Source organism: Anopheles arabiensis, chromosome 2 (assembly GCF_016920715.1).
Source record: "Anopheles arabiensis isolate DONGOLA chromosome 2, AaraD3, whole genome shotgun sequence".
In the NCBI taxonomy this organism is placed as follows: domain Eukaryota; kingdom Metazoa; phylum Arthropoda; class Insecta; order Diptera; family Culicidae; genus Anopheles; species Anopheles arabiensis.
The window spans coordinates 14,065,557-14,294,196 of NC_053517.1; the positions used below are offsets into that span (position 1 = coordinate 14,065,557).

A 228,640-nucleotide genomic window follows, 5' to 3' on the forward strand; every position below is an offset into this window, starting at 1 on the left:
GTGTCTTTTTTGTTTGTGTGTTAAAAATAGCACTGGCACTGGAATATTTAACTGTTTGCTCTTTTACATTTTTGTTTTCTGCTGCTATTAATCGGTGTGTGTGTGTTCAACGTTTCGTTTTTTTTTAAATCTACTTATCAACGCGTTTGTGTAATTATGCCTCTTTCTTATCATTCTTCTCAACACACACACACACAGTTGCGTAAATGTATGTTATTGCCTTCCCATTTGTATACCAACGAAATGGGAAAGCTTACTTCAAGCACCTGCAAGAATTAAAAGTTACACAAACAAAAAAACATCAACTTCAAAAAGCATGTTTAGTCAAGATACGGAAAGAAATAAAGACAAAATTACAGAGCCATCGCGTAGGGTTTTGCTACTAACAGTCCCTTCCTCGGAACCTCCTTAGTCTTAGTGGTAGAAGTGTTTGTGTGTGTGTGTGTTTTTTTTCGTAAAAAATCGATATCATCATTCCTTTTTTCCTACACCACTGCTTACGTCACAAATTGCATAGATGGGTTGAGTTTTCCTTCTTCTTCTTTTTTTGGTAGCAGTAGGAAAGGAAAGGGTGCATTTAAGTGCAATTTTGGAAATCACAGAATTTTGTTTTTCTTTTCATTTTGTTTGTTTTGTTTGCGTTTGCTCTTTTTACGTGCAGCTTCTTTCTACTTTAACATGTTTTATTTAAAGTTTTTTTTGTTTGTCTGTAGTTTTTTCTCTCTCTCTCTCTCTCTCTCTCTCTCTCTCTCTTTCTCTTTCTAATTTTCATTTCCATTTCTTCTGGCCACATTGTGATGGATTGTTCTATTTGTTTTGTGTTTTGAATTTTTGTTTTGCGCTTCTACGTTCGATTTTGTTGGCAAGTTATAGTTAGTGAGGCTTGCATAAAGCACCATAAATAAATGTAATTTCAATCGTTGTGAATGCAAAAAGCAAATTGCCACATTTTCTACGAACAAAACCAATCTTCTTTTTGATTTTGTACAGCGGTACGGGGTACCGCTGTTATTAACAAATGATGGAAACGATTGAACAGCCAGAGTGGCTCAGTAGGCCATAAAGTTCAACAGTAGCATTTGCGTGTGTGTGCAACGAATAGTATTTGAGTGTGTAGTAGTAGGCTGTGCAATCACACGCTGCATTAATAAAACTGGGTTTCGTTGTTTTTGAGCCAGGCGATGGCTTGAATGCGTTGTTGTAGGTGATCGGTTAAAATCGTGCTGCTTCTCCAACAAAAGCCCTGTTAAAATCTGTTCTGTTCAGTAATCGATGTGTGTTGCAATAAGTTTGTTTGTTGATTTGTTAAAAGCTGTTCGATGTGTGCGTGTTTTCTTCTTCTTTTTATTTTTCTTCTTCTTTGCTGTGCTGTGTGGTTGACCGCAAGCGTTCAATCACAAAATTGACAGAATTTAGCTGTTTTTTTATTATTATTAACTTTTCCTAGTCAGCTTCACTAACCACGAGTGAGAGTTTTTGAGCAAAACAGATATTTGTCTTTTTTTTTTTTAATTTATATAAGTGCAGTAAAATGAAGCCTAGCTCTAGTGTAAACAGTGTAAACAAATGTGCTAAACCAATGAGAATAAGCGAACCATTGTTACAACTATCCACTAAATTAACAAACAAAAACGTAACCACTTTTGTTCAACATAAGCAAAATAAATGAAAAAAAAAAGAAGACTATTAGCAGTAAAAATACGAAAAAAAAAAGACAACTTCATTTCACTCACAGTGAGTAGTGTTGTTGTACGTGCACTTTCTGCTTTACTTCTTGCCATGCTTTCGTCGTGTTTCCTGCTCCTGTTTTGCTTCTTACGTTTTTATATCTTTTGTCAATTTCTAATCGACTTGTTGTTTGTTTGTTTTTTTCTGTTGTTGCTGTTGTAACATTTCATCATAGTGTATATGTCTTTCATGCTTTCTGCTTGCCTTTCCGCGTTTCGCATCTTCTTATAAGTTATAATCACATTAAAAACTAACAGTGAAAAACATTTATATTTTATTTTATGCTTTGCTGTGGGCTGGCTGGCCGGCTGTCTGAGCGTGTGTGTGTGTGTGTGTGTTGTTTTGGGTTGTCATTTCTCTTTACAGTTTACTGTTTGTGTATGTTGGTTTAAAAGCAAATATTTTCCTTCCTCTCATTATTTACCTTCCCTTTGCCGTCTTTTTTCCCCTCCATTTCCTCAAAATCTCGGTTGATTATTCCTGTTTTGCTTATGTTCATGTTTGCTGCGATCGGATAAAACAATTTCTGCGTTTGCGTGTCCTGCAAGCTTCGTGTGTACTGCAGACGCCTTACATTAACATACCATTCGCACGCCACCACACGCTTGTCTCGGCAATTATAACGATTACTTAATTTGCATTAATTAATTATAATGATGTGTATAATATATACTTTCGATAATTCCATTTATAAATATATCCATACTATTCCAATACGCAGCGCACATCACTTAAAACCACAAACACACACAACGAGCCACGTAATGCATGAAAAGCAAGGAGATGTTTCATTATCAAAATGGTTAATGGTGGTAATTGCTGCTGTTGCTGCCGGGACAGGAAAAGAAGAGCGTAAAAGCTGCTTCCCATTCGCGACGGAAGGTGTTGAAGAAAGTGTATGTGTATGTGTGTTTTGATAAAAATGTTTTAATTACAATACAATAAAGCAATAATTAATTCCTATAATATCTATTGGTAGGATAACATCGAACGATCAACGTAATGGACAGGAACAAACAAACAAAATAATCACACAAACATTTTAAAGTTAAACAAACATACAAAACAAGTAATAAACTCCATTTGAAAACCAGTTTCAGAGGGTTTTTTTTGTCACATTTAGCTAATTAATTGTGTACGTAAAAGTTACAATAAGTAAACGCTAAACCATCGCAAGACGACGGGGTGTAATAGTTTTCACTAAACAAAGCTCTTTTAGCTCGTTGATCCGTCTCAAACGTCAACGTGTTGAATTAAAAACAAAACAAAATATAGAATAATCTAAACCGTGTGTTTTTATGCTGCTTAGTAAACGCAGACCCCCCCCCACCCAACCCTTAGGGTATTAATTGTGTAGTGTCTTAAACCAAACAGTGTCTTATTGGAAACGAATGCTTTTTCTGCGTATTGGATTGTAGTTAAACTAACGAGCATTTCGTTTTTCGTATTGGAATTTGTTCCATGGATGGCAACGCGTGTTAGATCAAACGGGTACTGTGAAACGCAACTAAAACTAACTTAATATAGAACATTAACTCGTATGAGTGTGTGCGTGTGTGTGTGTGTGTTATACAGAAAAGTGAAATGCATCTGCATTATGACAAACTTACACACTACTAATCGCATTTAGCACAACGAAACGAATGGACCTGCTGCTGCACACTCTCCCCTTACGAACGAGCTTGCATGGTGGAGCCGAGCCGGACAGTCCTCCTACTACGGTTTGCTTTATCTGTTTTGCTCGCTTGCTTTGTTTAATTGCGCGTCATTTCCGTTGCCGTCTTCTTTTGCTTTGCTCTTCTTCTTTTTTAAATTTTTGTATGTTGTTGCTTTTGCTTAGGATTGTCATTTAGTCTTACTTTTACATATTGTTTACCTTCTTCGCACGGTGCTTCTCTGGAAGGCGTCTCCTGCTCTTCTTCTTCTTTTTTTCATCCCTAACGCTTCAATTTCGCTTAGCTTCATCTCTGTCTTTTTTCTTTTAGCTTTTGAAACTGAGATTCTCTTACTTTGGCTTTGGCTAGTTGGCTGATTTAAATTAATGTTCGAAGACTTTTTTTTTCAGAAAACAGAAACGAACAAGGAAGATGACACTCGGGCCTTCGCTTGTGCCCTACTCGCGCTCCCATTCTCATTCCTCTGCCGACGCACACTGTGACGATTATCCTTTACACACTACGCGCCTTGACTCGTCGAAGAAAACTAGATTTGGCATCGTTTTTTTTATTATTTTTCTTCATCTCACCAAGGAAACGAAGAAACTTAACCACTAAACGCACACATACAAACACACACACACACCTCGCATTCACATTTCTACAGGCGGATCCTTCCGGATTTGGCGACACACATCCACACGCACACACACACAAACACACACACATACATTATCAACGTTATCATAGTATTTTGCTTTTGTTTTTTTAAAGATACAAGTATAAGGTACACAACAACGTTTCTGTAAAGGTTTGAGCTTCGCTGTACAAGCCGCACGGGTACGAGTTCTGTCCAAGTGTTTAAAGGGGCATTATTTTAAAAAGTGTGTCTGTGTTCTCTTTTGTTTTTTTAGATTAAAAGAGGAAGAGAATCATCCTCACACCACCCCCTAGCCCTCCCATTTGCCCTGTACAATTGCACAAGCTACACAGAGATTTCTGTGTTTTGTTCTTGCTTTGTTCGTTTCTTCCGAAGTGACGAAGAGTTACAAGAGCTTCTCTTTACCTTAAATACACCTTTTTTGCAGCTTGAGTTGCGCATTTGTCCAGTTTGTTTTCGTTTGTCTATCGTTAATTTCTTCTAGAAAAACTGATATGTATTAACTTCTATTATCTCAATTTCATTTCATTTCATTCGTGCACTTTAGAGGGGTTTGCTTTTTTGCTTACTTCACCTTCGTTCGGTTCGACTTTTTTTTTTGGCTTCCTTTTTATAAACTTTTACATCTTTTTACATCTTTGTTGGTTTTCCTTTCTTTCTTCTTCTTCGAAGCACTTTCTCTCCTCACCAGGGTTAGAACACAGGGAGTTAGAAAAGAAAGAACTAGTACTAGAGTTCAAAGCACCTGTTATGGCATTGAAAAAGAAAAAAACTAAGAAAGACACATAAGACTGCTTTCCGTTTGTGTGTACAGCATATGTTCTTCACTCATAACCAAACAAGCTCCAAAAAACAAAAGCACAGGAACAGAAAGATACAATTCCTTAAAGGAGGTAACTGGTTTGTTGCATTTTTCGTTCTGTTTTCTTTAGGTTCATCTCCTTTTCACAAAACACAATTCACTTGTATAGAATTCCACTTGCTAGTGCTCGTTTTAAACGATCCATCATTTCGCGCTTCGCTTCTCCATTTTAACTCCAGCGCCACTGGACACTCCGCCCGAGACTAGATTTATAGCTAAAAATTGTCCTAGAACCATTTACAAACAGTAAACGAAGTAGTAGTAGTAGCAGTAGTAGTAGTAGTGGTAGAATATTCATTATTCTTCAGCAAAAAGTTTAGAGTGTGTGTATGTAATACAGTGTTTGAGTGTGTATGAGAGAGGGAGAGAGAGAGTGAGTGAGTGAGAAAAACAGTATGAGTTTTCTGCTGCTCGGTATTATTTGTTGGTTGTTTCACTGTCTATCTTGTGTGTGTGTTCTTCCCTCTTCACTCTTCTTCATTAATTCGTTAAAAATCACAACGCGGAGTATTTGATTTTGCCTTTTTGTTTGTTTGTTTGTTTGTTTGTTGGTTGGTTTTCCCCTTTTTGTTTGTACACACTTATTTGCATTTGCGTTCAATCGATCTTGCCGAGTGCTTTACTTTATTTGGGTTTGATTTTGGGCTGTGCTGCTGTTTTTAATTTCCTTTTTTTTCGTTTCTAACGCGGCAGAGACGTTAATATAAAAATGGGGGCTAGCAATTTATCGTTGTAAGTAGTGATTATTCGATGAGCAATTTGAGCGGAGTGCTAGAGAGTCGGACTGATTGTCACCCAAAATAGAGAGAGAAAGGGGGATTGCGATAAAGAGAAAAAGAGCTAATTAAAATTGTTCACTTACTCAGCCATGTAAAGTTGATAATATAATGTATCACATCATCAAACAGCAACTGTTCAGAGTTTAGCACTAAGCACCAACAGAAATTATTTTCCATTCACAAAATCAGGCCAAACCAATGTAATAAAATTGAGCATTTCAAATGTGTTATAAATCTGTTCGCCCAGCCCTTTGGAGACTACTTGCAACAATGGGCAAATGCACACGCGCGTGTGTGTGTGTGTGCTGTTCTTTTCGTATTTTGTATCGATTTTTTTCTGTATTGGCTAGTTCAATGTTCGAAAGATCGAAAATTGCGCGTATCAAATTCGGAAGTAGAAAAATAAATGTATACTACTGTATAACAACACACTGACACATCGTTCGCTTTCGTGAAGTGCGGGAAAAGATATTAGCTTAGAGCAAGAGAAAGAAAGAGAGAAAGAGAGAGAGCATTAGCAAAAAGGGAAAGATGCTGCTGCGTGCGCCTTAGTAAAGTTGGCTGTGTACAAGTACGTGTCAACCCTGTGTTGTTCAATAATGCTTAGTCACTTAGTTTTGTTTTGTTTCTCCCCGTTGCTTCTCACGTTGCTACGCCTTAACTCGTTACACTATCGCTCTCGTATCGTGTTTCTGTTTTCATTATTACACACTTAACAAAAGGACCATATTCTTCACGCCTCGCCTCGTGCTTTGTTTTGCTTTCCTCCTTTCTCTCCTTAACGCTAAACACTCTTTTTGTGCTACTGTGTGCAGCTCTCGTTCGCTCGAGGCTTTACGTACAATTAAATCGTTTATAGAATATTAAGAACATTGATCAACACTTAAGTTCTAGATACAACCATGTTTTTCAAGTTTACGGTTTTCCTTTCCTCTCCCATGTTTTGTTGTTTGTTTGTTTGTTTGTTTTTTTTTTTACACAATTTTAGTAAAACTTGTTAGTTCGACAGGAAATAGAGTGTGTATCGCGTGTTACTGAAACTACTTTGTATTTTACGCTCTTATCTTATCTATATATGTGTATATATATTCTCTTTCGCTTTCTCTCTCTTTCTTTCTCTCTTTCTCTCTCTCTCTTTCTCTCTCTCTCTCCTTCTTCTTCTCGGTCAGTGTAGTGTGTTGTTTTGTTTTTGTCTCACATGAACGTGTGTCTTTTTGTTGAATTTCTTTCAAATGGAGTTTGTCTATCCCATTTCCCATTGTCTTCCCTCTTTCTCTGCTAAATCGTCACTCTCATTTACGGCACTGTGTTTCGTTTGTTCTTTTCCTCTTCTTCTTCTACTACTTTACATATGTCTGTTGCGTGTCTGCCGCTCACTTTCGTTTGCACACAGGTGTCGTTTGACAAGTTGTCACAACAAATTGATTTTTGGCGCATGGCGGGACAATTTCCTTTTTTTTTTTGCTGTGATTGTAATCGAGTTGAGCGGGTTTTGTTTTTGGAAGAGTGTTTCTTTAATACTGGAAACGGGACGAGTGTGCTCCGGGCTCTTCTGACCGTTCATGCCTCTTCGAGGGATGAACAATTATTCGTCTTTTTTTTTTGGTAACGTAAAATCGTTCACTTTTCTTTCGCTTACGTCTATCCGCACAAACCCACACACGCACACGCGTGAGAGCGCGGAGTTCACTTGCACTAAAAGAACAGCAATACGCGATCAAGGTGCGCGCACTGCCGCCGATGTCTTTTCCTATACGCTTGGCTGATGCTGACTACGTCGCAACGGAGCTTAAGCCTAAAGCACACAAGCACATACACACACACAGGTGTGCTAGTGTGTATATGTGTATGGGTGTATGATATAACAATGAATGTGTGTGTGTGTGTGTGTGTGTGTTAAAATACAGAACACCACCAAGTCTTTCTCTGTATGTACAATCGGTGAGCGAACGAGATGCTCTTGGGAGGGTCGGGGCATTTTTTTTTATCTACAAGGAACCAACAAAAACAAACATCGATATCAAGCCAGCTCGAACAGCTTTGCCTATTCTCAGTATAATGTGTGTGCTGTTTTGCTGTTTTTGCTCTTTGTTAGCGACAACCGTTTACGTTTTTTTTTTGTGTTACACTATAATATTACATTTATATTATGCACCACACCAAGCACGCGAAGAGGATGCGTGTATCAGTGTATGTGTTGTCACATAGCGCAGGTACTGAACGACCTGTATTAAACCAGGAGGGTTAACGGACACGAAGCGCAAGCCGATTAGGACACGAAGTGACGAGGGAAAAGCTATAAAAAGAGCGCAGGATAAGATTTGCGCCCTTTTCAAACCACTCGCGGAATCTAGACAAATTTTTTGGCAAACTAAAATAAATCGTTTCGGCAAAAAATTATCCCGCGTTGGTTTCATTTTCCTACATTCCAAAAAATTTGGTCTGAACTAAATTGTCTAACGATTAAACGTATCGTATTTCGTTTCGCGGATCGAAAACAAGTAAATCGCGCGTTCGATTAAAAAGTGTCCGTGCCCGGTTAAGTGAAGAGTGCAATGGAGCAGCAGTCAGCGCGTCGTATGCCGAGGGGGAACCAGCTACCCCAGGGGCGTATCAGCAGATGGAGCGCGAGAACGTTCCCAGCGGCCTCAGCGGAGCGTCCACCCCGAGACCATTGCGCGCGGCTGCATTCCCGTCGGAAGCAACCAACGCAGGAGCCACTACCTCCTATGAGTGCGTTGAAAGTAAGGCGGCAAATATGCATCAGCACGAGCTCATCCCGTCGGAAGAGAACACCCAGAGGCGCATTCTCGAAGCAGGAAGTAAGACCCCTCATACACTGGTGCGGAGTAAGGCGGGTGAGTTGAAAGGGTACGGCACGGAGAGCACGATACGAGATAATGAAGAGACGTGGTCAGCGTCGGAAGGGGCCATGGAAGGCGTCGAAGACGCTGCGATAGAAGGGGACAGACGACGCGTCGTGTGCGCCGCATCAGAAGGTGATATCGAACGCGTCGGGCGCGCCACGACGTCATGTGAAGAACGGCGTAGGAGGCGCCTTATTCTCGAACACGAGATGCGATTGCTCGACATTGAAGACGATCTAGGTGGCGAAAGGCCCGTCGAACAGCCTCTGGGAAACAGTGTACCTGCCGTCCGGCGGGAGGCCGAGTTTGAAGAGTGGATCCGCGGTATGGAAAATTCTATGCAGCTGACTGCCCGCCAAAAATGTAGCCCTGTGGTGGGCCAATTCGCGAAGGGCCATGACCTCTACGAGAGTAACACACGCACACTAAAGCACTCCGCAACACAACATGGCCATGCGACGTATGAGGCACCCGTACAGCAACAAGGATACGCGACACAATCGAGGTACGTTGCACCGTACGGACGAGTGACACAATCAGACTACGCGGTGCAGCCTAGACTCCGGAAACAGGAAGGATATGCGACCCATCCAGAAAACGCACTGCACTACGAGCATACGGCGCGCCATGCACACACTCCACACGCGGGTTACGTTCGCACGACACACGGGGCACAGCGGAACACACACATTTCACACGAGGGCTACGGCCACACAATGCACGGTACACAGTACAACACTCGGCCACTAATACACAGCACTACTCTGAGCCAAAGTCAGATAGCGGCCCGCCAGCCGGTACCGAAGGACTTACCAATATTCTCCGGAGTTGTGGATGACTGGCTAGTCTTTATAACGGCCTATGACCGCACAACAGCCTCTTGTGGTTACACGGACGATGAAAATGTTACTCGTCTGCTACACGCACTAAAAGGTCCTGCACTCGACGCAGTAGGGCATCTGTTGTCCTTCCCAGACGGGTTGAATGAGGCGATTGAGACGCTACGTTCACTTTACGGTAGGCCTGATTTGATCGTAGAATCCATGATCCGCAAGATCAGAGGAATGGCGGCTCCCAAGGTCGAGGACCTCTCCACTGTAGTGCAGTTCGGTTTCGCGGTGAAGCGTTTGGTTGGAGCGGTAAATGCGTCCGGGTTATTGGCCTATATGTATGACGTGACCTTGCTGAAGGAGCTGGTGAGGAAGCTGCCCCCCGTCTTATGCATCGACTGGGCACGAACAAGAAAAACGATGCAGGAGGTGACGATGATTGAATTCGGAACTTGGATTAGTGAGTTAGCCAGTGATCTATGTGATGTCATCGATATGACGCCATCCCCGGAAGTGCAAAACGTAGCGCGGCGACAGCCGGAAAGATCACTAAACCAACATCGGTACCAGCAGCAGCTTCAGCCCCGTCGTAGTCACCCCCAGCGGTTCCAGCCAGCGAGACCCGACCAACAGCGACCGTACGGTACAGGCCGAGTTCACCCTACCTACTGCAACGCGACGGTTCTACAAGAGGAAAGTGATGGTGTTTTGGACCCGATGAGTCAAATACAAGTGCCGACGACAGCTTGTGCAGTATGTGGTAAGAGCTGCGGTTCTTTAGACCAGTGCGCGAAATTCCTCAACACCACTGTGGCTGCAAGAAGAGCCTTCGTAAATGAACGAAGAATGTGCAGGAAGTGTCTTGGTTATCATGGAGGCAGATGCAGAGCAGCACCGTGTGGCGTTAACGGCTGTAGCGTACAACACCACGAGCTACTCCACGCAAATGATGAACTTCCAGCTAGCACAATCTCGCGGGATTCCTCAGGTAACAATTCGGGGACCGGGACGGGAAACGTTTTCGCACATACAGGAGCAAACGATGGTGCTCTGCTGAAGTACGTGCCCATATCTCTACACGGACCTGCTGGGCGCGTAGACACGTACGCGTTCCTCGACGACGGCTCTACATCAACTTTCATGGACCATGGGTTATTAGCAGAGCTGGGTTTATCCGGAACCCCACACCCTCTGTGCCTGCAATGGACTGGAGACATAAGAAGAGAAGAGAACGAGTCAGTAAAGCTGTCGGTATGCGTATCCGCTCCCCACGAGACATCTACCGTGCACGAAATGTCGGAAGTGCACACCGTGAAAGAGCTAGCGCTTCCAAAACAAACGATGCACATGACTCGTCTGGCTGCAAACTACGCTCACCTGAGAGGTCTACCGGTGGACTCCTATGAAGAGGCCATGCCACGAGTTTTAATTGGCGTGGACAATTGCAGATTGAGCCAGCCACTGAAGAGCGTAGAGGGTAAATGTGACGAGCCGGTCGCCTCGAAGACACGCTTGGGTTGGGTCGTTTATGGCCCTTGCACCAACGTAAGATTCACTCCCGAGTCACAACGTAGCCTTCTTCACGTATGTTCCTGCGATGGCTCGCCTGATGATCGACTCACAGCTGCGGTGAAGGAGTATTTTAAACTCGAATCGATCGGCATCAGCACATCGACCAACAGCCTGCAATCTAAAGACGACGAGCGCGCTTTGGCCATATTGGAACGAGAAACAAAGCTAAAAGACGGACGCTACGAAACGGGACTCATATGGCGCCGTGACGATCCAGATCTACCTTGTAACAAGGCTGCGGCCACAAAAACGGTACGTATGCCTAAAACAAAAAATGAGTAAAGATCCCGTTCTATCCAAAGCTATCCAGGAGAAGATGCAAGAATACTTAGCTAAAGGTTATATCAGGAAGCTTGCAGACTCCACATCGATTGTACGGCAGAAGAACGATTGGTACCTTCCTATCTTTCCGGTAACCAATCCGAACAAACCCGGGAAAATCCGTATGGTTTTCGACGCAGCGGCCAAGGTGAACGGAGTAAGTTTGAATTCCAGACTTCTTTCTGGACCCGACATGCTTGCTGGACTCGTGTCAGTGCTGATGAAGTTCAGAGAGAACCGTGTGGCGATTGTCGGCGACATACGCGAAATGTTCCACCAAGTGGCCATCAAGGAAAAGGATCAACGAAGCCAAATGATCCTGTGGGACGGCGAAGACCCCGATGCCGGACCGGCAATTTACGTCGTGACCGTGATGACGTTCGGAGCAGCGTGTTCACCTAGCAGTGCACAATACGTAAAAAACGTGAACGCAGGACGATTTGCAACAGAATACCCCAGGGCAGTCGAGTGCATAGTACATGAACACTACGTCGATGATATGCTAGCCAGCGTCGAGACGGAAGAGGAAGCTAAAGATCTGGCCGACGCGGTCCGTTACATCCATGCGTGCGGTGGTTTCGAAATCAGAAACTGGGTTTCGAACTCTCGGGCCGTCATGCAACACCTGCAAGAGGATACAAAGGGAAAAAATATTAGTGCGAACTATGGTCTATCCACCGAAAAGGTGTTGGGAATGTGGTGGAACACATCATCGGACACGTTCACATTCCGCTTATCCACGAGGCATGATCAAGAGCTTTTATCTGGGAGAAAGCCAGGAACGAAACGTGAAATACTACGGACACTTATGAGCGTTTACGACCCTCTCGGACTACTCGGACATTTTCTAATGTATTTAAAGACTTTGCTGCAGGAAGTTTGGCGCGGAGGCACCGGTTGGGACCAAGAGTTGAGCGACCAGACGGCAGGGAAATGGACGGAGTGGTTACACGTGCTTCCCGATGTCGAACAGGTGACTATACCCCGATGCTATCGATGTATATCCTCCACAGATGCCAACGTTGAGCTGCACGTCTTTTGTGATGCGAGTGAGAAGGGTATGGCAGCAGTTGCTTACTTCCGTTTCGAGGAAGGAAGGGATATGCATATCGAATGCGCTCTGGTAGGATCGAAAACGCGCGTGGCGCCGCTTAAATTTTTATCCATCCCCAGACTGGAGCTGCAGGCCGCAGTCATCGGTGCAAGGCTAGCGAAAACCATATCGCAAAATCATCGACTGTCGATCGGACGAACCATCTTCTGGACCGACTCTAAGAACGTCCTGAGTTGGCTTAACTCAGACCACAGGCGCTACAACCAATTTGTAGCATTCCGTATAGGAGAGCTGCTAGAAGGAACCAATCTGGATCAATGGCGATGGGTTCCAACCAAGCTGAACGTAGCAGACGAGGGCACAAAATGGAGCAAACGACCAGACCTGTCAGCGCAAGGGCGGTGGTTCCGTGGCCCGTCGTTCCTTTGGGAGCCGGAAAGCGCCTGGCCGAATCAAGAAGGGGTACCACAACGTACCAGTGAAGAGCTGCGGAAAGGAATGAACCATCACCTAGCAGAGAGGCCGCTAATTCATTTGGAACGGTTTTCCAGATGGAACCGAGCGCTGAGGGCTATGGCGTTTGTGACGCGCTTCATAACAAACATGCGTAATCTAGTTAAGAAGGAGCTGAAAGTGAACGGGCCGCTGACGCAGGACGAGCTAGCGGAGGCGGAGCGTATATTAATACGATTCATACAGCAGAAGGCGTATCGTGGTGAGATGCAACAGCTGAAAAATCGGGAGCTGATAAAGCATCCATGGAAGAAGAGGATCGACAAAGGCAGCAGTCTATACAAACTATCGCCCACTTTAGACGACCATGGGATTCTAAGAGTGGGGGGACGGCTAACCGAGTGCGTGGGAATCAGCGAACCTTCCCGCAATCCTATAATCCTGCCTAGGAAGGAGTACGGGACCGATCTCTTGATGCAAGCGTACCACGCCAGGTACAAACACGTGAATCACGGTACAGCTTTGGCTGCACTAAGGATGCGATACTACATCCCAAAAATCCTGGGGGAATACCGTCGCATAAGGATAAGCTGCCAGAAATGCAAGGTGGACAACGCGCGCCCGGAACCACCTTTAATGGGTAATTTACCGCTTCAGCGGGTCGCAGTGGGTCAAAATGCTTTCTCGTTCACAGGTATAGACTACTTTGGGCCCTTTCTAGTCGCCGTCGGACGACGGGTAGAAAAACGATGGGGCGTCATATTTACCTGCCTTACGAGTCGGGCGGTCCATCTGGAAATAGCGGCATCCCTTAACACCGCCTCGTGTATCCTAGCCATCCGACGCTTCATCGCTAGACGTGGAACCCCGCTCGAAATCATCAGCGACCGAGGGACTAATTTCGTGGGTGCTTCGCGAGAGTTGGACGAAGCAGCGCAGGAGATCGATCACGACGCAATGATGACGGTATTTTGCGGACCGCAAACGAAATGGAGCTTCAACCCCCCCGGGGCTCCCCACTTTGGTGGCTGCTGGGAACGCTTAGTGCGCTCGGTGAAGAAGGTGCTGAATCAGTTCGTGTTTCCTAAAAGACCAACGGACGAAATTTTGGCATCAACCTTTGCGGAAATCGAGCTGATACTGAACTCGAGGCCACTTACCTACGTGCCGCTGGATGACGAGATGACGGAGCCTATGACGCCGAACATATTGCTACTTGGGACTCCAGACGGAAGTAAGCCGCCGGCTGTGTTCTGCGACAGCCCCGCGGCTCTAAAATCGTCCTGGAAGATGGCACAGCACGCGGCGGATGTGTTCTGGAAGAAATGGTTGGCAGAATACTTACCGACTCTTACCCGTCGAACCAAGTGGTTCCAACCCGTACGACCACTCGAGGTAGGAGATTTAGTTATAATTGCGGATAATAATCTCCCCAGAAACTGCTGGCCAAAGGGTCGCGTTATATCGGTAGTGGTGGCTAAAGACGGTCAGGTTAGGCAAGCCACCGTACAAACCGCGAACACTACCTACGTTCGATCCGCGCACAAGTTAGCATTATTAGACGTAGGAACGAAGAATAGTTTGACACAGCAGTGTGATTGAATTTAAACAAAAAAAAACTCTCGATTTCGCTCAAGCCGTAAAGAAACATAGACTGGATAGCACGAGGTTGCGAAAAAACATAAACAAAGGCACGCGCTAAAGTGACAGGTGCAATGAGGAAGTGCTGCCACAGTTGATGTGAAAGTTGAACTGTGGAACACTTGGGGGGACAATGTTGTCACATAGCGCAGGTACTGAACGACCTGTATTAAACCAGGAGGGTTAACGGACACGAAGCGCAAGCCGATTAGGACACGAAGTGACGAGGGAAAAGCTATAAAAAGAGCGCAGGATAAGATTTGCGCCCTTTTCAAACCACTCGCGGAATCTAGACAAATTTTTTGGCAAACTAAAATAAATCGTTTCGGCAAAAAATTATCCCGCGTTGGTTTCATTTTCCTACAGTATGTATGTGTGTATGTGTGTGTGCAGGTTGAGCAGTTCCAAATATTACGACTAGAGTAGAAAGATTTAACAACACAAAAAAACTGACTTGTGTACAAAAACCACCCCACACACACACATACGCCTGCTAGTCGTTCCGGGGCGGTAGAGCGACCCGGTTCTTAAGTATATAGATTCTTAGGTGGTTTACGCTAGCAGGTTAGAAGATTGGGGGGTTTTCTGTCCCCTGCGCGCACGAACACTCGGTGGTGTCGCACCGCACCGTTCGGTTTTGCTTTGGAGAGATTTTAAAGTTCTTCACTTGTTGCTTTCACTCGTTGTGCACTTAGCTCTGTAGGGTTATAGTAAGGTTATCGCTGGAAGTTGACATAATTTGACCTGGTATTTTCACAGTACTTACACAATAGCAAACACCGTAGCAAACAGGGAAAGGGCAACCATTAGTGTCCTCCCCGTGCTTGGGTTTCTGCTATTCACTCATCTCGGTTAGCTTCTCTTACAATCTCTTTGCTTTCTCTCTTCTGTGGGGTTAAGTTTTTTGCTTTCTTCACGGTAATTTGTAGCTTTAACAACCTTTCGTTAGTTAAGTGTAAAGTTTCTTCTTCTTCTTCTTCTTCTTCTTTTTCTTCTTCTTCTTCTTCTTCTTCTTCTTCTTCTTCTTCTTCTTCTTCAACTTCTTCTTCTTCTTCTTCTTCTTCTTCTTCTTCTTCTTCTTCTTCTTCTTCTACCTCTTCTTCTTCTACTACTTATTTCTCTACTTGATGCTTCACTCCTGTGCTCCCCTCGGTCAAGGTGGTGAATAAAACGGTGAGACGTGTTTCAGGTTGGTTGGCTTGCTTTTCGGGGCGACCCCTCCAGTGGCGTACGCGCCTTGCTGTATTCGTAGCAACGTTTCGCACCCGCCACGTGTGCGCCCTCCCCTCTTCGGCCGTGCGCCATCTGCCGGAGGCGGGAGGCGCTGTGAAGATTGTCTAGATGCTGTTTTGCATAAACGCTTTCTTTCCGCGATTCTTAGGCTCACTTGGTCACTGTTAGCTGCAGTTGCGTGCCTTCTTCGGGCACTTCTGGCTTTTCGCTATCCTGCTGCCGTTGCTGCTGCTGCTGCTGCTGCTGTTGCTGCTGTTGTTGCTGCTGCTGCTGCAACTGTTGCTGGTGCAGTTGTAGCTGGTGCTGCAGCTGATCGCTTGCATCCTGCGGCCGGTGTGACTTCATGTGAGCGCTTCGGCTTTTTACCTTATTGAATACCCTGCAGGCCGTTCGGAAAGCGATCGACCGAACCGAATGGGAAGGAAAAAGAAAGAAAAGGGCAAGAAAAGGGAAACGCAATTAATAGTGGTTTAGTTCGGCGGAGCAGAGAGCGCAGTGGCTGCGCAGTGGATTAGTTCGGGTGGTTTCGTTTTGTTAGTTGAGTGGGAGTCGTTGTTTGCTTTGGCATTGTTTTCACTACGCTCTAGGAAGCGGGGCTTGGACGCAAGACACAAACACACGCACACTGACGTAAGAAGCGGGTTTATTTGTTAATCTTTTTTTTCTTTTCTTTTGTTTTTAGTAAATCAGCGATAGTAGTAGTAGAGGTAGTAGTAGCTAAAAGGTTTGATTTATAGCATTAGTGATTGCGGTAGTAGATCTAGATCGGCAGTAGTGTTTGTAAGAGATAGTAGTAGTAGAAGTAAGTTGTACAGGTGTACATAAGTGACACATTAGTTTGGTAGTAGCTAAGGGGCATTTCAGTCTCATTCGACCGTCCTCTTCCACTACGGCATAGGTGAAGCAGCAAGCATTTTGAAAGGAGAATTAGAGCAGAGAGAGACAGACAGAGAGCAAGAGAACGATAGAGAGCAGGAGAGCAGTCGGAAAGAAGTACTCCGGCAGAGAAGGAGTACTAAAGGGGGCACTCAGGGGAGTTATCCCAGAATGCTCGTTTTAAAAGGCACACACTTTGTTGCTGGTGCGACAACAGACAGACAACAGACAGCACATAAACACATCTACATGAATAAATAACACACACACATTCACGCCCACTTTCACACTATACACACCCATACACATGTACGCTAATAGTAGTAGCTATGAGGAGCGATAGAGCGAGAGAGACAGAGAGATGCTCAAACTTGTTGAAAGAATAGATCACAGAAGAGCCCATATTAACGTAGGCAAAGAAAGGAATTTCTCATCGCTTTCGTAAAGTAAAGTAAACAGCCAGATGGGCTCTAAGTGGTAGAAAGATCGATAGAGAGAAGCTAGTAGCGACACACGCGACACGAGTCATGCCGGAACACTTGCTAAGGCTCATGTTCCCCCCTAACTAAGCGTGTTGAATTTTGTTCTGTTGTTGTGGTGAATGTAACCGAATACTGGAGTGTGTTTGATGTGTGTGTTCCTTAGGTTTTGATACAGACGCACACATACTAACGCATACATACACGCACACACACGCACACACAATCTAGTTTGAAATCAGAGCTAACAGAACTGCAACTGATACGAGATGGCGTCGAGTTCCGGTCCGGGCGGGGGGTTGTTTTCCGCTCTCGACGCATTGTGGTTGGTGTTGGAAGGTTCTAGAGCTTCCCAGTTTCCTCTGGCTGGCTACAAAGCTAACCCCCTTTGGCAAAACCCGAAGAAACTAGGAAACACAGTAATTAGGCCCAACCCGAAATCGTTCAAGCTGAACAGGAGACACCCAAGGAGCATAAAACTAAACCAACGGGAGTTGGAAACGGGTCGGCCAATCCCCTTCTGCTCCTACCCACAAGGCTCGAAAACGATTCAAACGCCACACTCGGAAAGGAGGACGCCCCTACAAACAAAGAAAACCTAAAATGCGCAAACATAAATGCAAAACATTGTTTTTTGTTTCGGTTGTTCTGTGCTGCTTCTGAAACAGTTTTCTCTCTGCTAAGTATTTCTGTGAAGTTGAGTTGTGGTTGTTGTTGTTGTTGTTGTTTGTTGTTGTTGTTATTCGTAAAACGAGCATTTATGGGGTGATCTTACTTGCCGCACACCTTGCAGGGATAGTCATCCTTTGTCGGTATGTGGTTAGGGTTAATGGGGTTACCGGCGGCACTCAAGAAATTACCATTTTGAACTGTGCTGTGGTTACGCCCGATGCAGTGTATGCGAATGTGCCCGTGCAGGGCCGCTTTGGACGAGAAGCTCTGCGAACGAGAGAGAAAGAGAGAAAGAGGGAGAAAGAGAGGGAGGAAAAGAGATGAAAAAGCAGGTACAACAGGCCCTTAGTGTTGTTATTAGGTAATGCATTTTAGATCGAAATCCAGCTCAAGACCTTGTCTAGAGCATCATTTTGTTAGTGTAAGTTAAACTAAGATAGCTCGACTTACCGCTGAACAGTCAGGAACCTCGCACACATGCGGTCGGACGTCGCTGGCCGTGCTACTACCGTGCCCATTCGGCTGCAAATGGCCACTGTTTGACCCGCCAGCCTGTTGCCCCCGGGGCATCGTCGCTCCCGCGCTTGCCGAGGCCGTATAGTCGAGATGATCGAGCAGCAGATCCTCTACCGGGGGCGTTGGTGCCGGTGGTGACGGTGTAGGCGAAAGCGCCCCATGCAGCCCACCGTACTTCGGCCCGGCAGCCAGCGCCGTCGTACCCTTGCCGTAGTCGATGCCGAGCTTCTTCCAGAAGTAGTACATCTGCACGCAATCGCCCGTCGACTTGCCGGGCAGCAGATCGCGAGCGATCCGGTGGAAGTCCTTGCCGTACTCTTCCAGCCCCTGTATCAGCTGCTCGATCTCGTCCGCCGTCCACCGGCGATGGATGGTGGCGGGCGGGCCCTGCAGCATGCCCAGTATCGCCTGGTGTATCTCACCGTTCGCCTCCAGCAGGGCGCGCAGTGCATTCTCCTCCGAGTGGCAACCCAGCGGTGCGGCGGACGAACGGGCCAGCTCGATGAACCGCTGCAGCTGGCGGTCGTTTGGCGCGAGCGCCGGATCCCAGAGCCGCTGCACCGGCGGGACGCCCGGCTGGAACGGCGCCGCGTAGGCCGGGCGCGTACAGTCCGGCAAGGTCGCCTGATAGTCGGGGCCGAGGTTGATGCGCGGCCGGATCGGCAGCGGCGGCTCGGAAAAGATATCGCTCGTGCTGTCCATCGTGGAGTCGAGATCGGGCTCGACGACCGAGCCGCCGGCCGCGCTCGCGTACAGCCCGGCCGTGCCGGACCGTTCCGGGTTGAGCATTGGGGCGGGCGTGTAATGCAGGGCGGGCAGCAGTGCCACCGTGGAGCGTCGCAGCTTCGACAGATAGACCGTCGGCTTGCGCTGACCGGCGGGATGGGATGGGGTGGTCCCGGCGGCACTGTTGGCTGAGGGCGACTGTGAGGACGCTGATGTTTGGGAGCGTTTGCGGGGCCACACGACACCACCGGCGGCCGGGTGGGCACTGCCCAGCAGTGCATGCTGCAGCCGGGGCGAAGCTACGGACGAGAGCGATAGCGAGGAGGAGGACGAAGAGGAGGAGCAGCTGTGCGAGGACAGGCTGCTCGGGCTGAGAAACACGCTGTCGGCATCCTTTGGCATCGGGTCGGTTTGGACCGTGAGTGGTGCTTTGCTGGCGTCCGCCCCGAACGTGCCGCTCGCTTCCACGTCGGAAGGTTTGGACTTTTTGGCACTGGGAGGCATACAGTGGTGGTTGGTGGTGGTGGTGGTAACACCCGCTTGTTGCTGCTGCTGCTGCTGCTGCAGTTGCTGCTGTTGCTGCTGCTGCTGCTGCTGCTGCAGCTGCTGCTGATGCTGGGCGAGCTGCTGCTGCTGGGCCGCCTGGCTCTGCTCGAACAGAAACTTCTGGTGCTGCCGGTGGGCAAAGTCCTTCGGCGAGGAGGACAGCAGCGGATCGTCCGAGTTGGGCATCATCTGCGACTGCAGCGAGGAAAGGCCGTTCAGGTAGTACAGGTCGATGTCGCCCTCGGACACGCCAATGTCGTCATCGTCATCGTTCGGCAGGACCTCGTCGAGCGCCTCCTTTACCTCCGCCGCCGACGACATGGTGGCGGAGAAGAAGGCATTCGACAGCGGGGAGGACGCGTTGCGCGTCTCCTCAATAAACACCTGCGCGTCGTCCAGAAAGTCCAGGTTCATCTTGGACGTCCCGTCCGCCGACGGTTTCGACTCGGCGAAGAACCCGTCCTCCGTCTTGAACAGCTCCGAGCAGTGCTCGTCCAGCAGGTGGTGTTTGTTCGCCCGGAACAGGTCGTGGTTTTCGTCCAGCAGCTCGTGCTTGAGCGCCAGTATCTTCGCGCTCTCGGACGCCTTGCAGTCGCCGTCCTTCGGTTCGGTTTTGAAGAAACCATCGTCCAGAAAGCTTTGCGCACTGCGCTTGTCGTCGAAGAAGGAGCCCGCGTCGGTGAAGTGGCGCGAGTCGTCCAGGAAGGGCGACGCTTGAGCGACCGCTTCGTGCGATGCCGGTGGCGTTGGGTAGGCTAGCGGTGAGGGTAGCGGGGAAAGATGCGCCCCCGAGGGGGATGATTGTAGTAGGGCGCTGGTGTTGGTGGTGCTGCTGCTGCCGTTCGGTTCGCTGGAGGGCGCACCGGTGCCACCGTACAGGACGCTAAAGTCCTTGCCGTGCAGGGCGCTAAACTCGGCCAATCCCTCGGGCAGGGGCGAGTCGAGCACGGCCTGGATTTGGCGGGACGGGGTGAAGCCCTGGTCGCTGATCGAGCCGTAGTCGGACAGGGCGATCTCGTCGAGCGGCTCGGCCGAGTTGGAGTCGTGCAGCAGCTGGATCGGATCGACGGCCTGCAGCAGCATGGCGGTGTCGCTCACGCTGTACACATCGCCGTCGCCGAAGTCGGTCGAGTAGGCGAGGGTGAACACGTCGCCGGGGGTCGTGGCCGGCGCTTGCGATATGGTTAGCGACAGGGGCGTCGGCTCGGTGCTGGCGGTGGCATTGGCCAGCAGGGTTGGGCCGGCGATCGTTTGACCGGACTGCTTGCCGGTGGTGGTGCTGGTGGAAAGCGTTGGGCCGGTCGGGACAACCGTAAGCGTGCGCGTGTTGGCGGACGTGAGCAGCTGGGCAGGGTTGGTGCTGCTCGCGGTCGAAACCACCGTCACCGTTGGGTTGGGCGTGGCTTGTGGCTGTAGTGAGAGCACGGTGGAGGTGTCACCGCTCGCCATCGCCCGCTTCACGGCCACCTTGGTGCCGCGCTTGAGCAGTTCGATGAGCGTCGCATCCTTCAGCTCCGTTGCTGCGCCCGCCGCCCCCAGCCCGTTGATCGTTATCGAGGGCGCGAGGGTGGTGGAGGTGGTGGTGTTGTTAGAGGGCGGCGGCGCACTGCTGACGCTCAGCACGGTCGCCTTGGAGTGCAGGGTGGCGGTGTTGATGATCTGCGTGGTGCCGTTCGACGTGGAGACGATCGCGACCGTGCTCGGTTTGGACGAGAGGAATGCTTCGTTGGCGTCGATCAGCCGGCGGGCGGTGAGCGGCGGTGCCGGCACCACGAACGAACCCTTCAACAAGAGATTCTATCATTACGCAAATGCCGCGGGGGTGGCACGGAATTGGTACACCGAATGGAAAAAAATAAAGTAAAAAATACCACAACACATTAGGGAACGGAACGAAAGAGAAACCGAAAGAGACGATAAGTGTATCGATGCATGCAGCGTGAGGGATCGTTTAAGAAGGGACGTTCGGAGCGTTAAAATGATGCACCAAAACTCTTTTGACAAGCGATTTGCAAACAACAAATTGCATACTTTCGGGAGCTTTTAAGCAACGCCTTTCGGTATGCAATCTGCTTTTCGCAAAAGCAGCAACGCACGAACATTCTCTTCAGCAAAACAATCAATCGCAATAGAAGCACAACATAAGGCTCTAACACACACACATACACACGAATACGTATCTAAAAATCGGAATATCATACCTTCAAATCCTTGCTGCGCTTGTTGATAATCTTCTCCTCGATCAGTGCCCGCACGCCCACGCTCGCCGTCTGTAGCGGGGGGCCCGTGTTTTCCTTCTTATCACATTTCTTCGCCTCCGAGTCCTTCTTGAAGTAGCCGCCGTGCAGTCGCATGTGCCCGTTCAGGGCGGGAATATTTTTGAACTTCCGGTGGCACAGATTACACTCGACCGGCTTCTGCTCCAGCTTGGTAGCGGTCGTAGTGGTGGTGGTGGTATTTGTGGTAGCGGTGGTACCGGTGGCAGCTTGTTGGGTAGCAGCAGCAGCAGCAGCAGCAGCAGAAGAGCTGCCACTACCCGGTCCTGCTGTCCCAGCCGTCAGCGTGGTCGCCGAAACCGCACTGACCGCACTGAGCGAGGACGTACTGGCCGCAGACGACGAAGACACCGTGAGGGTTGCCGTCACCGGTCCATTAGGATCGGCACTAGCACTGCCAGCGTTTGTCGCCTTGCTCATGATGCTGCTGCCGTTGCCGCTAAGGGTTCCTCCGTTCTGGTGCACGATGGTGGCGCCACTGTTCGAGGCGGAGAGTGTGGTCGTCGCTGTGACTGCCATTGAAGGCACGGGGACGGCGCTGACGACCGTCGGTGCTGTCGTCGCTGCCACCGTGGTCGATGCGGATAGCTTGTTCTGGCTGAGCTGCAGCTGAAATTGGCGATAAAGGGCGTTGTGTGAGTCAGTTATGGTGTTTCATTTTTTATCCTGTTTCTGTCTGTGTGTGTGTGTGCTTATAACAAAGAACCCTCAAACAGGGGACGTGTTTCGGCCGGAACTCAAACTGAAGGTGGGTATAGTAGCGCCTTGCGCAAATGGGCTCAGAATCTGCTTTTGACTTTTGGTCATTCCGTTTCCCACTTCTCCGGCTGACAGTTCCCAGGAGCGCTCGGTGCAGCAAGGAGGTGGGCTGTATTTTTTCCTCTTCCTTACTCTATCTCGTTAGATTATTTCACCCCAACGGAGAGAAGAGACAGCGAGTGTACAGCAGTCAACGGAGCACAATGTTAATTTACGGTTCGGCCGTTTTTTTCTTTGTGTGTTCCTGCCTTCTTTTCCCAGCTGCCATCTGCAGCCACACTGCAGCCGTGCAGAATGAACAGTGCCATCCCTCTGAGAATAGTGCCCCACCCCCCGCCCACTCCCTCCCTCCCCACCGGTAGAGTAAAACTATTATTATCTTTTAAAATGGAAATGTGCCCTTTGTGCCGTCGTCGTTGCTTCGGTTGGTATCTGGCACTTCCGGACGGTTCTACTAATGGGCGGTTTCGTCGTCGCCCATTTCCATGGCCGGTAGATTACGCGGTTCGTCCGCGGTTCACTCCCGGAGGGTGAGCGGAGGGACCGGACTGTACAAGTTGTCTTAATCTTTCGCCGTGGGTGGGTTTGGTGTTAAATTTATGGATTCAACCAAGGGTTAAACTTTCGAGCGAGAATCGCTCCGAACGTGCGGGGACATTTCTTGCAGCTGGAATTTCTTGCCTCGCAGAGCGCACAGCGGTGCTTATCTGGAGGGCTGAGTGTAGATGTAGGAAGTAGCAAAAGAAGCAAGCAAAAAAAAAAAACTGAAAGCCAACCGGAAAAGCTTTTACCCAATCGTGAGCAGTGAAGTGCACTGGAGGCTGTATGCTTTGCGAAAGTAGCCCTCGGCAAAGAGGAAAAGTTGTAGTGGAGTGTAGGATAGATAGATAAGTATATCAACAGCAAATGAACAGTTCCGAGCGAAGAGAATATTCCCTTTTCAAGATGCTTAGACTCATTAATTGTCTTAATATTCTAACCAATATGATGAACTTATTAGAATAGCACTACAAAGAAGCGTACAAACAGTGACATTCGATAGACGAAATCTGTTTCTAATGGCTCTACTAGTAATGGTTTTAACTAGTGGAGTGCTTTTTGGACTGTACCCACGACTCCAATCATACTTTAGTTATTGTTAGTTCGATTCCAACTCCGGTAAAATCGGAATTACTAGTTCCGTCCGAAATAGCAATCGTCTGGAGTTTTTCGGAGTCATCCGGAGTTTTCCGGAGACATCCGGAATCCAGAGTCGTCCTGAGTTGACTAGAGTCGTTTAGAGTCATTCGGAGACGGAGTCTGCCGCAGGCATTTTATTTCGTGTTGTTTGATCTTTCTTTGTAAGAATAGCCATTTGAGTCGACCAGAGTTGGGAACGGAAATGAAAAGCCTGATCACAAACACATTGGCCCAGCCGTCTCCGGCCGACTTCAACTTCGGGCGACACCAGACAACTCCGGAAGACTCCGGATGACTCCAGGCGACTCCAAGCGGCTCCGGGCAATGCTGAACGGACCTACCTTCCGGAGTCGGTTCCGAAAGTGTCGTTGGTTTTTAGTTTAGTTACATTAGAGTTAATTCCGGCCATTTTTGCCAACTTTACCCATCTCCAGTCCAAACAGTTCTGCAACTTCTGCCAGTATATATCGCTTTCATTTATCTTCGTCCCAATCCCCGTAAAAATGTATGCAACAGCGCCACACCGCATAGCATTCCTTCGCACTCGGACCACTACAAACCGACAGCAACAGATCCCGGTTTCGGGGACTAAACTTGGGTAACCACTTTCGACAAGTTGTTTGTTCGACGAGTTGTTGTAATCCCTAACCCGAAAGCTCGTTAGCCTGCCCTTTTTCTCCGCACGGCTAACACGCAGCGTCCGGCAGGCATTCGCCGCCCCTCCCCCCCCTCGACCTGACAAACGCGGCTACAATGATAAACCCATTCCGTAAACACACATACACACATGCACATGTACACATGTCATGAGCTTCGGAAAAGGCACTCTAGGCAAAGAAGTTTTCCAGCAGCACTCAATGCCCTCCAGGGAGGGGAGGGACCGATGACGATGGTCTCGGGCACGTTCTTTACAGGCGGCATTTGGTTTCTTCTACCGGGAAATCTACCCCGCACGCCAGTGACGCGCGCATTGCTTTGTGACAGTTCCGTCGGACGGGCCGAGAGGGCCAAAGTTGTGACCGTGTCATCCCAGCTCTTGCCGTCGTCGTCTAACTCCGTAATTCAATTGAAACTTATCTATTCAATCAAATTCCGTTATTCAATCCGTCACCAGCGTTGCGCTGCGTTGGGCTCGCTTCTCAACTCCCCCCCCCCCCATGGGAGAAGGAGGAAAAGGTGGTGGTCCCGCTGCTCTATTCCGGGCGCGCATTCCGGCAGGGTAGTAGTGCGCTGTCGGCACCATTTGCTGAATGGCACACTGGCACACGGCGGAACGAGGGATCAAACTTCGAAACCCATTAAATGAGATTTTCGGTTTTGTACCGGGGCCATGCCGTCGTGGCAAATGAGCTTAGGGTTTGGGAGAGCATGGGGGTGGGAGCTGAGTTAGAAAGATATTTTTGGCAGCGCGCAGTGGTACAGCAGTGTTGTTGGGAAGCGAGTTAGACAGGGTCGTACGGTTGCATTACGAAGCAAAAGGGACACTAGAAAACAACGCTGTAGCTGTTAAGCAGCTTACTAGCATGGTAATAAGGTCAAAAGAGGTGATACAACTTTGTCATACGCATTGCATACATTTGGGCGTGTTTTAATCGAAAGCGACTTTAGCAAGCGTTACAGATGATCATTCTTGTTGCCAAACACCTTCATTAGCGCAAAAAAAACACTTTCAAATGACCTTATTTTCGGTTCGTTTGGTCAAAAACTAACAAGACTGCCAGCTGGGCTGAGTTCTCCTTCCAAGCGAATCGGCCCGCCAGCTCCTGTAAGCTCCACAGACACGTCGGATGTTCCCCATTAGCACACAGACGCATCGAAAGGGCGCACGACAGGGCGCCGGAGGTCCCTTGACGAATGGGCGAGTGGGCGGTCGTGAGGGTGCCGTTCTTCGGTTTCGGTTATCTTTCATCACTTATCCTTGATGAAAAGTGACATATTCATTTTCGGGAAGCATGGCAAAGCAGAAAGGAAACGCCGGCAGCCAGTACGGCAGCGGTTGGCGGAAAGTGGTTGGTAGCAAAAGGGATACAACCGGTATGATCACAGAATCAAGGATTCTTTGTAGCCATTTCGCTCTTCCCTCCTTGCCTGCGTGGTATATGTCCTCGCGCCTTCTCTTCCGTTCTTCAGTCGGGCGTTTGGGGGACGGTTTCGTTAGTCGCAGACAAAGTTTGCCGTTGTCTGTTAACCCTAACGAGCGAACCGACCCAAACGTTCCGCTCCCATTCCCATCAACCCCCCCCCCCCCTTCGAAATGTCTCTCAATCACGCTTGTCAACGCGACCGCTGGGCTTACCGGGAAGAAATTAAGCCATGCCCCATCCGGGGAGACGCATCGACTTTTCCGGCACGTAGAGGCACACACGCTCTCGTCGACACCCACGTCGCCACCGGCACTATCCGGACAACCTCCCCCCCCCCTGCCACCCATTCTGGATATATCTACCGCTTATTTGTCTTGCGGCGCAAAACCCATCGTCCCGTGCATGCATGGCTTCGCTGGCAATCTGGCAGCGACACGAACACGGTAAAAGCTTCGGGCTGATTTGCATCGGAGCTGTACCTGCCCCACATCACGGTTGATGTGATATCTTCTCAATTATGATGATGCCACATTCGCAAAATCCTTTACTGCCGCAACTCCATTACACCGGGGTAGATACGGCTAAAATCAAAGTACCTCGAGCGATTTGTAGACACACCCATATGCGTGCCGTGCTGGTCGTTTTACAGCCAAATGGGCCCATCAATAACGGGGGCACCGGGGGTTGTCCCTTCTGGCTGGATAGCTCCACGCTGGCATGGGTGGATCGTTCCAAATCGAGCTATAAATTGCACGTCGGCGGTTGTGGTTGGTCGGTGGGAATGGTTGGTACACTCGAACCAATACTCCAACCTTCTAGGGAGCAGTGCTTTTTTCTGGAATTTGATGTCCGTTTCAAATCATACATGACAGCACAAACACTCACAACATTCGGATGGTGAGTGGTTCTGACAGGGCTTTACCACCGGCTGCGTCCAAAAGCCAAAAGTGTATGTTCATTAAAATCATCTCCCTGAATACCTTTTCGGCGAAAGGGATTCTTGGGGCGACGGGTCGTGAATCGGTGAGCTAAAGGATAAGGTCGTAAATATAGGCCGTAACGATCGGTTGAAAGCAGTCGTATATTAGTTTGGTTCGCGCGGGAGACCAGCGCTACGCACACTGGAAACGCAGTGGTAAAACGCTAAAACCTTTATGCCACTCAGCCTGTTCCTGGGCAAAGGATTTGATTTGAGGGCAGCGTAAAAGCACCGATCGGAAACGAAGCGCGGATGCGAGCTACGGTGAATGATTGTGCCCATCCATTCACATTCTTCATAAGCGGCCCGCAACGACGCATCGAAATGGACGCGATGGGTAAGGCGTTTGGTGGATATCGGTGGAGATCACCCTTTTTTTCCAACACCTTCGGAATTGCTGCGCCCGTGTACATATGTACCGTTTTGGAGGGATTTTACTGGGTAGTAAAAAGCTTTTTTGTTTGGATGTTGCTAGTGGCTGTAAAATGGAATGGTTCAATCTAGCATAGCAATGGCTGTAGCGTACGCCCTTGGTGGCTTTGAAAGTAAAATCGCACCGAAAGTGCTGCACCATTTAGGTACGTTAGTAGCGCAGCTCAGTGTTTGGCGATGTGCTAATGGGTTACGAAGAAGAACGGTCGATTGCAATTCGAGCACAATCTTTATCCTTTCCATGAAACTTTTTTTTTGCATAGTTTTAAGTTTTACATATCATAAATAGGTTACTATAGCGATGCGAATTGCATACATTTAGGCGTTTCTAACAGCGTAATCTTAGCCCTTGCTCTTTATCTCATCACCCCGCCTACATCGATTACAATTCTATTGAAATGAAACGAGAAAACTGCTATTGTTTACCATTATCTGGATTTACATGCCCACATCTTGAACTCGTGCAATCCTTCCGCAAAGAAAAAAACACTCCTTTAAAGGGTGAGTGTTCTCTTGATTTTCCCTCTCTCTCTCTCTCTCTCTCTCTCAAACGATCGCTTTCCTTATCTTGCCGCACAGGGAGAGAGGACACCTTCGTCCAGGGAAATGAAACGTAGCCCCAAAAAGACGAATGGCAAGCCACACCAGCATAATGTAAGAAAAATAAGGGCTAGCGCCGAAGTTGTGGCAAAATTAATGGACCATCCCATCTCAGGGGGGGCGGAAGGCAATAATTCATAAGCCGGCCGAGAATTGCTGACACGGTTCTGATTTGGGTCCGCACATACCGGAAGGAATGGCCCGGAATGGGGCCAATTCTATGGCGGCGTGCATCAAAATCTGGTGCCTCTGTGTGCTTGCTACCCCCCCCCAGAGCGAAAGGAAACCCCCGAGAGAGCTTGCTTCCGTGCCAGCAAGCGAAGCCAATATAAACCGATGTGCTTAATTTTCATTTGCTGCTCAACCGGCGTTCATATCGCGCCGCGCTGCTCATTAGCCCGTGAAACATTAGAACCGTCACGGGTCGAGGGAAAGGCCGAATCGACTTTAAAGGTGCTGGCAAGACGTTTCATTACACCTGCAAGGAGCTTGTTTCGGACGTTAAATTGCTTTGAGCCGGCGTGACGCCCGTTCGGCTTATCGGGCCGGGCTGCGCGGTGTGACTTTCGAGACAATGGCACCGCAAAACGATGAAACTCTTTAATCAACGCGTTACGGCGATAACATAAAACATGGAATTATTGAAGTGAGCTTTTTTCGCCAGGGTGGGAGCAGCAACCGAAAGTGGTATTTTATTTAAACGGCTTTGAACAAGAACGCTCAATCCCTTCCGTTCGATACGGGATAGGGGAAACTGAGAAACCTTAGGTGGAAAAGAATTCGCGTGCATTGTCGTCCCCTACCAGCGAGACGCGCTTGCCCCTTCATCTAAGCCGGTGCTTGAAACAGAATTGAAAAATACTCCTTTGCGAAAGAATGAGGCAAGCTGAACTGAAAAGAACACGACGCGGAAGGGTCACCGTGGCGCGGAAGGAGAGGGAAAAACTCGTTAGCGTTTATTTCGTGACACTTTTCGCGAGCGAAATAAAAAGCAAGCACTTGCCATATCGATTATCATAATGCGCTCCACTTTCTACCACTTTGGGTTGGATTCGTTTGTGTGTAGAAGAAGAAGCAGCAGGCTTGTTAAGATCTTGTGTTTTTTCGTTATTCGTGCGAAGAAAAGGTTCGTCCCGAAAACCGTTGTTTGCCGTTCCCAGCTCGCAACGGTGCGTGAGGATCATTTTCATTACGCGCTGCCAATGCAAAAGGAGGCAAGAGTATTTGTGTGTGTGTGTGTGCGAGTGTGAGGGGGTGTTGTTTTTCCCCACTCATCGGCTTTAAAAAACAATCCTCATAGGAAAACACTCTCAAGCAGGTCTTTTCGCGTGGGTCCTTTCTTTTCGTTGCCAAAATTGGCAAAAAAGCACATGGTTCAGGGAAACGGAAACACGTTGCCAGGGAAAAGCCAACGGGTGGTTAAGAATTCAAAATTATAAAGTACTGTTCGAGTGATACGGCAACGGTAGAAGAGCCTTTTTTTCCCTTTTCGGGTGTTTTCAAACTCTCCGGGGGAAATAAAACGTTTTCACACCGGGTGTTTCGACCGTACCGCTCTTACTTTGTTGTCGTTGCCAACCTGTTAAGAGAAGGTGCTAGAAACACTGCTCTGGATAGGAAGGATGCGATGGGAAAAGAACACACACACACACTCCACAATTGCCAATATTCCATGCTCGATCTACTTTAATGACGGTGGTGTTGTTGATAATGACAATAATAATAATAATACCTTGGGAACCTTTACCGGCCACCGGCATCATCGGCACCGTGAGCTGGCAACAGAAAAAAAACACCCACCCCTGTCCCTGGTGCAAAGGGTCCCCGATGGTAATGATGGAAACCTGGCACAAAATGGTCGAAGGACTTCATTTGCTCGGCTGCCTGATCCTTGCCTTTTGTTGCTTTTCTGTTTTCGCCAACACCACACCTTACCGGAACGGACCACTCCACCAGTTGGACTATCAGCGGGTGAGGTGGGTGTGGTGGTGTTTGGGTGAGAGCTGACAAAAGATATAGCAATTTTTGAAAATTGAGTCTCTCCATTGAGGTGCCCACTTGTCTGAGCAAGCTACTACGAAGGGGAGGACACCGGTTTTGGGTTGATTGCGTTCCGAGTGTCCATTCGGTAGGGATGTTTTGCAATTCACGGACACAGTACCTGAACTGGGTGACAACCAACGCACCGGCACAATATTGGTTGGTAGATTGTACCCAGTGCGTTTGGAATCGAAAAAAAAACTGCCCATCTTGCCTGCAATTGTGGCCCTTGTCCATAAAACGGCACCTCTGCCGGACATGGCCAGTAGATGTAGTTGTTAATAACGAACTGAGTGTGATTGCGTTTACAGAGGAGCGACAGAGGGTATATTTGCTGTAAACGAAACGGGGACAACATGTGCATGAGTCCATGTTGAAGTAGAACATTGCGTGTAACGGTAGGCAATCATAGGACTATTTCTAGCCAACATGATGCTTGTCTTGCAGCAGGAAAGATTGCATCGAAAACAGATTACAAGTGCTCGAAAAAATGCTGCTTTTGGTAGATGCTTCGAACGAGATGACACTGTAGTGTGCGGGAAGAAAGGGAGGATGCAATGGTTTCCAATGGTGCCCCTGCAACATCGACGGCACTAATTAATGCCACTCTAATTGGTTTGCTTAGCTACAATTGTCTGCTACTATATGGGCAGTCCTTCTCGTAAAACAGGCTTTGATCGCATCATTATGCACTTTACACACGAAAGCGAAGGGGAAAAAGCATTCTTTGTAGTGATTGAAAATACACCTGTGTCCGCATAAACCATTACGGTTTCTCGAGAATATGGTTTCTCTTTTCAATACCATTGTTTGGCGTTTTGCGATTCTGGATAACAATCGGTGATGCTGCTATGGTGAGGAATTTCCTGACGCCTCTTTCAATATTCTTTTGTTTTTGGCTGCAGCAAATGGGTTTGGGAACAAAATCCAGCTCCTGCCATTGGCAGATCGTTCGAAGGCAAAGACAATAACAGTAGAGGTTGAGGTTTTTGAGGGATAACTACAGAAATGTTGAACTTTTTTAAGCTACAATAGATGCTAATCATCATCATCGGCAGGACAACAGCGAAGGTGTGTGAGGCGTACACCCGACTCAAACGCGAAGCAGCAAGAATTGGATTGAGAATCAATGCGACGAAGACGAAGTACCAGCTTGCCGGTGACTCAGAAAATCTGGAAAGTAGTCTCGAGATGATAAAGGAGTTTTGCTATCTCGGGAAGGTCGTTACTTCGGACAATGACATCAGCAGCGAAATCCGGAGACGCATTGTGCATACTATGGGCTTCACCGACTGCTGAGATCCAGAAGACTTCGAGCCCCCACGAAATGTGAGATATATCGCACATTGATTCGCCCGGTGGTCCTCTACGGACACGAGCCCTGGACCATTCGAGCGGAGGATGCAAACGCTCTGGGCGTGTTTGAGCGACGCATCCTCCGGATCATCTTTGGCGGTGTGTTCGAACATGGAGTGTGGAGGAGAAGGATGAGCCACGTGCTTGCTGAGCTGTACGGCGAACTGAGCATCCTGACGGTGGCGAAGGCTGGCAGGATTCGATGGCTGGGGCATGCATATGCCGGACTCATGCCCCACCAAGAAGGTGTTCGACAGCGATCCCAAGTTCGGCATAAGGCGCAGGGGAGCACAGCGAACTTGATGGCTGGATTAGGTGAAGCGAGACCCGTCGGAAATTGTATGTCTACATGGATGGGACATGGCTGCAGCCAGGGACCGAGAATTGTTGAGAATTATTGTTGACCGGGCCATGTCACATCGACGTGCTCTATCGTGAGCAGGCCAACAAGAGAGAGGGAGAGAGAGAGATGCTAATCATGTGAAGCTAATAATAAGCTTCACTTACGAAGCGCCTAACGGTATGCATTTCGTTAAGCAAGATACCCTTCTTAACCGTCTTAACGCATTGGACTTTATAACCTGATTTAATCTTACTTTATGAAAAATTGCGCTTTACAAAACGTTCCATAATTGGAAAATAATAGCCTCTTTAGAAAACTGCTCGTGCGCATTATTCGCTTCCACTCCGCCGATCATCGTACTCAATAATCAAAGCAGCTCACTGTATCGTCAGCCCATTTTCAACAAGTGCCAACAGTGCATTAGTTTTGCAGCATAGCAAGGTACGCTGCTTCCAGCACATCCAGCTGACGCAATTCCATCAACACTTTCCTCGCACTTTCATGTATCGCCCCCTTTCCCAACAGCGCGCTAAAAGCCACCGAAGCGATAATGCGCGCATCGAAGGGTTTTCACAAGATCCCATTCGCGTGCTGAATGCGTGCCAACCGTGCGACCATAAATGGAGTAGAGAGCGGGTTGGCTGTTGCCATTTTGATTTAGCATACCAGCACTGCTTGCCACAAAGCATTGTGCCAATCGAAGCACACAACAGCCCCGTCCCAGCGGCTGGCGTAAATCGGAATGTTTTCCAAGTGCTGCGCTCGTACGTGCGCACAGGGAGCGGAGAGTAAAAGGGGAACAAAAAGGCGAAAAAGCAACAGAGAGAAAAGGGAGAATCACAATCAAGCACAGTTTCCATTTGAACGGGACCGCGATGCCGGAGTTTTCTGGCAGACAAGTTGTGTGTGTGTGTGTGTGTGTGGAAAAATGGAGAACCGCTGGATGGTGGTAGAGCAAATTATGAATAAAACATCACTCGGTATCCTTCCCCCTATTGTCATCGAGAGCATAAGCGATTCGGAAGAGTGGCCTAGATGGCGGAACGTTAGCGGTCCCAGTGGGAAGCTGTTGGTCGGACTGGGATCGCTGAAAATACACGGTGTATCGTTTGCATTGCGACACACACATACACCCACTTTTCGATACAGCCCCACCATTCCCTCGAACTCCCTCAAAGTGAAGTCGGGATGGCGACGGAATATCTTCACTCCCAATGTCGTTATGTTCGCTGAAATCGCAAAAGAACGAAGCGGAAAGCTTGAATCCATATCAAAATGCAAAACAGCACCGGGACATTGTTCTCGGGACAAGGTTGCGTCGCCGCCACCCGAACCGAAACCCAGCGGGCGCAATGGCAACCCAAATGCGCTTTCCGTTCCGTTCGGGTGTGTCTCTGGTGTCCTCTCCAACCCCGGTGGCCGTGCACCGTGTGGATATATGAGGATATGATAATGGCATCCATTTCCAGCGCGAGGTACACCCGCGTCGGACAGACGCTGGATATAAACGGACATTGAGGGAGGGACTTTTTTTTCTCTCCTCATCTTTACCGGCCTTTCTTTACGGACGCGAACCGCGAGTAGCGGAAAGAATTAAATTACCCTCCTTCGGTGGGAGTTGGGACACAAAAAGCGAATGCCCATCCCAGCGCGACCAGCAAGTGGGGGGCTTCATGGGGGCTCCGCGGGAAAGTGTCGTTAAAATGCTTGATGCTACCATCGTGCGGCCTAACGACCATTAAAGGACTTGCAGCGCACACATTTCGATGGCTCGCTGCTGCTCGCAGTTTAGCGCTGATTAGGTTGCGGGGAAGTTTGGAGGCGTACGGGGAAAGCTTACCTGCATATTCCAAGTGCGGGGTCGTACCGGGACCTTCTGGCTGGTGGACTGTACCGAGCTGCTACCGTTCGTGGTGGTGGTGGTAGCGGCGGCGGCGGCGGCGGCTGCAGCAGCTGCCGCATTCGCCTGCTTCGTCTGCTGCATGATCTGGGAAATTAGATCGAGCTGTTGGCGGGTAAGTCCCTCATTGCCTGTGCCGGGTGCCGGCGAGCTTGGCGAGGGCGATTTGCAGCTGGAGCTAGAGTCGCTGACGTTTCCACTGCTACTGCTGCTGCTGCTGCTGCTGCTACTACTCGAGCTACTGCTCGAACTGCTGCTCGAAAGACTGCAGTTAGAGCTGCTGCTGCCGGGCGTTCCGCTGCCGGTCGTGGTCGTGTACTGGACCAGTGTTGCTCCGTGCGGTGAGCTCGCATCGCCTGGGTGGAAGAGAAAGAATGTGGTTAATACGAGCCATTAGCAGGTGCTTGCAATTGCCTTTTTAGGAAGAGTCCCAGGCCTACATGAAAGGATTATCTGCATTTAAAGCATATGAGTAGCTTCCTGAATCGCAGGATGGATTTTACAAAAGCAACCGAATTTCGACACCAACACCAACAAGTTTTCGCTCGAAAAGACCCCGTGTAAATTCCGTCTCACTATTCCGTTCCCCCCTCCCCCCCCCTATCAACACTCAGATTTTGTTTAAATTTAAACCAATTCCTTCACACGCCGTCAGGCACGCCGCTTGTAATGCAAAATGTGCGCGTCTAAGCGTCAGAAATCATCAGATTTATTCACCTTATCTCGCCGAACACGCTTCGCCCGCCGAATCCGATCGAATGCAAGCTGGCGAAGCGTGCTCGAATTGTTCCAGCGGTTCCTTCGCACAAAGGCTCGCGTGTGGAAAGCACTTCAACGGAACTGAAGAGCCGGCGAAAGAAATCGAACGAATCCACAAGCCATTTTTTGTTGTCGCTTCCTCTATTTCAGCCCGTCCACACGCGTAACTTTCCGACACGGCAGACACACACACACACACCGACGTTCGTTCCGACAGATCGCATCAGCAAATTTGGAAATTGTGCAATCGACACACGGCTCCTCCCGATGGATAGAAGGATGGGAAAAGCCTTGGAACTTATCTCAGAAAGTGCGCACATGGGAAAGCATTTCCAGGGCAGAGTGCCGATGGATTGGCAGTTTGCTTGGCGCTTGGCTTACCCTATCCTGCGCATAATCGGAATATGTTGCGCTCCAAACCGGCAACCGGCATGGCGGGTGGCCAAGTTTTGCTCCGTCCCCCGGCTGCTTCCCCGCGCTTTTCGCCAGCCGTGTGGTGGAAACCGAAAATCCCATTCAATTTCAATAAACTGTCAGCACCAATCAAATTTTCGCCAATCCTGCTCCCCATTTTCACCGGTGCTACGTCTCTTTTTTTTCACGTGAACGTGAACACACAGTCGATCGTACCTGTGCTCGGGGAAAACGGGTCCGTAAGCAGTTCGATTCCCTCCCCTTTTTTTTGGCACCAGCATCAGCAGCATTACCACTGAGCATGGGGCTGCGTCAGCAGGCATGAGGGGGGGGTGGGGTGGACCAGAAAGGGGAAGGAAGTTTTCACTGGGGAGCAACACACACACACGTACAAAAACACCTCTGAAACCTTCCAACAACGACAACAGCAATCCCTTTTTGCTCTTTATCCCTGTCGCCCGGTGGCGGACGACTGTGAAGGGCAGAATCGGTTGTGAAGTTCACCGGAGGACCTGTGTTTGGCACAACTCGCATGCATGCGACCGTCTCTTTCCTAATCGACAAAATCAACCAAAGCAAAAAAAAAAAACACACACACAAACTCCACAATAACGAACAAAACCAAACGCCTTGTGTTGTTGTGCTACGGAGGTTGTTTTTTCTTCATCTTTGCCGGGTTTTTTTCCCCTCCTATTTGCTGCCTCATTTCTGCTATCTGTGAAAATAAACGTGCAGAAATGTGGGCACAAAATTGTGCAAACAATCGCACATTTGCACGTACTTTGAATGAATTCTTTCTCGTCAACATTTCCCCACACGGGCTGCGGATAGCGGGGCTTTGTGGTGCTGTTTTTCTTTTTTTTTGGTTCGGGGGTTTTGCTGAAAAGCTTTCACACAGAGCAGACAAAAAATGGGCCCGCATGGAATCGGCGCAGGAGTGTCACACACTTTTCTGACACTCCCCACTGGTTAGCTCGTATCGTACGGCTGAGTAGCTCTGAGTGGTTGTGCAAAAAAAAAAAACGAAGCAAAACTGAAGGAAGGAAAAAGCGGGAAAGGTCACAGCCGGAAGGACTGATCTGATTAAATGGCATTAAAAATGTTGTTGTATTGAACATAGTTTTTTTTTTTAATTCTGAAACCTTCAGCGGCTGTTGTGACGGCCGAGGCGGCAGAACAATAAATGACCTCGTGTCTGCATCCATCCTCCTATTGGAATCGCTTTGTTTGTTTGGTTTGGCAAACATGTTCTATAGAAAAATGAATTTCAGCTTGTATGCTCGCATCCAATCAATAACATATATCGCTAGAATTTCACGAATCATACAGGAACACAGTAGAGTAGAGCTCTACTTTTGTTCTCTTTCAGATGCGAGAGAATGTGCGCCCTGCAATCAATTTAAATTAAAAATAACGCACTGTCAGTAACGTAGCTCGGGGCACTTGTTACGCGCCTGCACGAAGCAAAATTGCATTACATCCCGCTGGGGTATTCAAGAGATTCAGAAAATATACAAAACAAGCTTGTTTTGTTGTATTGAGCAACGCTACAGGCTATCCTGGAGATGGATGCAATCTGCTGACAGCTCACTCTACAGTTTGATGAATTTCTCCCTAAAAGGGCTGAGATATTTGATCTGGAGAGATAGAAAACTAAACTTTTCAGCCTGAATATGTTGAAATTGTTTACCAACCAGAGGGTAACTTCCAAGTTCAATTTGCTGTAATTTGATTACTCGCATATAAAAGATCAGATTGGTAGGTATATTTCCCTGAATTTCCCAAGATTTCCCTGTGTATTTCAACCTGTACTGTAAAAACAAACCCATTTACACATGAGACCCTCTTTCCGAGCGAAAAAAATGACCAACCAACATGCTTTAACACATCTTTTCATCATTAATTGCAGTAAGATTCAGAGAAGAGCACAGCAGCTCATTAGCCCGACGAGCAGACGACTACTTACCACTTGCCGTCGCCGGTGACAGACTGAGCCCCCCGGGCGGTCCAGCATTGCTGCCACCCGGGCCGGGGCTGGCCGTGCCGGACGAGTTGGCCAGCCCGAGCGCACTGTGGTGGTTCTCGGTGTGGCGCCGGAGCGATCGCGCATCACAGTACGATTTGCCGCAGCCGTCCGCCTTGCACTCGTACGGTTTTTTGTTACGATGCGTCAGCATATGGCCATTGCTGTGTAGAGAAGGGAGTAGAGAGAGAGAGAGAGAGAGAGAGAGAGAGAGAGAGAGAGAGAGAGAGAGAGAGAGAGAGAGAGAGAGAATGTCGTGAGAATGGAGTAGAGATTCGTGGTAAAAAACATGTAACGCGATGCACGAAACTAGTATCGGGCCCTTCGACTACTTACAGGTGATCCTGCCGCTTGAACGCTTTCGAGCACATGCCACACACGTACTTCCGCTCGTCGCTGTGCGTTAGCTTGTGTTTGGCGAGGGCGGACGCATTGCCGAACACTTTGCTGCAGACCTGGTGGGAGGAAGATAAGAAGGGAAAAGATTGTTAGAGCCTTGTACTCACTGTTGGCAGATGTAACGCGAAAAACAAAGAAAACGAAACATGTTACAGACGCCGCAAGAGGAACCTTGGCTTTGACAAGGAATGTTTGTGTGTGTGTGTGTGTGTGTGCGGGTAAAAGCCATGGTGTATAGTTGTCGCTGTTAGGCAGGGTTGTTTCTTTGCGTTTTAAGATATCCCTACATTGGGCGTCTTACCCGTTTCATGCGAAACTGTGTTATTGTGTTTTTACCGCTCTCCGGTCGAGTTTGTTTTTGCACGACCCTTTCGTGAAAAGGGAGTCACCTATTGTGGTGGCTGCCCATTTTCCACCAACACCAGCCGAATATTCCATTGTCATTTCAAACAAAACCTCCCCCGCACAAAGCTTTCGGGCACAATTCAGGCACCAAAACACGGAGTGTTCCGAGGGGGGAGGGCCGAACAGGACCGTGTTTCGTGTGCTTTATTATCGTGGTCGGTCCGGACGGTTGGCTGTGAGGCGGCATTCGTCCACCCCAGCTCCGGCCACTGCTCTGGAATGAAACAATTGCTGGGGCGGCCTTTAATGGTATTGAATCGACCGGGTTTTGTACTGTTTCGCGGGAGGGGTTTACGCACTTTCGTCAACCAAACAAAAAAAAAAGGCCACATTGTTGTAGCGAAAGCATATGTATCCTTTTTCTGTTTCGCCGCTCGGCTGTCGTGTTCTTTGCATAGGATGGAAACTGTTTTTTCTTCTTCTTTCACCACCGTCATCATGACGGTTTACCTGATGTTGCTCTCTCCCACAAAGAGCCGGGTGGAAAAATAGTCTTTTAAGTGGCCTTCGTTCCTGCCATGGGAACAAGTGAAGCAAGAAAGCGAACCATTTCTAAGGCTTTTGTGTTCGGTTAGTTTCCGTTTTTATTCTTTTCCCTTCCTTTCCGGCCACCAGCAGCGTTTGATGCATCGGCCCTAAGAGCTGTTATTACATCAACGTGTGTGTGTTGGTGTTTTGCAACATTTTTGTCGTCCATTTCTGCTGCTGTGGGTGGGCCGCCGAGCATGGTAAGTTGTTTATTTTGTTGAAAAGAGCCGCTGTCCGATCGTGTACCTTGACGTCCACTTAACCTCACTTCATTTGAGAAGGGTTGAGTGAAAAAAAATAGCAAGTTGTGCTTTGAACAGGCAAGCAGAACCACCGTCAAAATGCTCTGAACAAGAGGCGAGCTTAAAGCTGGGGTAGGTAGCGTGACAAAAAAAAAAACAAATCATCTTCTTTCTGTTGAAGTAATCTTACCACGTTCAAGTGTAGGCAGGATAGAAATTCTTGCAGCAATCTCTCCCCCCCTCCCGCCCCACTGAATGCTTTTGGTTCAGTTTTGGGCGGCTTAAAAGCGAGAGAAAGGTTAAAGCAAACAGCAGACCAGGATGTACTGGTGTCGTAGCATTTTTCCCCTGGCCGATCGATACAGAAGGAGCAGAAGCCGATAAGGGCCGAGGGATGCTCCATTCGGTTATTTATTAACCCAGTCTTATTAAAAGCCGTACTCGGGGTTATCCTTCCGGAAGGCGGCCCCCTTTGTGCGGAAATTTGTTTTGGGCTTATTTTTACGCTCGCTGGCGGAGAACGGTTTTGTAGGCCAAGTGCCCAGGTCGGAGTAGTATGGCTCCTGCACCGTGCCGCATTCCGTTTGAGTAAGGTCCGCTTTGGGCAGGGCAACGCTTGCAAACGCTTGAAATTGTCTTACATTCTAGCTGTGTACACCTGCACGGAAGGGCGTTGAGATGAAGCTTTGCTGATACACGCTCGTGCAGATCGAAGATCAAGGATGTTACGTTTCCCTTTCTTGTTCGGCGACTTTCCCCAGACACTGCATGTCCCCTCATACCTGTGTGCGATATGGTCAAGCGATATGGGCCGGATTAAGGGGGGAAATTAATGGCAAACAGACGAAAGTGATTCACCGGCACGCACGGCTTTTACAGGCGATTATCGTACAGCAGCCGTCCGTCCAGTTTATGGACTCGGTGATAGTGATTTAAATGCTTTGCCCAAGCGTAACATAAAAAAAACGTGGCTAATATATTTGTTGGATTTGTTCATAAACCCGGCGCCATCGGTACCATAAACAACGGTTGCGGCTGCTGCCCTGTGCCGATTTGCCCAGTTGCTCAAGTGGCCCGAACGAACAACCCCGGTAGTGGCAGCAATTGGAGAGGATAGCGACGGCTCCGGCCTGTGACGTTTATCACTCGGAGGTCCCTGGCGTGTAACTGCAAACCCGGTGCGCACTATCGGCATTACAACCCTTTTTACGGTTGATAGCAAAATGGCTTTTAATTTTCTCCCAGGACCGATTAAGCTCGATTGTCCCAACCTTCCAACTAGCGCCCCTCCCGTCCCCGTGCTTGGTGGTCCCCGGAGCGGGTCCGAAAACTATCAAAACCATGAATCGCTCGGACAGCTTGGTCAGTGAGTCGTAAAATGGTACCGATTACCAGCTTCTGCCCCGAACTGTCCGGTTGCCAACCCGGGGGAGCAGGGTGAAGGAAATGGACGACGAGATCCGGTTTTCCAGCGGTTGCCTCTACCGCTTCACTCCGCCCACCACTCGCATGACATTCGACCGGATCGTTTATGTGCGTGGCGGAGGTATGCGTTTGCTATCGCCATCCCTGAGCCGCCTGCCCCTGTGCTGTGCCGGTGGGACCGACTGTCGATATTAGAAGCGATTAAACTTTCACTCCGCAGTGAAGTGTCCGTTAAAGTGAACAGCTTGTGCTACGGCATCGGTCACTGCTACTACTCGAGGGGAGGGCCTGCTAGGCAGCTGTCAGAAGAGGGCCACGGATGGTTGAGTTAAGAGATTTTTAATTAAGCCCTGAAGCCCTGGTCGGGCCAGCAACCGGGCGGGTGGAAAATGTTAACTCATAAATGTTTGACATCGGTTGCAGGCCCGAGGACGTGTGCGGGGCAACCGCAAGCGTGAAAGAGGGAAAGTTTAAGGCGTACAATCATAATTGGCAGATCAAGAAGAAGAATGTGTATATTAGACGATTTAAATCCAATCAACATGTGCTCTAATTGATGTGTTGATGCGCTTGAGCAACATTCACAATATGTTTCTCTTGTACATCAATAACGTTTTGTTGTATCAAATTCGCTTGAAGCGTTGTATTGAGTAAGCCGCCTAAAAGTATGCAATGCGCATAACAATTGTCTGCTTTTCAGTGTCTTATTTAGAAAGAATTACTTTTAATTTAAATTAGGGTTTCTCTAATCATCTCAATTAAGAAAGAAAACATCTCAAACTTACGAAATGCATTTTATGGTCTGGTATAGCATATTTGGATGACATGAAGTACCTGATTGATAAAGATTGGATAGGAAACTGTGGACTGAGGTTGATGATGTTGCGCAACTGCTAGCAGAGAATCAAATTAGGGAAAATTTATCCAACAATGTTTTGACTGCAAATATCTGTAGCCAGTACAATGGGGAAAACATCCATCGGCTTAATTAAGTCGCGTACCTACGGTTAGGATCTCAATCACGAATGAATTGAAAGACGCATTCTGAGAAATAATGTGATTTCTGATTTTGGGCAAGAAATTCGTTTCCTTAATATGCCCTCCAGCCCCGCGCCTACTGGCAGGCTCGCTATTTTCCTTCGGGTCCGTCAATTGAATTAGCAGTGCGGTTGACTTTTGGGTGAAAAATTAGTATGATCACTCGCGAAACTTGGTAGCATTGCCGGGCCGGACGCGACCCGCGCGCGCTGCAAACAAATTGAACCATTAATTGAACATGAAAGCAATTACCGGGGCACGCGAACGGGCCTAGCACTGCCAATGGATTTGTCGTCATGCCTCCTCGCCCGACTGGGAGGACGCCAGCATATTTTGGTGAAAATTTTCAACAGTGCCCCCCCCCCCCCTCTTGCATTCCTCCAACTCGCCCCACGCCACTCAAAAACCGAACCCGGTAGGACAGGAAGCGGTGAGAAATTAATTAATAATTCTCCAAACAACGGCTCGTTTCATCGGTCTGCGCTGCTTTCGGAGTGCTTTCGGCGCCAGTAACACGCCTTCCGGGAAAGGTTTCCCGCCCGGCGGGCACCGTCTCCGTCAAACGTTCAACGTTCTTCTCCTGGAGGATGGGGCATATTTTGCAACATCTTAGACATCAACATCATCTTCAAGGCGAATTCAATCTCGTACGCGTACGCTACACGCCGCAGAGCGTACGCTACACGCCGTAAGCGATATCAGCGCCCTGCTACCGAAATACGGTGGCAAATACTTACAAGACGCCGGGAAAGCTGTTTTTCGAACTAAAACCACGCGACGGTGGCAGTCGTGGGGGCAGCCTCCTTACCAATTTGCTTCATTCTGCATGACGGAACATGCTGATCGCACCGGGGTGGAGGGCGAGTTTTCGGCAAAGCTCGCCGATGACGCTGCCCGAACCCAACCGGCTGCTGCACACACGCACACACACACACAATACATCGTTAATTAATTCCCGCGTTTTCAGCAGCGCACGGCAGCATCCGCTTCCGCTTTTGCACAGCTGGCGTGCGGGCGTGCTCACACCGTTGCCGCCCAGGAGCGAGAAGCTCTAATCCCCTGCGCGTAGGTGCGACAGCGGAAACCGTATGTAGCCGCTGTGTCGCATTTGGGCGTATTTGGGTGGTTTCGTTTTACATTGTTTCCACCGCACAATGAAGATCGCGCAGGCGGGGGAACGCTTTTTGTTGGTTGTGCATCACACGACTAAATTAAACAATATTTTAATGAATGTTGCTTGAACTGTGCTCAATTAAGGTGAGTTGGAAGATAGAGTATGATTGTACAGACAGTTATTGCCATTAAATTGTCGTTGATTTAAGAAACACACCATTCCATTAATAAAATACACGATGAAGTGAACAACAAATCTGACCGACAACACGGACATTACATTGTAACGGTCCCCATCACTCGGGATCTGCTTTTCATCGCCAAAACAATGTAACGCATTGCTTGTCTCCCTTCCAAGAAACGCTCACCGTGTAATTACCCCGCCAATCACGGTGCCAACTCACCCAACCGCCTCCTCCACCAAATGCCAGTCATGCAACATGTGTGTGCGTGTGCGTGGTAGGTTAAATCTGGCGCACGCAAGTCACCTGGGAAAGGGGCAGCAAACTGTTGCCCGCGCTCTGTTGGCGTGTGATTGCGTGAAAATATGATAAATTTAGTTGTCACGCAACTGCGAGAACCGTTTAATGAGATTGCCGTACGCACGGGGCCGTGCGTGCCGTGTGCGCGTCCACCGCTGTCATCGAGAGCGTGTAATGTGCTTAACGCCGGTCTGGACTGGTCTGGACTGGTCTGGGGCTGCGGAAGCCTGCGTGAAAAGCGAACCGGTTGCTCCCCAGTGACCAGTTAGTAGACGGGCGTGCGGAGGACGCATTCGCCAAAAAGTACGGCTCGAATGGAATGGTCCAGCGTGGAAAGGGGTGGAGCAAAGTATGGCAACACCAGCAGTCACAGGATTGTCCGCTTTCTGCTCTTCCCCGGCGACGTGCGACGTTACGACAGCGAAGCTCAAGCAGGGCTGCATTATTGATGAGCCCTGATGGTTATGGTTTAGGCGTGTTTTTACGCGCCTACGGCTCCGTGTGCGTGTACGTGTCCGCCGGGTAAGCGTGCTAGCGGTAAAGTGAGGGTTTTGGTTTTATTTTATTTCAATTTTCTACCCGTCCATCCGAAACACGCGTCGATGCGTCGTCGTTTTATGGCAGCAGCGATCGAGCGCGGAGGAGAAGCGGACTGATTGAAAAGGTTTCGATTGTGTTGCTTGTTGCTGCCGGGGCCGTGCCATGGGTATGGGTTTTGCGGGCACGGGCGCCCATCCATTAGTCACGGGCATCTCGATGCCTTGCCGGCATTTACGCGCCATGATGATGATTGAAAGGTTTGCCAAAAGCAGTCGTTACAGAGTGCAAAAAAGGGGCAGGCAATCGTGTGCTTTTCGTTAGCCTGTTGCTTATTTGAAAGTACTGGTGTAAATAATCATGGAATGGTACAGCATTTGAGGAGCTTTTTTTAGTGAAATGTGGTCGATGCTAGCCTATTAGGTTCATCTCTGTTTGTGCGAAACCCGCAAACGCATACCGTGCGTTATTAAATGCATTCGAGGTATTTGCTCATTATGAAATGTAATCATACTCTATTTGCATGCTTTTTGAGTAAAATACCATTTTTCCAAGCTATTTGTAGAATAAACTCGTTTTTAATTATTCGTGCTAAATGAGATACAGACAAAAAACCAACACAGAACAAAAAACACCCATACTTCCATTGCATGGACATGGTATGGAAACGTATTGCGTTCATATTTCTATGATTAGTTGGAATTCGTAATTAGTGTCGGGCCCGGGCGCTTAATTACTTTGTTCTCTCGCTCGCCAGGGATCATTCCGCAGCAGAATGAAACTCCCGCCGGCCATGATTATTAGCCTCGTAATGGAGCGGTCGCTGCTTCCCTGCTCCGGAGATGGATTGAACCCGATACACCCGAGCAAGGGGTGTGCAGAAAAGCGGAACCCCACTTTTTATTCCACTCAGTTTTGTAAATTAGCAGCCCGAACGGTCAACGAGCGGGAAGCGACGGAGCACCCGTTTGCCAAGTGCCACCGTTGGCGGCGCTGTTTATTTCACCATTTTCCACCCATCGCTCCCAGTTCGTTCCTTGGCAGCAGAAAAGTTTCCGTTCGAAATAGTTTTTTTTTGTTGTTGTGGCGTGTGTTTTGGATGGTTTTGTTCTGCCCTTGCTGCTATAAAAGGACGAATCTCTCCTTCGCCCGCTTCGCTTTTTACTCTGACGTTTACTGGCGCTACGCGGAGGACATCAACAGCAAGCGACGATGATGATGGTGGCGTTTCCCAGGGCGTGTACAAACGGGAGGGCGTTCAGTTTCTCATTTTATTTTTATTAGTTCATTAACTGTCTTGGTTTCGCCGGCCGAAGGTCGAGGCGAGGAATCTATCCGCTCACAGTGCCACAGCCCGAAGAGTCCGAGCATTATTTGATGCTCTATCAACCGTAATTACTACTATCCCAACCAGCAACCCGGTTCCATCCCTCCTCCCCTGCTGCAGTGAGCTGTGCGAAGCCCATTTTCACAATGGCCGACCGACGGGCTACCAATCTTGCAAGCCACATCGCCCACCCCGAGGGAAGAATGGCAAAGGGATAATCGTTAGTTCAAGAATTAGCACCGAAGGGAACGTTGGACGTGGGGTTGGATGGTGAGGGTGCCGCACTTCAGTAGACAATAAAAATCCAAGTTCAGAGAGAATCGCATTCCGCACCCTCACCAGTCGCAGCGAGAGAAGGTCGCAGACGCAACGTGCGAAGCGGGAAGATGAAACCGCACTTACAAATGACACACTTCCGGCTCTTGCCGGCTAAAAGGTGGGAGGAAGTTTTAATTTATGTCGAAGCAATTTCCACCGCAACCTCACCGTGCTCATTTCAGCGGAAGCGTCGGATGTGGTGCCGTGGCTCCGGCGAAGCAGCGTTTTCTGCTGTACCGCCTTAGTTAAGAGGATAAGAAGGTGTATGTGTGTGTGTGTGTGTGTGCTTTTTTATTTCTCACCTTCCGTCCCTTCTGCTTCCTTTTGTTCGAGCGCGTATGAGCGCACAAGCCATTCATTACGGTGAAGCATGTAGTACATGCAATATGCCGGCAGCGCAAAATGTTCTTTTAAGTGAAGGTTTTGCAAAGCGGCTTAACGCCCCTAGACGCTGTGAACAGATTGCTCACACGGCACCATTGATTAAAGCGATGCGGATGCGGGTGGCGAAGAAGAGGGATGGTGGCGCGGTGCCTCATTTGCCGGAAGGCGTCTCGCTTTATCTCATTTCGAGTGCACGAAAATCCCGTGAAATATGAGGCCCAAGCGTCGATTAACGAGTCGGGCAAACATGTGGGTTTAGGGATCGGTCGGTGTTTACTGCCGTCGTCACTCGGTTCGCTCGACGACGGTCAAAGTTGTTACATACGAATAGGAAAGGTGCTTTGAGTGGAGGTTGAAAGCATTAGGAATTGTAATTAAGAGTGTGAGATGTGTGTGTTAATCATGTACAATCGACCGCGCAATACCGTTTCAGTTGTCGAACTGACGGGTAAAATGGCTGTCTTGTACAATACATGTTACTTTCAATCAGATTTTGTTACACAAATTGCATAGCTTTAGGCGGTTAGTGCGAAAGTTACGTTGAGCTATTGCGTTTCAAGCTAGTACTTCTTCACAAGACTGAACGGATTGTGGTCTTATAAACAGCAGCGCTGAAAAACTAGCATCATTAGCAAATCGTTTTTTCCAACAAGAGAAAGTATAAAAATGCAGAATATGGCCCTAATCGATATCAAAAGATTCCAGCAGTTGCACACAGTTCGAATGGCCCCGAAGGCTCCCAGCGGCGGCACGGAGAGAAGGCACGCAAGGAATAGTTCGCTAAATCGAAGAAACTTTTGCGCCAAAGAATTGCTTTCAGTCTTTTCCCTTTTTTGTGCCCCTTCCTTACCACCTACATGGCTCGCAATATCTGTTAATGAGATTTTAATTTCGCTTCTGCTTTGTTTTACTGTAGCTTCCACAGGCGGCAAGATGTTATCGTTGCCTTAACCTTCACCGTTCGCCGATCATTAAAGACCAACCGGAAATCGCCGCAAGCGGTATTGGTTGCTCTTTGCCTCTTTGCCAGAGATACCAGGACATTAAGGATCGAAGCGGCGTTGTGCATTTGGAATGGTTTCAGCATGGCTTGTCTTTATGCAAGGCGTTCTAACCGACCAAACTCTTTAAGTAACGCCCAAACGCTTTATGATAAATGGCAACATTTGAACAGTTTTCCATCCTAACGACCCACGGATCGCGACCCTTTTCGGCTGATCGGTACAGCAAAATTGTCTTCATTATAGAGCGCCAAGTAGAGGCCATGGCTGGCAGTGAATGGGAGCTTTAACAACGACAAAAAAGAAGGATGGCCGATACAACCGGCACAAAAACGGGCCGGCAGCTGCAACCCGCCGGAACGATACAGGGCGCCCCGATAACAAATTGAGCTTAATAGGAACAAGTGCCAAAGTTCAGTTCGCTCTTCCACCCTTCGCTTCATGCCTCCCTTCCCCTGGAGAAAGGGGCGAATGGTTTATCTCGTTAAGTGCAGCCACGCGAAGCAAAGCACAGCGCACCGGCAACGGATCCTTGATGGCTGCCCCCATTCGGCCGGATGCGCCGGACTGTCCGGGCAGCTAACATCCCCGGACCCCGGACCCGGAGGGCCGTTCGTTTCACGTGCAAATTAATGGCCCTCAATTGCTAGTGATCTATTGAGTGCGCTCCGGAAAGGAAAATCCTTATTAATCTCGAGTCCTTTTTTCTCCGCTGCCCGGCTGCCCAGCTCGGCCGACCGAAGCAATCGCCGCCGTCGTCAGGGATACTCGGACGGACGGAGCGGGCAAACGAGACGGAGGATTTGGATTTAACAAGTTGCCTTTCATCATCAAAGGAGCGCTGTGTGCTGAAGGACAGTAATTTCGCAAAGAAATTGGCACCCCGTGACGAAAGAGAGAGAGAGAGAGAGAGAGAGAGAAAAGCGAGCGAGCAGCTGGGCGGATTGGCCGTTCCATTCAGCATTGGACGCCATAAAGTGGGGGTGTATTTTTGTGTCCGGTTGGTTTCGTCGTTCCGTTTCCGCCGGCTTGTCATAAAGTTACAAATGAGCTACCTGCCGATTAGATTTTGCTTTCAACGGGAACGACGCCCGGAACGGTCAGGTGCACTTTGAAAGGGTTAGTATCGATGGGTGCGAGGGACGGCGAGGGATGGCGAGGGGCCGAAGCAGGCACAACGATGCGGAAAAACGGCGCTAGGGCAGTGGAAGAAGTCTGAGATGAAGATTTATAGTTTATTACTTCATTCAGGGGACTAAACTCAGCATCTACTAGAAATGCTATCGTCTTTTGGAACACTTTGGAGGATTTTCGGAGATATTGAATCATTTGGAATTCTTTTCGCTACTCTACAACAAATTTGTTAGAAAACGTTAGTTGCTGATGTCAACCTCTGTTGAAGTGAGGATGGTTCTTAAATATGACTTGCATTATTTTCTCAATAGCTAGCGAAATAGGAGATATTGAGCTTCATACAAGTGTGTTTCTTTTATATTTTTAAACCCTTACTTTAGTTTGCTAGACCTACTACTTTTCTTATAGGAAAAGAAACAACAAGCTAAAAGGATTTCCCGATTGGCTGCAAGCGCTTCTGGCTGTGATGCTGCTCACAGGCGGGCCAACTTTATTTTCACGCCAAAACCCAACCGAGTTGATTAATGGAGGAAAATTCGTTTTGATTTAACCTTGAAGCGTGGCCCCAGGACCAAACACAGGGCGAAGGCCAGGCGATTCCATGAACCGTTTCCAAAATAGAAGGGCCAAAAAAGTTAATCAAAAGGGTTGGTGTCGAGCCTTTCGAAAAAAGGGGGAAATAAGTAAAAAAACGCTTGGAAATCGCTTGGTTTGCAAATTGAGAAAAAGGTATAGAGAAGGGAGCAAGGGACGGAAAATTGTTTTCCCATCCCTCTTGCTTGCTACAACTTAAGATAACGAATTGGATAACGAATATCAACTAGCACCGTACCATGCGAGGTTAACGTGCGGATGGTAGGGCAGCAACGTTCTTGTAAAAGCTGGATCTACATTTCACTTAATCTTATCGCCTAAAAGCTTTCACTGTAATTACTGTTGAGGAATTGGCTCGGATGCTCTTTTCTGCTAATAGCCTCCCAACATACAAACAAACACATTCACACACACACACCCACGCACGCATGTAGGAAACAATTGAAACAGCAGCATGAAAACAAATCTCGGCTAATCTTCTTCAACCTGCCCGGCCCCGTGCCTGCGATGTATGCAATTAGAATCGTTTGCATTATTGAAAATTTGTTTTGAAATTCCTGCTCAATTTAATGGCATGCTGGGCGTGGGCATCCCTTGATAGCTTGCTTGATAGCCGCACCATCCATCGCCGGTTTTTCCTTCCTCGCTAGGGCGAAGATTCCCCTTCCAAGAAAGAACGTGTTTACTGCACCATCTTTTTAATGAACATCTTTTTGATCTGTTGAATGTTTACCGGTCGGTGTCTGCCAGGCCGCGTCGAGCGCGGCAAGTCGTTAACGGGCGAAGGGTGTGTGTGCAGGCGGACGGTGAAAACAAGATGGATATCGTTATCATGCCCTAGCGCAAATAGCCGTCCTTGTGCGCCGTCGCTCGCCCTTCCCGGGGCGATAGAAGCCAGGAGAGGTGAAGCAAAAAATAAATGAAATACAAATAAAAAGTATCGCCCCGCAAACGCTCAAACGCACCGGAAAAGAAAATACTTTGCTTTGAAGTTCTCGTCTATCGTCGCTATCATTTTTCCGGCTAAGATGGATTTGCGGCGCCCGGTACGACCCTCACCACCCACTTGGCTTGATGGTCTTAGGCGCGCTGCTAAAGATCGTACCGCCGGATACGAGAGCCAAATAAAATCAGGACGAAATTTCACCATCACCGTCAGCAGGGCAGGGAATCGGGCTTCTGCCACCGCGATGAGCATCTCCATTACGGAAATGTCATGCGTTTTCTTCCATTTCTACCCGCCCCTTTTCCTTGATCGAATCCCGGCTGTGTGCCCAGGTAGGGTCTGTGTTTGGGGTGAGCTCGATCATACCGAGCGGTATCGGGTGTGCGCTACACATGGCATCTGGAGCATACACCACACTCGGAAGCGTTCATTTCCAGACAGTCAAGCACGGAGGAAAGCGGCTAAAGTGAATTTTCGCTCCATCTCCTTGCTGCCATCAGCGTAATGACACAAACAAACACACACACGCAAGGCCATCTCCCGTCAGCAAAACGGTTACATCGAGCGGCGAGGGCTGAGGGAAAATATTTGCAAAGAACTTTGGTTCCTTTTCTTAAACGATTTTCATATTCAACCGAGCACTTTCGCTGCTAGGCTAACATGGTGGAGGGGGGGGGGAAGCTTGCTTCCTTCTTTAGCGAAACCGCGAATGCCTCACAGTGCCACAACCCCTTTGCGTTGCGCAACCGTCTGCCGCGAACGGGACGCTAAGGCGGAAGAAAAATTAACGACACGGCATGTGAAACGGAAACCCGGCTCGTTTCCGGGTTTTCCGATTTGCATTTGCGGTGCAGTTTGGGGGAAGTATCGAAGTGTCTTGATTTTGGGGCTTAGCATTTTCTTTAGCGCGTTTTATTTTCGATTGTTTGATTGGAGGCTGTTGAGTATGATTGTATTTTGGAGGCTTTCTAGATACATAAAAATTTAAGAAAAAGATGACATATGAGTAAACAGTAGTTTTCTGATTTGAATTATTTCACCAATTAGAACGATCACAGCCGCGGACGCTTCAAAGAAAGCAAATTATACGCCCAAATGTATGCAATGCGCATGTTAATGTGTCACTTTTGTCCCTTTTATGCTATTAATAACGCTTCCACTGTGGTTGCTTCACGCGTTACTTGCCTAACCGTACTCAACATACATCAACCATCGTCCATACCCGACTACAGCATACGAAACGTTCAAATAGCAACGCTTTTCTAAATGAGCGCCATTCTGTGTGTGCACTCGCTCGCTCATCATAGCAAAAGCGTCACGACCCAAAAGCAGGATTTACGCTCGAGCTGCAAATGAAAAAGATTCTTTTCCCTGGCACCCGGCTGCCGCTCGTACCGTACATTCGCTGTTCAGCAATCCGCACCAATGAAAGCCGTTTACGTTCCGATCCGCTTTTCTCGATGGCACGTAGGAGAAAATTAAATAAATAGCGTTCGCTCGCTGGAACCGAAATTAAGGCAACCGATGGGTTCTGTTTTCTTGTGTGCCAGTGGTGGCGCACTGCTATCACCGGCGATGCATACACGTGCGCTCACGTAGAGAGGAGTGTGCGCCGATGCGCTTCGATGTGAGTGCTGGCAAAGGATTTGCTCGATGTTGAACAGGGCTTTTGAATAGGGCGCCGTGTATACGTTTGCTCGCAACATTTAGCTTTTGCTGGCACATTGCGCCGGCGAGGAAATAGCATTTATGCATTTCATTAGAAGTTATTTGATTCAATTGTTTGCCATCAGAGGTGCTTCTTGGAAGTAGAGGATCAAACCGTTGCGCACTGAACAATCCCCGCGTATAGGACGATTGTTTAAAACATATGCATTGTTTGAACATGTTTTATGTAGCGTTTAGCAGGGGTTAAAAAAGTATGTTGAAAAATATTGATCGTAAGTCAATTCACTGCTCCAAAACAGTAATCTGTTTTCATTTCAAATAAATCAATAAATAGACTGCCGTTTCGGGTTCGTTGTTACCCGCCACACTTACCTGACACTGTTGCGGTCCGTGCCGGGTCGGTGATACCGTCTTGGGTCGCGGTTTCTTCGCCAGTCCGCTCAGCGAGACGGGGGAGGCAGCCGCCGACGGTGACGACGATGCGCTGCTGCTGCTGCCTCCACCGAAACCGCCCGACGCCGTCTCGGCCCGACCGACCGTCGTAAGGATGAGGCTGGTTGGGCTGGCGGCGGTCGCAATGGTACCGCCGCTTCCTCCGGGCGAGCTTTTCACGGTCACCATCGTGGTGCCGTGGTGCAAGATGGCCGTCGACGAGGGAGACAGGTTGCTGCTGCCGATGCTACTGGTGGGCGTGAGGCTGGTCGGGTGCAGGTTGGTGGTTGTGCTCGTTTTTTCCGCGGTTGATTTCGGCCCTGAAATGAACCACAGCGAGAGGGATAAAGAAATCGGAAACGATAGAAAGAAATCCGATCAATATCAGGTTGACTTTTCGATACGCTTTGAGGCGCAAACAAGCAGCATCAAACGGTGCAGGAAAAGGAGGAGACGTACACCGGAAGACTTGCTTTGCAATGGAGTTACTATCGAAATGAGATTTCCTAATCCTTCTTCGTTCGATTCGGACTACCTCACGGTCGCCCTGGTGTGACACTCCGCTTTAAGCACTGGAAGCTTGGGCAAGGATTTAGATTGCGTCTGTCGGATTAGCTCTCGTTTGCGTTTGCTTCGTAGTTGCAAGGATTTAGCGAAGAAAAAATCAACTAGTGAGCCAATCGAAGGGCGTACGCTGCTCGAAAGAACCTTCTACCACTTGCTAGGTCGGAACGAATAAAGGGCATCGAGTTTGCCAGAGGCAGAAGGACAGGGACAGAGTAAAAAGTATCGAAAACTGAAAAAAACCCCACCACTTTGATGTCGGTGTGCTTCAGATGCTCGTAGTTGCGAAGGAATTTATCCGGATTAGGGATAATTGAACGGAATGCAATAAGGATGCATCGAGCGCTGCGATCGAGTTGGCATGATTTGTCCCATTTGTGTGTTCGTGCGGCATACGATTGCATTGCAAATGTATGTATCTGTGTGTTTGTGTGTGTCTGTGTGTGTGTGGTCGGTAATCCAAATTAATTTCGGTCAGCAACAGTAGTGGGATGGGTCGAGAGAGCGAGTGGAACGTCCATGACTAGCACACCAGTTGAAAGCTTTCCGGTAATTAATGAAGCAAATGAAAGCAACACGGGCTGAAAGCAAGAATGTAGGGTGGAGGGGGGGATGGCATATTGCAGCTTTCCCATTGAATACACACCGACAAAGATTACAGCCGGATCAGCCCTTTCAACCCTTCATTAGGGTACGAGCCGATCGGTAGGGGTCTCTTTTCGATTTTGACCTTAGCAAATTGTTTCGCCATTTGAAACACGATTTAATTAGAGTCGGTGATGGCAAAAGGACAGTAATTGTGATGTTTGATGTATGTAGCAAAATAGACCGTACGATCTAGGAGCAGCATCGAAATTGCAAACAACCATATAACAAGGCAAAAAGTAGTGATCATATTATACTAATAGAGTCTATTTGCAAAGATTTTTGCATACCTTTAGGCGGGTAATTATATTTCAATGGAGAAGCTTTATAAAATAAAACACTATCTCCACTTTATAAAACTAGATTTTGCCTGTTCCATTAATTAATGAGGCCAAAGTCCAAACATTTCCTATAGTCTGTTGCCCACTTAATGTAATGTAATTTTATTTCATTTACTTATGAATTATTATGCGTTATTATGACTGCGACCAAACTATCATTTTCAAAAAGTTCTTTACAACTTCAAACAATATTGCTGAGAAAAGAATTTAAAGTTTCTTTTGAAAAAAAAAAACCAAAACTAAAATCACACTCAGAAATGTACAAACTTGGTCGTATCTAGTGACTTTACTTTCATCTACCACTACAATCCTACCAACGTTTCACGCTGCCGATTGCCACCATTTTGCGCACGGTTGCAATTGCGAAAAACTCCCACTCGCAAACAATGGCAGCGCGGGGTTAGCAGCTCGCCTTTTTTGCCAGACTCTAAGCCCTTCTGCTTTGAAGCTTTTCCACTCGTTAGTTTAACTGAATTGGCTCCGTTTTTCCGTTATTTATATTGATGCTGCTAGTCTGACCGATAGTTCATGTTTCTCTTTTTTTCTTCTTCTTCTCCTTCTAAACCGTTCCACGGCACATCCCCACCCAGCTCTGGCCGGGATCTCTACCGGCTAAACGAGAGAAATTCGAATAGCAATAGCAAAGCATCTCGCCCTACAGGAGAAGGCAACAACCTGCTGGGGGAGAGTGTTTGATGGAGGATGGCGCATTCACCGTGCACAACCCTGTGTTGACGTGTATTTATTTATCGTTAAAAATGGCAGTATTCAAACCCGCCCGAATGTATGCCGTTTTTGCTCGCCGTTGTCGTTGTTGTTGCTATTGCTTTTTCATCCCAACTCCGTACCGTACCGTAGCGACTTTCGGTGCTTTTTTCTCGCATTCTCTGTCGCCGTTTTTGCCAGTGCGCTCGGTAAGGGTTCCCCGGGTTAACAAAACCATCTGCGATGATAGAATCAGGTAGATGGCAGCACTGGGCAGAGAGAACGATTTTACCCATTGTGCTGATTGGATAACTGGAGGAAAAGGGCTCTGCGCAGATATCCTTGGCTAAGACTCTTGTGTATGCCACGCTCTGGCGCATAGTTTCCATCCTCTCGCCAGTCCAGCTTCTTCCCACTGCACACTCGCTGCTAGTAGCTCGAGATAAAAGCAAAATGGGACACACACAATCGATTTTTTGGCGAGTGAGTGAGTGTGGGTGTGTGTTAAAAGTGCGAAAAAGGATACTATTTTGTTCTGCATCGTTGGTGGCACTAGGTTACGTTTATTGTGCCACATGGTACGGTACGGTTGTGCTTGTGCTGCGCGGGAGACGTGATCCACGTACAAATGGGAAGCGGTAAGCGCGTAAAGTGATATTTTCGTTAGGGTAGGACATACGAGCAGCGTATCCAGCTGGTTTAAGGAATGGTTAGTGACGACTAAAAATGTTTTTCCCATGCGCAGGAACAGTACGGTATGCTAGCGTGTCGACTATGTTGGCGAACGACTATGGTAACTTCGGTATGATGTACAACGAAACAGTATTACAATATGCCGGGAAACGAGTGGTGAGGCAAGTGTGCAGTATTGTTTTATACGAGTATTAGCATCGAAACGCTGCCAAACGAATGGCTGTTTGTATGAATGGTAGTGTCTATTTATGGGTTACATGGATTGAAATAAACTGTTGCCTAAGGAGATTTCACAATAAAATTTAGGGACTTAGTGTTCCAGGCGTAGGTAGTAGTAAAGTAATCTACAACAAAAAGAGGGGGACAAGGGTTTCATACAAGTTCTTACCAACGTTGACAAATTCGCCTGAATATATGCAATTTACATGTCAAAGCGAGATTAACACAATTGCGTTCAGAGTCAATGTGCCTGTGCAAAACTGTGTTGTCTAACTGACACATTATCATGCGGCTGCGGATGTTTAAGCAGAATTTCAACAGGCTTTTCATGTATTAGCTTTTGCTAAAACAAATTAAACACTGTAATGAGTATGAGGTTACGTCATGTAAAATAATTAGAACCACACAAACCCCAATCACCCGAGTTCTAGCAAATCAACCGTCAGCGTATGCTTTGTTAGATAAAAAGTCAATAATTAAATTCCGTCACAGGCAGTTCGCCACTCGCCCATCACCGCCCAAAGGCCAATCCTGCCCGCGTGTGTGTGTGTTTTTCACAGCCCCGGAGAGCTTTTCACATGAGCTCCATAGAATCTGGTTGAGCAGCACCGGCAGTGACCCAGAGCGTTGATTATGAAGCCAGCGCTAGTCAATGTGTCCATGCATACACACACACATACACATACTGGGAAGCAAATACGCTCCGAGCGCGTTCACTATTTATATTTATGAGCATAAATCCTGCAGCAAAAGGTCCCGCAGCGCTAATGAACCGGTCCCAAACGTCAATCACCGTGACATTTAACATTTCATGTTCATTAAAGCGGAAGAAGTGGAAGTGGTTGAGGGTTGAGCGGGTGGTAGGGAGGGCGGCATTGGTTTGCATCCCGGACCATCCGAGAGCCATCCGTTGACCACGTGTGTTTGCACCGAGTGTGCAGAGAGCAGCGATGCAAATGCGCTTGCTCACGTATCATCTCATGCCATTTTCCTCTTTCCTGCATCCCACCCGTTGCCACCATCACTCCACAGTTCCTCCGCAACCAATGACCTTTCCGAGGGTGTGGGGGAGAATGGTCCTCCACTGCACCCGTGTGCAGCAGCGGGGAGGAAATCTGTGTCATTAATTTCTTGTCCATTTTCCCACAACCATAGGTGGTGGTCGGCAACCCGAAGGGTTATTATCTTCCGCCCGATCGAGACCAGGCAGGATGACAACATTCAAGTGAGGCGGGCGTTCTCCGGCCAGAACAGGGCGACCTTGCGACCGAGCAAATGGTGGGAAAATGAATGCAATGATAATCATTAAATCCTGGGCCTATGCTCGGATGCGACGATGGCATGCTGGCCAGCAACGGAATATCGCCTACTTACCCCCCACTTCCACCACCCAAAAACCACACGAACGGACGGTCGAACTGTACCACGAGGGGCCACAACGCAGCCGCAAGGCTTGCTTTTATAATTTCGCAAAACTAGATAGATAAATATAAAATGCAAATAGTACACACATTGCATGTAAATATGCATGAGGTTGCTTTAAAGCGGCTCAGCGGCCGAAACGATGCGATGTGTTATGAGCGATGATGGAATGAGGGGAAAAGGGAGCGGGGAAGGGATAGGCCGTACCGGGTACCGGGATCCGGAAACCATTTCACATTCGTACTTCAACGGCCGCAGCACATGTGCATGCGGTGTGTGCGGGAGCAAAGCGGGATACATTTTAACTGAGCCGAAGCGAACGATCACAGTGCAGGACAATGGTGAAGTGACACTTGAGAAAGATGACTAATATGTGTAAATAAAAATAAATCGATTGTAAATAAAGTGCTAAGTGCATTTAAAGTTACCAAAAAACACACTCTTGAACTAAAAATTAATTAAAAAATATTTACTCGATTGTATAACAACTGACACCATAAATTGAAACTCAATTAAGCTCTTGCCTAGAAAATTGCCCCCTTTGAGGGGCGGTTTTTAGGGGAGCTGATTTATCTCCTCGGGGGGGCACTGGCTACGTTTCCGGGACACACACACACTGTATCCGGGAGTGTGCATGCGCCTGTTACAACCGACCACAGACACATATCTATTGTTGGTTAGCACAATTACACTGTGTCCAGCTCGTGCGGGCGGGCGTACGTGTAGCCAAAGTTTACTTTACCATCGGTTCGATACGGTGCAGAAGGTGGACTGTATGGGGGGCAGAACCGTGTGCACATGTGCACGATAGGCAACGACGTAGCAAACGCAACGTAACGCAAAAAATATACCCTGAACAAACAGGCTGGAATTTGTCCGTGATGCTACGGTTTCACGAGAGAGAGAGAGAGAGAGTGGCAATGAAGAGGAGTGAAGAGGGAGCATGGTGTGTACGGCACCGGTTACCATCCCCGGGACCCCGGACGGGAGAACGGCCAGACACAAGAAAGCATACCGTCCGGCGGGAGTCCGATATCAAAGCTCATGTGCATGCACATAAATATGCTTTAAAACCATAAAACCTAGCTGAAAAGTTTATGCACTGCTGGTACATGGTGGGTGGGGCACGGTTGCCTATCCGTACGGCACTCGATGGTGCACATAGTCACACACACACACCCACACACACATAGATACTCATCCTTTTGGTCCGTTGATAAGGACCGTTAGCGAAATGTTGCTCGGACTATAACAGGTTCGAAGCGTTTAGGTACGGAATGGAAGCTGTGTGTCTGTGTGTGAGTGTGTATGTGTGTTTTTTGCTGTTGTTCATTCTCTTCCCCTTTCCCTGTGACCCGTAACGGAGATATGCAGAGTTATTTCAATAAATTTATGTTCTGGTGTGTACCGTACTGGGGCGGTATGCTCCCATGTGCTCCCATCCCCTGTCCCACCCATCTGTCCCTCACTCTGTTTGTTAGAAAGCGATGCCCGCAGCGGACAGTGTGCGAAGCTGGGCTTGATCAATTTTTTATCGATAATTTTACAAAACAGTGCAGGACGAGATAAGGAAAAAGAGAGAGGGAGAGAGAGAGAGAGAGAGACCAAACCACCGAGCAATGAAAACGTAAAAATAAAAACGAGACAGTCTTTTTTGTATGAATTTCGCATGAGTGCGGGAAAAATCTCTCCCAGAACCGGGCACGGGGATAGGATATTGAATAATCATGAAACATGAGCCCGGCGAGTGCATAAACATTCAATGCAGCGATGTGGTGGATGCGGAGCGAGGGAAAAGCGTACATCACAAAGAACCCGATGACGATGTTCAGTGTACGCCATCGGGCGCGTACTCATGTTTTGCCCTTTTTCCCCGCGTTTCTAGCGATGCAATACGATTGTGAGCGTTTGAAGGGTGGCGTGGAAGCTGTGCAAACTAATGAGCATGGTTTTTGTGCAGTTAATCTAGCACGAATTGAAACCTTCTAATAATAGGAGTAGAACAGTTCATGTTTCGAAATTTACATTAAAAAAACATGATCAATACTTGCGCCATCCTATTGGTATGGTTTTTGGAACAACAAGGCAATTGCACACGAAACAATTCAGGAGAAAAATCCCAATTTTCATAAAACAAACTACAAGGAACACCCATATCGACTAGTTGTTTGGGTAAACCGTTTTTTTCTCTTCCGTTTAATAACACAAAACGTAACGAACCGAGCACTTGGCTCGTACGAACATCGAAAAAGCTTTGCCTAAATAATTTAATCCTGGTCAGGGCGCCAGCAATCGAACTAGCTACAGATACTTTAGAACCAGTTGCAGCGTAGTGCAGTGTCACTGATTTTCATTGTTCATTAGCTTTTGGGTTTTGATTTACCCATCGTGGGAAGTTGAGTGTTTGGAGGGTTTACGAAAGAGATTAGTTTCATAAAACAACAGCACCAACAGGTTGTTCGGTGTAGCTGAGGATGGGATTATTGTCTCTGGATGAAACACGTTTAGTGTGAGGGACTTGAAAAGTTTTTCAGACGCTGCGAGGGAATGCGTGGTACATTTATTGATTACTGGGATGAATATTTTCATTTAATAAAAAAAGAAGCAAAACTGTTGAAGAGTACGTAACGGTGAGTGGTCAAACTTAGGTGGGTATCCAAAAACACTCTTTCAAAATCAAGTAAAGGCATAATATAAATGTTCGGTACATGTACTATTATTATAACTCAAGTAAACAAAGATAATTTAATACGCACATGAAGTAACAATACAGGCAATTGAACTACAATAATGACTAACAACCATACTTAATCAACATCAGCCTTACACTGGCCTATATTGACAAGTAGTGAAGTGCTATTTGGAGTGCATCCACGACTCCGATCCGACTCCGGCTATTATTAGTCCGATTCCGACCTCGGCGAAATCCGAACCACTAGTTCCGCCCGAAGTCGGAGTCGTCCAGATTCGTTGGAAGTCACGCGGTATCGTTTGGAATCGTCCGGAGTCGTCTGGAGTCGTCGAGAATCGTCCAGAGTCGTCCGGTGTCGCCTGGAGTCGTTTGGAGTCCGAGTAAACTGGAGTCGGTCGAAATCGAAGTCGGTCGGAGATAATAGGACCCACTCGATAGAATGTGCTTGTGATGATTCATATTATTTCGTTGTGTTTTTTGTCTAACATTTTACGCATGATTTCGAACGACTCCGGATGACTACGGGCAATTCAGAATGACTCTGGATAATGCTGGGCGAACCTACCTTCCGGAGTCGGATCGGAGTCGACTTCGGAATCTTGCCAATTTTACCCATCACTATTGGCAAGCTTCGTGTCTATTTCGTTAGGCGTTTTAATGGAATACATTAACTTAACGCCTTTTTTATATTTATGTATAATGTTTTGACATTTTTGATGAAGTCTACCTGTTTTTTGCAGTGGCATAGCTAAAGAGTATTCGGATCGATGTGTGAAGACAATATTTTAATACTTGGTTAAAGAATTTGTACAAAAAGCCTCAAAGTCACAAGCTAGTTAAAAATATGAGATGCCGACTTTAGTGTGCTGTCCCTATTGGTTATGAAATTATTGAAAATAGTCACTATAAACGTATATAATACGGACAGTAACATCCATGTTTATCCCGTGCATTATCTCTGTTTTTTTTTTTTAACAAACACTTACCCGGTTCTGTTTTTATCGTCACCGTTGTCGCACCGGTTGTCGCGTTGCTGCTACTGCTACCACTGCTGTTCGCCTTGGTCAGGATAGCACCGGCCAGCTGCTCGAGCTGCTCGGCTGCCGACGTGCGCAAGGTAGCGCCGGCCGGACTGCCATTGCTGTCCTGCAGCAGCTCGAAGCTGCCCGCGTCCGGATCGCCGGACGCACCGGTCGATGCGCCCTGGAATGTGCCCAGCATGTCGGCTAGCATGTCCGGATCCGGGTAGCCGATCGTGAGCGCTCCGTCGAGCGAGCCGGCCGCATCGGGCGCCTGTACCGCTTCCCGGAGCTGAAGTGTGACGGAACCTTCCGCACCCATCGAGGCACTACACATGAGGACGCGCGGAGGCGCCAGGCCGGCCAACGGCAACCGAATGCTGTTCTGGACCTGGAAGCACAGCAAGAAAATGGGGAGAAATGTAATAAGACAAGATTGAATTGCTTTGCGATTTTGAAGAATGGATTTCGTTCGAAAAGTGTGTCGGGTGTAAATTACGATGCAGAGATTGATAGCACAGCATAGGCACAGCCAACGATCTGCTAGATAAATCAAACGCTTCATGTCAACGGAACGGATCCACGGTAAATGCTCTTAACGATCGTTGCCTAAGCACACGCTACAAATACGCATCCCTCGGGCGGTGGATAATTTCCTTGCTGCTTCCCGGCACTACTGGGGGAACTTTACGACTCGTTGAGTTGCGTAAAGTTGCTCGGCAGCGCGCGTTCCCCGTACCCAAACCGTACCGCTGCCTGCTGTTGCTGTGTGGGTCGTAAAACTGGAGTAAATAAAACATACCGCTTGGCATATTCCAATCGGTGCCAATTTGAATAACTGCCATCGTTTGGTGACCGTTTTTATGGGTCACGCGGTGCATGTAAGCGGACGGTTTTGTTCGTCCCTGCCGGTGGGTTGTCACGTGAATGTGGGCTGCCAGGGGCAAGCGTTGGTGGAATTGTTACGGTAACTAAAACATAAAAAAAAACACACACACACGTACAAAGAAGCATGGGAGCCTTTAAGAACCGTAAACCATCATTTTCAACCATGCTTCGGAAAGCGCTTTTCGAGATAAGAACAAACGAACAAAAAAAAAAGACACAACAAACGGTGGTACATTTTCCCAAGGGAAATGATGTATCGCCGTTGATGGGCCACGCGAAACGTGGGATTTGCGTTTTAATGGGTTTTCTTTTATACGAGGATTTCCGAACTGTCACACTGTCTGTCTGCTCGTGGACCTTTTTCTTCCCATCAGCCGACCGAAAAAGTCCCATTTTTTGTGCAGAGTGCGATGAGTTCTTTGGTACTTTATTTTCTTTTTACTTTTCTACTTTTTCTGATGCTCTACTCTCCGCTTTGCTTGTTATTCTTTAAAGACCGTTTCCAGGGGTTTGTTTTCTTTTTTTTTTGTTGCTTATAAAAACGTTTTGTTAAAGTTATTTTCATCAACCAAATTCGTCACCTCGGCAACCGTCCGTGGGATGGTTTAAATCATTCCCAGGCTATTTGCAAGCAGTGAAATAAAAATCCGCCTCTCATGGTGGGCCAAGGGATGGTTGCCGATCCCTTTGCATGATGCTGCGAAACGTCTGGAAAGTGTTTTTTTTAACTCATCTCGTGGTATTACAGAGCACAAAGCGTTGGATTTTTTTTTTTTTCAATTATAAATGCACACATGAGCCGGTCTCGTAGTACAGTCGTCAACTCGTACGACTTAACAACATGCCCGTCATGGGTTCAATCCCCAAATAGACCGCGCCGCCATACGTAGGACTGACTATCTTGCAGTGGGGGGGAATCAATTAGTCACTGAAAGCCAAAGCCCACTAGTGGTACAGGCAAGCCTTGACCGACATCGGTTGTTGAGCCAAAGAAGAAGAAATGCACACATATTTCAGCTCGCAGGGATTACCGCGATGCTGGAATTCGAGCCACGTTTCCGTTTGCTTGTACTCGCACAAAGGTTATTTTAAAATGAAATTACAAACGCTTCGTAACAACGAGCAACAACATCTCGTGGACGAGGAAACCTCTGCTCACCGCATACCAACCATGTACGGTAATTGAATAAAATCGACATGGTTCTATACATCTAAACAACAAGGTTGGTTGGGGATATGTTGCCGATCCCACCAGGGTCAAACAAAACAAACCCCATGTTGCATGTTGGATTGTTCTGCATAGTTGGTGTGGGCTGGTGCTTTACCGTTCCTTGCGTCCGCGTAGCTAGAATGGCAATTTAAATGCTGCTATTTTGCATGTAAAAGTTAGGACAGCGCTTCCACTCAGGGGATGTTGTGCTTGTTGCTGCTGCAGCATTTGCATTGAGCACACGTTCTGCCAACAAAATTGTGCACAGTTTTACTCGCTTTAATGTTGCAACCAGATTCGTTAATTATAGCTTTGTTAGAATCATTTTTAGCACTATTTTCACCTTTTTACAATCGTAGTACTGTGCTTTGAGCAACTGTCAAATGTGCATATGAGACCATCAGCATACAATAGTTTTAAATTCTGCCATCAAAATATAAATCCCATAGGTCGAAAAAAAACCTTCACAGCTTCTTGCATGGCGTGTGTGAGCGTTATTTTTCTCAACCACCATTTCCGAAGCATCTTTATGAAACACCACCGCCTGCAAACGCCATAAAGCTGGTCAATATATTTTGCCCCGCCGCCAACCGCTTCTGATTCAGACCAGCCGAACACGCTAAACAAAGCGAATGTGCATCGCTCGGTTGCAGTTGTCGCACATGCTACTACCTCGCTTCGATGGTGGTCATAAAATCCATCGTTAAGTTGTGTCACTTTTAAGCACACTGCCAACCTACCACCCGCCGAGAAGCAAATAATCTTCCTGGCTTGTTGGCAATTTTCACCCACCATTTCCGCATCGGACTTCAATTTTCCGTTTCATTGCTTCGGGCGGTAGTAGGGGCACACACACACTAACACGCTTCAAATCGTCTCCGATCGTAATCAAATTTTAATATTTTTTTTCCCTCATCGACACCATCCACCCAAGGCAGGCAGGCAGGCAGGCTGTTTTATGGCTAGCCACCGGATGGTCTGCATGTTAAGCACGATATGCGGCGTGTGGGTGGTGTCTGTTATGGAGCTTGTAGACGCGTCTTACACTAAAGATGGCTCTCCCTCGTTACAATGTCTTGCCAGCCGCCCTTCCCGCGAATGTAATTGGATTTCAGTCAAACCATATGTGTGCCTCAAAATGCGGCCGGCAACGGTATGGAAGCGGAAAGTTAACACAATCTGACGTATCTGTGTATCTGTGGGTGCGTGTGTGTGAGAACACCAGCGTCTTTTGCTTTCCGCCAGCCCAACTCAACGCGCTGCGCTGATATGCAAATGCAAATATGTTTTTGCACCCACCCATCCCTTAGATTTGGCTGCCCAAAAAGGTCGTCCTAAAGGTCAATGCGCTGAAGGCCAGCCGTGGTGGGCCGGGCGAAGAGGTCTTAAAGTTTTATTGTATTTATTTCCGGCTCGGGGCGGGACCGCTTGCTACCGGAAATGGACGGCGTCATCCAGGGCCCGCCTGTTCGAAGAAATGCAATCAACAAATCCTCTCCCGCGAACGATGGGTCCGAAAGCATCATCATAAAATGGAAGACCTGCCCCATACCAGCCTCTCCTTTGAACGAAGTTTGGCCGGATGTTACTGCCGCGGGGTCTGGCCTGAAACTGGCCAAAACTGAACTTCGGAAATTGATCCAAACCCGCTCCCGCGCACGAAAAGGGGAAGTCGTATTTTTATGGCCACACAGACCAAGCGGCCAACACAGTGGGGCAACGGGTTACCCACCCCAGGAGATTGGAAATCTTTCGCTATTTGTGATCAATAAAATCTATCCAAATCGTTCGTGAACCGCCTGGTTCTTCCATCTTTGCTTCCTGTCCATTTACGCGTCCCGCGTCGTAAATGTGTTGATAGGCGATAAAGAGAGTGGGAAAGAAAGAAAAAACATACACACACCCACACACACAAAACCTCGCAGCGCTGTAAGGAAGGTACGAAACCGCGCGCCCAAACTGTCGGGGAGGACACCGAAGGTAGTTGTTTGTGCGAAATCGACCATTTGATTAGGGGAATGGTTATTGGATCGTAAAACATTCGGCCAACGAGACCATCACGCAGCCCCCGGGGCGAGTCGTTTTGATGGAGCGCAAACGGGCGCGCCTGAGCTACCGAGTGCATTTATTAGCGATGATGCTTACGATAGCGAACAGATAAACCGCTGACGTTTGGCATCGTCTGTTTGCATCGGGTGATGCGATGTGTGATAGTGAGGGCATTTAGAGTGTATAAATAGATGAGCATGTTTTCGACCAGTAAATGATAGTTTGCAATTATGAAGGGTCGACCGATGTATAAGGAGTGGGATTTGGAATAAACACGAGAGACGCAATCATGAAACCACCATCAAACTCATTCCTTCACTATCGTCGGTGTATTTTCAAACGAAAAACGCTCATCTTCAACCTTCCATCGCAATCCTATCGGTCGGACGGACTTAAAGGTCTGACCACGCTATCAAAACGTCCTGCCCAACAATGACCAGGCCAGTGCTTGGGATCGGAGTTTAAATACAAATAAAAATAAACCTTCCCCCTCGGGCACACTTCCACGTATCCATCCCGCCGTCTCCCGCACGCTTCCCGCAGCGGCGTCCGGCAGCCAGTTTTCCGGTAAATAAATATTTCATTCCCTCATTCGCAATGCCTGGCGCCGTTTGGCGTCACGCTGTCTTCTGCTGTCCCGATGCCGGCGAAAGAGGTAGATGGTTTCGGGCTCTGCGTTCGGCTTCAGTTTTGCTTCCACTTCTTTACACTCATGCTGGGAAAGTGCTGGGCCTGGAGAGAAATAACCAGTCACGGACGAACGGGCCAGTTTCCACTGCGCTGATCCCGAACGAGACGGCGCTCGCACTGCAAAACCCTTGCTCCCTTGCCACTGTATCGTGAACGCATGAACGACTTGTCGATTGCGATTGTCGTACGCGCCGCATCGAGGGCAGCGAGAAAAGGCGGGAAAATGGAATGGCGTATGGGGCGGCGAAAGGAGGGAGCGAATGCCATGAATCGAGCAATGGCCAGCGTGCGTTCACCGGACGTGAGATGGACGCTGCATTTTTAATGGTCGCAAATATCTATCAATGTTTTATGATCATCGCCGTCATCAGTGCCATTCGTCGCGCGTAGCGGGAAAGTGGTGATCAACCGGGTTCAGCGGTGGGGTGGACGGACGCACCATATTGAGCTGCACTGGAATAGGGCCGTGCCAGAGGAGAGGGAGGCTGTATTTTATTCATCCTTTTTTCGAATGCTTTCCCGCCTGTCGTGTCCCATCCGAAACGACCGATGGAGCAATGATGTGATTATTAAAATTTAATTAGGGTAAATAAAAGAGAAGCGCATCCCGGTGGATCGGTCGATGATGGTGATGGTGATGATGATGAAATTGTTTTATTTATTTATTTTTCGCCCGGAGGGGGCATGCTATGGTCGGGTTTGAGGGGTTTTCACCAGTTTTTTTCTGTATTATTATTATCGAGCTCTCCCTGTATTGAGTTTGCAAATTGCTTCCCGGTAGGCACCGTTGTGGGTGAGCGTGTCTGTGTGTGTCTGTGTGTCTGTTATCCCGGTTTGCCGGAAACCATTTCCATTTGGACGATTTTTGATCGCAAATAATGTGTTTTTGGGTTTGTGTGTGTGCATTGCTCTGCTCATTTTGCAGCGCTGCTCTTGCCCGGTTGCCAGGTTTGCTCTTGATTTTTTTGTCATTGTGATGGCTACGTTTTGTTCTACACCACACCGCCCAGCCCATTGTAGGGTAAATTCGATTCAATTTATTTCATGCACACACACAAAAAAAAAAGGAAACCGACAGAGACACCAGAGAGAGACAGAACAGGACAACAAAAATTCATTTGCATCGCTCAACGCTCCTGCACAAAGCACGCTTTAAGCAAGATGAAAATTGATCGACATTTGGTAGACGCGTTTTTCACTTCCTTTGCCACAGCTCCACGGCTATGGGCAGGGCATATTTGTCCTTTTTTCAACCAATCCTACGCTGGTACCGGCAATATTATGTTCCGCCCTTCGTTCCACCGCGAACTTAATTTGAGTGTCATCGCACTGCGTGTTTGATTTATGAGTTTCGAGCGAAACCTTTGTCATGTTGTTCCACCAGGCCGGCTGGGCGGTAGTGTGCAGTGCCCGGCCCTCGGTCGCACGCATAATGATGGGCTGATGATGAGTGTGGGATGATTAAAATTGACGCGCGCAATATTGGCTCAAATTAAATTCAATTGGCCCAAGTGCGCGCGTGTACGGCATGCGACGCTAGTTAACGTGTGGTTTCGGTACGCTGGAAAACAATGGAAAGCATGAAAAGAACGCTAGTGGAGCAGGAAGGGACTTGCTGGACGAGTGGCAGTGATGTTTGGGATTTTCTTCGGTGGGCTATGTACAACTTTTGTGTAAAAAAATGAAAGAATTTGAGAATGTTAGCAGGAAACAATGGTGCTTCCCACATCCAGAATTTCCTTATGTTAAATGGAGATGACTGGATCCCACTCTAAAGATAGACAATTGTCCATTTTTATGACATCATAACACTCGTTTAACTCGTTTCCAGAACATTCCTTTCCATCGCTGTCATCGATTGCATAAGCGAAAAGTATGGAAAGGTCACTTTAAAAAGCAGTAACACCCCGAAGCACATTTGCATCCATCAATTTCACGCCAAAACCACACATACACACACGCTCTCACATGTAGCATATTTCGTCATCTCTTTAAGAAGAGCAACGGACAGCAAATAACTACCATCCCCCCCCCACCTCTCTTCACCCCTTCAGATCGAGTGCGAGTTTTCCAATCGATTCACTACCGAAATGGAAGTCCGCGCTCGGATGCTTCGGCACTTAAGATCCAGCTAACAGCCCGGGCCATACCCTCCCGCACCGCCCGCTTGCACCGTGTCACCTTTGCCAACATTGCGTAAATGTCAGTCTGCGTAACACGATGCGTATTGTGCGCGTGAACGGTCTCGCACTTGTGGCCCGGTGTGTGCGTGTGAACGGCAACCATCGCACAGTTGCCTTGTTTAATTCTGTGCATTCCTTTCGCACCATCGCATCGCAAACGTATTTACGTCAACTGCCGCTGAACGGGACTGGCGAAAGGGGTGTTTGCGTGCGGGTTTGACACGCGCAACAAACAAAAAAATGACGCATTCAACCCGGAGTCACTTGGTGAGCGATGGAAAACTGCGAACTGCGGGAAAGCAAGGTTTTGAAGAGTCAGTGTAGTGTTTTTTTTTTTTGGTTTTTGCTGATCTTTGGAGCTGTGCGTTTTTTTTTGTCTAGCCCATGTTAACTTGTTCCAAAGCGCACTTTAAAGCGTGTCGTCTTTGCTCCGTTTGCGTCTCATCACCATTCACCGCGCTGCCCGCGACTCGGTGATTCCTCCACACTGGCCGGACGACGTCTGGAACGTTTCATACACTGACGGGAAGCGCGAAGTGCCGACTTGATCGTGTTACCTGTGTTGGAATGTACCCCAGCACGGCCGAAAGGTCGAATGTAAAGTGCATTAAAATATTACATTACCGCCCGGCCAGCATCATCATCATCATCATCGGGCCAAATTTAGGGCAGGCAGACGCCTCCTTCCTCTGCAGCGTCGTTCGAGCGGATGGCGTTTGCATACCGTTTTACCAAAGATCGATTACGCCCGTGTACGATGATCCGGTTCGAGAGAAAAAAAAAACAAACCGGCGTTACAATCGGCATGTTTTGTTTAAGCCGGTCGAAAAGAGTATTCCTGTTTTCTTCCCTACCCACCCTGTACATCTGCAAAAAGTCTTCTTCTGATGTTCGCTGCTGATGTTGGGAGAACAAAACAACAACCAAAAAAAGTAGAAGCGACCAGTTTTTAGCCCCATCAAATTGCACCGACAGGTCGGCGTAAGCAAAGCAACAGCATCAAACTTCAAACAGCGCGTGGTGTGCTGTCCGGCGAGACGTCCGATGGGTTGCTCGAATTTCAGCCCAACATTAGAAAGCTGAATGATTCAGTCCGACCGAGCAGGCCGGAGCGCAAGCAGCAGGGCGGGAAGTTGGTCGAGCCGGCACGGGGAGGGCGGTTTCTCATCAGCACCATCCATCGCCGGCACCGGCACTGGAGAGCTGGCCGGGTTCGGATTGAGTGTGTGTGCTCGTGCACAGCCGGGTATTATCCGTTGCACACATCCTTGGGTAAGATGAAACTATGCACACGTGCCAAACTCTCTTGACGGGAGGGACGAAGGCGGGTTCAAGTGAGGATGGTGTTTTATGATGTCTTTTTCCATGCGCCGTCCAAGCACGATGCTCGTTTGGCGTAACAATTCGCCCGGCAGCCTGGGAGATGTGCCGTGTGCCGTCTCTCGAGCTAACGCAATTTAACTGATCGTGTGTTGGGGATGTTGTGCAGCTTGAACAGCACGTAGATAGTTCATTTTATCCGCTCGGTGTTGTTACTTAGTAAGGAAAGAGGAGGATTGAGTGTTGTGCGGGGAAACAATATTGAGCTGTTTTGCGAAAGGATTGCATACAATTTAGAAGTTATTTAAATTATGTTCTATTAAATCGCTCAATAGTTCTTAGCTGGCTTTTTGTTAACTCACTGAGATCTTATTTCGCTAAAACTGTATTAGGAATTGTAGCAAAAAAAACGCCACCTGCTCAGCGCTTTAAGCCCTGCTTAGTACTTGCAACATTGCACTTGTTCAACCCACCCTTCCACCGCGTTGTAAAACAGACACAATGATTGTTTACCAGCCAACTACTGCCAACTGCCGAGCGAGCGCAACTCTACACTACAAAACTTTGCAAACGCCGGCAAGCGACGGTAGTTGAGTTTTACGATTCATGTTTATTGTACGACATGACGCCGAACACTAGCCGAACACAGAGTTCCAGGGTTATGATACCGTCCTATGATCTCCTCCCCCACCGGCACGTCATCTCCAGGGGACAATCGCAGTCGCAGCGTACTGAGCGCGCGTCCCCAGCACGGGTAACCTTAAACCGGCGTATCAGACGTCAGACCATCGGAAAAGCGTCCAAACAGGGAAAGCCATGGTGCAGAACAGCACTCGCTTGCACCGGAAGCATTGTGGGTTTGGTGAGAGGAAGCACCTCCTTCCTCTCTTGTTGGAAAATACGACCAAGCATGTAAATGCTACCCACTTCATTGTTCTCTTGTGCTTTCCCCACATTCTCGCCGGCCGGCCATGGGCCCTTTTCCATGCGACAACGGAGCCATGGACAGATTGTCGTAACCGTTCGCTCTGCGTCGGTGTCATTCGGTGTTGCATTTTGCTTAATTTTGCCAATAAACTGAACAAAGCTGGCCCGCCCCTTCCGGGCGATCGGGACAGCAGGAAATGTCCACAATGCCGGGAAACGAACAACGCCCGCACCGAGCGAGCGGACCGTGTTCGTGTCGTTGCAGCAATGAAACCAATTGTAAATGGTGTGACGAATTTCAGCATTTCCCCGTGGCCTGCGTCAGTTGGCCAGTGTGGGCGTGTTGGTGCACAAAGCGCCGTAGCACACTCTGCACTCGCTGTTCGGATGAAGCGTTCGAGCGCGCGGAGAGATCTTGAAGTGTCCTCTTCATTTGCGTACGACCAGCGTGCTTGGGGTGCCGGTGCGAAGCGGTATCAAATGCAAATGTGCTTATTTAGTCGCTTTTTGCAAAATAGTGTTCATAAGTGAGCGTGAGCCAGGGAGCAAGAGGTACGGCATAATATGGATCAGTTATCATTGAACATAAAAAGTGGGTTGATTGGCTTTGGCACAAATTTCCCATGTAAAGGATGCAGAAAATCTGAAGCTGTTAGTTGCAGCATTATGATGGGAGAACGGAGGGAGAAGTAAATTATTGACAATTGTTTTAATAATGAGTGAGCAAGTTATGTTCTGGACATGTGGCGGTCAGGAATTTGTAGGCGCTAAGGATGCTTCTGTTCATTTATTATGTTAATGAACTTTCCTATGCAAATGTGACAAAAGATTTAGCTATTTAGTTGTAGAAGCTTGATGGAGTTTAACTTTAAGCGAAAGGCGCCCAAAAGTAGGCTTCCGCATGACAGAGCTGAGTACTAATAACCAAAATATTCTTGTTACGCGCCCAAAAGTATGCACCATCGACCAATTTATGTTTTACTTATTTTGTAAGCATTCTTTCCACACTTTTTGTCTTGTTTTTTACTTTCTACACATTTGGTAAAATTGTCATTTCCGTTTTTGTTACGCAACCTGCAGTAAAACGCTTCGCTCGGCACAATTTCACCTGCCCGGTTACGTTTTGGCAGGATTACGTTGAGCCAATGCAATGACTACAAACGTGCCTCATTATAGCCGTGTTTCAGCAGCGTCAGCAACCCTTTCATTTTTATCGTTACTTATCTTCCTGCCCGACACATGCCACCATCCGCTACTAATATAGTTATCTCCATCAATGGCGCAGGTAAAAAGACTCCAAATCGCCAACGGCCATTCCTGTGAACGGGGCGTGCCGGTTGGAAAATCCAACTAATTACGCGCCCTTTCAAGGAAAGTTGCCCACCCGGGCGTAATTGTGCTGGAGAAGTCGTAGCACGAATGGCCTTAGTTTTTTTTCTCTCGTGCTGCATCTTTACCGTCCAAAAAAAAAAAAGGTTGTCCGTTAATGCTTGCGAGTCACATCACATCCGATCCTGCTCCGGCTAGCTGGCCGCCCCGCAGGTGATAATTTCCTTCGCTTAACCTTCGTTAATTGAATTACATTCTGTCGGATGATCGCTAGTGCCCCGGGTTTGCAAGTGCTCGCGCTGAAACCATCCATGGTACTGTTGGCTGTGATTTATGGTGGATAAGGGAGAGGAATGAAGAGGAAAAAACCCCCACCGCATCTCACACTGAAAACTTACTTTCCCTGAAAACGGCTGGGCGTGTGAAGAAAAAAAAACACGCAAACGCCCCGAACCGGAATCCCAAATCAAATCAATTCAACCACAAAATTAAATCTCAACTCATCAATCTCGTCGCCGTTCGCCGTTCCCGAGGCACACATACACACACAAACATCTCCCATTGCAGCTTGTTTCCCGGTGCTCGTTTGCAGCGGGTGCGGGAGTTTTGAAGTTGATTGGCGCGAAAGGTCACGAAAATGGTGGTAAATGAAAACCACATTAAGGGGAGAGCGATTTATTTACTTTCTACGCTTCTCTCAACACGAGCAGGGGCGCGATCTTGAGCTGTTCTCGGTGCTCGGTCGGTGATGACCTGCTCGGTAGATGCACAGAACATGACTCACGACACACGCACACACTTTGCCATCGAGGGCTGCGTAAGCGCTTACGCGCTGGAAGCAGCCTGCTCTGTAAGTGTAATGAAATTTTTAATAAAGAACCACCGTGACGATCGAAATTAATCTCCATCATGGGAGGGAGGGCGAAGAAGGTGCCCCATTCCCGGCGCTTCAAGTGGAAGAGGCAGAAGAAAAATGGGGTCGCATTTTTGCAAGCAGTGTCCGCGAAATCAGAAGCGCCGCAGGCTCCAACCTGCTGTTCCGTTGTGCGCGGGCACGGTTAAAATCCGATTATGACACCTGTTGGGCAACACAGTGCCAGAGTGTGTAAGATGAAGCTTTTGCTTTCCTTCTACCCTGCTCGCTCTCTGTTGATTGAGTAGAAAAACATGTTAAAAAGCCACGCTCTGCAGGGGGATACAAAAATATGAGCCTCTCCATTAACGACACCGCGGCAAACAAATGTTGCTGTTGCTCGGGGTTGGTGTGCAGAGCTCACCGAGTTTTAATTTGTGTGAACCAATCTGTGCTCACAATGCGCAAAGAAAACAACACATCTATGCGTTCTTTTAAACAGCTCCGGCCCGGTTTGATTGGCAGAGCATCGGCGGGAAAGAGCAACCTTTTTTTAAATGATACATTTATGCTGCAATAGTAATAACGTCATAATCAAAGAACCATAAAACGCGAAAGCAGTACTATAAATCCTCCATCCGACCGCGGTTTTGCGCTGTTGGACGTAACTAGCTTGCGAGTGGCCCGTGGAGAAAAGGCTGTAAATATTACAAATTCTCCTCATGGCGCTCTCGGATGGTGCGAGATTGTTCAGCTGTAGCCGTCCGTAGCACGTGGTTAACCGGAGGCGCTCAGCACCAACAAACACTACACGGCACAGTACGGTTTTGCCTTGCTTGATAAGCATGGCTACGGGGAAACGGTACACCGCAGGATTAGGTATTCCGTTGCAGGTGTCAGATGGTAGGTTAGTGTTTTCGGGGTGTCTTTCTTTTTTTTCCCAGCCTCGCTTCCCTATCTTGACGAACCGCTTCCAGGGTGCTGTATTTGAATTCCGAGCCCGAGCTGAGCGTGCTGAGGGAGCGTGGATTACACGCTGGCGGTGGTTGCTCTTTGGAATGCAAACGAGTTAGTGTTACCCGTGCTGGGGCCCGCGATCCCGCAACAACAGCACCCGAAGAAAGCACATAGTGCCTGCTGCCGGTGGCGGTGAAGGTGATAAATATTTCACACCAAGAGCAAACACACGCACCCGCGAACGTGAAGCGCGCGAGCACCGAATTTGTAAGCCGCCAGTGTACGCTGGCCGATGTGGCGGTGAAGCATTCCCTGTGCCCGTGGTGGTACGGGAAAGTTCGTAAAATTACAGCCCAGCGGCTCGGCAGTGCGGTGTGGAGGAACGGCGTCGTCAGTGGAGAAGACAGTTGAAGATAAAACACTTCCTGTGCTGGGCTGGTTGGAGTCATGAAGCTTTCGTTTTTTTGTTGTTTTGATTCATTGCACACAGCAAAGGATGGCGTGTGCGGATGTGCATGATTCGCCGAAGACAACGCAATCTGGTCACGGACCCATGGCAACTCATGCCGTTCCGGAGCGATTGCAATTCAGCCACGCAGTTACGTTCGCTGTAGACGAGCTCGTTGTTGCGTTCTGTCCTTTTTTGTTGGTGTTGTCACGAAATCAAGTACAGCGACTGATTCATGGACAAAAGCGTACACACACGCGCACAAAATTGGAGCTCAGCCAGAGCGTGTCCTTGCGTCAAAGGGCAGGACATGACTTTGTGAAACAAACGAACAAGAACAAAAAGAATGCTGGGAAAAGCAAGAAAGGAACCGTGCATACCTTTACCATCGTTACTTTGATGGCAAAGACAAATAGCCCGTGACTGTTTTGTATCGTACGCGAGAGACAAACGCGTTGCGTACGCGCACATTGCGCTGTGGTGGGACGATTCTTTTTATGGATCAATCGATACGCGGGCGGGGGAGAAACAATGGACATGATTTGTTGCTACGGCTGATGGGTTACCGACGGTTGTCGAGATGACGGGTTTGTCCTTCCCGGAATGGGGGTGCTTGAATTCTGTGTGTTTTAGTATAGGTTGCTCGAATCAAAGCGGGAGCATCAATTTGGGGAAGGATATTTTGGCTCACTTTTTATTACGCCGAGAGGATACGGAACGGCATGAATCCACTCGATGTAGGGTCGTTTGGAATGTAGGTGGCTTTAAAGTTAAGCGATCTGTGCAAGAAAGTACAGTAGGACAAAGGGCTTTTACAGTGGTGAAAAAATGCCATAAATCAAATGAAGCTACATCACATCTACGACACACGGTACAAAGCACCAGGCTTCTGCATTTCAAATCTTGTTACGCGATAAGACGCTGTTCGATTAGTAATGTTTTAGATTTAGTAGTAGGTTTAGGTGTTTTTTCAATAAATGTTTGTCAAAGTTAAAAGCTCTCTTAAACATTTATTTCTTGGTTTTAGTTCGATTTTTGACCATAAGCTACAAACGACTGGGCTGCCCCATATGCAAACTACAAACGACTGGGCTTCTCCATTATTGTCGTTAGCTTCATCGAATGTTTCCTCTAGCGGATCAAAAGAGTAATACCAGCGTGATGTGATGATTTTTGTCGGTGTAATTGAGTTCTCATCATTATTTAGCTCCACTTGTAGCAAAGCTCATCAATTCGTTCAATCAATTAAAAGACCTTTTAAAATACAAAAATAAAAGATCATCTATCAAACTAAACAAATTTCCAATCTGTGCAAATCAAGTTGTACTCCACTAAGCACCAATCTACATATATTCAACCCAAACAACACTGTTTGAAAGACAGATTAATGTAATGATTGCTAAGTATGCTTGCCACGGATAAAAAAAAAAAGCAAAACAATACCAGAACTTCCGACAAACCACTCAATCGTAAGTGAATGATACTCAACCAATCGCACCATAAATACGTTTACCATTTATCGCAACCTACCACGGGCGCTGACTGTGCCAAACAGGCACAAACGGCGAGGAGAGCAAAAAAAACAGCAAAACAAAGCACCACCATCATAATACATTTATGATTAACAAGCCCGAGAGCCGTAGGGCAATTCATCAGATTGATTGTTCTATTGGCTGGATTAGCATAACGGAACGGTAGTACGGCGCTGGAGGGAAGCAGTAAACGAGCAGCAGCAACCAGCGCGCGCATTGCTTTCCCTTTGCGAGGGCTCAAACGAAACACAACAAATCCGTGCGCAATCGAGCCACGCGATACATTGTGCTCGTGCGAGCGAATGGGGGAGAGGGCCCGCCGCACGGAGGAAAAGGGGACATTTATCTGCGGAACGTGCCCGTCGCTAACTGCCAACCATTGTGCGTGGCCTGAATCATGCTGATTAGGTCGGAGAGGCGGGACACGGGGGGCCCGGCAAATCGAAACGAGAAGATATCCGTTTCATAACCGGCACGCTTCCGAATGTTTCCTTTCCACGCACACAATCCGCCGACGCTGGAATGGACCATTGTGATTTCCCAACAGAGGGGGGAGGGGGGTGGATAAAAAAAGAGGAGGTAAAATGATGAGATGCGATGCAAGAAAAATCAACAACCATCCAGCGTCACAAACCAAGGCGCACCGACGCGCGTACGCACGAGATACGCCTGTCGGGTGCTTCGTACTCTGCGTAGCATGATGTGCACGCACACGGACGGGGGTAGGTGGCCGGGAAAAAAACGGTTCATTTTCTTTCAGCATGAAAACACAGCATCTCTCTCCGCAGCTCCGCCGCCAGCAAACCGGGGGGAGAAAAAATACAAGAAAACCGAGAAATCAACGATGCGATTGCAAAGCGCTTCCATGCGTCATGAAGGATGTGCTTTTTGTTGTTGTTGCTTGCTGCTGCTGTTGTTGTTGCTTTCGTTTTCGTCCCTTAGGATGTTTGGCTCGCGTACCGCTCGCACTGTGTTCGCAAATTATGTTATTTGTGTGCCAGTGCCCAATATCCTATCCGCTTTGCTTGCCACGCTTTGCTCAGTGCCGGCGCGCGTACACGCAGCGAAGCTATCTAAGCAATGGCGCGCACTTGCGCTCGTCCATACAGCCCTCACTCCCCCCCTCCCCCCTCCACATTGTTTGCACAGCGATCGTGGCGTCGTTGATTTTGGGTTGAATTTTTGAATGAAACCAGGGCCGAAAAACGCCAACGTGTGAAAGAATATTAGCAATCGCTGACAGGGCAAAGAGGAACGATGGGAAGAGCAGGCGGTACGAAAACGTTTATCGTTACTCATTGTTAGGCTGCGCACATGCGCTTCCCGAGGGCCACATATCGTTGCGGTTATGGTGAAGCGAGCGGATGCGTGTGCGTTTCGATTTTCTTTTTTTTTTTCTCTGCTTCTTTTGCTTTGTTGCAGGAAAATGAAACGGAACCGGAATCTTCCGGCAGCCGTATAATGAAGTGCACGTGCTTTTCGAAAGACCGGAAGTGAAGATTTCACATTTTCGGTTGCGATAAACCTAGCCGCGCGTGGCTGCATGTACGCGTATGAGCTAAATTTGGCTGGATCCGATGGAAGCCCATGCCTAGTGAGTTTGTTTCATGACAGTAACATCTATCTACAAAATGAATTTCGATTGTATGTTGATACAGTTTGTATAAAGCTTGACGGTTTTGCATCGCTGTTTTTGTTGGAATTGTATAGTAAATACCTGTGTAGGATGTAAAAATCAACGTCAAAAGCATGACGAAAAACACGATGAGCCTCTACTTGCCCAAACTGACTCGCAGTATAGACACTTTGATATTGAAGCGTTTCAATTTCGCTTCGTATCTGGCACAAAAGCTACTCGGTAGGCAAGCATATTAAACCTTTTCGAAGTGCTTGCAGCCGCGGCTGTCGCTCATTTGTCGAAGCACAGAAGCACAGTCTGATTGAAGTTTGTTTACCACTCGATTTCCACGATGCAGCAGCAGCAGCAGCATCAACTTTCTCTCTTCACACACAAAACAAGCAGCACAACAAAAAGCAAACAGCGTAACGATGAGTATGCCTGTTTTGGTTGCGATACGTTCGTAGGAAATTTCACTGCGGAATCCAATTCTGCCACACCCAGCGTAATCATTTACGAACGAACCTAATATGAAGCTTTCGTTTTTTGCAGCACACACTCCCACGAAAAACCCTGTAAAGAGCGCAAGGTGCTGTGCGGAGGTGAAAAATAACCAAAATCGAAAAGCGTACCCCCCACACTTGTGATTCGAAAGAAAAGCTACATCCCTGCCACGCCACCCGCCACCCTCCCAGGCGCGGGTAGTCAACGTAAACGACGTCATATCAATTTCAGATGAAACTGTCACGATGCTGTTGTTTCCGTTCGGATCGCTTTCGATGACGGTAAGCCGATGAGATGTTGAAGGGTAAAGGGGGACACACACAGCGGGAGCCAGCGGTGTAACGCGTCCCTTTCGTTCGTTCCAGCCCGGCTGCCCCCATACCCAGTGGTCGTACGGATGGCGCCTCGGTTCGAGTGATAAGACGAAACAATCATAAAAACAAACTTTGCTCCAACCGAATGGGAGGGGTGGTCGGGCGAGCGTTATCACATCATACGAGGGCAAACACACCCGCTCATTTTTTTCTTGCCTCCACCCCCATCTCCCCCAACGGTTCTGATCTCGAGCACTCCCAGGGGAGGATGTCGTGGAGGCACCGTGCAATGGGGAATGTAAGGGTAAAGTAAGAAAATATCAAAAATTCACCATTACGTACATCAACACAAACAAGTCGGCAAACATGCAGAGATCGATGGAATCGACTGGAGCGGAATGTAGAGTGGTGAGTGGGTTGCATTCAGACGATACACGATATGAGGGTCGAGTACAGCAGTGGCGCATGCTGTGTAAACAATGCAAGAGCAGAACTTTGCGTCCGACCGTTGTCAGTAAAGCGGGGGTTTGTTGATGTTCGTTGCTTTTGCGTAAAACTGACTGAAAAGAAGATGACGATGTCATATATGATGGTTGTGTGTTTATATTGTTTGCGTCAAGCATTGGAGCTATTCTGTTTTGACTAACTGTGTGAAGATAAAAGTGTATAAAGTAACGTTTTTTAACATAATTTTGTTTGAGTATTGTTTGAAATCTATTTTATTTTTTTAGTATTTCGTTTTGAAAGCATTGTTTATATTCAATGCTAATGGTAAATCAAAACTAGATATAATCGCTGGGCATTGATTATAAACGTCTTTGTATAAAACCATTCCAATCTTAAATGATCGGGGCACCTTGAGTATCTTGATTTTTCGTGGATTTTTTACTTAAAACTGAGCATAACATTAATCCAACCACAATGTAACTCTTACACCATCGGCAATCCCCTCACCGGGCTGGCTAAATGATGCGGTGAGCATTTTAGCTTTAATTGCCGCTCATCAGCAATGCTTTGTGTGGAGCGCTGCACTTTCCTAGGAAGCATCGCGCACAAACCAATGAACCCAACACCACTCCAGTGCCACGCAGTACGGTTGGAGGGGAGGAATTTTCGCCCTCAACAACGGTTAATGGCTGCCGCTGGTCGAGGTGAAATGTTGCAATTTGCTAAAGTGCTGAATGTGGCACTATCGCGGCACTACCACCCGCTGTCCAGCCGTTGGGCCAACGGGTGACCTACAGCCACCGTTTTGGCACCATCATTACACGCCCGCCGACAAAATGGTGTAACGTCCCATCCCGGCGTTACGAAAACAAACGATCCCGGCACGCAAAACACGGCCTAGAATATAGGTCATTGCAAATTACACCGACCGGCAGACTCGTTCTGTTTATGGCTCCTAGCATGGTGCGGGCTCCACCACCACGGAGCGGCAGTGAAACTGGAAAAACTCCGTGGTAGGGAAGCATAAATATCCTCATAAAAATGCACCACCAGCTTGGGAACCCGGGGCCCCGAAACCCGGTGCCGCAGTACGAACGTTGTGGTGAGGGTGAAAAAACAAAAGCGCATAAGTGAGATAAAAGCAGCAGCGCTAACGCAACATAAAATCTGGTTCATTTTCCCTTCTCTCCCCCCCCCCCCCACTCCGTTGTTATTTTTTCCTGTGTTGGTACACAACATACTCGGTATTCATAAATTTTCATCTCGAGAAGCCTAACATGTTCGGAGGGGATATGGCTGTGTGTCTGTGTTTGTGGGCGGACAGGGCTGAATGTTGAGGGTTGGTTTGAATGTTTTAACTGCGAAAAAACGCCACCATTCCGTGCTTCCATCCGTCATCATGTTTTCAACAGAGCGAGAGAGAGAGAGAGCGAATAAGTGAGAAAGAACGAGAAAGAACACTACAGAAAATGGGGAAGCATAAAGCAAAAGGTCGACATACAGCAACAAAAAAAAACACACACACACCACCCACTCACAAAAAAGCTTTCAAACCCTCGAAATCCCGCAGCATTCGCAGCCACACGCGCGTAAGGATTCGTTCGTTAACCCGCCCGGGTGCTGCAAAACCGGGAAGCGGAACTTTTGTTCGCTCATGCGGGGCAACAAAAGCGCCAAGTGAAAGCCTTTCCACTTCCACTTGCGCCGCCGCCACCATCGCCACGCTAACTACGGCGGCGACCTTTCCTGTTCGTACGAGCGGCCCTGGAAAGTCGTTCGTTAAATTTTGTTTCGTGTGCCACTTCGCCGGAGCGGCCCCGGGAACAAGTGTGTCCATTGTTCGGCGCTGCAGCGTCCGGCGCTTGCCATAAATCACAAAATGGCCGAACAATTTGGCATCCATCAGCGAGTGCTATTTGCACAACCGTGTTCGGCAGGATAGTAATGAATGGCGCTGGCGGTGCGAGTGCAAACAGACCCAGAAAAAAAGTGTCCGTCCGGCTACAAGCGCGAAAAGGGAACTGTGCAAACGGACGGGCAGAGTGCTCATTTAGCAAAGTTTTAAGTTAATTTATTTCGGTTGGAAAAATTTGTGGCCACGAAGAAGATGGTTTGAGAAGCTGTGCAATGATACATTATGTACGTTTTGCTAATGCAGCAAGCACAGCATGAACTGTGGAACGAAATTGCTGCGATAACAACGCGCAAGAGCGGTATAGCAAAACCGACTGAAGGTATGTAATAAGCCGTTGAATATTAAAACAAAAATCACAATTTTGTATTTTCAATCGAGTCCTAATGGTAATTTACCAATATTGGAGCCTGTCACGATATTAGCCAGCTTTTGCACATGGAATTTGACCGTTGGCGGTTGAAATCATGTCAACACTCTTTACAAAACCACACACATTTAATGATAAACATTCAGAAGTATGAAATGCAAGTTAGATTAAACATTTTCACAATATGATCATACCTAACATCCCATAAATACTATTTTCCACCTTTAACCTTTAACATCTTGCTGAAATACTCTATTCTTTTTTATTTTCATTTCAACACAAAAGCTCCAAACAGTTTAAATTCCAGTACCTCCGCATGTGTACAAAATATGCTTGTTCATCAGCGTGCCTTTAAAGTATGTTACTTTTCTGCTTCTCTCGATCAGAACTACAAAAATGGTTTCCATAAAAACCTACCCACAGCACGGTGAATATGATAAGCTTGTCTTTGCATTAATCTCCTCCCCAGTGCCAACCATTCGCCGCCTACATAGCCACCCCACCCCTGTCCAGCTTAATGATGATCCATTGCTGAGCCAAATGGGCCAACAAAATGCAGGACAACACAGGCGAAAGGAAAAACAATGGAAGAAGGAACGAGAGAGTACAGCATTGAGAAAAAAGATGAAAAAAATGCTTTGCTTGCTGCACCATTCACTTGACAAATGGGCTCTTTTACGTGCGTAAATGCTTGACCGAAAGCTTACCGAAAGCATCATCATCAGCGGCGACGAATGACTCACAGGAGCATTGCGTTGAGAGTGTGTGTGCACTGGTTTGTGTTGTGTGCAGCGTGGTAAAAGCCGGGCAGGCGGAAACGCATTGCGCCAAGTCCGAAGCAGCAGCTGCTCAGCGGGAAAAACACCATTGCACCAGTGCACCAGTGAAGTGAGCAGCTGGCTGAAGGATGCTTATGACGTACTTAAAGCAGAACGACGACACACCATTGTAGCAGCAGTAGCAGCAACACAAAAAACGCGGCTGATCCACTTTTCAATAACAGTGATAGAACGTACGCACAAGAAAGAAAGCAAAAAAAGGGAAAATGCCGGAAGAAGCTCCTTCTACGGGCGGAAAGTGTTGTCAAGAAAAAGCTCAGACATAAACCATTGCTGCCATTGCTTTTCCAGCTGCGAGGATGTAAAAACAAAGCCATTCATTATCATTCAGCGCTTTGCAAACTCGCCTTGTATGGGAGTGTTGGTGCTGGTGGATGCGAATGGCCGATAAACCCACGCATACGAAATCACACACACACACACACACACACACACACACACACACACATACATACACTATCTCTCTCGCTCTTGCTCTCTTCATGTCCAGCAGTAGCCACCCTGCTGCGAACGGGCTGGTCCCCATTTCGGTGCTAATTTATTACCAGCTTAAGTGCATTTCCGGTTCAGCGAAGCCTGGAGTGTACTACTTGCCTGGAGTGTACGGTCGTCTTACGCAAAGCCGAAGCGGTGGAGTCCGGAAGCAGCGCCGAGAGTACTTTTGGCGCTAATCGTTCAGTGCGAAGCTTTTGTGACTGGCAAGTTTTAAACCCGTTAAAAGCTGATTGCGTTTCTTGCTTCTTTTTTTTTTAGCAACTTTCCGAGCAGCAGAATTTTCATTACCTTTAAGAGGATTACTTTCTACTAAAACACTCTTACAGGGAAGGGTGCAGGTGCAGTATGAATGATGTATACGGTGTGGCTTAAAAAGCACATGCTTTTTTTGTCGGTTCCGTTTTTGCTTGTCCTCGTGCAACAGTTCCCAAAGCCCAGAGGCATGCATTATTCAACCACTGTCCCGGTGCTCAAACGCTGTCCAACAACAAACGAACTGCCCCCCCGAAAGGGGGAAAACACGAGACTCCCGACACAAATCGTACCGTTGGCTTTAATATTAAACAGGCACAAATTAATTTGCCCACGCTTCCCGAGCGGGAGAACGGGTACGTGGGAATTAATTTCTCTTCCCTCTCAACCGACCCGTAGAACACAGGGAGGGGCATACGCAGGAAATGGAGGCCAGTATTGGGGAACGTTTCTGCCCGAGCAAACTTTCTCCGAAAGCAGTCGGAGCGTAAACTCGCCCGAAAAAGGGGTAATATAAAATGCAAAAGCCAAAAACATTGCGGAGAGTTTTTTTTTAAACATGTTTTACTCCCTTCGAGGAAATAAGCGATACCCTTTTCTATATAAATGATAAGTGTGGAGAAAGCGGGGCAAGATAGACGAAAGAAAGAAAGAGAACACACAACACACACGCCACCGACATGCTTGCCACGGGTGTGAGTGGTTCTTTTGCGAGAGTGACTCTTCCACTGCACCCGATTTGGGCTGGGTCGGTTTATTTTTACGTTTACTACTTCCCCCAAAAAGCAAGCAGTGCTTCGGCTGGAGTTTCAGGAAATTGTACATTAATGATCGTTTGCTCTTTGGCAACGGACACCCTTGATGAATATTGTAGTTTACGGTGGTTAGAGCACGTCAGTGTAGCTAGCTACCATGCTAGCAGCCAAACCGAAAACAAACCACATGGGAACATGGTGGATGCGGTGGTCAGCCCCCGAACCGACGTAATGAATTTATGTTAACAAGCTGGAAAATTTAAGCTGATTTTATCGAGCTGTGTTCATTTTGGAGCAACAAAGGCTTCTTAGCAACGGCCCAACGGGAACTTAACCGGCCCACAGGCATACGGTGGTGTCATTAAAAGATGTAAATGATATGCGGATTGCATTACTTTAGGCGTTTTTTAGTTGAAACGACGTTTAATGGTTGCGAAATTTCTTTAACACATGCAACATTACAAATTTAACTTACTCAAACCGTTTTAGTAACAAGTATCCTTCTATTTGCTTTACCCGATGGAAGATGAAGCTCATCAAATCCATAGAAAGGCGTATTTTTGCTTACCTGCAATAAAAAAGCAAAAAAAGAAAGAAAGAAAACACTTTTCATTAGCTTTACGGTAGCAAAAACTTTTGTCGTATATCACAGAGTACGTGCGTGCAGGAAAATCTTTCCTTGTACGTTTTCTCTTCGGGTCCGTAAGCGTATGTTTAAGACATTACCGAACCGACAGTGGCAGTGGCACGCAAAGCAAGAAGCAAGAAGCAAAAGATTTTTTGAAACTTTCAACCAACGAAAACTTCTCCATTTACGCCAAAAGCCGCACAATATCATTACGGCTAAGCTTAAATCTTTTGCGTTCGTTTCGCAAGACGTTCATTAATGCCCGCTTGTCATCTCGGGGTGTGAACCTGGCGCCCGAGTGGGTGGACAGCATTGGGAGAGGGGTGGAAAAGTGGAACGAACCCGGTTCTCAAACTTGCAATGTGCAGAACATTCAGTACGTGCAAAAGGGATACTACAGAACAGAAAGAATGAAAACTTTCTAGCAGGAATTACGTGCATATAAGGTTGATTCAAGACGTACTTTACAAGGTGGGCCAGTGTGTATATGTGTGTGTGTGAAAGGAAGGTTTTATTGAAAAGCAGCACTCACTACTGGTCCGAGCACATCGGACACAACGGGCCATTGTCGCTCGGAAAATAGAACTTGTTACCGGAACGGAAGCGAGCAGAGCAGACTCGCTACAAAGAGGGACTGAGTGTGGTTCTAGCAACCAAGAATGATGCAAAATCCCCCAATCGGTCAGTGGTCGGGAAACAGGTGAGTGGTGACGAGGCTAGAGCTTATAAAACAAAGAATGCAGCACAAGGTGAAGCTGGTAAAACCCGGGGTTGGATAATGCTCCAATGCATCGTAGCAAATTCCCCGAGCAAGGAGAGCTGTTCATCGAAGGTGTAGCAGCATCGTGTGACAGCCAGTGTCCAGCGAGGTAGACGAACAAATCCACCTACGAGAATAATTGCTGCATGTACCGGTCGGTCTTGTTTTAGTATGAAGAGAAGTACATAATTTTATACCATTTTGCCTGCATTCCATTCCACCCAGTGCGCTTAGTTTTCCGCTCTTGTTTGATTCTACGAAGGCACCATTTATTACATATTTTTGTAACTTTCGATACAATACTCGCTTCATCAACCTCTCCGCACGGTGGTCGGTGCTTTCTTCGTGCATTGTTCCTTCGCACAATCTCCAATTATCTTACCACCTACCAAGCGGGGAGGAGTAGGGGAGTAAATGGGGCAGCCTGCAGCAGTACCATTATCTACATCGTCCAACGAACGGCACGTATCGGATATAATTTTGCCCGTTATTGTCCGAGTGTCCTTGTACGGCACAGCAGCGCAGGAGAGCAGGCTTGCGTGTGTTGGTCCCGTGTAACATTCCGCTCTAACCGTTTGTCCCTACCTGTATGCTACACACATGCCATGGAGATGGGAAGGGAGATTTTTACACACACACACACACAAGCTGACCAGTTTCCAGATCAGCTTCCGGGGCCGTCTTCCGTGCCTGTGTTGGGCTAGTTAGACACGCTAGCAACCATTGCAGAATCGTTCAGCCCAGCTTGACATGGTAGCATAAAATGTAGATATAGTTTTTTTTGTTTCTATTTCCATCAGCTGCAGGACTTCATTCTTCTCAAGCGAAGAAGCAAAAATTTGTATCATTATTCAATATCGACGCAAGGACGGTGACGGTGTATGTGTTTCGCTGCTTCGTGTAGCAAGTCGTGCGAAACTTGACGTGACGAGCTGTGCGTCGCTGCCGCTGAGACGCGCAACGTGACTTCCGGCAAGAGCTTTCCGTTTCACCGTGTCGGAAGGGTAATTGAAATGAGATGATAATACCATTCCACTGGTACGCCTTCGGCTTCGCAGTCACCTCGGAGACAGGTCATACGTGATCGAAATGAGTCATTAAGCGGGCCGACCGGTCGGCCTACCGTCCCGAGCCCAGTGGATAATTGCATCGCTTTTCAGAACCGCACCGCACGGCGAGGGAATTGAACGCGCCAGGCCAGTTTGGACAGTTATTGTTTCAGCCCAGACGAAACGGTTCGCCAATGGTCGAACGTGACAAAAATGTAATTTGTTGTGCGGTGGTGTTGCAGGGGGTGCAACGTTAGTAAAGTTGAACCAGCTGAACAGCACGTGTAGTGGTGGTTGGGCGCAATTGGGTTCATTTTGCGTTTCGATAAGATGGACGGAAATGGAGCCCTAGTGTTGGGTATCGTTCCGGTTTGAAGCTGCTGATGGCAACCGAGAAAACCCTGTCTGGCGATGGAAGTACACCAATCGCACACCGATGCGAAGGTTCGGGAGGATCGTTTTGTAATGGGGGTTGATTCGGTCATTAATGGTAGATAATCGGTTCGGAAGGGTTAGAAGTGTCGAAAATATCATCCAAGATGTGCGTAAAATGTTCATATCGAGAGTGCAAATGATGCAAATTTTGCAGGGCATGTAGTTTTTATTCAAGTTTTATTCATCAAAAACTCAATTGAAGGCGTGTCATGCCCGCCATCAATTGAGTGTTTGGTCATATATGTTGTTTATGTAATTTGAAGTTTTAAAACAAGGAAAGATTTTTAGTTTAACCGTGGCAAGTTGTTACTTATCTAATCTAGCTTTTTATGTTTTTTCAAATAGAACATACAAAGTTATTGAATTTATTATCAATTTACCTTAACTAAAAAGACTATAATTAAATTCAATGAGGAAACACCAAACTGCGAACAGATAAACTCACACCAATTTGTACACGGCTCTTGCTCGATTGAACAGCGCTCGCAGCAGCTGCCAGTTTCACAAATTCCCTGGCCCTTCAAATGAACCCACCACCAATCACAATATAAATCGAGTTCATTAGCTTCTGATTAACCACCGCTAACTAGCTAGCGGCCGACGCCCGTTATCGCGCAGCCAGCTAATCTACCGTCCAGCTGTGTAATCATCTCGCCTGGGTCGTCCGTGGCAAAATAGAAATATTTTACATCCAAACTGTCAACTGTCGGGCGCAGCGGTACGATGGAAATTGAAAATTCATCAACCCGATGCAAAGCTCCTCCCGCCGCTCAATGGACTAGATCAATCGGTTTCCGGTGCCGTTACTCGTAGCGGAGGCTTACTGCTAAGGCACGCCAGGCCAGCGATACCCGGGTTCAAGTGCGGAGTCAATCGTGTACGCGAACCGGAAGCCGCGTTCGATCTGCATTTAACCATTTGTCATTCAGTGGGGAGGGCGATTGCAAGCCAAAAGAACCGGATGCAGCCGTTGGGTGTAGAATTTTATGGCGCAGCACAATGCAGCACACCAAACATTGGCGGGGGGGGCTGTACCGGCGAAGTGGGTGGTCTCGTGTTTCGCACAATTGCTCACCAGCCGCCTGCACAATGTTGCACTTTGGGGAAAAGCGGCAGCAAATTTTGCCATCGAACTATCATTCGCATTAGTCTAGCATACAAAGGTTGGTGTGCGAAGGAGAGCGCGTGTGCGAAAAGGCAAGGCATAGAAGCTTTTCAATCAGTCGAAATCGAAATCGAAAATCATTACCACTGATGAGGTTTATCGACGGGGCGGCGCTCCATCAGCACAATCGGCAATCGGCGATCGTTTCGCAAGGGAGAGAGAGAGAGTTTGTATTTTTTATGAACCCCTCACACACATACACACTGAGTTAGCGGTGCATGCCGTTACGATGGAAGTTATCAAAACCTCTCCCACTACCCAGGCCGCCGAATGCGGAATGCTGATGCGCTAAGCGTTCCCGGGGTCGATCAGAATGATGATGGCTTTCTTCGCTGAATCGATGAAGCGGCGAGTGGATGGTGGAATGGTGGAAAATGGAGAAACCGTTACTGCCGTCGCCTTTTGACATTTCCTCACGCTCCGTTGCACGTGGTGGAAAAGTAACAGAAAGCACCCAACATTCTTGCACTATCGCTTCGTGAAAGGGAAGATGGGCAAAGAACACTACAAACCGAACCCGACGCGTACTATCACGGCCAAAATCGAATGGAAAGCAGTTTGCCATGCTTACTATTACACAGTTCCCTTCGTTATGGCATTCATCAGACCCGATGGGAAAAGGAAGGAGTACGAAGGCACGAAGAAAACAAAGTTTCATCCAACCGTTACAAATAGTTCGTGATTCGACACACAACCGTCCGCACAATGTGCAGCGTCGGATGCTTACCGCCAATTCGGGGAAGGTGGAGAAATAGTTGTGCCTCACCTTCGGAGGGAGAGCGCACGCTTTGTTACTGTTGTGCGAAGAAAATCACAAATCCGGCTACCCCGGGCCCTCGACACGCAAGCGGCAAGCGATTGGGAAGGGAACGAAGTGGTGCTGGGAGTGGGAATTTATTTTCAGCCACAATAAACCACAGAAAGCGGCAGTGGATCGTAAATCTAGCATTTCACTTGAGCGCTCGCATCTTCGTGTCACAATATAAATGCTCCGTGTTTTGGAGATACGACCAGCGGGAAGGGTAAGAGCAGAGAGAGAGCGAGAAAGAGAGCGAGAGAAAGAGAGCGAGAGAGAGAGAGAGAGAGAGAGTGTTGGAGGGGTTTTGGTTTTGCGCGAGGGTTTTGGGTGTCACACCGGCACTCCTCACCGTCCGTATGCCGTGAAGCAATGAGCCGATAAAACCCATGTTGCGTGTATTAAATTGCGATGGCGCAACCGAAGCAAACCCACACAATGGCGGCAGCAGGAAGGTGCCGGAAAACAATGAAGATGGAATGAGAATGAGAAAGGGTTGGGATGGGCCCAAGCCAGCTAAGTGTGGCAGTGTATGCGTGTGCGTGTAAGCCCGCCGTGCCCGAGACGTGCGCTTGCTCGCTGTGCATAGATTAATTGTGAAAATAAACACTTCATTGCCGCCGTCAGCGGTGAAATTTATGAATAAAATCAAACGCACATAAAAATATGCGTACCGCGTATCGTCGACAGCCAAACGGGGTTGGTGGTTGCGTGATGTGTTGTGCGGTGGGTTTTATCGGTTTCCGAAGCGTATGCCATTTTTCATTCGGAGATTTGGCTGTGTGGCTTCGGCGGCGAAGGTTAGCGATTACAAGGCCGCAAGGCCCCGTTGCTCTAGGCTTAGTTGAGGATCTTCTGCTCGTCGTATGTATAATGTTTGCCCCCTGAAGGTTGTTTGTTGTTAGTTTGCATTGAATATACTCTTTAATTCCGTTCAATTTTCCAACGAGATACAGTAACACCGTTTGCTCATCACTCCGGACTGCATAACTCTCTTTCTCACTCTCTGCTTGTATTGATTCGAAGTTAAACTATTTACAAGCAACAGGAATGTTAATAGCAGTTGTTCGCTTCCCCGTTTGCACTGTGCTTGGCCATTCGCTGGGTAAATTTATCGCTCACTTTATGATATTTATGAGCCTTTGCGGAGCACGCTGTCTCAAGAATACACAACACCTTCTAGAACAACCGGCAACGCTTCACGTACGCAACTCAGTATCTACGCCGAGGACACCGACAATGTTGCTGCAAAAATTCGCTAAATGGCGTTGTTCTCAAGCCTCTGTTAGCGAAAAGGTGCTGCTTGATGTATAATGAAATGCTCTAATCTGCTCAAAGCCTTACCCCGCATCGATGTGATTAGTTTTGTATCCTTGCCATTGGTTTACATTGCCTCTTGCTGCCGCCACCCAAGGCTGTTAATGTCGTGCAAACATTGCTTACTCCATCACGGCAGCAATCGTGATAGATAAGGTATAAACACTGTCTTCTACGCCCCCCCCAGTTCAGGGTCTGTCGAGTGACAAATCAAATTAAAATTAGACGCGGAAAAAAGGTTGACATGGTCATATATTTTGAGAGCGACACGTTGCCAGAGCGTGCTCTGGGAAGCAGCAAGTCGTGCAAGTCGTGTCGTCGTGTCGGTTGAATTGTGAATTTGAACCTTTGCTTCACGTTTTCTTCAATTACAGATGTTTAGAAAGCAATGTTTCCTTGTGACTGATTTTGTTGGTTTTGTTGTTGTGCTTAACGGCTAGTGTAGACGTTAGAACGCAGCGTTTAGTAGTCAGCAGCAGTTGCGCCCCTACGCTCCACTGAGATAACAACTCGGTAATGTGGTTTGATAGTGCAAAGGAGAAAATAAATCCGATCACACACAGTTGGTGCTGACAGCGAGCGAACGATTGTTTTATTTACTTTCGCTTCCGCCACAAACGATACTATCGAACGAAGCATTGATCAACCGCGCAGCACAGCGACGCACGGGGGGCCACGAAATTATGAACCACAATCTCGCTGCGAACGTGTAACTAGTTTGCGAGCACGCAGCACGACACCGTAGCATTGTTGCTGAAATGGCACCGACGATGGTGGCTACTATTGAACCCGCAGCTCAGGTCCAGTTCCGGCCCCGGAGGTGGAAGTTCACCGAACAATCGCTGGTCGCTTGTTACGTCGTATCTGTAACGTCGTCGCCGCCCCGTTTGCCGTTCGTTCGCTCGTTGTTCCCACCGGGCGGGTAATTTTTCTCTTCGTTTGCAGCCGACTTTCCTTTCCCCGAGAGCCCCTGCGGCAATGTGACAAACGTGCCCGTTGATGGAGAGTTGGTTAGTAAATAAACTTTGTGCCGGAAGCGCACCCGCTGGACGCAGCAACAGCCACAGCTGTTCACGATTGCTTGCCCCGGCTGCTAGGGACATCGAGCGAGGGCTCCGGCACACTGTGTCGTTTGCTGTGAATGGGATGGGGGGGAGGGGGGAGAAAGGACTTAGATTGGATGGCTTTCCGCGACTGCCCGCAACACATTAGGCGTCGAACCGTACGATGCCCGGCAGGTGTCCTTCAGCATCCACCCCAAACCCCATCTACCATCATTATGCTCCTGCAGTGGCTATTCCGATTCTATTTTGTTTCATCCGTTATTGTTCCCTTCCCCCTCCCCCCACGCTCACCGGCGCCTTCTGCTGACAGTGTCGATAAGCGATTTTCTAACTTTGTTATATTTTCTCGTTATTAATTAAGAACTTTCATCCTGCCGGAAGCGTCGGGTGGACGAAACAACCACAGACCGGGCCGCTCTCATAAAGTGTTCGCACGTTCGCACAAGGCGCACACCATCAATGAAGTCGTCAACCTGGTAGTTAATTAGCGAACCGTGTCATGTGTGCGGGGTGGGCGTCACTTTTTTGGGGTAGCAGGAGGCGAACGTGTCGTTTCCGATAAGTTGAGAAGAACACAAAACAAAAGACCTCGGCGCAGAAATTGATCACACTGGTAGCCATCGTTTGGCGATGTTGGTTGACTGTGCGTTTATTTAGTGTGTAGCTTGTGCAACAAATTACTAACGATTTTGATAGTGCTGCTGTTGAAACGAGTTGAATAGTTTTAGCAGAAAATGGAAAATCTATAGCATTCATAGCTGTGGAAAATATAAAAGTCAAGAAAAATTTGTCGAATTTGTATTAAATCTCGTGCCAAAAATGAAGCTCATAAAATGAGCTCTATGGATGGCGTACCTTTTCGTGTCATTTCGTGGTAGGAGATTCGTAGTCATTTTTCATGTTTTTACAAATACACAAATATCCATTTTTATTACATTTATTACAGCAAATATTTTGCAGCGTTAAAAATGCTCAGCATACTTTTGCAGCCATAATGATGTCATCGGTATCGACGTCATTTTTATTCTTCTTCTTCAAATTCACCTCTTGAATTTCTCCTCAAATTCACCTCTACAAACGCCGCTCTCGTAAGCACACGATTGCAGGAATGTTTTGGAATTGGTGGACGCTACCCATTCTTCACCGTTGTCAAATATGCAGCACAACGTTGGCTGTGCTATGTTATTGCTTCCCGCTCCCAAGGGTATACACTTTTGCTCGACTTTCGTCGCCTTCCGCCGACGACGTGTTGATGGATAATTGTGCGGACACACACACACACCGTTGACACAGACAAATCGTGGCAAAACATGTTCCGATTTTGCGACTCCATGGGAGCGCGAAGCATCGGTCAGTTTTAAATTCCATTCGCGCTCGCGTAAAATATGCAACACGCAGTGAAACATTTCAAACACCTTTTCAAAACGATGGATGGTACGGATTTGTTGCTTTATATCGTACGAAACGAGGAAAGGAAACATCGGCTCGGTGCGGAGGCGGAAACGGAAGCGAGAAAATGGGCCAAAACCGCAAAGTTCCAAAACAAAGTGTTTCGGAAAGTCCCCATATGTGTGAGCGATGCTTGCGGTTTGTGTTTTTACGCTCGGCCGGAAAATTGATGTTTCGGTTGATGTTAAGTGAAAAGTTTTTCAGCACGAACGGGGAGCGAAACAAAGCAGCGTTTCGCAGCAGTGCAGCGGCGGGAGAACGATGGTGGTGAAGCGAACGCAAAAGTCACCCGAAATGGAAGCGGTTTAGAGACAGGGGCCAGTCGGTCTGGTCCCGGGGGAGAGGAACTCCTCCGCATCGAGAAATACACATTAACTTTCGCTAGTCTGCTTTCTAACTTTTCCACACCCTGCCGCATGTCGTTTGCCTTTCGCCGTGGCCTTGAGCTTACGGTATTGTTATTTATCCGCGATCTGGTCTGTTACGTTTCTCGACCTACATCGACGACAGGGCGAGCGCAACGCTGCGCCCACGCAACTCGTTGGGCCCATGAAGGGCGACATGATATATCAATAGGCCCAAGGAAGAACGACCGGAAGCTGTCGAAATGTGGCCATTGTTTTGTTTGCCGTTGTGTTGTTGTTGTTTTTGTTGATGCAGACTGAAAGTAGCCACTTACAATGTCAGCGCTGTACGGCGGCGGCGTTTGTCCCTGGCATCCAATTCCAACTCGCCTGCGTACGGAAGCAGCTCAGCGGGCGAACTCGCGGGAGCGCCAGCAAGGCGGGGAGAAGTTTTGGGATTTGTTTGTTTTCCCTTGCCTGCCAGTGGGCCGAAACAAGGCCCCACTTCAGAGTCGATGATAAACGACCATTTGCACCATACCACCGGCTTCGTCGGTCGATTGCCATCCACACTACATGCTACCACTACCATCGCCACCGCTACTTGACTGACGCTTGGTGTAACACGAGCAAAAACCGCTCCCGCTCGGGAATCTCCCAGTCCACTCCAAACTTTTCGACAAGAGCTTGTCCGGATGATGAAGTGGCGAGCGTCACACGCGGGACGAAGCAAGGCAGACCCGATCCAGCGTAATCTAACCGGCCGGCCGGGGCGGTTTCGGCGCGGCAATTGGGAAAAGGACAATCGTTCGGGCTGAACGCGCGGCCGGCCCGCAGGAAAGGATGTTTTGAATGACAAAGTGATCTTGGCTATAAAATATGACCGACAAATATGTATCCTTTGTAAAACATTTGGTAGAAGAGCGAGAGAATCGAGAGGGGGTTTTGCGCGGTAGGAACAGGCGCGAACGATGCGCAACAACAAAACGGCAAAGTTTGTCTTGCTAAGTGCCTTCAAGTGGCACTAATAGAGAGCGAGGCAAGAGCTAGCGAAAGTCCGGGAAAGTGTGCTGGTGTTTTCGACTGGCTTGTTTTCTTTTTTTATTAAGATTCCTTGTTATTCGGCGCGGGAGACGGGAAATGAACAGACACAAGATTATCTTCCGCCAGGCAAGGCAGGAATTTAGGCAACGGTTGACTATTGCTTTGTAAGGAAAGTAAATGTGTGTCGTAGTGTAGCGCTTATCAGCGATTGTAGGGTTAATCCTTGAAAGGTCTCAAACTGACACAGGCTTTCTGGATGATAAGACAGACGGGAAGATAAAGTTTGCTTGTGCAAAGAAAAGTTTGTTTCGAAATGACGGGAAAACGTCTCACGGGAGCTTTCTGGAATGAACTTTATACATAATAGAGTAGGTAGAGCATAGAAGCGATAGAGGGTATTGTACTGTTGTTTGTTGTGAAATCTTGATTTGTTAAAGTAAATTCACATAGTTTGCTGCTCAACCATTCATTATTAATCATTATTATAATTTATTATACATTGAACAACTCTAAACGCCTGAAGTTATGCTATCTTCAGTACATAATTGCATCATTAACGATCCAAGCGAATTGTCATTGAAGGAACAAGCTACATTAGCTTTCATTTTTTGTCTAGTTTCGAATCTTAAAAATCCCCAACAGTTTAATCGTTTTAACAAACACAAATTACACGTTTAGCTCTTATTTATAGAAAGCATTACGCTTTCATTGGCTGGGGAAAATACGTTCAAAATTGCTTCAGTTGCGTAAACCAACCAGTTTGATTATCTGTTCCCGCCTCCCAGCGGAGTTGTCGAATAAATGACGCCATAACCCGCAAACAATGTAAGCCGGCATGGACCGCCTCCCCGCAGCTAGTTGCTCTCAGCGATAATCCATTTGCTGCGATCAAGCACTCACCATTAATTCTGCACTTTGATTAAATTTCACATTTTCCATCAACTCCAGCAGGAGCCGAGATAACTCGACTTGTTATTTCCCAGAGCCTATAGTACAGTTGTGCCCTGCCCCGGTTTTGTCTCGGCGGAACCAGAAGGAAGCGCTCAACCTTCTCAAGAGAATTCTGGCCGTGTTCCCGTGCTGTCGACGGCGCTTCTCGGGCGGTATAAACATGTCAGCTACATGCGCCTTTCTCGTGGCTTTTCATTTCGATAGCGCGTGTTTGTGTGTGTGTGAGAGAGAGAGAGAGAGAGAGAGAGAGAGAGAGAGAGCTCGCGCAAGAAGTATCTGCCACTTCGCTCGCCTTGCCCCAATAAAGAAAGCTTTTCGGACCGCCGCTTGCTGATGATGGCCCGATGGGAGGTAATTTATTATTTACAATATGTTTGCAAATGGCAGCCTTGCTTCAACAAACCCCCAGCGTTGGGTCCGACCCACGAACGTATGGGCGGAGGAGTGTTTTGTGGCTTAACGTAGAGTCGCTTGAAAATCTTCTAAAGACGCCAAACTCCCAATGCTCTGAGGCTAACCGGCCCGCAGGCTTAATCAGTCATTTTGAACGACGAACGACGATCGAACGACGAAACATTAGGCATCGAGTCGAGCTCATTTCATTCACTTCCCAAAATACACAGCGCTTAGCAGCATCACAGTATCTGCTGCTGCTACTGCTACTGAGTTTCTTCCATTTCCTGCTTCACACAATCACGATTTTTCGCTTCCAAAAGGCGAAACGAAGCGTAAACCACAACCAGACCAGAAGTTTGCCACACTTGCCGGCTCCGTTCGTATATTTATTATCATAATTAAATTAAGGTTGTTATTTATTGGGATTTGTGGAAAATTTACGAGCGTGTGCGCCGAGTTTGTGCCAGCGGAAAGTGCCGTCCCGAGCTGCTTGCCCTGTCCCGCTGTTTCTTCCTGCTGTAAGTTTGCTGACGTCCTGGTGAGTATGTGGTTGTGTGTGCTTGTGTTCTTACAGTCGTGGTATAGGAAATATCAAACGCAGGGAAGGCCGCATTCGAGATGTAAGGGGATTGGGGAAGAAGCTCGTTTGTGGAGCATGTACACACCAGCAGACACTTGCAGAAGACTTTGTGCGCGTTCAACGAGCGCTGTTTGGTATCATGGGATGTAAAATCATGTAAACAAAAGAGCAGCAGCAAAACAAGGACAATTAAAAAGAGTAATTTTAATTCTAATTGGTTTGTTTTTAATGCCATGTCTTAATAATTCAACATGCTATGTGGTACAGCGAACAATAGCAGTCCAAATCAATAAGGCTGACTAAATTTTCCTTGAAAGAAAATTTGAAAATTTCCTTGTTTTGAAAAAAAATTTACAATATCAAATTATTTAAAAAAATGATCAAGCATAACTCTCATAAATTTCTGTATCAAACTCATGCTTTTTGTAGTTTATTTTTGACACACCCAACTTAATTTTCCCGATCACATATGGAGAATATTTAATAAGCTCTCATCGCTTCCAACCGATAGAAGCTGATGATATGTAAATTTTTTCCTTCACATACGCCATCAGCGGCGGGAGAATTAAATTATGCTTTCCCTTCCATTCGATTGCCAAACTCGTAGATCACAAGCCAAGTTGCCTAACGCGGCTAATGGAGTTTCCATCGCGCAGCACCGCACCGCACGCACACTACCTTCACATGGCTTGCTTCCCACACCGGATGGGCTTTTTCCGACGACGTATTAAAATACGCCCAAGTCGTTTTCTCCTCCCCCAACCCACCAAGCCATCCCCAGAGACGGATTGGAAAGTTGAAAACTTGTTCAAATCAATTTGCAGCTCGTTTGCGGAGTGGAACGAAATGGATCTACAAATATGGCCGTAGAAGCCCTTTGGTGCGCGTTGATGGTGAAGCGTACGCGAGAAGAACACGAAGCGACAGGGGCATAAACAGGCTTGAAAGCTTGGAGGGGGAAGCTTTCCCTCACTTGACATGCACAAGCAAGGGGGGGGGGGCATCTTGTGGAGCCCACTTCTCTTTGGTGGCCAAGTTACGACCAAGTATTTTGTTCGTGTACGCAAATGAGAATGTTCTACTGCTTCGGGATGGCAAGCACATAGTAGCACACCTCAACGCACGAACTGTGTGAAGTTTTAGGGGATGTGAAAAGCTAACGAAAGCTAAGAAGAAGAAAAACCACCAGCAAAGAATGTTTTCTTTACGCACACGCACACATACTTTATTTGCGTTGCAGATTTTCCACCCAGATGGATTAGCCCTGGTTCGGAGCGGAGCGTTTCATGTTGCGAGCAAGAGACGTTAAGCGTAATTGAAGTTTATTAGGTGTAGATTGCATGAAATTCTTCCGTGGCTTAAAGCACCCAGCGCTAAGTAGAGAAAGCGTGTACAACATTCTCCATTTCTTAAATTCGATGGTTTATGTGTCTGTTTGTTTGGAGTTCAGCGTAACGGTTACGGTGTGTTCCTGCTCTTGCTTGTTTTCAATGATCGTCCCGCGCAAGTAAAATGTGAATGTTCAAATTTAATTACCCTGCATGTGAAGCATCCAACGGACGACATAAATGAGATTGGTTTGGCTGGGAAAACTCTTATTTGATATCAACAATTTTCCTGGTAGGTGAAAAGCGAACTGTGCGCAATAATGTGTAGCTACGCCGTACCCGCTCTGGCAGCTCTTTGTGCGCCGACAACTGCGTCAAAAGTTTCAGTCGTGTAAACGTAACGAGTCAGGTGTATTAGTGTGCAGTGTACGCGTTCGCACGAAAACTTCACTCCACTGAGGTACCCTTTCCAAAGCCCGAGTTTGGCAGGAACAAGTTTTCCCTCGCCCGCAACGTTATGGTTTGATGATGAGGGTTCCATCAAGAGAAGAGGTTTAATACCCAAATACGCTCTGCCACCCCTCTCTTTCGCTTGTGCTCTTTCGAGGTGCGACGAAGCACTCGATGGGTTGGTAAGTGTCGTCTGGCTACATTCGCCCTCCCTTAACCTCACATTCCTCGGCACAGCCCATTTGGTAGTTTTGGCTAGGAGTTTGAACGATTATGCTAAACTTTCATCAGGAGTAGGATTAATGTGTAGCTAAATTTCCTTATCATCGGGCGGTCGGATGGGTGCGGGAATTGAAAGATAAGCTTAGGTGTAGCAGCCTTCCCGACGTTTTTTGTCCAACGGGGTTCATATTTCAGTGTGCAAGCGTAAGTTTTTCGATGATAGCGATGATTTGGGACAGCACCACCAAATGAAAAGCAAGATCCATTTTATCTGGATGATTCACGAGCAACGGAAAGCAAATTAATCCTTTCGTAATGCTGAGCGTCATTGCAGGAATGCAGGAATTTAAACGCAGAGCAGGCTGGGAGGAAATGTTCGTAGAAAACGAATCGCATTATTTTATTATTTGAGCAAGGAAGAAGCAATGTTTGTAGAGTTCTTTTTACAGATTGATTCAAGCGAAAGCCTGGCGGGGAAAATAATTTAATTTGTAAAACTTTCACTGCAAAACGTAATGAAATTCACAGGAAATTACACAATTCAGCCAGCGGGTTGTTAATGCACCTTCAAAAGCTTTAATTTATCACTGATTTGAAAACAATAGCACTTTCCCTCGAAGGAAAATTCAAGTTTTTCATTTTATTTCACCAATCAGTACCACAATCCATCGGTCACTTACGCTGCGATGTAATAGCAAGGCTTATACATCTATACTCTTGCACACCAAACCATCCAGCCGCACACTCAAGTGAGCCACAGTGGTTCGCCAGAAATTTAAATCACTAATCGCGAATAAAATCAGTCGGGGAAATGCTCGCCAAAAAGTATCTCTTAAGCTGGTGTAAGGAAATCATAGTACTGGGCTGCTGGTAGTGAGTGTATTGAACGAAAACTTTGGACTATAAAACAGTGGTGAAAGCTTTACAATGTCTATAACAGCATTGCAATACAATACAAGGGAGAAAGTGTACAGTCTTAGTGAGTCAAAACAAATGGACGACTACATCGAGAAGAAGCGATTTTTTTAAACATTCACATTCAAACATTGATTCAAAGACTTGCTTGAAAGTCACACTTCCCACACTACGCTACACAAGTAAAAATAATGCTCATGCCAGAACAGTTGGAGCATACAAAAAATGGCCAAGCTCAAAAATTCGCTTCATTTTCCTGCATTCAAATCTTGCCCCCCGGTGCCATTTATAAAACATGCGATGATAAAAGCACACCACAGTGGGAGTTTCATATAGTCGATCCACGGGCCACAGGCAAGTGCAAAAAGATTCCCACTGACTTGTGATTCACCTGATCCTGCCGACACTTCCTCACGCGATCAGCAACAAAAAAAAGGATGCTCCCGTTGAGGTAGCGCACGAGACAGTTTTCCGTTTCCGTTGCGTAGTTTTCTTTTCATGTAGCTTCCCTTTACTTTCTTTCACTATCTCGCTCTTTTGCTCTCGCACTCTCTCACTCTCGCGCCATTCATTCGGGTTGACTTTTGTGAATACGAAATCTGCATACAAATTATTCACTCTAGGGGTTTTTTGTTGAGAGTTGTTCGTGTCGTTTATTTGCCTTCGTTTTTTTCGAAATTCCCATTTTCCACGCACCACGCATCCCCATGTTCACCGTCCGTCCCGAGCATCGTTGCCGGTGAGAGCTTGGACAAGTTTTCATGAAAAACGATGTAAAAACAGACGAAGGAAATAACAACCAAACGCAACGGGACACTGTCTCCGCAGCAGGAGCGCTTACTATGTGCGATGAGGCACTTTGAAATCAAACAAAAACATCCCTCAGGGAGGGACGACACTCAGGGGGAGCGAGGCCGTGCTTAGCGAGGCCGACTACGTACAACCGACCGTATGCTGTGTGTCATCCCGGCAAGTAAGATCAAGCAAAAAAAAAAAAAACAGTGCAAACCAACAACAATTCAGTGGTACGCAAAAACGGCTCTCGAAAACAGTGGGATTCACGCGACGATAACAATAACACACGTGACGTTCCGTCGAGATAGAGTGGCCCCGAGTGCAATCCCTCCCCCTCATACCAGCTTGCGCATTTTCCGTGACGCAGCAGCAGCATAGATTCCTGCCGGGCCGTGGGGCGTGGGGCGAATGTTGCCGGAAATGGTGGCGGTCGGTCGGTCGGTTGGCAAAGCAGTAGCGCATATTAAAATCAGATACGAAAATCAACCATAAATCTCATGGCCTTGCCTGCCCTCGACGGTGGTGGGTGGTTTTCCAACAGATTTTGTTTTTTCGTTGGATAAGTTTGGTACATGTAGAATGGTAAAAGTCAATTTCTAGGTCATGTTACTTCATTTATGACTTTTTTGTATTTCAAATTCGAAATGTTTTGTTATTTGAATAAAATGATTTAATGAACGAAAAATATATAGCTAAACGCTCAATACCAAATAAAATACGATGGAGACGCATGGTAGCTTTTAAAAAGTGCAAGGATTTTTTGGGTATTATCAACATGTTAAAAAAAACTACTGTTCTTCAAAATTCAAGAGTCAACGCTACCTCTATTGCGATATTGTTCTCCTGCTGAGAGCACCAGGCAGGGATTAGCATTTCATTATCCGCGTTGTCTTACCTGCAAAGAGTAAAAATGATAGAAGCCTTTTAGTTCAACATACGAAATAATCCTTTTTTAATGTTCGCTTTGTGTGTGAAAATCCAGCGTGCTTCGCAATATAATAAAGATAAAATTCATTAGCACGATCTCCAGCGAGCAGCAAAGCAAAGCGATGCAATTCTTGATTCTGCATTGTCAGTGCACTTCCCCCGCGATGCAACCGTACCGATTCCGACAGCAGCTGGCATCCAACCGTGCACCATTCTGTTGTGCCGGTTTCATTCATAATGGCATTAAGATGAAGAGGTCATTCAATCGAGTAGCTCTTCTCTGGCTACAGCAGCCGGAAGTCACAATCAAGCAGCCGGTTCGTTCAGTTTCAACAATTGCCACCTGGCAGGATCCACCTGTTCATCATCCGCCATCGATCCGGGTTCGGAGAACACATCACACAAGAATCAAACCATCGTAAGGTTTGATCCGTACCGACCACCGGGTGGTCAATGCGAACGTGTGTGGCATTATTCTCGATATGTTACCCGCAGGGTAAAAGATGAACATGCCATGCCCCACCGCTGGGACGGAGCAGACATTCCTCCGCTTGATTCTTCACACTATTGTCAACTACGCTGCCGGATCGGCTTGTCTTGTCGTACGTAGTGATATCAACCATACGAGAGCATGAGCTCCGCTGAAACCATATTATATACAATTCACAGCAAAAACGACGAGCATGGCTTTGATTGCTGTTTCAACCACTCTCTACCTCTCTCTCTTCTCTTCTCTTTTACACTCACTCACTTCAACCCGACACGTTGCGCCACTGTCTCGCACAACCTGCCTTAAAGGAAGGTTTATTTTAATTTAATTAAAGTCCAACTGATTGAAAACATCCATTTGCTGACATCGTTCATCTTGTACTGCCACCGTGTTCGTATCCTCCCTCACCCAGCGCTCTTCATACTCCCTCTTCCCAGTAGTCGTATGCCGCGCCTCACTCAGCTCATTCCACTGTGTATGTCTCTCTTTCTCTTTCTCTCTCTCTGTCGTTCTCATTAGCACAGAGTATTTTACTGCGAGTCACCAAACGCCGAAAAGCGAACGATGATCGAAATCATTGCAAAAACGAGCCCAGCGGTAAAGTTTGTCATGCCTGTGTTGTGCCGGGTCCGGTTGTCATAGTCACTTGTTGGCAGAAGGGTGACGGTCGTTGTGCAAAATTAGAGCGTACGGCTGCTGTATGTTTGTTTGGCTTGGTAGCAAAAATTATGTTACTAATAAACTTTCATTTTTGCACGAATACATTGTGCACTGTGTGGTTTGATTGAAACACACTGCAAAAGGTAAACGAGATCGGCTCATTCTGTGTATTTCGAAACGTAACGCTTTAATAGATCGGCAAACGTGTTACAAGCGTATGAGTTCAATCCGTCCAAAGCATCCGCCTATTCGCATCCCTTCCAAATGGTTGAGCATCGTTTCACGTACGATGGCTGTTTGAACGGTGGAAGCATGCTGACGGTGGAAGCACTCGACGGCAGGCACAAACAAGCGTACAAAAATCCAACCAAACCCCTAAAGAACATATCAGAGGTTGGTCGTACACGTACACGCTGGACCATGTCCGCATGCCGGTTGCATTGTGTAGTACTACGTGGAGGGAAGGGATTAAACACACGTTTTAAGGGGAAAGCGTAGGAGCATGGAGTATGTACACGAACATGGGATCTTATTAGCGGTTTGTGTTACGTCTCTTGTAGTAGGAAAAAGGAGTCTGTTCGGTTCAACAAATCATTTGGTAAGATTCAGGAAACGGGCAACGATGTAAGAATCAAATGTAAGATATTATAGTAAACAAAATACTATCCGCAGGAAACAAGCTCAACAAACATTCACTTTTACAATTACAACAAAACACGTGCTTCTTGTTATCCATTGTTTTTGATTCTGCCTTTCGTCACTGCGAAATAAATGCGATAAATAATCCTATCATCAGCCGCTGTCCCGAACTCGTCCCATAAACACAAAACCCGCCCAGCGTTGATTGGGACACCCATTTAACGACCTACTTCCGATTCCGATAACTTGTTAACTAATCACAGGGAGGAAAACAATCCATCCCCTTTGCTGTCGTTTCTCCCGCGGCGGTGACCTTTCCCGACCACGCGCTTTCCCCAACGATGATAATAATAATAATAAACGACTGCTTTTAGAGAGTGAGCTCGTTTCATCCGATTCCACCATCCACCGAACGATGGACGATGCGGCAGTGTCCACTGTTCGTGATGGCTCGGTATCACCGACTCCTGTCCCAGGGATCACTACATCGTTTCGAGCCGTGTAACGGCTGGTAATCTTCATCAAATATTATTCGTAAACAAAACCATATCAGGATGGTGCGTGTCGTCTTTCGCCCTTTCGCGATCCATTTCCCGGAGAGCTAATATTTTATTTTATCCTTTTATGTGCTCTGAGCCGGCTGTGTGTTATGCTTTATCCACCAGCTCCCGGAGATCGATGCGTCCGTGAATGGCAGTAAATTAGGATCGAGATTATTTTTATGATTTCACTAGACGCGAAGGCGGCTAGGAATCCCCCGCCCGGGAAGATTTGGGAGGGTTTAACCTGTGCATTCACAACAGTCTGGCAAAAGACACCGCCACAAAACCTTCTGCTGCTGTTGTTGTTGTTTTGGTTGAGATTATGGTAAAAATAAAATGAATTATGGGCACCATTTTCGCCGCATTGCCCAAACGGACGAGATTGAAAAGGAAGCCCGTAAATAATAAAAAAAAAAACATAAGCATCTCCGGTGCGTTGTGAATTTCCTGCTTAATTTTACTGTCCAGAATGGTTACGGTTCTTATGAGCGCACAGAGTCCACCGTTGTTGTGTTTTTTCTCTGTTAAACTCACAGCACGTTTTTATTATCAATGAATGAATTCTTCTTTTTATTTTTAGCACACCAATAATATACTCTCCATTATTCGTTCGAACAAAATCGAAGCCAAGAAATAAATTACACCACCATAAAACAGCTCATCCATTCGCTGCACACTCGTGCAATTCTCCCGGTTATGGATTGGGCACCGCAGCCCGAAGGACAGTTCTGTTCTGTTTTTGATCTGCGTTTATTTGCATTTATGACCAACGCTTCCGCCGTTGTCTCCATTGCCGGAATTCATTCTTTCACACGCATTCGGTTGCGCTTTAACCCGCGCTTGTCGGGGAAAATAATTGTGCTATTTTGGTTGACTTCAGCAAAAAACAAAAAACAAAAAAATGCCCCATACACCGCATAAAAACTCACCCCGGAAGAGATAAATCAAACCTTTCTTTATTATGTAACGCGAATGTTTGTTTCGATTAAGTGATGTAATGACGTTGATTTATGGTCCCCTTTAGACCGCCACCTTCCCGCAAAGGGGTCAGACGCGGGCGAAACAAAAAAAAAACTTGGCTCATCCTCGCAAAAAGTCTAAAGTTCCAGCCGGAAAGAACAAGCAAAAAAAAAACGACTATTTGGTGTGAGTGAGATATCCCCCCCGCCCACCGTGGCGATCGTTGCGTTTCCGGGCAGAAGCGAAGTTTCCGTATTTATCCCGTTTTGGCACTGTGTCTGACAGTGGAATAATATTTGTGTTTCGCATTCGTTCTGCCCCCTCCCGGTCTCCGGTTCTCCGGTCTGCTGCCTTTGCCGATTCACCGCCGTTTTTGCCAAGTGGATCGATTCATCTGACTCATATTTTGGCAGCGGCCGGCTCCGACGAGACCCGCGGGAGCAAAAGTGTCGATATATTATCGGACCGAATTAGTGTGCCGAAGCTTCGCACAGTTTGGCGGCGGTGGCGGCGGCGGCAAAAGAAATAAACTCTCTTAATGGCAATCATAATTTATACCGGAGTAAATCACGCTATTAATCCCTGACTGTGCCCACAACACAGGCCTACATTTTTGGGGTCGTCTGCACTTAGTTAGATGTGTGTTTAAATGTAATTGATAGATTGAGGGTATACAAATAACGATATCTCTATTAATTGAAGTGAAACATTATGTACAGAACCTTTGAAACAGACATTTTTATAAACATTCAAAGTAAATTTACAGGTACAATGCAACAGCCCGAGCTGATCCCTGTTGTATCGTTCTAAAACCTAGCTTTGATGCTTTCCAAAGCTACGCACCCACGTCACTGCACACAGGCCACTGCGCTCGCCGGGCCGCATTCGCCGAAGGAGACCATTTTATTTTTCCAATAACCAATAACACCATTATCACGATTCAGGGGTATGGTACGTTATCGGTGCCGACGCGCTGTATCGAATGGGGCGCTTCGACCTTTTGAAGATTGTCATCCGGACCCGTTATCCCAACCCCAGCCGCCATCCACCTCCTTTGCACAATACAATATCACACAGCCACGTACAATGGCGCACACACACACACACACACGTGCAGTGGCTGCGGTGTTCGATTGTGATTCGATTTTAGACCATACCGCCCACATGCAGATCAAAGGGCTGCTGAAACGAACCAATGCCGTAAACCATCGTCACTATCATCAACAACAGCATCACCACACACACTATCACCGAAAAACGGAACCCTCGTGTACTTGTGCTCGATCCGCCCGATCCAATCGAGTTTCAGTCCGAGTTTCGGGAATCCTTTCGAACACACACACACACACACATGGCCACACATTGCTGTATTGCTCGCATGTTCGATCGATGAGTTTGATGCGCTGCGCCGGTACACGGGACATGACGGTGCACATGACAAGTAATTATACAAATTGAAGAGTTTCGGTCACCCGTTGAGCCCTTTCAGGTTAATCCCGCCGGACGGGCAGGGCTGGGAAACGGGTGGGACGGGGCTTATTGTTTGCACGTACGCCATACGGGACTCGATCTATCAGGTCAGGACGGTTCGGCCAGAACGGAGCATGATGCAGCAACCAGCACTTCGGTGGTAGCATTATTTTACGATGACGTGCAACCAACAGTCCTCCGGTGGTCTGGGAATGTGTAGGGTGCGATACAGGACACTTTTGTTCTAGAGTGCTCACAAAAGGATGAAAGGGAAGAAGCCGGGCGTACTCGATGCAGCATGATGTGGGGGCGCGTACGTTCGTGCTTTAATTCAACTTAACGGGCGTTGCGATTTGTGGGACTTTAATAGTGTTTCAATGATTTCCATTCTTAAGCAATACGGCCTTTTTGGACCGTTACTCCTGAATAATAAAAAAGTGTTTTAATGAAGGAATTGAAAGAAACAAAAGCTTGGTACAGAATTCCCTAGAAAATATTGCCGAATTGTCAAGCAACTGTGTGTGTTTCAATGTTGTTACACATTGAATGTGTTGTGACATTCATTTTCCATACTTTAGGGCACTTGGAGCTGAATTCAATGTTTTTAATGGTAGTACATTTAATGCTTGTGATTGATTCCTTCTTCTTTGGCACAAGAACCGCTGTCGGTCAAGGCCTGCCTGTACCCACTGGTGAAATGAGCTTGGCTTTTAATGACTAATTGTTACCATAGCAGGATAGGCAGTCCTACGTATGGGGGCACGGTCTATTCGGGACTTGAACCCATGACGGGTATGTTGTTACGTCGTACGAGTTGATGACTGTACCACCAGACCAGCCATCAAAGATTGAAGATTGAGTGATTGAATCCTATAATTCCTATAATTCGGAAGATGCTGACCAAAGACTCTTGGCTTACCACACTTTATGCTGAATTACTATCAAAACCTATAAACGCTTAACACACACACAATCCCGACTAGGCTAAATTAGATTGGGGCATTCAAAGCTAGTACGCACCCGGATGGCCTCGGTCAGTCAATACGGCACAGCCTTCGACACAGCAATTGCTTTGATGTCTTGAAGTGAAGTGCCGGATGGAACCGGAGGTTGGAAGTTGCAGATGCAAATATTCAATTAAGTTATAATTAACTGCACACGCGCGCGTGAACGCTGTTGTCTGAAGCTGCCGCACAATAGGTGTTGGTGGTGGTGGTGGTGGTGGCGATGCACCGTTGCGTCCGGATGCAAGATGCGCCCGGTATCATCCGCTGACAGCTGATGGATTGATTGTTAATGCAAAGGAGGAATGTTGGGGTTCGCTTATCCTTTGCGTTAGCGGAGGAAGTTTATGCTTGTCCTCCAGGGTGTCGTCAAGAGGATTAATTATATTGTGTACGCTTGCTAGCAGCAGGGCAGCCGAAACAATGCACATGCATACTGTAATAGACGGAAGCGTTTGTCGGTACCAAGAACTACCAGGTGCCTTGCTTCGCTCTCTCTCTCTCTCTCTCTCTGGAACATACGCACCGTTATGTGTTAAGGGATATTTTAATAACCCTTACCCGAAGAAGGCGTAATGGTGGCTGGGTTGCTCAAACACGGCCAAATAGTAATGTAGTGTCTGTCGAGACCGGCTCATATTGCACCAACCGAGCACCGTGGCGAGCATCGAGAGCATGGATAAAAGCTGTTTGTGGTTAGGCCGGTCAGTTGAGATGTGGCAGCCCCGACGCCCAAGATAAATGATGACCACCGTCGTGCAGCATTGCCTCGAATGGCTGCAGGCCGTTTACGTTCGCCTTCATTCAATGCACTAATTTTGGCCCAACAATTGCAAGGGGGTTGCTTCGGTAGCCGAGCGTGGTGGCAGGAGAAGAAAGTTACCCCAGGCGGGTAAAGTTTTGCGGTTAATTAATTTCGTTTTCGATCGCAACGGGACGGGGATGGGGATGTGTGCGTTCTGTTCCCCCGTAGCGTTCGAAGTTCGTTGTTCGTATTACCCCGCTGTGCACCTGTAGCAAACCTTGCTGCCTGCGGAGCGCATCGCAAAACCTCATCACTCTAACAGCAGCCTAGCACTGCTTCGAACGTCCCCCTTCTCCACTCACAGGATGGTATTTAAATTGTACACACTACCGCACTTCGAACCAATCCACTTTGGTGCGGAATGGGGTTCGATTGAATCGACGAACTTCCGCTCGAACCTCGAGAAGCAAACAGCTATCCGAAAACGACCCAAAAAACCACCAGACCAACGAACAGGAATTGATGATGGGCAGGGTCTTGAGCAGATCGGGCAACAGAAAAGAAATTCGAGAGCTTGGGAAAACCAGGCGAAAAGAAGAGAAAAACTGCCCCAAACAACGCGAAGTAAGCACATCTTACGCTTGCTGCTAATTTAAGTAATTGATTTTGGGCTGTTTTCTCATCCTTGTTCAATTTTGCTGGCCCCTTTCCCTTCGACGGCTTCGTTCCAAACCGCTCCAGCGGGCCGGATAGGATTTACTTACACTGGAGCGCTGCCTTGCATTCAATCAATATGGTGTGCCGGGTCCGGGAAGTTCGCCGAGCGGTACCAAACACTGCCCGACCGATGCGAGCGGTGCGCCTAACGTGCGCTTTCTCGCCCCGTTTCAGTTCGGCTTAAGTTTTGCGAGTAAGTTTTCGAAACAAAGTGAAAAGAAGAACACGAGATCCTTTATCAGCATACCCAGCAAACGCTCTGTGCGTGTTTGTGCGAGTGTGTGTGTTTTTCGTAGCGTTTTGCCGCTCCAGCAGCATTTACGCACGGCAACACCGCTCGAGGGGTAATGAAGTGGTAACGAAAGTTTACTGCCTGTAAAAGTTTGCTGCTGCCAGCAGTCTTGTCGGAAGGATTAAGCCGACTGTCGACCGATGTTGTCGGGGTGGAAGAGTTTATGCGTTCCTGCTCTCGGGCTAGTGGTGATGGGCCAATCATGATCGGTAGGGAAGGTGTACCACTTTAAGGTTTACTTAAGATGAGCTTGTTGAATGTTTTGGTTCAAGCTCTTAAATATATGTGTTTGAATAGCAATGTACCATTGCAGGATAGGTGAATGAGTATAAATTTCATGAATTTGCTCTGTTTATGATAAATTAGGAATTTAAAATAAATGAAAGCTATAAACATACCAAGCGTTTACAACCTTAAACAAACCATAAACGCCTAAAAGTATACATACAAGACAGCAGCTCGTTAAAAACAGCTTATCTGCTCCATATGTACATACCTTTAGGCGTATCTTGTGACTTAAAAGACTGAAATTCTCAAAACATTTAAAAGGAATACTAAACAACTACACATTTCCAATACACTATCTATAATTTAATTCCAGTAAGATGTGTAAAACTTCGAGCAAAATAAGGAACGCAACCCGATAAATCTTACAGCTGCGCATTCGCTATCTTCTGGGTTGCTATCCCGTAACAAAAAATAAGGTTGTATCGTTCCGTCAACGTTCTAGCAACTGTTATCGATTTTGCTATTGTTTTTTTTTTCGCTGCTTCTGTACAGTGTTGATACACTTTCGCTCCACTCGCCCGCTACAATATCTTACCCTTTCGAGAAGATGCAGGTGCCGAAGTTTTCTCTTTCAATGCAACACCTCCTCGCCCTGTCCACTCACGGTTCCACCCCCTGATGAAGTACGATTGTCGAAACGGCGCCCTAGTTCCGTTTCCATTGTGAGTGCTGACGGTCCCAGTGCATGCACCAGCACAGCATCATCATTCGAGCCAGCAGTTTTCCACTTACGAGCTCCAGTCCTCCAAGAACAAGAGCAGCATGTGTGTGTGTGTCTGTGTGTCTATGTGCCAGCTCTTTCAATAGTGAAAAGCTATTGACATCATAGTTAACGGGTAAGACGAATGGGACGTTACATCGCCTTGTCTCTCCCTTGGATTTCACCCAACTGCCTGCCGCTCGCCAGCGAAACTCGATAATGTTCAAGCACTAACGAACAAGCAAAGGGGTAGTACGTGGCTCCCAAAGGGTGGAAAGTGCAAAGTAAAACAAAGAAACGCGATGGAGGATATGGTGCATGGAGTGCTGCACCCGTCCTTTCCGCCATTCCTGTCTTCCCAACACGCCAGCTCTATCGGCGGATTTATCCCCTTTGTGCAGAGCATAAAAACCAGAGGGAAAGAAATCGCTGCAGAGAACGGCGCCTCCCATCCACAGGGCTGTATGTTGTGCCATTCGCGCAGAAGGTGGTTGCAAGTCCGTTAAAAACATCGGTGGGGAAAAAAGAATGCTGAAGCACGAGCGAATTTAAAAAAAAAAAAAGAAATGCTCCTCGCTGGAAAATACTCAGCCTTGTGAATGCTTTTAATGTGATAACGTCCTGCCAAAGAAACTTGCACAACTCTAGCCCTGCACGCTGAACAGACGGGTGTCCGAGAGGTGGTGTGTTTTGCACTGGGCGAGCGCTCACAACCATTGTATTACAGCTAGTGCCGCATTCAAGTGTTTACTGTCGACCAGTGGCAGGATCGGCCGGTGGCGGACAGCGGGAGCTAGGGTGCAGCAAATGGCTAAAAGAAAGTTCTAAGGCCACGTCTGATAATGGGAGAAAAAACAATGCACAGTTGCATACAGCTTGGCGAGCATTTGGGTCAAATTTGGGATTTCCCGTTTAAAGATTTAAGAAGAAAAGCAGTGTAGCACCTTTTTGAGGTAAATGTATAAATTTAAATGTTCTTTAGGTATAGTAAAAGGAATAAAATATTGAGACAAAATACAGTCGCCCTAAACAAAATCCAACTGCTACCCATTGTGGCTTTGTACAGAGATGTCGACAGTGCAATCATGAAAAAAGGAAAACAAAAAACTTCGACAGTGATTCTCAAAATATATGCTATAGTGCAAAGTCGGTTTACAACCGTACTCACTGGTTGCATGTTTGGATACGTTAACACCACTTTTCTCTACGATTGTATGTGCGTGAGCCTCGTTCTATGCTATCTCGTTCAACGAGTTGAACAGTCGATGAGGCCGCTCTGAGGCGATATGCATCGACAGACTCATAGCTGAAGTAGTTGCAGCATCATTGTTGTGTACGAGTTACATGTATAGTTTAGCTATGTTTGATACAATCGTCCATAAAGTATGGTTTTAATTTAAAAAAGGAGGCATTTCTCCAAAATATAATAAACATATATAATGAACAAAAAACCAAAATATATATAATATAATGAACAAAATATAATGTATTTTAATGTGTTTTTTTGTGCAATAATAGTCAGAGAGGAATGTAAAGTATTGTTCCGCTAAAATCAAATCAGCTTAACAGTGCACACACTCTCCGATCGTTGGTGGTACGGATTGAAGCACACGTACAAGTGCTATCCATTGAAAGTATTTCACCATGTCCAATCAATGCACTTTCAATCCTGAACTAAACAAATACGTTTCAAAATGTGTATTGTAAAACACAGCCCATTGCGTTGCTAAGCGGATTTTTGTGGTATCACACAGCGGATTCACGGGAACAAATGGCGCTGCACATCGGTCCCACCGCAAACCTGTTTACAGCCAGCGAGCTGGAAAAACTCTGCAAATTAATTATGCCGCTTGTGCAAATAGTGCAGTTTAATTGAACGCTTTTTTACGTTTACACGCTTGTATCGGGATAGGAAAAACAATACAATTTTCCGTTTATAGACGATGCAAACAAATAGCTCACGGCGTTGGCAATCAAACATTACGGGGAGGAAAGTATGTGTGTGCGTGTGTTTTTTTCCCTGTTTGTGCATTAGACAGGTTTTTGAAGTAACATGATAAATGATTGAAGCCTGTAAATGCAAAGGTATGGAATGCGCACCGTTATCATCAATCATTATTACAACCACCAACCATAACTCAATTCGTTTGAAAACAATACCAACTACATGCAGCCTGAACATGTTGCTGGTTACCAGCAATTTGGGTAAGAGAAGATTACATTTCCCCCATAATTGACGTTGGTTTTTATGGTTTACATACATTGAAATCCTATTGTTTCCTTGCCTCATTACTGCGCATTGAAAGAGTAGTGAAAACCTGCACGTATGTTGTTTGCACTGTAACCGTAATGTGTATTATTATATGAAAGTATTATTTTCGGCCCAGTTTACTATTTATAGCTCAGGCATTTTTAATAAATGAAAAAATACGCACAACATCAGCACAACACACATCAAAGGCGTTCGGAAAAAAACGGCAAAATATCACATCACTCCTCGTCTCGTCTCATCCTACCCTACCCGCTCCAGCTTGTGTATGAAACATCCAGTACCCCGCAAAAGGACGGCTAGCCACAGTATTCCGATTTCGAGCCGGCACCAGACCCCAGCGGCATTCAAGACTTTCGCATAGTTTGCAGCAAATCAGAAGGCACGACGCAAGAGCAGCATGTACATATAGCAAGCCAGTATATATACATACTCTATGCTGCAATGCGAAACGCTTTCTACCGTATCCCGCAGACGATGATACTTGAAACGAACGCTTGTTGCGTATGCGTGCGTGCGTGCTTGTCAATTTGCGGAGCTTTGCTTTTGAAGTTGCCAAGCTCAACTATGCTGGTGGATGTCGGCAAAGTGTGTGTTTTTGTGTGTGTGGCGAGATGGATTGGGCTTGGTTAAGTTTGCAGACCCGTGTTCAATTACGGCTGCGTGCGGGAAGAAGGTACTAGGAGAGGAATCACGTGCAGTTACTTTTCAGAGTTGAATTTTTACCAAGTGATATCATCAATTGATCGTTTATGATGAAAAAAAACGATCCTTTGCTGTGCATGACATTATGTAAGACTATTCTCAACCAACCACTGTTGAATTTAAGCAAATAAGAACAATACATTGGAGCTTATAAAAATATAAAACCCCAACACAGGTCACTGCAGTTTCGGTAAAATTTCTTTCAGTTTCAGTTCTTCAAACACCCGATTCATCAAAGTTAAGGTGACGAAAGACATTCATCATGCAGTGCTGCTGTGCCGCCCATAAACCGAAGGACGCGAGACGCAAGCAATAAAAATGGGAATAATTTGAACAGCAACATAGAACCGGTCTGACCTGTATCGTGCACCGTGCTTGTGCCCGTTGAAGCGTACGAAAGAAGCCGCCGCCATCGTCATAAAGAAAGCACACTTAAAAACTGTTACAATCTCTAAAAACGGCGATAGTAGATACAACTCACAGAGTACGTGCTCTGTCACATTCGGCGGTTTCGTAGCTTATTTGGGTTACGCTTTGGCGGTGGAATTTACATGCGTTGCCTTTTTCATTTTCGTTCTCGAGTGAGAATGTGTGTTATTGTACTGCTGGGGGTTTAATGGTTCTATTTTAATAGATCGAATTTAGTCGATGGGGCTGTACGGGGTCACACCATGAACGGCATTGGGAGCAGAGGGGGGGGGGGGGGAAGCATTACGGCCTAGAAGTTCGTTTTTCATTGTCATCAAACAGAGCAGCCGAGGTTGAAGGATGCGTAAAGTGGAGGGTATATAGGATCAGTTCCTAGAAACGATCGAAATGACGCGCGCGAGGTCGGAGACGGTTTCCCGCACTCCCGTTGGAAAGCCGAAGCAAATACCGCGGGCACTTCGTATTGGGCATAAAAATGCCGGCCGGGTCAGACGGTAGCGCTTACGATTTGTCATAAATCTTCGCAACCATGCGGTTCATTTTCTAGGTGTCCCGGCCCGTGCACGGTTCCCGATCGTGCACGCGTGTTTCTGTGTGTGTGAGAGAATTTTACGCAAACACTACGCCATTAATCCTCGGCCTTTTGGGGGGGGCCGCTAAGGAAAGCATAGATCTGTGTCATTGGATCGATCTGTTGGGGAAGAGACAAGAAAAAAAAACTCCCCTTGTAGAGTGCAAGAGAAAAGTAAGGCAAAAGAAATAAGCCACCAGGAAGATGATCTGTATTGTTGTGTCGCTTTTGATTTTTTTACCTTTTTTTGTACGCCATGGGTAGGAGGGTTGAGTGAAGCAAAAGAAAACTCTTCAAACCGACTGACCATCATCAGCTTCGCGAACACGTCTTCATCGTTGTGCACTGTTCGCCCCTCCTTCCCCTTTTGATCTACATGTGTTGAGAGAGCATAAAGTGCCAAACGGCGACCGCGAGGAAGCAGACGCGTCTTGGTGTTTTTATTTTTTTTTTGGGTTTATTTTTAAGAAGGTGTGAAACTGATTTTTCCTTGCACTGCAAATATGTAGAGAGCGATTTAATTGTGTTGGGGGGGCCGACTGTTATGTACATGGCAGAGGGTAGGGTGTCTCTTTCCGTTGTCGTTTTGTTACCTTTTTTCATCTTCCCATCGTTAATTTTGTTTGTCTGCTTTCTACCACCAGCCAAGGATTGTGTTTCTGCACACCGGACCGAAAACAGCACAATAATAAACGAATTGTGTGCTGAATTATTGGGTGTGTTATTACGATGCTACGCGTGTTCTCATCGTACAAGGTGGAAGCGAATCCGCATATTTTAGTCGCAGCAGTATTATTGTCTTTGGCTTGCTTCTAGACATATCCAAACGAAAAGTCGAGCCGAGGATTCGGTACATCGTCACTGTTGACAAATGAGATTGCACTTGCGAAGGTGTAAATGAGTGGACAGTGGTGTTGTGTAATTCGTTTATATCCGTGGTTCCTTGGCCATTGACAAATGGCTGCCGGTTTTTTGTTTCCAGTTTTGTTGTGTTTCTGGGTAACAATCATAAATTCTGTGATGATAGAATAATTTATTTGGAAGGAAAATTTTTCACATAATATTTAACACGTTTTAATTCAATCAAATACAATCGTTTTGTATAAAAAAAAACAAACCTACGCATCATTGCAACTATTTTTAGCCAAGAAAACACTCTTGCTTCAATTATTGATGCAATCAATTTCGAAGAAAGCGCCACCGTACCCTCAGTCCCCGGGACAATTCATTCCACTTCCAGCGTTCTGCTACAATTTTACGATACTGTTTCGGTATAAAGTAAATAAAAACATTCCCATTGCGCATCGCTCCACTTACTTCCAGCTCCGGCGCACAGCATTCGACATTTTCTTTCCGGTTGCGTACCAAGCATCCTTGCAAACTTTTCGCGCTCCTTCCTCGAAGAAAACGTTACTCGTCCCGCCGTGCCCTACGCAACGCCGATTCGGAAATGGGAAGTTGGATGATTCCCCCTCCCCCCCCCCCCTCTTTTTTCGAAGGGCACAACTGAACAGCAATGATACAAAACAAAGCGCCGTGCACAAACTAAAAACTAAGTAAGCACAAAAATAAAAACAAGCGCCATCGACCCAGCTCGTCAGTCATTCGGGCAAAGGCGGACAGAAACTTTCCATTCTAGCGCTACCGTTTTTCTTATTTTGTTTCTCCGCCCACCCCGTTTCTTCTGTCCCTTGCAGGCCCTGCTTTACAAATGTGTTTTTTTTTTCGTTTGTTTGTTGCCGTCCACTCGATCTCTCCATTCTTTCAGTTTGCTGGAGTAGCAGTGACGCACCAAGACTGATGTGGCGTCGCCAAAAGGCACAGCCTACGAAACAGCGCCAACGGATAAATGGTTTGCAATGATAGAACTTTCAAATGAGTTTTCCGTCCCCACATTGATAAAGAACGTTAAAGTGTGAGAGAGAGAGAGATAGCAACGGATAGGAAGATATGTATGTGTGAGTGTGTGTGTGTGTTTGTGAGCGAGAGAGAATGAAAGAACCGGAGCGATGTCGGTTGATGGATTTCTCCACAGCCAGCCTGGCCCAATTTGACTTTTCCAACTTGCACCGTAGCGTGAAGCAATGTTTCAAAGAGTAAAATTAAATTGACTACTCTCAGGACCGCTTGTTTGTCGGCTTGATACGTTTTGCCCTGCCCGACCCTGCTCGCAGCTCTTTCCCTCGGGCCAATGTCAAACCAAGGCGGCAAACAAAGAAAGTTGCCAAGCGGCTGCTCCCGTGGAGCAAGGGAACGTAGAGAGCAATACATTCATATCACGCAGCATTGCTTGCTCAACTTATCACGCTAATTCGAGGTTGATGGATTAACCTAAAACACTTCCCGCGGGTTGCAAGCATCACGTTTAGGGCCATCATTTCTCACCGATTATGAGCGCAATAAACGCATAAAAAAAGGTAAAGCATCTAGCGTTCGTTTGCACTCCCGGCTTTCAGCGTTTGCGGGGCCCGATAAGCGACCATCCAGCCCCGCGGGCGCTATCACGTGTGGACAGATGTACAAATTACCTTCAATTACCTTCACCGTCATTTATCTCGACGTCTTGCTGTACGTCCAGCGTGCCAAAGTGCTGTGATCTTCCCCCTATTCACTGTGATAGTGATCGTGGTAGTGTGAAGATAGCGCGCTCTCTCCCGGTCGCTCAACTGCAGCAATGGATACGAAGCCAAAGGCTGTGCCAAGCGGACGGTGGTTCAACCCGCAGCTGGTGCAGCTGAAGGTGACACTGTTTCTTCTGTTCGGTGCTACGAGCGCCCTCACGCCGTACCTGACGATCCACATGCAAAGCATCGGGCTGACGGTGGAGGAGGTCGCGTCGGTGTACTTGACGCTGCTGTTCACCTCCTGCCTCAGTCCACCGCTGACGGGCTACTTGATCGATCGCTTTGGCCGCTACAAACCGGTTCTGCTGACGAGCATTGTGCTTAATGCGGTATCACATCACTTGATCCACTTTATCCCGGCCCGAAACGTCATCGTGACGTACCGCAGCTGGAACGTGTCGCTTGCTGGCGACGGTGCTGCGCTGCTTCTACACGTAGGTGAATAGGACGAAGGGTTGTGAGTGGTCGGCTCGAAGTTAACTGCTTTTTGTTGCTTTCAGGGAACGAGCTGTCCGCTCCAAGCATACCTCAACTCATCCTGCAGCTCCAACAGCAGTACCTCCCTACCGACGTACCTCACTGGGAGTGATACAAGCTGCGCCGATCTTCCCATTCCCGACTGTGCCCTGCCTGCGCTGTCAGCCGGCACGCTGTCGCTGCTGGAACCAATCCCACCGGCAAGCGAGTACGATGCAACGTTCTGGACGTACCTAGCCGTTCGGTTCGTGGCGGCATCGATGCTCGCCTCCACGCTCACCATTACCGATCCGATCGCGCTCGACATGGTGGAGCAGCACGGCGGTGACTTTGGCCGCGAGAAGCTCTACTCCAGCGTGGGCATGGCGATCTTCACGCCCCTGACCGGGCTCATGATTGACGCCTGGTCGAGCGGGTCCGGCCCGTCCGAAACCGTCTACACGCCCGCCTTCTACACCTACGATCTGCTGCTGCTCGGCTCGCTCCTCTCGGTGTCGCTGATGCCGATCGGCCGCAAGATCCCGTCCGAGAGCGTGATGCAGGACACGCGCCGCCTGCTGCGGCTGCCGCCCGTGCTCGCTTTCCTAGCGTTTCTGTTTCTGCTCGGCAACTTCTGGGGCTTCATCGAGAGCTACCTGTTCGTGATCATGAAGGCGATGGGGTCGCCCAACTATCTGCTCGGCCTGACCTACACGGTCGGGACGGTGGCCAGCATACCGATGATGTACCTGCTGGAGCGCATTACGCAGCGCGTCGGCCACGTGAACCTGCTCGTGGTGGCGTTCTTTGCCCACGCGCTGCGCATTCTTGGCTACTCGTGGATCACCAACCCGTACTGGTGCTTCCCGATCGAGCTGAACGAAGCCATCTCGTGCTACTTTATGTGGGTCGTCGCCACGACGTACTGTGCGGTGCTGGCGCCGAACAGCTTGGTCGCTACGCTGATCGGCATTGCCGGGATGGTGCACTTCTGTCTCGGGAAGGGCGTTGGTGCGTTTGTGGGTGGGTTTTTAATAGCGCGCGTTGGGCTGGTGCTCGCTTTCCGCTATGTTGGGTATATGGCCGTGGGCTGTGGTGTGCTGTACAAGCTGGTGCATCTGCTATGGCTGCACAGGTACGATGGACGAGCGCTGCCGGACCGGGATCCCGTACGTGCCGTGGAGGAGCTGGTCAAACGGAGGGCTTCGATCTTGCCGAAGGTTGATCAGTTCGGCAGTGTCGTATCGTTCGGTGGAATCGCACGAACGAAAGCGGAAGAGGCGCATGACAAGGTGAACGATGAAGAGCCGACTCCAGTTGAGAAAGGATCAATAGCGCCATAAAATCAGTTTCGCTTTGTTGGAACGTGATCGTTTTGCAATCGGAACCTTGGGGCGTAACGTAAGTTACGACTGTTACCATTATTGCTGGAACAAAAAACTTACTTAAAGGTTGTTTCTCGTTCTTTGGGCGCAATAAAAAAAAGCTTCGACCATTTCTTGTCGAAAGAACCACCTCCAAAAAGTATTCCATAACTTCCCAGTGCTTCCAAACTGAGCGGCTGTGTGCCACCAATACCAATATGCCGTTCAGATAATTCATATCCCAAACTTGAAGCTCCCGATCCCACCAGATTCGTTCGATTGCTTTCGCAGGAAAGGCCAGAAGATAATAACGTTAAGGACCGAGAGGTAAAATAAAAGGAACGAACAAAAAAAACCTCCTTTCAGCCTCCAATCAAGATTCTTTGCTGCCATCCAAAACTTTGCCATCACATACTTTAAACTTTAATGAAACGCTCCTCCAACATCTTCGCCCGTCCGCGGCTGCCCCAAGCGCGTGCCGGTGTGTCCTCTCCCGCGTTGCCAACATCCCGATACGGGAATCGAAACGACCGCAGACCACATGCTGATTTTCGTTATTAATAAAGTTTCCAATCGTTATTCTTTGCCCGCGTGCGCGCTCGCTTCCCCGTCCGGGTGCCGGGTTTAAGGCATCCTAACGAGTCGTCTAGTTTATGGCCGTGGCAGGATGGGAGCGTGCTATATTTTTCTTTCTTTCTTGAAAGTTTCCCCCACAACGTGCTCCTAATGCTGCTGGTGCCGACCGTGAGCGAATAAGTTGCGCCTCGGCAGTGCAGGGAGGCGTGCGGATGGAAAAGGTGTAGAGCAGGATGCGTTTTTCAAAGTACGATCACAAACACTGGGAAAAATCTCCCACCACACCGACACACTCGCAGCAAGGGAGGCAAAGCGCACAGAAGTTCTAACGGCCGCGGTGCGCCTCCTGCAGCACACCTGACTCGACCTTCCGCAGAGTGCACTGGTGGATCGCACGGGAGTGGATCTGCATCCGCTGCCCTAGAAGCGTGGATTGTCACCAAGCAATGCAGGGTGGTTTGGCTATGGTTTATATGAGTGTGTGTGTGTGTGTGTGTTTGATTCACCGAGTTTTTTTACCCAAGCGGATCCCTTAAACTCTGATGAAAACCCCGAGCCCGTTTTGCTCTTTCAATAATGTATTCCACCATGCGTTGCGCAAACTTTGGCCTCTGGTGGGGCAACTTTGAATTCATCGTTCGGTGTTATTTTTGTTAGAAGCACATCCTTTGGAAGTGTGCACACAGCCGTAAGGAGAGTAACCTTTCGTGGGGCAGATTTGGGAGTGAAACAAATGCATCAAATATCGCTGTTGGATGCCGTGTTGGCTTCATTGCATACGCAAAATTAATTAAATTTCCATTGGGACAACGTGACACACACATGGATGCAGCTTCATGAGGCGAGAGTTTAGAACAAAATGTTCACTGAAGCAAATTTATTATTGAACCCGTAACACATCGACACTTTCCAAGAGAAAAGGTTCGAACTAGTGATGGGAAAAATTGATTGATTGGATTGATCTGAAACCAGCTGCTTTCGGATTCGAATCCGTATTAACTCCGGAATTAGCGGGGGAGGAGCTAGTTGACGTGAAATAATATTTAGCCGTTTTTAATTTCTTGGATGAAATTCATCATCCTTAGTAAATTATGCCTAACAATTAACTTATAACTACACTTCCTCATTTGAATTCCTTTGTTTGCTGTATACTGTGCCATCGTTTACTGTATATTCACGCAGCTATATACTATAAGTTTCATGAAATTTTTTGAATATTTTCCAATTTGTGTTTGAGCTCATATCACGACGTATTGCTCCAGAAATTAGATTCAATTAGTTAAATTGAACTATTCAACAATATGTTGAACGTTGCTCAAAATTGTTTGGATTATTTGTTTGAAAAATGTTAGGATAAATAACCAGAAAAACATGGAAACTCAATACACCTGAACGCACATAGGCAATAGAATTTTCGCTTATAAGTGTAACTATGAAGACAGCAATGTTAGTAAGGAGCTAGAGTTGTTTGGAAGCTTGCTTATGTAGTGTAACTATTTTGCTCTTTTTGCAAGAAGCTTGCAAAATTCCCCAAGTCGATTGCAACACTCCTCTACATGATTGCAAACTTCCACAGCTTGCTTGCAACATTCCCCTAAGTGATTGAATTATTCCTTAATATGTTTCAAACCCCAGTATTGATGAATTGTATTGACTCAATTTTCCTGAATGCTTCGAATCAATAATTTAAAGCATTTTACAACATCAGCGCTCGAAAGGATTCGAATACGTTCAACACTAGCCTATCTGGCGTTATTTTAATCACGTGACGTATACCAATAAAACTGTATCGAAAAAAAAAAACAAAACATCTTTATCAAAAACAAACAATTTAACCGGTTCTGTGTTGTACGATTCGCTTCCAGGCCACATTTGCGCAACAACATCCCACCAAACGGGCTATCATGTGCTAAACATTCATTATCTATTAATGCCCGTGCAATCCGTTGATGATGTACCTATTTGCCACCATCACCACCCACACCCACCGGTACGGTGGGGCGGTAGTTTGAACCACACAAAGACTTTAATACCGCGTGCGATCAAACGGGGACGTAATTACGCGAGCGCATCACACATCCCATCGTCCAGCTAAAGCGCATTAGTGCCGAAATGGCTCACGAAGGCCGGAGCAGGCTTAAGATTGAACTTCCACCAGCCACACGGACGCTGCTTTTATGAACCATAACTCTCGGTGCGGGCCCCGGGAATGCCGGGAAGCGTGTGAGCTGTTTGCGAACGGCCGCTTCCGATGAGTGGAAGTGTCGATGTCGATGGGTTTTGGCCGAATGAATGAAAAGCTGCCACACGGGCCCAGACACGCTCCAGCGAAACGATCCATTAGCCGCCAGCCTCACATCCACGTCACGTCGGGCTGTGCGAAACGGAAGCGGAGAAGTTGCGGGGCGCGTCGTAAAAACCGGGGCTGCGGCGCTTCCCATCAAATGTCGCTCATTAGCGGCTAAGCAACAACAACCTGTTCCACATGTTAAGCGTAGGGGGCATAGCATTTCTTACGCTTTCTTACACACACACACTCACAAACACATGGTTGTTTGGAGAGGACGAAAACACATCATCATTTAATTACCGTCTTATTTATTTCCCTTCACGCACACACACACACAGTTGAGATGGAAGGAGGGAGATGCTGCGCACGGTAAAGATGATGCTTTCACATTTTCCACCAGACTCCATTGCTATGTAATAACCTTTTTGGCGAGGCGGATTTTGCGCCGGATGCACACGCCCAGCAGCACGTCAATGTTACGCCGTTGGACCGTATTTGACGTCATTGCCAGGCACTTTGCATTGCGCTTTAAATACTTGGACAGTGAGCGGTGTTGTGGAGCAGGCACACAAAAAATGATTCAAATTCTTCGAACCCGTTTGCTAATGGTCTCATAAGCAATTCGAGCGCGAGCTCCGTGAATCGAATGAATCTTTAAGCATGCGCCTTATGCGACGGGGGAATTGATTCCTACTGGGCGGTATGTATATGTGTGTGTGTGTGTGTGAACCAGCGGTAGGTAACGAGGTCGTACACGAGTAGTAGCAGTCAACAAGCAGGCAGCAAATGTGTTTATAATTTATTTCCAGCAATGCAAATGAGAGGGATAATCATTCTATGCCGCGTGTGCTTACGAAGAAGATTAAATTTCACCTTTACCTGCTACAAGTGGGAGCTGCTCGGTGGGAGTGAACGATGCTATTTGCTGCTTGAGCAGCGTGAACTTTTCATCCACAACCAAGAGCACAAACATTTAAACATTCGACCGAATTGGAATCGTTCGATAAGCTACCATTCTCCGTAACGCTACAGACGTTTCCATTAAATATGATATCTTCGGTAACACATACGTCATGGAATTCGATCCAATTTGTTGTTGCGTTCGGTACATTTTTGTTGTGCTTTGTTACTCTTAAATCAACATAAATCGTTACACATACACACACACACTCTCTCGCACAAAATACTGACTTTCTAATGTTTCGCCACCAATACGTCTAGCGTACACAACGGGACGAAATCGAAGCGGCCCCCTGAAAATGTGAAAAATGGAAAACATAAAACGCATACACATACACATCCACTTCACCGAAACAGCTACGCCTTCCGTAAAGTAAAACAAAAGAAACACCACCACTGGATGCCCCCCACCCCAACCCCCCCTGGCCACGCACCTTACGCACTTTACAAAATGTGTTTTGCAAACGCATGATGTGTGAGTGAAAATGGAGTTAAAGGTAAACAAACGATCCAGCCAAACCGGTACCGGTGCTACCGGTTCGGTATTTCCATCATGCGTACACCCCATCATCCCACCATCCCTCACCATACAAAATGCTTCACCCACTGCCCACAATTCCATGCAGACGTTTTCATCCGGCAACACATCCACACACGGGAGGAGAAGAAGACGAAAATAAACAACGCACAAAACGAGAGCCACAAAACAAACATGGCCTTGTGTACATGCTTGTCGGTGGTGCTGCAACGGGGGGAAGATGTTGGTGGAGTTGCGGAGGCCAAAATGCTCACGAGCGTCCACCGATGGAACAGATCATGAATCAAACAAACGGTAGGGGTACATTGCACGGGCACCGCATTGGCACATCCATTCGCGGGCGTGGGTTGAGGGACGATATTGCATCATCGAAATGAAGGATGGCGGTGTGTGGGTGTGTGTGGGTGTGTATGCGCAATGGTTACGGGGATTGGATCGGGAAGTTTTGCATGCGGCGTGAGCGTAGATATGCGCTTACGTTTGTTTTTCGCGTTTCAATGGAGGCGTGTAAAGATTTCACCGTTTTGTTTGGATTTTTGTTATTTTTTGGTAAAGGAAGAAAACTCAAACAGAGCTGATTATGTCGGCATTGTTCCATTGTAGGTAGAAATATTAATTTTTAGCTTTTTGGAACAGGATTTTGGAATGTTATCACGAATTTAGGCAATTATTTTGAATTTTTGCCTAATTATGGTGATGTTTTTATTAAAAAAAATCTATTTTGGCCTGTTCATAACTAGTAATATGAAATGATGCTCCAATTAAATGATTGAATACGTTTTTTTTTTGCATACCTAGACCTCATTAAACCCTCTCTCAATGATCATCAACTGGAAGCAAACAAACTTCCCTCTTCCCTTTTTTAAACGTCCGCAATAAATCTAAAACCCTCAACCTCTCGAATAACCTCCCTTATTATTCTGATTAAATTTAAAAGTGCTTCCGCCGGTTAGTGTCCTTCGTCAGTCACGCGCTAATTGATTGAATTCGATCGCACCGAATCACACCGAACATTGCGATTCCAGTCGCGTCCAATCAATCATCGCAGCATCGTTTAGCGGCCATTATCTCTCGCTCACTCTCGCCCGAACCGGCGTGGGAGACGGTTAGCAAATCACAACCATAAGCTACTGCCACTGCACTGCCAATTTCATTAATCCTGCCGAACGGTCCCGGTTGGGACCCCTTACTTTTCGCTCTACTTGTGCGAACGAAAACTCGTACACAAGAAATACACAACCATCCTTCCCCGGAGGCAGTCGTCCCGGGACCCACTGCTTGGGCTCAATCAAAATGACTCAATTTTCCAGCTCACTAGTGTTCGGTGCGCAACAAACGGGCCCCGAACGTAGAGGTGGCAAGGAACAACAGACGAGGAGGATGGAAAATAAAACTGGTCAAAAAATCAAACGCGCACAGTACGGGCTTACCCATGCGATGGCAGCAGACCATGTGAACAAAAGCGCTGCCCTGCACTGCCTGGGACGACCGCACCATCCCAAAGAAAAGCCATTAGCTCGGTGTGGTTGCCGGGGAAACCGGGGCGAAAAGGAAACTTCTCTCGGCGCGAAGAGTGACGCGACGGTGTAACGGTGTGGCGGTGGCCAAATGTGAAAAACTCGGGCCCAACCGTTCGGACGACACCGGATCGAACGGCCGTTCCGAATTCCGGTCACGTAACAGGCATTTGGGCGTTTTTATTTTCAACCCCCTTTCCCACCGCATTCCCTGTCCAAGAAGCGAAAAGAGAATAGCATTGGGAGAGAGAGAGAGAGAGCTACGCTATCCGCCCGCTGGCACGTGATGCCTCGGCCGGGTAAGGTAAATGGGAGCCAAGGGAGTAAATAAATAGCTGCCCATTAAGGTTTGAAAACCGAAATAAAAATAGGTCGCAACGATGTTGTAGAAGGTTTTTGTTTCCAACCGGTCGTGTGTTTTTTTTTTTTGTATTCCTTCTCTGCCTGCCTTTGAATCGTTCTGTCCTGTTTTGCACCCCGCTTGCCACAGCTTGTTCCATTTCCATGCATCGCTGATCGCTGATCATTGATTCGTAACATTTTTATCGATTTGCTTTCGACCACTGTGGTATTCGCTTTTTTTCTGCATTCTTTATATTGCAGCGTGAAACGAGTGGAAGGAGAGGAAGGAGCAGAAGGTGGAGACGCAAACTAGGTTGATGTTGAATGATTATTCGGCCTGTAATTGCGCGAACGGGCGATCGAGGAAGCGCGAACGCTGCTATTAACACGTCATAATCGCATAATTCAGCTGGCGGTTTCGCTTAGCATGAACAATAAATTGTACCGTTCGCTATTACAGTCCCTTTCTTGCACAAGGTGCACAAATGAACTCGTTGTAAAGTGCAAGCTCGGCAAACGGGGGAAGAAGCATTTTAGTGGATATTCAAAACAAGCAATCGAAAATGAAGGGATTAAATCCAATCAACACTTACCGAGTTTACAGCAGCCATCGCTTGTCCTTCTCACGTGTACCAGGATTACGCTGTTTTGCTGCTACGAGGACGACGAGACGCAATTCACCGCTGGAAATAAAAGTAGATGTAGAAAAATTAGTTAAAAAATAAGCGGAACGAAGCGATGGCAAATGACATTATCGAGATATTACGGCGGAAATGATTAACACTGTATTGATGGGCATTTCCATGTTGGTTGCACAAGACAAATTGTACAAGAAAATTATAGGTAGCTTGTGCCGGCATTCCTAAAGAAAATGTATCAATCGAAACTAACAGAATATTCACACAACTACACCATGCGCCTGAGTTACCGCAAAACGGTCCGCAAATAAATGGCTCTTTACAGCTCCATGCTTACAGAGATCGTCTTTTATGATCCGAGTCAAAAATTAGGTTGCGTTATTTATAGAGCCGTACAAAGCACGGTTTCAACCAAAAAGTAACAATGCTTAGATTGATTGTTTCGTCACAAATTCACCTCGTTAGTGTAGATTACTTTCCTGCAACTGTGCTTGTTTCGCGATCCGAAACGTCATGCAATGAAACAACACCGTCGCCATGCCCGTCAAATGATGACACAAGCAGCGTCAGTTCATCCACTCTTTTTTTCGTTACTTCTTCTCAGGCAGTTTCTCTCTAATCCCGTCCTTAAAACTATTCACACACAAACACACACGCAACGGTGAATCCATGATCAACCCGTCACCATTTGTTTGGCGCTTGACCAACATCGGCCGGGCATGTGTGTTGCTGGTAGCCGTGGTAGTCCTCGCTATTCAACGCGCTTCGTAACCCTTGCCTGACTCAACCGTGCATCGTACGAAAAGATTGTCCTCCCCAAGAATGTCCGTTGATCTTCGTTGTCGTCTCAACAAACACCAAGCAAAACCCACCATAAAAAAAACGCAGACACAAATCCTCAATATGATCATTGGATAAGCCAGCAGGCGGGAATGGGTCAACCGACCGGGTACCGGTGGTTATGTGCCAAGTAGGTAGTGCGGCTGACTCATGCCCAACGCTCGCTCAGCTCGCTCGCCGTCATCATCGCCGCGGTCTAGTCTATTTTCGGGCGCCCAACGGTGGTCGATTTCGGCAACTTGGCAGCCGTCCCATATCCTTGGACAATTCGCAACCGCAAAACCAAGCGAAGCGAAAGTATCGTCCGTAGCGGCATCTTCGTCCTGGTGTGCGTCCGCGCGCACCTCAGGGCGGTTGCCACCGCACCAATGAATGGAACGGGCAACGCGTCGGAAAAGGACACAATGCATCGGACGAGTACGGGACGGTACACACTCATCGCATCGTGTGACAAACACGGCCCAACCACAACATGAAGCACCGGGCCGAGCCCGATACATGACAAACAGGCACAAACAGCGGGCGAGAGGACGCGGCGGCGTTCGGGAGGGAAGCGTGAAGCACGGCCGAAAACAAGGGGAACGGAAGCCGTCAGACGGTAAACAAATTTCAGCCGGCGATAAATTGCACCACCCTTCAATGCTCGTCGCCGGCGCAACCTGCCTCCCGCGTGCACAAACCGTTGGGGTATGCACTTTCGGGCATGAGCACATCATCGGTCCGTCAGATCGCGCGGCAGCACTGCACTCGCCAGTAACCGCAGCCGGAGAGCCGAGACCGCTCTGGGACCGCTGCCAAAACAATGCGCGTCCGCCATTTTGCACTGGCGTGCATATTCGGGCTGGTGATTCTTCCGCTGCGGCGCCTAGCAACGACGCCCCGCAACACGCAGAGAAAGCCCACCCTGCCAGCAAGAGAAAATGAACGAATGATATGGACAAGGACAAAACACCGAACCGCCCAGAACGCAAGGCAGACGCGAATTTCTACTCGAATTATTTCGACACAATATCTCCGCTCGATCGTTACCCCATGAGAAATGTTTGGGAAAAGTGTGTGTGTGTGTGTGTGTGTGTGTGTGTGTGTGTGTGTGTGTGTGTGTGTGTGTGTGTGTGTGTGTGTGTGTTTGTGTGTCGCCCTTTTTTTGCTGTTAAAGATGCGGCAGTGAGGTGCGGAATTCAGAAAGCGATAGAGAGAGAGAGCAAAAACTGAGACATTCGATCGATATTTGAGTTGTTATTTGAGTGGAGGTTAGAGCCAGCAGCAGGACGACGCTCAATTGGCAAGCTGACATATTGGATCACTTTACGTCACAGTAGTGTGTCAACTTTTTTGGCACGATCGATGTGTTTGGCAGCTAAAGGAAATGGTATCAACTTTTTAATTGTGCCAAAGATAGAATTTTACATTATTGTACGATGGCGAACGGCGCGGTATGGCATATCCGCATCCTGGTCACGGCACCGAAGCTGATTGTTGCTAGTTTCGATTGCGTTTAAAATATATATATATATATATATATATATATATATATAATTATGTTTATGATAACCCGGAGTAAGTTTTAAAAAATATTACTGGGGTTCTTTATTTGCGAACTGCTAAACTAAGACTGAAGCTAACTTCTGGATTCGGTGGTATTTAGCTAGGCTGGTGTTTTCGGTGCTGCCAGGTTTGCCGGTCACGTTGTCGTCCACGTTTATGATGATCATGTTGCCTCGGTCCGTCTGAGCATACGACACCACACCTGGTCGTGGGAACCTGCTTCCAGTGGAGTTCCCGTTGGAACCTGACTCCGCGCGTGGAGTAACATCGATGGCTCGCTTGCGACCGTTTTCTTACTCAGCACCTGTATCATAGCGCGTAGCGCATGTGTACATAACTCCTCCCTCCTTAAACGTCGAGCGTCCTCGATCGACTTACCGACGTTTGCAGTGGGATGATGTTGTGAATAGCTTCGGTAGACATTTTCTTCTCTGCATGTTTGGTTTTGTGTTTGTAGATGCAAAATGCAGTTATAAGAAAGCCTGTTAGAACAACAATTAATATCCCTCCTGCAATTGTATGCGTGCGTAAGCGGAGTGTTATTGTATGGAGTTGATGTATGTTACTAATATGCATTGTGTGCAGATCTTGTATACTTGGCTTGTTTAGAGTTATTTCTGTTTTGCTGCCAGTTAAGGGTAGGAAGTAGTCTTCTTGGTCTAACACATCAATATGCGCAGTAAATGTGCTATTTAAGATTTTTACGGTGCAATTGCCGGTTTCAATTAGTGTGGGTACTGCTATTATTTGGCTGTTTGAACATGAATCAATGACTGGCACTCCAAGGGTGGTATCGATTAGAATGACTCCTGGTTTCATTTCTCGTATTATCGTATGCTCGGAGCTCGTGGTGGTGGTACATTTAAATGGATGATTTCTGATGATATTTGAGATACACTCGTCGTTTAGCGGTTGTGGGTTGTTGCAAATCGAGCACTCTTCGTTAACATTGAAAATGGTGTTTTTATGCTTGGTTACAAATTTTACATCCGTCTATTCTTCTATGTCTTCTACAGTTGTACAATGTTATCAATGTTCAGGATAAGATTTACTTGTTCTATTTCAGTTTTTACGATTATTCATTTGATCTGATCTGATCTTTTATCTGATTATTCATTTGATTTTCGATTTTTTTTTTTTTTTTTTAGAGTTTGTGTAATTTTGTTCACTGATTTTTCTATTTCGGAATTAATTCTAACTTGAGCGTTAATGTTGGATATGGTTTTGTTTTCTGAATGTTCTAAATTCTGAATGTTCTAAGTGTTTTCTGATCTGCGGTTTCCTGCATTTATTATGCCTCTCTTTTGTTTTCTAGGTCTTATATTTCCTCATTTTTTTATAAGCTGATAGGATTTTATAGTCTAAGGTGTCCTTAAGATGGTTGGTTAGGCTAATATTATTGGCTAAATTCTGAATATAGTTAAGGTTAGTCTCTATAAATTGTTACTGTTATAAGTTTTGAATTTGTTAAAACTATTATGAGGAAATGAATCATTCCAAATTTCATTTTTAGTTTTTTATAGTATTCAGCTGTGATTTCCGTAAGGATGAGAAAGAATTTAAATGGTATGTTAGGTTTTTCGTTTCCTTTTCAATTTTGATTTATGAATTTTTCTTCCATTTCGGTCTAAAATATTTGTAACTAGGTTATCGAAAACTTTCGTTTCACGATACCTTTCTTCGTGTTTTAAATTATTTCTTTTCCTTTCGAAGATCGTGTCATTGTCTTTGAATAGTTCTGGTTCTTCTCGTGTTTTGTTTAATTTTTCTATGTATTTGGATTTTTTTTCTTTTTGTTTTGTGGCATACACTCTATAAAGTTCCTCTTTTTGTTTAATTCTTTCTTGAAGGTCCTCAGGGATAGGATCTTCGTTTTTGAAGCCGAAAAATAGTTCTTTAGGGGATATGTTTGTTTGAGAGTGTATAGAATCATTGTAAATTGAGACTGCCAAATTAATTTTTGAAGTAGTTGATAATTTTTTTTGTAGAATCTCGTAGTGAGATTATGTTGTGCAATTCTCTTATTGTTCTATGGACAATTTCAATTGTTCCATTTGAAGAGGATTGACCAACACTTGTATAATGAGATTCTATATTATTTTCTTCAAGAAATTGTTTGATTGTGGTGGATTTAAACGAACATTCTTGGTCCATCACAAGCAAACAAGGTCTTCCAACGTTAGCGAAGAATTGAGTTAGTGCTTTTAGTATATGTATAGCGTTTCTTGATTGTAAAGGAATCGCCATGGTTAGTCTTGAGAACTTATCGCAAAGGGTTAGAAAATGTTTATCACTAATTATAAAGATGTCCATATCAACGATTTCCAAAGGTTTTTTAGGAGTGGCAGTAATTTGATATTTTTGTTTATATGGGCGTCTTTCATATTTAGCTTTTTGACATATTTTGCAAATGTTAATAAATTTAGTAATTTTAGTTTTCATGTTTGGAAAATAATATTTTCTAGCAATATGTAGTTTGGTCTCAATAATTCCTCTATGGTTTGCATTATGTTGTCGTTCAATAATCAAATCTTGATCAATTTCATCAGTTACATCTTCTAAAATTGTTTTTGTCCAAAATAGTTTGATCGATTTTGCGCGAGAGAAATAGTTTTTGTAGATAATTTGTAAGTTTTGTAAGATTTTTTCGCTGCAACAAATGCCAGTAACACATTTGGGAGATGCATATTCTTTGATTATGTTGATCAACATAGCTGGTCCAAAAAGGGGTGTTTTTATTGTTATTCTATGATAATTTCCGAAAAGTGTAATTGCTTCTCGAGAATCATTATTATTTTCTTCTAGTATTATTTGATTTCTAAATTCATTTAGTGGTTTTTCAGTTGCTGGGATGAATTCGTCATCATTAGTATCTGCTGAGTGTTGCGTCATAGTGTTAGTATTGTTAGAGGCAGTATTTGCATTTAATTCGGATGTTAAAGCAGGGTTTTCCGTTATGCGGAATAGTGCATCTGCATTTCCATTAAGAGTACCTTTTTTATACTTAATTTCAAATTCGAATTCTTCCAAGGCCAGTTTCCAATGAAGAAGTCTTCTATTTAAATCATTTTTCTGTCTTAGCCAAACAAGAGGTTTGTGGTCAGTTCTTATTTCAAAAACTGTTCCGAAAATGTACGGTCGGAAATGCTTGGTTGCCCAAACAATGGCGAGTAGCTCTTTTTCGGTAGCTGAATAGTTGCACTCTGTTTCGTTAAGCGTTCTAGAAGCGTAAGCGATTGGGTGTTCCTTACCATCTTCGAATTTTTGTGAAAGTACAGCGCCAAGGGCGAAGTCACTAGCGTCTGTTTCTAAAATGAATTTTCTGCTAAAATCAGGATATTTTAAAATAGGATCAGTAGTGAGCATTTGTTTACAATCATTGAAACAATTTATAAATTCGTCATTATGTGTTATTTTAGAACCTTTCTTAAGACATTTTGTGAGAGGTTTGGTCAGTTTTGAAAAATCTTTTATGAATTTTCTGTAATAACCAAGGATTCCTAAGAAGCCTTTAATGTGGGTTGTTGTTTTTGGTATGGGCCAATGCAATATTTTTTCTATTTTGTTTGGATTGGGTTTGATGCCATCTTGAGTTACGATGTGTCCTAAGAATTCACACTCTTTTCTTAAAAATTCACATTTGTCTAATTGAACCTTTAAATTTGATTCAATTAATTTTTTCAACACTTTATTCAAATTGTCCAAATGTTGTTGGAGTGATTTACCAAAAATAATAATATCATCTAGATATACGAGACAGTTTCTTCCTACAAGGTCACCTAAAATATTATTCATGGCTCGTTGAAAAGTAGCAGGTGCGTTTTTCAAGCCAAAGGGCATTCGTATAAACTCGAAGTGTCCTTTTTCTGTGCTAAAAGCTGTTTTTGGTCTATCCTTTTTATCAACTTCAATTTGATGAAAGCCGGATTTTAAATCAAGTGTAGTGAAGTACATGCTTCTACCTAACTTGTCCAAAATTTCTTCTATATTGGGAATAGGGTATCGATCATCGATCGTTTTTTCATTCAATTTTCTATAGTCAACCACGATGCGCCATTTCTCCATTCCACTTGCATCTGATTTTTTAGGGACTATCCAGATTGGGGATGTCCATGGGGATATAGAATGTTGGATAATACCGTCAGCAATCATTTCTTCGATTTGCCTATTCACTTCTGCTTTATGAATATTGGGGTATCTATAAGTTTTTGTGTGAATGGGTATATCGTCTTTAGTTTTTATTCGATGTCTAATAGCGGTGGTGCATGAAAGTTTTTCTTTTTCTTGATGGATGATGCCTAGATTTTGTTTAAGAATTTCGAAAAGTTTATGTTTTTTCTTCTTTGTTTAAATGATCGGTGCGAATTAAATTTTCGAGATTTGCTATGTAATTTTGTGGATGATCATTATATGGGTGTGTGCTCATGTGATTTATTTCGATAATTTTGTCTAATTCATATGTTTTTGCTGGTTTAGTCCAATGAAATGTTAATGTGTCGCCGTAATTCCTGGCAAGAACTTTAGCATATCCTTGTTTTGCTTTATAAACGCCTGAAGGAATTATTGCATCTTTTATTTGAATGTCTTTTGGAAGAAAAATGTTTCCTTTTGTTTGAGAAACAGGAAGCTTTATAATTTGGGAATTATTAGCATTTAATGTAATTGAAGGGGGTTCTAATGTTCTTATTTCTAAGTCGATTGTACGATCGGGTAGAATAAGTTTATGATTTTTTGTATCAATTAGTGTTTCCATATCGGAGAGTGATTCATATCCGAGTATTCCGTCAAAATAATTGTGACATTTGAAAAGGTAAAATTTTAATTTTTTATCTAGAATAGTTATGAATGTGCATTCTTGTGATTTGAACTTACCATTTTTATTTTTTATGGTGATTGTTTCGCATTTTACTCTTTGAGTTAGTGGAACTAATTCTGGATTTAAAAAGTTTTTGTTCGCTCCGCTGTCTACTAAAAGTTTGATGTTTGAGCCATTTAATTTTGTTGTGTAAAAGGGTAGTCCGTTAATTGCGTTTAACTCGGTGGGTTTAAGTTTGCAGTAATTTGAAAATTTACATCTTCTTCATTATCGGTTTCTTCGTCTGAATCGGATTCTTCTGATATTGTTTTTCCGTCATCTTCTTCGGCTGTATGCGAGAAAATTTTGTTTCTCATATTGGACCGTAAGGATTGATCGACATCCATGGGAACAATTTTTGTACGATCTGAAGATGGTTTCATGTTATTGAATGGTCTATTTTCAAGGTGTTTTGGTTGTGAAAATTTATTATCCCTTTTTACATTTTTGTCGACACTAGGATGTTTTTCGAACCCATTATTGGTGTTTGATTTAGTTCTTTCGGCGTTTTGGAATCTGCATAGAAAGGCGTAAGCTGATTCCAAGTCTTCTGGTTGTGCGGTTTGTGCATATCCAAAATATGTTTTGCTCAGACCATTTATGAACGCAGCGAGGCATTCTTGTTCTAAAAACAGGTTAATTGCCTCCCAATGTGAAGCGTATACCGTATTCTGTCTTGCTACTGATTTCATATTGATCAAAATTTCTTTTGTTTTTCTATAGTGAAGGCTCAAAGATTCGTTTTGTTTTAGGTTCCACAGTTGTGTTTGATACGTTGCGATGTTGTTTCGATCGCCATAAACGTTCTGCAAAATATCTGCGACTTCATCAAAAGTAGTAGGGTTTCCGTTCACACAAATAGTATCACGTGCTTTGCCCTCTATCTTATTAATTACGGTCTGTTCGTAGACACTAAATATTTCTGGTGCCACATTGTTTTTGAAGAGGTCTAGTGTTTTTTTAACTGTTGTTAACCAACCGATTAACTGTTTTTTGTTTCCGTCGAATCCGGGAATGACCCTAATTGGATCCGGGATACGAAAATAGTCAGCACTGCGACTCGAGGTCGTTGGCTGTTGTTGTTGTTGGAAGCGTTGTAAACTATCATTTTCCGCTTGGAGTGTGTTAACGCGTTCCTCTAACGAGCGCATAGATTCAATCAATGCGTGTATATTTTGTTCCATTTTCACTGGAATTTTCTTGTCCCTAGTGAATTTCAAAGAACGAACTTTTGGGAAAGGGGTATATTTTGGCATTCAATTATAAAAATTGTTTGTTGCCTACCGCCTTTTTATTATAAGAGTGGGGAACTTATGCTTTAGGATGTAACTCACCTTTTTTATCCACGTGTCGGGAAATTAGGGTTTTCCGTTACCTGTCCTTTGCTTTGTCCTTCCTTTTCTTCTTTGGTCGCTCGTTGTCCACGGGTTGGGTCAGCGATTGTCCTTCCTTTTCTTCCTTGGTCGCTCGTTGTCCACGGGTTGGGTCAGCGATTGTCCTGCGTTGATTAGTTTACCCAGTAACGCTGGCTGGGGAGTCTTGCCGCTAGCTTTTGTTCGAATGTTCTCTTCCAATTCTAAATAGTTGAAACCAACCGTTCGTGCACTTGTTCTTACACTTTATGAAATAATGAAATTCACGCGATCGTCACGAGTCAACCACGGATCGGGCGATGGAGCAAAGTCCGGGCGATACACAGATTTATTTCCGTTATTTCACTGCACTATACTTGAACACTTGTCACTGAACGTGAATTGGGCCTAGCCGACTGCGCCAATTATGTTTATGATAACCCGGAGTAAGTTTTAAAAAATATTACTGGGGTTCTTTATTTGCGAACTGCTAAACTAAGACTGAAGCTAACTTCTGGATTCGGTGGTATTTAGCTAGGCTGGTGTTTTCGGTGCTGCCAGGTTTGCCGGTCACGTTGTCGTCCACGTTTATGATGATCATGTTGCCTCGGTCCGTCTGAGCATACGACACCACACCTGGTCGTGGGAACCTGCTTCCAGTGGAGTTCCCGTTGGAACCTGACTCCGCGCGTGGAGTAACATCGATGGCTCGCTTGCGACCGTTTTCTTACTCAGCACCTGTATCATAGCGCGTAGCGCATGTGTACATAACTATATATATATATATATATATATATATATATATATATATATATATATATATATATATATATATATATTAAATGAAAGACTTAATCTACAGCTTTAGCAGAAAGCAAACATTATTCTATTTCCGTTTTAATACCCGTTAAACACGTTCACAAAATCAATAAAGATACGGCTTAACGAAGCGGAATTTACCAACAAAACCAGTCAAAAAAATCCAGCAAAATTGAAAGAACCGCTTTGGTTGGACCACAACAACAACAACAACAACAACAAAAACAGCACAACAACAGCACAAAAAGTGAACACCAACCAAAAATGAATTATTTGCGCTATTTTTGCTGCAGATCATATTAATTAGCCATTAATTAATACGCTCACCTTACCTGCCCCCTTCTCAGCCGGTGGGCGTGCGCGCTCTCGCCAAAAGCGTGTCCGCCAAAAAGGGTCCGTTCTGGCTGGGCACGGAAAACATGGATTTTCCATTTCGGCCTGGGTGGATGATTGAGTGGAGGCAAGTTTTATGGCTCAGGCCTGATCCCTGCACGCCCGCAAGCTCACCGGGCAAACCGGTCCATCTTCACCGGTCGCAGAAGGCTCCCCGGTGAGGCAGCCCGTACCACTTAACGGTCCGTGGCCCCGGCCAAGGGCCCTCGGTGATGCTCTATGGTACAAAAGTTAATACTTCCAGCAACTCGTTCGATGGATGGGAAATCTTGGGGCATAAAAATGTTTCCATTACGCGATGAAATATTAATTATTTAGCAGCAAATTGAAAGCAGCTTAATATAAAGGGCCATGGGAAGAAAATTCGACCAACCGATCCGAACCGCGTGTGGCGTTGGTTGAAGAACGGTACCGTTTTGCTTAAGAGTTTTAATTACGATCCTATTTGAAAAAAAACAGGCCTCTTATCTAATCGCATTCTCGCGATTCGAACGGAATCGTTTGACAAGGTTTAAATTTATACAACAGCCTTCCACGTACACCGGCAGGCGGTGTCGCCGGCACGTACGTGTCACCTTGGTACGATAATTTATGTAAATGAATCGCTCCACGTACACACGTTTGCATCGAATCGGTTCGGTTTGGTGTTCCCGGTGTGTCGTCCCGTTCCCGTCACGCTAATTGCGATGCGCCCTACCACCGCGCAATGTCCGCGAGTGCGCGCACACATTTTTCTCGTGCCGCGAACATCGTGTTTCGCTTTCCCACCCCACCCGGCCCCCGGATGCCTATTGGATTGGACAACAAGAGAAAAATGTTTATTGATGATGCGCTCGTGATTTACTGCAAATTCTGCCTGATTGAGAGACACCGATCGTATTGCATCGGGTGCGGTCGCTGCCAGAACGCGATTAGTGAGGCATCCTGTGCCGAGAGTGGGAATGATTTAGATTCGAACCGTACGAGCGCCGGACCCGGTGCTGTGGGTATGTGTTTTTTTGTTTCGCTTTTTTTCTCTGTGTACCTGCTACGTTCATGCTCACTTGCACAGCGAGCAAACCACGATTTTCCAATTCGATGGTGGTAACGAAGCGTCAGCGAATGGGATATAATTATCGCCGAATTCTAATTTACGTTCTCGAATAGCCGTATCCCGTACTCCCGTACAAGCCTTCCCTCTCACTCTCTCTCTCTCTCTCTCTTTTTCTCTGTTTTTCTCCCCATCTCCTTCCTGCTCTTTCCTTTGCGTTCTGTTTTCCTTCATTACTCCCAACACCAAACACCACCGTATAGATCCAATTCGTTTGCCAGAGCAAATAAATAAACATATGAACATTTAAATTATTCTCATTCAGCCCCACCCTTTGCAACCATCTCCTTGCCACCTCACAATCCAGCGTTGGATTTGGTCTGGCCATCGGCCCAAAGCAGCACACCGGCACACAAAACAACCGATTCTCGTACAAAACGGGAACTCATAGCCACTGGGAGTGTAGCTCCCTCACGCCGTTGTCCCTCACCACGCGCTCTGGCCGCGCCAAAAACCTCAGCCAATGGGGCGGGCAGCATCTGTTCTTGTGTGCGAGAATAAATTGCATTTTGTGTGCACCCGCCCGTAACTGCGCCTTCCGCACGCCGCAAGACGAATGTGTACCGGTCGCCGTTTCTCGCGCAGCATCGGTTTTGTGTTTGACTCGTTTAGTTTGGATGCCACTGGATGCCATGGTACGATAGGCAGCCTCCCTTCCTGTTCGGTGCAAAATGTTTAATTGAAGCGGCTCGATGCAAACCACCGAACTGGGCTGCGGTTTTCCTTTCTCCCTTGGTGGTATCCGTTTGGGGTTTGGGAGCCCCAGTGCGAAAATGGAGCAGCAAGTGGGTAAGGATTTCTTGTACCGATGAACAAAAGCGGGACAGAGTAAACAGAAAAGATGGTTTGCAATTGAAATAGCTTTGTTGTTCATTATCGTTACATAAAAAAGGTATTTACACCACTTGCTCTATAAAATACTAAATCATGCAGTGGATTCAAGCAGTTTAACCCGTTGCTTCTAATTTTGCTTAGCGGGTTGCATACTTTACGGCTCATTTCTGAGTGTGCAAGTTGTTGCTTTATCAATCATCTTTCTCGCGTTTTTTGTTTAATGCAGCAAATCAAAAACAAACAAACACAGCCGTTACCGTTACTAACATCCTCATTGACAGTCCTATAAACCTCTGACCACTCTCAGCCAACATTGTTCGATAAACATTTTCCCGTTTCTTAAACATTGCATTGCCTACCCCCGGCGCACCGCGTCACCTTCGCGTGCTGGCCGGAAAATAAAAACAAACAACCGAGTGAGACATCACTTCATCTCTAGATGCCGCTGACATCGAAGCTGCGGCGCGGTGCAACAAACAACAAACCAACCACCGCACCAGCGAACGGATGACACACCTTGAGATGGGAGCTAAAAATAAAATCGCTTCGCACTTCGCTATTATTATGACACATCTGCGTATTATTACTGGGGCGGCGTGATTAAGTCATCTCGCGCAGGCATTGGATCATGCTCGAGGAGCACGCAGCGCTAAAGAGTTGAGTGGTAAGCGCTACCCGATTATTACCGATTTGATTTATGTGCGTTCAAAGCTGCAACTGCGGTGAGCAAATCCTCCGTTGCATTTTACGAATAGCATGTACTTCACAACTCGAACTCGAACGGAACACGGAACGCTACATCAACCACTCTCAGTCACATTTCACCAAAGGTGCTTCTTCTCCACAGCTGAAAGCTTATCCTGAAACACTGCCACACTATTATGACATTCAATCTCGGGCCAAAAATTTGCTTCCACCCGAAAGCCCCCTACTGCCCATTCATTCACGGCGCCCATTGGGTCGGCCAAGGGTGGCCGAACGGTGCCGATGCGGAAGCAGTGTGAAAAGTTAAGCACCCTCTCAACTGCTCGAGAGGAAGCTCCTCAAAAGACAAACAATCGACCACCGCCCAACCAATCTAATTCACACGCATCGGCGACGGGCAGTGAACGGCGAACGGTGATGGACGCGGCAACGCGGTTCCCGAATGAGATGAATGATGCAGATCCCGAAAGGTCAGTTCAGAGTTCCGCACCGCAGAGGCCAGCAATGAAGGGAAGGGAATTATGAAAATATAAATATTTGTCTTGAGCTGTAAACCACTTGAGACTGTCTCAGGCCAGGTCCCGCCCGTCTCGGGGTGTTGGCAGGTGGTGGTAGCAAAACGTGGACGCCTACAAGTCTTCTTTTGCCGGTTCGATCGGCCATCCCCGGTATATGGTTCGTTTTTCCCTCCCCTCGTTTGAACACGAACTGTCGGTTTCGTAACTGTCAGTGTTTGGGTGGTGGTCAGCGATGTCACTGGTGTCAGCTTAGGACGACGACCACCATCAGCAGGAGCGTCTTGGGTGGGAATGGGTGTGAGCTGTGTGAAACCACCAATTGTGGTTAATTAAGAAGGGCTGATCGATTGGGCGGAAAGTGCTGAATGGAAAAGGATGAATATGTGGATTATGTTGTTCATCAATATAGTTCGGGTCATTCTATTAAATTACTAGACAATTTGTACAGTTAAATGATTATCTAATTATATAAATCATTTATATGTTTCTGTGATGCGCCTCGATGTACCTTATTTATTGCGTGCCAAATCAGCATTTTTTCCCGGCATGTTTTCAAACCATTGTTTACAACAATCGTACCCAAGGACTGTGCCTGAAATAAAATCAGATAACATCTACTCAAACACTTGCGAAAACAACAATCTTTCCACCACTAAAACGCAAAAAAAAGACGCACAGCACAAGCTACATAATTTACCCATGTTCATGCAACGTCTGCATTACACACCGGGTTACGCGTTTTTTCTCTTTCTCTTCTTACATCTCTAAAGCAGGAAACAAAACTTCGCTCAAAATTGGCTCGTACTAGAGCACGTGCACAATTTCCCTTTTGGCAGCATTCCCTCGCTGCCGTTTGGAGGATGGTGGTACAAAACGCACAACCAAACAGCAACAAAAAAACGGCAGATCGCGCACAATACATACACTACATACTGTTGTAAGCGCGGGAGCGGCAGGAGCGCTAGCCGGACTGGCCAAACAACATAACAAGTGTAAAATGTAGTGTATCTACGCTCCCGGCGTTGGAGTCGGGCGGTGCTGAAGAAGCGCAGCGATTCGAAACATTTCGATATAAAAAGTACTTCACAGGGTTTTGTGTTTTGCGGAACTGAACCGAACTGGAAGGCAGCGGGAAGCGTGGCTCCATGAGATCGCCCACTATCACAGGGTGAAACTATGTAATTTCCAACGTTTCGCTCTGATACAGCGGTTTTTTCCTCCGCTCGATTGCTATTGCAGGAAGTTTTGTTTTTATCGCACGAGTTGCTCTCCTGTGTGCACGGTCCTACAGCACAGGAGAACATTCTACGCCCAGCACAACGCGAACAGCAGTGCCAGCAAAATGGAGCCCGTACCGTACCAGGAACTCTACCCCGGAAGCGTCGAAATTAGGTCATCGGAATCAATAACTCCCGACAAATGATAGCAGCAGTGGGGCTCCGGCCCGTCCGGACCGGTCGGCCCCCGTTCAAGCCTTTGTGTTGGGGGGAAAACGTGGTAGAATCTAACGGATAGCACACTCACGGGAATCAGTTTGCTTGCCCGCCGGCAGAATGCGTTCCCAGCGATAAAAACATGTTCAGCCAGGGGTGAAAAAAGTGTTGCGGTGTAGCAGGGTATGGAGGGTGTATGGCGGACCAACTGTGCCTATGTGAAGGAAAGCTCAGCTCCATCAAAATAAACTGCATGACTTACTGGCCCCGGCTGCTGGGATGGTACACGAGCGGTACAGCAAATCGTTGAGGCTGATCGTATCGGTCCTGCCGTAGGGGTTTGGGTGTAACGAGAAAGTTCTCGACAGTCTTTTGCAACAGTGCTTGCTTTAGAGCGTGTTTACAGCCACAAATCTGTTGCTTTGCTTGGGTGACTGCTGTTACAATTACATTTTATGGTTAATTTTATGAGCATTAGATTAATGTGAGCGTTCCTGCTCGTATCCACTTCGTTCGATTTCTGGGCAAAGCATGAAGAGAAATATAGCAACAACCTACCAACACACCCAACGCCATAACTCAATATGTACTACGCAATTCACCCCAGTTTAGTGTTTCCTGTCTGCTTCCCAACCGGTACTTTCTCCGCTTTAATCAAAAAAGCAAAAAAAAACGTCGAATCCTCCCAAATCAGCTTCATATTTATTCGATTTCTGCTACCGCATTCAGTGTGGCCCCTCATCCAGGCTGTTCCTTAATTATCCTTGCATTCTGAAACCCACCCAAAGATAAACAGCTTGCCGGAATGGTACCAAGGGCCAATATTGATACCAAACTACGCAACCATTCCTCCCCAACGGCTCTGCGAATGCTATTGTGCTAACCGGATTGGCCGAAAATAGGGAAAACGCTTGCGAGGGCACCGTAGAAGTAAATATTATTTCCTGATATGCTCACTTCAGCTCAGAGCGTAGGGAGCGAAGCTTGACTAGATGGGCAGACTCTAGAGCGCAGCCATAATCGTACCCATCAATATCGTATTGATTTAATTACTTTTATTCGTCGATGCTGTTATGGCGATGCCTTTTGTGCGGCTCGAGTCAATCGACATTAAGGAGGGATGATAAATACTGTCTTCCACTTTTTGGCGTACACCAAATTATGTTACGAGTTACGTCCGCTGCAAGGCCACCCACAGAACCGACGTGTTCCTCCCAATAGTATAATTGATAAAATACGTGCTTTGCTATCATTTCCAATAAGCTTTCAATGAAACTAATACACTCCAATTGGAACACAACACAGCTTTATGTTAAGCTTCCCAGACGGGCACGAAATGAGAACACAAAAATCAACCAACACCGTGTGGCCGTGTTCAGCTGACCCTTGTACTGCTGCCATGGAACCCTTTTGTACGTGCGAAAATTCATTTCCCAAGCACTACACGGTTTCATTTTACAAAACAATTGTCCCTTTCGGCTGTGTGCCGGCACTAGTGTGTGCACCAGACACCACTGTACAGAGGGAGCTCCCAGCCAATAACGCAACGCGCATAAAATGGCGCGCGTACCAAATTATACCTGACCGGCATGCGAACGGACCGAAAGTGGCAGCACACACACACACAACAACAACCACTGGCGAAAACATCATGCGAAAACGGGTTCTGCATTCGAAATTTCGCACCCAAACACTGCCGAAAGCTCTTTTTTTCGATTAAATTATTTCTAAACGGTTCACCACCGCCACGGGCAATGTACGGTGCGTGTAGTCCAGTGGCCCGAGAAGGGCAGAGGGTAGAGAGTAGAAAGAGAGCAACAAGAGACACGAAAAACGAAGTGCCAAAGTGCCACTGTCCTGCGCCACCAAACCTGGCGAGGTTTATTAATGCGGCAAACAGAACAATGAATGTAGCAGCGCAACGCTTTAATATGATTATTTGTTGCGGGGTTAAATGTTGGCTGTTGTTGATTATTTCAAACGACCAGACACGGTGTGAGTGGACCCTGCAAAGGACTCTAAAAACAATAAAAAGTGTTTGTTGATGCTGTGTGTAAATAGACACAAGATGTTAGTTTCTCAAATTGGCATAGAGTTAAATTAAAATCTATTTAAAAAGTAATCATCCTCCGTCAATTAATTATTGTCTGCATGAATTTAAATACCGAAGCAAGACAAGACGCATGGAAACACATTTATTCAAATCACTAAAGCCACACGCGTACATACTCGATTCCACTACTCGACTCTCGAACCTAGTTCATACCGCTTCCTGTGCGAACAGGCGGTGCCACCAAATGGACAGGACATTTGAATTTGAAACAATGCGCACCGGGACGCGCCCTGTGGGACCGAGCAAAAGAATGGGAAAAGACGGAAGCGCACAATCGTTCTTTGCCCCGGAAACGCATCTAGCTGCTCATTTGGATGGTAAAACAATTGCATTCAACCGGCTGCCCTTAACGACCATTCCCATGGGGACTGTTCCCATTGCTGGACGGCCGTCGTCTAAACTATGCAACTATGCAACCGTCCCTGCATCGGCAAGCATAGTGGAGTGGCGAGCACAAGGGCGAGCCGCTTCGGAAGGGATAAAACCCCGTTGCCTTTAGCGAGTTGGATGTGCTTTCTGCGTTTTACTAGCTCTAGAAGTGGACATACACACACACACACATAAAACGGCATATCACAAGAGACACACCCCTGCGCACACCACTGATACTCCGCCGTACAGCCGTACATTCTGTTGCAAAACAAAGCTAATTATACAATTTTATAACCGCCACCACGAGTGAATATTTAATCTTTCCCGTGCGATTTTCTCCTTGGATACGATGGGCGAGAAAGGGATAGAGAGACAGTGTGAGAAGGCAGAAAAAGGAAAACGGGAATTTCAGTCCCATCTCGCTCGCCACGTCACCAAGGCGCTTGGACCGCGGCCCCATGGACCAACTTTCTCGCCCACTGGCCGTCTATTGTCTCGTTGGGAGTGAGCCGCAGCCGAGTGTTCTGAGAAAAGGGATGCGCTGCTTCTTTTCACTATCATCGTGCAAAGACAACCACAAAAAATAAAAAAACATTCACACTCCCACCCTGGATGGTGCCAGATTGTGCATTGTTATCCTGCAGCACTGCTTCCGGAGCCAAAGCCATGCGATAAGCCATGGCAACTCCCCATCCGCTTGCCGTGCCGGGGAGAAGATTGCTTTTTCGTATTTTAATTTTTGAATAGCACGCCTTCATTATTCACTTTTGCGTTTCCCGTTCTGTCGGTGTATCTTGGGGCTTGGAGTTTTGTTTTTTCTTAACGCACCATGAGTGTGAATTAAAAAAGGCGAGTGCACAGTACACTGGTACACACTCCAGGCACAAAATCACACCACACTGTGTCACCGGAGCGAAACTGAGAAGAAAGAAAAAAATACATCAGCATTTACTCGAATTTTGCGCTAAGTTTCAAAGCGCTCTCACAGCATGGCTGAACCAGGGGAAGGTGTAGCGGAGCAAATGGTGTGGCGAAAACATCCAACATCTAATTAAAATTCGTCTTTAAATCACACACACACACACACACACACTCACTCACACACATATACTTGCCGACAGACGATAGCCGAAATACGCAAAGGTGAGCTATTCGGGCAAATTAGTAAAACAAGAAGCGAGTGCGCGCTTGTGTTGCGACTTTTCCGACCCTTTGCGGTAAGACACCGCCCGCCCTACCATTGCTGTTCAGCCCGTCTGCTTTAAGTGGCGAATGTAGGGAATGTGTGTACTATGCACGAAATGCTCCGGCGTTTGCAGAGTGCAGCGGCGTGCATTCGGTGCACACAAAGGTGACTTCGGTGCGACGTCGTTTATTTTGCTCGGTTTGTCGTCTTCTGCGTTTCGACGCTCCCGTGCGCTTGTTAGGCGTAAATAGAGTGTCTGGCCCGAGTGTGTGAGTGTGTGTTTTGGATGCGTGCAGAGGAGTTTTACATTACGCTCGTGCAGGGTAGAATGCGGAAGAGATGCAACCGACCGACTGGGGCGAGTGCGCGACAGTGATGAATCTGTTGATCGGTGTGTGGTTTACGAGTCAGACGTAGAGCGACAGAGCGATGAACAATGTTTCCATCGCCCGCAGGTGAACATGTGTAAAATTGTACGTACCATTAATTAAGACCGGTGCAAGCGATTATTAATTGCAGCAAAAGGAAGTGCTTTTTGTTACACGACTGTCTATAGATCTGGTTTAAATTGGAGCAGTTAGAATGGCAAATAACGTACATAAGTACACAGCATAAACAATCAACAATGAACACAACCTGGTTCTGGATGAAGATTTTATCTGGAGGATCCAAAGTTGCTTGCAAAACATACGCAGCACCTTTTTCCACGTACACGCCGAGAACACTTGCCCTATGGATTAACGTTTAAGCCCTTTTGACATTAAACATCACGCGTGTACGCTCGGCAGAGCATTGGTGCTGCTCTTTCGGCCTAAAACATTTGTGTTATCTCTTCAAAACATGCTGTTAAATTATTCCATTTGAAGCTACGGGGTTGGAAAGTTCCATTTGCGTTCGCCTCAGGAATGATCCATTTGCTGTCGGCGGTTGTTTTCCATTTTCCAAATTCCAATCCAATGCATTGTAATTCTCTCCAAAGCAACACACATTTGGAGCGCGCAGACATAAACAAAATATTAATTCGTGTTTATAAATCCATTTGTACTTTTGCAATTCTGCTGTTATCTTTTACACACACACAGCTAATCCTCAACAGCAAATGTTGCAATGGGTGAGATGTAACTTTGAGCTACAAGCGCTTCCAGCCCAGCGAAAGCTTAAAAATGTCTTAGCGAAAGGAAAAGTCTAACACCCGCCGTGCCTGGCAAAGTTCAGCGTAAATTGAACCATTTTTAAGTATACACAGTAGAGGGTGCTTGCTATTTGGCAGCGAATTGAGCGTTTGATACACAAAAACACTCGACGCAATGATAAAAAAAACTCGCTGATCTACCATCATAATATTCATTTCAGTTAGCACACGCGGGGTTTCCTACCAATCACCTTCGAAAACGCTATTCATCTTAAATTAAGCAATCATTTATCATAAATTCTTTCGTGCAAATACACCAAGCACAGCTGGGAATCGGTCTCATTTTCACCCATTCATTTAAACAATCCCACTCACCGAATGCCAACAAAACCCAAAACCGTGGCCGGCCGAAGGCGTAGGTTTGAAATGTTGCCAGCTTTGCTAACACCGCACCGTTTGATTAAATGAAGCCGTTATCTGTCCGGTGCAGCACATTGTTTTGTCCTTTTTTTCGTTGCTGTGCCACCACAATGCCAACCAGTCGCTCAATGAAAGCACAAACACTCGGATCGTCGGATCCACCCGTCGTCGCTGGACTTTCGCCAGCTCATTTCACCTCCCGCAAGCGGTCTTGTGTTTGTTGCTGTTGCTGCTCGGTGTTTGTGTAGTCCGCTATTGCTGGTTGTTGAGAAATTTAATTTAATTATTTCCCCCATCAACACCACGCTTGCCGGTGGGCATTCGGTGCGCCCACTCGCCCACTAAAACCCACCTCACCACGGTACCCAGAAGCACCTGTCAGTTCATCAGGTGCGTCCTTAACAACAAGATTTTGCACAACCGACAGTGCTCGGGCCTCGCACCCCTACCGAGAAACGTCTTACCCAGACAGCACGCAGGTGAGCGGCATTTTACCAAATTGATAACCGTAACTCCTCCCCTTCTTGTTGCACACTTCCCCCACACAAACGAGCCCGAGAGGAAGAGCGAACCAAAAGCCTCGCCCTCGTATTTGCACACCACTGTCCTGGGGTCGTTCTGCGAAAAGGCGCACAGCACGGTGCCCAGGCTTTTGTTTGCCCAATGCTTGCTCGCCTCATTTGGTCCTTCGAACCGGAATCGCTGGCTGGTGTGACGCTCCGTTTCCAACCGACCGCGTGTTGGTGTTCGCTTCAAGTGCTATTTAACCTTTGCGCAGCTCATCTTCCTGGCACGACCGGCACATGGTGGCGGCGCTTTTGCTCGGGAACAGTTCTAATAGCATCGGCTACAGAGCAAGCCGCCCTAGACTGCGACTTATCTTACGAGCGTAAAGCGACAAACGTTCTACTTGGAAAGGAACAAAGAAACACACGAAACCAGCACCAACACGGGCAGGGCGGTAATTATAAGTAAGAGAAAATGCAAAGAGATCAGCATAAACACACACACACGCACACGAACTCATGTTGTAGTGTAAATATCTGCTGGCAATGAGATGTTTCTTTTTCATGTGCATTGTGTGTGGGTGTTGTTGTGCATAAATGAAGTGTTACCGAAGAGCCTTCTTGTGAACGTATCAACAACGCTGGATGAAAAACAATGCACATATTTAACATGTGTTTTTTTAAAGGTGTAAAGCAGATATTAATTTAAGTATAAAATGCATGAAAATACGATACTGTAATGAAAAGCAACTTCAGCTAAGATAATGAATAGCTCAATCGTTCAAAATGTTTAAACCGTGAAACGAAAATTGACAATCTCGATGCTAACACTTTAACTCAAATTAAATACCATCTAATCGAATGATCAAACGAGATCCCAATCAACAAGAAGCTCATCCATTCCAGGCCTGTCCTGAAGTTGTCAAGGGTTTTGAAACGCGCAAAACTTTCACCCTCTGCAGCGCCAAACACGAGCGAGAGCGGGTAAGAGAAAGAGAGAGAGAGAGAGATATGGACGGGCCCTGATCAGCTAGTACGTGCTCATTATCCTTTGATCTCGCACGCGGGATGACTAGCGATGGATTGTTAGCAGCAACTCTTCGTCAGTAACCACCGCACAAAACCCGCTCAAGCCCAATCCTCCAGTGCTCAGCCTCCGATTTATGAAAAATTCTAAACAAGTTTGAAAATTTTAAAAAAAAAAAGGAACACTCCGACGAAATACCAACAGGCACCAAAATTATGTTAGCTAGCCACTTCACTGTTGCCGACGACAGGGCCCCGCACTTAAAAACTTTTAATTGGTAAGCTGATGGACCAAGTGGACTAAACAGATAGAAGCAGAACAAAGAGCGTGAGTAACAAAAAAGCAAAAAAGAGTGAACAACTTTGCACCGGAACAGCGGACCAAAGTGGAAACGGAAGCGGGAAAGGATGAGGCTGAGTTGGCGGAAAAGGGGCAGAAGTTTTTCACTGGCTTGTCAGCAGTCGGCGCGCCACTGATTGGCATCCAGGCGTGCCGGCGCGAGCCGGTCGAATGTAGAGGATTTGGTTTGGGTGCCCGGTGACGGTGGAGGCAATGTCTGAAGACTTTGTTCTACAAAGTAATTAACAGCGACCACGCTTTTGTCCACACACCCTCTAATCAAATGCTTCAGCATCTTCTAAGCGATGCCGGAGTAAGGTATGGGTGGAAAATCGAGGATAAATCAGGGATATAATAAAATGGATCAGTTTTTTTACTTCCTCTTTTTCCTTCCTTTTCTAAACATTATTTTCCCCTCAAACCCACTGCTCACAGCAGTCCGGCCCGGAATACGGAAGGACCATTAAATCCCGGCCGCGGGTTTTGCGCTTAACGGTATCGGCGTGGTGCTGTCGTAAAACTGTACGCTCGCTGGACGAAGCGCGGCTATCATCTGCAGCCTCCAGCGGGGCGATACCGAGACAAATAGCATTTAATCGACCCCAATCAATTTAGCGACCTCGCTGCCAACTGAAGCGACACTGTTTTCTGGCCACAAGCAGGCTCCCCCTCCGGTTACGCCCCACTTCCCCGGTACCATTATGATCGGTTCTCGGTGATGTATATTTTCTCTGCCGGAACGGGCCCCGTTTCTATTTGCACACGCGGGTCCGCTCGAACATAAGATTAGGAGCAGATTAGTGCTACCGGAGGAAAGTGCTACTCCGCACGCAAACACGTGTCACGAACACAAATACACCGGGTGTGTGTGTGTGTGTGTGAGAGCAAGCACGGAAAGCAGAGACAAAGAAAAGGAAATAGAAAAAATAGTGAATTATTTTCTGCCCCGATGAGACCGAAGGAGATGGAACTGAGTTAGCGCAAATGAAGCAAAATTGAACTGACTGCCAATTCGATCGAGTTCTAACGGGAGGCAAATAAAGGGAGGCAAAAGGAAAAATCTGAACCATCGGGCAACACACGCCAAGACAGCCGCTGGTACGTGACTATGAATAAATAAGTAGTGGTGCTGAATCGACCAGACAAAAAATAACACCAACCTATGACTTCCCATCCATCACGCTACGAGAATCGGCGACGTTCTGCTTCCGGCAGCTTCCGGCAAAGCGCGCAGCTGCGTGGCCCAAAAACCTTTTGTTAAAGCCGCACTGCCACTGTACGATGAATTGGCGATTTTTTCTTGCTCTGCAGCACCGAAAGCCAGCAGCCAGATTGGGTGAGCGAGCGGTGCGAAATAAATCATGCTCACCGGCGACCTGGTTTGATTGCGAAGGTTCGGCGTCATGTACGTCTCCAGCTTCAAGCCGGAAGAACCGTCCGGATGCTTACATTGAGCGGCCCAAAACCCAATCCCAATCGCAGCGACACTGGCACTGACATCGGACACTGGCGGGCTGGTGAGCGTTAAAATGGCGAAAATCATCCCTTGGTTGGCGCTGTGAGCTGTGAGGAAATGGGCCTCGTGTAGCAAGGGAAAGAGCCAACGCGTAGAAAATTCCGAACGTAGCCACAAACGAACTGCTTGTTACGCCGAACACGGATTTTTCTTCAATTGTATGTGTGTGTGTGTGAGTAAGAGAGAGAAAAAAGAGAAAGAGAGAGCATCGAAAAAGAAAAAGCAATTTATTCGATATTCATTATCGTTTCTATTCAAGAGTAAAATTGAAGAATCACCTTCACTTTCCTGCTGGATTTCGATTTTCTATATATTTTGCTTTTCCCTACAGCTCTTGGACCGTCTCCCTTCTCCAGGTGTGCCAGGTAGTATAGAGTGTGTAGGAGTGTTCACCTTCGCGTCGTACACTGCTTTTTTCACCTCCTCCCATCGCACATTGTCAATCCATTTGGTAAAGCTATGGAAACCTATCAGCCAAAAAAATGTGGGTCGGAAGTGGAGGGAGAGAAATCGAATGAATCCGAATGTGTATGTCCACCGGGTGCGACCGAAAGGGCACCTGGACGGGCGTGTGTGAGCCTGCAAGTGGGCTGCGAGAGTGTTAGTTTTGGCCATTCGAAGGAAACTCTTAAATTTTCCCTTTACTTTACTTTAGCAAAAAAGAAAAGGAGAGGAAAATCCTAGAATCCTGACAAGAACGTTCCTTCCAGCATTCGATGGAAAGGGAGTAACCCGACCCACCCTCCCAGCGCTGGTAACAGGTGAGCACGATGACGATGATTGAAGGCAACCGGAAACGTACAAATGAAGAACCTTTTCTGGGGCACGGTCCGAAATTCCGTATTGCCGATTGCTTTTGTCTGCCCCGTCATCCTGTGTCGACCGGCATCGAGCGAAACCGAACGACATACCCAATGGCAACATGGAATCGAATCCCTAAACCCAACACGCCTCACCCCTCCCAACCACCGTTCACGGCACTTGAGTCGAGAAGGATTTCTCCAAGACTCGAAACCGATCAACGACGACGCTGCTGGGGATTTGGCCCGAAACGGCGAAAAACAATGTGCCAAAATGGAAACGCCTCGATTGCTTTCTCCACCCGACGTCTCCAAACCTTGCTTCGGGCCGTGAAGAAGGAGGTGGGGCACGACCATTTCCCGGTTGCCATTGTCGATTCGCTGAATTTTCAATTTATTCGATTCCTTTCGTCCCCGCCCATCGTTTCCGGGGACGCGCGGAATAAACTATTCTGGGAGGGGGCCAGATGAGCTTGACAATTCTAGCGCCCCAAGGTGAGTGGAGCGAAGGTGATTCTGGTGAGAGTGCGACCAGCCGGGTAAGGTGTTGATCGCCCCAAGCGTTCTTTGATTCCTGATCCCAAATAAAAGCTTCTTTCAAGATGTTGTTGCAGATTTTACACTTTTCATTTTTCCTGACACGTTTCACGTTGTATGTGTGAATGCTTATCGTCCCCATTACTCTTACTTCTGAACACCTTTCTCCCATTCTGACCTAATATTCAACCTCAACAACAAAAGGACACGATTTGGATGAAACTTAAGACATTCTATGCCGTAAAATCAAACCGTCTCATTCAAGCCATTGCCTACTGAAACGAACGAGTATCTAAATCCTCACTTACTTATCCTTCTAGATGTTTGTTACAGTAAACAAGTTGCCTCAAGACCTTGATGTAGCACCGAAATATGATACTATTGCCAACAAGGATCTCGACTCAGCCGCGCTGTGCACTGTGTGAGGGAAACCTTTGGACCGGTGCCCAAATTGGTACGTTGAACTGAACCGTGCCGAGTGTTTGTTTTGGGATGGTTTCAATGTTTTCTCACAATACGAACAGAGCGTTGTGTCATATTTGTTGATGAACCACGCGCGCGCGCGTAGAGAAGCAACGCTGTTGAACATTGCCATACATCCAGCGCCTCCGCCGTGGACAAACATTATGAGATGATTTATGATTGAAACAACAAAAGACAGGAATGGTTTTCGGCTTGAGACAAATTTAAGACACCTTTTACCACTTCAACTTTGTTTCGACGATTTTGCTAAACCCGAAATGTGTAAATGACCAGGCAGCTCCACGACCGCGCGTCTCCATGACCGCGCGTCTCCATGACCAGGCGTCTCCATGACCGGGCGTCTCCATGACTGGGCGTCTCCATGACCGGGCGTCTCCATTCTTGACCGATCAAGTTGTCGGATCGGCCACCCTGTCCAAGGCAGTTAACTATTAACGAGTTTTAAAAATACTTCCAACTGCCCTTGATAGTTTCCCTGTTGTGTCGCGATGGAAACAAACGACCCATTTGTTCCAAAAGAACAACAAATGAAAAAAACAACAACAAAAAAACGACACATTCCACGCTACAGCGGAATACAGGCTGCCATTCCCGTTCCATTAATTTTACTAATGTTCTGAAGCAACCGTTTCCATTCCATCATCAACAAGCTTGGGCGGAGGCAAAAAAAACCCACAACAACACAGCGCAGACGTAGATTAATACGATAAATTTGCGACGGACAAAATGGAGTCCAAAATAATTCCTAATCCCTGCTCACCTGCTGCCGTAATGGGGTTTGTTGCCGGTGCCGCCTTTCCGACACCGACAACACACGGTGCCAAAACGCCTATATCAACACTGTATCAAACGACCATCACCACCGTCTCAACCATCGCTGTCCCCCCCTTCTCAACCGTGCCCGTTCGCGCTTCTAATGTGATTTCGCTCAAATGACTCGTTCACTCGAACGCTTTTCTCGGTCGAGAACGAATCGGTGTGCGCGTTCGGGCACACCTGCCAGTGTCAGTCGGTGCTCGTTTTGGCGACGCTTTCACGCTATTGCAGCAGCGTGTGTCTTTCGGTCACCCGTGGATAGATGGATGGATAGGTCCACGCAGCGGCCCCCAAGTCCCCAGGCCAAAACGCCACTTCCAAACGCTTGCGAGCGGCCACGCCACGGATGCTTTCCTGCGATGAATCGGTCAGATTTTCCACGCTGATGAGGAAAACTACCGCATGGTTGCACCGAGCCGTACGGCCCGGCGAACTCAAACCTGATGCGAGCGGCGCACCCAAGGTGAAAGCAAGCCTGCCTCAGCGGGAAAAGGTTTTGTCTCGCGACGCTCCCAGCTCGCCGAGAGTAAGTCCCCTATCTCGAGTCGACCAATCTCGCAAAATGTCGCACCCCGCTCCCCGCTTCATAAGCAGCCCACTGGTGAGCTAGCGAGTGAGTGAAGCGCAAAACCGAGCAACCGAAGCAACCATCAAGCGCACTAAACGAACCTCGAGCAAAAACAAAACACAAATGAAGAGTAAAATGAAGCACCCAGCGGCAGCGAAAGCAGATTCACCCGCAGCAGACGCAAGGCGTAATTTAATGATAAAAATTTAATTATGTTACATTTTAGTTGAATTCCACCCGACCGGTGGCATTTTCGTAGTTTCGTATTCGTCTTCCCACCCTCCCAACGTCGTTCGCACTGTTGCGTTGGCTGAGCAGAGGAAGGGAAGGGTAGGGCCTTTTTGTTTCTTGCTTTGTTTCTGTTCCTTTGAGTAGCAAAAAGTTAAGTTCTTTGAACTTAGCATTTCAGTTGGCAGCGGAGACCTTTTCGCACTGCCGGCCGACGAACGGAGTAGAAAAGATGGCCCAAAGGAGGTCCAGCAGTCAAGCTGTCTTGGCTGAGCGGTGGACAGAGTGAACAGTGAACGCTGTTTGTCTTTATGGGTGTGTGTGTGTGTGTGTGTGCATAAGAAAGCCGATAAACATTTGCCCTGCAAAAAAGAAGTACCATCCACTTGTCAACCTGCGATACTTTGGTCATTTTCATTTCTTCATTTTCACAATCCCCAAAATGATGCTGCCGCTGGTGCTGCTGCTGCTGCTGCTGGAACGTGTTTTGTTGGCGGCTTCTATCACTTGTTTTCTCAACTCTCAACAACCTCCCGGGTGCAAGCGGGTGCAGCATGGGACCCTGGGAAACGGGTCTTCCGACCTCAAGGGTGTCTGGAAGGTGGAAGGCAAATAACTTTGCCGCTTTGTCGGCAGACAGTGTGCAGGCAGGCAGGCAGGCAGGCAGGCAGACCAGCGGCAGTTGAAAGGCCGGGAAGCAAAAATAAAACAAAATCTTCTTAAGTGGACCTTTCGCTTTGTAATCGCCTGGCTTATGGGGCGCTACGGAAGGGGAAAAAACAGGACCGACGGTGGAATGAAAGTCAACTTTTCCACCAGTGCTTCGTTAACTTATCTTTGTTTCTTCTGTTCTCTGTTTTTTTTTTTTCATCATTGGCTACAACGAGGGTTTCTGTTATGCTGCCCGGGTTTTTGTATGCTTTTTGAAACGGTTTTCCTTCTTTGCCTTGCGTTGTTATCACTCCTGGAGAGGGTTTGTTTTGCTTTTAATTACTTCTTTTCAGGTTTTTTTTTCTATGTACATATCTGTCCGCTTGCTTGTCTTGGTAGGTGCTGCTTTTACATGAAATGTGCATTCAAGCTGACGAGCTTTAATAGTAATTGAAACACTTCCCAATAAACAAACAGTTTAGTATAAGAAATCCAACAATAAAATGCAATATTTATAAAGTAATTTAAATAAAGTGCTTGTTGATTCAGTAAAAACAACTATTGCATTAGAAATGCTAAAGATTAATGCACAAGAAATCACCAGTAACCAAATCAATTGATCGCCATTGTTATCATTTTCTTTCGATAAAATACTACATCAGTTTCGCGCTGTTGCACTAGTCTGCCACGCTTCGGTAGTCGATGGCTGCCGTCGTAAAAACAACTGTAGTTTAGAAAGTAAAACACACCCGACTGATTACACTGCTTGCCAGTAACAGCCCCCACACTACGCAAGAAAAGCTGGCAAAAGGAAGAGAAAAACAACCCGATACTAGGGACAATATTAGCTGAACACTTCATTTGTGCCGGACACATGTCCAAAAACGATGCACCATAAATGCAGTCGTAAAAAGTGTCGTAAAACTTTCGCCGAAAATCAAACTCTCTTTTCAAGAAGTGTGCACGTTTCAGTGCTTGTGCTTGTGTGTGTGCGAAAGAGAAAGTGTATTAGATTGCATCACATGTGAAACTATCATATTGGCAGCATCCTTGGTGTAGAAAAAAAAAAAACACCACGAAACGGGAAACTTTAACAAACCCACAAAACTCTACCCAAGAAACAAGCGACCAATATCTTCGGAGTGCATCTCGGTCGATGAAAGTTTGTTCCGGTAGTTTACGAGGCGCTTCGGCGATTGGAGGCAACTAAAAGGCTAAAGGCACCGTCCGAGCGAAAGTTTTCGACCACTCCGAGCGCAAGCAGGCAAAGCGTCTCGGGTGGCATTTGTTTATGCTGTTTACGATCAAAGTGCCCCAGATGGAACGAACGGAGCGGCGGTGCGTCTTGAAATGTTGCCCGCCCCAAAGATATTCATTACTATCGTACGCATCGTTGAATGTGTGTGTGTGTGTGTGTGTGTGTGTGTGTGTGTGTGTGTGAGTATAGTAATAGTGTGCAAGTGCTTCAAACGAAGGACAAAGTACGGCGATGGAAGTACCACAAGGCTGCCTAGCGCACCATCCTTACTTCCTTTTTAATTTCCACCTAACGAACATCGTTTCACTTCGCTTCCTGCCTTTGGCGTTAGTGGCATTGGCATTGGTCCTTTCGGGCTGCTTGGGCTGCTACCGTAAGCAAACGGATGTAAAAGTTTCCTTTCGAGTGCTGCTGCTGCTCCCTGTGCTGCCTGTGTGCACCCTCCGGAGCACTCCTTCTCAAGCCACTAATTAGGAAATCTAACGTCTAAACATCCCATCCTTTGGACCATAGACACACACACACACACACACACTTGACTACCTCTTGACAGTTGGCGAGCAGGGCTGGCTTTACGTCCAGCAAGGTGACACGTACTGGGAATACCCTTCCCAGAATGGTTATCAAACAACGCAGATACTAGCAATGGGATGGAGACAGTGGTGGTCTTTTGATCGACCATTCGTGTTGCGGCACACAAAGGACTACGTCCCTACAGAGGGGAAAATGGATTGCCAGATGATGGTGGAAGAAGTTGCAAAGCGAAAATGGTGAAACAGTTCGGCAAAGTTTCGTTCCACCGACGACAGGCAGGGTTGAACACGGGTTGAACGTTATCGAATGTGTTGCATAATAATTTAAACTACAACAACTTCCCGCTCGAAGCGATTGTGTTTAAAATAGTTGAAAATGAAGGTACAGAGGTTAAAGTTGCCATTTCACAATTGCATGAACCATGTGAAAATTGTACAAATTTACTACCGGGAAGGGTTTTCAACGCTTTGCACCAAAACCAGGAACACAAAACCATGTTTTAACATGAGCATAAGCTCTTTGATTTATGCTTCACTGCCATTACTTTCATTATGGCTTCCATCGCACGAATCGAGCGCCTTTCGTACTAAGTTATCTTGCGCAAATATTTTCTCATTCAAAATGTATTTTTACGCTTCACCCGACATCGGGCACTATCGCCTTCAAACGTAGCAATCTGCACAAGCAGCAGCGACGCCATCAACCACCCAGCTCAGCAGTTGCAGGCAGCTAGGTTCCTTTCCCCCGAACGTCAGTCACTTCACTCGAGCAGGATTATGTTTGCATACCCTTGCCGTTTCGTGGAAAACTCCATCAGCACACCGTTTCGTTTCGTTTCTCCCTTTCCTACTCTCTATCTGCGTCAGTGCACATTGCGCAAACGAACGCAATAGAAAAGGGTGAATTGAAAAAAAAATCATTTCATTTCCAAAATAAGCAGATGAAGAAATTATCATAAGAAATTAAGAATAATTAACAGAAGAGCCCTTTTCTCGACGCCCGGGGCCCAAGTGGACCGCGTCGAGCAAGAGGCGATAAGAGGTCCTTTTTGCTGCACGATGCCGATGGGTTGGCCGGGAGTTTGTGCCTTCCTTACTCCTAACCCCTCTCGAACGAGCTGCATGAATCAAGCAACTTGTTGGTAGAAATATTCGGGCCACTTTTGGGGGGCACTGTTCACAACGCCACAGCCGTGTTAGTGCCCGGGAAGGCGTTTGGGCAAAGCCTCTCAACACTCGACACACCAGCAAATGTACACCAGCCACGGAGTGACATGATTGTTTGACTCGACACGCCCCGCAACCAATATACATTCTGGGCCGAAACACACACACACACACACACACACACACTGGCAGGGTAACAAGTGAGAACAAGAACCATTTTTGCCCACCTCATGCCATTGCAGAAGCAGGTGGCGTTGGATGCGTGTGGCCCCTCGGTTCCACCAAACGATGGCAGCAACAACAACAGACGCCCTTTCGCGAACGTGTTCCACTCAAGTGTCGAATGTCGAATGCCACTGGAGAGGCGTTGTATTTTTCGCGTAAAATAAAAGGGAACGGAGCAACAAAAAAAAACAAGCCCAAGAACAACCATGTTTCAAGTGGTTTTCCACTACACACGCTCCAAACACAGCAGCAACAGTACACACACACACACAACCGGTATGCCAGAGCACACGCGTTGCCGATGGTGGATAAATGGATTGGAGAAGTTTTCGACACCATTATTTTGCACCGTGCGCGCCTTTGATGTCTTCGATGCCTGGGCGCGCGCAAAAGTGGCCCAAAAGGGCGGTCGGGGCATTCCACTGTGCTAGCGGGAACCCACATGTTCCATTACGTCGTTGTGCTGAATAACAATCAGCCAAACGACGTTTTGTTCTTGCTCGTTCGTCGGCACACCACAGAACCCTTCTTCAGGGCGCTAGGTAAAAGGGCTGTGAGGCTCATGTTTGCCATGTTAGCAATGTGTGTGTATGTGTGTGACAGACTAGAATGGAGAAAGGGAAATTGATTCTACATCTTGCGAAAGTAGCTGTATTGAAGCGCATCGACAATTGATTACAAATAATAATCTTGTTAACTTCTTGCTTCACATTTTTACCACTTTAGTCTAATAATTACCATTATTATTTTTTATTTTGGGTAGTTTAATTGATTTCATATTCCTTTAACATTTTCTGCAATTTATTATGCATTCAGAAACTTTCACTGGCTTCAAGTTATTTATTCCAATTACTGCATTACAAACAAGTCTGATAAACAAAAAGTGGAATCGCAACGTAAATAGATCATAAATCAACACATATTCGTATTAACCATCTTTTGCTTCTCTTATCGCATGAGCACAGGCAGAAAAACACACACACACACAGTCACACAACTGTACCGAAACGAGCATCATCAAATGAGGTAATAAAAACACAACACAATTGCATCCTCAGTGACTCGTCATGCCGAGCCGCAAGACACTGTAAGACACTCCTCATCGTTATATCTAATACCCTACACCAATACCCAATTGCGACCACCACCTCTCAAAAATCCTCCGCCAGTACAGCCACCTCCCTCCCCCTCATTGAGTCGCGATTGGTACCGAGACCGTGCAGTAACGAGAGTTAAAATTACCTCCATCATTCCTCTAAATTCCGAGAAAACACAATCGCCACCAGCAGTCGCAGCCGAATGGACATAAATTCGTCTCTTGAAGATGGCGTCTATTTTCGTACGCGTTACCCCCTTTTTGGTGGACTGCAGTAGGGAAGGAGCAGCACTCGGAATGTGTGCGCCAACTCGCAATGAAACCGAATTATCTTCGCTATAATTTTAATTATTCTCGGCTGTACTCTCTGACGTTGCCCTCGGGCTAGCTCTCGTCTCGCTGTGCGGAAACACTTCGCTGTGGGAAAGTTGGCAAATAATACGGTTCGTGGTGTGGGCCCTGGCGATGGGCACAAGAAAAACACACACATACAAACAAGATGTGTCGATATCTTGAAGACGGGTGACCCGTTTTTTACTACCCCGTTGGCAAACAATTCGACCAAAGACAAAAGGTTCGTCATCAATAAAACAAAAACCACCCTCGGAATGGCACGAAAAACAAAGCGACAAACTTTGGGCAACCTTGGTACATACATTGTCACGTCCACTGGCAGGGTTTGGTGAACGATAAATTTTACACCATCAAATAGAGAGAGAGAGAGAGAGAGTAAGAGGGAAAGATGATGCCCGTGTGGCATCATACGGCTGTAAGCTTTTGCATTATTATTTCGACACCGGTCACACATATTTTACACCTGCCTCCAAATGCTCCGAGCTACGGCGCTGTGTCGCCCCATTCCCTGGACGCGGCGTGCCGGATTGCGACATAAAACGCGTTTCCATAACTTATTTTTGTTGCAGTTTTGTTTTCTTTTTTGTGTGTGTTTTTGTTTGCCTTCTGCTACATAAAATTGTCAATGATTTCGTTCCAACCTCACTTACGGGCCGGAGGATACCATCACGAGGGGTTTAGTTTTGGTCAGTGTTTGTTCTTAGACGCGCGCATGATGGTGTGTGTGTGTGTGTGTTGTTCTTGCTGGCTGCTTAGACGCGTAAAAACGTAAGACAACCGAAACATCTTTATTGGATGTAAAAGGGCAAGGTGGGCCGTAAATTTTGCCCAGCTAACATAAATTACGACCCCGTTTACATAAATATTGCGTATGTGTATGTTTTCACTGTGTGTGTGTATGTGTGACCCACAGATCTGCTGCCGCGTACGTGAATTGTGCGTGTGCAATCTGGAGGAACATTGTGTCACGGAACGGCACCACGGGAATGTTTCCGAGGCTGAGCTTCCTCTGCCATCTTACGCACGATCTTACATGTATGATATATATGTGGTACAACAGCCTGCGCCCGCTACGGTTGCCAGCAGTGGTAGCAGTGAACATCTTTTTTACCTGCGAACCTGGGAGCAGATTTCCACGTAGTACATTATAGATACAGCTTTGCGTTATTTCGTTGCTTTCGTTGCCATGTTCGTTATCAAAGGCAATCATTCCCAACGGAACTTCCCTTCAAGGTATAAAGACGTTGCAGAAGATGACGTTTTGAGGTTGGTATGAATATTACTTTTACCGTCTTAAGTACATGATCTTGCAAAAACAATGCGAAAAAGATTGTCTTCGAGAACTGTAACACCGTTTGGACTTGTTTTCAAACTGATGTACTAGTAACTACTCAGTCATTTGTATCCAAAATTGTGTTGTAGTATCATTTAGTCGTTTAAGGCGGCCGACCAAACATATCTATACAATAGACGAGGATTCCTATGCTACGCGTCAAGAAGATCCGTGATCTAGGTGTACTACTCGACGACAAATTATCAATGCGTGACTACTACGATGTAATAATAAGTAGAGCCAATAGGACGTTTGTATTGGTACGTAAAATGACGAGTGAGTTGAATGATCCTATGTGTATTGAAATGACATTTGTCAGTCACGTTCGTTCTATTTTAGAGTTCTTTTTTGTAATCTGGTGTCCTGATGCAGATCGCTGGATAAAACGAATTGAAAAAGTTCAAAAAACTATATGACTAGACATGCTGCTATACGACTTCTAAGATCGCCAAACAGTTTTGGGATGTTTGTAGAGCCTAGAAAATCGTCAGAAATATGCAAAACTGATTTTCTTGAGCAAATTATTAAATGGTGAAATAGATAATCCTTGACGTCTTAGTAAAATACATATTTACGTTCCGAGATCCAGTTCAAGGGAAAACAGTTTCGTACAAGTGGAATGTCACAATAATATTTTGTGCATCAAATGAACCAATATCTGCCATGGTACGCAGTTTCAATGTATACTACTCTAATTTTGCGTACTGCGGACAAGAATATACAAATAAATAAACAAAATAAACAATTTTGTATTGTATTGTACAATTTGTATTGTAGATGGGGAAAGAAATATCAATATCAATTAATTATATTAATATTTAGCCATATTAACTATATTTTCCATTCAGTAAAGTAACTCACATCAGTGAAGTCTATATGCAAAAGTGACATTAATACAAACGAACCAAAAAGTGCATCGCTTTCACAGCCATGCACTAACGTTCAAATCACCCAACAGCGTAATGACAGTTTGTTTTATAAACCTTTCTTAAATTGCCATACAAACATTGCACACAGCAGCGCATAGAGTAAGAGCAACAGCGAAGGCAGCATGGAGTAGGTGAGAAAAATTTCATTAATAACCCACTCTCGTTCTCCGTTCCCAGTAGGGCGCAGGATCATCATAGCCTCGAGCAAATCTTACTCCCTCTCTCGACGGTTGTTGTTGTGGTCCCCGAAAGAACACACACACCACATCCACCCGTCCCATAAGCCATCGTTTGCCATGACCGACACTACATAAATTAATAAAAAGCAATCATCGCCTCGCGTATTGTAGCGTACGAGAAGGAGCGAGGAAAAAGAGAAAACTTCCCCCTTCACTTACCTTAACACACACGCCGAACGGTTCCTCCTTCAGGACAGGCACGAACTCCGTAACACATCCACGTACGCGCGCACACACACACACAAGCAGAGGCCCGTTGCCAGCTAAACACACACACAGACACACACACTCTCACAGGCAATCGGTTGGCACAATTGATCCGCGTTCCGTTTGGGCCGCTGCTGTGGATTTTCCAATTGCGCGTGAAATAACTTTTCCACATGCGCCTTCCCCGACTTTGCTTGGCCCTCGTGGTGCTTAAAGGAGATTGCCGTTGTTGCAAATTCTTTCAGCCCAACACCTTTTGCTTACACACAAACACATATTCAGGCATGCTCACTAACACACGGTCGCTTCTGCTCACCTTCGGCGTCCTTCTACCTCACCACGTATCGCAATCGCACACGCACGCCACGCAGTCACAATCGTTCGCAAAGCTCATTTATCGCAATCGTTATCCCGCGCGAGGTGTTCCACTGCCACTGCCAGTCGTGGGCGGTGAGGAGGGTGGGAAACTTTTGCTCGTGCGGTGCAATTACCGGAAAGCAACGGCACCATCAGCGCACCGGGCACGGTAAAACTCCCAACTTCGTACACACCCGTACGCACGCACTTTTGACATTCCTTCCACACTCACTCACACACACGCACCTTGCTCACAACCACGTTAAACAACAGAATCCTTTGCCGATTCACCGGTTGCTTCGATCACCGGTACCAACGACCAGCGCCGTTCGGTGCTTAAGGAAGCCATTTTTCTTCAGTACCATCGCGTTGCCGGTCTTTCCGGTGGTGCCACAGTTCCACAATCACGCCAAACGAGCCGTACCATCGTGATCACCGCTTGCCAGGAAGCGTACCGGCATTAGCACTAGTAACACTCGTTGATTTTTACACAGTCACAACCCACCGGGCTTACCGCGCTGGCAAACGAAAATTAGGCTTTACCCATTTACCCATGCAAACTGTTGCATGGATTTGTGTGTTTTTGTTCCGCCGCACCGGAAATTAAACGGTTACAGCGCGTAAACCGGCCACCGACACTACTACGCATGTGGCCCTCTTGCGGTAAACCGACCTAACTACTATTCCTACCGAGTCGCACGTTAAATGACAGCCACTTGTCAGTTGCCTTCGTTGAGCGTGGCCTCTTCGATTCGTTGCCGTTTTTGCACTCTACTGTTGTATCGCTCGTTGCAGTTCGGTGGATTATTGTTGTGGTTTTTTTTTTGGCACACACGTTTCAAGCGGAATGCAGAGTGTTGGTGCTGCTGCGGACCTCCTTCCTACGCTGATTATCGTACCAATCACTCGCTCGTGGGTTAATATTACACGTATTAAGTTGAACTACAAAACAGTAACAGTGCGCGCCAGCGTTACGGTAACGCACCGCCCGGCACCGTGAAAGAGATGGATGAGCTGATGAGTTAAAAAGAACGAGACCAACTCGCTGCTCTGTCCCGCGCCGACGGGACAACGCGTTACTTGCTTACACTTACACTTTAAAGAGGACGGTTATTGGTTATCTGTTTTGTTTAGCTTGCTTGCTACACTGTACACCAATTGATTGTACAGCCTACACCGCTCGGGAAGTGTCTGACCGCGGGAAGACCACGAGCAGCGACCGAGGATTCGCCCCAAGGGCGCCGAGCACTGCTGCTGCCTTTGGCCTGCCGGCCAACTGTTACTGGCTCACAACCGTACGAGGTTTCGCGATTTCGATCTACACTCCAGCCCGTCCAGTTTTCGGCAGGGGGGCTTTTGGGTTTAATTTTTGTACACACACACGTGAATGTCCTTGACAAAATAGACGCCAAGCGCTACCACAGTTTTACTATACACAACACAGGGTTTTTTTTTTTTATTTTGTTTACACACACTACGGCTTGTCCGTATGCATGCAGAGCGAGAGTGAGCGAGAGATGTATAATGCGTTGTATAAACAGGTGATAGAAAATATCTTATTATCGATAACATCCATTCGTACACGCGTTACAGCGGTAGCGCCAGGTGGTTGCTTTAGCTCACTGCACGTACCACTAGCGACACTACTGCAACACTATCGGCGGACACAGCTGGCACCACGCTTCATCAACATCAACCGAAAACAATAGACAGAATTAACGCACAACCACAGATACACGGTACACGATAGTGAAAACATTAACATTAGAGTGTGCACAACCTTCGAAATTCACTTCACTGGGTAGAAGAATAGTTGAGCGATGTATTACACTACTAATACTATTAATGCTACTGCTAGTGCCTCATGCCACTTCCGCTTCACCGACGTACTACTACTGCCGGGCTGGCTGCACTATTGGTGGCACAGTTCGTTGCAACGCAACACTTCACTTCACACTGTGAATGCATCTGCTTTGCTTACACTGCTAACGGCCAAATCGTTACACACGAACGGTTACATTTTTGCAGTTTTTTTGGAGCGATTTCACTGTACACTACACTACATGGCTGTGAAGGATGCTGAAAGAGAATATTAGAATATGGTTTAGCAGATTGTATGAATTAGGCTAACACTGTCATCATTAACTCTCGCCGTTATAGATTCTTGAGCTGTCCGTTCACATATTTTTTTTCGAGCAATTTAACTGTCCCTAACACTTATCACTACCACACAACACAGCGCTAAAAGTCCATGGATTGTAATATTAACCGTTTCCTTTACGACTGCTGCATGCTTTAGAGCTCCTCTTGGTCATGTGATGATTGCTGATATCTTTTACGAGTATAATTTCTGAAAAGAAAGAGTAAAAGATAACTTTTATTAGCAAAAATGGTTGAAGCTTATTATTATGTACAGTAAAGTATGAATGATTACACCCGATAGATGACCACAAAAGACGCATTGCATTGCGCTTCTAGCGAAAATAGTATCATAAACATTAATTTCAATTAACCATTAACCTTCAAATGCTGCGTTTCATCTGCTTCTACACGTGCCCTATTACTTCATTCAACGCTTCCAAACAGTATTACGACTCCGTAAAGCCTGCTTAAAGCTGATCATACCAGTTTTTCTCCTCATCTTCTTCTTCCATTTCCATTCCCAAGAAACGCGCCCGCTACTTACAAAGAAACGGCCGCGCTGGCGCTTCTTCAATTTCGTAATTACTGTCCGCCAGCTTAGCAAGCCGGCAGCGATATTCCAGCATCAAGCACCGGCTGTTCACCGCACAATATTTCGTTTCCTCGAATTTCCCCACCATTCCCTTACACCCCATTTCCCGCGAGCGCAGGGAAACGTTTCAAAACGAAAATTAAATTTTCCCTCATTTCCCGCAGCTGACAGTATCCGCACGGAAGTATCGCAAAACCCTCGAGCCTTCTTCTCTTTGGGGAGGGGCGGCGCACGGGCGCGAGAGGTTGATGGTTTGCGAAAAAGAAATACGGTTCACCTGTTTTTTTCTCTCGAATATCTATCTCTCACTCGCACCCGGAAGGTGTGTGCTCTCCAAACCTTCCAGGACACTTGCTCTCTTACCTGCAAAAACATCACACACAAAAACAGTCTGATACGTAGAATAGATGCTTAAATAGGACCAAAAAAGAAGAAAATTGCTAACACAGACGCAACACAGGCCAGGCGGGCTGGAAGAAAGCAGTACGCATTTGCCCGTGGGGTTTCCATTAGCAACGCGTTTGACGAGGGTGACACGGCTCCGTTTGGCCGTATTTGCGGAGGAAAAATCACAACGCCTCAGCAGAATGACACTCGACGCCAGCGACACACGACCGCGACCTGTGGGTCCATGTAAAAGGTGCTTCAAAACACATAGACACACACACACATCGAAATACACGCAATGAGTAAGGGAAAACACTAGCACACCCATACATCACAGTGAGATGGACAGCGGAAAAAGACAAACGGCAGGCGGTATGGAATATTATGTAAATGTAATTAATTATGAACGCTCCTAACTACCGTGCCCGAGGTTGCTTGCCCTGCTGCTGCTGGATAGGTTTCCGCACCCGCCAGCGATGGTCTGTTTTCTCGCAACCGGACTAACCTGGTCACTATGGCAACGGTTACGCACGAGAGACACTGTAAAGCTTGTATTCCCGCTGGAATGGATTTGCGTTGGTTCACAACAAACCACAGCACTAGGCACAGGCCGTGTGTTTTTACATAAAAGGAATGTCCTTTATTGCTGCTTACCGGAAAGGCTGAGATTGTACAAAAGCGTATGCAAAACATGAAAGGGCAGTGTGATGGAAATGCATCTTGATGAGGTTATTCATCTTCTAATTAGTTTTTTACGGCTGCCTCTGTCAACTATTCGAGGAAAGAGAGAGTCTTCCGCTGAACGAGGAGTTAATTTAAGGTCTCTTACCTCAAAATAGTACTAGCTATGATCGATTATCATGACTATCCCTTTCATTCTGCACCTTTATCACTTTTTCTCTCTTTCTCTCTCGTTTATGAATGAATTTTTGCTGCACAAAACCACATTTCCATTAGCAACTTCACACATATTTACCGAATCCTCGAGGGAAGCTCTCCTTCCCAGCACGTGCGGTTCGAAATGGATCATAATAATAGATAAAATCTATTAGTAAAATCCATCCATTCAGCACGACGGCATATGGTCCCTCCGGACAACAGGTCGGCTCCACGAGTCTTGCAGCAGCCCTAGCGTACAGTTGATCGGCTCGTCGAGACATTATCCAATTTTATGATTTATTTAACACACCCCATGGTCGCAGCAAATGGCAAAAAGACCCAGACAACGCTCATCAGCACCAGGCTCACGAGGGACACGCTCATACATAGATCCATTGATTCAGGCACGAGATATTCCCAGTTATGTTGTCGTGGTAACGCTGTCCATGGCTCAGTGCCTGATTGCCTGTAACGATCTGCTATTGATGAATTGGTGAGCATGTACCACTACAAGCATATTGTAAGCATTTACTTTCATCAACGAGAATTAGACTCTTCCAGGAAGCTTTCAATTTGTAAAACAACTCCATCGACGCTGGTGGTGATACGGTTTCGTGCTTTCAGTTTTCGCCGCGATGCTCACCATCACAATCCACGAGCTTTCATGTGCGGTTGAAGAACGGGAAAAGGGCTTATAAACTCATTCCAACATCAGCAGTAAGGGAGCCGGATTTCAACGTAATCCTTGCGCCAACGTTGGTAACCGTCCCTGCATTAAACACACACACACAGCCACACGCTCGTGGAAAAAAGGGATCGGGTGCATTCAGTACAGCCACATACCGCAAAACCCATTCATGAGGCTGGCCGCCACACAAATCCGCGCCATCCATTCGCCAGCTCTGAAGCCGTGGGATTTTTGGCGCGAGACTTTGGGATTAGCTTTAAATTATGATTATTTGCCGAATACGGCCTGTGTGTGTGTGTGTCCAGCGGGATTTTTGGTACGGTTGATTTTATGTGCAGTGTACGCGGATGGCTCCACCCATTGCTGCGGTATAAATTAACTTATCCTTAATGAACCGTAACGAGCAAATAGAAAGCCACACCCGATGTTGCATACGGCTTTTGGGTGATTGGATTTGTCGATTTTGTTGGGCATGGACTTGTTGAAATTTAATCCTAAATGTTCGATCCTTGAATATGTTGAACGATTCTTTCTGTATAAATTTCAAAAAATAAACATCGAGGTTTAAAGACATTAAATCTCAATGAGTAACACTGATCAGAGTCCAAATAGTGTTTGCTGAATGATTATGCGCCTTAAATTATGCAATCCACATAACATGCATCCCTTTTTCGCGGTATTAGTGATTTGTTTGTCACTCGAAGCTAATCGTCTTTATATTTGAAAAAAAAAAATTCACTCCACTGTTTCGTGTCGATTACATGTCGGCACCTTTCGATCCGGTGTAGGATTCAAGAGAACGAAACACTCTAAACCACCCACTCTGTTCCCGTGCATCTTATCTCGTTGAACCCTTTTTCGCGAAACGGGCGCATTTAATCAAACAATACCGAAACACGTTTCTTCGATTCGAAAATAAAGTTTCAAATCATCCCGCCCGCAACATCGTTTCGACCATCTCTTCCCCACCGCGGCTGCAAATACGCAAACCACTTCATCAATCAATCGAAACCCCGAAGTCACTACAGGACTAACGCCAACCATTCCGCCCGGTTATCTTCGCGAGCTTCTCCGAATTAAGCAAACTTCTTCACTTCACAAAACGATTTCCGCGACCGAATTTCGAGACATCGATCACCGCTATAAGTAATTTATCTTTCGCAATTCTCCAATCAATCATCATCGTGCGTTCAGCGCACCGTGCCGTCCCAAGCGGAAAATGGAAAGGAAGGCCACAGCACCGTGCGCGGGCAGCAACGGACATCATCATTAGTGTGGCGGTGCGGGGAGTGTGCGGAAGGTTGCGGTGTTGCTTTTCTACAGAACTACCTACACACACCCCCTGCTGCGATGACGACTCCATTTCCGTTCCATCCGACGATCACGCGCTGCCCGGGGTACACGGTTTCATTCATCCCGACGCAAAACCGTTGGTTTGAACAGTTTGAAGAGTAATTATTGTAACCGTAACCATCCAGCCGTTCAGCCGAGGCCGAGCAAAACAAAACACAGTTGCGACACGCGGAGTAATAAAACCGCAGCGCGAAGCAAACGCGCTCGTCGGGTCGTTGCTGCGGCGGCACAACATGTTTGCTATGGAATGGAACCGGTGGGCGAAAAGAAAATATTCACGGACCGGAGAGCGCCGGATGACGTACGGCGCAATGTTTCTGGGGGGGGGGGGGGCTCAAAGCGGGGGTACGTGTCGAGGGACTGCAGCCCGTCCGGTTAATGATGAGGATGGACATAAAAAAACTAGCGGGAAAAAATGACAGCGTAAAAGTTGGTCGTTTTCTAACAAACGGTCAACAACCACCCATCCACCCATCTCGGTTTCCGCACTCTTAGCTTGACACATTATGCTCAAATTTGGTGATGAAAAATGAAGCAAAATTTTACTCCCAGCAGCACAACAACGACGGGAGCCCCACCGAGAAGGAGCCCCCGGTAATTAATCGTTCTCGTAAAGAACTTCAAACGATTGTGAGGGGTAAGGTTGGATGGAGAAGGGATAGAGTTGACCCGCACCCGTGCACAGAACGACACTAAACGGTTGCATTTATTACCAGCGCTATTAACATTTAAGCGGGCAACGATTTTGTTTGCAAATGACAACTTCAATGGCTAAAAAAAGGTTAGTTTTTCTCGCGTTTGCTGGTCCTTCATCTGACGTTTGACACGTTTCTCGGTCCAACTTTCCACCAGCGTGAAAAAAAAAAACGATAGTGAAGCGGCGTCTATCACTTCCACATCTCGTACAATGGCGTCAGGAGCAGTGGAAATCATACACGCGGCACCACCACGACACAATAGTTCCCACGCGTACCATATTCTTTTGCCACAAAAACAAAATCTTCCCCTTCACATTGGTGACCACCTGCGAGCACCTTATTCGTACAAAAAAAAAAACACACACACAAACACAAAGCAAATTCCACGATCATCGCGATCACTGCAAAACCGGTGTTACTCTCGATGATTGATGATCTACGGTACAGACGCGAAAGCTAAACAACGGAACGCGCCAGCTCGAAGGGTAAACTCGGCGGCATTGAAGGCATTCAGTGACATGATCCAACGTCCCAATCCAGCAGCCCTACGTGAGGGAGGTGTTGGAACAATTACGCCCACGCCCGCTAGGGTCGTAATGTGGGGCCTGAGAAGCAGAAGCCGTTCCTATTCGCTTTATGTGTCTTTTGGCTTGTCAGCGTTTGAAATGATTTTGGTGGCGTTTTTTTCTCTCTCATGCGTTTGCGTCTCAACGGGACGGCTGATGTGGGTGTTCTTTCGTTGCTGCTAAACGCAAACACATTGGAATGTGGAATTTTTGGTTGGAACTGTTTTGGTGTTGTAGGGAAGGGAATGTTTAATGTATCAGCTTAGTTCTGTGTTAAAACAAGTTTTGTTCAATGGAAAACACATTTTTGAGAACCAAGCTCTCTTTATAAACTCTTTACTAAAGTACCGCCTAATACATAAATTGTAATACAACAAAAATTGTTTTGAAAGCATCTAAATCTCCTGGAGCCACACACACACACACACACACACACACACACACCTAATCGTCGACAATATCGCAGCTGAAAGATTTCGCCAATACCGAGAAAACGAATCCTGTGTGCGTGATCCAATCAATCTCAACCAACATCCAAAGAAGCCTGCACTCGCACAGAGAGCAAACAATCGTCACGATCGGGACACAACCTGCTCGAAATGCTCCCCACAAAACACGCACACACACAGGCAAACAAACGAAAGTACCCAATACAAAAAAATCATCCCCTTACTCTCGATAATGCAGCCCAATCAGCAAAATCCCCGGCCGCTAAATCAGTGATGTATTAATTGGATTCATTCTTCGCAGGCGGGCCAGCAAAAATGCTTTCTGCCGTTTCTTGCGGGGTTTTGTGAGCTTTTTTGTTTCTTCCCAGCGACGAAGTTGCCAACCGAAAATGAGTTTTCAATGTATTTTGTTTTCCCCGTTCTACTTTGTATTTGTGTGTATCTTTTACGTGCGATTTTGCGTTTCGCTTCTGCGCATCATTAATGCTACTTCGAGTGTTAGAAACGTTTCAGCCTGGCGGGCATTTCCTGTCGCCCTTTTTTATCGACTGTCCAAGCATGTGATTTTACGCTCCCTCCCCCCCCCACCTCCTTAGTCCTTTTTCTGCTTCCCGCTTGATCTATAATGATCCAAACCCCCAGAAACAAAAGCATAATCCAAACCCCTCCAGCAAGAAGACGGGTTTTTTTCGGAGATTAATATTTTTCCCAGTTTTTCTCGAATCCTCTTTTAGCAAGTTTTGTTACTTTGCATCATTTTGCTGAAAACAGCCAAAAAAACCCCTCTCCAAGGATTACTTTCGTTGTTAGCCTAAAACAAACTGACTCAAGGCTGTCCACAATACAGCACGCACAGGACGAAGGTGCCCCGAAACAAAATATAATACTGGATAGAAGAAAATATATATATACAAAAGATTTAAGGACCTTCTTTGAATCCACCAAGAGCAGGACAGTGGTATTACTTTACCCTCGAGCTTACGTGGTGTTCACGCGGCTTTAATGCCCAAAACCAATGGCGGCTAACTTTCGCCTCTTCGCTGCAAACTGTCGTAAATCAGAAATTTCATTTTCCACACTGCAAAACTGATAGTATCCGATGACGCATCGCCCGGTCCGGGATGGGCGGAGGGCGAACAAGAAGCGATAGAAAAAGCTCGGTGTAAGACGGCGCAGAGGCTTATTTTCCTTTTTCCAGAAAACGGCACTTCCGTCCTTGGTGAAAATTCCATTATTATGCTATGATCAAGTTGAGCCGAGTGATGATTTTTTGTTTCCTTCGATTCTTTTTACTTCACACCAGCACAAATGGCAGCAGAAAGGCGCGAAACAGTACACGGACGGCGCTAGAAGCGAGAAGGGACGTGAAAATTGTATTTAAATTTGTGAAGTTTTTCACTCCCTCGTTTGTTGCTCCTCCTCATCGTCCGGTGACCGGTTTTGCACACACACACACTCACACACATTTTATGCTATGAATATCAAATGACTCGTGGCGCATAAAACGGCTTAGAAACGACGCTTCCATACCATCAACGGCAGCAAAATGGTGGAAAGCATTGCACAAGTACGTTTCAATACCTGCAACGGTTTTCCCCATTTACCTCGGCACCTTGGTGCTGCGAGCGTACGCTGCCTTGTAATTACCGCTAGAAGTAGTAACAATGCAGAAAGCAACCAACAACAACCCCTCCCAGCCCAGCAACATTGGTGCACAAACACAGGCGCGCGCTCCTGCTCCATGAGCTTTGGCTCTCGCCGTTTAGCGATTACAGTGCCGTTAATGTAAAGTGCAAACATGCAAACAAACGCCCGTCAGCCCGTTCGCCCGCCACACGGTGGGTCCGTGAGAAGCTCCGGGGCTGGCGATGCAATCAAAAAGGTATAAAAATTTCAAAATGAGCCATTTTGTGTCACACATCACCGGGAGGTTGTTCATGCGGTGGCGGTTCGCTGGCGCTCCTTCCGCATCGTCACTAGGATCAGGTTGTGGCGGAATTGATGTAATTTATTGCACCTCCCCTACACCTTGTTGACGTTTTTTGTGTGCAAGATTGTGCTCATGCCCTCCCGAGACCAAAGTACTTGGGAGCAATATTACTCCAAACTCCATCACAAAGGGTGTCACAAAATCAAAAAAAAAAAAAAGAAACGCACAGCAGTACCAGGTATTTAAAAATCAAAAACGGAAACACCCCATCCTCCATCGCGCGAAACGCGAATTATCCCGCAGGGTGCCGTTAATGATACACACCCGTGCGTGCGCTCCTGCGTGAATTGGTTGATTAAAAGTAATTGTCCATCCGCATGGCAACGGTGCTCGTTCACGCACTAACTATGCGTTTACCTGCGTGAAATGCATCAATCATCATTAAATGTAGCCGTATTTTTAATTGCTCATTATTATTGCATTGCAATTCGCCCTTGCCGCTGAACCGTTGAGTGTGGTAGGGTGGGAGCGAAAATTGCAAACTAAATAATAACAGGCGTTACCGCGGCGTTACCAATGGCTGACGATGCATTGCGAATACATAATTATGAGCGGGTAGCGTATGGTGCGCTTTTTTTTTGACTAGGTGGAATACACTTTTTTTGTGCCGCTGTAATAAAATGCAAGCAGCGGGTATGGAAAATGATCCAGAGGAGTATAATTTTCATCATTCAGATAACTTTTAAAGTAGTCGAATAACTACACAGAAGGTATCAATCAACGAACATAATATATAATTATATATTATTATATTATTTTTATTTTTTTATATTTTTTTATAAATAAACATAAAAATATTTATATTACAGGCGTATATATTACAGGCCTTTCAAAACCACTTCTAGCTAACAACCTTCAAATGATGAGCAAAAAACAACTTTTTACAGAAAATTGCATACTTGTAGGCGAACAGAGTAAACACAACCCAAACAACGCCTGAAGTTATGCAACATAGGTACGATTGTTACATTTTAATCTTTTTATGATGTTTATACATATCCATCATATCCATCATGCTTACGCACAACCAGCGAAACGTGTGCACGTTTCAAGCTGCATTCGACATGCATTGGACACATTATTTTCTACATTTACCTTACAATGTGGTACACTGTTTTGCAGATGCAACTAGGAACCGTCCTTGAAATGGCGGCGTCGCCATACCAATATGGCAGCAACATGCTGGTGCCAGGATGCACCCGCCAGCCTCCAGCCTAATCTTATCTTGCTCACCACCCAATCAACTGTATTAATGTGTATCCACAATCAATGTAACCGCAGATGCAAGTCAAACAAACACGCACGCTGTCTCTCGTTACGCTGCTCTTCCGTTTCGTGCGCCCAAACACCCACACCCCTTGCCCAATCCTACTCGCTCCCTTCCTGCCAACCCCAAGGGGGCCAGGGCGCTAGCGTGCGTTAATTGCGGCTCAATCCATCACCAGCCCGGAGTAATCCGTGCATCATCAACGGTCGTCAAATCCTCCAACAGGACTGGCGGTCTTCACCATTCACGCAACACGCACGTCATGTCAATGGCACGGCGATGGGGTGGTGTAGTAGCAACTCAGTGGGTGGCTTATTTTTGGCCAACGGAAGGAACGGAAGCATGCTGCCGAGAATGCGGAACGCGTGGAACGGAGGAAGGTCGACCACATACACATATATCCCGATCGTCACCGGGTGACACGGTGACACCGACACCGGGGTGCCAAGGGGACGGGGGCTGCCAACACACACACACACACACGCACACACACACACGAAGAAGGCAGGCAGACAGGCGGCTACTCCCGCTGCGTCCAGACGTCACACGCGAGCGTTTTAGGGCGACGTGAACTCTCTGCTTGGCTACGGCGGCAAGGTGGTGGCCGGGTGGTGGTTGAAAACTGCACAACAGAACAGTGGCAACTGTGCCACGCCGTGTTTTGCAACCCTCGCGCTGTTTGCTCAACGAGTTCAAGGACGCCCGGACTGATGTGTGTGTTACAGCATCTTTTGCAAAAGGGGGCTGGCGAAACGATGCGATGCGTTTACATCACAGCGTAATGCGAATTAATAGGTTTTGCAACAGCGCGCGATGCGTCGTGTGAAGTGTTTTTTTGTGTGTTCTCTCTCTCTCTCTCCCGCGAAACACGGAATGCGTCCGGAAGACACGTTTTTTTTATTCTTGCTTTTAAACTGCCCGTGGTTGCTTGCGGTCGAGGCGTCCGGGAGCGCCGTGAGCAATGACTTATTTTTAAAAAGCAACAGCAACAGTTCAGATGCGTCACACCGCGACGTCCTCTCCCCACGAAGCAAGCAGTTTCCAGAGGTTTTGGTATGTGACAGAAAGCACCGCCAAAAAAAATACATCTTGCATTTAAAGCATATTGTGCAAAACAACAACAACAAAAACAGCGTCAACATCAGCCAAAAACAATCCACTGACAGGCGGATCCCCATTTTGCGCAAAAGCAATCTTTTGTCGCGGTTGTTGGTCCCTCCCTTCTAACCCTTCAAAAATCAAACGACGCTTTTCGTCAAAGATTTCCATAATGAAAGGTTAAGGAAGGTTTTTCGGCTTTCCTGGAAGGATTTTAAGGTTGCTGTTTTCCTTCTATTTTTTGGTTGTTGTTTGTTTGGTTCCCTTTTGCCATACGCTAAGTCACAGCTAAGACACTCGCTCACTAACACACAAACACAGACAAAGACGCACGGAAATCACTCATTCAAAAAAGCGGGCCTCAAAATCGTTTTCCGCAATTTTTCTTTTTTGCTTTTCGTGAGCCATTTTAACTTTTCGACCTCTTCAGCTTCTTTGTTCACTCCAGCAGAGCGCCGTGTGCTACCTGGACGGGTTGGTTAGGGGTTCAGTTTTCATTTTTCACATCTCTCCTGCCGCTCATTTTTACACCCCTCCCATCCTCGTCCCGCTCGTTTATCCATTTCGTGCTAGTGTGAAGGAAAAAGTGACGGAAGAGGACGGAAACCGAATTTTGCCCCATATCCCCACGTGGTTTTTTTCGGCCGCGTGTGCCTTCCGACGGGTGAATGGTGTGAAACAGCCCGTGATGATAAAGCAGCCATACAGCAGCAGCATCAGCAGCAGCAGCAGTACGGGACAGAGCAGCGCGAGAAAGCGAACAAACACCAAAAAAACCCCGCCGAAAGAATTCACACACATGGTAATTTAGCACAAAACCAAGCCCATGAACCTTTTTCCTTGTATGCGTGTGTGTATGTATATATATGAAGGTGAAAGTGTGGATGTGTGTGTGTGCAGTTTTAGCTGTTCACCGTGTGGCAGAAAAGCGCTTCTGCATTGAGTGCTGTTTCCGGAACCATTTGGTAATATGGCTCGAGAAAGCCCGTGCAAACGATGATGCTCTTGTTGTTGATGATGATGATGATGATGATGATGGGCTGGCGAGGCTGTGGAAAGAGAATGAAAAATCGATTTTCCTACGACTTGAAGCTCATCACAACCACCATAACCACCACCATCATCATCATCATCATGATCATCTGCGCTACACGGTGTGAGATTTTGCTGCGAACGTTTGCTTTTGTTTCATCGATCGTCTCTTCCACACGCACCACAGCAGGGGGGCGGGAAAGTTAAGGGCATTTTTCCACCTGCACCACAGTGAAAATGAACTGAAGCCTCCTTCGCAGCACTACTTACATCGCATTCCTGAACGGGGATTTTCCTGGTGCAGAAGTTTATCCAGCCGCGTGAGGAGCGTACACGCGAACGGGTTTGAACGGCTTTCGATGATTTGCAATGGTACCGACGGCATTTTCAACGCTTTTCCATGTAGCCTCTCGTAACCTGTGCGCTGCAAGGGCGCTACCTATCTTTCAGTTGTTAAAGGGAACTTTCGGCTGCAATTTTCTTATCATGCACATTCCATAGCATCGTTTTGTGCATAATTAAACGCTACACTTTGCACAATCCACACGAGCTACCGGGGGAACATTGGCGCTTCAAACTCCATTCAGTAGCAAGTTGCACAAAGCATGAACCACAGCATCCGTCGGCTGCACAAAATTGTCCATTTTCCGGGAAGGTTTTGCAACGTTCTATGCTGCCATTGCACACTTTCACACTGACACCTTTTCACAACGACACTACTCCTGCCACCGCGTGTGCCGCACGGTAGTGCACTTCACTGCACTTCTTCCCTAACGAATTCTGCTCGGCACGGGCCACGTCTGCTTTACATGGGAAGTTGGTAACTTCAAACTTTGCACTCTTTTGCTGGCATGCACAAAATCAGGTCAAACATGGACAAGGTGTGCATCTTCACACGCACACACAAACAAACACCTTTTTTAACCTGCTAGCACCTGCACCCAGTGCATTGTTGTTCACACGACTCACAGCACTTCACCAACCTGCTCATCAACAAACCCCAATCCCTTCCCTTTCTCCCCTCCGCCCGACAATGATCCCCCTTTCCCCCCCTCCCCCCTTTGCATACCTTTACTTCCAGCCCAAACGGTGCACACTGTGCAAGGGGAAACAACACACAAACTGTGGCTTGAACAATTCCTGTCGCACGCACTTGCTTGCTACTCCACGCAGTGTCCTGCTGTACCTGGTACCGATTGGTTTGTTGTTTGTTGTTTTTTTTTGTTGTTTGTCCTTCTTCTTCTTCTTCTTTGCTTCTCCTCCTTCCACACGGGTGTGGAACGTCCTGCACAGTGTGGGGATGTGGCTGCTATGCCGTCGCTCTTGCACCCCGCGCGTGTAGTGCAATGTATGTGTGTTGTGATGAGCGAGAGCTGGGCTATATGATCGGAGACAACAACTGGCGCGTTCTGCAACCCAACGCCACTGTTTCGCGTTACCAAACGGCAGCAGGAAAATTTCCATCCATCCATCGACGTGGTTTTTCCTCCCCTAGCACGAGGCGGAGAGCACGCGCGAGAGATGCGCGAGAGCGAGCGTTGTGATGCGAGAGAATATACAGTGATGGAATATGGCCACCCGATGGTCACGATGGAGGCGCTCTCCCGTCTGCTCACGCACTGAGCGGGAGGATGTGTGGAGGCGCTCACTGGTCACGAATCCTTCCCACGAGGGTCGATACCGCGCGGGAATGGGGGGCAAAGGATCGTAAGCGTGAAACATGCGCAAGCACGCGCACCACGTGAAACACACCGTGTGAGACAGGAGATAAAGAGAGAAAGGGCGAGAAAGAGAGAGAGAGAGAGAGAGAGAGCGAGAAAGAGATAAAGAAAGAGAGAGTAAAAGAGAGAGATAGAGAGAGAGAAAGAATTTATGTGCGTGTCGCGAGCAGCATAACGTAAGCAAGGGAAAATGGACCAAGAGAGCCTTGGCAGCGAGTTGAGCAGAGGTTGAGCTGTGGCGCTTTTCCACGTCGGAGCGAGATGCTCTTGGCATCTCTCGCCGCAAACGTATCTGAGGGGATGCTGAGTGATGTGAAAAACGTGCGCCGTTGTTTTCCACCATGCCATCGGCCATCAAAACATGCTGAGAGTGTACATGTGTGCTCACGCTCAGCTTCTCTCGCATTCCTTAGCACGTTTTACGCCACGCGCACCGAAGATGGTGGAGATTTGAGAAGAGCAAAAAACAAAAGCATACGCACACATACACATCCCCGACCTTCGTTAAGTTTCGTCGGCATGGTTGTGGCATTCGTTAGGTTTTGCTAACGCTTCCTTTCCTTTCGCTTGTGATAGCGAATGAGTTGCATGTGTCTCTGTGTATGTGTGTGTGTAAGTGTTTGTATTTTTGTTTGGGTTATTTTATAGCATCTTTTTGTTGCGTAGTTGGGATCCAGGGAACAAAATAATCCGTTTTCATGGCAAAACAATAAGAATGAGAGAACGAGTCGCAAAAATGCTAAATATTAATTTAAATAGAATCGATTCATGTTCATACAGTGCTGTTCAAATTGAAAGCTACTTTTTACGAATATGTTCCACACACAAGCAAATAAGCTACCGTGTGCTTAGTTAAGGATTATTTTACGTTATCAAAAAAAACAAACATTTGCCTTCTTTTTGTGTTAAACTGGTAGATATTGATCGGTACTAACTGAACCGTATAAGCTCTGATACAAAATGGAACAACTTTACGTAACAGTGTGTAATGACATTCTGTAGTACATCAAATCGGCAAACATGTTTACCAATTTAAGATAAAGTTAATTAAATGCAGCGAGTCATAAACTACCTGTTGACGTTCCGTTTTTTTTTACCTCAACGCACCTATCGGGATCAGTGTACGCAAATGGAAATTAAATCGAACTGCAGTGCAAAAATAAACAATACCAACCGTTCAGTTACTACCGGGAACCCATTATTGCTTTTCGCCCGAAATTGACCGAATGTTTCGAGAAGGAAAAATATGTTCTTTCACTCCCATTCGCAGCAGCTTTTGCGTTATAGTCCATCACGACCCTGCCGAGTAAAAGCGGCCCCATAATCCTGCGAAAATTCATTTGTGGGAAATGGGAACTAAAAACGATACAACAGACATAATGCACTTTTTGCACGGGTTTCAAACGGTTCGGTAATGGACCCATGATCACTGCCACGAGTTGCGTGGAAGAAATTGCATTTTTACACACTTGTAATCTGGCTTTGGTTGCAACTTGCACGAGTGCTGATAGTGTCCGCGAAGCCTCACCGATACAACAAAACAATGTCCGCAACATGTTTGCTCGGGAAAGTGGATGGAGACGAGGGAAAATTACATATCAGAACTGTAAGCAAATGTAATTCTTCTCGGGGCCTTATTTTATGGTGCATGAAAAAAACTTCACATTCTATAGAATCGTAATAACTTTGAATACAAAGAAACAACGAATATTTAAATAAATCGCACAGATCTCCCACAACCTCGTATACGAATTCACTGTTAAATTTCAACAGAAAAACAGTAATGAAAGCGATTGGCAAACTTGATACCACCACAACGCTTCTTCGAATCCATCCGTCCATTCCAATTTGTACAAATGATTGCATCAATGCAGTGATTGCAGGCTGATGGCAATCAATTTACAGCATATATAGGTTCGCCATCTCGTAGCTCGTCGCCCGAATCCAGAGACCACTGCTCACTGATCGACTATTAGCACTAATTACAAACAAGCTCGCTCGCAAATCAATCAATGCTTGCCCTCCAATAACCACAATCTGTTTAGTGTTTGCTTTTTCCATCTATGGTGCGATGAACTTTATCTCACGCACTCATCGCACGACAGAAGGTGTTTGGCTTTAATCTTAAAGCCAATGCCGTAATTAATAAGCCTTCATTTACTGGCGCGCGCACACACACACACACAGAAACGACCTGCTGGATTCGGTTGAACGGATGACCGCATATTAATTGAAGCACATGATGGGTGCCACGTGCCCATCGCACGGATCGCGATGGTGACGATCCTTTAGATATGACCAGTTGCGGACAGTTGCCGTATTTTTCAATGGGGGTTTTGCGTTAATAATACTCGTAACAGAACGACAGCAACCAACGCACACACCGACTAATGAGCGCAATGATGGCAACCGATCCAGATAAGGGTTACTGCTGCAATGCCCATCGCAGGTGGTACCGAAAAAATGAATTATTTATCTGTACCGTCCGTTGTACTGTCCGTGGGACAGTTATCTCTATGCCAAGCCTTTCACTGCCCACAGTGCCTGTTCTTGGGGTTCGGTTGCCGCTGCCTCCTGCTTGCTTGCTCCGCATCCCGTGATACGAGATGAAGATGCTAGGGACAAAACTTCCAGTCGAGCTGATAAAAGTTGACTAACGGCACAACGGTTACCAGCGCAAAGGAAGGGAGGTGTAGGTGGGCGAGGAGGAGATAGTGTTGAAGAGTGAAAGGACTCCGCAGCATTCCGCACGCGAAACAGTCGACTGAGGGAAATTAGAAAAGTTCCATCGTGAAATGTCACTGTGCTGTGTCGATTCCAGTGGCAGGTTGGTGGAAGAATTTATGCGACCGGGATGGGGGAGAGCATTTTTCGTAGAATTCGGGCAGGATATCGAACAATATTACGATTCGAGCGTTTCATGTCGTATAACTATCGATACGATTGATCAACAGCAAGAAAAGTAATTTTGCTGCAAATAGTTAGGTTATGAAATATAAGCTTTTCATAGAATTGCAATTCATAATTTGTTGTACATATACGTTTTTAACAGGAACCATCATGCCATTAGCAACTTTCATCTTTTCATAAATTGCTCGTTAACGTAGTAATCGTCATTGAAAAAAAAGAAAAAAACAGTTCAAAATCGTGCGAGAAAAAACGGGAAATTGTAATTTTCACAGACAAACGGATTCAATAAACAGTTTCAGCGATGACGAATACGCTCTCCACAGTCGGGATGCTATTGACAGACATCGATTGCTCGTGCAATGAATAAACCACCAAGTAGGGAGCTCGCGCAGTGGGTCGATAGAAAGCGCGAGCAAGGGAAAATATTATTAAAATTCACAACTACAACACACAATACAACATGTCTGCTGTGCCTGGGCCGTTGCGTTCCAACAAGGGATTTCGTTTCAGGGTTTTTTTTTTTTTTTTGCAAACAGTCCACCAACAAACGTCGATTTAATAAAGTTAATAGATATTTTTGCACAAACAACCTCGCTGAAGCCGATAAGGTACTGTTTCTGTATGTTTGTTTGTGCGTGTGTGTGCAGAACGATCGGACTGTGTGTTGTGGGGTAGTTTGATCGGAGCGTCTGGACTGGGCAGAACATGAAAAGTCAATTTTCTTTCGCAGAAAGTTAGACATTTCCGAGCTTTCTTGTCCGGTGTCCCATCCATCTCTCGGAATGACGGTTAATTCGAGTTTGGTCCGTACTCGGTACTGCTTGGGCTATATCTGAATCCCGCCAGTTGCCCGCCGGTGCTAGCGGCCAAAAGTTTCTCTCTACGTACAGTGGCTTCAGTGGTCTATTCGTCTCACTTCCTCCCCGCAACACGGTCAACTGACGACTGTCAAAGATTTTTGAAAGTGATGAATAAAATTTCCTTTCCTCTCCATCCACAGCGCTACAGGGGGAAGAACATTCATGGCACAGCTTTATCAAGGCAAAAGATAAGTAAATCGCCAGGGTTTGGCAGTCCCTTTCGACTGGAAAATCTTATTGCAAATCCTTTTTACAAAACAAACACATAGAAAATATGTAAGAGAATTTTTTGGTACAGAAGAAATGTTGTCTAATTTATTTTCCTGTTCCTAATATTCATCCTATTTATTCTCTTGCCAAACCCTGCCCTAGACTATCGTCGTTAATTCAATTCCCACCGCTCTGTTTCCATCCAACAATTGTCGTCTGCATCGTGCTCCTGCGGGCTTGTGGCAATTATTTACTTCTGGATCCTTTGCTGTCCTGCCGCCCGTTGCTGTCTACTGCCTGTTCACACTTCAACGTATAATGCACATCACAGGATGTAAGAACTCGCGACCCATACTTTACACCGGGCAAACCGAGGAGGAGACCTAACACCAAGCGAAACGAACGTAAAACATTTGAGCCACGAATTTGAGTGACGATGCTCCGAATGCGTTTGTCTAATGCGAACAACATTTAAAGCGCGCGTGGCGAATTAATTTCCATCCGCTTATGGTTTCCGCCGATGATTGAAAGAGCTCATGCTTTCATCGAACACCCCCCGCGCTGCAAGAGTGGTAATGAAATTGCAGTGAGTGAGACCCTGAATGTTTCGAGCATAAAAGAAAATAGAATAACATTTATATAACAACACAGCATTACTCAACAATATGAGAAACATGTATTGCACAAATTAAAAAAATATGAAAAGCCAAGTGTTTGCTTTTAAACATTGTGAACCAAACACTGCTCTACAGCAGGCAACACAAACAGTTTGGCCACAACTCTCATCTCTTAATTTCTGCCATCCATCTAACAAACCACCCCAGGAACACTTCTACCAAAGGAATGTCAATTTTAATTTACACAATTTCACAAGTCTAGATTGCGAAGTCCTGTTTGCGTTACTGGGAGTGGCGCACAGGGTGTCGTTTTTTTGTTCTGTGTGTATGTGTTTGTGAGTCAACACCCACCGGGTTTAGTGAAATCTCTTCCATGCTCTACGCTCCTATCTATGCTTCATTTTGATTGAGAATGTTTTTTTTTTTATTTTTATTTTTTTTTTCGGAAGAAAAACGGCCACACAATGCAACATGTACACCCAGGCAGATATGTAAAGATAACGAACAGTGAAAACAAACAAACAAAAAAGTAACATCACACCGTGCACCACCCAGCCCAGCTTTCGTGCCGTGCTGGGCAGGATTTTCGAGCCACCATGTGGAAAACGGCAGTAATGGAGGACGACCAGGTCGAGCTGGCAATTGTTGTGGACGATGTCATTTTATTGATGGTATGGGTTTTTTTTGTTCTGCTACGATTCCGTACTGTTTAGCTTTTATTTTTCAACCAACCAACCACATTGTGTCTAAAATGTGTGCGTTGTGTTGCTTCACGGCCACGATTGTTTGCTATCTAACTAGAAAAAGAACGTCAAACAAAAGAAGACAAATCAACAAATGCGAGTATAGTGTCAGAGGGAAAAAAGAGAAACACTGAACACTGCCAGATATAGAAAGAGAGGGAAAGAGAGAGAGAACACGAGCGGGATAGAGTGCGCGTGAAAAAATAGCTAATTTTAGAAACACATCAACTGTCGTGATCCATTTATTTTCTATACCTTGCCGGCGATGGGGCAGGCGATGGGGTGGAGCGGGCAGAATGGGAAGATGAGTCTGTCACCCACCCATTTCTTTTCCACTTTGAACACACACACAACCACCTTACCGGCGATCGCCGCTTTTGTCTCACTTGCTGTCTCACTTCCGTCCATTGTGCCGATGTGATTTGTCTCCATATATTCAGTTTTTTGTTGTTGTTTTGTTGATTGTTGGCTCAATGTAAGAAATGCTGCTTGTGTGTTAAATGAAAACAGATGATGTCGCTGTTTTGTGGATGAAATTTTGGCCACCATTACCAAGCCGTCGCGAGTGGTAGGCGAACACCCGGGTCCAAATCAATCCCATGTACTGGTGCCAGCATCCACTGCCAAAGTGATTTAGTGGGTGGGCAAGCGACTGACCCCAAAGGTCAAACGGGATGCCAAACCATTCATAAATGTGGTTCCGTCATGGTGCGGCAGCTCGATCGTCCATTACTACCAAACACGGTGCGAGGTGAGATATAATGCTTCATTAAAAATAAGCATTGGGAAAACAATCATGTTTAAGAGTGCCAAATTACACCACAGATTCGTGTCTGTCACAAAATAGAAAGAAAAAGTAATATAACATTTCCAACAAATGAAAATGCTTTGCTTTTAAAGATATTAAATTTTGAAACTTTATCTTACGAATAATAAATGTCAAACAATACAGGCGAATTTTCATCTTAAGCTGATTGTGTAAAGCAGATTGCATTAGCTCAGGGGCTTTTCATATGAAATGACATTCTTTGATGTGAGCCTAAAAATATGCAATGCAATATTATACGTTGCACACACTCACTAAACGCATGGAAATGTGCAATAAATAATAAAAATTCATTTCTCCTATTCCAACGAAATTTGCGTAGAAGCAATTCAAAGCTGTTTCTTCATAAATTAAAAGAAAACTAATAATCCGTCAATCCGTCACGCAAAACCATTGTGTAAGGTCTTCGTTTGACTTTTACTTTTAAAAAATACTCCTCCCAAAATCACAGCATCGGTCACGAAAAGGTCACACGGTGCTTATCAAACGTACGACACAAGCACACAGTCGGACGCAACATAGCCCCAAGAACAAGTCGGTCTATTTTTATTAGTAGAAAGATCATTTAATTTCTCTCCTCCGGCATCAAACTCCCTCCCTCTCCTCGTATCTCTTCAGCCCTTACCCCTCAACCTAGCTGCATGCAGTGTTCGGCATTGTATTTGAGATTCTAAAATAAATACACTAAAAAATAACCTACAGCTTCTCACATTTGCGACACTTGTACGCCGACTGCCGACCTCTCTCTCTCTCTCTCTTTCTCTCTCTGTCCGAGGGTGAAAAGGAAGAGTGCAGCAGACAATAGATGATCCCACATTGAGCACACTTACACACATTCATACATAGTGCCTGCAGGCAGAATTTCCACGAATTCTACAACCTATTGTGCGTGTCATCAACAGCTATGGCCGACGGCACCGAACCTGCCCTGTACTGCCTGTCTCCTACAGCTTTAGCTTCTGCTGCTTTCATCATGCTTAATGAAATTACAACCAACCAACGAATCACACGATCAAACACATTCTAGAGCGAGAGAGAGAGAGAGAGATAGAGCACACAACAAAACAACACTCAACAACAGCGTAAAGATTGAAATCTAACACAGCGGTGGGAAAACATCAAAAGTGACAAAATGTACGAGGAGTTAATTAGTGGAAGGACTCATCACCGTAAAGGGGTAGATTATGAATGTATATTTATACATATATTGTTGTGTCGCACACTAATGCCCGAGCAGAGGGCTCACTAATTGATGAGATGTGGTTTTTGATGAGCAGCAGAAACCAAAAAAAAAACAAAGAAACATTCAGCAAACGAGCATGTCTCGAAACAATGTGCGATGATCGGTGCGCCGATCTCTCCCCTTTACCACCGAGATGGTCGAAGGTTTTCACAAAACACTCTGCACAAGCAACTTTCACACGGGGGAAACATTTCACACAAATTGGTTTCCTCCACACACACACACACAGACACACACTCGGTACACGGCTCTTTTGCACGTGCTCAGGAGCATTAGGAAAATATTCAATTTAAATCGGATAAGCTCACTTGAATATGCACTATGACTATCCGGAAGCATACTTTCGCTCGACTTTACTGCACTAATCACTTACCGACCAAAAGGGCCGTTCCATTGCACCGTGTGGCTTTGCACCTACGGCAAGCGAAAGGGTCAAAATGGGGGGGGGGGGAACATGTAAGGCCAGATAAACGACTCTTGATTTGGCACACCAGCACAACGCTGCCGTACATAAATTGCTTGCATTACCCAAACGATACAGCTCCAAGCAGCATTCGCCCTATAACATTCCAACCCTGTACACTGACCACAGACACCTGTTCTAACTGTTTCCATCACAAATGCATACGCCTCCGCGCGCTCCTCGAACCCGCAATCATTTTCCTCTTAAAGTCTCTCGCTCTTTTTCTCTCCCCACCGGCATGCTCGGGGTGAAGCTTACGCTTTTATTTAACCATTGGTGTTGCGTTTGTGCTCCATTGGGACCATTTTTCAATTTGCCTACATTTCATTGCCACCCACTTTTGTAAGTGTCTCCCGTGTTCACTCTCTCATTAAAACACAACAACACCGGCATAAAACCTACAGACCGAGCTTGGATTTTGCAAATTAATATGTAATGGAAAGCTGTGTGCCATGTGGAGGCACATAAGCTGCACGGCAGCAACAGCTCTGCAGCACATTGTAGGTGCAAATCCTTTCCTCTCACCCGTACGGTTGGGCGCATTCTCCACCGGCCGATAGAGAGTGCGCTCATCATTTTATGAGCAAACAATTTTCTCAATAAACATTCCCCCTCCCTCCCCTTCCCTCCTCCTTGCTCTATCCCTTTTCTATCGCACGGAAAATGCGATCAAACTTTGCCTCGTCGGGTGACGTGGTGACGCAAAAGGGTTCAGTTTTTCAGCACGGCGGACGCACAGGTGGTAGATTAAAAAGTGTACGCAAAGTAAGTTTTACTTTTGCAAACCCTCCCCTTTACTCGCTTGCACTCTTGCTTACTCCCGGTTTGGGGGGGGGGTGGGGATCTCGTTGCTGCCGGTCCGTGGGTGCAGCAAAGAGCTTAACTGGTTTACCCGAATAACTTGCGAAGCAATATTTCAACAGTGCTCACCGGTTGATTGTGGAAGTTAGACAAAAACAAACAGTGTTAAAATCGCGTTCTTACCGTTACACAGGAGAAAAAAAACACAGAAGTATCAAATGTATTGCAAAAAAAATCATTAGAACCTGTTCTGCAAAAAAAGAAGGATTCGAAGAAGGATGGCAGAAACAAAAACGCACCAAAGCACCAGACTGCTATAAATATTCAAACTGACAAAGTTAAGAAGTGCAAGCGAGTAAAGCTGCAAGCACTGCTAAAGTACAGCGAACACGTGACAGGAGCATAAACAACGAGTGCGACAAACGCGCAAGGGAAAGCGCAATTGAAAGTACATCATAATTTCAAGATCCTGCACGATGCTGTAAACATCTCAATGTATTGCCATTTTCTTTTCTCCACTTGTTTCGCTCGCTGCATCATTTCTTTCACCCGTCCGCTCCTTTCATAACCTTTTTGGGTTTTTTTTTGTTGTTGTTTCCAGTTCCAGTCTATTTATTTCACTTTACCGTTTTCGATCGAGTGCTGGGTGTTTTGTTCGTTTTCGAGCTGTTCCCGCCACTCGAACGCTCACCCTAGCAACGGTTCGCTCGTTTGCCCTCCCTGCTCGCCTCCGTGCGGAGTACCGTCATTCGTTGCAAATCAGACGGTCGAAGGAAACCATAGTAACAGTGAGTATTACAGCCAACTGTTACACGTTTCATTCATTCATCCCATCCCAAAGCGCCGCGAGCTAGTAGCAGGACGCCGAACGACGGCTAGTCGTGGTGAAGCAAATGGCGCGACTCGATGATTGAGTATGGGTGCTCGACAGGCAGGTACGTAATGCAGAATGCTTTGAAACTCCACAACAAAGGGAGAGAGAGACAGAGATAGACAGATAGAATACGATTGAGCGAGAGCAAGAGACAGCACGGATGGAAATCGATAAATCTCTCCTATCTCGTACGCGGCCACACATGATGGCGGTATTTATTTGCGAGCTGCTCCGAAAATGCTGCTGCAGTTTCGCTGCTGCTGCAGCACACACTCACGCGAAGTGCTTGCTGTTATTCGCCGGGAGTAACCTTTGCTTATGTAGTTTGCTAATGTTATCGACGCTAATGCATAGTTACTTCTATGCCCACATTCCATGTATGTCTAATGCTGCGTACAATTATTGCAAAAAACTCTGTAACATCGTTACTTTGGCCCACGTACTCGAATGTACGTTTCGCGATACAGATACTTCTTCATTTCGGCGTAGCGACTTACGCAATAATACCAGTTAGCTATTTAAACGGTTTTCCAGGCCAATTATCAGTAATCCATAGGAAGAAGCGCTACAATACTAACCTCAGGACTGGAGTGTTAGAAGGAATAAACAATGCAGTGAATCCTGGATGGGAATATTTCCTATGACAAGAGATAAGCGGTAAATGTGATGCAAAACATTCATGAATTGAAGTTGATGCTAGGAGCCATCTGAGCCCGATTTTAGAACAGAGTCACACACTAAGGCTGGAGCGACAGTCGACGCTAATGGACCACATAACTGAAGAACAGAATAAATCAAGAACAGAAGAAATATCATTGGTGATGAACTCAACCACTAGATACAAAGAAATTTGCATTAATGGAGAAAATTATCAATAACCAATTGATTGAATTTTTTTCTTTAAATAGGTATCATAAGTAAGAAAGTAGTACCAGGAAGTCAGTAGAACTAAAACACTAAAGATCTGAATACTAATATTGAGAGTGAAAGTGGAAGAAAGAGCCTAAAACAACTAGAACTACAATACAAATAAAGCAAACAACTAGCTCTGAAAAAAGTAAAATTTGACCATAAATAACTGAAGCCCCATACTGAACTGTTGAAACATAAATTATAACCCATAAAAAGAAATGACTAGAAACTTAAACCTGTACATTACAGTTTCCATGACACGATCACACCTGTTACTCACCAACGATCAAAGAACCAACATTCCACACTTGAAAGCATTATCACAGAGCACATCGAACGGAAGGCGCTGAACACTGCAATCAAAATAATTGTTCTCGATGCGGCGGAAAGCTGATAAAACACGCTCGGCAATATGACCATGGCATTAAGTCACTCGGCAACGTTGCATCGTGCAACAACTCTAAGCCATGGGTACGGCAAACCAACCATCTAGCATCTGCTTCCTTCGATGGATCGGCTGGATGGACACGATCAACGGGATCCATCTGCACGACGATTCGCGCCTAGCTCGGGCGTTCGAGTACACGTTTTACGCCCTTCAGCTGGTGCAGCTGCTGAATGGGTACAATTTCGCAGTGCTTTGCCGCAACGACACCATCTCGCTCGAAACGTTTGCGGAACAGTTCAACCAGTTCGGTGGTATTTTACTGACCCTGTCCCGTGTCATCGCGATTGTAGGCAGCTTTCCGCGCGTTTGATCTCGGTTGCACAGGGTACTGTGATGATATGGTTTATCTCATTTTTTCCAGAATATTTATCGTCCCCAGCTGAAAGACACGGCCGAGTTCATCAATGCCTGCAAATTTCACCATCTTAACGAGCGAGCAGAAGAAATCCGTGCCGGATCCATTCACAACGCGGGCCGATTCCTGTCCACGCTCCTAACCGTCCAGATAGTAACGCTTGTTTTCTGGTTCGCGCTAACTGAGCTGCAAGCCCACCGGCAGGACGTGCTGCTGCCCATATTCATCTATCTACCGTTTGACGCTTCCCACTGGCCACAAGTCGCAAAGGTAGCGTTTCGGTTGTACGCTTACCTTGCGTACGCTCAGCTGATGCTTACGTTCTTCGGAAGCTATATCATCACGAGCAGCTATCTGCTAACGCTTACCATCGAGCTTCGCATCCTGAACGATTCGTATGCTGCTGCACCGACCGACCCGCAGCAGTTAGTAGCATTCCTCAAGGAACGGGTCATCTACAAGGCGGCACTGCTGCAGCACATCCGAACCATCAAGCGACACATGAACGGGAGCGTTCTGCTGGAGCTGCTGTTTATCGTGTGCCTGCTTGCGCTCAATGGGTTACGCCTGTGCACCACCACCACCACCAGTGATCTTAGCGAGCTGGCACTGTCCAGCAGCATGATCCTGATCTATCTGCTGGAGCTGTTCCAGTACTGCTGGCAGGTGGATGAGATGGAGCTGCTGCACGAGGGTCAAGCGTTCGCCGTCTACTCAACGCCGTGGACGGGTGCCATCATGCAGTCGAAACCATTCCTGCTGATCACGATCCGTATGGCCCAGGTGCCGTTGCGCTTCATGTGCGGTGGGATGTATCAACTGTCTACCGAGCTGTTTACCTCCGTTGTGCAGTTTATCTACTCACTCATTATGATGCTTTTACAGTTTAAGTAAGCGAGCTGCAGCAGCACAATACGATCTCAAAATCCCTTTTGCTCTCGTTTTGTATTCCTGTCACCAGAAGCATCAACACTGGGTGCGCATTGATTTTTTTTTCTTAGCCAGGTTAAATGCATCCATTCACACAAACCATCCGGTGTTTGGTCGCAATGAAATGTACCCCCATTTATCGATGAACCTATAAATTCTTCAAATCCCTCTAATACCACACCTTTGCGCTAGCAGAGCCTCACCACTTGCAACCATCCCCGTGACTACATTTGCTTACAGTTGCCCCTTGCTCTAGCCGGAAATCGGTACGGGTGTAAATGTTCCCACTACTCGTTACCCGGAAGAAACTATTTCCTTCTCTGCTGTATATGCCACGCACGGTCATACTTCGTCCTGCACGAGAAATCAGCAGTCCCAACGAAAAAGGTAAGCTTGTTGCAAAACCAATTTCCCATCACAAACCACAAGACGTGTAGGAATGCAATGGTTTTAAGCCATATATCATTTGCAACATATTAAAAGCTCTTAATTTCGCTACGTTTCTTTGCCCTAATAAATAACACTGAGTATGTTCCTTCATTCTGCTATTGATGTTGCTATCGAAGAAGGGGCACCAAATCATTCCAGGTTTCCATTTCACAATACTGCATTCTGCCGTACTAAAACTAACCAAAACTCTTTCCGGGGACATCGCGACATGCACCTTCGCCTTGCGTATGTGTATATATATTTTTCTCTTTACTTTCTTTCAAACACGAGCCAACGTAACGCAGCAAAGATTCGGTGCACTGTCTGACTTCCTAAGTATCCATGGTGACACTGAAGACAGTCGTCGGGCGCACAAGGACTATCACAGGATTTTCAACTTTCCCAACCTTTCCAGGTTCTGGACCGGCTGACGCAGGTGTGCTTCCACAGCGAGGAAGAAATTGTGCTGAAACACAGTAGAGACCACGCACACCGCGCTCGCAGAGAAGAGAACACTGAAGCAGAGAAGGAAATGGAAAACGGCAAATGGGAACGGAGGGACTGCATCATAAAAATAAATTGCATTCATAAATATTCCGTCGTTGGATTGTGACCGGCCGGTGCGAAGTCGAGTGGACTCTGATACCGAAAGAGAGCAGTCAGCTTAGGGGAGGAGAATTATTCCTGCCCTTACACAAAAAAAAAAAAGAAGGAACGCCTATAAGAACCCACCTGTCCCACAAATCGCACATTTGGTAGTTATGGTCACTTGAAAGTTCCGAACTGAGCTTTTGGTCGATACGAGATGAGGCGATCGTTAGGCTGGGCTTTTTTCGTTAGGCATCCAGCGACGAAACTTGAAGGATGCCGTTGAGATGAGGGTTTCAAGGTTCCTTTTTAAGCGATTTTTAAATACAACTTCCATTAGCTGCCAGTCTGTGCCATTATGATTGTATGATATTAATTGCAGATGGTTGTAAACATTACTCTATTCTTCCAAAAATGATTGTTAGTAGCAAAATTCAAGATAAGAATATCTTCTGAAGTGCAGAATAAAAACCGACGTATGTCTAACTGCACGTGAATCGCTTCAAACTTTAGCCACATTTTTACTGCAAGAGATCTGTTTTATTGCTTCCACAAGGACACACAAATGTTCACAATGCTTCTCCGATGCAATACTTCTTCAGATATTCTTCCCTTCCAACTGCATTCTTTTGCTGCGGCACGAAAAAAGTTAACCACTTTCCTAGCCGAATTGCACATCCCCAAGAGCACACTGCAGCCCCGTTCCAGGCGGGCCAGAATTGCGAAACTAACTGCTGAAAATAAGACACAATCGACCCCGAGAAACATTCTATACCCCGGAGGGGCGGTTAGATATTACTTCTGCTGCAATCTGCCCTCATTCTCAAAGACAAGATTTTGTTTTTTTTGGTTGAAATGGCTTATTTCTCCAAAATCCCTGGCAAATGTATGTCGCGAAAAAACACACGGAGTAACGTTCCAACAGAGACAAGTAGCACATCGTTTAATCGTTTTCCGGAGCCAAATTTTCTTTCGCTTTTCAAGTGACAGTTTACAATTTATGGCGAAATCGGTCGAAACTGAACAGAAGTACGTCTGGTTTTTCCGGACAAAATATCTAGCGTACTTGACAGTGCACACTGAAGCACGGTCGGACGCAAAGACAAGTGGTCTGGCACTGGCAATTCGAGAATAGAAAATCATACCGTGCACTCGAAAGACCACGCTTAGTGAAGCTTCGTAATTCTTCCAATATTGCAAAAAAAATCAACCTATATTGAAAGCTTAGTAGTTTCTATATATGTAGACATTGGAAGGTTAATAGGGCCAGTCTAGTCGTCAGCTCGTACGACTTAACAACATGCCCATCATGGGTTCATGCCGCGAATGGACCGTGTTCCCATTCGTAGGACTGACTATCCTGCTGTGTGTAATCAGTAAGTCACTGAAAGTTAAGCCCACTGGTGGAACTAGTAGGTCTTGACCGACAACGGTTGTGTTAATGCCAAAGCCATATAGAACAACATCATTCCTCTGTAGTCTGTTGCTCATTGCATTCCTACCCTCTTGCACTTAGACAACAACAACAACTACTTCAAAAAGCAATCACAATCTTCGATCTTTCCGAAGCTGACTGGTTCTAACCTGCGTTTGAGACAATTGGGAATCAAATTCTTTTACTAGCATTTATCGACTAACTTATGCCCTGTTTCCAGACAAACGCTCAACACACAAAACAACTCCACAAACATACTTCCGACGTCAATTATTTATTTCGCTCGAAGCTTAATAAGCCCAATGCACGTACGGTACCAGACACGGGCGAAAGACCAGAAGCTAAGCAGAAGACAAGGTTCGATTGGTACACAACTGCGCGCACACACACACACACACACACACACACACACACACACACACACACACACTCCACAAATAGCGTGTGTCCAAAGCGACAACTTCAAAAGAAAGTGCTTCGCAATGAAATATGCATCCCATCCACACGACGTCACCAAACCGTTTGCAGAGATACGTATGCATGTGCGGCTCGGAGAATATACGTCTCCCTTCGACTTGGTTCCTTCGAACGCATCATCATCCACCCGGAAAGAGGCTTTTTGCCCACCCGCCGCGCCCGTGGTACTGGGCTGTACTGGGCAGCAATGGAGCCAATAGTCATTGCATTGATGAAAAATAAATATCGATTGAAAGCCACCATGCCAGCCATGAGCAATTCATAACCTCACACTTGATCGGGTTTGCCAGTTGCCGGGAATTAGTACTGGAATATCAGCAGCGCAACGGAACTACACCCAACTGCATCGAATGCTTTTGCAATCATTAGAAGAACTAGTTGTTGTTGTTGTTGATATGGAGGGCTCTTTTGATACCCCCAATCCCCCCGACCTGGGCCGACGATTGCAATCCAATCATCCGAAAATGCATCAAATTAAGCATAGGCAGAGCAAAGGCATAAGGCAGTTGCCGTCCAACAGTCACCATTTCTGTTTAAGCATATGCCTTCAGGCTCCAATCTAATTTGTTTTAGAAACATGTTGCTCGACAATGTTGCCTATTTAGGGAAGAACTAGACATGCTTTTAGTTGCTAAAATTAGTAATTATGTATATAACTGAACAGCGCAGCCAACATAAACCAAAAGCTCCTCAATTTCAATGTAACATTTATTAACGAAATAGGTTGATTTGGGCATGCTACACAACCCCGCTCAGCAAACGGCGTTCATACACATTGAAACGGATAGTAAATATACTTGCTAAAGGTTCAACCTGTAATATGTTTGATCAAATTTTACGTATTATACCGTCGGTGCATTCGCTTTTGGGATTCGATGAGTTGTGTGTTGAATTTCATGTGAAAGTTATCCACATGAGTATCTGAGATGTATGGGAATGAAATTGTTTGTCACACAAATTTGAAGCAAACAAGTGATGCACGTGTGGCAACTTTACAAAACGATTTCAAAATAATGGTTTTAGTTCATTCCAAACGAAATAGAAACATTTCTTCGAAGAAACCAAACTCGCTTTAAACTACAGGGAAAATCAAAACATTGACATGAACATCCCTACGAATGATTATTTCGTAAAGATTCCCTATGTTCCATTGAAAAGACACATCAAACGACGTACGTTCATCATCAAGTCTCTTTGTAAAACGAAACTCTCGAAAGCAGCACATAACATGGTTTGAAATGCATAGTTCTACATTCCAAAACACTTCCAAACAGTCAATAATTGAGCTTACCCTGTGAGCGATTCCACGTGTCAGTTCCCATGTCTTCCTCTATAAAACCCAATGACTATTGGGCAGTGGTCTCAGTACCTTAGCGAAAGCTTGTAGCATCAGTTTAAACACTCAACCAGTGGGTCAACTACAGACATGACCGTTGTGCACCGCATCGTTAGCTTTGGCTACAACCTGCTCCAGCGCCACTTCAATGTTGGACATCCTACGGAACAGTTCTTCTTGCTGCGCTGTCTGGACGTTGTATCCCGTCAGTTTCCCGTGATCGAGTCGGAGTTTTTTCACAAGTAAAAGCATTTTAAAAATCCTTTACTTCTCCCAGCGGCCATGCTACTACAGCGCCCACGCTCGAATCTGGAGGTCGCCCTGAAGACGCTCTGCTTGAGCGTGATGGTAGCGCACTCAATAGCGCTGGCGTACGACTTCAGCCAGCAGACGGATGTGCGTCTTGCGATGGACATGCTATGCATGCTGTCACTCTTTGTCTCCATCATTTTGCGTGGCACCTGCATGCGCCAGTACCTGGCGCACATTGACGCACTGGACCGGCTGGAAAAGCGGCCAACGTTTCGCGTCGGCACACCGTACGCCGATGAGAGCCGCCGAAACGTTGCGCTGCAGAACAGTCGCTACCTCGGTGTGGCCCTCGTGTTTCACTCACTCACGGTAACGGTCTACGTGATCCAGAACATGGTGAGGGAAAATTCGTTCGTGAAGATCATTACCAGCTTCCCGATCGACCTGTCCGAGCGGGCACCGGTGCTGGAGCGGGTGGCCGACCTGTGCTACAGCCTGGTCGGGTACGTTTGGGGTTGGTACCATGGGGCCACCCAGCTAACCATCATCGTCCTGCTGCGCTACGCCATTACCGAGTTTCGCGTGTTTCTCCACTCGCTGGACAGCCTGGACGATCAGCTGCGGCAGCGTCGCGAGCAGTCGCAGGGCGCCCCGGACGAGGAGCGCATCCTGCGGGAGCTGCTGTACGAGCACGCACGGCACCACTCGCAGCTGATCGTGGTCGTGACGCACCTGCGTACGTTGCTGCACAACTACTCGCTAGTGCACTTCTCCTTCTACATGATCATCGTGGCCACATTTATGACGCGCGTCCTTATCATCCCCGGCAGGTCGTCGTTCGGCTTGGCCATCCCGCTGTTGGTGACGACGATCTACTTCCTCGAAACGTTCGGCATGTGCATGCTGGTGGAGATGCTTGTGCAGTTGGTATGTATCAAACAGGTGAACAGGCTAGCTTTCTAATCCCACAAAACGCGTCGTTTATGCTTCAGAATCGAAAGGTCAGCACCAGCTTGTACGGATTCAGCTGGCCCCAGTATCTGCGCTACGGACGCACCATCAAACGGCCGATGATGCTGATGATAATGCAGGCAAACATGACGAAAGATTTCTCCGCCGGCGGGCTGACCACGGTATCGGCCGAGCTGTTTGCTAAAACGTGCCGAATGATCTACACCATGATGATGTTTATGGCCAATATGGCAACGTAGAATCACAGCCATAACGCTTTGAGTGTAAAATCAACTGACCTGCGACGTCAGTTGCAACAGTTGCCACACATAATAGGTGCCTTAAACAGTCAAATAAAGGGCTTGCATGATCTTCGATTCGCATTTTCCGCCAAAACAATTACGATTGCACTTACACCAAAATGGCATATGATGTATTTTTATATTTATTTTACTATTTTATTAGTTGCTCGGCCACGTTAGGTTACAGCAATAGTGCTTACTGACTGTAGTATACAATTATTCGCGAAGGAGTTGTAAGGAGTTTATGGTATGGAAAAGGAGCGAAGACGGGATCGGTAGACAGGATAGGATAGGTTGAAATCGAACAGATCTGAAGTACTATTAAAAGACGACATAGCTCTTAACAGGTTGGCTGATAAGTCCCCGGTCTAACAAAGAAAAACACATTTTTTCTCAAAATTCGTTTTTATTATTCAACATAGTTCCCTTCAAGAGCGATACAACGATTATAACGACCTTCCAATTTTTTGATACCATTTTGGTAGTACTCCTTTCGGTTTTGCCTCAAAATAGGCCTCAGTTTCGGCGACCACCTCTTCATTGCAGCCAATTTTTTCCCTGCGAGCATCCTTTTGAGGTCTGAGAACAAGAAAAAGTCGCTGGGGGCCAGATCTGGAGAATACGGTGGGTGGGGAAGCAATTCAAAGCCCAATTCATGAATTTTTGCCATCGTTCTCAATGACTTGAGGCACGGTGCGTTGTCTTGGTGGAACAACTCGGTAAGCTCGCGCGGCACCCATTTTGCACAGAGCTTCCGCATATCCAAATATTGATGAATGATATGACCAACACGTTCCTTTGATATCTTTAAGGCCTCTGCTATCTCGATCAACTTCATTTTACGGTCATTCAAAATCATTTTGTGGATTTTTTTTATGTTTTCGTCGGTAACCACCTCTTTCGGGCGTCCACTGCGTTCACTGTCCTCCGTGCTCATTTCACCACGCTTGAATTTTGCATACCAATCAATTATTGTTGATTTCCCTGGGACAGAGTCCGGAAACTCATTATCAAGCCAAGTTTTTGCTGCCACTGTATTGTTTTCCTTCAGAAAACAGTATTTTATCAAAACACGAAATTCCTTTTTTTCCATTTTTTTCACAATAACAAAAGTTGCTTGACAAAAGACGCTCTGTCTCACAAACTAATTGACATACAGACGTCAAATTTTGACACGAATCATTTGAAGGTTGGTACTATATAAAAATAATATGCATTTAATACTAGCGGCGCCATCTATGTGTCAGACCGGGGACTTATCAGCCAACCTGTTACTAAAGGCTCATTGCGAGCAAAACGTGTACGACATATAGGTAACTGGAGACGAAAACGATAACGTAAGGTGCGACAAGGTGCATACAAATGTAAGCGCGATAGAAGGGAAGGAGTATAAATCGTATTGAGCAATATGCCAGCAACGAAAGAAGCCTGAGCGACCGAGAGGCGGTGCTCCAACTTGGTAAGGCCTAATAGGGTGCATCTATCGTCATACGAAGGAAGCGGAATAGAGTGATGACCCAGCGACCTACGAAATACGATCTTTGTAAAACGTCTCTGGATCCTCTGAATCCTTTGGAGCAGAGATAGTTGGATGTTGAATGCCATCGAGTGCATCAGGAGTACGGGTCGGTAACGACTTTTCAAGAGTGTTGTGACAGTGAGTCGGCCCTATCCATCCCGTTTGCTACATCAATAAAGGTCACGTTACAAACAGCCATGCCGTTACAGCCATGAGCAATTCATAACCTCACACTTGATCGGGTTTGCCAGTTGCCGGGAATTAGTACTGGAACATCAGCAGCGCAACGGAACTACACCCAACTGCATCGAATGCTTTTGCAATCATTAGAAGGCCTAGTTGTTGTTGTTGTTGATGTGGAGGGCTCTTTTAATGCCCTATCTTCCCGACCTGGGCCGACGATTGCAATCCAATAATCCGAAAATGCATCAAATTAAGCATAGGCAGGGCAAATGCATAAGGCAGTTGCCTTCCAACAGTTACCATTTCTGTTTAAGCATATGCCTTCAAGCTCCAATCAAATCAATCCACACACATGAGCAAAGAAGGAAGAGAAGGAAAAGAAGAGAGAGATATTTCACTTCAAACAAGGTTACTATGTTTGTAATGGGGTTTTAGAGCGAGCGAGAGGTGGAACGCTCTAAAAACAAAAATAATAAACTGTGCAAGAAATATACTCCCACCACGTCGTGGCAACACCAAATCTGGCAGGTTCGACGATGAATGCAGACAAGTGACCGAACGTAAGAATACTGCATACCGAGCAATGCAACAACGGCATAGAACGCGGGCATGCGCAGAGGAATATTCACGGCTCAGACGCGAAGAGAAACGAGTTCAACGCTCCAAGAAGCATGCTTTGGAAGAACAAAACATGCGGGAACTCGAGCAAACCAGAGAGGCGTACGGACCGACACGAAAATTTTACCAAGCGATAGCAGGTCACCGAAACAACGTTGTACCTAAGGTAACCTGCTGTCGCAACAAGGATGGAGATCTGGTTAGTAACCAGCCAGAGGTCCTCTCGCGGTGGGCACAGTACTTTGATGAATTACTCAACGACCAGTAAAACGAACAGCTAGAAGCGCCACTAGCAGATAGTGTCATGCTACTGCCACCTAGCATAGAAGAAACACGAAAGGCTATCCGTCGGCTGAAAAATAACAAGGCACCCGGAACCGACAGAATTGCAGCTGAACTGGTCAAGAATGGAGGTGCACGACTAGAAAACGAGATTCATCAAATAGTTACTGAGGTGTGGGATAGCGAATCGATGCCTTGTGATTGGAATCTCGGCATCATCTACCCCGTATACAAGAAGGGAGACAGGTTGGACTGCAACAACTACAGGGGTATTACGGTGTTGAATACCGCCTATAAAATATTCTCCCTGATCCTTCAGGATCGCCTTGTCCCGCACGTCGAAGAGATAGTAGGAAACTATCAAAGAGGATTCCGGAACGGAAAATCAACCACTGATTAGATCTTCACCATGCGGCAGATCTTGGAGAAGATGGCTGAATACAGAAACGACACATACCATCTCTTCTTTGACTTCAAAGCCGCATACGATAGCATAGCCAGGGTAAAACTGTACGACGCTATGAGCTCATTTCATTAGCCAAACTGATATGGCTAGTTAGAATGACTATGACCAACGTCACATGCCAGGTGAGGGTGGATGGAAAACTCTCAGCACCTTTTGCTACCACCAAGGGTCTGCGCCAGGGGGACGGGCTTGCCTGTCTCCTATTCAACTTGGCGCTAGAGAGGGCCATCCGCGACTCGAGGGTGGAGACTACGGGAACCATCTTCTATAAGTCAACCCAGATCCTGGCATACGCTGATGATATAGACATCATTGGTCTGCGGCATCATTGGTCTTATGTAGCAAAAAGCCTACAAAGGGATTGAGCAGGCGGCAGAGAGCCTCGGATTGCAGATAAACGAGGCAAAGAACAAACTGATGTTGGCAACATCAGCGGACCTACCAATAAATAATCCGAATCTACGTAGGCGTGATGTACAGATAGGTGAACGCTCTTTTGATGCTGGCTGCCAACCGGTCATTCTACAGCCTGAAAAAGCAGTTCACCTCAAAGAACCTGTCGCGACGGACGAAGCTGGGACTATATAGTACCTATATAGTACCAGTACTCACATACGCCTCTGAGACATGGACACTGTCCAAATCTGACGAAGCCCTCTTAGCCGCGTTCGAGAGGAAGATGCTCAGAAGGATACTTGGCCCCGTATGTGTGGAAGGACAATGGAGAAGCCGATATAATGACGAGCTATACGAGATGTACGGCGACCTCACTGTCGTACAGCGTATTAAGCTCGCCAGGCTTCGGTGGGCTGGACATGTTGTACACATGGAAACGGACGACCCAGCCCGTAAAGTCTTTTTAGGCCGTCCACAAGGACAGAGGAGGCGTGGTAGGCCCAAATTGAGGTGGCAAGATGGCGTGGAGGCGTCCGCCATTAAGGCCGGGATAACGGACTGGCAGACGAAGGCGCGAGACCGTGAGCGGTTTCGGACACTCCTGAGGCAGGCCAAGACCGCAAAGCAGTTGTAGCGCCGGATAAGTAAGTAAGTAATGGGGTTTTATTACAATTGTATGACATACATTGTGGTTTCCATTTGGAACGGAAGGGTTTTCGGTTGTTTTGCACGATGAAGTATACGTTGTATATCTGAGATGTATGGGAATGTAATTGTTTGTCACACAAATTTGAAGCAAACAAGTGATGAACCTGAAATGTGTGGCAACTTTACAAAACGATTTCAAAATAATGGTTTTAGTTCATTCCACACGAAATAGAAACATTTCTCCACACAAAACACAAACTAGCTTTAAACTACAGGGAAAATCAAAACATTGACATGAACATCCCTACGAATGATTATTTCGTAAAGATTCCCTATGTTCCATTGAAAAGACACATCAAACGACGTACGTTCATCATCAAGTCTCTTTGTAAAACGAAACTCTCGAAAGCAGCACATAACATGGTTTGAAATGCATAGTTCTACATTCCAAAACACTTCCAAACAGTCAATAATTGAGCTTACCCTGTGAGCGATTCCACGTGTCAGTTCCCATGCCTTCCTCTATAAAACCCAATGAATGTTGGGCAGTGGTCTCAGTACCTTATCGAAAGCTTGTAGCTTCAGTTTAAACTCTCAACCAGTGGGTCAACTACAGACATGACCGTTGTGCACCGCATCGTTAGCTTTGGCTACAACCTGCTCCAGCGCCACTTCAATGTTGGACATCCTACGGAACAGTTCTTCTTGCTGCGCTGTCTGGACGTTGTATCCCGTCAGTTTCCAGTGATCGAGTCGGAGTTTTTTCACACGTAAGCGCATTCTAAACATCCTTTATTTCCCCCCAGCGGCCATGCTACTACAGCGCCCACGATCGAATCTGGAGGTCGCCCTGAAGACGCTCTGCTTGAGCGTGATGGTAGCGCACTCAATAGCGCTGGCGTACGACTTCAGCCAGCAGACGGATGTGCGTCTTGCGATGGACATGCTATGCATGCTGTCACTCTTTGTCTCCATCATTTTGCGTGGCACCTGCATGCGCCAGTACCTGGCGCACATTGACGCACTGGACCGGCTGGAAAGGCGGCCAACGTTTCGCGTCGGCACACCGTACGCCGATGAGAGCCGCCGAAACGTTGCGTTGCAGAACAGTCGCTACCTCGGCGTGGCCCTGGTGATGCACTTGCTCACGGTAACGATGTACGTGATCCAGAACATGGTGAGGGAAAATTCGTTCGTGAAGATCATTACCAGCTTCCCGATCGACCTGTCCGAGCGGGCACCGGTGCTGGAGCGGGTGGCCGACCTGTGCTACAGCCTGGTCGGGTACGTTTGGGGTTGGTACCATGGGGCCACCCAGCTAACCATCATCGTCCTGCTGCGCTACGCCATTACCGAGTTTCGCGTGTTTCTCCACTCGCTGGACAGCCTGGACGATCAGCTGCGGCAGCGTCGCGAGCAGTCGCAGGGCGCCCCGGACGAGGAGCGCATCCTGCGGGAGCTGCTGTACGAGCACGCACGGCACCACTCGCAGCTGATCGTGGTCGTGACGCACCTGCGTACGTTGCTGCACAACTACTCGCTAGTGCACTTCTCCTTCTACATGATCATCGTGGCCACATTTATGACGCGCGTCCTTATCATCCCCGGCAGGTCGTCGTTCGGCTTGGCCATCCCGCTGTTGGTGACGACGATCTACTTCCTCGAAACGTTCGGCATGTGCATGCTGGTGGAGATGCTTGTGCAGTTGGTATGTATCAAACAGGTGAACAGGCTAGCTTTCTAATCCCACAAAACGCGTCGTTTATGCTTCAGAATCGAAAGGTCAGCACCAGCTTGTACGGATTCAGCTGGCCCCAGTATCTGCGCTACGGACGCACCATCAAACGGCCGATGATGCTGATGATAATGCAGGCAAACATGACGAAAGATTTCTCCGCCGGCGGGCTGACCACGGTATCGGCCGAGCTGTTTGCTAAAACGTGCCGAATGATCTACACCATGATGATGTTTATGGCCAATATGGCAACGTAGAATCACAGCCATAACGCTTTGAGTGTAAAATCAACTGACCTGCGACGTCAGTTGCAACAGTTGCCACACATAATAGGTGCCTTAAACAGTCAAATAAAGGGCTTGCATGATCTTCGATTCGCATTTTCCGCCAAAACAATTACGATTGCACTTACACCAAAATGGCATATGATGTATTTTTATATTTATTTTACTATTTTATTAGTTGCTCGGCCACGTTAGGTTACAGCAATAGTGCTTACTGACTGTAGTATACAATTATTCGCGAAGGAGTTGTAAGGAGTTTATGGTATGGAAAAGGAGCGAAGACGGGATCGGTAGACAGGATAGGATAGGTTGAAATCGAACAGATCTGAAGTACTATTAAAAGACGACATAGCTCTTAACAGGTTGGCTGATAAGTCCCCGGTCTAACAAAGAAAAACACATTTTTTCTCAAAATTCGTTTTTATTATTCAACATAGTTCCCTTCAAGAGCGATACAACGATTATAACGACCTTCCAATTTTTTGATACCATTTTGGTAGTACTCCTTTCGGTTTTGCCTCAAAATAGGCCTCAGTTTCGGTGACCACCTCTTCATTGCAGCCAATTTTTTCCCTGCGAGCATCCTTTTGAGGTCTGAGAACAAGAAAAAGTCGCTGGGGGCCAGATCTGGAGAATACGGTGGGTGGGGAAGCAATTCAAAGCCCAATTCATGAATTTTTGCCATCGTTCTCAATGACTTGAGGCACGGTGCGTTGTCTTGGTGGAACAACTCGGTAAGCTCGCGCGGCACCCATTTTGCACAGAGCTTCCGCATATCCAAATATTGATGAATGATATGACCAACACGTTCCTTTGATATCTTTAAGGCCTCTGCTATCTCGATCAACTTCATTTTACGGTCATTCAAAATCATTTTGTGGATTTTTTTTATGTTTTCGTCGGTAACCACCTCTTTCGGGCGTCCACTGCGTTCACTGTCCTCCGTGCTCATTTCACCACGCTTGAATTTTGCATACCAATCAATTATTGTTGATTTCCTGGGACAGAGTCCGGAAACTCATTATCAAGCCAAGTTTTTGCTGCCACTGTATTGTTTTCCTTCAGAAAACAGTATTTTATCAAAACACGAAATTCCTTTTTTTCCATTTTTTTCACAATAACAAAAGTTGCTTGACAAAAGACGCTCTGTCTCACAAACTAATTGACATACAGACGTCAAATTTTGACACGAATCATTTGAAGGTTGGTACTATATAAAAATAATATGCATTTAATACTAGCGGCGCCATCTATGTGTCAGACCGGGGACTTATCAGCCAACCTGTTACTAAAGGCTCATTGCGAGCAAAACGTGTACGACATATAGGTAACTGGAGACGAAAACGATAACGTAAGGTGCGACAAGGTGCATACAAATGTAAGCGCGATAGAAGGGAAGGAGTATAAATCGTATTGAGCAATATGCCAGCAACGAAAGAAGCCTGAGCGACCGAGAGGCGGTGCTCCAACTTGGTAAGGCCTAATAGGGTGCATCTATCGTCATACGAAGGAAGCGGAATAGAGTGATGACCCAGCGACCTACGAAATACGATCTTTGTAAAACGTCTCTGGATCCTCTGAATCCTTTGGAGCAGAGATAGTTGGATGTTGAATGCCATCGAGTGCATCAGGAGTACGGGTCGGTAACGACTTTTCAAGAGTGTTGTGACAGTGAGTCGGCCCTATCCATCCCGTTTGCTACATCAATAAAGGTCACGTTACAAACAGCCATGCCGTTACAGCCATGAGCAATTCATAACCTCACACTTGATCGGGTTTGCCAGTTGCCGGGAATTAGTACTGGAACATCAGCAGCGCAACGGAACTACACCCAACTGCATCGAATGCTTTTGCAATCATTAGAAGGCCTAGTTGTTGTTGTTGTTGATGTGGAGGGCTCTTTTAATGCCCTATCTTCCCGACCTGGGCCGACGATTGCAATCCAATAATCCGAAAATGCATCAAATTAAGCATAGGCAGGGCAAATGCATAAGGCAGTTGCCTTCCAACAGTTACCATTTCTGTTTAAGCATATGCCTTCAAGCTCCAATCAAATCAATCCACACACATGAGCAAAGAAGGAAGAGAAGGAAAAGAAGAGAGAGATATTTCACTTCAAACAAGGTTACTATGTTTGTAATGGGGTTTTAGAGCGAGCGAGAGGTGGAACGCTCTAAAAACAAAAATAATAAACTGTGCAAGAAATATACTCCCACCACGTCGTGGCAACACCAAATCTGGCAGGTTCGACGATGAATGCAGACAAGTGACCGAACGTAAGAATACTGCATACCGAGCAATGCAACAACGGCATAGAACGCGGGCATGCGCAGAGGAATATTCACGGCTCAGACGCGAAGAGAAACGAGTTCAACGCTCCAAGAAGCATGCTTTGGAAGAACAAAACATGCGGGAACTCGAGCAAACCAGAGAGGCGTACGGACCGACACGAAAATTTTACCAAGCGATAGCAGGTCACCGAAACAACGTTGTACCTAAGGTAACCTGCTGTCGCAACAAGGATGGAGATCTGGTTAGTAACCAGCCAGAGGTCCTCTCGCGGTGGGCACAGTACTTTGATGAATTACTCAACGACCAGTAAAACGAACAGCTAGAAGCGCCACTAGCAGATAGTGTCATGCTACTGCCACCTAGCATAGAAGAAACACGAAAGGCTATCCGTCGGCTGAAAAATAACAAGGCACCCGGAACCGACAGAATTGCAGCTGAACTGGTCAAGAATGGAGGTGCACGACTAGAAAACGAGATTCATCAAATAGTTACTGAGGTGTGGGATAGCGAATCGATGCCTTGTGATTGGAATCTCGGCATCATCTACCCCGTATACAAGAAGGGAGACAGGTTGGACTGCAACAACTACAGGGGTATTACGGTGTTGAATACCGCCTATAAAATATTCTCCCTGATCCTTCAGGATCGCCTTGTCCCGCACGTCGAAGAGATAGTAGGAAACTATCAAAGAGGATTCCGGAACGGAAAATCAACCACTGATTAGATCTTCACCATGCGGCAGATCTTGGAGAAGATGGCTGAATACAGAAACGACACATACCATCTCTTCTTTGACTTCAAAGCCGCATACGATAGCATAGCCAGGGTAAAACTGTACGACGCTATGAGCTCATTTCATTAGCCAAACTGATATGGCTAGTTAGAATGACTATGACCAACGTCACATGCCAGGTGAGGGTGGATGGAAAACTCTCAGCACCTTTTGCTACCACCAAGGGTCTGCGCCAGGGGGACGGGCTTGCCTGTCTCCTATTCAACTTGGCGCTAGAGAGGGCCATCCGCGACTCGAGGGTGGAGACTACGGGAACCATCTTCTATAAGTCAACCCAGATCCTGGCATACGCTGATGATATAGACATCATTGGTCTGCGGCATCATTGGTCTTATGTAGCAAAAGCCTACAAAGGGATTGAGCAGGCGGCAGAGAGCCTCGGATTGCAGATAAACGAGGCAAAGAACAAACTGATGTTGGCAACATCAGCGGACCTACCAATAAATAATCCGAATCTACGTAGGCGTGATGTACAGATAGGTGAACGCTCTTTTGATGCTGGCTGCCAACCGGTCATTCTACAGCCTGAAAAAGCAGTTCACCTCAAAGAACCTGTCGCGACGGACGAAGCTGGGACTATATAGTACCTATATAGTACCAGTACTCACATACGCCTCTGAGACATGGACACTGTCCAAATCTGACGAAGCCCTCTTAGCCGCGTTCGAGAGGAAGATGCTCAGAAGGATACTTGGCCCCGTATGTGTGGAAGGACAATGGAGAAGCCGATATAATGACGAGCTATACGAGATGTACGGCGACCTCACTGTCGTACAGCGTATTAAGCTCGCCAGGCTTCGGTGGGCTGGACATGTTGTACACATGGAAACGGACGACCCAGCCCGTAAAGTCTTTTTAGGCCGTCCACAAGGACAGAGGAGGCGTGGTAGGCCCAAATTGAGGTGGCAAGATGGCGTGGAGGCGTCCGCCATTAAGGCCGGGATAACGGACTGGCAGACGAAGGCGCGAGACCGTGAGCGGTTTCGGACACTCCTGAGGCAGGCCAAGACCGCAAAGCAGTTGTAGCGCCGGATAAGTAAGTAAGTAATGGGGTTTTATTACAATTGTATGACATACATTGTGGTTTCCATTTGGAACGGAAGGGTTTTCGGTTGTTTTGCACGATGAAGTATACGTTGTATATCTGAGATGTATGGGAATGTAATTGTTTGTCACACAAATTTGAAGCAAACAAGTGATGAACCTGAAATGTGTGGCAACTTTACAAAACGATTTCAAAATAATGGTTTTAGTTCATTCCACACGAAATAGAAACATTTCTCCACACAAAACACAAACTAGCTTTAAACTACAGGGAAAATCAAAACATTGACATGAACATCCCTACGAATGATTATTTCGTAAAGATTCCCTATGTTCCATTGAAAAGACACATCAAACGACGTACGTTCATCATCAAGTCTCTTTGTAAAACGAAACTCTCGAAAGCAGCACATAACATGGTTTGAAATGCATAGTTCTACATTCCAAAACACTTCCAAACAGTCAATAATTGAGCTTACCCTGTGAGCGATTCCACGTGTCAGTTCCCATGCCTTCCTCTATAAAACCCAATGAATGTTGGGCAGTGGTCTCAGTACCTTATCGAAAGCTTGTAGCTTCAGTTTAAACTCTCAACCAGTGGGTCAACTACAGACATGACCGTTGTGCACCGCATCGTTAGCTTTGGCTACAACCTGCTCCAGCGCCACTTCAATGTTGGACATCCTACGGAACAGTTCTTCTTGCTGCGCTGTCTGGACGTTGTATCCCGTCAGTTTCCAGTGATCGAGTCGGAGTTTTTTCACACGTAAGCGCATTCTAAACATCCTTTATTTCCCCCCAGCGGCCATGCTACTACAGCGCCCACGATCGAATCTGGAGGTCGCCCTGAAGACGCTCTGCTTGAGCGTGATGGTAGCGCACTCAATAGCGCTGGCGTACGACTTCAGCCAGCAGACGGATGTGCGTCTTGCGATGGACATGCTATGCATGCTGTCACTCTTTGTCTCCATCATTTTGCGTGGCACCTGCATGCGCCAGTACCTGGCGCACATTGACGCACTGGACCGGCTGGAAAGGCGGCCAACGTTTCGCGTCGGCACACCGTACGCCGATGAGAGCCGCCGAAACGTTGCGTTGCAGAACAGTCGCTACCTCGGCGTGGCCCTGGTGATGCACTTGCTCACGGTAACGATGTACGTGATCCAGAACATGGTGAGGGAAAATTCGTTCGTGAAGATCATTACCAGCTTCCCGATCGACCTGTCCGAGCGGGCACCGGTGCTGGAGCGGGTGGCCGACCTGTGCTACAGCCTGGTCGGGTACGTTTGGGGTTGGTACCATGGGGCCACCCAGCTAACCATCATCGTCCTGCTGCGCTACGCCATTACCGAGTTTCGCGTGTTTCTCCACTCGCTGGACAGCCTGGACGATCAGCTGCGGCAGCGTCGCGAGCAGTCGCAGGGCGCCCCGGACGAGGAGCGCATCCTGCGGGAGCTGCTGTACGAGCACGCACGGCACCACTCGCAGCTGATCGTGGTCGTGACGCACCTGCGTACGTTGCTGCGCAACTACTCGCTAGTGCACTTCTTCTTCTACATGATCATCGTGGCCACCTTTATGACGCGCGTCCTTATCATCCCCGGCAGGTCGTCGTTCGGCTTGGCCATCCCCCTGTTGACGACGACGATCTATTTCTTCGAAACGTTCGGCATGTGCATGCTGGTGGAGATGCTGGTGCAGTTGGTATGTATCAAACAGGTGAACAGGCTAGCTTTCTAATCCCACAAAACGCGTCGTTTATGCTTCAGAATCGAAAGGTCAGCACCAGCTTGTACGGATTCAGCTGGCCCCAGTATCTGCGCTACGGACGCACCATCAAACGGCCGATGATGCTGATGATAATGCAGGCAAACATGACGAAAGATTTCTCCGCCGGCGGGCTGACCACGGTATCGGCCGAGCTGTTTGCTAAAACGTGCCGAATGATCTACACCATGATGATGTTTATGGCCAATATGGCAACGTAGAATCACAGCCATAACGCTTTGAGTGTAAAATCAACTGACCTGCGACGTCAGTTGCAACAGTTGCCACACATAATAGGTGCCTTAAACAGTCAAATAAAGGGCTTGCATGATCTTTGATTCGCATTTTCCGCCAAAACAATTACGATTGCACTTACATCAAAATGGCATATCATTTTGAATGCTATCGAGTGCAAGTACGGGTCGATAACGACTTTTCAAGAGTGTCGTGACAGTGTTGTTTGTTTGTTTGAATAGTTTATAGAGGCTTTGGCTCCAACGGAGTTCTTTCGCCTCATTTTGTGACAGTGAGTCGCCCCTATCCATCCCGTTTGCAACATCAATAAAGGTCACGTTACCGGATGATAAAAGCATCCCACTTCCTTTCCCACTCGGATAAAACAACGCTCCCAGATCGCTCCCAGATTCGAGGAAGCCCCCCGTGCGTATGTGACAGTTATGTGGGGCGCGACTTCCCGTCCATGCAAATAACTCACCCAGCACCATGCAGCCATAATATGCAACCCATATTCCCACGTACACAGCATCGTCAACTGTAATAATATTACACAACGAACGAAAAAAGGGACGTTACAATGACACGGTGGCGTAGTAAAACGTACCAGCCATCGGTCTTTTCGAATGGTTGGCGCGCGATTTCCCTCCCCGTTCCATCGGTAGCAGCAGCATTGCCGCCATCGTCAGACGGACTCAGCTGTTCAAATTGCAAACGGGCGGGCAAAAATCATTTATCATTAGAATAACAAATGCACTAACTGAGCATCACCATTACCTGCCCGGTCCTGGCTGCGTCTCTTCCGCTGCCTCTCAGACTCTGGATCAGTTGCGCAGCGTGGTGCTCTCAAGGCCAAACAGCTCGTAGGTAAATTGTAGCCAAACGACAACACTGCACCATGGAACAAAAGCTAGTTCCACTCCCACCAGCCCACACACACACACACAGACACACATAGAAGGCACACGTGAAAGAGCAATAGTGAGGACGATAGAGTGGCCATCGAACGTGCGAATCCGGAGAACCCCGGAAGAGCTGCTTCTTCTTGCCATTGCCATCCTTCAGCACACACACACACACACACACAGACACGAACCGACAAACAGGCCGGATGTGGGTAGCAACCGGGAATAGGTGCAGCTGCAGCAGCTTCCTTTTGATTTTACGCTGCTGGTTCGGTTGAATGTTGTTTACATGATTTACGGGAGGAATTTTCCAACAACACACATAAATTTCACCCTCTCCCCTCCGCCCACCACCAGTGCACGCGCAGTGTTCCAGTGCGAGCGCACGGGTACCCCTTGTCGGGCAGCCATCTTGCATGGCGGTGGGGCCAAAATCGTTAGCCAAATCCTTGCACCGCACCCGCGTTTCAGCGGCCACCTTTGCTGAAAGTTTAAAGTCCTGCGAAACCATTAAACCAAACAATGAACTTGCGCTCGGTCGCTGGTGCTGGAAGAAAACGGAACACCATTGAAGATGTGCTTGCAACTTGCTCTTACACAGACACACATCGTGCTAGCCAGGATAAGACATTCGGCTGGCTAGTAGGCGACACTCTCTTCTTGCCAGAGAACCAACAGATCTTTCGATTCTGTTCAGCGGCGAAGAAACACGGCCCTGCTACTACACTCTCTGCTGTTCTGCCCGCATTAGTGCAATTTGCAAAGGATGTAGGGGTGTGCGCTCTGTGTGTGTGTGTGTGTGTTTGCATTTCATTGTGCTAAGCTAATGATAATAGTACAACGCTTTGCCATTTGTTTACTGTTTGCATCAAGCTAGCGCCTGGTTTACACTAATGCTCAGTGGGAAAGTGGAGTAGCAAAAAATAAATACACACAGACAAATGCCCACCACCACTCTCCCCTATCATCGTTCTTCCATCTTCAGCTTGCTTGTTCATTTGCTCGATTCGAACTGCATTGTCACCCTTTGAACAAACAAACAACATAATTGATAATCCGAACCAGGCGCCGCACCGGTTGTGGTTACCGAATGCCGAATGCACGCTGCACTCGCTGTGTCGCTGCATTGTGGTGCTGCGTTTGCGAAATATTTCACACGTCAGCTTATTTATTGAGGCCAGCCGGTGGCTTTTGATGTGATAGTAGCTCATGCAGCGAGGGAGGGATTGTATATTAGGTTAGGTAAATTAGTCTTTGGCATACAAAAGTGGCCAGCAATATACAGATGCCTGGTGTGTGCATTACACAACGAAGCTAACTTGCACATGCCAAACATCAAAACGTTTTAAAAATGATGAGAAATAATAATGATCTTTACAATACATTGCATAATATTAGGTGTTTCCTTTCAATTCGCCTTAGCGTATGCAATTCGCTCAGCTCCGTAGCTGTAATCGGTGCCTAAGTCATGGGCAAAAAAATCAAATTTATTTACTTCTGTTCTTCTCTTTATATCCACCATAAAAAAACGCGATTTAATATATTCCGAGTAAATTTATTGTACAGTAGCTCACATTAATCCACCGTTGGGAACTTAAAATGACTATTACTTACACATTATTCTTACCGATGCTGCCGACGCTCTTTCCCGCGCTATCACTGCAATTGCAGTTCCTCTCTAACCAAACTACATTAAATTGCTCTCCGTTACACGACACGGTTCGATCTCACGCTGTAACTGTGCACCAACTGGGAACGCACACCCGTGCAACACAACAAACGAACGATGCACGCGACACCGACGGTTTTAAAATGAATGCACCGACATTTATTTCCCGAAGCAAAAAAAAACAACATCTCAGGTGATAAATTGTCCTGTTTTTATCTTCGAATTTGCGCATTTTCGTTACGCTACGGTTCCGGTGTTACGGTGGCACCGAAAACCAAACAAAAAAAAATGGTTTACATTCCACAGCCCGATTTCGCCAACCTCGATTTGGCTGTCCCGCAAGCATTCCCACGTGGAGGAGATGTAATCCGCGAATGAAGAATAATGAGCTTTACCTTAAAATAATGGTCACCACTTTGCTAACGGTGGGTGCGAGAACCGGGCCCCAACCGTTCACAGTCTTTTATGGAAGACGAAAACAATCTCACGCTATTTATGGTGCTGCTGAAGATGCTGCTGCTGACGCCAAAAACAAAACCAGCTACACCAGCAACGACAGCAATCGGTCGCTTGACGCATTTGCTACGCTCCGGATCGTTTAGTTTTCCAAGCCAAACAGCGCTTACAGCGCAGCTGCTTGGCTGGTGCCTGCCACGACCAGAACATGTCGGTGTTGGCCCGATTCGGGAATCTGGTCGGTACACCGCTCGATGATGAACCGACACTTAGCTGGCGTCCCCGGAGCTCATCTGTTTCAATAAGGATTTGCGGTTAATCCTCGGTTGACGGCACCCGCTCGAAAGTGTTTCAAGTGGTGTGTTTGTGTGTGTGTGTGTGTGTTTCTGCGCTACATCGTGGCTGAATAATTACGTCGCATTTCTTTTTGCGCTGGCAAGAAACAGAGGGTAACCAACTGAGCGTGGAAAATATTCATCATCATGCCCTCTCCGCGGTATTGAACGATCTAATCCTGACTAATTGTTTCACAGTAGCCGTGAGTGCGAATTATGACGCACGTTCGACACGAACTGTGTCCCGACTATTGTAGTTTTAGGCAGTAATTAGTAAAAGAATAGCTTAAACACCATACCTTAGTATGTTTCTCTCGTATGGTCCTGTTTTTCATGTGATTTTGTACTGCTGCAAGCATAACTTTAGGCGTTTTTGTGTACATATTTATTCCTTGTCTTCAAAGTTTTATAATCCATCAAGCACGGTTTAAATCACCATTTGTAGACAGATTTTTACTTCATTTGAATTTAAACTACCAATTTGTAACACTAAGTATCGATAAATAAAATTATATTGGACAAATATCACCAGAAATTATAACTAGCTTTATACTGCATACCGTGCAGGCGCCTGGCGAAAGGGACTTGCGAAAGAACGTTATTTTATGTATTGTTTTTGTTTTTCATTTCTCGTTAAAAAAGCTTTAAAACCATCAAAGCAACACAAGAACAAATGTATATTTCTAGTGATGATCATATTACTGATGCATACTTTTAGGTATTCTGCAATACATAGAATGGCCTTGTTTGATTTCACGATATGTGCTTATCATGCAATAGATGCAAATTATTTAAAACACATCCAATCTTCATTTTACAACCAACCATCGCAATTGATATCATCTGTATTGTTTCCCAACCATCTCCGTTACCTTACAGAGAACAGAGATTCTAGGAAATTATACTCTAGACAGTCTTTGCTATGCTTTATTATTCGGACTAATCCATAAATAAAATGCATTTCTGGAACAGCAGGCAGCAAAAATGCATCGAATGCCAGGCCGAGCTGCACACCGTACCGACCTGATTACATTTGATTTATTTGCTCCGCTGTGCCATCAATCCACACGGAGCGTTCGATCAAGCGTTTCTAGCTTGTTGATGCAGCACATTTCACCACCACCACCCCCCCCCCACCTTTTGCCACGATTGACACGCTTTTCCCTGTCATTCTAAATAAATAAATACAATTTTACATCCACAATCGATACGCCTGCACCGTTCCACCCAGTGCGAGACCCGTTTGACTTTTGTCATGAAATGGAATAAATTTGTCGTTTATTAAATTCTTCCACCTTCTTTCCCACCCTCTTACAACCCAGCCCATTGCTTCGATTGCATTTGAACCGCCCGGTTCGCCCGGCATACAGCTGGATTCACCAGAACCAGTGCTCATGCCGCACATTGTAACGCAAATATTCATTAAATGCTCGAGCAAGAATGTAAAAGTGTAAAGCCGACAGAGCGCACCGGAGCGCCAACGGAGCGCGAGCGGGAAAGTGGAGCTGTTCGGAGTTGGATGCTGGAGGTGGATGTGATTGCTTTCCGCTTTCTGCACACCTCAGGTCCACCCGTAGCCGCCCTTCTGTCTATTGGATGCTAAAAATTCATTAAACCAAAAACACGCATTCGATTGGTTTCCAGGTTCCGAGCGAAGCACTTGATTTGCCACAATTCCACTTCCACGTCGTTTGCCACTTTCCCCTGCTTTCCCGCTTTCCACCCCCAATGGGCACAAAAACCACACGCACCATAGCTCCATAGCTGGCTCCCGATCGGCAATTATGTGTATTTGTACGTGCGCGTTTGTGTACCACCGGTGTCGTTGAGAACACAGCCCCCCCCCCACACATACACACACGCACCACTTGTTCTTCTGCTTTCGCTTTTCGAGTGGTCCAAACATAATTTGCAAATCGATATTGAAATCGAATTCCAGCCGCGGATTTCCTAACGCAAAAATTTCTCCCCCAGTTTGCGCTGCAATCGTTGAACAACGATCCCGCGAAGCGTACCGAAAACCCTTCCGCTGTGCAGTGGGGCGGAAGTTTGTGGTTTCGAACTGCACAAAAATTCACCGACCGACCCCCGCTAGGAAGCCGCCAAACCCCGACTAAGTGCCGTTGGCTGCCGATCGATAGCACGCAGCGAGGCGGACGGGAAAGCGGAGTATATGTCGCAGATTCTCCGCGATGCGCCACTCGCTGATAAGCGCCAGCAATTAGCATTATCGCGCGGCGCAACCAATTGCGCATGATTTATGCGTATGCCTGTTTGGAGTGGGGGCCTTGCGGAAGGCAAGGTTTTACCTCGCCCTGCAGGGCTTTAGCGCTTCACCGACCGGTAGCATGCAGGTGGTGATTGGATTGGGCCGCCGTAGGAGGTGCTGCTGGTGTACCGTTTTATGGTGATTTGTGGTAGTTTGAGACTATGGCAATCGGTGTACCTGACACCGGGACCGGGTTCGCGTCCACGGAGAGACCACCGGAGCGTGTGTCTCGAGCGAAGGTTCATAATAAAATAGGAACAATACAGCCACCCCTTTTCCGGCGGCAGCCGTTTTGGCGGGGCGGCGTTACTGTCTTGCCGTGCCAAATGAGATGTAAATTTATTGTCGAACTAAATTAATTGATCATCCCCTAATCGCACCAGTCATGTGTGTGTGTGTGGTGCGTTGGTGCGCTTTGTGGATGATTGGCGAGCGAACGAAAGGGACCACGCCACAGGGTCAAAATGATGATTTTATGCAAAGATTGTAATTTTCCCGCCGGGCCAATTATTATCAGATTTAAAATTCAATTTGAAAAAAAACACACACGCACGCACTCACCTTGCCGAGTGCTTGCGGCTTGCTGTGTGCGGCCATAAAATTGATAATTGTTGTCAGATTTTACAGCATACGATAACAGCCGCTGGGATGGTTACAAAACGTGCGGCTTCGGTTTGAGAGCATTAAACGATAAATCATTAGAGAAAAATGGGAACCATCGTACATTGAATACCAAAAAATAGAGCTTTTATTGCTAAGAAAACTTTACATAATATGACGAATCTACTGAGACATTGATAAATAAACACATTATTGGTTAAAAATGGCTATTTTTGTACGTTCTATTAACCAGCAAACAACGCCTCATATCCAATGATGTTTATAAACCACATACACCCTCATTACATGCCTATTCAAGCACCATTTCAAACGAATTTAATTTAAAAACAATAAAGCATCATCTCTCGATTCCAGTTCCACAGTTCCACAGGCAAAACTTCTAATGCTCCATAAATTAAAGCGATCGATTTTGTGAGACAGTTTCACTGCTCACCCGGAAACGTGCCTGTTCTTCCATTGCCTTCCCACAACGATAGCATCCAGACAAAGTTTCGCCCCATCGAACAGCCTCTCTCCGTCCCCGGGATGGACCCTCACGAACACACCACACCAAAAGCCGCTTATGTGTGTGCTTGTGCTTGAAACAAATTCGGTTCGCCAAACTAATAGCACGTAGGCGGCAGCACGATTTATTGGGAGCCGAGAGTCCTATTGATTGGGTTTGATGGTGCATATTTCCTGCAGCCAAAGCCGGACCGGTCAGGGCCCAAACTGGTCCGAGAGAAAATTACCCAGCCAGCCTAGCCCAGCCCAACCCAGCCCCCTCGTATCCCATTCGCTCTAGTCTATGGACCTTTGCGCGACCGTGAAGCGCTTCGAATCGGCTACCGGGCCTTTTCTATACGTGACAGCTCACCTTGATTGCATTCAACGGTCCTCCCTTTTACCTCACTCGCTTCCCACCAGCCAGAAGGACTGGCTATCGAAAGCTATAATATTCCATAATTTAACGGTCGTGCGGCTAAATAAATATGTCGCAAGCCAACAAATCAACATCAACCGATGCTTGGCTCACCTTCGTTCGTGTGCTATATTTGTGTCCCGGTGAATCCATTTCTTCGCACACACACACACAGACACGCATGATATTGTACTTAGAAATCCCATCCCCAAAGCCTGTTCCATGGAAGTGGCCGGTAGTGGAAGTGAAAGCTCACCTCCGAGCGCCGGTGTCGGCGGGCGGGCGAATTGAAACATGGCTGGAAATTACTGGAGCACAAAATCGACGGTACGAGCGACCGGTTTGATTAAGTTCAATCAGTGTTCATTGACTAGAGGGGGTGGCGGGCTGCGTGCAAAACGGGTTCTTGGGAATGTTGCACACCCGCCCACAAAGCTGAGCGTATTAATGGACGAACCAAGCTGACCGACATTAGCGCCCAGCTCTGGCGCAAAGCTAAACTCTTCTCCGGAAGCCGAGCTTCACCGAACAGCAGTATATGATAATGAGCAGAAGGGACAGGCCGAGTTCCGTTTGAGGTGAAGGAGGCAGAGTACCACGCTCGCTCTCGCAGTCGTAAAATTGCAATCGGCCCGCTCTCTAGGCACGGCAAAAATACACAAACGACCAGGCGTCCTCCATCGGCGAGGAGCATTTTCGAACCGAAAGCGCCACGCAACAGCGCAATTCAATTAATCATTTTTGTATGGCATCCTGTCCGGTCCATTCATGTTAGCTTTTTTTCCTACGCGCGCGTGTGTGTGTGTTGTAGTTGCGTTTTTTTTAATCACGTCCTCCCCATCAAGCCTATCAGTGCAATCCCATCGCATATTAAGGATCGTTGGGGGGAAAAAAACGCGAAAGCATAAATAGACACACAAAAAAGCACACGGAATCACAGCACCTTCCTCCCGGATAGGAAACCATCCAGGCCGGAAATTCATTGTATTGCTCTTCACGTATCCCATCCGGGGCTGCGCGTGCCTGCCCCGGCACCCTTTTCTCTAGGACACCAAAAGGGAACCTCCCCGGACCGGTGGCAGCAGCCGCACCATAAATAAAGCGAAATAAATTCAATAAAATCATCAACCCAATTACGGTGATCAGTGGAGCGTTTAATAAAATTTACTGTTTTCTAAATTATGCTCCGTGAAGCGCGGCTCGCGCACAGCACCGGTGTGCTGTCTGCTGTCCGACCGGCGCTCCGAAGCCCGGCTTGATGATGACGACGACGACGACGGCACGCCGCGTGCGCCAATCTAACGGCCATTATTATGATTTTTCCCTCGCATTTGCTTCCTTGCTTGTTGCTTGTGTTGTTTGGTTTTGGTTTTCCACGGGCGCAGTAGAAGCAGTTTTTGTTTTCAAGTCCGGCTGTGTTTGTTGCGTGTGACCGGGTTTGGGAAGCGCAGTTCAATTTTTATTTCAAATTCTACAATTGTTTGCTTATTTTTGTGCATCCTTTTTAGCATTTGGCTTTACGCGTTTGTTTTCTGTGTATGTTATGGTTTTTTTATCTGATGCTAGCTTATCAACTAGTATTTTAATAATTTTTAAATAGTTTAAGATTGTTTGGTGCATCTTTTCGACATCAAAATAAGACAATTTATAAATACTTATGTTAATATTCATGCAAGAACTAGCTGCAGCTTTAGCCATCGATTTAATACGGCTCTCTATTCCGTAATAATCTTGAAGAAATAAAGAATTACTGAACAACCCATTACCTTAAATTAATGGTCAAAGGTTGTAAGTAGCCTCCAAAATGAGAAAAAAAGTTCCAACACGAGCACAATTTTCTATTAAAATTCCTTCCCTTTTTTGTATATGTATGGGTGTGTGTGCATTTTCTACGCTCTCTCTATCGTTTATTTTCTCTCCCCATCTCTTTGCTACCTTTTGAACCGTTCCCATGCGCCCGTAAAGCATCGCCGTAATGGCCGCACGCCTTAACGATTCGCACGTTTTGCACAATCCGAGCGCGGGGCACCGTTAATGGCGCTGTGTAACGCCACACTGCCCACGGTATGCACGGTAATTAATTCGACTTTACAGCTCAATTTTATCGCACCGAGCAGCGTTACATCCACCAGGTACGCAGCAGCATATAGACACACCTGTCGTGTCTTGTTGGTAACGAAAAAAAAAACGCATCCCTTTTTGTAACTCTTTTTTGTGCCTTTTCGTAGTCGCCGCCATGGAAAGGTAAAACGATATGGTGAAATACTACATAAGTAGATACGTACATAGGTATAACGCGCCCACGGGCAAAAGGATGCACTCGGTTTGGCCACCTGATCTTCGCTTCGCCAAAGAAAGCGTCCGACACTTCAGGCTACCGTTGGACCGTGAAAGGCTCGCTCGTGGAAGCGGAGCTCGGGGACGAACGAACTGCACGTGCAGATGGTTTGCCGCCGCTGCCGTCATCCTTTCACTCATCCCCACCCCTATTTGCTCAAATTTCCGACCGGTCAAGTGTACACGTCGGCGAGATAACTCAACGGCAAGAAAAACGGAAAGCAAAACAACACACCGATATTACAGCAAACGCCACTTGTTTTCGGTTGGCCTGCTTCACCTGGCAAAACCTACAGTGGGAGGGTGGGGGAAACGGGAGGGCAAGCCAGGCAAGACCTTTAGAGGCATCCATCCGAAGGAAAAATCGACATTGAAAGAGTCGTCCGGCCAGCGCGCAGGTCTCGAGCCTCGACACGAGTGCGGCTAGAAAATAGCTTTTTCCCTACCAATGACCAGCGCCGGAATTGCCTTTTGCGAGTTTTCCTTTCGGTATCTCGGCAAGCAACACCAGTCGGCGCCCCGTGAGCCAATTTCCAAGTTCTACATCTCCCATTCTATTGCTTCGCTTTTCTTCCTTCCCTCAAAAAACCGCCAGAGCTCGAGAGTGGTCGCTCGGGAGGGCTTTCTCGATTCGCATCGAAACTTTCCCATTCGAAACATTCCCTCCCCAAGCCAAGGCGAAAAGCGGCAACCGACTAAGAAGGCCAGCTACACGGCACGACGCGGGGTGTGTGTGTTTGTGTGTGGAGGGAGAAATTTATGAAGCATTAAATGGATTTTGTTTTCATTTGAATTTAAACGAAGCAGTTTTGCTTTCGATTTTGCAGCGAATTGGGTCGATTTCGATTTCCGCCGTTCGATGGTGCACAGACGAAGGGCCCAGGATGGTGCGTTTTGCTTCCTACGGAGAGCCGTTTGGGCGCCCACGCTCAATAAGATGTACCATTTTTCGTTTAATTTTTCCACAAACCAACGCAAGAAGGAAGTTGTTTCCTCTTCCGGGCCCCAAACCTGGCAGTTGGGGAATGCGGGTAGGATCGACGTGTGCACGTTGCGTATGTTGGGTGTACGAAGTTTTAACTCGAGTTTATCGAATTGCATACCTTTAGGCGGCTTTACGTCCTTTTGCAGCTCGACTGATGAAAGTTGCCCAAAAGGTATGCAAATTGCATTACAAATCGCTCACAATTTTTGCACTTCTCATTACAAACCCTTCAATCGCAAACAAAAGTTGCACGAACTTACGCGTACAACCCGAACCTCCCTTCCTCCCTCGGTCAACCGTGTGTGGTGGGGGAGTGTTACCGTCGCAATTTACACCGCCACAAAATTACCACCAGCCAATTTGTACGTTTTCTTTTCCGCCTTCCGCAATAGATTGGAAATTATCATCCATTGGGCGGTGGCAGGTTGAGGGAAGGGGAACATGCGCTGTTTCTGGCCCCGCCAGCCGCCAACAAATTAGCCCATCCGTGCGCGATTCGTCGAACAGGCAGGGGGGGACGAACTTTTACGATTCTAATCGTACAAGCGTGTTCTATTTTTTGTTTGCGCACGTGATCAGATTTCTATAGCAAACTGTGGGAAAAATACGTATTCTATAGCTATCAAACGGGACAGGATAACAGAGAGAGAGAGAGAGAGAGAGAGAGAGAGAGAGAGAAAGAGAAAGAGAGAGAGGAAGATGCTGCAATGTAGAGAACAAAAAATGTGAGTATGTAAAATCATTTTCCCTCGCAGTGAAAACACTAACTCACCCCACCTGGAGGTGGGATTGTGGGCGAGAAACTGAACTGATTGCTGGGAGAGAGAGATAGAGAGAAAAAAAATAATAAAACACACTCACACACTAGCGTACAGCTAACTGGAACGAGTTCACCTGCTTGCGCACTGGCAAAACGTTACTGCCCGCAGATTTCGGTTTTCCGTTCCAGCACAAACCCGGATGGGTGGATGTACAAGTGTGCCCGCGGGTATGTTTGTGTATGTATGTGTGTTAGGTCTGTGAATGTGCAAATGTTTGCCCATGTCACGGTCAGACTCTAAGCTGACCAAACAGCGCTTGGGCGTGGTGGAAAACCCGAAGCGATGCCAGCAGATCGACAGGGCGACACACGGCACGATTGGGGGGCGAGGGTGAAAGGCGAAAGTTTGGTCAAGACATCCGGCGATGACTATGTGAAAATCCTGTCCCCCCATCCCTGCGGACAGCGGAATCGGAAGTGAAAATATTTCCTTTTCCTCCCCACCTCTCCCTCTCTCTCACACACACTCTCGTGCTGTCCTACCATTTTCACCGTCCCGGACCGGGGCACGGCAGGAAGCGAGACTTTAAAACATTGGATTCAACTCTGTTTGATGGCTTTTCCTTCCCTCCCGCTCGCTATCGAATCCCATCCAACTCCGACCGATCAACGCAAGGGCAACCGACTTACTGCCGTACCCATCGTACGAAACCCCACACCCAACGCTAAATTTGAACAAATCGTACCACCGCACTCGGCAAGCTCGCCGAGCAGCCTGCAGAGCAAGCAGAGTAGACAGGGCAGTGGAGCGTTCGCACACAGCTGGACATAGTTTTCCGATAGCCCGCGGGCCGAACGTCTAAACTCTTTTCCGGCCCTTTGCCGAGCAGCTCGGGTACCACGTTTTTAGCTACGGGAAGTTCACATCACGGGACAAGCGGGCAGTGTAGTGGTTAGAACGCCGACCAACTCCCCCCCGACCGCACCGCACTGCCCGACGCGTGTTTGTCTTTTAATTTATGTAAGGTTTGTGCATGGAATTAAGACAAATTTACATCGCAAATGTATGCGGGCGAATGAATGGTGGGTGCACACGTTTCGGGAAAGATTTGCTGTTCCAGATTCGGCTTTTTTTTTTTTGGGTATCCAACTAACATTTCTAGTTTTTGCGTTCCATTGGGCTTTTTTTGCCGTTCCTTTTCTAACCCATCCTTTTTATAGCACAGTAATTTGGCAAACAGTATAGAGCTGAAGCTGTTTGCCTTTTTTTACTGTGTTCCGAGTGATTTACTTCTTGCTTGAGTCGTGTGGAAGTGTATACCACGAGGATAGTTGAGCATGGTTTTTTTTTTTAAATGCTTCAATGGATATTTTTTTAATTACAATTTTAACTCATTTACGATTGCAATATTCTATGATTTATGCAAGTGAATATGATGAAACGACCTTTGGAGGAAGGTGGTAAAATATGGCCAAGTTAACGGATGACGTAGTTCTTCTGTCCAATCGATGTAGTTGTACTGAACAGTACTACAGAAGTCGAAACTGTCCCATTCCTACGAAAACAAAACTTGAATTTGGAATCATGGCTTATGCGACACTCGGAACGCGATCAAGAATGCGGAATGCGAGGGCATGAAACTGAACAACATCAGGACAACATCGAAGAGAGCAACTGTAAAATATATACAGTGGCACCCCTCATAACGAGTTTAATCCATTCCACTTACTCGTTATGCGATAATACCCGTAATGCAGGAGGCTCTTTTTCATATAATTTGTATGAAAAGTGAAATTATTGGTTGCAGGTCAAGAAACATACAGGTATATAGGGATTATATGCATCACACACCTACGGAACATCTCCAAGTGGTAACAGTAATGCATTGATCAATTTTTAGTATCGAAATTCTCGTAAGTAATTCAAGAATGCATGCAAGAACACATGCATCAATACACCTCAAATTTGTGAAAGACACCCATTTTAAGGAGCGTCACACTATACACTAAAATCCACGTCGTGTCCACTTCCACTGTCGATGCCGAAGAGAGCCTCCAATATTGTCAAATAAGAATGAAAGAAATGGAGCAACTAAACTGAGGACACTACCCTACTTACTCAACCTGTCGATGAGCGCAGCAAAACTATCTGATCTGAAAAGAGTTATCTGGAGGTGGAGAGATTACTAATCTTCTTCTTCTTCTTTGTCTCAAAAACCGTTGTCCCAACAGCCTGCCTGAACCACTAGTGGGCTTTGGCTTTCAGTGACTAATTGATTTCCCCCCATAGCAGGATAGTCAATCCTACGTATGGCGGCACGGTCTATTTGGGAATCGAACCCATGACGGGCATGTTGTTAAGTCGTACGAGTTGACGACTGTACTACGAGACCGGCTTCGAATACTAATACAACACTCGAAATGGGTACGATTCCTATTTGGGAACAAAAATGAAATTGCTCGTTATGCAAGTTTTTACTCGTTAAGAGGGGTAAATTTAGAACATTTAGCAAATCTATGTGCAATCTAATGACAAAAATTCCTTATAATGGGTACTCGTTATGAGGGGTTCCACTGTATGTATATGTTTAAATATATGTGATATGATGAATTTCCCACCAATGATCATGAAAACAAACAAATTTGTGACGGACAAAAAGACATAGACTTCGAGAAAAAAAAGGAAAGTAATGTGAGGACATCCGAACCGAAAACCCTACGGCAACAAAAGGAGCTAATAAGTACTTCAATAAGCTTTACGTCAACACGATTCGCGCATCAACCGACTGTTTGAAACACTTCAAGACTCAACTTTATAACGTTAAGAAACGTTTCTAATATTCAAATCAACACCAACCAAACAATCCTACACTACGTCAACGGCTCCCGCACAAAGAATACATTTCCAGGAGAAGGAGCTATTGCATCGCTCCACAAACTAATTGCTCCCATTTGTCGAAGCTCAATGCAAAGCCCTTGTAGCGATCTGTGTAAACAGCCGAAAATGTGCTGATACTTGCTTGAACGACAAACAACAAAATCCCGCCTGAAAGCTTTTCCACACCGAGATGAGAACGATTACTATTAACAGGATCTGTTTACCTCGCAGCTTCCGCTGTTTGTGCGAGCGATGGCTTGTTTTTTGGCCCACACAAACAGACTATGGCTGGCGTATCGGCGTAGCGAGAACATTGGGAACCATATTTGTCAGCAGACATCCGCCGATGCTGCAGAAGCTGTACCACGGCGGTTTTTGTCTTTTTTATTCCCCCTCCCATCAATCAACTCTCTTGATTATTTACTTTCTTTTCGCCCGATCCGGGTACCTGGCCAGTGCCCACGACATTGCCGGAAACTTCCTTCTTTAATCGTGCAGTAACGAAACCTTCCAGGAAAAACGCTCCATCTCCAACAGAGGCAACGGTGTGACGCCAGCACTACCGCCACCGCCGCCAGATCACGATAAGCCATCGACAATATTTTCGGTGTTTATGATGAATCCACCTCGGGTCGTGGTGAAAATACGACGACAGCAATTCCCTGTCCCAGTGTCTCAGTGCCAGCGTGCCCGCGCACGTTGTATTGCACCGTGAACGCTCATCTTTCATCCGATGGTACCGACGGCCGGAAATGTGTCCACTGGTGTGCAAAAACCCAACGCATAGATCCCGGGAAGATCTTTTAGCGCCAGCCACCAGAACCAGGCACCAGGGAGTAAAGGGTAGCCGCACCAGCCCGCAACCGAACATAATAAACCGGATGCTGGCATTGCAAACAGAGCCCAGCAGAGTCTCAGCAGCGGCGGCAAACAGCAGGAAGATATAAATAAGCACGATTAAAGATAAGCAAACTTCCGACCCGGAAAAAAGCGTCTCGGAATGGTGGAGAGAATGCGAAAAAGAAAGCACGCATACACACAGACCCATCCTTACCGATGGTTCGAGTGCATCTGCTTCGCCTTATTTATGCCTTGTGCCTTGTGGGAGTGAAAAATATTGTTCTTCAAATATTCTTACCACCTCCGGACGACCGTCCGCCTGGGCCGGCCAAGCTGTAGCCGGCGATGCACTTCCGGTTATTGTGGATGGCGGGGGGGGGGGGCTGGTTGGAAAGAATCAAGCAAACTAGACACAACTTTATGAAGCGTAAGGATTCTTCGGCTGCACTCGAAAGTAATGACGGAAGTAAGGCGACGGGTATGGGTGAGCGTAGCACCATTTCCGCTCAAATATGAGTTAAGGAACAGACCGGGAACTAACAATATCTCAACATCAACGAGAGAAGAGGTGCTTTTTAAAAAAGAGTTTGTGTGTGAGAGTAAGAGAAAGAGAGAGAAGGCTTATGAACAATGAGATTATTGCCATCTATAAATTGTGTTGCAAGGGAACGGAGATTAACAACACTCCCATTCCACTCAACCGTGCTCGTCAGACTGCTGTTGTACGAGAGCATTACACTGCAATGTAAACCTTATCGGTAACAAATCGCTAAAAACGATCATTCAAGTGATTTTGTACTGCAAGTAGCATACATTTAGGCGAAGACATTAACACATAGATCATATCATATTTTTTTTAATAATTCTTTCCCAAATTTTCCACTAAAGTGAGGTTAGAACTTCAGTTTTTGCAAAGCCTTTAGGCCGAAAGTGCATCAGCAACGGCCGCCCAAAGACAACCCTTCATCTGCACGATGCACTTTTCCGAGCGTTGCACATTAGCCAGATTGGACGACGGGAGAGCGCCCCAGAAGATGGCTGGATTTATGACATCCATATCAGCAAATCATATCGTTGGTGTTCGAAGCACCACCGCACCGTTTTGCATGTGCAGCACACGTCACAAGGTTGTTGGAGCTGCTTGCACAGCAGCTCGGTACCGTATTTTCCAGCACTGTTTTCGTACGATCAGAATTTGCAGGACGGGGTTTTGCTTTCAGTTTAGACAGACGAAACTGATCGGCGGTTGCACGAGCGGGAACGTATGCGGAACGGGGTCGGCAAATATCAGGAGAAGCCGGTTCCTGTCATAAATGTTATCCCGGAGGATTAATTCCCTTGTACTTCGAACCGACCGAATCGTACCCGGTAAGCCCAACCACAACCTCCATCATCATACATACACGAGCGCGCACACACACACACACACACACACACACACCGCAGACAAGCGGTAGGGGTGAATTTTTCGACAAACGATAAATATATTCTCGCCCAAGTACGTGAGAGGCCTTCCGGATGCGCTTGTTGGTGCGTTGTTTGAAGATTTGCACAAAGAATCGTTCTCCAACAGGACTCGTTTCCAGGAACGCTCTATGTTAGATGATGGTGATGAATTTTCTTCGAAAGAAAAGAGAATCTGATGTTCATCGGGATGGGTTTGGGAACGCATTTAATTGTTGAAACATTTCTCAGAAAATTATGCACATTCTTCTACAACTTCTAGCGAAATCCTTTGTAGAAAATAAGAGCAACCATATAATGAGTTTGCAAATTCACTCCAAAACATCCTACTGCTGTTGCTTATATAAGCACAGCCTCTTCCAGCGATGCTTTTCCAACCCGAACGACTTGTCTCAAGCCCGTCGACGTATTGATGCCGGAGCTGTAATGCAATCGTCAAAAGATGTGAATAATTTAGCAACCTCGTTACAATTCAATTCCGAACGTGCTCGGTACACATTAATCCTGCTACGCTGCTGCTGTCGTTCGATACCCCAGGACAAGATTTATACCCTAATTGATAGCAGTACTTTTGACCGACGTGCTCTCCCCGCCCGTGCTCGAGCACCGTTCCATAAATCAACGTCAATCGCTCAAGCATATCAACGAATTTCCCGCACCAAAAGCCGGGAGGAAATTAAACAGTGCCCCCGCTCGTCACCAACAACCGGGTCCCAAACGACAGCGCTCTTCCTCGATGCGATTACGAGTGTGCTCATCTGCAGATCCTGCACACCTGGCACACGTCCAGAAGAAGAGGTGCAGGTCTTACGCGGCAAGACACTCACACGTACCGAGAATCAGGTAAGGACCTCTTCGTCTTCGTCACAGCCAGAAGCACTTTTCGCCTTTCGCAGCATCCAAACGCATCAAGTGCCTCCAGCACGACTGTCTAGTACCTTGCAGACAACTCAGTTTACCAGACGTGGCAACCCATCTTGCCACCGCTGGATAACATCACCCCCAGGAGGGGGGTTACGACTGCATATCTCTACTGCGTACTCACGGCTCCGAGTAAAACACAGACACACACACAAACACCTTTCGCCAACCGTAACCAGCGCAATGGGTGTGATTTTTATCGTCAACTACTTACCTGCAACGGATGCCTGCCGCACCGCCGAGGATTTGGTCGGAACCGGGCCGGTACGCTCCAAAGTTTCGCTCCGATTGGCATAGTTTCGATGATGACGGTGTCTCGGGGCCCTGAAGTTCGCAAAAACACCGGGAGGACTGGGGCCCTTTCGAGGAGCCTGTCCCCGAGGAAGTTTTGCACAGTGATGATTCGATTTGCCGGGCAACAGTGACAACAGAGCAGCAGTACGATCGAGGTTCGGAGCCCGTCCGGCTGGGAATTAGAAGACAGCGAGACAGACGGTAAGAGTGTGACAGTGAAAGCGTAAAGACAGCACACGATAAACGACTTCAACTGTCATAATCGTAAAAATGATGCTGATAGGAAAGCTGTCACAAAGTGGCACCAGAGGGGGTTTTGTCTGCCAGTCGGTACGTAGCAGAAGACACCAAAGGTATCTAAACAATGGGTTTTGCCACTACTACGTAGTGCCACAACAGTGGGGAGACATGAAGTTTACTTTTGGACTCGAACAGACACACACACCCGATGAAGTTCAAATCATTTTACTTTCTCGCTCGCACCGTTTGGTAAGTGGGATGCTCGTTCTCCTCCCCTTTATCTAGTGTCTGGTTGGAAAAATGGTAGATTCTTATTCAATCTTGAGTAATCCTCAATGGGAAAACACTCCTGTGCGCACATGAAGATTGGTCTAATTCTTTATTTACTTGGTACTTGTACTATGTAATACATTCTTTTAGTTGCATGACGATATGGACTGTAATGGATTATATTTGAAAATATCGTGCACTATATACAGGGATTTCCAAGGGTTTTCATAATTGTGGGACACTTGCTTGACTCTTTTTTATGTGAAGTGACCTTAAAATGATGGAAATTGGACTCTATGTCACCATTGTTGGACAAGCTCCATGGAAATTCCTATTGAATTTGTCCAACCAGGGTGCTATAGAGTCCAATTCCCATTGCATTAGATTCATTTAACGTAAGAAAGAGTCAAGAAAGTGTCCTACAGCTATGAGAACTTCTGGAAAACCCTGTCAAAGTTAATACTCAGCATTAAATATACACATTTGTTCAGAGCACTGCATACATTTAGGCGTATTTTTCTTCACCTGGTGTAGCTAAATCATACTATTAGTTCCATTTGATTTAAGCAATAAATGATATGATATGGTAGAAATACATACTTGTTTGATCATCAACTGATCATCCTTTCAAAACTTCGAAGAATACAATAGTCAAATGTAACAGTAACAGTAACCCATCAAACGCTAATTGAATTTGTGATGAAAAGCTGCACCGTGTTCTACCTCTACACTGAAATTCACCGTGTGTGTCTCTGATTTATAATGGCCTAGTTTGAGCGTACACGCTAAAATTTGCATTCACGCTCATTAAACAGTCACCCATACTAACCACGATACACTTCAGCTCCAGCTGGAAGGACTCGCCAAGGTGAGGGGTTAGGTAGTGCTAATCCTAGCTTTCTACTTCCGCACAGTAAACACCTGAGCACCACAGCTTAGACATCAATTTCTCGCTAATCCGCACGGTCCATCGGTCGTACCGTGGATTAAAAGGGCAATCGACTCGAGCCGGGCTGTAGTGGATCCGGCGCCCCAAGACTCAGAGGAACATCAGCCAGCATCCGGCCAAACAACTCCTGCACAACTTGTACTCTAATCTCCAATCCCCCCCCCCTCTTCTATCCGACCGGAACAGCACCGAACGAGCAAAATGACATTCGAAATCAATTTGCTTTTAATTCGAGCCAGGGACTCTGGCCCTTGTGTTTCATTTTAAAGACCACCCTTAGCGAGTGTTGTTACCACGGACAACAACATCATCAAAGCAGCTCTTGCATCATCTTGGTGGCCTGCCATTGGTGGTTCGAGTGGGAGGAAGCTACGGGAGAAAGAGTTGAAGCAATGAAGAAGCAACCAACGCAACCGGAAACTAATACCGGATTCGTCCGTTCCATGCACCCATTCTGGAGCCGTTCCTCCATAATCTTTTCGATAGAGTCGCATTTGCGATGGGTACACAGCGAACAGATCGCCCTGTCACGGAGCTGCTTCCAACGTTGCGGAGCGAATACAGCGAAGCAATAAATTAAATTTCCAAAATTAACGACCTTGTTGTTAATGCCTAGTGAAACAATCAGCAGCCCACCTTCAGCATTGCCCTGCACTGGAAATCGTCCAGCGACAACCTGAAAGAGTTGCTACCATCGTTTAAAGGAGCTTCAAGCAGCACCATGACAATGCGCTACTGGACAACTTTGGTTTGCTTCCACCGCGGAGTGCTCAACAAAGCATACTTTTGAGAAAGAATAGCCATAAACCGGGTACAAAGTTTTCGTCAAATAATGACAAACTAGTTCCTTCTGCCGACATAAGACGACGCAATTGAATCAAATTGAAAGCAGCAGCAGCAGCAGCAGTTTCCTTACCCATTCATCACTTATCTTCGTTACGCTTACAGTGAAATCAAACAAAACGGGCAACCGAAGCGAGAGAGGGAGCAGCAATCAGAATAGCGAAACTCTTACCAAACCGGTGGCGCTTCACTCGGGATGAAGACTTCAGCGAAGGGAAAAACACCCCGTTCCACGGGTATGACTGCAGTTGACAAGAAACGGAGACGAGCAGTTTCGGGGCGAACAAACACGATGGGCGCACCAAACGGGGACGAGAGATGTTGTGGCAGAGATTCGTACCTGATTCCCGAATGGGATGGATGGCAAATGTCGCCCACACCGTGTGTTTGTGTGTCGCGTGTGTAAAACGCACTGGCAAACAGTTACCAACATTTCCTTCCAGGACAGTAGGACTCCACTAGCAAACGGAAGATTTGACTGGCGTACGAACGAGAAGCACTTAAAAGAGTTTGCGGTGCGCGCGCTCGTCAAGGCAAGGGTGGTTCAACCTAGCCGTATGTATCCGTGTTGTTGCTAGTGAGGTGAACGTCTGTTGATTGGACATCCCGCATGTTGTCGGTACACCTTTTGGTTCGAACGCGAATTCTTCGACGCGTTCGTTTTGAGCCACCATTCTCAAAATAACAACGTTTCGTTGTACCTGATAAACTGTTTCGAACATTGGGATAGTATTGGAGAACTTTGGAGATAAAATTTTTAACATTTGGTGAAGTTATGTTTTAATTTGTAGTCTCACAGTGCTTCTAAAAGTACATAAAGAGTGCCTAAAACTATCGTACGATAATCTAACTTTTGATCTATCTGTTATGAAACTACACGGGGACACCTTTAAACCACTCGTTCTTACCAAACATAAGTGGTAATTATTTTCAACATTTCGCAGCAATTTCAGTAAGCTAGAACCCTCAACATTAATCTCTAACCGCGAGGCCACATGAGGTGAAATATACAGCGAAATGAACACTTTGACAGGCGAAATATCTGACGGATAAAGCATCACAGCAACCAGCTGATGTGCAATGTAAACAAATAATAACATACACAAAATCGTAATTAAATCCATTAAATAACTTCAATATCGAGAACTTCGTCAATTTTCAGTCAACAGCTCATAATTTCTTCCAATTAGAGAATGTTCTGCTTGAGAAGATATTATTTTTAATAGAATTTCGAGAGCGGATGTTGTGTCTCCCCCAATCCTTTTTAGCTATACCTGTCAGATATTTCACCTGTCAAATAGCTCATTTCGCTGTATATTTCACCTCATGTAGCCGCGCGGTAATGCTATATGTACGGTTATAATGCGCTTTCGTAATTGACAGGGTAAGGACATTTTTACATTTTCTGCCTTTGCTTGTTATAAAACAGCTGGGCTGAGATTCGAACTACGCCCTTTTTGTCAAGAGCCAGCACGCTTATCCAATGGACTATCGAGCCATCGCACATATCATCGATTTACTTCCTAATATTAATCTCACTGCGCCAAACGGACATAGCAGGACTACTATCAATCTTCTTGCCAACTTGAATAAACCACCAACACACGAAATTGTGACCAAAAATAAATCCCTACCCAGCAATCACTCTCACTGTGCACACATTCCCATACCGTCGTACTGAAACCGGTGCCACCTTGGCAGGGGCGACAGGCGAGTTCAAGAAAATGTTTCCAAATTCCCAAAACCCATCACTGTTTGCCCGAACCTTCAATCCGAATGTGTACGCTTCCGCAATACCGGTCGCACTCAATTCGCCGATTTGTCTCGCTCGTCATCTCGTCCTTCGTGTAATACGCGCACAATTCTACGATTTTCTTCCCTCCCGCGTAAGTTACCGCACCACTACCCACCCAGCCCCAGCTAACAAGTGCTGCACAAATTCAATAAACAAAACACCCACCTATCACGGTGATACATACCACTGGGGAAGGAAGCGTGGGCTTGCCACTACAAAAAGCGTCGGGCATTGTTATCGGCTTGCCGGAAGAACAACATGCCCTTGCACAGGAATAATTCTTCACATAAACACACACACACACACACACACACACACACACACACACACACACACACACGCTGTGGCACATATATACAGAGCGCACCGGAGACAGCCCTAATGCGGCTTACAGCACACGATGATTTCTCCGTGTATTTTCCCTCCAAATGCTTGCGAAATAATGGGTATGGAAAATGTTTACATTTTCTTCGCATTTTCACCAGCTGCCACTTACGGTCCAGCAACAGCAACAACAACAATGATAACAACAAACAAGTATTATATGCTCTTTTAACCCTTTTTCCTGGGCCGTTTTTTGTTTTTGTTTTCACGTCGTCAATGCACTACACCACTCCGCTGGGCTGCTCGAGCTGTTGCTACGCAATGCCAAACCGACCGATGGGAAAAGGGGTTCCTGTTCACCTGTTGCCCCGAACAAATGAAGGTAGCGCCGCAACACGTTGCTACGGTAGCCTCCGCACACATGCACACAGGGGGCTCTTACTTTCCACATGACCTTTTCGCGGGAATCGAGGACCGTCTTTTCACCATAAAATTCCCTTTTCACAAAAGTGAGCACAAACAATGACCGCGCGATCATATCCCCCCCCCCACCTACTCCCCTCTCCACCCAAAACAAAATGGATCAATGTGGTAGAGACAGAGAAAGCGAAAGAGAGTTCTGCCGCTTCTGGGCAGCCTGTACATTGCGCTGGAACCTTTATCTTCAGGTAAAAACGGGGGTTTCCGTGGAATTTTCATACTGCTGCTGATGCTGCTGCTGCTGCTGCTGCGCCATACATTGAAGCGTTCAAATAGTGGAATGGGAATGTATTTTTATTTCCACCCACTCACGTGAGCGGTAAAATGTGGGGCAAGAGCGATCCAGAGGGATGGGCGAACAAATCAAATCAAACGTATCCGTTTCAGCCCTTGCCGCTCGAGGCTGCTCGAGGTTGGAATTCAAGGGAAAAAGGATGAGAGCCTGTGTGCGTATCTCCCTACAGCATCGGCTTTTTCTTGGAACACCGAAACAATCCGGCTAACAATCGGTGTTGAGATGCTGACCAGCGTTTTTCGGATTCAAGCCAGCGGGTGACTACTAGCCACTGCTACTGCTCCCGCTAACCTAGACGCGTCCAGTCGTGCCCTTTAGTGTGTTTGGTTTGACAACAATCTACAAATGAACTCACTCTTGTGTACGTGTGTGACGGTAGCGTATACCTTCTTTCACGTGAAACAATACACAGATGTGGTATTGCATTCTCATAATGAGATTCTGAACAATGAAATGCGTTATAGAAAGTGCAATGCATTGTGGTATTCCTGAAAATACGGTATATTTGATTTACATCGGATTCAATTTCGTTAATTAAATTCATCATTTCGAGTTCATAATTTCATTGGAAAGGCGTGTTGCTCTACTTTACCGAATGTGGGTCGAATAAATACAACGAAAACCCACTTTCTGTTTAGTTAAAATCGTATTATCTTGCTTTGGTATCATTTGTTAGCTGTTTCAGCACTCTCAATAAGCTTCTCAAATAGTTATAAGTTGAGCTACCTTTTAGGCTTTTACAATAACCATTATTGCATACCTTCAGGCGTATCGTGTACAAAACATTGCCGTGCCGTGTACAAAACAACAAACGATATTGCATACCTTAAGGCGCAAAGCCAGCCAACTAGATCAATATGTTGCAGCCCGTTAGGCGCACTTAGTTTCAGGGGTGTTAGAAGGAAAGGTACAATTGTTTCCCTTGGCTGGAATCATTTTTAGAAAATTGCAATGTTTCTTTAAAGTTTCATGCGAGTATCTAATATTATTCTAAAAATAGTTTCATACAATTTGTGTTGCAGGTTAATTATTATTATTTTTGTTTCAATCATCAGCCCATACTGTTGGGCGCGCACGAATTGAACCCCCAGATCTACCATATCTATTAATCCGTGCCACACACCCGACAGCATACTATCAATCTGACTGGATGTTTGGGATTTGTTTCCCCCCACTTGTGCATAAGGAAGCGCCTGCCAGTGAAAAAAGGTATCCTACGCATCGTAATGCAATAAACCCTACAACAATCCATCGCTCGAGGGCACTCGCGCTCCCGGAGTACGCTCCTGCTCATATGGTTGTCGCACCAAACTCTTATCCGGCACCTTCCCGTTCGCATGCAGCCGATCGATCAAAATCTTTACACTATTTTATGTGATGTTGTACAAAGCAGCATCGACAACAAAAATACACCCAACATACAACCGAAGAACACACAAAGCGGAAGCCAAAACAATATCAGCCCAGTGCAAGGGACGGTTGCTACTCCTGTGTTTCCGGTTCATCGAGAGGCACAACGACAACAAAAAATCTCAACCCAGTTGCCAATGGCACCGATTGGCTGTCGGAAACGACTTTTTAATAGAACGCCACTCAGCGAGAAGACGGTGCTGCCGGTCACACTCTATAGAGGCTCTGAGCCCGGTGAGGCGCCCCCCGCGCGTGTGATGCATTACCTGCTGCCACGAGAGTGCGTCGTTAGACACATCTGGTGCAAGCGCGTTCGAGAGATGGTTGAAAGCGCTTTCATTTTTTTTTTCATCCTCTTCCCCCTGCAAGCGGAAAGAATCATCTCGCCAGAAATGGCGAAAGGTTCGTCGTCTCCCCAACACCCAACAGACGTCCCGATAACGGCCCCCTCGCCGCCGTAAGACGTCGATCTTCAGCGGGCATAACTCCTGCACCTTGCCACGTTTTAATGACACTTTGCTTTCTACTAAGAAAACCCATCAACTGCAGATATGTCCCAGAAAAAGAGAGCACGGTGCCGAAACAAACGTCACCCACCCGGTGGCGCCTCCATAACCTGAAGGCAGCGCGCGCCTTCGAGATGACACACTTAAACTGTTCGCTACCGCGGTCGATTTCGTTTTATAACGACTGCAAACACGCTGCCGGATGAGGTGGTGAGTTTATTTCACATGCTCGAGTGGTCGTAATTGTCACTTTCAACCGTGAATCCACCACACCCCGCAGAGAGTGTGTTTTCTGTAGAACTGCGAGAGAAGGGGAATGTTTTTTTTTTTTCAACAACTTTCTACCATAATTTTCCAATGTGGTGTGCGTTAAAAAAGCGACGATATATTTCGACAGTAGAACGCGGTTTACTACCGGTACTCAATCGATTAATTGCTCGTAACCGGATGTCGCCCATCCGTACCGGAGCGATTGTTTATTAAAACCGCCCCAAGAAGTGTTTTTGCGGTTTTGTAAGTTGCAAGTACTTTGTGGTACACGACAGCTTTATCTTATCATTCGCACTCCCGAGAATGTCAACCGTAGGAGAATGGTGCGTGGTTTTATGTTACAGTAATTCATTTTAAAGACTGTTTCATCCAACATTAAATGCTGCCGAAAAGGTAAGCTTGAGATACTAAACTCCCACATCCACACCGGGAGGGTGTGAGTTGCGATGAAAAGTGTCATGCAACATCATTCATTGGAATAAAACAATTGAATGTACTTCAAATACATCAGCGCTCTATTTTGAACATTAAACAACTACCGCGATTGAACTTTTCCATGAACTCTGACGGACAGAACGCTGATCATGTTTAGAGCCTTTTTAGATAGCATTTTCCACTGAAACACCCTACAATCTACCAGCAGATGGTCCGTTGCAATTATTCACTCGGCGAAACGGTAATCACTTAACGTTATCCTCGACATGACATGGCAGGGTTTGCAGTAGTTCGCGAAAAGAGTGGTACCATCATTTGAATTCACCTTCTTGGAACAGTGCGTCGATAAAATGTAAACACACAGACACGCTGACATTTAATCAAAGGTAAAACGTACAGCACACAAAGGTACGCCAGCAGGCCCAAGTCCGATGTACGGTCGGTGAAAATTGGCGGCCGCTAACGATGCTGCGCCATTTCTTACAATTTTCGAATTTAAATACTATCATTCATGGAGAGGGTAGGCGTATATTACGGGATTTTTTTCTATTTTCTTACAATAAAGGTTAACAGGAATCGCAGAACAATGTAGTAAGTGTGATACGGCACAATTCGGTGTGGCAATCGCACCAGAGAATGCTGTTGCCTGTTTTCCAATCCACCAACTGTGTTTTCAATAGCACATGGTACTTGGTAGGAATAGAGAGTCCCTCTACTACTACTCCGAACTGTTTACTTCATCCACGGTCGGCAAAGCTGTGTCGACGTTGTAGTATTTCTGCTTGAATGCATATTTGAAAGCTTTAGTCCTAACAAATGCTAATAAACGCCTTCACGTATGCAATGTGATTTCTTTTAAACATTTTAGCATTAACCTATTGCATACTTTTAGGAGTTTACCAGCTCCCAGCTGGAGTAGAAATTTAAGGATATTCTTATAGCTGTCATGTCTTTAACTTGTTTAACATGTTTGATAGACGCATCGGCTCCCTCCCACAGGACCGAATTAATTTTTTAACAGTAGTCACAGATAAAGGCTCACATGTCCAACTGTAATTTCGAAAGTAGGACCTATTGTAGTTGTTTTTATGTTTGAGGAGGTTTTGAACCTCTTAGAATGTCTTTAGGTAACACTCCACGGGACGATTGTTTGATGGCGAATCTTTCCCCTTCCACCATCAAAAAAAAGACCCGTTTTGCATTTCTATGACACGATTTTTCTGTGAATTCGAAAATGGCAATTTTAAGAAAGTAGACACATTAACACTTGTTTTTATTATATGGAAATCACTAAAAACCTTTAAACGAATGTTCTCCCATGCGTAGGACGATAGAATCCCCAACCTACAGTGGATGGCAAAAATTACACGAAAAAGATTCACCGAACTCTGCCTTGGGAAATGGTGATTTTGACCAAAGTTTTCAAGCAGAAATCGTTCCGTGGAAACAAGGCTTTTCGCATCTAAAAAAAAATCCATGTCTACAAAGAGCCAAACCAAAATTAAAAGCAATTCGCGTATATCCTTGTGCTTCAGCATCGTACACTATCTCACTAGTCGTGTGAGATACCTACGACCTGTATGGTGTTGGGACCTATTCTAGGACAGTATTGGTTTTGTAAAAATGATACGAATGTTACACGAAGCGTAAACTTCGACGTAAACAGGATTTCAGCCATACAACCGCATACTCTTTCGATGTAAATTTTACGCTTACCCATACAAATTTAGTCTCGTGTGAAGTGGGTACTACAGAATTGGCAAGAGTTCGGGGTCAGTTCCAAGACCGATTTGGATCTTGCTTCAAATTCTCTTACCATTTAAATATCACTGAATACCAAGCCCACTTGAGGTACAGGTAGGCCTTTACCGACAACCGTAGTTGTGCCAAACAAGAAGGAGAAAAATTGATGTAACGGAGCCTAATAAACCACAGTAGGCTACATAAAATTAAACAAAAAAGTTCAAAATCAGTTTATTTTAAATATTTCTCACCATTTCTTCCTTTACCGTTACCTATATTTTTGAATCCAAAAGCCCTCAACTGTTATACAAGAAAACTGTGCACTGCGGTTTCTTTTTCAAGCAAACCTGCTGCGCCCTCAACCGTGCACCATAAACACACGCACTTCGCAAAACGTCATCCG

At 46.5% G+C, this 228,640-nt stretch overlaps 6 protein-coding genes across 9 annotated transcripts; 5 read left to right on the top strand and 1 right to left on the bottom strand.

Annotated features, from left to right (window-relative positions):
* Positions 1-14,787: 14,787 nt before the first annotated feature.
* On the bottom strand, positions 14,788-170,524 carry LOC120898811 (serine-rich adhesin for platelets). Of its 4 annotated transcripts, none has more exons than XM_040305176.1 (12): positions 170,168-170,524; positions 155,553-158,036; positions 121,137-121,226; positions 58,856-59,279; positions 50,529-50,908; positions 36,952-37,070; positions 36,559-36,779; positions 33,360-33,775; positions 21,673-22,356; positions 18,134-21,253; positions 17,787-17,950; positions 14,788-16,035 (listed from the first exon to the last, which is right to left on the bottom strand). In XM_040305176.1, exons 3-12 carry the CDS (start codon positions 121,152-121,154, stop codon positions 15,807-15,809), a joined length of 5,775 nt encoding a protein of 1,924 aa, XP_040161110.1. In that variant the 5' UTR covers positions 121,155-121,226; positions 155,553-158,036; positions 170,168-170,524; the 3' UTR covers positions 14,788-15,806. The 4 variants fall into 4 exon arrangements, with proteins under 4 accessions (XP_040161110.1, XP_040161108.1, XP_040161109.1 ...); XM_040305174.1 differs by having other exon boundaries at positions 18,134-21,268; XM_040305175.1 differs by lacking the exon at positions 170,168-170,524 and adding an exon at positions 158,227-158,290 and having other exon boundaries at positions 18,134-21,268.
* On the top strand, positions 112,455-114,952 carry LOC120898812 (major facilitator superfamily domain-containing protein 6-like). The gene is made up of 2 exons (XM_040305178.1): positions 112,455-112,934; positions 113,001-114,952. The coding sequence occupies exons 1-2, from the start codon at positions 112,551-112,553 to the stop codon at positions 114,297-114,299; spliced, it is 1,683 nt and encodes a 560-aa protein (XP_040161112.1). The 5' UTR covers positions 112,455-112,550; the 3' UTR covers positions 114,300-114,952.
* Positions 170,525-181,745: 11,221 nt separating the features above from the next.
* Positions 181,746-182,975, top strand: LOC120896841. Its single transcript, XM_040301325.1, has 2 exons — positions 181,746-182,012; positions 182,088-182,975. The coding sequence occupies exons 1-2, from the start codon at positions 181,746-181,748 to the stop codon at positions 182,973-182,975; spliced, it is 1,155 nt and encodes a 384-aa protein (XP_040157259.1).
* Positions 182,976-187,591: 4,616 nt separating this feature from the next.
* Positions 187,592-188,891, top strand: LOC120895837. The gene is made up of 2 exons (XM_040299513.1): positions 187,592-188,455; positions 188,521-188,891. The coding sequence occupies exons 1-2, from the start codon at positions 187,622-187,624 to the stop codon at positions 188,737-188,739; spliced, it is 1,053 nt and encodes a 350-aa protein (XP_040155447.1). The 5' UTR covers positions 187,592-187,621; the 3' UTR covers positions 188,740-188,891.
* A 4,256-nt stretch (positions 188,892-193,147) lies between these two features.
* Positions 193,148-195,037, top strand: LOC120895433. Its single transcript, XM_040298790.1, has 2 exons — positions 193,148-194,601; positions 194,667-195,037. The coding sequence occupies exons 1-2, from the start codon at positions 193,705-193,707 to the stop codon at positions 194,883-194,885; spliced, it is 1,116 nt and encodes a 371-aa protein (XP_040154724.1). The 5' UTR covers positions 193,148-193,704; the 3' UTR covers positions 194,886-195,037.
* A 4,254-nt stretch (positions 195,038-199,291) lies between these two features.
* Positions 199,292-201,123, top strand: LOC120895424. The gene is made up of 2 exons (XM_040298782.1): positions 199,292-200,745; positions 200,811-201,123. Exons 1-2 carry the CDS (start codon positions 199,849-199,851, stop codon positions 201,027-201,029), a joined length of 1,116 nt encoding a protein of 371 aa, XP_040154716.1. The 5' UTR covers positions 199,292-199,848; the 3' UTR covers positions 201,030-201,123.
* Positions 201,124-228,640: the final 27,517 nt, after the last annotated feature.

What these genes read in the sequence shown, in the direction of transcription:
- LOC120895837 (XM_040299513.1), top strand. Translation starts at nt 187,622, where the DNA reads ATGGTAGCGCACTCAATAGCGCTGGCGTACGACTTCAGCCAGCAGACG. An exon ending in TGGAGATGCTTGTGCAGTTG is followed by an intron (nt 188,456 to 188,520) that starts GTATGTATCAAA and finishes TTTATGCTTCAG; the next exon opens with AATCGAAAGGTCAGCACCAG.
- LOC120898812 (XM_040305178.1), top strand. Translation starts at nt 112,551, where the DNA reads ATGGATACGAAGCCAAAGGCTGTGCCAAGCGGACGGTGGTTCAACCCG. An exon ending in GTGCTGCGCTGCTTCTACAC is followed by an intron (nt 112,935 to 113,000) that starts GTAGGTGAATAG and finishes TGTTGCTTTCAG; the next exon opens with GGAACGAGCTGTCCGCTCCA.
- LOC120895433 (XM_040298790.1), top strand. Translation starts at nt 193,705, where the DNA reads ATGCTACTACAGCGCCCACGATCGAATCTGGAGGTCGCCCTGAAGACG. An exon ending in TGGAGATGCTTGTGCAGTTG is followed by an intron (nt 194,602 to 194,666) that starts GTATGTATCAAA and finishes TTTATGCTTCAG; the next exon opens with AATCGAAAGGTCAGCACCAG.
- LOC120898811 (XM_040305174.1), bottom strand. An exon ending in GTCACCGGCGACGGCAAGTG is followed by an intron (nt 33,776 to 36,558) that starts GTAAGTAGTCGT and finishes TCTTCCACCCAG; the next exon opens with GCGATGCGAGCTCACCGCAC. An exon ending in CCCTGCAAGGTGTGCGGCAA is followed by an intron (nt 16,036 to 17,786) that starts GTAAGATCACCC and finishes AACGGCCTGCAG; the next exon opens with GGTATTCAATAAGGTAAAAA.
- LOC120896841 (XM_040301325.1), top strand. Translation starts at nt 181,746, where the DNA reads ATGGGTACGGCAAACCAACCATCTAGCATCTGCTTCCTTCGATGGATC. An exon ending in TGTCCCGTGTCATCGCGATT is followed by an intron (nt 182,013 to 182,087) that starts GTAGGCAGCTTT and finishes CATTTTTTCCAG; the next exon opens with AATATTTATCGTCCCCAGCT.
- LOC120895424 (XM_040298782.1), top strand. Translation starts at nt 199,849, where the DNA reads ATGCTACTACAGCGCCCACGATCGAATCTGGAGGTCGCCCTGAAGACG. An exon ending in TGGAGATGCTGGTGCAGTTG is followed by an intron (nt 200,746 to 200,810) that starts GTATGTATCAAA and finishes TTTATGCTTCAG; the next exon opens with AATCGAAAGGTCAGCACCAG.